Below are 255,676 nucleotides of genomic sequence, written 5' to 3'. Positions count from 1 at the left end.
GTTCTTCATGTTTTTTTTTGTTTTTTTTTAGTTGTTCCTAAAGTGTTTTTGTGTGTGTGTCTGTGTCAGGCTGCATCCTGCTGGGGATGGCTGCTGCCATCAAGGAGTGGCATTGCTAGCCTGGTCTGGTCTAGGTGGGTGCTACATGTCTAAGCAACATCCACACCAATGAATGCCAGGTCTAAAAGTTTCCCAGCAGAACATTGAACTGTCACAAGATGGTCAATGATATTTACTTCTCCTGTCAGTGGTTTTAATGTTGTGGCTGATCAGTGTAACTTCTCAAAATTTGTCAAATGAAGTGAATGTTTCCGTGCAGTCTATCTGATGAGTGTATAAAGCAGGTCTGACCTGTGCAGTTGGGGATCAGATGGAGGACGGTGGTACCACTGACAGGTTTTCCATCAGGCATGGAGCACCAGCAGTATCCCGTCTGGTTATGGCACTGCACCGGCATGAAGTGACCGTCAGGACTGCACTCTGGCACAAAGATGGTGGCTGCAGAAGTAACATGGCTGCCCCTGCTGTGGGCTCTGGCCTCCAGGCCCTGAGCCCTGACCAGCTGGCACTTTGTCTGCATGGGATCTAAAGAGAAGAGGTAATATGAGCTTAAGGTTCTTGCTCTAGCGGTTTCAGGACAGGTTCTGTAAAGCGTCCCCAGACAGTTTGTATTCTTATTGATGCCATATAAATAAAATTAAACTGGAAATGAACATCCCACTGATGGAGCTGATGCTGACAACATCACAGATTTAAATCTGATGAAATACGGGGAAACTAAAGTAAATACACAACGTTTAGTTCTGAAAACGAGCTCAGACTCATGGTATGAGCTCCTTTAAAGCAACATTACGAAACTATTTCACATTAACGTAACAGCTTCAAATTCATGTTGCTCCTCTTTTATTCCCCTTGGATGGTTGTTTTGACATGACGTCCTTTTAACTCGAGACGATGGGGTTCGATCCAGCACGAATAAGAACCTAAAACCTCCACAGACCACTAGGTTCAAGTCTGAAGGCTACGGACATCACCTTGACACTGGTTACTACTGGCAACAACACCAAAAAAAAAATAAGAAGAGTGTTCTCCGTATGGACACCACGGCAGAGAAGAAGAAAACCAAGAGGACAGTGATGGAGGAACATAATACCATAATATCAGCTGGGTTGCTGTGTCTTGTACTGTTGCTTGACGTTGCTGTTTTGTCAACTTTCTTTTTCATCATTAATCAGTTCAGTTTAAGCTGCTGGTTAGACATTTTGGGACAATTATTTAAAAGGCATAATCACTGACTTTCATTGCTGACATGACACTTTAAGCATCATCTCTACTAACTAATCATCGATCACGTGACAATAACAACATGGACGCCTCCAAGAAGACAGGTGAGGAGTCCAGTGGTCCGTTGCAGCAAACTAGCAGCGGTTCATCAAGTGTGTGGAAATACTTCACTAAAAATGTCCATTCTACCATGACATGTCAGTCCTGAAATAAAACTGAAGCACTTCTGCACTGCATCTGAAAAGACACCCACTAACGCTAGCAGAGGAACGGTCCAAATCCTCTGTACAGCAGTCAGTTAACAACTTCACCAAACGTCCTGTGGTAACAGAGAGAAGGAGGCTGCACATCGACTATTTGATAAAGTTATTGGACCTTTAGCTGCAGAGAAATACCTGCTACACTATCCCATCTAACAACAAGCTGTGGAGTACTATTAAACACTATTGAGTGCAGATTTATGTAGACTATACATATCTGCAGAGCACAGTATCGATAAGCTCATGTGTTTATGTTCAGCTGTTGGTTGTAGAGTGTGTTTTTTTTTTTGTCCTTAATGTCAGTGAATGCACCATGCGAGAGACGGTATTTATGGCAGAGCTGAGAGTGCGATGTTTTGGCGCTCTAAAATATAAATAAAATGTGTGCAACAAGAGCATCATGGGAGAACTTATCAGCAGGTTGTGGACGTGGGTAGCCGACCAGCTGGGTACCTGAGCAGTGTGCCCGTGGGGTGAGGCGTAGCTGTGTGTTGATGCACTGGGCTCTCTGGAAGGCACACAGCGATTTGTACAACCTGCCGTTGCTGCCGCACACGGCTCGGTGGCGCCCCCTCTGGCAGTCCAGGACACAGCCCTGGGGCCACATGTTCTCCGTGATGAGGAAAGGCTGCAAACACAAGCAAACACAAGCAAACTTTTATATCCTCTATGTTGTTACGGTTGACTGCGGAGGTAAACTGGACACTAGTCTGTCAGACGTTCATTCAAATTCACAGCTGGAAAAAATAAAAATAAATGAAGAGCAGAGTTGATTAAGAGAGTGGGAGAGGCTTTAAACAGTCAACACATCTGATACTTCAGGACGGCCGAGTCAAGACAGAAAGCTTGTCCTGCCATTTTTATCTGTAAGGCCTCCAATCTTTCAACTAATGAGTGGATAAACTAATTGAGGATGGAAACATCTTCCCCGCAGAGTGATGCTCTGTCTCCATCTCTGCCTCGACTGCTGCCAGGAGCTGTGAGACGAGGAGGAGGAAGAGGGAGGAGGAAGGAGGGCTGCTGGCTGACAGGAATACTTTCTCACTTTTTCACTGGCAGAGTGACAGTTTATTTTGGAATAAATCTATTAAAACCTGCCAAAATGTTATTGCAGGCTCATTCTTAGGCAACAGCTCTTTTTTTTTTACTCTACGCTTCTATTTCCTTTTTAAGGAGCTGAGTTTTTCTTTTTTGTAATTCACTAAACTGCTTCCACAACAATTTTTAATAGTTTTAGCTGAATGCACTTTAAGGGATTATTGTTGCTGCTCTATCACAACAACAAAGAGACTGAGGAGAAGATGGAAGAAGAAAAATATCTGAGCAGAAGCAACCATGAGACGTTTGGAGGAGTGCTTAAGAAATAACATTTAAGGCACTAAGATGAAAACAAGTGAGGTGGAGGTGAGAAGAGGAGAAAGAGGAGAAAGAGGAGAGGAGATGGGTAGAGGATGGGAAGGCAAGGAAACAAAAATGGGAAGGGGGAAGAAGAGGAAGCGAGGAGAGTGGGAGACAAGAAGAAAAAGGAAGAAGGGAATGGAGAATAACTAAAAAGTAGGAGAAGAAACAGGGTAACAAGAAAAGAAAGAACAGGAGAAGATAGGAGAGAAGGGGATAGAGATCTTTGACCCTTTATTTATTGGTCCACGTTTTTAATCAAAATAAGAAAACTAAAAAAACACAGACTACATTCTGTCTTCACAAACTTAGAACAAGAGATTCTTAACCCCAAACACCTTGAACTCCTCAAACAGTGGCACAGTGGAACAGTGATTAGTGCTGGTCCCTCACAGCAAGAAGGTCCTTGGTTCGAATCCCCGTGACAAAGAGGCCTTTATGTGTGGAGTTTGCAAGTTCTCCCCATGTTTGCATCAACTAAAAACATGGCGCTGGGTCAGGTTGGCCCACACTGGTGGTGCGCTCGGTCGCAGTGACAAATAAAGTACTTCACAGAAATAAACTCTCCTAAATCAGAAACCATTTTATAATTAAACCTTTAAACATCAGCTCAACATCTTCTGATCCAAATGCTCAGCTTGGCCTTTCAAAAAAAAGAAAAAAAAAAAAAGAACAGAACAGACATTCCTGTGTTTTATAACAGAACATCTTTGATCATAAATAAAAGGTTTATCTTTTAAAATGAGAAACATGGAGCCAGTCTGGGATAAGACAAGGGAGGACAAGGGAGGAGAAGAAGGGAGAAGGGGGGAGGTACATGAGTAGAAACAATAAGGGAGACGAGAAAAGAAAAAGAGCAGAATCTGGCAAGTGTAATGATCTAAATGACTAACACATGCTCCTCTATGAGTCTGACAACACACCCAGGTCTCTGTGTAAATACACACTCTATACACACTCTGTACACACACACACACACACACACACACACATATGCATCACATATAAAGCCGCCTCCTCCTCCTCCTCCTCACTCTTCATCAGTGCCTCTTTGTCCGTCATCCTGCTCTCTCTCTCTCTCTCTCTCTCTCTAAGACACATGAGCACACTGTGACTTGTTCAACACCGTTATTATAACTGAGTGGTGAATGTGACCTCTAGTAATTAATGCATTGACTGTAGAGCTCGATGATCTATTGATTCTAACCTTTAAAATATAAAGATTAACTGTTTTTTTTTCTCTCTGTTTTATATGATGATTATAAAATAAATATATAAATAATAAATGTCAGGCAAAGAGAAGCAGCTGAAAGACATGGCCTGCTTCATGAGTGATTCTAAAGAATAACTGATAATTCATGGCTGCGGCTCAAAAGCAGGGACACGGAAACTCCTGCTAGTCCAAGAGTGTACATCCCTGTTGGTGAGTAGATGGTAAACTACTTTAAAAACCACTAAAAACATTAACACCATAGAGGCTGACCAGGGTCTAATTTACTCCGCCATGGTCTCATAACAAATCGGAAATATTGTTGCACGTTTCAAACAACGCTGTTGCTTGTGTTGTTTTCCTATTGCTCCTGAAAGCATCACTCTCTCACCCGTCCCTCCCCCAAGACCCTCCACTCACACCGCTCGCTCACCTGCTCTTTACTCAATTTAACCTGACGGAGAAAATGGCACGGACAACTAAAATTTATGATAACGCCACTTTTTAAAACCCGATGTTTGTGCTCTTGACTTTTTCAGACCATGGAGATTCATTCATTCATTCATTTTCTGTAACCACTGGAGCCTATCCCAGCTGTCATAAGGTGAGAGGCGGAGTCCACCCTGGACAGGTCTCCAGTCTATCACAGGGCTAACACAGAGAGACAGACAACCATTCACACTCACACCTACGGCCAATTTAGAATCACCAATGAACCTAACCAGCATGTCTCTGGACGGTGGGAGGAAGCTGGAGTACCTGGAGAGAACCCACGCAGACACAGGGAGAACATGCAAACTCCACACAGAAAGGAACCAGTCGGCCCATGGATTAGAACCCAGAACCCTCTTGCAGCTGTGAGGAATCAGTGCTAACCACCACTGAAAAGGACAAGCATCTGAAATGGGAACGTGTCTCTGTGAAGGGATGACAGTGATGGAGTGTGGTTTATTCTGACAACCTGCAGCCAATCAAAGCAAAGGTCAACATCCTTCCTGCGCAATCTGAACACAACACGCCGCTGACGACGTCAATAATTAACAACAGCTGAAAACGTGTTTCCACTCATCTGCGCAAAACAAGACGAGAGGAGGTAACAAAGAAAGAAAAGAAAGAAAAGGCAGAGACGGTGGAAAGAAAAAGAGGAAATGTGAGGAAGGAAGGCAGAGAGAGTGGAGGGAGGAGTGGAAAGAGGAAATGAGGGGAGGAATGTGGAAGAATGAACGAGTGGAGAGACGGATGGAAGAGAGAGAGAGAAGGAGGCAAAAAAGGGAGTGATGGAAAGTAGAAGAAATACAAGAATAGATTGGAAGTTAATGGTAAGGTTGGAAGGAGAGAAGATCTACGAGAGAATAAGAAAGAGAAGAATAACGGAGGGAAGAGTAGAGGAAACAGAGAAAAATGGAGAAAGGATGGAGGTTAGAGAGAGAAGAATGAAAATAGGAATGAGGGGAAGAATAGAGGAGAGGTGTAGAGAGGGGGATGGAGGTCTGGGTTTAACGAATGAAGAGAAGAGAGGGAATTCAGAGGAGGGGCGGAGGGCAGGAGTCCAGGTGCAGAGTGTTGGGTGGACTGGTCTTCCTGTCTGTCAGGTAGACGACAATAACCTCAGTGTTGAGACAACCGGCGGCTTTTAGGGTTTAGGCCCCGTTAAAGTTCAGTCTGGGGAAAGTGAGAACAAGCCGTCACTGTCTACCGGTGGCTCACACCTTCCAGAGCCCACGGGCCGGACCGGACCGGACCGGACCGGACCGGACTCATCTCCTGAGCTCTGTGAAATGTGGTGTTTGGCCTGGGACAGAGCGGCTGCTGCTGAGAGGTGTGTTAACGCCTGAGACGGGGTTCAGCCTCTGAGCACACTGAGCTGCTGTGAATCTGATCAGCAGCACTAACACACATATACACATTACACCTGAGGGGATTAAAAGGTGTGTGTGTGTGTGGGTGTGTGTGTGTGTGTGTGTGTGTGTGTGTGTGTGTGTGTGTGGACAAACATCACCTCCACACACACTCCAGCACAGACTGTGACTGCTGACAGACGCACAAACACACAGTCACGCTCCTGATGAAGAAACACTAATATTCCTGCAGGTGTACAGACGGGGACTGTGCTGCTCAGTCTAAATGAATCTTATGTACTTTAACTTTAACTGATGACATTTACCAAATATACGCTCAATTCTCTGGTTGATTTCTGACATTTGAAGAGAGAACTTGCTGAGACTTAGTTGAAATTGTGCCATTAAAAGCTTTCTCAGGTTTCCTAATAAATATCGACCTGCTTAAGACCCCCACCCCATAGCACTGACACTCCTTGATGGCAGCAGCCATCCCCAGCAGGATGCATGAAGAACAGCACAAGGTGTTGACCTGGCCTCCAAATTCACTAGATCCTAAACTGATCAAGTATCTGTGGGATGATCCACAGAGGCCCATGTCCATTCTCTGATGAGTCACCACAAGGAAGACCTACACATACACAAATCAGTGTATGTGTCTCCACTAAATCTGCTGCAGATGCAACAGAAGAAGAAACTTTTGACATCTGTTTAAATGAAAGTCTTCAAACAGTAGCACAGGAAATAAGAGAGAGCAGCAGCAGAGCTCTGCAGCCAGCTTGTAGATCAAGGTCAGTATTTTAACCTCTGAGCCATGGAGGCGTCTCTGGTCGTTATCATCCAGTAACTACAGCTCCTATCAGACTTTAAATGTGTGTCAGAGGCTCTCTGGGGACAGGCCGCTGTTAAATGCTGTCAGAGTTTTCTATTTCCTTCTATCCATTTACAGCAGTAAGTCCAACGGTTGCCAGATCGGGCGGTTTCATGCCCAGTTAGGCAGTTTTTAGTTTTATTTTGTGGGTAAATATAGACTTGGATTGGCAAACAAACTCTGGGCTGGTTTGGGATAATTGTGGCATTCCTTTAATTTATCTTTAATGAGTGATTTGAAACAAAAACAACGTGAAGGTGCTTTTTTGTGCAGTTCTTACTGGCACTTAAACTACATTACCCAGGATACACCAAGTGTCTAGTTGGGATGAGCTCCTTTTTAGAAGAAATTTAGCACACCATGGGCCTATGAGTGGACTGAATTACGTCAGACAGATTTAAACTAGCCCAGGTTGTCGCTGCAGGATATCTCTGCTTTATCTGCACTGATTTGTATCATCAGTCGGGGTGATTTTAGTACTAAACACAATATCAATCTAATATTTTGATGGTGTTTGATCAGATTTCAGAATGGAACCCATCAGCTGTATCTGGCAGCACTGAGTACATCTAGAACACTACAAAATGTTTAAAAAAAAAAAGGCTCCATACATTAGATGTTGGTGCATTCAAGAGCCAGTGGGAAACCTGTACAATCTGTGTCTCCAGAATAAAAAGAATCTTCTTAATCTCTCGTGCTATTGGGATGTTAGTCAAAAGAAAGCACAATACAACCTCACCTACGATGACCTCTTGCAGATATGCAAATCATGACTTTAGTGTCTGCCCTGTTAAAAAATGTCCACTTGCAAAAAACTGCTATAAAAATTTAACAGATTAATATTTTTTCTGCTTTTTTCTGCATAAATCTCTGAACCACTTCAACAATTTATAAAATTACCAAAAAAATTCAATCGTTTTGAGGATTTTAACCTTTTTCCAGTTTGATTACTTAAAGTTTTTATGACCAAGATTATCTAACATATTGACTTGAATGCATAATTAGTTTTTGTGTAAAAACTTTCTACACTCTTGAGTCATTAAGGACAAAAATGTCCAGATACCCCTCAGACTCTGGAGGGATGTAGAGGAAGGCCAGTACCAAAGGTCTCTGTGAAGGATTTGTGGAGTAAACAACAGTTCCAGCAAACTTCAACCTTAACATATTTTTCATCAGAGCTTCCCAGAAGCACTTAAACACACAATTAGATTAAAAGAACATTTTCCCAGCACAGTGAGACATTAAATGCAGGACCCTTGACAACCTGTTCATCAAAAAGCTTAAAAGAGAGAAGGCAAGAATACAAAGATTAAACGATGCAAAACCGCCTTGACTGGTAAATATTGTCGTGTTTGTTGTGATTACATTATATTGTTCTGTATTTCTCCTACAGGGAAGATTTTATATCTGAGGACATTAACAAGCATCTCCAAAATGTTTTTGTATTATAATCTATATTTTATATTCTCAAATTTAAAATCCATTTTCTTCATTCTTTCAATTCCTGTGACCATTTATTTAGTTTATAGTGCCTCTAGTCTCTATAATAATAATAACATATCATATTTCTACGGCTCAGATATTTTTATGAACACACCATTAAACTATATTACAGAACGACTTTCTCTCTCTCACACACTCACCTGTCTGTTTCCCCTGAGTAGCAGGTTAAATATTTACCTGGCAGTGATTCGTCTGTGTGTGTGTGTGTGTTTGTGGTTTGGACTTGTTGGCTGGTGTTTCCCTTCTGTCCTCCAGAAAACACACCGGGGACAACCTCTAAATCAAACCCAGTGATTAATCCCTCTGTGCTGAAAGTAAATATTGTCTCTGATGCGGCCAGAATAAAAAGAATAATTAACACCATGCTGTTCTCTGACCTTGTTCAGTTTGACTAAAGCAATCACAAAACAGAAGTTAATCGAGCCAGGTGATGTGGAGGCCAGATTCCTGAAAAGTAATTCAAGTTGTTCTTATGAAGACTGAAGTCGTGCTGAGAAGGATTCTCTTTATCTATGTTTAAGGTTTAATCAGTCAGAATTTTTTTTGCTCCCGCTCAGTTTGTCTCCTGCAGAAAACTTTGATTTAAAAGAAGTGATGGGCCATATTCTCTGACAGTATCCTGTACATTAGTTCACCTTTTATAAAACAAACAGTAAAGTTAACAATACCTCACACATTAAAAGTAGTTTCAAAATAGTTGAGCCCATGAAACTTTAGTCTAAACACAGCATGTAGTAAATAAATTAGCTAATAGGCAACCAAGTTACTGTTGTGTTGGATTAAAATGATGTCGTCACATAAAAACTAAACAGGTTATAGTTATAAACAGGTAGGATATGACGTTAGTGATGTTAAGACCAGTAGTGTAAGTATAAGTAGTGAACAGATTGAACAGGTAAGTTATAGGTGAGTTATAAACAGTTAAGTTATAAACTGGTAAAGTTGTGATACGGTAAAGTTATAAACAGGTAAAGTTATTAACAGGTAAGTCATAAACTGGAGAGTTTGAACATGTTAAGTCATAAACTGGTTAAGTTTTGGAAAGGTTAAGTTATAAATTAAGTTATAAAAAGGTAACGTTATAAACAGGTAAGTTATGAACAGGTAAGATTGAACAAGTAAGTTATAAACAGGTGAGTTATGACCACGTGAATTTGTGAACAGGTAAGTTATAAACATATTAAACTATAAATTGGTTACGTTTTGAAAAGGTTAAGTTATAAACTAAGTTATAACCAATTTAAGTTACTAACAGGTAAGTTGTGAACAGGTGAGATGTGAACATGTAAGTCATAAACAGATAAACAGGTTATTAACAGGTAAGTCGTGAACAGGTAAACGGGGAGCACCGTTCCGTCTTACCGCCGTTCTCTCGGTCTGAACCGACTCCGAGAGCAAGAAGACGAGCAGCGCGTGGCAGGTGAAAATGAGCGCGAGCATCATTCCAGCCACGGTCACTCAAGAGGACCAGCGGTCGCGCGCGGCCGGCTCCCTGTCCTTGTCCTTGTCGTTAATAAGTTTTAAACCTCCGCAGAGCGCGCGCCGTTCAGCCACGGCCGGTGTGAACGTTAACAGGATGTAAACAAAGACCGACGCAGGTCACGGCCTCGGAGCCGCTACTCCGGAAGTAACCGAGGAGCTGCTGCTGCTGCTGTTGCTGCTCATGATGTTGTTGTTGTTTAATAGTCACGAGTCGCTCCTGTTGCGCACCAGCGCGCGTAAAAAGCCAAAAGCAGGTCTGAGCTCTGCGCGCGGGGATCAGAGCTTCTCCTCTCCCAAAGCGAACAGCCCATTTCCGGTCTCCTCGTGCCAAAGAAACTCAGTTCATGAAATCCAGAAGGTTGAAACCAGACGCTGACTTCTCATTGTTCTCTTTAACTAACAGTCTGAGTTAAACCACGTGATTAAAGAAAAAGCTTCTTATTTTTGTTCATTCTTTAATCCTGAATGATTTAATCCAGCCTGAATTTAAACTAAACCGGGACTCGTGCCACCTGAACACACTGATGAACTGCTCCATTATTTCCTGCAGAACATAAAGTCCTGTTAGTCTGAGCTCAACTCAAATGGTCTTAATTCACTACTCATACAAAAAGATTCGCTGCTTTATTTATTCTTCAAATGCAATTAAGTATTGCTTTATAATGTAATTAAATCTTTATGGGCATGAAACATAAAGTCACAAATGGAACAATCTGGATCCAGTGGCTGGACTGGCTGCAGATGGTTCAATTTGTGACTTTATTTTTACAAATCAGACCTTAAGTTTTTTAAAAAACACTAATAGATAAGAAAAGACGACATGAAGACCAGCAGGGGTGATTTTTTTGTAAGGAAACTTTTATGTGTGCTTCGTGAAACTCACTTATCATTAGAGACAGAAGGCGTTGCAGTTTCCAGTACAGCAGATAAGGTTTGATATTAAAGAGTACAAAAAAAGGAAAAATCACAATCCAGAGTTCATTTCTCTTCAACCTGGCAGGGAAAGGGGAGAGGAGGGGGGAGGAGAGAAGAGAGAGGGGGAAAGAAAAAAAAAAAAAAAAAAGAAACAAGCTTTTGGTCCGAGTCTTTACTTCTCACTTCCCTCCCCCCCTCTCCCAATTCTGCCTCCCCCTCCTCCCCCATTAACAAACCAAGAAGCCGCTGGTTTAATTCGGAACCGGTTCTCTGATCGACTTTACACCAGAACTCAGATATTGTTATGATTGCATAGTTTTTTTTTTGTTTTGTTTTTTTTAAATTACACAAAAATTTCCTTTTCAACTTTTTTTTTTTGCCTTTTTTTTGTCATTTGCACATAATGGAATGTTTACATAAAGATATTTCCCCTCTCTCTCCTCTTCCTTGCGGTTATTTTAATTTCCCTTCTCTTCAGAGACAAATGAGAGGATGGAGGGGTGAGGAGGAGGAGGAGGAGGAGGAGGAGCAGGGGGGAGTGAGGGCTGTAGCCACCAGTTCATTTACTTTTTTTTCTCCTTCTTTTTCCTCAGAAGTCACCTGGTTGCCATAGTAATGAGAAAATAAATCCAGGTGGAAGCTCCGTTCAGCCAATCCAAAGCCTTCTTTCTGTGCGTGTGTGCGCGCGTGATGTCTGCGATATAAAACTCGACTAACTGACTACTGCGGCCTCAGCGTTTTCGTATATAAATGTAAAGTATTTGTATTTAAATAAGCACCCGATGCCCAACTGAAAGGAGTAGTTTCACAGAAGCAAGTATTAGTGGATAGCGACGCCTGTCGTGGGATTTGTACAGGAGGAAGGCCTCAAACCCGTCCACTGGTGAAACTAAATCCTCCGCTTCGTCCTGCGATCGATTATTCTCAATGACTCAATGGGACTGTGTGTCTTTCTTCGCACTGAAAAAATAAATATGTACAGCGCTGAGCCTCGCCTTGCCTTGCCTCGCCCCCCCCCACCATGCCACCGCCACCAACACCACCACCACCACCCCCCCAAACACCCACCTGCCCCAGGAAATAAACGAGAACAGAAATAAACAGACAGGAGGAGGAGGAGGAGGAGGAGGAGGAGCAGAGCTGAGGTTAGACAGGTCACCTTATCCAGCAACAAGGGAATTATGGGTAAATATGTCATCTTATCTCTGGTTGGTCAACACCCCCTTTCGCCCCCCCTCCCGGCCCCGCAGCATATATCTCTCTAGGATCTAATACACAAACCTTGCCAGTTTCCACGTCAAACACCTCCCACCCCGCGCCCCCCTCCCTCTTCGTCGTCTAACGCCCTGACCCCTCCCCTCCTGGCAAGAAGAAAAAATTATAATAAAATAAACAAAAAAAATTAGCATAAGTATCAGATTAGCTTGTGTCCCCCGTCCCTCCCCCTGTTTGACCCCCACAAAGGCAGAGAGGGTGAAGCTAAGGACCCACACTACAGAGCGACTGTGTCCATGTCACACAGCTGACACCCCCCCACCCCCCCCCCACCCCCGGATATGCCCGTTCATATAAACCTCTACGACAGATTGACCTTAGTTCCTCTTCATGACGCAGCCGAGCTGAAAAACTACAGTTCAATCGACAAGCTGAAAATACATCCTGATGATTTCTAAACCGGCACACGCAGGGGCACCCTCCCTCCCTCTCTCCCTCCCCTCCCTCGTCTGTCCAGCCCTCCTCTTCCTCTCGCCTCCTTTACAGGTCGCTCTCTCCGTACAGGGCGGTGGAGAAGGACATGTAGTCGAGGGCTCCGGGGACAGCGTCGGGTCCCGAGTAGGGCGCCATGCGGGCGATGCAGTACTCGGCCTGGTCGGGCGGCAGCTCCCTCCTCAGCTCATCGGCCGTGATGTAGTTCTGACGGACATGAAGGGACAGGATTAGTCAGGAGTCATTTGTTTTATCATCTCTAAATAATAAAGTAGCTTCAATCTGAAATTAAATCAATCTTCATGTCTTTTTCTATCTTTTTAGATTAAATATTTGCATGAAATAAGAACTTTAAGACAATAGATGATTGTACTAGATTACTAGAGTCATATTTATTATCGTTTACCTTCACGGTTATCAGCAGAAAAAGTGTTTTTACAAGGGATGGGACTTTAACGCGTTAATTGCGATTAATTAATTACAAAAAAATGATCGTGTTAAAAAAAAGGAACGCATTTAATCGCAGTTTGCATTCTAAACAACGCGGGAATGTTTATCAGTGCAAGATTTCCTGGTACACCGATTACACTAATGCACAGGTCAGAGCTTGGCTAACGGCTACCAGAATGGAGAAATCGGATTAAAGCACGTTGCTAGGACTGATGGAAGGCAAATTTCATTTAAAAAAACTACCTGATGGACGCTTTGATAAAAGCATGATTTTGTGCAAATTGTGCAAAACAGAGTTTGCATACCACCAAAGCACTTCAACCCTACGGTGCCATTTAAATGCAAAGCATGTTGCAGTGAGCACAGAAACCGTCGGTGTTGTTAGCGCTAGGAGTCCCGGTCCGAGTGCGGACAAGACGTGTCGTCAGCACAAACTAAAATGTGATTAATCGAGATTAATTAATAACAAAGCCTCTAATTACTAGCCTCTACTTTTTAGATTAAATATTTGCATGAAACTAGAACTTTAAGACAATAGATGATTGCACTAGATTACTACAGAGTCATATTTATTATCCTTTACCTTCACGGTTATCAGCAGAAAAAGTGTTTTTACAAAAGCCAATCCAATCATAAGTGACCATCTTAAAGTAGAGGTGTGATGAATTAGAGTGATCTGATCTCTGACCACATGTGGAGGCCCTGGGTCGCATCAATAAAAATACAAAATAATAAATAAATTAACTTATTGAAGTGAGAAAATGGGGCACGTGGAAGCTTCCAGGGGTCAAGTTATGATCTAATGTGTGTGGCCAAGTCATGATACATGCTAAATGTTGTATAATTCTCCAGAGCCTCAAATTATGTCGGTATCTATTTGCATACAGAGCGTGAAATGGAGACTGGATCTCAAGTGGTTGCTGTATTATAACTCCAGGTGTGTACGCTAAAAGATGGCCACTTGTCATTTGTCTGCCCTGGTTGGAAGATAATGTAAAGTGTGAACAGGGCCTTAGATAGAAGAGGAAGGTATGAGCTTGACATTATTACATGGAATTATCCTAAATTTGTCCAAAATGCTGCAAAATCTATGAGCTAAGCTGAGTTGGGAGTCATTCTGGGACCCTCCTCCAGCGTGTTTCCTCCTCTCACCTTATCAGCGGCCAGGATCTTGAAGGAGGCGATGACCTGGTCGGCGGTGTCCGTGTCGGTCGTTTCCCTGGACATGAAGTCGATGAAGGCCTGGAAGGTGACGGCGCCGCTGCCGTTGGGGTCCACGATGCTCATGATGCGGTTGAACTCGCTGTCGCCCTGGCAACCGAGATACGACAGGTTAACCCGGGAGAGACGGCGGTTTGTCCTCAGACATATACAATGAGGCAGACGGCTATTAATTATTAATCATTATTGTTATTAGTGCGTGAAACATCAGGACCACCGTTAAACAGACTGAGCCGCTGAGGTCCTCGTGTTTTACATTTCACTGTTCGACACATGCAAACACAGACACGAGAGAACGATCACTGGTTAACATCAATGAGGACACAGACACATGGAACCACTATGGACAAACACATCTAAAGACATGAGGTTTCCCTTCAGTCCCTCATCCACCAGGGACAAGAAGAAGAAGAAGAAGAAGAAGGAACTAAACAGAAAGATGTGACAAAAATAAGACGAGCAGCAAGAAGCTCAGGGAGAGAGACAGCAGGACGTCTGCAGGAGACACATTTAGGTCACCGAAGCAGGAAGATGGGAATTTTCAGCTTCAATTATTAAAATTATACAGGATGTTTGATTAATAAGTGAACGCTATCAGTTAGCCTTTAATCAGGTTAACTGTTGGTGGACCTGCAGACGCCCTGACTGAGCTTCGTGCCAGCAGCAGTACCAGGCTGTTTCCTGTAGCAATGAGTAGAGCCCGGAAATCATCTGAGACCATCTGTCCTGATCGCTTCTGTAGGACGCCACAGCACAGCAGCAAAGGAGGATAAGGGAGGAAGAAAAGATGGAAGAGACAGAGGAGGTGGCGAATAGATGTACAGAAAGTGAGTGAGGATGGTTAAAACAACAAAAAGATAAAAGACAGTTAACAGAGACAGTTTGCAGCAAAGTAAAAACCTGACGGACAGACAGACGCGGAGGAGGTGGAGGAGGAGGTGGGTGGGTCAGCTCAGAGCTGAGAGGAGCTGAAGTAGCACAAAGCAACAGAGACCCCCGGTGGACAAACAGGGACATGACATCTCTCCGGTGGACTGGACCTGGGCCTCGACCCAGAGACATCAGGAGCCTCGGAGCAGGAGAGCCGAGCTTTGGCTTCATTACACAGAGAATAACTGACGAGGGACTAAAGACGGCAGCTAAGACGTCACTTCCTTTCGGCTAAATCATTTGTCATCTTTGAATTAATCCTCTAGTTTTATCCCCAAACCGGACGTCTGGGGATTTTAAAGCTGTGTTTTCCAAGCTGAAGTTAGAAACGTAGACTGCACTACAAACCATTATAAAATATGAACCGACTTAACTGTAGTGGGACAACTCCTTTACACAACCCCTTCATGAATATATATTTATTATTTAACAGTTTGCCTTAACAATGTTAAATAGTAAGAGTTTAAAACCTTTATAACCCATATTCCTTCTCAAATTATTAGATCAGATAACTGTCCCTATGTATAAAAACGTTTTTGGCAGCGTTTTAAGATGATGGATGTTCATCTGCCCTGCTCTCCTGCTCTCCTGCTCTGCGCCCCGACGACAAACCAACCAACTTCCCCTGGGCCCCCGTCCCGGCGCTCCTACCTGCTTATCGTTCTCCACATCGTAGCCCAGACTGATCAAACAGGCCTTGAACTCCTCGGCCATCAGGGCCCCGCTGTGGTCCTGAGGTCGGCCAAACACCCAATGACAGAGCACCACATGGTGAGGAGGGGCCGAGCACAACGCATGGGATGAGGGTGGAGGGTGACGGAGTGATCCACAGCATGAATGCACAGGGGAGGGGATGGAGACATGGAGGACGGAGACACAGACATGGATGTTTAGACAATGTCAACACACATACACAGCTCGGGACAGGCAGCCATGATGGATCCTCTAAACAAGACACACTCAGACTAGTTACTCATGCATGGATTTACAGTATATGGACAAAAAATAAATAAATATGATGTGAACGAACATTACTGAGCTACGTTCAGACTCTACATGCAACTACCTCTAATCATGTGATAAATACAAGTTGTGATGTGATAAAATAAAACCCAGCTGGATGAGAGACACAGTGACACAGTGAGATGGGGGAAGGATGGCGGCGTCCTCCTCTTCTTCAAACAACGACCACAAAAAAAACACACAACTCTGGTGACACATGGTGTTTTTTTACACACAGAGTAATATCCTCAATAAAAATCTGACTTCCAGTAACATGAAGGTCAAATTCATTTTCCTAGAAGCTGCCGTCGGCCGTCCCGTCCCCTCTTTGCTTTCTCTCGGTTAAATCCTAATCCAGTCACCGGCAGTGGAAGCTCACACTGACCCACGCCCACACCTAACCTCCCGTCTCCACGTGCTCGCCTGTGCAGAACATCTGGATGGTTACTCACCCGCCTGGCTCTCCTCTGACCCCCGTCTAAAGTCTGGACATTCATTCAGTCGTGTTACGACACAAGAGGAACGACTAAGTCCTCACATCAACGCGCAAACTCGTTCAAAATCAACTCTCAGACTCGTTTGAATCTGTTATATTTAAGTCGAGAGCTACAGCTGGTCCCGTGCATTTCATTAGCGTTTGCATCAGGCGGACAAATGCAGGATATTTACATCTACAACACTTAAAATACTTAGAATTTTATGGATAATTCTTACATAAAATCATATTTGAAATATATATTTAGCTCCCAACTCAAATACTGAAACTGCCGACGTTGACTGTAACACTTTAAACATAAGAGGTGCATTAAAGAAGAGGTGGGAGCAGAGCTGGGGCCCCTGCCTGACCTTGTCAAAGTGGTTGAAGGAGGCACGGTACTCATAGAGCTGCTCCTGGCTGATGCCCTTGGCGTCACGGGTCAGGATCTGGTTCTCCACCTCGTTGATGGTTCTGGCGATGGTGGTCAGCAGCTGCTCCCAGCCCACGCGCAGGTGCTGCAAGGATGGAGGAGGAAGAGTTTTAAAACGTCCTGGAGAGGTAATTCTCAAAACTTATCAACACCTCGCTTCCATTAGAGCCCATGTGTTATATTCTAGGGTTACTGCATTATCATGAGAAAAGGAACGTACACTCCTGTTATCTACTACTTTACCTCTGAACATTAAAAACGTTTTTTAAGAAATGATGGGCCCCCTTCATTCACTGTGCTGATGCAAATGGGTGTATATGGAAGTAACATATGCTTTTTTATTTTATTTATGTTGTGTTAAATGCCAAAATAATAATAGTAATAAATCCTGTTAAGTTGTCAGCTTCTGTCATGATACATAAAGAGCCTAAAACACAGAGAGTGGATTAAAGGAGTTGGTCTGAGACGTTACCTCCATCGTGTAGGAGGTGTACTGGTTGTCAAAGATCAGGGCCTCCTGGATGAGCTGGTGGCAGCTCTCCAGCTTGTTGATTTCAGGCATGTAGGACATGATGTTGGTCTGGTAGTCCTTCAGGCTGGTCAGCTGATCCTCCAGAGTGCCGTTCATCTCGATGGATATCCTGCCAATTTCCTGCCAACACAAACACAAACTGTTAATGCTACTGGAGACATTTGAATAAACCTGTAAACCCTTTCTAGAGCTGGCATGTGCGTCGTAGGGATGTACCGATCGATCCAGGCATTTTAAAAATGATCTGATTGGAATTTGGCATCATTTTTTTTGGAGTTATAAAGTTTAGATCTGCCATAAAATAAAACCACGTGAGTCTAAACATCTTGTTCTTGTTTTAATGGCGACTGACTAGCGTCAAAGCCACGAAAAATCCAAAGAAAGAGAACAAACAAGAAGAAGAAAGAAGAGGAAGAAAGAAGAAGAAAATAGAAGAAGAAGAAAGAAGAAGAAAGAAGAGTAAGACAGAAGTAAGAAGTAAAAGAAAGAAGGAAGACGGAAAAGAGTAAGAAAGAAGTAGAAGAAAGAAGAAATAAATAGAAGGAAGAATAAGAATAAGAAAGAAGAAGTAGAAGTAGTAGAAGAAGAAGAAGAAAGAAGAAGGGGAAGAGGAAGAAAGAACAAGAAATAAATAGAAGAAAGAGGAAGACAGAAGAAGAAAGGAGAGGAAGATTGAACAAAAGAACAAAGAAGAAGAAAGAGAAGAAAGAAGTAGAAAAAAGAAGAAGAGTAAGAAAGAAGAAGTAGAAGAAAGAAGAAAGAAGAAGGGGAAGAGGAAGAAAGAAGAAGAAATCAACAAACACTCAACACTGTGTTTAAAAGAAGAGAAAAGTTTCCTGGAGACGTCATCAAAATATTATCTCTAGTGTGGTGAGATCTGATGCTGCAGTGACGACAGCTGGTCTGGATGCTTCACCATAAATAATGAGCTGCTCCTAAACCTTGACCTCTTTGACCTCACTGTTTTATAGCTCTGGTCTGATCAGCTGAGCAAAGAGCTGCTCCAACACAAACACGTGTCCGGGGCCGTACCTCCATCTTGGCCTGGATGTAGGCGCCGACCGTGTTGGCCTGGGTGGCGAACGTGGCTCTCAGGGTGTCGTTGGAGTTCTGCTTGTTGAGCTCGCCCTGCAGGGCGTTGTCACGCAGCGGCACCATGGCCATCGCCTAAAAAACACACACAGACACATGAGATATATGAGATATGAGGAACACAGCTGGAACTTAGTGGGCATGACTCACCAGAGCTGTTATCAACTGACTGAAACGTGTATTTATCTAAATTAAAGCTAAATAAAACAGTCTGAGTAGAAGCATGTCTCCTCAGCTGAACCTCGGCTGAAGAAAGAGTTCAGACGTCAGCAGACAGACCCACCTTCTCCCACTTGTTGTCGATGCTCTCCGGTGTGATGGTGGTGTAGGGGTTGGCGCCGCTCAGCTTGATGCCGTTGCTCTGTGCGATCTTCTGCACCTCGGCCTGGATGGACTGGATGGCCTCCCGCTCCTTGTTGGCCTCCGACAGGGTGGACTTGAACTGCTCGTGGGCTGTGATCAGACCCTGAAGATGGAAACACAAAAAGTTAAATAAATATAAACGTGCATTTCCTCCCGCAGATTCTCTCGGCCGTGTTTCAGCCCCGTGTGTCTGACCTGGATCTCCTCGATGTTGTGGACGATGAACATGTCCTGCAGGTCCTCCATAGCTCCCTCCATCCAGTTGTTGAAGGGCGCCGCTCTCTTGGCGTACTCCAGGTAAAGCTCGTCTATCGACTCCAGCTGCTTCTCTGTCCTCTGTGGGTAGACGGGAGTTTATTAAAAGTTAATATCAGACATTTAGTTTGGTTTCTACACTTTCTACACAAGCTGTAAGAAATCTGGCTCCAGAAAACTTTGCTTTACTGTCTAATAAATCTATTTCTGTCTGATCTGAGGGGAATCATTTTTTTTTTCTGCACAAGGTGTTTACCTCGCAGAAAAGCAGCTTTAAACTTCAAGGCTAAGCGAGACGCAGTAAGTCAGTGAAAACACGTCTAAACTTTTCATTTTGACGAGGCTTCAGTTCATAGAGCAACATCGGTGAGAAACGTCAAACGTGCCAAGATCACCATGTGACATAAGCTTCCTACGATGCTGCAAAAGCCAACGACATCTCTCTCCTCGTACCTCCAGTGACTCTTTGCGGCTCTGGGTGAGAGCTCCCAGGACGTCCCACTGATCACAGATCGTCTGGCATCGAGCGTTGACGCTGGCAGAGTCGTAGTAGTCCAGTTCACTGGGAAACGCAGACACAGAGAGCAGAGGTTATAGCTCTGTACATCTATAGAGCTTCAGGCGTCACGTGACTTTTTTTGTTGACATATTGGCAGGAAAACTGTGAGGATAAACAAATGGAGCCAGCTCTGATTTCAGGCCGTCAGAGTTTACTGCACACAGATCCAGATATACATGACTACCTCATTACACGTGGAAAACGTTGGATTGTGTACATGATGTAAACTGACTGCTTCTTGTGCGTTTTATTGCAGTAATCTACATCTGCCGTCTCTGCAGGATCTTTGTGAATCCTATAAAACTATTTCCCTTTTGTTCGTCCCCGACTATTCTGGCATCCTGGGACATGACAGCTGTCGACCGTTTTTGTATGTAACTGCTACAAGAACAAGTATGGTGGTGTTGTGATTGCCGGTGCAGGGTGACCTCGTGTTTCTACGCGCTTCTGTTCCCTCCGTCCTTACTTGAGCTCCTGTGCGATGGCAGCGATCTGCTCCACTCTGTCCTGATGGGCTGCCAGGTCGCTCTCAAAGGCCTCGTGTTTCCGCAGCAACGCCTTGACTTCTGACAGGGTGGAGGTCTCGTAGTCTTTCTGGGTCAGCATGGCCTCCTTACCTGCACAGACGCAGAGAGCGCACACATTTAATTTAACACACAGACTCAACCTGAACTAAGAGGAAGCAGATTTGTTCTGGTGACGATTTAATGTCAAATATCTGCATCACTCTGCGACACCAGGGACGTGATGGACTGACCGTCGGTCCAGGACTCGTGGATGGCAGCCTTCTGGTGGAACTTCTCCGCCAGATGCTCCAGTCTCTCCAGACGTCTGATCTCGCTGAGGATCCACTCCTCGTAGCCTTTCTCTGCTCCTTCCAGAGTGTGCCACGCTCCGTTGATGTCCTGACAACGAGCAGCAGCAGGAGTTACTGAAGCAGCAGAGTCTAGCACACAACCAGTTCCTCTTCCTTCCACCACGGCGTTCATAAAGCTAGAATTAAGGCTCATTCTCGACATTTTCTTACTCACTTTAAATGCTAATATTTTACTGGGCTCATCCAAATAAATTCACAAACGACCAGAAACTTCTAACTAAGAGCCCCTGGATAGTTTGTTCAAAGGTTAAATCTGCAAATTTAATGCCGTGTATTATTTATTCATTTATTTAGAAGATGAGTTTTTATCCTGAGCTTAAACATTCACATCTTGAGTCATGGACTCCAACAGATTTCCTTTAAATTCTTGTGCAACAGATTAAATATTTATTCTGGTTTTAGGATTAGGATTGTTTGCAAGTGTATGATGTAAAGCTTTTCTTGTATTTAATTCTTCTTAAAAGAACAGCCGTGATTGACATCCTGCAATTTCACCGTTTCATGCATGCAATCTTTTCTAATTTCTACTTATTTCATGTGATGCAGCTGAAGCCATCGCGTTCATACGTACAGACACCATGCGTCCTTCTGACGGCATGAAGGCAGGTCTGTTGCTGAGCCTCAGTTTAGTCTGCAGAGTGTTGAAGCTGATCTCCAGCTGACATTTCTCTTGGACCTGCAGACAGAGACGGCTCGGCGTTAAAGCACAGATTACAGGACAGGTCTTAGTCTGAAGGAAGGCGCGGAGGTTTTCCAGACCTTGGGCGGTTTGTGCACGCAGCGGTAGTCTCTGAAGTCCTCCTGCTTGGCCTGCATGTCATTCACCGTCTTCTCTTGAGTGCGGTCCTCCAGCCAGGGGATGGTCCGACGGATCCACTCCAGCAGCTGCAGGTAAAGAGGAGGAGGAGGAAACGGTCAGGAGGAGCTGAGGACTAAGTGAACGTGTGGAGGGCAGGTGTGAGCGCCTATCATGCTTCATACTCACATCGCTGGCCAGTTTCTCGTAGTCCTCCATCATCTGCTCGTTCTCCTGGTTCACAGCCAGAACTTTGCAGATACGGTTTGCGGCTGTCTCGGCCTATCAGGAGACAGAGTGATGAGCAGCGCTAACAGTGATTGGATGAAACACTCCACTCCACTCAGTGTGACCAGAGCTTGTTCATAACAGGATGCTGCGTGTTACATCACTAAACTGGAACTAAACTACGTGTCTGTTGTTCATTAGTGCCTCAGCCTGGACCGCTATATCTTAATATCTCCTGCTCTTTAATCTGTGCACACACTCCACACACAGGCAGTGAATGTCTAATAAGTTTTAAGCACAAATTACTAAAGTGCATAAACTGGTCTGACTGAGAACGACATGCTGCTGACGGTTAGTTGAATGTGTCAGAATCAGCTCGTGTTTTCAAACTCCATGCGTCTCCCTTCAAATCCTGAGAATCAGCCCATACGTCTAGTTACAGTTCACGCAGCGCTGCCGTCCACGTCTCAACGTCTGCCTACGTCTTTACACTAATCAACCGCTGAAATGAAGAACAGCAGACACTTTACATCTACCCCACAACATACCTTTGATTCACTGCATCACAAACGCTTCACAGGATTTACTTTTAATGTAAAAACAAGATAAGACATCTCATACTAATATGCATCATAAAATAAAAGAAACATTTAGATTTGAGAGGGGTTAATAGCCGAAGAGAAACTGTAGAGCGTTTCACACAGGAATGAACACAGACTGGTCTGAGTAGGATCAGCTTTCATGGTTTCCACATGAGAAATGTACGTTTATACACGATCTCAGAGGAAACTCACGGAAGAAGGAAAGATTTAAATCATATGATACTTCAGCTCTAACGTGACGTCAGAGAATTTAAACTCAGACCATGAGTGGATCATTTCTGTTAAAACACAACGGGCGTCCAAAGACCCAAAACAGAAGAATCAGAAAGTGTTTGTTATTGTTGTTGTTTTTGTTTTTTTTTTACCCCAGAGTTCCCATCATGCTCCTGTTCTGGAAATAATCCCTGAGTTTCCAAAACTGCTCTGAAGAGACTTAAAAGCTGCTGGACCGTTAACAGTCGGATCCAATGAGGAGCTGAAAACCTTCATTTACTGAATTTCCTGAACTTCCTTCCTTCTTTCAGGAAACTTTCCACTATCTGGCGTCAAAGTTTGTCTCCTGACTGATGGAAACACTGGTGGGTTCTTTAGTGTTAGTGTGAAGCGTGAGGAGCTCACCTTCTGTGCGCCAGAGAAGGCGTGATAGAAGCAGGATACATAGGTCATTATGGCCTTCTCATCTGGCCTCACAGTGCCCACGATGTCTACACATCACCAGACGGACAGACAGAGACAGAGACAGAGAGAGACAGAGTGAAGCCAAAGCTACCCAAAGCTACGCAGTCCTCGCTCGCTGAGGGACGTGAGAGCAAGAGGAGTTATTTAGGGAGACGGTGACCCCGTCTTCAGATCCACAGCTTCTAGTTCCTCCTGTCACCGGAGAGAGAGGAAGAGGAGGAGGAGGAGGAGGAGGAGGAGGAGGAGAGGAGCTGGAGCCACGAGTTCAATGTCGGGACACAAACACACACACGACGGGTTTGATGAGGCTCATCGAGACGGGACGATGTCTCTCAGAGAGGTTTGTTCAACAACTGAAGGAGGTCTGCTCTACAAGACCCAGTTTAAAGAATTACTGCTTCTCAGGTAATATAATATAATATAAAATGTATTGAATCTATACTTCTAGATCAAACATTTAAAGTCTGACTAGCATTCAGCTGATTTTACGTCACATTACATACATCAGACATTCAGTTTTATCCAGAGTTTTTGTTTCTAACTAAATGTTCTGCTGCTGCTTTAACTCAGCCAAGTTTCATTTTAACACTAAACAAGAGAACAAAGGGAAAAAGCGTCAGCTGCTGAATAAACCGAGGATCAGTTTTGACTTGTCGCTAAATAAACGTTCGACGCCGGTAGAAGCAGTAAAGGTGGAGCTTTAAGGTCGTTCCTCGCGCTCATCATCACGGACACAGATCTCCTGAGACCAGAGAGGAACACAAACAAGTCCTGAACGAGCTCGGAAATTAATTAAGAGGAAAACAAGACGACGCGTCGGCTGACTTCCTGAAGGAGGTCTGCAGGGAAAACGAGAGGTGGGAGTCAGAAATTAAACGAGAGGACGGCTCCACAGGACCAGGTATGGACGGAGACGAGAATGGATATGAAGCATCGATATGATATGATTGGTATTATCTCTGGTTTAAGGATTGTATGGTTTCTCTGAAGGATGATTCATTAATAAACTCCTTCTCCATCAAATCCAATCAGATTTAAACTGGAATTAACACTTTACTATTAGCATTTTTTTTATTTTGTTTGTATTTTATTTAATTCTCTACATTGGCATCCTCTATTTTTTAATTTTTTCCTATGCATCTTCATTTTTTCTATATTTTTATATTGTTATTTTACTCTGTTTGTATTTATGCCGTCTCCTCTCAATTGTCACTTTATGGGAGCAACTGCAACCAAACTATTTCCTTAAACGATCAATAAAATATTCTGATTCTGAAAAATCTCTCCTCCTCTCCAGTCTTTTGCTTCAGTTCACGTAAACATTTCTCTTCATGCCTCTAAATTTCTGAAGAACAGCCGGAGAGCCGCTGCTCTAAAAAGGAGGAAATCCACCGATTAACGGGGAGGGTTCACGACCGTCGTTTGTGAATATCAGGAAGTGACACGTGGTCACGCCAACATCCAGCAACAATGGCACAAAGCTTTAACTGGAAGTATTCATTTTCCTTTATGTGCCGAATGACAAAAACATTCATGTGAACTCTGCAGGGTCAGAGCATCGGAACGTTTACTGCTTCAGTCGAACGAACGCTTCTCGTTTGTGTGTTTGAGTCCCAACAAAAACAAAACCACAGCGTCCTCGTTGTTGAGCAGGACTCAGCTGCTGAGAGGGTGAAGCCATGCCGGACAGGAAGCAGCACCTTGTTAGTAACAGGAGGTTAAAGGTCAGGTTTGGGGTTGATACCTTCTGAGCTCCAGAGAATGCATGGTAGAAACTGGACACATAAGTCATTATGGCTTTCTCATCTGGACGAGCAGTGTTCACAATGTCTACAAACGGTGGGGGAAGACGTTGGTTATGAAGACACACATAAACATATACATAATTACACACACAAACACAGGCAAGACAGGGGACGTTTGATTACACACAACAAGACACAAGGAAGTCATTCTATCATTCTGTACAGACAGACGGGACCAACAAGTCAGACACGGCATCACATGAGTTAACGTTCAGATTACTTTCATATCTGGGGACATTTATAGTTCTGCAGAGAAATGGGACAAATATTCATTAACATCCTGCGTCCATGCAGATGAAGACGCGTCCAGACAAGGGTTAAACTGATCAGCGGCTACGTTCACATGCACATAAAACACAGTGGAGCCGGTTAAAGTTAGAGGACCTGCAACATCTGGATTTAAAATAAACAGATTGGTCAGAACGTCGGCATCAAAACACTTCCTGCTTCGTTGGGGAAACACAGTCGGTCACATGTTGCATAAACTGCAGAGGATTAGAGCACGTAAACACAGGGAAGCTCACCTTCAGCGTCCAACATCTTGGGGATGTCCAGGTGCTTCTCAGCCACCTCGAAGGCATTGTTCAGGTTGGTCACGGGGTCGTCCTGAACAAGGCAGATTATTTCATTATTAGCAGTGTGTCAGTGACTCATGTCGTCTTCGATTATTCAGATTTGACCCGTAGGACAACAGGAAGGTTAGGTTTTAGTTTGGGTCGTTGATACGAAGGCTTTAAAACAGTCATGTGTTGGAGTGTGAGAGCGCATCCAACCTTTCTGAGGCTGTCGTAGTCGATGAGATCAGGTCTGTGTCTGTGGATCAGAGCGTTGAAGGCGAGACCGTCCTTCCAGCTGTTAAGAGGCGAGACAGGAGAGTTCAGAGACTCAGTGACATGACGCTCGTACATGTTTCATTTATGTGTTTTTCTGCTCCGTCATCTTTACGCTGCATTCACAGAGCATGTTCGGATCTGCAGCTGGATTTAAATGCACCTCTGAACTTGAGCAAATGACAGACAGGAGGATTATCTTTGAACCTAAGTCACGCTCCTACTTAGTTTTTTGCCTTTTAAGGTTAAAAAATAACCTAACTTCCTAAATAACACATGGATGATTAAAGAGTTTTACTTTGCATGTGTTCAAATAAGAACATGCACCATCAACAGCAGCTTCTGTCTTTATTTCTCTTCTCATATCCCATCAGTGCAGATTTGACTATACAGTTTCTCCAGCAGGGGGCGCCCCTTCCACACAAGCACAAGCAGAGAAGTTGAAGGAATACTTGAGTTCTTGCACAGCCCTGAGATTTCATTTAGCCATGACAGCCAACTCTTGTTATGAGATAAATGTGCTGCAGGATCCAGTGGGACGCTGGACAGATCTTCCCCCCTCAACCTGCATGAACAGAGCGTGCCCCTCCCTCTAATGCAGCACGTCCATCTGCACGGCTGCTTTAGGCACCGGACAGTTAATGAGCTGTTAGAAAGCACTTTAATAAAAACAGATCTGAATGTGCAGCTGTTCTGTTACATGTCTTTAATGCATAATTCTTAGTCTGCACTGGGAAAGAGCATCTTGGGGTTTGTTTTGTGCAAATGCATAAAGATCTTGAATCTTTCTTTTAATAATTATCCTAGACCAGATCTTCAAAGAACAGTGAACAGTTCCCGTGCATCCTGAGGACTTTCAAAAGACTTTTTTTGGACATAAAAACACGTTGAAAACTCACACAAAACACTTCAAGTCGAATGTTTTCGTCCAAGTATAAGACCGACAGGCCTTAGAGAAACCACACGGCACCACATGTGCATATGTGAGAATTACCTAATGTGGAAGTTCTGCACGTTGACGTTCTTGTAGGGAGCGGTCTTCCTCTGGCACCACAAGAGAAGACCCTCCTTGGCAGAGGTCTCTGCAGAGAGTAGATGAGAAGGGACGCGTCTCTGTTAGTAGTGGTTTGATCGTGGCTTAGCCGCGTCCTAACTACAAACCGCTTCATTCTCGTCGTCATTTAAAATACGAGGATGTTTTTGTTTGCTGAACATCAGGAGAAGAAAAAAAAAACCTCAGTGACTAATAAACAGAGTAAAAATGTGACTCAGTATTTTGTTCCTTGCAGAAGCCCACACCCACCGCAGCTAACTCAACACAGGCAGCTTTAATTAGCCGGCGGAGTCGTAACAGCTCCAACCGAGGAATAATCATCCTCCAGTCAACACGTTAATACTCAACAGATTCATTGATAAAATAATAATAAAAAAAAAAAATTGGAGGTTCCCTGCAGGTCTGCTTCACACCAGGAACTATTTCAGGACCTCATTCAGTTCATTAGATAAATTAATCAGCAATAAAAATAAGAGTTTACATTAAGATGCAGCTGATCATAATGTAAACTGTGCTCCAGGAAATAAATAAATAAATCAGATCATCATCATCAGTGTCGGTGAGCAGTCATGTAGGTCAGAGCTGCTTTATCTTGGCCCGGTTCCATCACCACTCACCCCACTTTCTACAGTATGGCTGCTTCGTTACTTCTACTCCACTTCCCACAATGCATCTGTCTCATCCACGTCTGCATGTGTGCGTGTGTGTGTGTGTGTGTGTGTTAACAGACTCCTGCAGGTCTTTGTCGGCTAATAAATCTCAAAGAAAACCAGGCAGCAAACAGAAGCAGCGGCTGTGTCCTTCAAGCTGCTCGTCTTCACAGCTTTTATGCAAATACGCTAGAAATGTGGGGCGAGCGAGCGAGCGAGCAGAGGAACGACATTCAGCAGAGGTCAAAGCACAGACTCTGCAGCCCAACGGTGAGTTACCTGTTCCTTAATCCACCTGCTCCGTTCTGTTTTAACAACGCTGTGTCACTTTAAGTCACTGCTGTTCCTAATTTCTCTCTGTATATATCGTATACTGTGTTGAGGTGGACTCATCTGACCTCATTCCTCTGCTGGTGTGAACACACAGCCAGTTCTGGGTCACGTAAAAGACCCCCTGCTCTTGTGTCAGGAGGGTTTTGCCTCATTCATTCACACAGCCACTATTGTTTCTGTTCATTAGTAACGAGAGACTTTTAAATCATTCCATCCCTGTGGCTGTAATAAATAAATAAAGCTAAACAATTAAACGATGAATGAAAACAAGTGATTCGATCATGCTGATGTATAAGGAGCAACGTCGATTGTCTTCAGTGTCTTAATTTGATTTTCCTCTCACTGCTTCAAGTTACTCTGAAGATGGAAGCGTAAAGAGTTGAGTTATAATCTGAGATTTGTCTCCAAGATAATGTCTGTTAGTTAGTAAGTAAATAAATAAATAAATGAATTAACAGCTTGTTCCAAAATATGGATCATCTCCACACGTCAGCAAACAGCCGTTCATGGTTCTGATCCAACAGTATGTAGAGATCTATTAGAGCAAACAGCTTTTATAATATTCTACTGCGCCACAAGTGATGTCAGTTCCAGCTGTGGACGCATGAGGAGACACATGCGTCCACTTAAAGCTGGACAGTTGGGGTCAGATTGCAGAGGACGGAAGTTAATGCACGGTCTAGATACTCCGCAAGAAGGTTGAAGTTTTCCCGCAGCTTGTTCTCGACGCTTGTGTGGTGTTCAGTTACTAATCTGTGAATGGTCAGAAATTGGAAGTGGGCGTGGTTAATGTGGATAAGCTAAAATGCTAGCAGCCGCTCTGTTAGCTCTCAGATGCTAATAATCGTCGAGTGAGCGCTAATCTCTCCTGGGTAGAGATCCTCATATACACGGTGTCAAAACGCCCAGCTGACATCTGAAAATCTCCCACAATGCTTAGCATGTGTGACGTATGCTGCAGCGGGACGTCCCTATGAGGAGTTCCCCAGAGTTCGGCACTCGAGTTTCTCATGAAGTATATATGACCTGGCCAGGATGAACTTGTTTCTAGTTCTCTCAGCCCTAGGAGCAAGAACAAATATCTTGCTTCTCGCACCTTCTACAGAGATGTCCTGGATGGCGAAGCGGAGGATGATGGTCCAGATCATTCCCAGGGTCATCTTGGCGTTTCCATCCACGATTTCTACAAGAAACACACACACACACACACACACATAAAAAAAGTTATTTTAGTAAAATCTAACAATTATTTCTTTCAAGACAAATAACACAAACACACACAGCTTCACTTAAACTCCAACGGCTGCTCTATCTCCATCGCTGGGTGGGAAAGTTTGATGATTTAACAAAGGAAGTCTTGTTAGATGTAAACCTGAACACTTCTTCATCAGCGTCTTCATAAATAGATTTGTTTCTAATTATTAGAAAACAACTAATCATTTCTGTAAAGTACAGATATGTCTTCACATACGTCTATAATAGTCTATGATCAGTCTACTTCACTTTTTCACTTTCAGTTCATCATTCTCATTTGCACTAGTCATTTTATATTTTGTATTATATGCAGCTTTTCATATTCTCAGGTTTTATATTGTTAGGCGTTTCTTTCAGTACTGTCCACATGACGAGTAAACGTTTTGAATATCTTGCATATTTCGTTTTAGATTCTCATCCGACGACAAGAACAAATTCGTTAAAACTAAATATTTGCAGCCTCCTGCATCCAAACCTGAGAGGTGTCAGATATCGTTATCTCGGTTTAACCCTCGGTGACCTACATGGATATCTGGCAGGTTAACGAACACACCCCCCCCCCCCCCACACACACACACACACCCTCACACACACACTAGTCATGCGTGATGAAATGTCAGCGAGCCGGTAGCATGTAGCTCGGGTCAGATTCCACTCATAGTTCAAACACTATCATCAGTCCTTTCATACTTTCACCTGCTTCAACTGCTTCCAGTTCATCAGTCTCACGCTCACTGTCAGCTGTCACTTTGTCATGTTTAATCTGACAACTTTCAGATGATTTCTGTGTCCGTTAACTAAATAATAAAAGTAGCGGCGATAAGCCCGATGAGCACTTTTGCAGCCGAGCTTTTGTCCGACACTGTTTAACCGATCACAGATCACAGGATCTGAATAAAGCTGCTTCTGTGGTTCAAATAAAATCAGTGTAGATATTTGTAATACAAAAGCAGAACAGATGTAGCCTCGATTTCCTCTGGGAAAATAAAATAGTTTTATAAATTAAAAAAGAAAATAAACGAATGAATATTGGAGCCACAGAAATCAATTCCAGCAGCTGACAGAAGGAACAAAAACCAGTCTACTGGTCGTCTCCAGTCAGAGCTGCAGAGCCGACTTGTGCAAGAGTCCACTTTTAGAGACGACTGGCTCTGACTGGTAGATGTTCATGTACAGCATGTAAGGAGCCAGTTGGTGGGATCTTCTCTGGGGCCCTGAGGGGCGACTACGTTCTACTGCTCTGGTCCAGCCACCAGGAGCTCTTATCTCAATTCCTGCATCATATGATCAGCTTTTTATTTCTGCCTGATAGCGATATGAGCATCGTTAGAATCAAGTTCTACTCGTCCTAAACGTTTGAGTAAAATCTAAATTCTTTGTGCAGTCAGAGTTATTTCCTTCTCTCCCCTGTGCCTCGTCCAAAGAGGTTAAACCAACTCTGCACTTCAGCCCGTAGAGGGTTTTCAAACTGACGTCCTGCAGATCAGAAGGACGACTGGGAACCGGAAAGTCTCCCATCAAACAGTCTCCCCTCTCTGAACTCGTCACTCAACTTATTTTTCCTTCCATGTGACATTTTTCTCTCTGTCAGTTTCCAGTAGATGACCTTTAGTGGGCTGCAGAAAGAGCGAGTAAGCGAGTGTGTGTGTGTGAGTGTGTGTGTGAGTGTGTGTGTGTGCGGGGCGGCCATATTTTGTGTAGAGCGGTCAGCAGTACGAGCAGTGTCATGCTGCAGGAATGTCATGGCCGTCCTGACAGAGTAGGAGAAAGGTCACTGTCCTCCAACTGACACACACAAGGCCGTTCCTCTGGGTGATACACTGTCCTCTGTCCTCCATCAGCGGCATGGACACAGCTGTCTAACCGCTCTCTACGCGTCCACAATAAAACATTTAATCCGAGCGACAATTAAACACCTCGTTAGTAAATAAAAGCCCACACGTGCTCAAATGAGAGCACAGCGTTTCTGCACGCTCCACTTCTACGTTTGTTGCAGAGAATCCAACACGTCAACATGTGTGGGTCGACATAATTGCAGGGTGAAGGACAAATAAAACCACCGTCTACAAAAGGAGCAAGACTCCCTGAACCAAGCAGGACGTCCTGACAAGCTGAAACCTGCAGCTTGTTCAGTTCATGTGCAGAACACGGCTCGTGTGTTTTCTTAAAGCAGATCTGTTCTGAACCGTTTAAGTGGTTTCAATGGCTTTGATCGTTTTACTTATTTGAATGTTTGAAGCTGCAACCTGAAAAGACACGTCAGGGTGGGTACTTTTAACCGCCTGGACAGGAGTCACTCTAAACCAGGACCATGTTTCAGGACTGAAAAGGTCCCAACAATTTTGCTCAATTGTAAAAGAGATTTGGACAAAACTGACGCTGTCATTGGTGGAGATTTGAGGTTTGTCCTGCTCTGTCTTGTCATACTTTTTAAATCCAAACTTCATCTGAGGCCTGACCCGTGCTAGAGCTAGAGCTGGAGCTTCTGTCATGTTCTGGATCTCCCTCACATTTGGATTAACCCGTTAGCGACGTGAAACCGGTCTCATGAGGCTGAAAGATGAAAGAAATGCCTTATACTTAATTTCTTTTTTTATTTGGTCTGTGTGGATTTCCACTCGCCACCAAGAACGCAGTCTACCCCAGAGTTCCCTTTCCAAGTCGGGGTCAAAAGTTGAGAAGATGATGAGTGAGCTGGTGGTTCCCACTGAGGTCCTGGACCTCTTTCTGGCCTGCAGCTCCTTTTAACTCCACCCTCATTAGACGGTTGTGGTTCATGACTGTGTGCTCACCCTCTGCTCCGATAGACACCAGTTTGACTCCCTTGCTGGCGATGAAGTCCAGGGCTTTGTTCACGTTGTTGATCTTGTGGACCCTCATCTTGCCTCTCTCGGGCTTGGGTAACCGTTCGCCTGAGGACGGAAACACACACACACACACAGACACACACACACAAGAGCAAACAAAAAGTGAGTGAGTCGGTTCCTGCGGTGACGGGAGCCGAGCATGTTTCCACACGGCTCAGCACAATGACAGTCAGAGAGGTTAAAGTTACAGCAGCGACGCTCAGAAAAACTGAAGAGAATGTGAAAAACGAGTCTAGTGTCGTTACTGTCTGAGAGCGCACGACGATCCTCGCCGCTGCAGCCTGCAATTAAAGCCAATAAACTGCAGGGTGTGATTAAACGCCTGCGATCAATAGTGAGGTTGGAAACTGAGCGTCTACACCCCGCAGTGGACGGAGATGTCGTGCATCTTTAACATCTGAGAATAGTTTTCCTCTGAATCAGAAAAGTCGACCGCCGCTCGTTTGGCGAGGCGTTCGGAAAAGCGGTTATCACTTCAGCCGCTCCGGCGTCTAACGGGGGACTTTTAATCCTCTTGTGAGTTACCTGAGATGACCTCCAGCAGCAGCATGAGTTTGAGCCCATCCCTGAAGTCCTCCTCGATGTTTTCGATCTGCGTGCCGGCCTTCCTCAGGTGGGAGTTGCACCACGCCGTGAACGTCTGCGGGAGAAACAGAGACAGGACACGGGGTGAGAAAAGGTCCCGCTGGCTTTTAGGGGATAATAAACCGCTTTGAAGCAAAGAATGAAAAGAAAAGTCAAATTCAATGGACGGGGAAGGGAAGGGAGGTCAGGGGAGGTGGTTTGATAAGACAGGAAGTAGACGCTTGGACACAATGAGAACTATTGATCCGAAAGAACAATTTAAACTAGAGGTCACAAAATGAAACTAGTGGATCTGAGCAGGAGCAGCAAACAGAGCCAGAGTCTGGAGCGTCAACAAACCAGAGCCAGAGACGGACACGTGATCAAATATCAGAAACAAAAACACAGACGTCTGAGCAGAGACGTGCCTCTGGCCCCCAGCATTCTTTAGAAACGTGTTTCAAATCTTTTTATATTGAAGAAGACGAAGCTGGAGCATTCTCTTTTCTGCGACGTTGTGTGACTGACCAGAGAGTCAGAAATGATTCCATCCATCATTTAGAGGATGACGTTTTAAGTTTTTAAGTTTACACAAATATATAGATGAGCTGTAAACAGAGCTTTTTAGAGCGAAGGTCCGTGACGTGACAGACAAATGAAAACGAGGAGGATGTCACGAACCTTCACGGACTTTAAAACTGTTTATTGAATGCTGTAAATTCCTGGTGACAGAATACTGTTTATGCTGATGCAGTCTCTTCAATAACACATTTACTGAAATAAAAATGCAATGTTTTGACGGCGCTTTAAGCTCTGGAAAGAAAAATTTGTTCATTTAAACAACTTGTCAAAGAGATGACCTTTTAATGTCATCAGATGTCTCCTCATGTGCAGATTCTCAGTCATCTAGATCAGAGGATAATCTCATTTTTAGCAGAAACATCTGAAACTCTGAAACCGGCCAGAAGAAGTTCACGTTAACCTGGATCTACTGTTCAGAGACCAAAGACGTCCCGAGTAGAAACGCAAACCTGTCTCTTTTAGAGCTGGACAAACCTTCAGGATGAAATGCGTTAAAGGAAACTCTAACTCAGACAGTTGCCTTTTTATTTTATTAGCTATAAGTGAGCAGGAGCCACCTGATCCTGAACATAACCTGAGACCTGAACCCGTCTTTGAAGCAGGTGGGATAACGTTTCAGCTCTCGTTCCTCTTTTTTCTCCCCCCCTCCTCGTCTCCTTCGCTGTGAGTTCAAAAACATTATGACAGGGAGCTGCTCGCTGCCCGGCCCCTCTCTCTCTCCACCCCCCCTCCGCCGTCCCACTCTGGTCACTGGCACAAAGCGCCCATTGAGCCTCGTGGATAATAGCACCCTTCAGCCCCCTGTGCTCTCTCCCCTCGGCCCGCTCGCTCTCCGTGACCCTCCCCCAGACCGGCCGATACCAACCCCCCTCTCCCCAACACACACACACACACACACACTATTACATATCTATAGAGACCTGGACTGTCCGGACGGAGAGGAAGGAGGGAGAGGAGGGAGAGGAGGAGGTGGGGGTTGCATTTCACATAAACAAACAGACATACAAAGTTGCTGGGGAGGAGATCGGAAAGACAATGCCTCCCTCCCTCACCCCCTCCCTCCCTCCCCCACACACAGAGAAAGCAGCAGGAAGTGGCACTGCAATGACAGGAAGTTCCAGCTCAGTTTAGCTCAGAGCAGACAATCAGAGCCAAGATGCATCCATCACCACGCTCTCTCAGCCGCCCCCCCAACCCCCCCCACGCCACCAACCGGAGCCGTAAAACCTCCGATGAGCCGCCGACAGCTCGTTTACGTTCCTGTTCGCCGTGGGACACGTTCCAGCTTCTGAACACGTCTCTGGAGTTTTTACGAGTGCAAACACGAGTGGAAACACCCTCCACAGTGGATTCATTTTTCCCTTCATTCAACCAGCGTCGATGCTTTCAGTGAAGAATAACAAACTGGCTGTATGCACCACCGTGACTGAGGCTGGATAACAGTTCACGGAGGAGGAGGAGGAAACCCAGCTGCTCTGGAGTCGGCCATGTTCCAACAGAGCTGCTGCTGCTGCTGCTGCTGCCGCTGGGAAATACAAACATGAGCAGGTTGAGACCTGCAGCGAGCATGAGAACTTCATGTTCAGAGCGACACGTTATGTACATGAGGTCACACTCTCGAGGTTTATAGTCAGGCAACGGATCTGCTGCCTAACTGTGCATGGACGCTGTTGGAAGACTGTAAGACGGCCGACTGGAGCTGAGCGGCTCACGTTGGAGCTGATAAATGAAAGCTTCCCCAAAATCACTGCAACACAGAAAGTGGACGAGGACTGATCGCAGCTGTTTTACTGACACGTGTAGTAACATTTCTGTGGAGCTGCACGTCAGTATGCAGACATATAAATACGTCTCTGCAACCAGAGACACTTCATCAGGTCTGCTAAGAGAGGACCGTCCATCAGGGTGTGACGGCGTTTGTCAGAGTATCATTCAGTCTGAACCATGGGACACTAGGGCAGAGAAAGCTGATAAAACAGTTGTGTTGTGTTTCTAGGTGTTTCTGCTTCATCCTCCAATAAAACTGTGTCATAAATCTGAATCTTAGTGGGCAAACTCACGTAATGCTCTAAAATCAGGAGCAGCATCTAACCCGGGCTGCAACAGACGGCTCAGTTTTTTAATCCATCAACTAGTGCTGGTCTTAAAAAAACTCTTTCAAATTCAGGGTCTCCTCAGACTGCACAGCGAGATTCTTCCACGTGTGAAGGAGATTCAAACCCATGACAGAAGGCCTGGGAGCTGAAGCTGCACAAAAAGCAAAGACATGTGCAAATGCAACCAATCTCCAAAACCGAAAATCTCCGAGCAAAATACTTCCAAAATATCTCATGAGTCAGAATTAAACCCGTTCATGAAATCATCTCAGATTCTCAGCACTACTATCATCTATTTTCCGATTTACGTCAAAAGGACCAAACTATTTACAACCATATCAGCCAAAGGTAGTTTCTGTTGACGGCACGCCAGTGCACTCGTGATCAGGTCGCACCTTTGCCCCCGTCTTCAAAGTCTAACAAACTTAACACATCATCTATTAACTCACGTCTTTAAAACGAAAACATCAGGACCGGTTGATAATGTGGTTAAGGTTTCGTGTACGAAGAGTTTTAATTCTGTAATCCACTTGGAATTAAAAGCCTGTTAAAGCTGCCCCCCGTGTGTCGACCACGGAGCAGATCAGACCAGAGGATTTCTGACACAGATAAGGAGCTGGAGGCCGAGCTGGTCTGAGGACAGCAGAGCGTTCGGGGAGGTTTACATTCGAGGCAGGAAGCTGGTGTCCTTATCCTCTGCTATCTGTTACATAACCCAAGAACATGTTATTACTGCAGCATGCTCTCTATCCTTTAAATATAATCACATTGGTTTAAAGCTGCTTTTGGATATTTTACACACTGGAAGCTAGAGAAAAAAAAAATAAGCCACAACATTTGTAAACTTTGCGTTTTATTGCCAGGAAACATCTACAAGTATTAAATCAGAGGCAGGTTTGTGTCATTTTTCTGTTTCCATCCCTGACATGTTTGTTAGTTTTGGACAAATTGCTGCAGAATCTTGTGGATTTTCTTCATATTCCAACCGTGGCTTTGATGAAACTGGGTCAGAGAGTGACACAAACCTTGAAGAACTCATCTCCAGATTATAAAGGTAACAAAATCGGTTTATAATGGGGTTATCTTTCTGTGCAGGGCTGTAAATTATCCAAAGCTTCAGATAATCACCTTCAGTAGATTCCTATTCCTTTATTTCCTATCAATATAGCAGGCCTCGTGTATAGACTGTATATAAATATGGACGACCCCTTTCTGATGCCACCCGTAGGAGTAGTTTTGAAGCTCAGTGATGGTGGAACAGGCCGTCATCATCTTGGTAGATAAAGCTTGATTTATACTCTACGCTGCAGACGGCTACCCCAGTGGAGGCATTTATATTTGTGTGCTACTTGTTTGGGCACTGATCTGTAATTAAAACAACTTTGTACTTGGAGTTGTAGTTAATAAATGTGGCTCAACAGCTACTTGTACTGAAATCTCTGCAGCACAGAACATAGAGGAATCAGAGTCAGAGTAGACGTCTTGGAGGAGGGTGAAAACGGGAAAACTTTTTGTGCTTCCAGTGTATTTTTGGACCAATCATATACGCCGCATTTCTACAAGGATGGACGCCAAGCTGTGGAGCATCCACATGTACGCCATAGCTACAATCAATAAAATCTATGAGGAGGAGGAGCGCGGGTGGAGGTGAAGCAGACAGGTAGCGACCTTTGAGGACACCCACCTGTCACTCAAAGCAGCCACGCCCCTTAATTCTGCAGAACTTTAAGCCTCGACACCATGTAAGCCCTGATGTGTTGAAGCGGTCTGCAGGAAACACGACGTTCGTCATGTTCTGGGACGGATCATTTCAGAGTGTGGTTACAGTGGGTTGGCGTTCGTTCAGCACACCTAGCTTGTCGACGTCATCTACCTCTAAGGTGCACGGAAAGGTAGAAAGGAAACAGGAGAAGGTTCATGTCTGAGCTTGTATCCTTCATCAGGGTCAAAAAGAACACGGAGCGTGGGTGGAGCTGACAGCTAGCGACCTGTGAGGACACCCACCTGTCACTCACAGCAGCCACGCCCCTTAATTCTGCAGAACTTTAAGCCTTGATATCATTTAAAACAGATGAGTTGCAGTAAATTCACCCCTGTACTGTTAAAAATCATAAATGACTCGATTAAGGCGGCGAACTCAATGACCTACGGTTGTTGGTACTTTTAAATTTTCAGCCCCAGAATCTGTGTGAATCTGTTCAGTGCGTCTGGACGTCGGCCCAAACTTTTCTTTGGCAGATAAACCAGAGTCGTCCTAATGAGCTCCACTGGGGTCGGCTGTTTCATCGCACATCGAGTCGTCGACGTGACCCCCCACCCCCCCACCCCGACCGGTCTTTCATGTCTGACCTCCCACTGTGCCCACGGGGTCAAAGGTCAGAGCTCGGACCAATAGGACCAGATAAAGAGAGAGAGACTCAGCTTTAAAACAGGCACACTAATATAAACACACACAATGAAATAAATAAATGACGTTATCTCATCACTACACCTTCCTCTGCTCTCAGTCACACACACACACACACACACACACGCACACACACACCACTCCTCGGACAGGAATGTGCACAAGAGACAAGACTCCACATCTAACCACCTACACACACACACACACACACACACACACACCTATCACATCTTTGTGTAGCTCACTTCAACTCCACTTCAAGCATACATTCACGCAAATTACTCCCACACCCAGTTTCTCAATGCATGTACATACACACCTTATAATACCACACTTACACACACACACACACACACACAGTAGATGAGGGTGTGTCGTTTTACAATTGGAAAGAATGAACCAGGTTGAACGCTCGTCGTTGCACAACCTCCTCGCATTCTCTGCATGACGTCAGCGTGTCTGTGGGTGTGGATCACACACCCTTCTTCTTTCTGGCTCTGACTGATGAGCTCACTGTGAGAGCGACGCCACACACTCCGGCTCCACTCATCTGAGAAGCCGCACGTTACTTTAAAAGGTCTTCATCTGCGTGATTCATTCATCCTGTGCGTACACCGCGCTCGCCGTCGAGGTGCGTCCACCCATACGCACAAAAATAAACTACATACACACACACACAGGAAATGTCAGTTGTTTCTCACGCCCATGCATCTGTCCTGGCAGCGGTCGGCAAGTCAAACAGGCTTCCAGTCAGGCAGGCAGAGACACGCTCAGAGTGGAAACAGAGGTGGCAGCCTTGGTAACATCTGTGTTGTGTCGAGATTTCGAAGGATGTGTCGAAGCACGCTGCAGAAAACATCAAGGCAGTGCTCGTCACGTGTGGGTACAGTAAAGCTGGCGTTGGTTCTGCACGCCGAGCTCGACGTCATCTACCTCCGAGGTGCACGGAAAGGAAGAAAGGGAATAGGAGGAGGTTGGTGTTTGATGAACAGGGTCAACGAGAAACATTCAGCAAACTTAGCGTGAGGAACGTGAGAAGAAAACGTGTCGGTCCATGTGTTTGGCTTCAATGAGCTGCTGCTGCAAATCCCAAGTTCTTTATCTAATCATCAGTGAAGATAAACTCTTCATCATCTTATATACCTGGTCTCCACCTTATACTGAGGCCCAGCTCACCCAGGAGTTGGTCCCACAACCTCTTACTCTCCAAGAAAGAATCATCCCTTAGACGAGAACAATATCAGGGTGGTTGTATTGAACCCGATGAGATGTCGAACATGCACAGGAATGTCACGACATGTCGTTTGACCCCAGAGAGCAGATCTGCAGCGACGTTAAAGGAGTTAAATGTGGACCTGCTGGCAGGAGGTACGACCTCAAGGAACTTGGACAGCGTCATAACTAGACTGGACCGGCTGTACCAGACCGAGCCGGGGCCAAAACCATGCTGGCCTGGCCCGACACAGGGCCGCCTATTCTTAGACGCGCACCAATTAAAAAAGGGCCGTGGCGTGCGACACTGCAGCGCCGCTAACTATTCACTGACTCTAGAGTCACAGAGCAGACTGTTTAAAAGAAAGTCATGAGATTAACACGTTTCCTTTAGTTAAACGTCATTTACACTCACAGGTTTTTAATTTGACGTCAAACTAGCTGCACATTCCTCCACTCTCTGGTTCCCTGTGAAGGTTTCAAACAACAGAGCTGTAACTGGATACGGGGCTACCGCTGCACCGGTCCACAGCCACAGAGCAGGAACAGGACACCGTCCATCAGGGGCCACGGTGGAACCTGGGACGGTTTAAGGAGGAAGAACTAGCCTAAAGCAGAACGCCTGAACAGCCGTTTGGAGATCACCCGTCTCCCAGGGTCGCTCAGAAACATCCAAACACCGTCAGCATCTCAGAAAGGACGGTGGTTCTGTGGGGAAACACGGGACGCTGGCCAAGATGTTCACCAGGGTATCAGGAATAAAGACAGGGATGAGGAGAAGAAAGACGCTGTTGTGGTCTCATTATCCCGTCCAGTCTGGACAGGTGATCATTAACACGTGTGCAGAGACGCAGGGAGCCTCCCTCCTGCTTCATGTGCTGACAGGTAGTCAGTAAAACAAAGCTGTAATGTGGCGGGAATCTTTCACCGCGCCGCGCACACACACCTCCCAGAGGGAGCAGGCAAACATGTAATTGCTGTGTACTTCTTGGCTGGCCCTAATGCCCCCTCAGATATGCCATTATGTGAGTCAACAGCTTAACGCCGACTGTTTTCAACAAGCCTCGTCGACAGCGTCCAGCCAGACACACGGCTCTCTGGAGGAGCCTTAAATATAGCAGCTAACAGAAACAAAGGAAAGGGAGGATTAAGGAGAGGGGAGGGGGGGACACCAGGGGAGGGGAGAGGAAATGGAGAGGAGGGGGTTACAGGAGGAGAAAGGAGCGTAAAAGTGATCGAATGTGGGAAAAACAAAGCTTCAAACAGAGCGGTGAGAATAAACTATCATTTAAAAAGGTACAGCAACTTTGTGAGGACGGGGAGAGGGTAATAGATGCATCACAGATGGGTGAATGTGGGATAAGAGGTTTAAAGAAAAGCAATTTGGACGGATGAAAGCTGAGGAGGAGGAGGATGAGGAGGGTAGCGTTTATAGAGGAGCACGGTATGAATGCAAAATGAAAGAGCGAACTTTAAATAAAAGGATGTGGAAGAGAAATAAAAATGTGTTGTGTGGAAACACAGAGGATCTGAGCGGGAACTTTAGATGAGTTCACGAGACTCTGCTGCTGTCAGAGAGGAAGAGGAAGAAGAGGAGGAAGAGGAGGAAGAGTGTGGGAGCATGCTGGGAAACCAGAGCTGACTGGAAGACTGGAAGCTAACATGACGGCTGCATTTTTCTGCATCTCCCACAGGGGACGATCTTAATCTGGTGCACGGACTAAACCGAACGTGACTGCCCTGAAACCTGATGTTTCACAGGGAGCTCTTAATTCCCGTCCACTCATTGTAAATATATCTGTGACTTTATATTCATCGTGAACTGTTTAGACTCCTCCAGAAGCCTAATCCTGAAGCTGACGCCGTTCATTATTAATGAACACTTACTGCGACAGGCTCCAGCTTTGTCTATCAGAACATTATCAAATGAATAATGCAGGTTTCCTGAAGCTGAATTAGGTCTGATGCTGCTGCACAGTCTAGTCAGTGTAGCTAGCTTAGCTTTAGCACAAAGCATTGTCCAACCATCACCTTGATCCGTCCCAAAACTCATCCTCCTCCTTATGTTTCAAGCCGGAGGAACCCGTTTCCTCGTGAGCCTTTCATTTGGAGGATGTCCGTCTACCTGCCACCGCTGATAATAACCCCCGCCCTCCCTCCAGTAGCTGCCCCGTGGCCAGTTTTTATGGGAGGAAACTTAAAAAATGTGAAGAGAAAGGAGAGGAGAGAGGAAATAAGGGAGGAGAAAGGGAGGGAAGGGGTAAAGTGTCAAGTGATGTGGTTATTTGTTCATTTATTTATGTCTCTTCCTGTCTTTGTTGCTCGGGGAGTCCAGGCGGGGGTCGGGTTGCACCGCTGCTGACGGAGAGCCTTCGGTTTATTTTAGGACCGACAAGGTCCTCTTACAAAAGAGTGGGATGCTCATTATTCTACTCTGGGACGTCGGTAAGGATAGAAATAGAGTAAATACGTTGGGTTTAAGGCAGAGTTTGGTCATTTTTAAAGCGTTCTCTTGGATTAAAGGTCTGGATTCATCTGCTTCAACATGTTGAAAGAATAAAAAAAATAATCCCTCCATAGTTTGAGGTCACCCACACACAATCAAACACTTTGGAAGCCGTTTATCTGCACACAGAATAATGTGGAGCCCTTTCTAACGGCCTCTTGCCACATGTGTATGAGGCCACCGCTGCCGTCCCGCTGTGTGCCAATAAAAGCTGCTGGTGACTGGGGGCACGTTGCTCCACTCCAAATCACACAGTCCAGCGTTGCGTAACCGAATGTTGACACTGTCCACCACAAAAGCCCATTTCTTAATCCACCACTTTCACATTTCATGTCTCTGCCCGGGACATTTCTCCACAGCTGGGAACACGTTAAAGCTCAGAGCAGACCTTTTATTCCTTCGTCTTGTCCTTTAACATTTCTAGGTTTTGTATTTTCCCAATGATCTGTACGTTCTTCTCCTGATATTAATCCACCACACGTGCTTCACTCGGAGCAGAAATCAAAGCTGAGAAATGTTAATCCTCTAAAGAATGTGTGAACACTGGAGCTCCTCCTCGAAAGGTCGTCAGAGTGAAACACCACACGGAGCTTTAAGAGCAGGTTAATGTGAAAGATATTCAATTAATATCTGCGGGTGGAAGAGTCCTGACGAGGCCTCGCTCAGAGGAGTCACCGCTCGTCCAGCAGGAGCTTATTCAGCCGCATATTTCTGTCTTTTTATTAAATTTGAGGAGTTAAACTATTCCTGTAGCTCTGACGTCTGGTCTCCACTTAACGCTGAGGCCTCTGGGCCAAATCAGAACATATTAAAACTTCAAACCCAGCTGGCTGAGAAGGTTAGACGTTCATTAATCTACCTGAAAAACAATATAAGGCGTCTACCAGTTCAGCCAGTATAAGAGTAGACCTCAACAATCAGGCATAACATTATGACCACCTTCCTAATATTGTGCAGGTCTCCCTTGTGGTGACTCGTCAGAGAATGGACATGGCCTTCTGAGGGTGTCCTCTTGTTAATGGGGGGGCCTTTGAGGGGTTTCCCAGCAGAACACTGAATTGTCACAAGATGGTCAATGTGATTTACTTCTACTGTCATAATGTTGTGGTTGATCGGTGTAAAAAAAAAAAAAAAACTACATCGCACTGAAATGTCAGAATAAAGACAGCAATATTAAAGTCAGAGAAAAATTGTGGGAGGCAAATATAATAAAAGATGCAGGAGTTTTACTGGAAGGGAAAGACATCAACACTCCTCTAGTTACCTCAGATACAGCAGATATAGATATAATACAATACAATACGTCTATGTTTTACTGGATAGACGGTGGGATGGTTAACTTATTTAACTATTTGGGAACTGCAACTAAAGTTGTGGATTATAAGAAAGATGGAAAAAGACGGAATTAAAATGATTAATGGCTTTAATTTGAAATTAGATCCTAAACTCTGTGTCATATTTATTTGAGAGTAGTTAAACAAGGATTTAAGGTTTTTGCTTTTAATAGCAAGAAAAATGATCCTGTGGCTCAGACCTCAGGCCCCCGGCCCCGGCACAGTGCAACGGAGAGAAAGAGGAATAAAATGTTTATATAGCTGAAACCATTAAAGTCAGATTACAACTAAAACTACTACCTCTGGCTCAAACTTTCCCTGATCACACCCTAAGACTTATATGGTTTATTTATTTAGTTTTTAATTTACGTTGCAAGTAAATTTGCGTCTTTTAGGCTTTTGTTTGGTTTGGATCTGAACCGTATCGGATTGTAGCACAGACTAAACTAACCAGTACTAAAAGGACAAATACGTCTGTACATGCGATGCATGGGAAGAAAAAATGAATGAATGAAAAGAAGTAGAAAGATTAGCTGCACAAGAGATGGAGACGGGTGAAGAGAGAGAATCCCGTTCTGCTTGTTCGAGTAAAACGGTTTGCGTCACCGGTTTTAACGTTTTGTTGACGTTCGATGAGACACTGAGACGACACCGAGTAGAAACGAACGGTCTAAACACACTAAGACAGATTTACGCCTCGCTGATTTTTCCCAATCTGGATGATTTACCCAACGCTCTGCATGAAATCTGTAAATGTTGCAACCAACTGGGCCGTCTAATGTGGAAGGCTCCGCCCACTTCAGTCGGCAAAGCAAACCACAAACATCCCCATTTCCAGTTGGGTTTATTCGTGCCAGCCGGACATGAAAGAGCCAAGAGCGACGTGAGAACGACAGAGAACAAAGGAGCAGAGCCTGTGGACCAACGAGTGTCAACCACGACAGAGATGTCAGGAATGCCAGCTATGTTCTTCCTCCCTTCAACTCCCTTTCTAGTACATCTTCACTCTCGCCGTCGTCTGGTTCGTCTCTCGGCTCCGTTCTTTCCTTCAAATCGTCAGCAAGAGTCCAGAGACGCAATAAATCGCCTCGGAGCAGGAAAAGAACTCTTTGCTCACGACATCTTGGTTGTGCAAGTATGTGAAGAAGCCGTTTGGCAACAGAATCCGTCAGACACTTGAGTAAAAGACGTTAAAGAGGGTCTCTTCAAGATCACATAAACAACTCAGGGAAGCAGAGAGTCGGTGAGATCTGAACAGAAACGACTGTCACATAGTCGCAAGATTTACAGCCTGGTCCTCATCTACAGGACATCATTTCAGATCAATGTGTTGTGACCAAGTCATCTAAACGGTTTGTGCATCATCTGCGACATGCATCATGAGTCAGAGCTTAGCGACGGCGGATAAGATCAGCTCAAAGGAGACAAACCACAATCAGACGTGGAATTTAAGAGTCTCTCTGATTGTGTCTGTTTCTCTCGTATCACGCCATCGCTCCGTCCTCCTCCTCGGCGGCCAATCGGCAGCCAGCTAATCCACTTCCTGTCTTTAGAGGCGCAGCACAGGAAGCGGCGGGGGCGGTAGGATGTCCACGTTAATTCTCCAGGAATGCGGCGGACGAGTCCAACCGAGGGCCGACTCTCGCTCAGATGTAAAACATTAACCTCTGAGCGAGAGCTGAACGCCGCTCAGAAATCTGGTTGCGTGGAGATTTACAGCCTCGTGTCCAAACGGAGAGGACAGTGAAGCCAAGAAGGAAAAAAAAAAAAAAACTGAACAGGAAGTTTGTAACGGGCCATTGAGCTGTGATGAGTCATGTAGAAAGAGAGTGAGGTCATTGAGAAAGGAGGGAACCGGAGGTGAAAGGTGACTGGTTCAGGATTTAACACATGAAGCTTACCTCAGACAGAAGCTGAACAGAGAACACCGATCAGGCATAACATTATGACCACCTTCCTGATATTGTGTAGGTCTCCAAAACAGTGATGACTCATCAGAGAATGGACATGGACCTTCTGAGGGTGTCCTGTGGTGTCTGGGAACAGGCTATTGTTACTGGGGGGGTCTTTGAAGGGAGGGGCCTCTGTGGATCATCCCACAGATACTTGATCAGTTTGGGATCTAGTGAATTTGGAGGCCAGGTCAACACCTTGTGCTGTTCTTCGTGTTTTTTTTTTAGTTGTTCCTAAAGTGTTTTTGTGTGTGTCTGTGTTACGCTCAGTGCTCATGCAGAGGTGGACCATGCAGACCACATTTGACCCCGATTTGATCTAAGAATGTTGCCTTGATCTTGTCTGATTAGCTGAGTGAAAACCACATGCTTCTAAACCTCACTGAGAGGCACAGTGTGCTGAAGTTACCATGTGGTAGCCTATAAAGGGTTATATGTTATTTTCTTCTCCTGTCAGTGGTCATAATGTTGTGGCTGATTGGTGCATTCATGCAGCCCATAAAATAAACTTGTGGAACAAAGACGTTAAATCTAAAACTGCTGACTCCTTCTCCTCAAGCTGACAGACGCCTCCTAAAGCTGGTGGGATCATTTCTTAATAATCTTAAATCCCTAAAAAAAAAAAAATCAAAAAGCAGCATCTTGGTAACGTCCTGCTTCAGACTCAACTCTCTAAATGAAAAAGATCAAAACCGTACCACGTCACTAGGATTAGGGCTAAAATAACTGCATAGAAACAGTTATTAAAAGTCATCCTCCTCTGGAAGCCGCGCCTCGTCGTCAGGGTGAAGGTAACCGGGACAGGTGTCGCAATGATTGACAACGCTTTCCGATCACGGGCCGCCCACTAGCTGCCTCTGAGTGACTCAACCTGGCGTCATTTCACAACGGGCCTCGGCCACGCTCCATTTAAGGTCAAACACACACACACACACACACACACACACACACACAGGTACCACAGCTTCCACTGAACCACACTGTGACATTTCATGACAGAGGAACTATTTCCTACATGTGACACCTTTCTACACATTTAACACTCGCTTCTTATCCCAACTTTTATTTATGATCCAGATCCGGACGCCTGCTCAGACCAGACTAAGGCCTGGACACTGAGGCCGGGGGGTCGGGGGTATAACACCTGGAAGCTACCATACAACTCCACACAATGGGACCGGACCTCGCACCCAGAGAAAAACAGATGAGGAGCAAAACGTTTCAAGACAAAAGAAAACTCTGTGAGGTGTTGCAGCTGAGGCCAGGGCTGATATCATTCACATGCGCCACTTCCTGCCTCGCTGAAATCTCGTCAAATCTCACGAGGCAAAGCGACGGGATCAGAAGAAAAAAAAAAGAGAAGAGCTGCACAAAAGCAAAGACGCATGAAAGAAGAGAAACTTGGGGGAAAATATTGTGGAAGAGGCACAAATCTCTGGAACCAATGACATTAGTTTTGCAAAATATCTTTCATAACTAAATAAAACAGTTTTGAAAGGGAAATCCCTCTAAATAAATTGATATTAAATAGAAGTGGGAGCTCCATTTACTGAACCACTACTTAATGTCATTCATTCTGCGGTGACCTTCGGCTCATTCCTTCCCTCTGCCTCACGCCGTTAAAGTCAAGTTAAATTATCACGAGTCAACAGAAAGGAAGAGGGAAGAAGGTGAAAGGAGGAGGAGAGCGGGCAGGACGGTGACTGATTAACAGACGTCTCCCTTCGACCTTGAAGGAGTTCACTTTTTTTTTTTTTTTTTTTGCCCCGTTGCAACGTGAACGCGCCTCCTTTCATTTTCCATATCTGCAGCTGCTGAGCAGAGCTTCCAGTAGCCAGGACGCTGCTCCCCTTCTCTCGGCAGCCCGACCTCCCGTTACTAAAGCAGAGCAGTCTAATCACAGAATGAGCTGAGGTCATTATTATTACACTCTCTCCCTCTCTCCCTCTCTCTCTCACAGTTTGGCAGGCCCTAATAGCAGCTGGCAGGGCGAAGCGTCAGCTGTTTGCGTCGGCCTTTTATTAAAAAACCGCTGGCTGAATCTTTCCAGAGCCCCGCGACAGTTCTGTGGTCCTGTTGTTGATCGGTTCAGGCAGGAGGAAACGGGCTCATTCCATCAAACCGGCCTTTGTTAGAAAGAGCGCTTGCTGTCCCGGTGCCAAACTGACTCTGGTGGTGGCGTTTCCAGCAGGTAAACACGCCTCAGAGAGCGCAGAGCGTGGTCGTTAATCAGAATAATGCTTCAACAGAGCGTCCTCAGTCATATCACATCAAAAAGAACAAAGCTGGAGGCATCTGGACCGGTTTGGTTTCTGGAAGATGTTTCACCCCCGTTCACACCGTCCAGGCTGGAGTCTCTGGCTGATGACGGGTTGTTAGAGCACCACTCATGAAGGGAAGGAGAACGGGATCAAGACTAATTCCCTCAAATTACAAAGCAGTGAGACATGCCAGTTTCAGGTGGACACCTCCCTCAGATAAAACTAAAACCCTGACTCCCAGTCACTTAGACATGAAGTCACTGGGATGAAACGTCTTCGAGAAACCCAACGAGTCCAGTTGCCTTTGTTTCAGTTTGTTTTTTTGTATGTAACACACTAAATAACATCCATTTTTTGGTGGCTCATGAAAGTAAAGCAGGTCACATGTTAGCAAGAAGTTCAGGATGGCACCTTACACCAAGAAACCTGAATGAGAGCTGAAACTGTACAGCTCGATGTCCACTGAGGTAGAGGAGGTACAGGAAAGGCAACCTGTTTACCACGTCTGCAAAACAGAACACACACAACCTCCAAAACGGTTGACTCTAACACTACAGAATGCATATTTTTATACTGTATTGGGAGCGTGATTAAAAAATGTGTTTTGAATGGAAGTCTATTGGGCATTTTTGGCCATGAAGGTCTCCAGAGGTATTATCTGGCACTACAAAAAAAATACTAATGCAATCAAATCAATTTTAGTGCTAATCTTTGACATATCCAAGACTCTAATCACCACCAAAGGCCCATCCACCTCATTGCTTATATTATGGAAATAATTCAGTTTTTGTGACTAGCATTTACGGGGTTAAACTGAAATTTTGAGGATGCACGAGTACATTTTTGCTACAAAGACGTCCAGATTGTGCAAAATGCATCACAAGAGTATAAATGGCGTATAAAAGTGACACTGGATTTTAAATAAAACTGTCAAAATGATCACAAAATGAAAACAAAAGAAGTTAAAAAAAATGTACAAAAATGGCAGAGGAGGGCGTAAGGGTTTTAAGAGAGCAGATCTCTGACGCATACACATAAAACAGCACCGTTCTTGGTTCTGAAACAGCGATGATAAACGTATTTATTTGCACAAATCTGGGATCAGACTTGAAGAGCCGTCTGGAGACGCCCCTTAACGGCGTTTTAAAGGTTTGAACGCTGGCACTGAAAGACGGCTACCTGTGATCGGATGTTGAGGTCTGAACAAATGTGTCATCTCCAAGAACGACGAAGAAAATCCCAAAACAAAATGATTCACTGGGACATAAACGAGATTTAATCTGTTAATGGTGGGCGTGTCTTAGCGTAAGTGTCTATAAAAGCAGATGATTCAATTCTGAATAGCTCAGCTTTCTATTATTTTTAAACAACATTTACAAACCAGAGCTGCTCTATTAAAGGCTCAACTATGTTTCCGCCTTCAGTGTAATCATTATAAAACCGACTGCTTCGTTATTATTTTAAGAGCTGGAAAGACACAGTCACTTGTTTTAGAAATCGATGCTGATTGACACTTTTTGTGAGAAGTGTCTCTTCACACCTCTCACAGCGTATTCTGCCACGGTGGCTGATAAAAACCAGCTGTTTGAGGAAGTTGTTGGTCAGTAATTATTGTTAGAGAGCGACTGTGGGAACTTCCTTTTCTTACATGCATCTATTGCAGGGTAATGAAACTTCTGAAACCGATGCACGCAGGAGACATTTAAAGTCTCAACGTGTCTTCATCGCTGCATTAAAGAGGAACACCTCAACCTCAGCGCGTCTTCATGTGAATAAACACCACTATATAGACAGTGAGTAAGCGCTAAACTTACTCAGCGCCGGGATATTTTAGTCATTAAGAGGAAGAAGAAAATAAACTCGTCTACACACCACAGACAGCAGCAAATAAAACGTGCTGAGCTGGCAGCATCACTTCATCTGTGATCATCGAGTTAGAAAGACAAAGCGACGCCTGGCGTGATGGACAGACGACGACGAGAGAGAGAAAGAAAAGCGATGGCATGTGAGGGAATAAAAGACGCTCGTTTTATCTCTCCGTGAGTATGTGTGGTATGAGAACGATGGCGCAAACCTTCATGCTTGTCATTTTTGCAGCCGCTGACCTCATTCAAAAATAAAAATAACCGTCTCACGATAACCGATGTGAACGCACACACACGCCTAGACAAAAGATAACAGTGAATATGTGAAGCATGAATAAGACAAAGGAAGGTAAATAAAAAATAACTAAACTACAAAATAAAAAAAAGGAACACAGAGGGCTGAGTGCGTAAAAAAAGAAATGTGGCCAAACAGGAGTTTCAGGCCGGCCCAGTTGCCCGGCAGCAGACAGCATTGTCACGGTAACAGGCTCTTCCTGCCCCGCCTCCTTCCCACCCGCCTTTCATGCTTTTACCTTATAAGGCAACGCATTTAGCTGCCTGTCACAGCGACAATGGGGATGTAAGAGGGCAGCAAGGTGCACCCCCCGCCCTCACCACCGGTGACACACACACACAAAGAACGGATACGACTTTGAACGCACCCTTTTATTCTGACGCTGCAGATCTTTTTTAAGTCACCTGCATCCATGTCCACTGTTTGTCTGTGCAGGAATGTGAAACACGACACACAACCCACCTTCTTTTCTCCCCTCCCCTCCCTCCCCTCCTCCTCTGCTTCCTATGAAGCAGCAGAAACAAACCAGAGAAGACAACAGGCCAGCGAGCACAGGGATGGACGGACACAGAGAGAGAGAGAGAGGACAGAGGTGAAGGCAGTTTGAGTTAAATCAGAAGGAAATAAAAGTGGCTGCTGCTCTGTTACAACACCTCCCTGCCGCTGAAAGACTTTAGTCACCGTGTGTCAACAAGAAGGGGTGGCTCTGGGAGTGTGCCCATGTCCTCAGATGCCCTCTCGTCCACATTTTGTGAATTCTGATACCCCGTGTGAGAGTCCCTGAAGTCAAACATCACATGCTTTTGTGCTGAATGCAGCTTAATTTAACACTCATGATGCAGGTTCCTGAAAGAAGAACAAGCGCCGATCGGGAAATGATTGAGGAGGAGAAAGGAAGTCCTGGTTCAGTTGAATCGACGTTACCTCGCCTCGTCAGGCTAACGGAGCTCGGGTCGATTATTTAAACACAAACACAACACGGAGTTTAACAAAGAGTGCAGCTGCAGAAACGGATCTGCTGAGATTTGTGCAAAAGTGTGGAGGTGGAGGAGGCTCTGAACACGACGGCCAGGGAGAAATTATAGATGTGCAAAAAGCCAGAGAGCAAAACTGTGTGTCGGAGCATTTGGAACGACTTAAATTTAAGCAGCTGAAACAAAAACATCATTCAGAAAGGTCAAGGCTAGCTTGTTCAGGCTAATGTGGCGCCAATAGTTTTAACGGGCTTCAGTCGCTCGCGTTTAATCCGTCAAAATATCACATGTGTGACCGTGCTATTAAATCAGGCCATTTATTTCAGAAGTGAAAGACAAACTCCAAATAATTGCTACTGCACAAAATAAGAAAGTGAAGTGTACAGTTTGGGAGTTGCTCTCTTCAAGTTGTTCACGCAAACTTGCCTCCAGACTTTTCAAGGACTTCCTGACGCTGCGAGTCATTAGGAGAGCTGAGGAGGGAGGAAGGCTCGAGAAGGATCCAGACCGGGTCCATGGAGCAGCACATTGTTTGTTCCTCTTGAGCTTCCGCTTGTTGATGACCCGTACAAAACACACACACACACACACACACACACACACGCACACGTCTAGGCAAAAGCAGCCCTGTCACACATTCCAGAGCTCACCCTGCCCTTTATGGCTTCATGATTCACTGGCCCTATGCCCGTCTGACACACACACACACACACGGTGGAGCGGATGCCGAGGCAAATCGCCATGCAAATGGACATTAATCAGCCACTGAGAGTGTCACATCAGACGGCTACAGGCACCGCTAACCACCCTCAGCCTCCATGTTCAGTTAACTTGATCATTGTTTCTGCCAAAATCTGGACGAATGCTGATCAGATCTGGACCTTGCTGCACGCATGAATCCACAAACATCAACAACCTTCAGCTGCTTTAACGCCGTGATCCTCGTGCCCCAGATACTCTCTTAAAACACTCGCACTGTAAACACACGACCCCCCTCCGAGCCCCCTCCGAGCCCCCTCCGAGCCCCTCCGGCTGCAGCCACGGCAGCTACCACTGCGTGCAGGTCCAGTCTGGGTAGGGGGAGGATGGATTCACAGATCCAGATCGATGTAATCCCTTTAAAATGACTTCAATATTACAGCGACCCCCTCTCGTGTTAAATGGAGCGGCCCGGGATGTGCAGACAGTGAATCAGTGACAGTCTGAGCCTCTCGGCCACTCTCTGTACATCTGAACAAACATGGACGACAGGGAGGAGAAAACCAACTGAACCGAGAGGAAGAACATGGACCAGGCATTTCACTTTAATGTAGAGGAGGTTTTATTTCTAAAATAATCAAATGTGGAAGTAGGAGAACCTCAGAGTCAGATGTTGGCTCTGAACCAACGTGTGATGATGATGGATCAGACATTCAGCTGTAAAACAGACCTGGACATGACTGCATTTAACGTGGACTTCTTGTATTCTCCCAAACAAACAGCTTACAACACAGTTCTGGTGTCATATAAGTTTATTACCCTGCAGTAAACACCAGGCTTTGATGGTTGAGCAGAAACACGAGGAGGCAGATACTGAAACGCTCAACTTCCTCTTCCCCATTCACACCTCAGAGCGTCCCAGAGCCCACGGTTTCCTCCACTCCACCGACATTTCTCTTCTAAGAATGAGTCTGTGGCGGCAGTGGCATCCCAGCTCTCAGCGGGGTGAGTTAACAGGGACTGAAACGGGTCGTAATCTGCTGCTCATGTAAATCCTGCGGTGGAGCGGCAGAGCCGTTAGATTTAAACTGTTTTAAGTTTCAATTGGGGAAATCCATAAACGGACCTCCGTCATGAAGGCGCCACAGCGGCCATATTAGTATCACAACTCTGCTTCAGGGCTGTTGCTAGGCAACGACCACAGCATCTTATTTTTAGCAGGTTTAAAATGCATCGCAGCACCAACCAGCACCTCTCTCTCTCTCTCTCTTCTCCACACATTTATTCCACCGTTACCTCTCAGTCCTCAAAGACAGATTTCACCTGAATGTGACAAACTAACTTTTTACAACAAAGCACAGCTGGAAATCTGCATCAGTGCAGCTATCAACGCGTACATGAGCCTCAGAGCGGAGGCAAGAATAACCCATCGACTGCATGAAGGTGCTAAGAGAGCACGTTAGCTCTGAAACCGTCTCACGGCGCGTTATCAAGCTCAGCAGGAAACGCTGCAGCGAGATTCACACGCCAGCAGCGACGAGCCGTCACACCTCCAGAGCAGCGGCGGCAGCGGCGCCAAAACCAGAGCTCAACTCAGCAACGGTGAAACTGTGAAGCTGCTGCAGGAAGGAAGGAGACCGGGGCCTGTGTTAACGCCGCTGAGAGAGTCAGAGGAGGGCCCACAGAGGAATCTTTGTTAAGCAGGGGAACGGTGGCTACATAATCCCCTGCAGGCTAGCTTTGATTGGATCAGACAGGATAGTAGGCTCTTGGCTGACGGTGGAGAGGGCAGAGGACTTCCCTGACCCACATCCAGACCAGCGACAGAGCAGGGAGCAAGACGGCTTTGTGCTAAAGCAGCTGGCTGGACGGAAATGTTGAGTATGACGTATTATAAACAGCTCAAAAGACGAGAGTCTGATGTAGGTAACATGACACATGGATGGAACAACCAATCACTGACATTTAGTTGTAAACTAATTCAGCTCCACGGCGCTCAGATGACGTCTATGACTCTACTCTTGTGAATGGTCTTGAAGATCTTTGCAGGAGCAGGATCAGTTCCCACCAGAGAGACTCGAGAGCTGCTCTGGCTTCCAGGCTAGCTGCAATAAAGTTTCCATTTATATTTTCATGCAAAAACTGAACACGGTGCATAAAGATCGTTTACATGTGACAGCTTAAAACCAAACCAGGGCCGAGTTATTCGCTCTCATACAGTAGAGCTGGCCTCCAGCCATCTGGTCCATTAACAGAGAGCTGACACACAAACAGTGACGTGTCTGTCTTCTGGCTCGACTCTTAGCGTGTGTGGTGACTTTATTTCTGAAACGGGGAAGGGGCCGAAACCACACAAACCTCAGAGCCTTCCTTCCTCTTTCTTCTACGACCACGAGTCCCAGGAGGTGAACACAGCGTCTCACTCGTCCTCTTTTCTTCCTCTGTGAGGATGTGTTCGTTCTCTTACAAGTAGCGCCTCCATGCACAATTTCACACCATGAACACCTATGTGAAGATGTTCAGTTCTCTGTGCAGGTGGGGCTGAGGCTCTGGTTTTCACTTCAGACCCAGAGGCTAACAGCAGCAGCAGCAGCAGCAGCAGCAGCAGCAGCAGCAGCAGCAGACCAGTATTTGGATCATTTGTCTTCTCAGCTGCATAAACTGGCAGTGAACCTGCACTAAGTGTTTATCAGCCATCTGTCTCAACCTGTATCTGGGTCTAGATGTAGTCTTGTAGGCTGCACGATCGCCAAAAGATAAGTGAGTTTTCGCAGAATAATCACCGAACCTGTTCTCTTAAAATATAAATAAATACGAGCTCCAACACAAGTTTAATGTGCTTCAAGATATTTTCTTTATGTTTTAAAACTCTAAAAAACAGAAAAACTACACTCCCATCCCATGTGTCTGTTCGTAGAAGCACTAGGCTTGTAGTCCCTGAGGAGAAGCACTCCCCTCGACCCACCACCCCCACGAAAGACCAAAAAACAGATTGAAGTTATGAACAGGCCCCGGGCTGCAGTCCTGGAGATGCCTGAGCAGAAATATATCCCACATTACAGACAGAAGCCTCGGAGCTGGACGGCTAAAATCACACAGAAAAAAAACTATTTGTCCAAAAAAACAAACTGGCTTAAAATAGCAGCGCGCACTCCAGTTATCCTCTATTGTCTGAGCCTGTTGCCTTAACGACAACGGCAAAGACCGAGGAGCGAACCGAGAACCGCAAGAAATACATGGAGAGAATCAGAGGAGGAGGAGGAGGAGGTGGTGGAGGAGAGGAAGAGTGTTGCGTGGGATTATCTGGTGCAGCTACAGCAGCTATAAATGAGAGCAGAGGAACCTGAAGGCCAGTAAATATTTAATGCTGCTCTTCTGTGGCCTGAAACCAACACAGGCTCCGCTGATACCAACGTTCAACAGACGCTTTTTAAAGAGTTCTGCAAAAGTAGGATGTTCAATTAATATCTGTTGATGTTTGAGGCTTTTATGCAAATACCAGAGAAACACAATGAGATGAGACGCTGCTCCAGTTTGTTCTTGATAAGATTTGTTAACGTGAGAGAACAGATCCCACTACATCGTTTCAGGCCGAAGCCAATCAGCTCTACTGTATGTGGTGAATGTTTCATACATGAATACATCCGTCCTCTGTGTCTGCTGCATGTAAGCGTCTCCCAGTGGACCTCTCCTCCTCCTCTTCACCTCTTCGCCCAGTGCCCCAGTTTGAAAGCTGCTAAATAATCCAGCAGGAGCTCGCCGTTGGAAATCAGAGACGACCACGGAGGAAACAAACCCACAAACACGCGGCGGCCTCGACTCACGTTCGCCTTCAAGTAACTGTGACAGAGCGAGGCCTTCGTCTCCGACACCAAAACAAACACTCGTCGCCAGGCGGTGGTTCCCCGCGAGGGTCGAGCTCAGTTCAGATTCTCCACCAAACAACGGTGCAAACGGGTCAATGAGGATGGATTTAATAAGAAGAGTTAAACAACGTTGGGTTGAAGCAGCTACAGCTTCATGAACAGAAAAACACTTCACTGCACGTTTTTGTAATTTTTTGCAATTTTTGTTTCTCTTCTAAACTATTAAAATGTTGAGGCTAGGGTTGTCAAAGTCAACATGTAAAATCATCTCAACATGCAAGCGGAATCTAAAGTGCAGTCGTGGTAAATAATTTTATCCCGTAAGCGGTAATACGTCCTGTAGCGTCAAAGCTGACGGGAAGAATCTCACGAGAAAAAGGAAGAAGAAGAAAACAGACGCAGATGTTTTTTAAAACTAATTTTAAAAAAAACACAACAACTTCCCTCACCCATAATAAACTTGGTGGCAGAGAGCTGGTCTGATGTGTTTCTCTGTTGGGAACTGATGATGCTCCAGCAAAGATCTGCCGGGCCAATCAGATTGTTTGGGGGCGGGGCTTTATGAGGTAACGGTACACTTCATCTGAGCACCATGGAGTTAAATTTGTCTACAACTAAATGTCTCTGATTGGTTGGAGGACCATCATGTTGATGCAGAGGTATTTCTTTCTCTACATCAGTTGAAACACGTCTTGTGATAACTTTGGTAACAACGCCATTAATCATGATCAGTTTAAATCAGTCTACGTCACAGCAGCAGCTGCACGGCGCCGACATCACTCAGCTGAATAACCTCTGAATGTTTATCCATCCATTATCTGTTACAGCTTATCCAGTACGGGACAGTGGGGGAGCTGGAGGCTAACAGAGCCGGGACAGGGCGAGAGGCGCGGTCCACCCTGGACAGACGCCACCTACAGTCAATTTAAGAACCAACAATCAACCTCCCACCACGTCTTGAACGTTTAAGGAAGGCTAATATCTTTACTTCCAGACGACATGACAAACATCTGGAGAAGGACGGTGTCTGCAGCTCTACCTCCACCAGACTGAGAGGCAGCTACGGAGCTAACACCCTGATCCATGCCCTCCAGATGTCTGAGTGTGTGTGTCCCAGATGTAGCAGGAGGTTTTACCATCTCAGCTCTTTGTTTCCACACTAGCATGTTTGTTGCTCTCTCTCTCTCTCTCTCTCCCTCTCTCTCTCTCTCTCTCTCACCCCAGAGGGAGTAGAACCTGTCTAGGTGTGGTCGTACATGCAGACATCCATCACGCTTTATTCTCTGCTACAGGAACATTACTAGAACGACCAGATCAGCTTCTTGAATCCTGGAGCATGAAAATGTATCTGCTGCAGAATAAACCATCAGCTGACTTGTTACCGTTTCATTTCTAATTAGAAATAAGATTTGTGGTCAGTGTTTCTGGACTTAAAAGCTGAAATAATGTTTTTATTCTTCCTGTTCATCTCAGATTTGTGTCAGATCCGGATATAATCTGGTCATCAGAGCCAGGGTCTAATCTCTGGGTGGTGGTGGTGGTGGTGGTGGCTTGTCCCTCTCTGACAGATGTTAGTGCAGAGGACGACCTGAGACAGAGCGCTGAAGCAGTTCACAACCTCAAACATCCATTTAATCAATAAGACGCCTCTTCTGAAACTCTAAACACCACCTTAACACTTTGAGTCACAGATCAGTGAGGATGCAGAGGGGTGCTCCAGTGATCAGGCAGCATGCTGAGGTTTACTCACCGTGACCTGCAGCAGATACTAAACAAACCTGAGTCTGTTCTTCTAGCGTCTGCTTAGTTCTGCATTAATAAATTAACACCAGCTATACATGAACACATCTTCTCACGCTGCAGCGGCGCCTCAAAGCTGCCTTTTATACACGACTCTGAACGAAAGTGTGAGCGGTGGAGGCAACACACACGTGTCTATCTATAGCCTCCAAACCAGTGCACGGTTTGATAAGAGCCGAGGGCAGCCTGAAATAGCTCCGCTCTGGGTTTCTGATCAAATTTTTACTGGACGTGAACTCCGGCTGCTCACTTTCTCTTTCTCTCTCTCTCTCAGGTGCAGGACGGTAGCAGAGCTCTGAAGAGGTGTTTCCAAAAATACAGCGGCCTGCAGAGCACGGCAGATACACGTATGAACGCTATCTCCACTCTGCAGCCATGGAGACGGGAGAGAGATGCAAAGAGAGGTTGGAGAGAGGATGCACCACACCGCCTCACTTTTACACCGCTATTAATCACAACCACAAGGACTCGTTGTTAATCCCTCGCTCGTGAAAACAATTCAAGATCTCAGGGAAATAATGACTGCATCTCAATGAGACACCTACAAACAGAGGAGGAGGAGGAAGAGGAGGAGGAGGAGGAGTGAGGTCACTTCCATTTAATGTCTGCTGCTCTGTTTGTTTATGAGGAACCTGTTCGGGGCAAAGATGAACCTGGAGCTTCGTCTTTTTAAAGAGCACGACCGTGTTTTCAACGAGTTCCTCCGTTTATTTCCCCGTAGTTTGAGCGGAGCGTGAATGAATGAACAATAACTGACACTAACAGGCTGGTGCAGGAGGCGAGGACGTGAGGAACTAGTGATTGTTCAGCCGCACGCTATGAGCTGCTGGTGGGGGGTAGGGGGGGATCAAAACTGCACTCAACACCCCCCCTTTTTCCCTCCTTCCACAGGACCCCACCCTTCACACACACACACCTAAACACACATCCCATTATCCTGCTGCTTTCCTATAAACAACACCCACAAACACAGTAGAACACACACGGAGCAGGAGGAGCAGGACGAGGAGGAGGAGGAGGAGGAGGAGGAGGAGGAGGAGGAGGAGCAGCCACCTCTAAATGTGACGGGGGAGACCATCGTCCACCTCGACCGTTCAGAGCTGCAACTAATTACTTTTATAGCAGTTTATGTTTCACATTAATAGTTTCATGTGAAAACGGACGAGTCTCCATGGCGACGTCGGATGTTCAGTTTACAGAAACACAGAGGCTGTAATTTGTGACTGTGTGCAAGCTTGTTTTTATACTTTTAATTTGGATTCCTTTGTCTTTGTATCGATGCTGCTGCACATATGCATCCATCCATCCATCCATCCATCCATCCATCCATCCACAAGCAAATCGTCACATCTGAAGAGTTAAAAGCTGCATTTTCTCTTAATAAACTCATTTAATTTGCATATATACTTATATTCTTACTAGATTTTCCTTTATATTTGCTTCTAGCTGTTCATCTTTTAAGGAGGACGGCGCTAAAATGTCTTTCTCCTGAGATGACTGTCACTGACGACGATGCATCAACACAAACACCAACTTCTTGTGTCATTTGTCATGAAAACCGAACCATCATTTGTCCAGTTTGAACTTGGAGGATGTACGAAGCAGGGGAGTGGGTGTCTGTGGGGGGGGGGGGGCTGAACTCTGAGCTAAAACCATCCACACGCTGGCCGCCGACCAAAAGGAAATTCTTAGTCTCTATTGTTGCCAATTTCAATTCATCAGTGGGAAATGCCGTTTGCTAATCCTCACAGCTATGCGTAACAGCCGAGTGGTAAAGCTCGTGTTAGTAAGAGAGCCGAGGTGACCCTGAGGGACCCGCGGTCTTCGTCCCCCTCTGCCCCGTAACGCGACGTCTTCCTCGCCCCCAAAAGAAAGAACTAGACCGTGAAGGGACCTCTTTAAAGGAGCAACACATGAGGCTCCAGCACCTCGGCGCTCCACAGCTGACCGCCGTCAACAGCGGCCTACGCAGCGCCCTCGCTCTCTCCCCTGATTGGACGGAGCGTCTGCTGCTTGGTTTGCAGGATGACTCTGGTCTGCACTTTGGACGCGTTGGCACCAGAAACAAATGGTTCCAAAGTGCAGCCAGTCACAGGTCGGTGGAGTCTGAAAACATTTCTGCTAACAAATGTTTGACGCCACCCTCTGCCCCCAAGGAGGGCTGTCCTCCCCGTCTCCACCGCGCCGACCACATCTGCAATCCTGCAAACCCCCAACTTTTTTTTTTTTTTTTTTTCCTATCGGGCAAAAAAACAGGCCACCCCGCCCCCCTTTAAGTCCAAAGCCCCCTCCCACTGGCCTAGCAGGCTATAATAGGCAGCCAAAGGAATGTTTCCCCCTGCATGCTCTCTCACTGAAGCCAGCAGAACACAGAGGAAGACAAAGGGGGAAACGGAGAGCGAGGGGGGGGACATTCCTCTCTGCTCTGTCCTCTCGCTGCCTGTCGGCTTGACTGACTGCTTCGTTGTTTAGGTCCACAAGCTGATTCTGGATGACGGTCAGCTGAGGCGCAGGGCTTTCCCACAGCTGACCTGGAATCAGCTGGCAGCTTCGGAAAAGAACTTCACAGGTCGACTTCAATCACGGCAGCGCATTCTCACGGCTGCAGCTGATAGTGTCCAAAGCGTCCATCCCAGTCACTGCCCAGATTGATCTCAGGTGTCAGAGGAGGGTTCAGAGTGAGCAGCTCGAGCCTGAAGCCTTCAGAGGCTGCAACAATGCTCACATGTCGGCGTGATAAGGATTAAAGTGATCCATTGTTCAGCCCTCTTCACACCAGGCAGAGATAACAGAATTAACTGTAATTACAGATAAATCTCAATGATCGCTCCTTTAATCCGGCCGACCCCCAGTCTGACGGGTCCAGCTAACATCGACCAATCACGCAAAAAGACAGACAACCAGCGAGCCTCCTCCTTTTATTGCCTACAAACAGAGCATTGTCTGTTGTTGCTCAGTAAACCTGATCACAGCCGCCGCCGCAGAGCCGGCCGCGCGGCTCGGTCCACTCGTCCTCAGCCAACCCGGGCCGATCTGAACGTTCTCGCAGCAGAAAGCACGTGAGAGTGGGCGTCAAAAGAACAAACTAGCATTGTGTGCAGCTGCCCACCTCATCATGGGTTGGAGGAAAATAAAATCAGGGTGTTGTGTTGCAGGCGAGGCCGACTACAGACGCGCTCGGGCTGCAGGACGCACCTGCACGGGTCCTCGGATCGATTCTTTAAATATGCACCATTAGACCACATGTGAGACAGATCCAGAGACAGATCCAGAACATGACCTGATTGGACGTGTGACGACGGAAGAACTGGACTAAAGTAAAGACACATGAAATATGTGAAACTAGAGGGAAAATATTGAGGAAATGCCACAAATCTCTGGAATAGTTTTGCAACAATCCTTCATAACCGAGTCAAACTGTTTAGAAGCTGAACTTTCTGTAAATAAATCGAATCAAATCGTTCCGGAAACCAGCAGCTGACGGCCAGCTCTAACGACGAAGCATGATTAAACCGTGTCAGAGGTAGAAACACGATTACATCAGTTACAGCTGCAGACTGTAACGTCCACATTAAAATCACTCGGGTGCAAACAGGCAAACAGGTGGAGGGAAATGAAGACGGATAACCATCAGTACATGACCGCAGAGATTCATGAGAGGAAATGCTAGCGACAGTTAGCGCTACACACTCCTGATTTGAGACGGAGGGAGGAAATGAAGACGTCAGAACGGTGACGTGAAGCTCTGTACGAGTTCAGCTGCAAATTAATCTGCAAATTAATCTGCAAATTAATCCGATTTCAAAAGTAAAATCACTTTGACAAATAAGAAGACTGGGTCTCCGGTGAAGGCGCCCGCTCCGGGCCCTTTGGCTTGTGTACTCTTTTACTTTCCTTGTTAGCTCATCCACCCACCCCTGCACCGCCGCATGACGTGGGAAATATGTGCAGCCTAACTGTCGCTGAGGACCTGGATTTGCATGCAGCGCTGAGAGCTACACTCAGAAAGCTCCCGAGGCGTCACCGTCGCCGCCTACTGCTTCGGCGTGTCTCGACGTGCCGAGGATCTCTGAGCAGGGAGGAGGGAGGGAGGGAGGGAGTCGATTTGAGCTTCAGCTGCGACTGGTTGGACTTGGGTGCATTTCAGCAAAAAAAGAAATGTTGCACGGTGCAGAAAATTACACGGAAATGACCAAATCACACCGTGCACAGAGAGGAGAGGCCTGAAGGCTGATGAATGTCTTCTTTTTAATCTGCATTTTTCTGTTGGTTTACAGAAAAGATAAAAGTCCTAATCTTTTGTTTGTCATTGTAGCTCCTGCTCCTCTATCTCTCTCTCCAAAGCTGCAACAAGGACCTTTTGGTCCACCTTTAAACCTCCTTCCCCTCTATTTTCTATCACCCAATGCAACGTGCAGGAGCATGCATGTCTGTAAATGTCGCCTCCAACCAACTGCTCCTGTTTTTGACCTTTCCTTTTCACCCCACACACACTCATTACGTTCTCTCCCTCAGTGTTCCTGCAGGAAACATTTCTTCTCTGTATTCTGTGTAATAACTGGCACAGCGAGCGTGAACCCGCCGCCACCGCCCTCGCTTTCCCCGGTCAACACCTCCGGGGCCCAGGTTGGGTCAAAAACAAGGCCCTGGCTCCTGTTAATGATTGGCCGATTGGCGGGGCACGCGTTCCTCTCCTCAGAAGAAACTTTGAACCCGCGCAATCTCTGGACAAACATCAGGCAGGAGTCGGATTCGGCCGCAGGAATGCTTTCAGCAAAAAAAAAAAAAAAAAATGCTGAGTCGCGCGAGTCGACGCCGAGCATGCCGTCACACCACCGAAAAGTATTCCAGCCATCCGGCTAAGTCGGCGAGGGGGGGGGGGGGGGGGGGGACGCACTCAATCATTCCACGCTGTTAAACAATGCCTCTTCAAATTAGCATTCATTGGACTGCAGCTCCACTCCCTTATGAGAAATAAAAACTAGTGTGGGAGCGGTTCAGTGGTGCGTCCAGACATTTTTCTGGTTAAAGAAAGAGTCCAGAGTAGAACGTTATGCCACATGTGAAGCAGGAGACCAGTGACGTCTTAGATATTCAGTTCAGCGTAATCAATCAGCGCACCTATACATCCATCCATCCATCTATCCATCTACAAAAAGAAAATCTCCACATCTGAAAGCTGAATCTGACGTTTTCTCTCTATAAACTCATTATATTTTTACTATACTGCCTCATATTTGCTTCTAAGCTGGTGTGGGAGAGGTTTGGTGGTGCGTTCAGGGTCCATTCTGGAGCTCATTAGAGCTTCAACAGACATTTTTCTGGTCTAGAGTAGAACATTATCCTACACGTCGCAGATATTCAGTTCAGTGTAATCTTGTGCTTTTGTACTCCTTATTTTAATACATTCCTCTTTATAATGATGTTGCTGGATTCTGATTTTCCCTCTGGATCAATAAAGCATCTATACATTCATTCATTCATTCATCTATGAACACAAATGCAATAAATCTCCACAGCTGAAAGCTAAATCTTCCACATTCTCTTGATAAACTCGTCATATTTTTCCTATATTGCCTCATATTTGCCTATAAACTGGTGCGTGGTGCATTCAGGGTCTGTCTGTTCATTCTGGAGCTTGTTAAAGCTTCAATAGACATATTTCTGGTCCGGTGTAGAACATTATCCTACATGTGAAGCAGGAGGAACAGTCAGAGGATAAGAAGAGGGACGTCAGTTTAGTGTAATCTTGGTTTTACTTCTTATTTCTACACATTTGTGACGCTGCTGGATTCTGAATTTCCCTCCGGATCACTGAAGTGTCCATACATTCATCCATTCATTCATCTACAAACAGAAATGCAATAAACCTTCACATCCAAAAGCTACAATCTGACATTTTCTCTCAGTAAACTCATTATATTTGTACTATTTGTGCTCATAGGCTGGTTTGGTGGTGCATTCAGGGTCTGTCTGTAGCAGGAAGAGGAAAAGAAGTAGAGGTTCATTCTGATGTTTCCTAGCGTCTCTACACTTTTGCTGAATATTATCGTAGCTGCTTAAATATCTGCAGAAAGTGGGCGTTCAGCTTAGTGAGCTAAAACTGTTGGTAACTACTGGAAACTCTTCTCTTCAGCTCTCCTGTCACATCACATCACATCAGATCACATCAGTCAAAAGCTCTGAAGACATTTACAGAAGTTGTTTCTTTCTGTTTGTTTGAATGGTTGAAATAGCTGCAATGTTTCAGATGCTCTGGAGGTTTGAGGAAGTTGTTCACCTGAAAGGAATTTCATCAGCCTTTCAATGAGGATGTTCGGAGGCTGAAGGAGGAACTAGTTTAACATAATTTCTCAATTATGGACCGTGAACAGCCTCGTATCGGTCACATCTACAGGCAGGTCACAAACTCTTACCGGCCTCCGAGCAGCAGCAGCAGCAGCAGCAGCAAGGAGACCAGAGGAGCAGAGGTGCAGGAACCCGCCCTGAAACACCGACTCAAACGTCTAAATCACTGGTTTTCATTTTACGCAACAAAGTAACGACGGTGTTTCCGCTCAGAGGAGAAAAAAGACGCAATAGAAAGAGTGAAAGCTGCAGAGAAAGAGAGAAAGAGAGAGAGAGGGGAGACTTCTAGGAGCAGTTTAATACCAGAGAAATGCTTTGACATTGAGGAGCCGAGAGGAAGAGGAGGAGGAGGAGGAGGAGGAGGCGCAGGCTGGGAGGAAAATGGTCGATATGGAGCAGAGGAAGGTTTCTGAGGAGCCAACTCGAGGCCTGAGCTCCGTCTCCACTCCCCATCCCCAACCCTCACTGCCATTTTCCTTTCCGCCCGCCGCCTTCTTCTTCCTCCTCCTCCTCCTCCTCCTCCTCCTCCTCCTCTCAGCCCGGCTCCGCTCGGCCCGAGCTGGGCCCCGACCTCCCTCGGCACCCCCCAACCCTTCACCGCTTCTTACCTTCCTCTGCTGCTTCTCCCAGGCCGGGTCCAGCAGCAGGTCCCGGTCCCAATCATTCTCTTGCTCCATGTAGGTCTGCACTCCGCCGGTAGACGGTTGATTGTTAGCAGCGTGGTAATCTACCATGTCAGCACAAGAAGCCCGAGTGCGCCACGGAGGAGCTGTCAGCAGGGGAGGGGAGGGGGGGATCAAAAATAAAAAATGGGGAGGAGAAAAAAAAAAAGGAAAAAAAAAAAAAAGAAAGCGAAGACGGCCCAAGTCGGAGAGGTGGGACGGGGAGGGAGACACGCGTCAGGAAAGTGTCCTTCTTCTCTCCGTGTCTTTTTATTCTTTAATGTGATGAATATCCGGTGTGTGCAGTCAGAAAATCCAGCGCTCCTGCTCCTGCTGCTCCTGCTTCTCCTGCTGCTGCTGCTGCTGCTCTGTGAGAAGAAAAGCTCTCCTCTGAACGGTGTGGCTGCTGCTGCTGCTGCTGCTGCTGGGAGGAACCATGGGAGGAACCGGCCGCTCCTACAGGCTGCACCGAGGCAGGACGCTTCCGGGGCGTCCTTTCAAAATAAATGATCTGGGCCTTTTAGTCAGAATCAAAGACAGAACCAGAGACAGGAAACAGAATCAGAATCAGAGACAGGAAACAGAAACAGAAACAGAATCAGAATCAGAATCAGAATCAGAGACAGGAAACAGAAACAGAAACAGAATCAGAGACAGGAAACAGAATCAGAACCAGAGACAGGAAACAGAAACAGAATCAGAATCAGAGACAGGAAACAGAAACAGAATCAGAGACAGGAAACAGAATCAGAATCAGAGACAGGAAACAGAAACAGAAACAGAATCAGAATCAGAATCAGAGACAGGAAACAGAAACAGAAACAGAATCAGAGACAGGAAACAGAATCAGAACCAGAGACAGGAAACAGAATCAGAATCAGATTCTGATTCAGATTCAGATTCAGAATGCTTTATTAATCCTTCAAGGAAATTGCTTTGTTGCTGTTGCTCCAATAAAGTGGCAGTTGCAAGGTGACAGAGTGAAATAATACCCCAATAAAAAGTAATATAAAATATTATAAAAAAAATAAAAGTAAGATGGCAGATGCTACAATAAACGCAAACATGATAAAAAAGTACACAAACATAATACATATAAATAGAGGAGAAGCTGAACAGATTGTGCAGCAATAAACAGAGTGTAAAAGTAAAAACGTGCCTTATCTAATAAAGTGCGTTAATGCAACGCATTAGACTTCAAATGTTAGTCCATGTGCATTTAATTAGTTTTATTTTTGTCCTTAAACAAGAATCTTTTTTTCCTTTCATGCACTTTTCTAATAAGGACACACTTTTTCATTTATTACAGGCTATTTCAACAGAAACATTTATATAAAAAATAAATTAAGAATTAAGAATCAAGAAAAACCTTTATTTGTTCCACAGTGTAGGGTATAAAATATAAAAAATGAAATAAAATAGAATACAAAATACAAGTACTGGCATATGTAGAAGAAGTATTGAGTTGCACAGTCGTATAACAATGATAAAAACATAATTCTGCCTTCACCCTAGTTTATAATACTGACTGCTCAATCACTATTTTACAGCTAGAACTTAATTATATAAACTTTATCAATTATTTTTGTGCTATTTTGTATTCTTTAAATCAGATTTTATTTTGAAGTCGTCTCGTCTATTTCCTGTATAGATCTGTGTTGACTTGACGCACCTGCCTCCTATAGGCCCAGACAGCGGATGAATATTCATGAGATTTGAACGTGAGCCGCTGAAACAATGAGGCTTTAGAAATCTGAAGCATTAAAAACCACCAACAGCTGGCAAACAAACAAACAAACAAACAAACAGACAAACTAAAAATAATAGAACAATAAATGACTGTCCGACATCCGGTCTCATATCTGCCATATGACCTGTCACTTCAAATATTCATTATAAACCATGTGCTAGGGAGCATCTTGTGACTCTGGAGGTCAGAAATGTCCAGTTAAACCAATAAAAGACTTTATGATTTTATTTTTAAATCGTGTTGATGAGGCAGAATAGCTCCTTTAAGGATGAAATGAACTTTATGGTTTTATTAAAGCGTGATCATCACTTTAACGCTGCATCTGATAAAGACAAACTCATCTTATCTACTTAATTACAGCTGCGTTGATTGAACGACAACATCACAACTTTATACGAGCGTTAATTATCTTAATCTGCAAGATAAGAATTAACTAAAGCTGCTGGATACGTGCAGGAGAGGTTTAAAATGTAAAGTAGGAAGATAATGAAATATGAGGAAGGTAATAAACTATAGACTGATTTCAGGTAAATGTGTCATAAAACTAGACAATTTTATTCCATTTGTGACCAGAAGGATGCAGGTGTGTGTTGTTGATGTGGCGCCATTGTTAATCGTACATTACAGTAACAGTTTGACACTGAAAACTGAGTCTGTGCTCAACAATCCTGTTTGTTCATAAGCTGGAGTTTGACTTGGACAATTGTCCAGATATGGAAACACTTCAAGGACAACTCTGGTTTATTTCTCCCAGCTGTGTTTCCAGTAATGTGTCTCTAGTCCTCCAAGGATCATCCACTTATGTTTTAGAGATTCGGGGAAATGATGAATGCAGCGTGCAGGAGGGCAAACGCTCCCTGCAGCTTACATGAATCATTTTAAATGTTTATTTTTTTATTTTGAATCCGCCTGAAGGAAAATCCAGACATTTCGCTAACTGCATTAGAGATCTCTATTCCAGGTATACCTGCTAGTTGACTTAATCACCTTTTTGTTTGTTTGCGTGCCATAACAGCCACATTGATGTGAAATATGCCTGGCTGAAATTAGACAGGATCATCGTTTAAGTTAATAAAATAGTCCCATGCATTGAGAGGACGACGCTGTGAGGCCAGGAGACGCTGAACTGGACAGGAACTGTTCATCTTGTTTAGATTAACGTTGTGATTACTGTTTAAAAAGTTGCATAATCTGCTGTGATTGCTGTGTTTCCATTGATGTGTTTCTCTAAGGGTCACGCTAACTTCGCTCTCTCCACTTGGGAATGTGGAGTTGCACAACACAGCGTGCACGGGGGCCAACTAGTAGAAGCTCCCTGCAGCTTTCCAAAAAAAGTTATTTTTACATGAATCTTTTAAAATGTTTATTTCTGCGCGTGACTGTCAGAAAATCCAGATAATTCTCTAAGTGCATGAGAAATCTTCCTTCCTGCATACCTGCAAGTTGTCATAATCACCCTGTATCTTCATGTGCTCACCAGCTTGTTTGAAAGCTGCAGGAAGCTTATCAAATCGTAATGTGAAATAAACTGAAATAAGCCAGAATCATCCTTTAAGAAACTAGTTCTGTGAGGCGACAAGATGCCGCATGAAATATTAATCTTATTTAAATGAACGTGGTCTTGATTCCTGTTTTAAATGCCATACAGTCTCCTTGTTCTCTGATAAAGTGAAAGAGAAGAATCCATCTCCAGTAGGTGATTGGTGTGCAGCCTGTGACCCTGAAGAGGTCACGATCCATCCTTCTGAGAAGCACTGACCCAGAGGAGTGTTGTCGTAAAACAGAGCAGCCCGAGCTGCCGTATCATCCATTACATCTGCTTTGCAGGGTGACCGTCCCGCCTGCAGGAGCCACCTACAGAAGTAGGTCACGCTCAGGCTGTCCCTGCCGATTAGCGTCACCGGAGCCCAGGGCGGCGTGCAGGCCGCAGCAGGACCGAGCTTCGGCTTTGATGTTGTCATGTGATGTAGTGTAGTGGTGCTCTGCTGTGAACGGCTCTGTGATTGGTCACAACAGCCTGGAGTTGGAATTACAGCCTGGCTCTGGGCTCTGGGCTCTGGGCTCTGTGCTCTGGGCTCTGGGCTCATTAGCAGAGCGGGGCCTCTAATGAATGTTTCTGTGTGTCTGGTTGTTTTATGGAGTGACTGAAGGAGCCACGTCCCAGATGTAGATGTAGATGTTGACACAGAGGGCAGAGACGTGAAAGCACAGAAACACCAGCACCAACAGATCTCACTCTGCAACATTATTCTGTCATCTTCTATTCGGATACTGTTTCTGTGAACTGTTGATGCAAATTTTCTCGATGCAAACGATCAACAGTGAGTTCAGTGGCTGGTAAAATATGGAAATGACACGGAGGAAACAAACTAGAGTCATTTCTCCTCTGTTGTTTGGAGGCAGCGAGCCACGATTCAGAGAGAAGGATCTAAAACCTGGGAAGTAAAAACAGCATGAAGTAACATCTGCAGCAGGTATGAACAAAAAGAAAGGTCACACACTCTAATATCTCATTGGACCTCCTTTAGCTTTGATTACAGCACATTCTCTGTATCATTGTAACATATTTTACACAACCACAGGATGTGTCTCTAGACATGGTTGTTTATTTGGCCAGGCAGTGTCTATTCTATTGCTGTGAAGCTACAACATTCTACTGAAGTAGCTCCCATCCATACGATGACTTATCCTCTCCTTCAGTTCAAATGTAAAACTTGTACCGCCTGAATAGGGACTTGAACCCTAGACCCTCAGATTAAAAGTCTGATGCTCTACCGACTGAGCTACCCAGGCTCTGAAAGGAAAGCTTTATGGGATAAAAAACAACAAATAAAAACTAAATATGTAGTCGGTCACTGTAGTTAACTTGCAGGTTTTCTCCTTCTCTGTAGCTGAAGCCTACAGACTGAAGACAGAGTTAGATGGTTTAGATTCTTCAGTGATGTTGCCTCAGTTTGAATCAGCTCTGCTCTTCAGGCTGCAGCAGCAACGTTAGCTACAGAGTTCAAAAACCATACTAGAGACAGCAGGTGGTCTGAATGCAGCAGACCCTAAAGTGGTGTTATCATGCTGAGGACGACCTTTGACATCAGGTTCCTCTGTGGTGTGAAGCACATGTTTCATCATTTTAGGGTGCTCACATCCAGACTGGAGCAAAATAAGAATACAAGCATTTTTCTACACAGGGCCTCAGAGTGAACACTTGACTGTAAAGCTTCATGCATTAAAGTGGAAATCACATCATGGCTGAAGTAGATTCATCTTCTACATTTGATTTGAAGTGGAGTATTTACATTGTGTTGCTGTGAACCCAGAACATGTCTGTAAATTAGCTCCCATCCATACGATGACTTATCCTCTCCTTTCGGTCAAATGTAAAACTTGCATCACCTGAATAGGGACTTGAACCCTAGACCCTCAGATTAAAAGTCTGATGCTCTACCGACTGAGCTACCCAGGCTCTGAAGGTGGGTGTCCACGGGTCACACTCGTTGCCAGATGAAAGCTAATCACCAATGATTTGACCCTTTCTCAAACAGACTAACATCTTTTCCACGACCACAGGATGTGTCTTTAGACATGGTTGTTGAAGAAATGAGAAGCTACTCATTGCATCAGTTGGGGTTAAATAACTTGTTGTCAGCTGAAAGATAATCACCCATGCAGTAATTATCCAATAGGAGGCTTGTAGCTATTTGCTGAGTTAAATCCAGGTGGTGACGTTTTGTTTGGTAAGGCAGTATATATCTGTGATGTTTTATTCTGGATTAGTCTCATGTTTTTTAAAAAAAAAACCCGGGCTGTTCTCTGGACTCAGGAGGAGGGGGGTGAGAGGAGGATGTTGGATGAACTGTTGATGAACAGGATGAACATCGCGATCGACTCCTGTCTCCTCCTGTGTGAGACTCTTAGGACCTGATGTAGCTCCTTCAGAAAGAGGAGTCAGACTCTTTAACATCAGCGTTTCTTGGCTCAGCTGCAGAGTTTCCTCCACATCTAATGTCTCTATCTCAGGGAATGTGCTTGTAATTTATCATTCTAGCATCTAATTCTGTGCAATAGTTGTTTTTTAAAGCAATCCTCCCGTTTATTATTTGTGATATTCACGTGTTTATCCCAGCCTTCACCACTTCACTTCACTTAACTTATTTAACGTGTGATAGACTGGTGACCTGTCCAGGGTGCACCCCGCCTCACGCCCTGTCCCAGCTGGGTTAGGCTCCAGAGGTCAAGCAGATACAGATAGTGGAAAAATGAATGAATGAATGAATAGTTTCTCACCAGACTGATACAGTCTGTAAATATTTAGTTTCATTATCTTGTTCTATTTCTTATCTATCTTGTTTTTTTCTTACAGCCTTGCCCCGCTCCTGTAACACCTACGTGTCCCCTCAGAGATCAATAAAATCTTATCTCATCTTAAAAAACAACCTCAGTTATTTCTGAACTTGCACCGAGGACAAGTTTTCTTCTCAAATCAATCAGCAGACGCAGAGAGGATGAGGCAGAGAGTCGGGGCGTGGCTGATCTGTGACGTTCCAGGCCGCTCTAAAGCTCGATGCAGAACAACGGCAGCGCGGCAGGAAGCTGAACACTCACATGTAGAGGCATCTCTGACGGATATTTACACATACCAGAGCATCAGCGGAGAACACAGGGTCATTTCTCAAAATATCCCCTGTGGTTGGGGTCAGCGCTGAGAACAGAGACACATTTACATAAACAGGCCTGGAGACGAGAGATCAGCAGAAAGATTTACCGGCCTGGTCAGAAGGCCTGACCGTGAGGAATTCACTGGTTAGAGGAGAAACAGCTGAGAGAGACGGTTTCCATGACAGAGCTCCAGTAAATACACAGCATCCGTTTTAGTCAATAAATGTGGGACCAAAGTGAAATGGGTGATTTATTTATTTACATTTAGTCACCTTTGCTGTAGACCAGCGGCCCCCAGAACAGAACCAGGCCAGTGGTCATTAGTTACCAGACCCCATGGAAAGAATAAAAAGTGTTTTATCTGTTGTTTAATTTCAGTTTTATCGACAATCAGAGTCTGAGAGCTGCACTTATGTCTGGGCTTGTTTTACGTTTGACTCACAGTTCTCTGGTGGACTGAGCCGCCGAGCTGACTCTGGACAAAATGAGCAAAAAATTACCATCTCTGGAGAGCCTCCTCATTAGTGGTAATAAAAAAGTACAAAAGAGAAGCTGCATTTTAAAAGAAAATACAAATTATGGATGAATCACAAGCTCCAAACTCACTCTGTCTGATATGCAATGCTATCCAACGAGGAAACGGCGCCTTCTAAACAGACAGAGCATCCTGCACTGAAAGACAAACCTTTGAAGGAAAATACATGAACACGAAAGACAGAAGTTACTGGAGGACGGCGCATCAATAAATGTGACAGCACTGAGAGCATCACGCTGTCCACGTGACTGGACTGGAGGGACGACAGTGATGCTGGAGGACTTTGCTGTGGTTTTCTGGGGGAGCAGCACCAGCAGAAAGGACTTCAGTAGGATCCACAAACTGATCCTAAGGGCTGGACACGTGAGGAGAGAGTTGGAGACGTTTGTCTCAGTGAGGGACAGGAGGACGCTGGACAAACTGCTCTCCATCATGGACAATCCATCTCATCCACTACACCAGACATGAGAGTATATTTTTACTTCCATCTCTATCTCTTGTACATTTGTTCATATACTAATTGTGCATTTTTTTTCTTATACTATTTTATTTCATTTTACCAGATTTTTACTTATATTTTATTTTATATTGTGTATTTCTTTTATTGGTCAATGAGCTACTTGTGGACGATTAAAGTCTACGTGTCTAACTGTCTTGAAGATGCCAAAAAAATATAAGAGATTCATCATTATTCTGAGTTGTACAGTGATATTGTACAGTGGTATAAGAAACGGTGAATCTGGAAAAAAACGAAATAAAAATTGCAGAAAACACGATTGTGATTTGTTGTGTGTGAAGGTTCTCAGTCATCCAGGTTTTATCCAAAACACGCTAAAGAGAGGAAACTGGACCTGTGGAGTTTTTTGGAGACGTTTCATCCAAGTCTTCAGTTGTAAAGGTGGAGGAGTTGGAGTTTAAATATCTGTAGTTGATATCCATCAGAATCTCTCTGACTAGTGTCCATAACCGACTACATACTCTACCTCTTCCTCCAGTGAATGAAGCTCTAATGACCCATTATCAGTCAAGACTGAGAGGGGGTGACAGTTCTTACAGATCTTATGATTTGTTGTGTGCACAATGACCGCTGCAGATTATTCATTCATTCATTCATCTTCTGCAGCCGCTTGTCCTCTGGAGGGTTGTGGGGGTGCTGGAGCCTATCCCAGCTGTCATTGGTCTAGAGGTGGGGTCCACCCTGGACAGGTCTCCAGTCTATCACAGGGCTAACACAGAGAGACAGACAACCATTCACATTCACACCTATGGCCTAAGGAAGCTGGAGTACCTGGAGAGAACCCACGCAGACACAGGGAGAACGTGCAAAATCCACACAGAAATGAACCAGTCGGCCCATGGATTAGAACCCAGAACCTTCTTGTTGTGAGGCATCAGTGCTAAATCCAACCAACAAGCATCTGTCGTCATCTGAAAATAGTCCTGCAGAAAAACCACTCGACTCTGTCTTATTTTCTACTTTCTTTATTCGAGCAGCGTTTGAGCTGAATCAACATTTTATTTTATTTTTTGTCAGAAGCAAACAGGAGTAAAATATCTACACATGCTCCAGTCACTTGGAAACACTAACGGAGAAATGCATGATGGAGGAAAATGAAATGAGGAGTGATACGTTACAAACACCTGGATACCTGCTGTGGTACATGAATTTACTCTCTAAGTATTTTATATTAAACTTTTTAGTCAGACACTTTATACCCTCCAATAAAAATGACAGCTGGGCTTAAACTCTGCTTTTATAATCATGATACAGTAAAGTCTCAGACTAGAGGAGTCCTTCAGGATCAGAAACGACAAGAAAATAGTTCCCTGGGAAATCATGAACTTGTGCTTCGACCTTTGAGACGAGCTTTTAAAGATCCAGTTTCCATCGTTACTCTTTGACCACACGAGATGAAACGAAGAGGAGTGTCTGCTCCGTGTTTCTGTCGCTGGATTAAACATTTATTCTAAAAAAAAACTACACATGAGAAAAAGAAGAGGAGAGAAGCTGCAGGTGGATCCGTCCGAGACGATCCGGCTCAGGTCAGTTGTACATGGTCATGTGGAGCCACTGCAACCAATCAGAGAACAGAACACACTTAGACACTTTATTATTTGTGTAATTAAACATCTGAGGAGTCATGAGGTACACCTGCTTCATCTGGACTTCAGATTTCTAAGCAGATAAACAGAGTCAGCGACCATATGTTAATATAAATACTGTAACACATGTAAATATCAAAGCTTCGATACGTCTTAGCCTTTCTAGCACGGGAGGAGAAATGTTTCAGCCGCTCTTTCTGCAGAAGAAGAAAAGAACTGAAGAGTTCTGGGATCACTTCAGGCCGCGCTGCGTTCACGTGACGTCTGAGATCCCCCTGCAGGTTGAACTCTGTCCTGTAGCAGCTTCTGACTTTAACGTCGTTGACAGATTTCAGGATATTTTCATCCAGATTTCTGCTGATTTTAGTGGAATCTAATCCTCTACGTTTCCTGAACCAGTGGCTCCCACAGGACAGCAGCGCTGAATAGTTCCACCTCTGTATCTAACAGCAGGCAAACACAGATTCTTTCTCCTAGTAACATACACCGATCAGCCACAATATTATGACCACTGACAGGAGAAGTGAATAACATCGACCACCTTGTGACAGGGAAACTTCTGGACCTGGCATTCATTGGTGTGGATGTTACTTAGACATGTAGCACCCACCTAGACCAGACCAGACACCACAGGACACCCTCAGAAGGCCCATGTCCATTCTCTGATGAGTCACAACTGTTTTGGAGACCTTCACAGTATTAAGAAGGTGGTCATAATGTTATGTCTGATCGGTGTATGTTTGGATTGTGGACAAAGCCTTCTATCATCGTCTCAACTCGTTTCCAGAACAGCTTTGGCTTCTCCCATCTCCAATCTGGAAGCATTTTTGCCGTGATATTTTTGCTCTGTGGACATCGTTTCCTCTCTCTGCTGCTCAGATGAGTCGACGGTAGTTATGTCACCACAGCGTGTAATGAGTCAGATAATTCATCCGCTGATATTTCCTGATGACAATTCCTGGCCCGTCTTAGAAAACTTTACAAGCAGGGGTCCTAAACGTTTGCAGATGCCACAACTGCATGTTTGATTTTATACTTTGTTTCCTAAGTTCATGAAATGAAGAAAGGTTTCCAGCCGTCTCTCTGTGTTCATACCTGTCTGTAGCTGATGGTCACTGCTCCCATCCCCACCATGTCGAACGACTGAAATTTATCTGCAAGAGAAGATTCAATGAGTGATTGAGACCCAGCGAGGAGGAGGAGGAGGAGGAGGAGGAGGAGGGAGGTCCATGCACCACAACACTTCAGGGAAACTTAAATCCTGCTCACAAAGCCACAGAGGAAGAGTCTGATGCTGCTCACTGAGTTGTGTTCTCATGATTCATGTGTTCATAGAGGTGACTGTCGCTCCCATCAATGCTGCAACACGAGCGCAGTCTTTATTTGCAGATCTCAATATTTATTTAGTTGCTATTTGTTTTCAAGGTGGAAAATAGTTTGATCACACATGAACCTTATCGACTTAAATCAACCGGTTATCAGAAACACGTTGTGTAACCGACGTCGGGCCTGAAGACGGATGATGACGGAAAATACTGCTCTCTAAAGTAAATTATAAAAACAGGAACATTTCTCTCAGTTTTTCTCTCGACATCAAACATCGTCAGCGTTTCCTTTTCCCTCCACATGAAAGCATCTCTCTGCTTCCTCTCCCTATCTCCTCCCATCTTTTTTTCCCATGCCTCGTCTGTCACCTCACTCATCCTCCCTGCTCCTCTGGTTCCCTCCCTCCTCCTCTGGTTCCCTCTCTCCTCCTCTGTTCCCGGTGGCTTGCATTAATCTAGATGCGACACCCCCCTCCTCCCTCCCTCCCTCCCTTACGGATCATGCTCTCCAGTTTCATCAGTAGGTACAGGAAGCCGGGGTAACTGATGGTCAGGTCTGGCTCGGTGTATCTCAGTCCCACCAGCTGCATCACCAGATCATCCACCGTGATTCCTGCAGCAGAGACAGAGACAAAAAAAAGAAAACAGGATGAGAATAAATCACTGATCTGGTGCTACGACCCAAATATACTAACTAGTCTCAAAACAACATCAGAGAAGCACTAAAATATGAATATATCATGTGTATATATGTAATTAACTTTTAAAAGTCACATTTAAATTAGAAGAACTAGAACCTGGATTGTTCAGAAGACAGAGCATCAGACTTTTAATCTGAAGGTTTAAGCCAGGTGAGTGTTAAGATGCTTCAAATGCAAACTTATGACAAATACAGAGTGTTTAGTTTTAAGCTATATCAACAGTCAACACGGTTTCTATGGTTCCAGAGAACTGACTGGACCAGTTTCTCTGCTGCAGCCTGGAGGAAGGGACCGACACCGTGGATGTACAGCTGTGGTTTGGCTCCCCCTGTTGGTCACTAAATCAAACGCAGGACAGAGTGTCTCTGTGTCTCTGTGTCTCTGTGTGTGTCCCACCTGCAGCCTTCAGGGCGGGACCGACCTCCTGATACTCCAGACGGTGAGTCTTGTTCTTGTCGAACACCAGGAAGATATCCTGAGGAGAGATTTAAAAGAACAAATAATTGCTAACAGCTGCTTCACACGAGGGACTTGACCATAAATAAGAAGAATCAGCTGTTCTCTAGGAGCAGGTCCCTCTCTCTCTCTCTGTCTGATATAAAATGTTCAGTGCATCTAATATAACCGTGTCCATGAACTCACCGTCCACCTCCTGATCTTGTCCCACAGACTCTGGAAGTCAGACCAGTTGAGCTGAGCGACGCCCTGGCTCTGCAGAATTTACTGAGGTCAAAGAAATCAAACAAACGAGGAACAGACACAGCTCTGGGACTGAAAGCTGACTGGCTGCAGAGAGGAAGACGATAACAGATACGCATAGCAGTTTATAAATATGATCAATGTACACCGAGTCTGGAGGGAATCGTACCAGAGAGATACTTTAACCTTTAACCAGTATTTCCTTTTAGTGCCAAAAGTACTAACAGCTGTTTTTATTAGTTGTCCCAGATATTAAACACCGATGTCAAATGATTTTTCAGAAAACTGAAAGTATGTTTTTCTTTTTGTTTTTTAATTCCATAAATTGACGCTTTCAGAGCCTCAGACTTCTAATGTGAGGCTCTAGGGTTCAAGTCCCTATTCAGGCGATATAAGTTCTACATATGAACTAACAGAGAAGATAAGTCACCTCCTGGATGGGACAGGAGCTGCTTTAATGGGTTCGAAGCATCAGAATATAATGTATAAAATGTTCTGCTGTAGGCTGAAGACCAGCTATCGAGCCACTGCTGAAAAAGCTCATCTCCTCCGTCTAACACAGGGCTGTCAAACTCATTTTAGTTTGGGGGCCACATGCAGCCCAGTTTGATCTCAAGCGGGTCAGTAAGATCCTGCAAGTGACAAGAAGGCTACTTCTATTTGTTTTAGTGCAAAGAAGAACAAGTAAACTTGGAATGGTGGAATTCTTTCTTATGAGTAATAAGTATAATTTGGGCACACTGCTGTCTGCTGTTCAGTCCTGGGTCTCAGTGTTTGTGACTCTCTGACTAAAACAGTGGACAAATTAGGGACAGCAGTTATTTGTCATTGAATAAATGTCATCTATGTCTGTGTCTGCTTTTGGTCCTCGGGCCGCATGTTTGACACCTGTGATCTGTCTTCAGTCTGCAGGCTTCAACTAGAGAGGAAAATCACATTATAGTTTTCTTATATATATATATATATATATACTATAAATCACCGCTGTCAGTCTTGTAGTCATGTTTTCTTCATTTTTTTGGTTAATTTTGATTCATCCAGAGCCTGGATAGCTCAGTCGGTAGAGCATCAGACTTTTAATCTGAGGGTCCAGGGTTCAAGTCCCTGTTCAGGCGATGTTAATTATGTGTCTTACTGTAAGGGTAGTTAGGTAGCTCACCATTATATCTCCCATATTCAGACATGCTATCAACATGTGTCCTGAGTGACATGAAACTAGAAGTATATATACTCCTCCTCAGCTGCTGTTTTTTTTTACACAAAATGTTTTACCTAATTCATTTAGCGCATTTATCTCACTGTGAAAGATTTAAGAGTATCAGACTTTAAATCTGAGGGGGCTCAGCATTCAAGTCCCTGTTCAAGCTCTACAGTATTTAGAGTAATTACATATGTGACTTTCTAAGTGTAGTTAAGGACATGTAGCTCACTATTAATGAGAGGTAACATCATCATTTCTCACACTGAAATCTGACCTCGTGGTGTTTTCAACATGCTTTACCTCATTCACTTTCATGCTGCGGTTTCACATCTCGCTTTGAGTATCAGACTTTTATTCTGAGGGACTCAGGGTTCAATATTTAGAGTAATTACATGTGTGTCTGACTTTATAACTGTCGTTTAGGTCAGGTGATCTGATTGAAAGTGGTCAGCCCCATTCATTCCTTCATTAAATTACAGCTTTACATGCATCCATGAGGAAAACACACACGTTAGTAGCTTTTTGTTTTTTTTTATATCATAAACCACTGCTTTCAGAGCCTGGGTAGCTCAGTCGGCAGAGCATCAGACATTTAATCTGAGGGTCCAGGGTTCAAGTCCCTGTTCAGGTGATATAACCTTTAAGAACACTACACTGCCTGCCAGTGAACATTAGGTAAGTACCCAGTTGTTAACGGAAATTAGCTGCACCAGTTTCTGGTTATTAGCATAACAAGCAAGCTTTTTCAGGAGGAGTTCCTATTTAAACCTCAGACTTCCCACCAGTCCCCTAGAACCGAAAAAGCTGTGGTGACTCGGATGAGTGGTGAAACGTCTTCTCTAAAAATCTACAAGTCCAGTTGCCTTTTTTTGAACCTTTGTTGGATATACCACGACCTGGATGACTGAGAACCTTCACAGACATTAGGGAAGAAACAATCCATTGATGGAATAACCTGGTCATTCAGTATATTCAGGTAGTCAGCTGACCTCATTCTTTGGACACATAATGTTGCTGAACCTAGACCTGAGCAACTGCAGCAACCTCAGATCATAGCACTTGTTTCCAGCTGAAAGATAATCACCCATGCAGTAATTATCCAATAGGAGGCTTGTAGCTATTTGCTTAGTTAAATCCAGGTGGAGACTTTTTGTTTGGCCAGGCAGTGTAGCATATGCATTTAAGAAAATCATGCAAACTAATTATTGTGCAGTTTATCTAAAACTTCTCTTTCATGTTTAATGTAGTTGAAGTTAACGTCATCATATATTAAGAGTCTCACCTCGACCAATGAGCAGGTTTGACATGCTCAGGTTAACTTTATGCTAACTAACATTTGATTAAAAGTGAAAGGATACGTCCATGAGCACCACCAGACTCTTGCAGTGCTCCAGGGCCAAGTTCTTCTCACTGCCGGCCAGCACTGGACACAACGGGGAGGACATGTTAACAGACAGATGTCAACAGCTGCTGAAGTTAAATGTATTTTTATTATTTTTATTATTATTATTATTATTACTGACCTCCTCCCTGGATGGCCTCAGTCAGAAGGCTGTGGAGGTGTACTGGTTTACAGTATCCCTTCTGAGGACCAGAACCAGAACCGAGGGTCAGTGGAACGACACAGATAGCTCCTTACAGATTATATATGTCTGTATTACGTTTGTGCTCCATCTGGACATAAAGCAGCTGAGTGAAAGTAAATCTCACCTTGTTGCAGTGCTTCTTGAACAGATGTCTGGTGGATTTAGGCGAGGGAAGAGCAGCCTGGTGAGGAAAGGAAAGCTGCTGGAAGAAAGAAGCAGTTACAGATTTAAAATACATTAAATCTACAATATTTTATCCAGATACCAGACTAACACTGTCCTGTTGTTTTTTCTTATCTCGTTTCTCAGTCGGTAGAGCATCAGACTTTTAATCTGAGGGTCTAGGGTTCAAGTCCCTATTCAGGCGATACAAGTTTTACATATGAACTAATGGAGAGGATAAGTCATCCTACAGATGTGAGCTCATTTACAGACATGTTCTGGGTTCACAGCAACACAATGTAAATACCCCACTTCAAATCAAATGTAGAAGATGAATCTACTTCAGCGATGATGTAATTTTTACTTTAATGCATGAAGCTTTACAGTCAAGTGTTCACTTTGAGGCCCTGGAAACAGGAGACTGTGCAGAAAAATGCTTGTATTCTTATTTTGCTCCAGTCTGGATGTGAGCACCCTAAAATGAAACGTGCACCTCAAAGGAACCTGATGTCAAAGGTCGTCCTCAGCATGATAACACCACTTTAGGTTCTGCTACACTGAGACCACCGCTGTCTCTAGTATGGTTTTTTAACTCTGTAGCTAACGTTGCTGCTGCAGCCTGAAGAGCAGAGCTGATTCAAACTGAGGCAACATCACTGAAGAATCTGAACCATCTAACTCTGTCTTCAGTCTGTAGGCTTCAGCTACAGAGGAGGAGAAAACCTGCAAGTTAACTACAGTGACCGACTACATATCTAGTTTTTATTTGTTGTTTTTTATCCCATAAACCTTTGCTTTCAGAGCCTGGGTAGCTCAGTCGGTAGAGCATCAGACTTTTAATCTGAGGGTCTAGGGTTCAAGTCCCTATTCAGGCGTTACATGTTTTACATTTGAACTAATGACCAGAATTGCTAACCGGCCGATAAGAAGCAGTGTTGGTTGGCGTTCAAATCTTCCACAAACCAAACAGCAATGGAGAAGAAAAGAAGCAGGAAGGCCAACTGGACAGAGGAACAGTGTTTGCTTCTGGCTCAACTGGTCAGTGACAATAAAAGTGTTTAGAGATGTAGATTTGGTCACACTACAAGCCAAGAAACAGGCATGGGGAAATTATAGCACAACAGATAAATTGCCTTCTTTCTGCTTCAGAAACTCCTAAGCCTCTTAAAAGTCCTCCTCCCTGCTCTGAACAGACCTCACCTCTCTTAGGAGCTAAGATTTTGTAGGAATTCCTTTCATCTTTACCAGGATCTGATCTTAACTTTGTACTAAGAATCTTTAGGAATACGGGCCCTGGTCTAACGTCTTAACCCTGAGTTAGTTTGAGACCCCAGAGGTGTTCTAGTGTCTCAGCTGATCAGGCTCTACTCTTGCATACATCACCACATATTTAACTAACTAATAACTGAATCATTAAGTCGTCCTACCTCTGTTATTGAAGGTGACATAGGCGGTTTCTGAGCAGGACTGAAAAAAAAACAATATTAAAACATACTAGAGTCATCATATTTATAACAACTCAAATCAAAGTGTGAGATCTGAAAAAAAGAAACAGCCACTGTGACAGGACGGTCAGTGTGGGTAAAACCAAACTGTGCTCCATGACTCACATGGCGTCGTTGCCCTGCTCTGTCAGGACTCGGAGGAGGAACGCTCCCTGCTGGTTGGGCTCCGCCGTGGACGGGATGATAACGTAACGGCCGACAGGAAGCGAGCCCCGGAGAACGACCTCCCGCCGAGATAAGTGATGGTAGGTGCCGAGGAGTGGACGCGTCCTCCTCAGGTCTTCAGGCGACAGGTAAGTGTTCACAGGATGAGCCTGAGGAGACGGCGGCAAGTATACACAGAGATCAAACTTTAACTTCTTCAACCTGACTGAAATCATTCAGATCAGAGATTCCAACTGAACTATTTATGTAGTGTAACAGCCAGAGTATTACATAGAGCATTACCAGTTTACACCACAGGAGGCGCAAACAAAGGCAACAGCAACTGTCACTCTTCCATCTGTCTCATTTTTTGACTTCCTCAACTTCCGTAATGTGGACGCTGGTGAAGGCTACAAGCCACAAACATGTTATTATCAGTGAGTGTTATGTAATATAGACCTGGCTTTATATGGTCCTTATCTGTGTCGAATAAATGAGCTGTGTGGAAATCCTTCCACTTCATCTCCTGCCTTGCAACTTTATTTATGTCGAAGCACGCTACCAGTACTCGTGGCTAAGCTTCTCTCCAACTCCACGTTACAGTAGACGCTCAACAAAATGATCTGATCAGATATATGTGTCCCAAACATTAATCACTATAGAACTGTGGAGCATCAAATCTGCTGGAAATACCACAGAAGAAGAAGAAGAAGAAGAAGAACTTTATCTCCAATACTGAACTGAATCATGGTTTGGTTAAAGCATCACCTGATGTTAACCTCACGTAGAGCAAACCTGCTCAGAGAGGATTTATACCAACCAGAGAGAAAGCAGCACATCAAGAGTTTAGATTAGTGATCAAAGGTCAGCTCCACCATCTGAGGTGGTTATACACTGCCTGGCCAAAAAAACCCAGAACGTCTCCACCTGGATTTAACTAAGCTAATAGGTAGGAGCCTCCTATTGGATAATTACTGCATGGGTGATTATCTTTTAGCTGACAACAAGTTATTTAACCCCAACTGATGCAATGAGTAGCTTCTCATTTCTTAAACAACCATGTCTAAAGACACATCCTGTGGTCGTGGAAAAGATGTTAGTCTGTTTGAGAAGGGTCAAATCATGGGTGATTATCTTCCAGTTGGCAACAAATTATTTAAGGCTCCAGCCCCTGTGTGACCCTTCACAGGACAATTATGTGAAAAGTATGTTCTTGTGTGTTTTTTTTATTCACCACCAACTACCTCCTTCAGAGCCTGGGTAGCTCAGTCGGTAGAGCATCAGACTTTTAATCTGAGGGTCTAGGGTTCAAGTCCCTATTCAGGCGATGCAAGTTTTACATTTGAACTAAAGGAGAGGATAAGACATCTTATGGATGGGAGCTACTTCACTAGAATGTTGTAGCTTCACAGCAAGAGAATATAAATACCCCACTTGAAGTCATATAATACACTGCCTGGTCAAAAAACATCAAGGAGATTGTAGAGACTACTAAAACTGGGTTAAGAACTGTCCAACGCATTATTAAAAACTGGAAGGATAGTGGAGAAGCATCATCTTCCAGGAAGAAATGTGGTTGGAAAAAAATCCTGATTGGTGATCACTTAAACGTGAAATCAAATGGAAGAAATTGCTGAAATTCCTGCTTATATTTATATTTATATTTATATTCTTCCATTTCTTGTACGTTTGTTCATATTCTAATATGATAATTTGTACATTTTGGCTTATACTATTTCTATTTTATGTTACTAGATCTTATTCTACTTATTTTTTATTTCTATTTTATTTAACTTAATCTTTTCTTTTTATCTGAGGTTCTTAAGAGTGTGTTTTTTATGACAACTAAGCTACTGTAACCAAGCAATTTCCCTTGTGGATCAATAAAGTTTATCTAAGTCTAAGTCTAAGAAAAACAACGGGGATGGGATGTGCTGGAGAAGGCTTTGCTCAGTGGTCAGACTCTCCCATCATCAATACAAGATCTTGGTGAAAAATGAATGAAACACTGGATGGAAATAAATCTGGTGACATTGGAGAAGATTATTGAAACAGTGCAACAGAGAATGAGTGCTGTAATCAAAGCTAAAGGAGGTCCAATGAAATAGTGTGGGACCTTTTTCTTTTGTGTATGAGACACTTTCATTCTCACTTTCAGTGTAAACGCTACCAGTGGTAGTTTCTATATGAGACACCTTAAAAGATCACACGCCTGAACAGGGACTTGAACCCTGGACCCTCAGATTAAAAGTCTGATGCTCTACCGACTGAGCTATCCAGGCTCTGAAAATAGACTTTATGCAATCAAAAACATTTTTTTCAGGTATTCTACGACTAAACCAGAGTTTCTCGTTCTCTGCAGCTGAAACCTGCAGACTGAGACGGTGTTAGACAAAAAAAAAAAGTCAAGTTTCAGTTTGCTTCTCTAGTGGTCGGTGTACAGCACTGTAAATGTAACGTTTACTCAAACTGCAAATAAATACTTAAAAACTCTCCACCTCTGCCTTGCATGTGTAAACTCTACCAAGGTATCACCATCCTCGTTAAAACCACTTCAGTTCAGTTTTAGTCGCTGGTCAGTAATTAGTGTGTCTGTACCGGGTAGACGTGTAGACCTATGGCCAGATTAATGCCTCGACGTCTCTGGTGTTTCTGCATCAGAGCCAAGACGAAGGAGCAGGTCCTCTGGGAGCTGAAGGAGTTGCTGTCCACCTCCGACAGAACAAAGTAGAACTGGGGGTTCTGCCAGAAAGTACCTGGACACAAACACATGAACACACAGTCTTCTTTACAAGGTGTTCCTTAGTCTCAGCTTAATATTTCAGACCTAAGACATATTTTGTCTGAACCCAAATATTAAGGTGGTGTCTCAAACCCAACATATCTATCAGATACAGTGTAGTTGAAGTTTCCTGTTTCCAGGGCCTCAAAGTGAACACTAGACTGTAAAGCTTCATGCATTATTGGGGAAATCACATCATGGCTGAAGTAGATTCATCTTCTACATTTACCATGAAGCTAACAGAGCATTCTTCCTGCAGCCTGCTCTTCCCTCATCTAAAGTTCGCTAACCTGATTTCTTCAACTAAACCTGAGTTTCTGCACCTCTGTCGCTGAAGTCTGCAAAATGAAGACAGTGATATATGGAAAAGTGATGGCTGCTTCAGTCTGAATTAGCTCTAGTCTCCAGGCTACTGCAGCCTACATCTAGGTACACCCATATATCAAGTGGGGTATTTGTATTCTGTTGCTGTGAACACACAACATTGTAGTGAAGAAACGCCTGTCCCGTCCATACGATGACTTATCCTCTCCTTTAGTTCAAATGTAAAACTTGCAACGCCTGAATAGGGACTTGAACCCTAAACCCTCAGATTAAAAGTCTGATGCTCTACCGACTGAGCTACCCAGGCTCTGAAAGTAAAGATTTATGGGGGAAAAAACAACAACGAATAAAAACTAAATATGTAGCAGTCGGTCTCTACAACAGCTGAAGCCTGCAGACTGAAGACAGAGTTTGATGGAAAGGTTTAGATTCTTCGGTGAAGGCTGCCTCAGTTTAAATCAGCTCTGCTCTTTAGCCTAAAGGTGCAGGTTTCATTTTACTCATGTTCAGATTGGAGTAAAGTAGGAATTACAAGCATTTTTTCTGTACAGTCTTCTGTCATAGTGAACACTTGACTGTAAAGCTTCATGCATTAAAGTGGAAATCACGTTATCGCTGAAGTAGATTCATCTTCTACATTTGATTTAAAGTGGGGTATTTACATTGTGTTGCTGTGAACCCAGAACATGTCTGTAAATTAGCTCCCATTCACACAGTGAACTATCCTGGTCATTAGTTCAAATGTAAAACTTGTACCGCCTGAATAGGGACTCTGTAGATGAAGCCTGCAGACTGACGACAGAGTTAGATGGTTTAGATTCTTCAGTGATGGCTGCCTCAGGTTGAATCAGCTCTGCTCTTCAGGCTACAGCAGGTCCTCATAAAAACAAAATAACCCATTCTGGACCTCTGCAACCTCTCTCGTTGAGAGCATTCTCAGTAGTGGCATCACAGTGTGGTTTGGAAACACCACCAAGGCCGAGAGAAAAGCTCTTCAGCGAGTCATCAAGACTGCAGAGAGGATCATCGGCTCTGACCTCCCCTCCAATGACATGTTATAGACCCAGCGCTGCAGGAGAAAGGCCCAGAGCGTCCTCAGAGACCAACACCACCCAGCTCACCCTCTGCTCAGGCGGAAGGACTCAACATCCAACCTGAGGCACCACAGACCAGAGAGCATCAGCACTCACAGGTCACTTCTATAACAGCTTCTTTCTAGCCACTATCATGATGATAAGGACCAAAGACATCAAGGCTGGAAGGAATTACCGTATCCCCCCACCTCATTTATACCTAGAACACTTAACACCTCTACAGACAATCACATCACACACCTCACAGACTGGACTGTCTCTCTGTTGTGGAATTACAACCACTTAACCAGCCACTTAACTTGCAGGTTTTCTCCTTCTCTGTAGCTGAAGCCTACAGACTGAAGACAGAGTTAGATGGTTTAGATTCTTCAGTGATGTTGCCTCAGTTTGAATCAGCTCTGCTCTTCAGGCTGCAGCAGCAACGTTAGCTACAGAGTTCAAAAACCATACTAGAGACAGCGGTGGTCTGAATGCAGCAGAGCCTAGAGTGGTGTTATCATGCTGAGGACGACCTTTGACATCAGGTTCCTCTGTGGTGTGAAGCACATGTTTCATTTTAGGGTGCTCACATCCAGACTGGACCAAAATAAGAATACAAGCATTTTTCTACACAGTCTCCTGTTTCCAAGGCCTCAAAGTGAACACTAGACTGTAAAGCTTAATGCATTAAAGTGGAAATTACATCATCGCTGAAGTAGATTCATCTTCTACATTTGATTTGAAGTTGGGTATTTACATTCTGTTGCCGTGAACCCAGAACATGTCTGTAAATTAGCTCCCATTCACACAGTGAACTATCCTGGTCGTTAGTTCATATGTAAAACTTCTATCGCCTGAATAGGGACTACCGACTGAGCTACCCAGGCTCTGGAGGACGCAGAAACACACAACAACAACAAGTTGTCGTTTCAACTATCTGGAAACCAAACATACATTTCTGCATCTGTATTGAATGATGTTTGATCTCTTGTGTTCATAGCCGTTTATTTATGGCTGGTTCTTATCAGACCACACCTGCACACACACACAGTCCTCTCTGCGTTTTGTCATCAGTTTATGACTTTACAAATAAACTGGTCTCAACGTGATTTGAGGCAAACTGTTAAAGACCTGAGCAGAGAGGCTGTGAATGGATGTGGAGGATTACCTTCATATATAACGTGAACACATCGTATAAGCAGCCTTAAACAAATGAAGAGTGTAAAGGCCTGATCGCTCCATCTCCGCCGTTCATCTTACCGCTTTGATGGGATCCTCCCGCCGTGATGGACGGCACCCAGTTCCCGTGGTGCATGATGCAGGACCACGGCCTCACGCTGGACCCCGGTGTGCTGAGAGCGTCGGTCAGGTGACACACCTCCATCATCTCAAAGTTCATTCGGAAGTCAGACACCGACATCCTGACGGAAGGAGAGAGGCAGAGAAATCTGACCAACCGGACCGGACTGTTCCGTTCAGTTTAAAACCTTTGATCCTCTCAGTCCTTATGTCAACATTAGTCATGAGTGAACAGCAGCTGAGTTTGTCAGGATGACTTTTTGACCTCGTGGTTCCTGCTGTGTGTTTTGTTTGCAGAGGGTGGGTCGCTGATTAAAAGTGAAACCAGTTAAAAGCACAAACTCACCAGAACTCCCCGTCCTCCCTGCAGACCCTGCCCACTCTCTTCTGCTCCTCCACGCTCACCGCCATCCACTCTGGACTGAAAACAGAGACGGGCACAGGCTGATTCCTCAACGCACCAAGTTTCTGCAAAGCTCGATAATATTCGTCTCATGGACACATTTCTGTGCTTTCTAAAAGGGTTTAAAGTTTACATTTGGCTTTAAAATGTTAATTAACGACCTAAAGACAAACACACGTAAGCTGCAGGTCGTTTTAGAGGAAGACATTCAGTTTCCTTGCAGTTTTCCTCATTACTTCATTTTCTTTTAACGTTAAACAAAGAATATCAGATGAAAATCAGCCAGTCTGTGTCATGTCAGTGAGCGCTGACCCTTTCATATCACTCCAGGGTCCCTGCCACTCTGTGTTGCCCCAGGGATTGAGGATCCGCACCAGATCCACAGTCCCGTGTGTCGTCTTCACCTGAGAAAACCAGAATCAGGTGAGAGCAGCTGGAAGGAGAAGCTGTGAAGCAGCTTCCCAGCCTATCATTGAGACCCACAAACCTTCTTTTAAGTGTTAGCCGGGTGAATTTTAGTATTTGTGGACTTAGCAGGAAAGATTCTCGTGTTATTGATGAGTCTTTTACCCAAACATATATCAGAAGGAGCCACTGACAGTTTTTAAATTCATGAGAGCCTAAAACAATATTAAGCGTTCAAGCTTGTCCCGGGACTGTTACCTTCTCTACTGCAGTCAGAGAGTAGGCATGTCTGAACATGATGCCCAGGGCATTCCTCTTCTCCAGAGGACCCTTCAGAAAAAAAAAAATCAATCAATCCACCCACAAAGAAAAGGTTAAATTAGGTGACTCGTGACAAGCAAATCAATCTGCTCTGGTTCCCAGCAGCAGGTCCAGGTGTCGATATGTACTTACATTGGAGTTGGCACAGTTGATGAGAGCTCCTTTAGCCAGCAGGTGTCTGAGGAGGTCGGGCAGGTCTTTCAGTCGTGCGATTGTTAAAACCTCAGCCACGCCACCGGTCATGTCCACCATGGCCTCGTGAGGGAAGCCCATATCCAGAGCTCTGTAGCCTCCTTTCAGCCTGGGACCAAGGACACAAGAGATTTCATTAAAATCTGTAAATGAGTTCAACAAGATGAGCTTATGTCTCACAGCTTAAAAGGCTTCTCTTGTAAAACGAGACATTAAGAGAATTATTAAATGACACTTTATTTAATTATTCTCCCTGGGTTGGCCCATACTGCAGGTTTAATAACATAATTAACAGGACCAGAGACCTGAGCACATGACACATTCACTTTATTTCCTGAAGCTCTCGTGAGACACACCCATAACATTTAACAACCCTGTGAAAATCAGCCCTACGGCAACTCAGAGGGACACTTTACATGCAATACAAAATAGTGTGTTAAACAACCATTTAAAGTACTTTATTTTAAAGACTTATTAAAAAGACGTGATGACAGGCGGCCTAGTTCTCCACCATAAAGTCTAAAAGACAGAACAGCACAGACGGAGCTGTTTGGTGGATTAAGGGACTAAAAACTATATTTCTAACAGCATTTTAAAACATCTTCAGTTCAGCTAGACACCTATGCAAGAATACAAATTAAAAAACACACCTGTCATCTTTTATGAGAAACATTTCCACATATGCATGTTTAATATTAATCATAGATATGATTTAGCTGATGCAACAGTTCATTAATCTACAAAACATGGACTTCTAGTAGTTATATAAGGCTTTTGACATGTCTTTATTAGCCTCCCTCTTCTTTATTTTGTGTGACGACCGAGGGACTCACTTGGCGTAGGCCTTCTCCAGCAGGGAGCTCCAGAACTCGTGTTTTACCGGGGAACTGAGGAAGATGAGCTTGTTGTCGTGAGTTGGCAGGAGGTCGTCTATCCTCACCTCCTCCCACTGACCGTACTGCCAGAACTACAGCGAAGGAGGGAGGGAGAGGGAGGGAGAGAGGTTTGTCACAACGCTGGAGATTTTCTGTTTTCACCAAACCGTCACAGAGAGTCAGAGCTGCACAGACAGCGGCATGTTAAGCAGTGTTCAGGTACGGTAAGGTAGGTAAACTTCATTCATAGCATGTTATTCATGTTAATGCACATTATTGCACCTAATCAATCGTTCCTGTATGTAATGTATATTTACTTCTGTCTCTATTTCTTGTACTTTTGCTCATATGCAAATTCTGTAATTTTTTTGCTCATAATATTTAATTAAGGTTTTATTTGTCACATGCACAGTTATACATAGTAAAATGCACAATGAAATGTATTTTAGCACCTGTAGCCATCAGTAAAAAAAAAAAGAACAGTAATAATTCCACATATTTTATTTTTATTAGATCTTTAATTTAATTGAATTAATTTATTATTATTTTTTTATGTTTATTTTTATTTATATATATATATGTGTGTATGTATACATGTATATATATATATATATATATATGTATATATATATTAGCTATCTTTTGTTTTTGCAGTCTTTGTACTTGCAGTTCTCAAGAGTGTTTTTATTTTTATTTTTATGTGCAACTAAGCTACTGCGACCAAGAAATGTCCCATGTGGATGAATAAAGTCTACGTCTGTGTACCCTGAAGGTGAAGCTGCCGTTGTATCCGTCTTGGAAGCTCTGCTCCAGAGGCACGACTTTCTTGAGCAGAGGTCGATTCACGCAGAGGGACGCTATGGCAGAGAGCAGCCAGCAGTCATCTGGAAAGAGGGAGTAAGAGGAAGCTCAGGTTATCAGGATCAGTGAAAGTCTGCATTACAAAGATTCCACCTTAATCCCTGGATTAAATATTATCATTGCACTAAGTAGTTGATGCGTGCAGCCATAAAATAATGCAGTAATCATCACCTTTAGACACGTCACATCAAGTGAGACACCAGAGTTACAGCAGTGAGCAGTGTCAAAGTCAAGGACCTGTCTGAGGGAGGGACACGTTCAACCTGTTTTGTCACCACTGTGGGCTACAATCCACTCTCAGCCTCAACTCTCTGACGTTAGTGCAACGACTGAATGAGATCTTGTTCTTTCAGGGGATTCCCAAATAATTTAATAGTGAATATAGATCAGTCTTTGCACGTTTTGTGATAATAATCTACATAACTGCTTTTGTTATCTTGCGTTCTCCTCCAGATCTAGATCACATGTGCAGCTGTATTTGTTCTGGCCCCTGCCATTTCTGTCTGTGAGTTCTCAGGTGAGGCAGATTTCCCTCTGGAGACTCATCGTCACGCCCCCTGAAGGACCGACTGGTTGGGGGCTTCCATTTAAACGTTGTGCTACCGTCAGTCACTCTGGTGCAGCTGGAAGCTCTCTTGCAGTTTTTCCAACTGTGAATCTGTGCTTATTGTTCTTTTGAATCACTTCCGAAAGACTTATTCTGTGAAAATCTTGTTAATTAAGGGCTTGGTTTTGTTTGCCTAAGAGCTGGACTTTGCATTTATACATCTTTTGGTTCACTCTGGCTCTAGTTTCTGTTTGTATAGACACATTTAGGTTTGGGGTGTTGCTTATTGGTGTGCTTTGAGTTTGGTTAAGGAGGTAGGGTTTTCTTTTGAGATTTTAGGACTTGCCGTATGTTTAGCTTCGTTCTTCATTGTCCAGCCTTAGTGCAGTGCTTTCTGTTGTCTTAATCGCTTCACAATAATAATAAACTTTGACTGAAAAGACAATTCCACCTGGTTTTAATGTTGCTTCCCTCACCCCTACCAGAGCTGGGTCGTAACAGTAATAAGTTCAAAACCAATCCAGTGTACGTCTATAAGCTTGACTGTCAAATAGCTCTGCAATGCATTCAGGAGAAAACACCTCTAAGCTAATCTGTTAAGAGTTTAATCTTTATTTTAAGACAGTTAAGCCTTCATTGTCGTGCAAACTAAACATGTAAAGGCTCCTATCACAAAACCACAATAAATATCTCTATAAATACCGTAGCTCTGTGGTGTATTGTTTAACTTGAAGCTTCACACGGTCACAACAAATACTAAATGACAGTCCTGCTTAGATCAGCGTAATAAAACTCTTCTCAGGTCTGCAGACTTGTTTAGTCATGTTCTCTAATGTTTGGTTTTGGTTAAGAGCAGAAACATCTGGCGTGGCTCCGCGCCCCAGACAAAGAGAGAGAGCTGGATCCTGTGCAGACGGTTACTGCAACAAAAAGGTTTGTTTTCTGTCCTCTATCAGGCAGAAAACAAGCAGAATTCATCATCCTTCAACAGCTGCAGGTGCATCATGTTTTTGCTCAAACCAGAGAAGATGGAGCAACCCTTTCTAATGCAATTGTTTTACCCCTGCAGACTCACATGACCTCAGTTAGGATTCCTTCTGTCACTTCTATAGAGTTTACCTGTTTTTTAAGAAGACTGAATAGTGAATGTAGGTATAGCTATTAGTTCAGACGTTCCTTCTGTAACTCGTCCTGTCTGAAAGTCCTGAATTGTGCAGGATGACAGGAGTCGTATACTTACTGAGTCTCCCCTGGCAGACGTCCAGGCGAGTTGCTCCGTCCACGATGAACTGAGGTGATGCACAGAGCTCCTGGAGGACATGAGAGAGGGAATCACTCAGATGAGGATGAATAAAACCAGATTTAACACGTCTGGATCAGCAGCAAGCCGAAGGGAGAGGCGGCTAATGATTAAAGTATGTAATGTAAACTTGGCTCAATGTTCTTTCAAAGTAATGCTCCATCACCGGGAACACAATTAGGACTGACATGCTGTACACACAGTACCGGTCAATAGTTTAAACACACCCTCATTATCAGTGTTTTTTCTTTAATTTCATTATTTTCTTTCAGTCAGACTCATGAGGTTCATTCATGTGGAAGAGTTTCAGTTAATATGTGAGCCTTGGCAGCAGTAAATTAGTGGAATTTAATGTGTAGGACTCCATCTGTTGTAGGGTTGGTGCACAGTTCCCTATCTGACCACTGTTCATTCATTCATTCATTCATTTTCTGTAACCACTGGAGCCTATCCCAGCTGTCATTGGTCTAGAGTTTCAACCAGAACAAAGAAATCAGAGCATATCACCCCAGTTCTTAAGTCTTTACATTGGCTCCCAGTCAGCTACAGAATAGATTTTAAAGTTCTGCTACTGGTTTACAAATCACTGAATGGTTTAGGTCCAGAATACATGAATGACATGTTAGCAATGTATAAACCCAGTCGAGCTCTGAGATCGACTGACTCAGGTCAGATAGTGGAGCACAGAGTTAAAACCAAACACGGTGAAGCAGCATTTAGCTGTTACGCTGCACACAAATGGAACAAACTACCAGCAGAGCTGAAATCAGCCCCAACTGTAAGCACTTTTAAATCCAGGTTAAAAACATTTCTTTTTTCATGTGCATATGGCTGAGCCCTTTTAAATCATTTTAAATCGTAATCTTGGATTTACACTGTAAGTCCTCTTAATCGTTTTAATATATGTATATATATAATACACTTATATATACACTTATATATAATACACTTTTTTCTTTTTCTTTGTTCTTGCTTTTAACTGTGTGTTCTAATTTGTTCTGTTTTTATGTAAAGCACATTGAGTTGCCTCTTGGTATGAAATGCGCTATATAAATAAAAATGCCTTGCCTTGCCTTGCCTAGAGACGGGGTTCACCCTGGACAGGTCTCCAGTCTATCACAGGGCTAACACAGAGAGACACTCACACCTACGGCCAATTTAGAATCACCAGTGAACCTAACCAGCATCTTTGGACGGTGGGAGGAAGCTGGAGAACCTGGAGAGAACCCACGCAAACACAGGGAGAACATGCAAACTCCACACAGAAAGGAACAGGTCGGCCCATGGATTAGAACCCAGAACCTTCTTGCTGTGAGGTATAAACCATCAAACGCTCTGATGAAAATGTCTCTTGCGAGGAAAGGGAGACCAAGAGTTGGCTCTGCTGCAGAGGAGATGTTCATTAGAGTTAACAAGCTTGGGAACCATAAACTAATCAGAGCCACATAAATGCTTCACACGGTTCAAGTTCAGACACATCTGAACATCAGAGAGAACAAGAATAAAAGAAAAAACACAAGGAAAGCGAGTTAAGCCCGTGGGAATCTGGACTTTGGTCTGATGAGACTGTTGGTTTAATATCTTTGAGAGAAGGTGAGTGCATGGTTTCAGCACGTAATGACCTCAAACACCTCCAGGCTGCACCAGATGACCTGGCCTCCACTATCACCAGACCTACAGCCAAGCAAGGTGGTTTGGGATGAGCTGCAGCCAACATGTGCTCAACGTCTCTGCAAACTCCTTCAACCTCATGAAGCTGACTGACAGAAGAGTCTGCAAACTTTAAATAATAATCTAAAATAAAAAAAACATATTCTGGTTTGTTTATATTGTTTTTTATTTATTGCATGAATCCATATGTGTTCCTCCTTCATCTGCAGTGTAGAAAATATTTTTTAAGAAAAGAAAAAGCCTTGAATGAGAAGCTGTGTCCAAACTTTTGTCTGGTAATGCACATTAAAATTAATAATTCTAAAAATTTCCAGACACACAATCATTCTCTATTCATCTACCATTGTCGATATAAACAGGATGCAGATAAAACTAGAACAAAAATCAAACATATGTGAACCGCCATGAAGGGGCTGTGTTAGTTTCAGCTATGTGGTCGTGCAGCAACAAGTCTGATCTTGATGTATTGCAACAGAAAGCTGGCGCAAAACATCCCATAATGTTTTGTTACAGACGTAGCCAACAACAAAAGACAAAGAAGGGGATACGGTGTGTTCACAGTACGTCGCTGCATGTGTGAGTGAGTGACTTCACAGTACCAGTTAAACAGGACCGATGTGTCTAATGGGCACGTAGCAAGGTGTCAGAAAACAACGGTGAACGCAAGGAATCATGAACTCTAAGTGGGCAATTAACTGAGTGATTTGAACTTTACGTGAAATGCTTTTCCTGGATGTGTGTGGTCTTGTTTGCCTCTCAGAGTGAACTTTACTGAAGCTGCAAAATCCAGGACTGAAAAAAACAAGGCGGACACTGAGTCTGATTAGTACGATCCAAGAGTGGAGCCACGTAGAGCCGTGATATCGATGCCCAGCCCACACTTCCTCCAGACTCATACAAGTTTTCGTTTAACTAATACTAAGCTCTGCTCTACCTCCACCAGTTACAAGGAAATGTTGAATTTGTTTGTCATTGGGCTGTTACAGCAATAATGACACACTGCCACAACATGCTGATAAGACGATTAAACGCTAAAACAAATATTCCTTTAAGGAGCATTAAGAACAGATAAAAAGATGTGTCACTAATTTAAATACAATTAAATGTTTTAATGGATTGACGGCCCCAGGCGTGTCTGCTTTGAGTGACAGGTGAGTTTCCCCCGGTAGCTAGAGCGTCTTTAGCCTCAGCTCCACTCATGCTCCACCTCCTTGACCATCTTTGAATTATCTGGGGAGTCAGGTGGAGCCTTCCTGAGAACACAACCTTCTTAAACCTTCTTTCCGGATCACTGCTGGTCATGTTCCTCAACCTTTTTTATTCAATAAATGTGAGTTTGCTTTTCTTTGGTAACTCCACATAATAGATTTCTGTATTTCCTTTAGTTTGTCTGCTTCTTACCTAACTTCTCAAACATCTGAACCATCACCACCCTGTAAGTCATCCAGGCGCAAACACTGACAAACAACTGATCAAACACAGAGACAAAAATAGTTAATTAAACAGAGATCTCTCAACCAGGAAGTCCTTCACACACTGCTTGCCCCACTTGTTTGCTCACAGAGGAGCTCTCACTCCAGTTTGCGTTACATTTACAAAATAAGACACAGCACGTGGTGTTAAAAAGCATCTGAATTCACATATTAATCATATGAATAAGAATTCATTAAGCATCCAGCTGAGGAGGATGTTTGACCTCCTTCTCTATGACCCAGAGGTCACATTTTAAACTAACTGCTGTTGTTGTCTGAACAGGAAGAAGACGCCATAAAGAAGATAGCCGTCAAGGAAAGAATGTAAAGCCTTCATAGCTGTGTTGACCCTCAGGGAGGACGTGTCTTATATTCTGGTTTAACCGTCGACTATGAGACACGTTCAGTCTCAATCGAGGAGAAGAAATTCCTCAGTGCAGGACTTTTTTCTTTTATTAATACGACAGTTTTCAAGAGAAACAGGGGGTCAGGGGTTACAATTGACAGCTCTGCAACACATTAAACGCTTGTATGGTTTAGTTTTTGCTGTTTAACACAAAGGAAAGTAGTGTAGAAATGTGTTACTGCTCTTATAAAAGTTCACTAGAAACAACTAGAATGACTGGAGAGGAGAAGAGGAGCTTTCATCTGAGGGGCTGGATGTTTAGTCAACACAGGTTTTATGGCGTTCTGTGTCCTGACCTCGTGTCATAGAGAAGTGACTGGATGATGCAGTGATGTCTACGACAATGCACCCCTCTCTCTCTGTCTTTGTGTTTCCTCCCCACACCCGTCTGCTATTGTTGCTCTGTCATGGAATTATTCAAAGGCCGCACAGTAAAAGTAGTCGGCCCTCATAGAACAATAAGGCACAAAGCAGCTGGATATGTAAAATGAGAAATGAGAGAAGGAGTGTCATTCAGTGAGAGTAAATAAGTTTTCTTTTGTTAATAAAGTCTCTGTGGTCTCAGTAACATGTTTACAGTGAACCTACCTGCTCCTTATAGTATTTCTAAGCGCTATAAATGCGTGCCATAACACCATAAATACATACTGTTCAACATTTCTGCTTTTCCTCACAATATTACAAGAATATTCTTATCACCAAGTCTCTACTTGGTGATAAATGTCAAAAACAATGAGGTTAAGTAACAGCAATACGGCGTTTCATTCAGCTTTTTTTATATATTCAGTACAACTAGTTTGTGCCACTGTGTGCTCATTACTTTCAAACAAACCATGTTCCTGTTTTTCCCAGTACATTTATCTGAGCGTCTGCAGTAGATCAGATAACATGATACCCCCATGACTTATTACCATGACTTATTATGTGTCGTCATAAATGAAACCAACGGCTGCGTAGAAGTGACTTAAAAAAGAGCAGTGACTCTTTTTATTGTTAATATTACATACTGTTTCATTTCAGGATTTATTTGATGTTTCCTTCTTCTTCTTTCTTCTGAGATAAAACAAGATATTTAGTCATCTCACAATTTGCAGCAATGTGCGCATGTGAGGGAATAAAGGATGTGTAAACACTAGTTATTGCAGATCCTTAACACAGATATTAAGGATTTTACGGTCTGTGGCGTGTGTTTGGTTTACTGGGAGCAGGCTTGACTGGACAGGCTCACAGCAGCAGCAGGAGGAAGGACCTGCATTAAACTTTAAGACTATAATACTGGAACTAATCATTTAATCACATGTCATAAACAGCTGTAATCTGCAGAGTAACAAGATATAATCCCATTGGAGCTAAATGTAGAGTTTTACCTCTAAAAACTGTAATCATGTTCAGCCTTAGAGTTTAAGCAGCTGCTAAACCTGGAGCAGGTAGAATATTCAAATGCAGTTAATGCATCAACAGACTGCCCCTGACATGAAGCATGCAAATAAGAAGAAGGCCAACAGGCAGCATTTATTCTGTTTTCATTTTCTTAGATCTGAACTTCCGCAGCAGAAGGTGTTTCCTGTTGGTTTCCATCTTTACCTTTGGTCGTTTCCACTTGATCCCGGTCTGCATCTCCAGCTCTCCCAGAGGGAAGTGGTAGTCCACGAACAGTCCGTCCCGGCCCACCATGCCCAGGTCCCCGCTCTCCGGCGGCATGTCGCCGGACAGGAGGTCCGCCAGCCAGCGGCGGGACTGGGAGCCGAGCAGCTCGTCCGAGCAGACCGACTCCGCATCATCCTCCAGCGGAGGGAGGGAGCTGTCGGAGGACACACTCAGCGACTTTATCATGTCTAATAAACTCTGCTGCTCTTTCAGTGCTTTGAGCTGAAGACGAAATGTCTGTCTTTAACTTCTGGAGACAACAAATAGTCTGAAGCCACGCCCCCTGGAAGGCTGAGCAGGTAGACGCTCACCTGAGTCAGGTGTGGCCGACTGGAGAAGAGTTTACACATTTAACCCTCTATAGTACAATTACTTCATCTCCATTTAACTAAAACACTCATTTAACATCCGTGTTTTTACCGTTGAACTATGAAAACTGACTATTTTACTTTGAAACTATAAATATTTGACGATATCACAAATCCAGGAAGTCTGTTTGACCTTCATTTTGTAAACTTTAATGGACTGTTATAAAGTTATATATCACTCTCACACTGAAGTTTATAAGGATTTATTACATTTAAAATTTACATTTATTTATTTATTGACATCTAATTTAACTTTCAGGCAGCAAACGATAGATTCTTTAAAGAACATAACATAGCCTGCTGACCATACTTTACAAAAAACACTTTAGTGACATAAAGTCCATATAATGATGTTATTATTGACATATATGAAAAAACATTTGGGCCTTTTTTCGTCACTTTATACAGTTGTGCATTGTTAAACAACTGGAATATAAAGATTGTTTTTTAATACTTACATTTGTAAGTAACAAACTTAGACTAAACAGCCAGTTTATAAGCTTTTGAAATATACACAGATCAGTTGTAACATTATGACATTATTCCTAATATTGTGCAGGTCTCCCTTGTGGTGACTCATCAGAGAATAGACATGGGCCTTCTGAGGGTGTCCTGTGGTGTCTGGAAACAGGATGTTGTTAGTGTGGGGGCCTTTGAGGGGAGGGGCCTCTGTGGATCATCCCACAGATACTTGATCAGTTTGGGATCTAGTGAATTTGGAGGCCAGGTCAACACCTTGTGCTGTTCTTCATGTTTTTTTTTTAGTTGTTCCTAAAGTGTTTTTGTGTGTGTGTCTGTGTCAGGCTGCATCCTGCTGGGGATGGCTGCTGCCATCAAGGAGTGTCATTGCTATGGGGTGGGGGTGCCTGGTCTGGTCTAGGTGGGTGCTACATGTCTAAGTAACATCCACACCAATGAATGCCAGGTCCAAATGTTTCCCAGCAGAACACTGAATTGTCACAAGATGGTTTAAATGTCATTCACTTCTCCTGTCAGCACTCTTCTACTTATTGGTATTCAAAGCAAAGTGCCAAGCACTGGGAGCAACCTGTGGTTCAGTGTCTTGCTCAAGGACACTTCAGCTTGTGGTCCATGTGGTCCTCCTACACAGCTCCTCCAGATCACCAGCAGCAAACATTATTATCAAGCTGCTGAACATGTGTAACGTGGGAAATCACCGTCCATCTATTGCAACAGCCTAGCTCATGACTAATCAAGGTTTCATTATCAGAATAATAAAATAACCAACACCCGTTCTATGAAAAGATTTCAGTGCAGGGAGTAAACACGAAGAACCAGAGACAGGCTGGAAATGATAAATTACCTTTATTGAGAAAAGAGTGACTATGAAAACAAATGACCCGGTTGACTTTCATCACTGTTGTGTGTGTCTGTGTGTGTTGTGTGTGTATTTGTTTGTTAGCATCACTGAGATGTGGCCATGATGCTGGATACACCTGTAAAAAACCAGGAAGAGAAAGAAAATCAATGTTTGACTTCACTCCAGTCACCATGAGAACAGATAACACACGTATTAAACAGTTTTCAGATCTTTTGGATGCATTTCAGCTACAAAGTACAGGCAGACGTCGTATTAACATCCATCCTGGACGATGTGAACGCAAGTGGCCAGCTTTAAGTTCAGGTGTGACCTCATTCCATAGGTAGTGTGAACGCACAATGAGTCCTGGGTCACATTTAGGACCACCTACTCACCTGTGTCATTATTTACCTTTATTACAAGAGATAATTTCATCACTGCTTCCAGCGGCACAGTGGTGAAATTACTCTGCGTATGGAAGCTTTTATGATTAAAGTTATAATCTGAACTTTTAAAGAGTAAAAGAGACTTTACATCTTGTTCCAAAATATATATCAATTCCCCAAGTCCTGACACACAAACAGCTGTTCATGGTTCTGTTACAACGGTACCGATTCACTAGAGACAGCAGCTGTTACAGTACTCTACTGGCTGTGGATGGATGTGGAGATGCATTTTAGTGCCAGGTGTGAAAACAGGTATTTAAAGCTTGACACTTGGAATCAGATTGCCCCGGACGGATTTTAATGCAGGACCTGGACAAAGCGACTTAAAAAGTATTATTATGCCTGATCAACAGCTAAAAAGCTCGACGTGTTGAATTTATAATCAAAGAAAGAAGCAGCAATCATTTTATCAGTATAAAACAAGTGTCTCTACAAACACTGTAAATAAAAGGTGAGATACTGGATCGTGCCAACAGTAAAATAAAGGCAGCAGTATTAGAATATCACAGCACAGTGAATAATTAACTGGGGCAACAGATCCTACTCATTTTAAACTGGTGATAAACATCTGTTCATATATTTATTTGCAGCACTCACTCTCAAAGTCGATCTTCTCCACGATGTTCTTGGGCTTGACGCTCTCCTCCTGGTTGAAGATGAAGATCTGTCCCTCCTCGTTCTCCGTCCAGCCGTATTTATTCATCCACACCTTCACCTGCGTGTCTGGAAAAACACAAGAGAAAGAGGTTCAGTCTGTGCTCTCTAGTATTAAGCGCTGGGTGGACTGAGGTGACTTGTGTCTTACCCAGAGGGTCTCCCAGCATCTCGGCCAGTAACCGGTGCTCGATGGTCTGGTAGGTGATGCCCACTACGTGGCAGATGACTGAAAAGAAAGAACAACACGTTCAGTTCTTGATTTAGTTTATTCGTGTCTTCTGCATCTTTCCCGTCCAGGCGTGGCTGTTATTGTTCCACAGGCTGGTCTATGACATGACCTGCTCGTATTGACTCTGAGGACATGGTGTCCACTGTGGTGAGTAAGACGATGATACTCACACTTGCGCACAGAGTCCTCAAATCCAGTAATGCCATCGATGAGCTCTCTGTTCTCCTCCAGACTCGTCTGTCAGGAAGACAAGGAAGAGAAAAACTGTTGCACAAGTTTGGAAAGGAGCATGACAGCAAAAGGAATCTGAACAAAGAGGCCAGAGATGTCGCAATATGGAAATCAGGAATGCCATTTACAGATGACTAGTCAGCTATATTAAACCTGTTCCCCCATCTACTGTCTTCACTGAGGGTTTTCCATTTTTTCAGGTGTTTGAGTGTCTCTGTGTGTGTCGTACCCAGAAGCTCTGGAAGTGGCATGTCTCCAGCAGGTTTCCCAGGTACAGGATCTGTCTGATGGGGCGTTCCTCTTGCTGCGACACTGTAGTCAAGGAAATGCCCCCGACCCCGAGACAAAACCCAGCCGACACCACCACCGGCAGCCTGGACTCTGACACAATAGCACTACTAACTGTCATAATACATCCTCCACTGTAGCTGCACAACAAGACCACAAAATATGCCCCAATAAAGACATTTCTACTGTAAATGAACAGTAAGTTTGAAAATGAAGAATGCAGGGGAAATGAAGTGTCATATGGAAATAGACATACTGAACATAAGAACTACTGGGCGATAACAATGACGGGGTCTGTCTGAGGCTCCTTTGCAGAATTATCAGAGAGCGGCAGCCAAGCGACGTCAGATAAAACGGCACCAAAAGGATACGTGTGTCTGGTCGATCATGCACTTGCACAGAGTGAAGTCGGTGTGTGGCAGGTTGGTCAGAGCCTTCAGCAGAACCTGTGAGGTCACGTTAGTCTGGAAGTAGGCTGGATTAAACTGGTACCTGCAGAGGAAGAGGTTTAATGATCACAGCTGCCATGAACATCACAAAGACGCACTAAAAACTAAATCGGATCTCACAACTTTCACCCTCCAGTTCTGCTGCTTCCACACTGCTGGTGATTTAAAGTCTAATTAAACGGTGCCTAGGCTGCCTTTGCCTAAATCTGAAAGCAGCTGGTGATGGTGTAACTTACAGCTTCAGGACAGCCAGGTTCGCCTCCAGGTCGTAGGAGTTTTCTCTAGCTTGCGTCTCCACGTAGCGCTCCAGTGTGGCGAGGTTTTCTGGGTTGTACCTGTGAGAAGAGACGAGATCATTCACTAAGAATAAAAAATGGGTGGCTTGAGCATTCTTAAGGTCTTTACTGCATGTCAGAGGCATCTGGGATGCTTTCTTCAGAAGCAAACAACACACATACAGCTGGCTGCTCTGGTTTTTTATTCGTTATGTGCATAATGTACAGTAGCAGTGAAATTGAACTGCAACGACTGCAAATTGGCAGATAAATAGTTATATAAAGATTAAGCTATGTAGGATAAGAAAGTAAATAAGAAAACAAAAAGCATAATTTGGAGACACAATACTATTTATAAGGTTTAAGAGAATTATACTGTAATAAATTAAGTGGAGTAATGTGAGGGTAGAGGTTAGGTGGCAATGTTAATTCTGCAAAAGAAAAAAACTGTTATTGCTCCACTGCTATTATTATTATTAGTATAGAACAGGACAAAGCATCTATTTTTGAGAGACTTATCAGAGTTCATGTTTTATTTCTTGTGTAAAACATGTTTTCATACAAGTTTCTTTCCTATTCTTTGAGCTTATATTTGTGACAGTCGTGATGTTATGATGTTCCATCGAAATCCTTGAAACGTTAGCTTCTTATATCATAAATCCGCTCACAAATCTGAGCAACAACAGTGTAATTAAGCAAAATATAGGTTTCCTTTGTCTGCATTCATCTGAATTAGCTCGTTGGGGACATTGTCAGGTTTAACCAGCAGCTTACATTTAACTGGCATAACTCTTTAAACGTAATTTAATCAGTTTGATGTGAATACTTATCATTATTTATGCATATAAACAGGAAATGCTCATGTGTAGTCTTTTTAAACGGATATGTTTGCAGTTCACTGGAACGGACCTTGCTAATGCTAGCTGCTGTAGAGTCTGACAGATATGTTATGACAGCTCCTCAGATTATATTTGACTACTTTATTTAACTACTACATAATTTACACTGGCACTGGATCGATTACAAAACGACCTAAACTATATTACTTGTTTATAAAGCCTCTGTAAATGGGTTTACCGCCACTGATCTACGCCACTACTCAGCAAACGTTAGCTTAAAACATTAGCACACAAGCTAAGCTACCGTTAGCTTGTGCGCCCGGTTATCGGTTCGCGTCGCGGGTCGTTCGTACCTATCGATTCCCCGCAGGAGCTTCCCCACGTTCGCCCTCATTTGCTCGATAGGCGACGCCATTTGGTCCAGACTTTTAGAGGAAGCTTGGAGAGAAAAACCGAATTAACTCCGCACGTGGGTCACAAACTGGAAAAGGCACCGGGGCGGAGGGAGAAAAGAGTCGGACCGGAAAGAGCGACGCACAGGCGGACCGGAAACATGACGGACAGAAACTATCGACGGACTATGGACCGGTACGGTTAACTTCCTAACTATATTGTTAAACTGTCATAGAAAAAAGCTAGAGATAATTCTAGCTAATCGTTATTTATAATCACAAACTGAACAAATTAATTATTAAAGTTAATGAGGATTTACTATTAATAAATATACTACAATTTCCCATTAGTGCCACCAGAGGGCAGTAAAACCAATTGACGTGAATTTAATTTACGAAATGTCAGAATTTATTTCGTTTTATTTAATTGTTGTTTATTAGGATTTGGTCATAAATAAATAAAATGTGACTGACAAGCAAGAGAGGTTATCCAGTAAGGATTTACAAGAATTTATAAATCTGACTGAATGAGATCCGTTTATTTGCAGAGCTCAGTCTCAGACACGTGTTTTAATGTTTTATCTCACAGCAGTTTATTTTGTCTGGTTGCACTGTTGTTAATATCGTAATTTCTGTTTTACATCACCATACTGTGTTATTAAGTTTCCCCAACCTCCTCAGATCAGATGTATTGATATTGTGATCAAAATACCTAAGTCATAAAATATTCCCTGGAAGCAAACTTGTCATTCTTTGTATGCAGCGGATTTAACTTTATATTAAAAAACTCTGACCATATCCAAACTAAAAGCCTTTATATCCTTATCTGTATTTATTTCATTAATGTAATTCATTTTAAACAACATTTATACCTGTAATAAAGTAATATTCGTGGGCTGTTTTATTATTTTTTATTTATTTATTTATTTTTTTATTCTATTCTCTCTTATTCTGAATACTGTGACGTTGATGTGCCGTCACCTTGTCACTGACGCTGATTTAATGGATCAAATGTGTTGCAGTTCTTCTCTGTGGCCACTGGAGGGCAGTGAACGCCTCACCTGGTTATTGTAGCTTTAGCATCGTTAGCTGACAGACAGGTAGCCCTCAGCATTACACACACATCAAGATAAACAAGATTCATCTGCCAGTGTGAGTCTGTGAATGTGATGAAAGAGGCATTAAACACAAGGCTTAGAGCTTCTAAATCTAAATAATTATTTAAATTAATTTAATTATCAACATGGTCAGAAAGTGGTACCGCAATGACTACAAGAAATATTTTTATGTATGTAAAAGAAGTCGAGGCAGTAGTTTGTGGAATGAGGAAGCATATCAGTCTTTGTTTTTGTACCAGTAATCTTTACCTGTGTGACAAAAAAAACAAGTTATTTACAGATGTGAGAAATTATCAGATGTCTTGGCAACATCACCAGAAGAGTGGCATGATGGTCCCTTTCCTTTTGATTTTGCCCTGTATTTTTAGCTCTGCAGGAAGGTCAGACGTCACAACCTGCAACAGCGAAGCCTGCACAAGGCTGCGGCGTCTTGCTCAAGAAAACTTCAGAGGAGAGCGACGTGCTGACACAGGTGAGTCCTACAGTTGATGGGTAGATGCTATTAAACCTCAAACAACAAATGCAGGCAAACTACTTCAATGAGTACAACAACAAGCATGAAGATATAACAAGCCACAACATTAAAACCACTGACAGGTGAAGTGAATGACATTTAAACCATCTTGTGACAGTTCAGTGTTCTGCTGGGAAACTTGTGGACCTGGCATTCATTGGTGTGGATGTTACTTAGACATGCAGCACCCACCTAGACCAGACCAGGCACCCCCACCCCATAGCAATGACACTCCTTGATGGCAGCAGCCATCCCCAGCAGGATGCAGCCTGACACAGACACACACACAAAAACACTTTAGGAACAACTAAAAAAAAAACATGAAGAACAGCACAAGGTGTTGACCTGGCCTCCAAATTCACTAGATCCCAAACTGATCAAGTATCTGTGGGATGATCCACAGAGGCCCCTCCCCTCAAAAGCCCCCCCACTAACAACATCCTGTTTCCAGACACCACAGGACACCCTCAGAAGGCCCAAGTCTATTCTCTGCTGAGTCACCACAAGGGAGACTTGCACAATATTAGGAAGGTGGTCATAATGTTATGCCTGATCGGTGTATGACATAGTATGTTGCATGCTAACATAACATAACATAACATGCATGTTAAGTTATCTATTATGTGTTATTTCATATCCATGGATATGAAATAACACATAATAGTGTTTATTCTGCAGGATGAAACTCAAGCTGACATGAGGAGGTGGGACCGACGCCAAACGTCTGTTTCCTTTTTCAGTTGTTAGCGGGGGATTTGAGGGATGCTTTGTGCTTTTTGACTGATGAGGATCTTTATGAATATCCTCATCAGTCCTTGCTCCATGGCTAGGTGAAGGTCGAGGCAGTTATTTGTGGTTAACTGTCCTGTGATATGTGTCTATCACATGTGGGCGTTTTAAGAACCACCCGGCACAAACCAGACCGTGGGCAGGCAGCGGAGGGAACAGGGACGATAAATGTCAAATGATTAAGACGTCAGATTAAGATGGCAAAGATGGGCGTCTTTCTTTCAGTTTTTACTTAACCCCTTAACGGACAAACACACCGCTGCAACAACAGCTGTTAACGTCTCTTCAGTTGACCCAGGACTTGAAGAAACTTTAAATATTCTGAAGCAGCAACTTCCAAAAATGGCAAAACAACATCAGATAGGAAGCAATTGAGAAAACATCATCATTATGTTTCCTGTTTTCGACTCGGTGCCATGGCTGCAGGATCTGAATGTCATTAAATTTAGTGTACACATTCATGGCACCCAGAAGATGAACCCTGACGGACGGGGAGATCCTTTCACCTTCTGTTCAGCGCCATCATCAGGTGGACATTAAATATGTTTCAACGCCGTCCGCCTCACTCAGATGTGTTTATCTTCTAGAAAACACTTCATTCCATTTTAAGGGCAATCCTGAAATAAAATGATTTTTCTTTTTCTGCAGAGCTGCAAGATGACACGTCACCTGCACCTCTCAGTAGATATTATTAAATTACAATGAACTTTCAGATGAGAGAGTTAATTAAATTAAAGCTGTTTCTCTGCTCGTTAACAGGATGTCAGTGGCACCCCTCATTTGAACAGCATCTGAACAGGAAGCTGACAGGGAGCTCCAAGCACGCGTGAGTCTTCTTGCAGAGCTGCAACACACACACGCACGCACACACACACACACACATTTTAGTAGGCGTGTAGCTAAGACTGAAACTTACTCTGAAAAAACCCCAAACAGCTCAACTGCAATTAATCAGCTCACAGCCGTTCACATTCAGTGCAGACAAGCAGACGTTCCCCAGGTCACACACACACGCACACACACAATCACACCCCCACGCACACACAATCACACACACACAGATAGATAAAGTTAAACCTGTCTTTGTCTATCTCACATTTCACACCCAACAGGAAACACAATTGGATTATGCAAATGAGCTGAGAGAAAAAAAAATGTCTGAAAGAGAAGAGAGGAAGGTGTGAGAGGGAGGGAGGGAGGGAGGGAGTGACAGAGGTAGGGAGGATCGATAGCAGGCTGAGAAACAGAAACAGGAAGGTGTGTGCGTGTGTGTGTGTCTCAGTGTGTGTGTGTTTGTCAGGCAGTGAGAGAGTCCGAGCGTCGTTCCTCAGCAGCTCTCCTCGTCCTGAGAGTTTTATCGGTTTTAGATGCTGATGTGAGCGAGAGTGTGAGAGGCTGAGTGACATGACTGACGAGGAATAATAGTGACAGGAGAAAAAAAAAAACAGCAAGATGGATTTCCAACAGAGGGCAGCTCTGGATATCTCCACCAAGAACCCTCAGGACGATTTTGAGATCCTACAAAGAGTCGGAGGAGGAACCTACGGAGAAGTTTACAAGGTCTGCCGCCTGTCACCTCCTTACTTTAAAAACCTTTCTTTTATTTTAGAACATGTGATGAATCTGTTAAAGTGAACAACACGTTGACACCGTTTTGAGAATTTTCTTTTTTTAAGTGCAAAAAAGAAATTTGCCTCTGCTGTCTCAAGTCAAGCATGTCTTACTTCTGCCTCCTTCACGAGCCGCTCGCTTATCTGCGTCCCGTCACGTTTTTTACTCCACAAAAGGGGTTCGGTTCGGGTTCCAGATGTGCGCGGGGCTGTGATCTGCAGGGAATTTCTTGATGGGTACAGAAGGAACTATAGGTGTGATATATTTTAGTTTCATTGGTTCATTGCAATCACAACTCTAGTGCAGCTCCTGCCCTGCTGGAGGAAGTGGTTTTACAAGAAGTGAAAGTATTCTTGTGAATAGCTGATTGCTTTCTGGAGAGTTTTCTACTCCAGCTGAAAGAGAAGTCAATCTGAACTCGGGGGTTGTAATCTGCTTCTAAATGTCTCGCAGATCCTCTTTTCAGAAGCTACTTTCACGTTTTCTCGAGTAAAAAGACAGTTCCTTAGATAACAACACTGGTTTAGTTTGAGTGAAGTGTCAGATAACTCTCCTCAGGTCTGATCTAACTTCACTTTTCATTATTCAATATGTCTCTATTTTTTTTTTGCGGGGAAATCATTTGTTTTTTTAAATTTTTAATCAAAATCTGATTTTAACACAAGTGAAACGTCAAATGTTGAACTGCAGCACGTCTGGATGTGATTCATAACAGGGTCAGTGAGGTCGCAGGTTAATATCTAAATATCATCTCACACATGCATCCGTCAGGTAGCCTGATATTTATGAAGACAACACTTTAGGATTATTTCTCAGACCACAGCTCACCGGCGCCAAGATGTTTATGATTGTATTTGTCTGAAGCCTCCGTTTTGTCCACGTGTCAAAGGTGAACTCACAAATCCGCGTATTACCCCTCTTACCGTCAGCAATGTGTAATCGTGCAGATCGGATTTGGTTTTTATCTGCTGAGGTTTTAAGCTGTCTCTTCTGAAACTTCTGACGCCGCGCCGACACATTGGGAGAGCATGGATTAGCGTCTGCACAGCTGAAAGCGGCGATAGAAATATATGAATGACATTTAAACTACTTCTTGCTGCAGCAGAGAGACGAGACAGAGACCTGCAACCTTTGACTGCACTGCAGAACAAACAAACAAAAAAAAAAAACCACCCAGCACCTAAAGTTGTATTTTTACAAACTTGTTGCAGCACCTTCAGTTGCTGTTGGTGTGATGGTGACTTTGACAAGGTCTGCTTTTAGTAGATCTTAGTCTAATATATTGTTAAATGTATGTATCGCACTGCGCACACACACATATCTGAAAACTAGAAGAGTGTCAGATTAAAAAAATGTATTAATTTGTCGATATTTTTTGTGCTTTATAATGAACATGTGCCTCTGAAGATTCTCTGGTACTTTCCTCAACGTCAGGTCGTCACACCTGAAACATCTTGAATGGAAACGCTACGTCAGGTGCTACAGTCATAGCTCACATCAGAGTCAGGGTCATGTGAGTGGACTGTTTTCCCTCCTAATCTGAATCTGAAGCGGAGGTCCCGCCACGAGAGCGGACCGGCAGAGGTTCCGACTCGCGCGCGCGAATTTAAACCGCCTCATCTCGATTCGTCCGGCCGCTCCGTCGCTTCGTGCTCAGCTGTGCCGCCTTCTCTGTCTCTTGCTCGGTGGCAAGTCATGCTTGTCAGAACCCATCGAAGCAGCTCACCGTGACATTCAAATGTGCGGAGGTCAGTGCGGACGGAAAGAGCTTGACTCACGCTTCAAACCTGCGCCGGCATTTTCATCTTTTCTGAACTTCAACCATGAAACGTTGAACATTTGTCACAAAGAGAAGCCGCTGAAACAGGTGCGCGGCACATTAAAGCTCAGGATTGGTGTCTTAAAACCTTTTGAAAAGTGTGTTAACTTTAATTTAATTAAATGAACCTCTACAGAGGCTGAGGATATCTGATTATGAGATTCATAAAGTACCTCTTAGACTACGATGGACGGTTTTTCTGGCAGCCATTGAACAAATAACGTAGCCTGTGATGCTGCCATCGCTTTCTGTAGGCAGAGCTCAACAATGCAATGATTATTTTATTTTTTTTTGGCCTTTTCAAAGATTTTAAAACACCAAAGCTGCCAAAACCTGAAGCCCCTCAAATGTCCACTTGAGGCTGGCTCCAAAAAAAGACGTCCACGTTCAAGTGTCCAAAGGCCTGATACAGAAAAACAATTGCGCAAATCTCTCCATTCATAAGAAATGTTTCCATTCAGATTTCACCTTTGAGCTTTGAATCATGCAGAATTACGGCTGTGGCTGCTTTGAGTGACAGGTGGGCGTCCTCACAGGTTGCTAGCCGTCTGCTGCCACTGAGACGGTGTTTGTTCATTTGTTGTTTTATTTAAAGTCATTGGTTTGAATCCTCATCAGCTTTATCTCAGAGGAGTTTAATGCTAACATAGCATTCCTAGCACGCCATTTGCGCTGATGCATCCTGTATCTTCTGCAGCTTTGTTCTCCACCGTCCCTGCACATCGTCTGGCTGGGACCATTCAGCGTGTACTGTTTATTTTAGACTCGGCTCGGGCTTTCCCTCGCAGCGGCTCTGGTTGAGCGCTTCTCAGTCAAGCTGCTGCACCGTGTTCTGCAGAGAAACGGTAATTGTAACCGATGCAAAGCAGGTTATCTGTAGAGGGAGCACACTTCCTCTAAAGAGGCCCCTTGACCTTTTTTATTTTTTTTACAGAGAAACATTTGCATAGTTGCCCTTCCTTCACATGTGGACACACAAACCCATGCACAGATATGATCTCAACCAGGCACACCCACCCACCCACCCACACATGGACTCATGCTTTTTACCTGTGTGTTGCTACACAGCGTAAAAACTGTGGTGATCCTGCAAATGCAACACCATCAGCAGCGGTGAGAAAGTAGGACCTTTTATTTCGGTGTGTGTGAATATGTGGATTGTAAAGGTGACATGAAGACAGCCAGAGAAGGTCGAACGACTCGCATGAGTCACAATTGTTGAACAACGAGGCCACGTTTCTGTTTGCGTCTTTTTATTTCATTTCTGAAAAATGGGACGTGAACTACGTCAGGTTCTGGTGCAGGAAAAAGCCTCCACGTGTCCAACATGAGCTAATCTGGTGTGAACGTGTATAGATGCTATGAAGTGATCCAGTGTGAGTATATCGCGTAAAATGATCTTACACCGTGACCTTTTTCTCTCTTTCGATGTTCACAAAATAGAGAAAGAGAAACCTGCAGCGTGTATGTATTGAGAAGTAGTCGATAACCAGCTGTTCAACATTTCTTCCTGATGAGACACACACACTTCAAACACCCTTATCTGTCGGCAGCTGTGCTGGAAATACCTGTTGGTTGACTTCACCTGGTTGATGTGTTTGCATTGTTTGTTTATAATCAAGTCAAAATGAGATACGTTTATTATGAAGTGATCAGTAAGGGAAGGATTTCATTAGGAGAAGCGTTTCTCTCACCGTATGTCAAATGTGTGTACACTCTCTCACTGCATACCAAGTAAAACCATTGTGCAGTAACGCGTAGTAAAGTGTGTGACCCTGTAGGCATTTTGTGGTATTTGCATCTTAACACAGTTTAATCTCTTGAATCATGAGGCGTTGTGCTTTCAAGCAATACAGAATCGTTCCGACTACACTGTGGGGGAGTTACGAGGTGAATGGATGTAAATCCAAACGATGAAAAAGCCTGAATACGCCACATACCTCAAACTGTTTCCTCCAACCAATCAGCCTTTTAGTTGTAAACAAATTCAACTCAATGTTTCTCTTCTGTCCGTCGCCTCACTAAAGCCACGCCCCAAATGATCTGATTGGCTGGAGCATAATCAGTTCTCAAAGGAGTGACTTCAAATAAATCTGTGAGTGAGAGAAATCAGGTTTGATTCACCTCAAACCAGAACCAACACTGGTTTACTGACACACAGACAGATTGATCCATGAGCTAACATTAGCGACCTCAGCTATCAGTGTGCTAACAAGGAAGGGATTGAAATAAAGCACAAAAAGGGCTTCGTTGGTTCCTCAATGTGCAGAAAATTCACAGTTTAAACTTTAAATGGGAGCTGCAACAGTGAGACAGATCAATAATTTATAAGGTGAGACTCAGCAGGTTTATTTGAAGACATGTTAGCGCGCTAGCTGCCACTGAGAACGTAAGGAACAGCTGAGTTGATGTGAATGCCGTTAGTCCATCACATAGTTTAAGAGATAAAAACTAAAAATGCCATCATGCTGTTGGCTCATGAGGAAACGTAAGAGGTCTACCGAGACCAGGAGGACTCTTCTTCTGAATGGATCCATTTTTTTGTGAAGTCTTACTTGAGGCCTGAGTATTTGACTGAGTCTTTTTTTTTCCAAACAAAACCTAAAAGTTCAGTTGCATTGCCTGATAAATACACCCCTGCATGCCTCTGAACACATCGCTGCGGTCACGTGACTCAAGCTTTCATTCAACACCACTTTTAGTTTCAGAAACGCACGGGTGTCAGCCACCGTAACCTGCTATTATCTCTTATAAAGTGGATTTCAGGACGACTTTTCACCTCTTACATCTTTATTTTCCTTCCACTTGTTCTTTCCGAATCAAAACAACTTTATTTTTCATTGTATATAAATGTACACAGATTATTTTTAACCTGGAGGAGTGGGCGGCAGAACGGAGGAGGGGTTTCAGGTGCTTGCTCAAGGCACTTCAGCTCAGAGGGAATCGAACCGAAACCTGCTTCTTTCTTCTACATGTTCTCCTATCAGCTCAAGAGTTTAGAGAAAGATGATGCTTCTAAAAGTTTGTTTTTTTTCATTTTTGGGATGTTTCGTTTCTCACCTCTAATTGTAAAACACTTATCTTCTCATCTTCAAAGTCTTCCCCACATATAAAACCATAGACTTCCAAAGGTCATGACCCACAGATGCCGTTTGCACTTCAGCAAATAACCAAATATTAATTAAACACAAAGCTAAATGTCACATATGAGAGATGGAGGTCTAGTGTCTTTACTGTGCTCCACCCGGTGCCGTTTAATATGAAAAACAGTCTCCTTCTGCAGAGATGTGATCTGCTGTGCTGGTTTTCTGACACTTCCTCTGAATGTTTCCAGTCACATTTCATCACCGTTCCAGGAGTGGTCGCTCTTGAAGTGTGTTTTGACTCAGATTTAATTTTGCTCACTAGCTGCTGTGTCATTTTCTTTCCATTGCATCTCTGAATGTTAAATATGAAAGTCTGCTTTTGTTGTGTCCTTCAGAGAGGAGCGCGACTACAAAACTTAGAGCTCAGTGGAGCCGTGGAGGGTTTGATTTGCCCTGGAAATTGACTCAGACTTGACTAAGCTGGGTGCAACTCTGCAACTCATCATGTCAGGATCTTCCTCTTCTTACAGTAAAAGCCTGACTCTCCTTATCTGATGTGGCTTGTGCTACTAAGCTGCACACTGGCTTGCTGTTCAACACGGTGCAACAGTAGTTTCAGGCTCGTAGCCCTCACAACAGAAGCTGTGGGCTGCACCTGGTGCGAGTGCAACCTCAGACGCAAAATGAAGAAGTGAGATAAATGAGCAGCGGACTACATACACATAATGTGCCTGCAGGGCCAAGTTAACTGTGTCAGGCTTCTGCTGAAAGACTGTGGTTTTTATGTGTGTGTGTGTGTGTCGGTGTGTTTTTTAAGTGAAATGGACTTGAACCTTGGTTGGTGTGGATTTATCTTTAACCCAAGAAAGAGGAAGAGAGATAATTTCTGATGCAGAGAATATTGAACAAATAGTACCAGCACAAAAGTGGCGTAGTGAGTATTATATTAACTGGTGAGATTAAAGGTGAGATTTGCTAAATAACCTACAGTGAAATGATGAATTATCAATTTAATATCACTGGGTCGTGATGCTATCATCTTAACATACCTCCAAGAAAAAGTAGATGGAAAAAAAGATTATCCTGGAAGCCGGGCCGACTTCCACCTACAATTTTTGTCATGAAGTTAAAGTTGGTCTGGAGCATAGACTGTATATAAATATGGACAACACATCTCCACTTCCTTGCATTGGCCAAACTGACTCTATTTTCCCGGGGATACGTGCTGCACCATCTTGCCACTTTGGAGCTAGAGTCTTATCAGTGCGGTCCGAGGGTGGAGCCACGTGGAGGCGTGATATCGATGCCCCGCCCACACTTCCTCCAGACTCACTAGCGTTTTCTTTTAATTAATACTACGATCTGCTCTACCTCCACCAGTTACATGGAAATGTTGGATTATACCATGTACTTGTTTTTTTTTCGCTTTATGGAGCTGTTGGCATGGCAACTGGTAGTCGCCATAATGTCACATCCTGTTTCTGTAGCATCAAATAACACTTGAACAAGCATCAACATTATATTAATTACCTAAAATGACAGAAACCATCCTTGAAAAAAATTATTTGATGTGTATTTTAGTGTTTTAATTTGGCCCAAGCCCCACCCACTAACATAGAGGGGGGTGGAGCTTATGAGCTATACTGCAGCCAGCCACCAGGGGGAGCTCTACTTGCTTTGGCTTCACTTTAGAGTAGCTATACGCCTCTCTGTTGTGAACCGATGATGCTCCAGCAAAGATCTGCCGGGCCAATCAAATCGTTTGGGTGGGGCTTAATGTTGTGATGGACAGAGGAGGAGCAGTAGTCATCTGAATGTTGTGGAGTTTAATTAGTTTACAACAGTTTAGAGCTGTTTAGACTCCGCTAAAAGAGATAGACCTTGAAACAACTTTAAAGGACAAACAGCGATCATGTCATTTGTTGGATGTAGGTCTAAATATCTTTCTCATTAAAAAGCTAAAGATAGGAATAGAGTCTGAATACGCCCGGCTGTTTAAATGATAATAATGTGGATAAACTTTGTGTTAGGCTGCTAAAGTACAGAGCAGTGGTGCGTCATGATGTGGTGTATGATGCTCAGTAATGCTGCATGCAGTCAGTTTGCTTCTTGTTTGCTTGACTCATTTTGGCCGCGGCCCTGATCTCAGCTCTAACCCAGGATGCTCGACTCATCGCTACCTGTGTCGTTAGAGTGACGCAGCTCGGATGCTGTTTTCACGCGGAATTAATTTCTACTTTGTGGTGACGATATGTGAACTTTTATGCACAAAATGCTTTCAGTTCAAGTGACGAACAGCAGAAAGTCGTGAAAACAACGCTGCAACTGTCGAGCGTCTAGAAACCACAGGAGCTAACAGTTAGCAAGCTAACGGACGTGTTGATTAACAGAAAGACACGATGAAATTAAAGAAAACTCCATATCACCAAGTCCTTAGACTCACATGGGCATTTTTATGGACCACAGTGGAAGGCAGCAACAAGCATGTGTTGTCTGAAATGTTGTGAATGTCGCATGGAGTGATGACATTAGATGTTTGCTGCCTACAGTCACAGTTAGCTCCATGAAAATGAGTTTAACAGATGCACACAGTTAGTCTAGTTTTTGCAGAAGACATTTCTCTGTTGCTAGATCTCGGCTGCACAGCTGGGACACCAATGGGTCTCAAGCAAAGTTTATTTTGGCGTTATCTGGGTTTTTCCGAATGTTTATAAGATGTGTGGCTTTAAAATAAAATGTGTCTGATGTTTAATTCAGCACTGTTGCTTGGAAGTGAGCATACCCAGCACCTGCCCCTCGTCTCCTGAAGGGACAGGACTCTTCAGTGTGCACCGTCGTTTCCGAACCATTTCCGAGTATGTTTGAAATAGTGTGCTATTCATTAAATTATATTAAAATACACAAAAAAGCAGAGTTTAATCATTGAGCTGCAACAAACTCCACAGGAACATGACCTCCTCAGACTTCTATTAACTCTTTATTTTCATTTTTTAATGCTTGCTTACCATCAGCATCGTGCCATCTAACTGTAAAGCTGTCCTTTTACATTTTATTATCACAAGCCAGCGAGCTAACAATCTTGAAACAAAAGACTTGGCTGTTTATTTTAAGGATTCATTTAGAAATTCAATAACACAACATTTAGCATCTTCGCTAACTGCTCATCAGCCTTTTTTCTTTTATTTGTAAGCATGATAATTAGTCTCATTTAAACGGTTTTGTGCTAAGCTGTGCCAGACAAATAAGACAGAGTAATGAAACAGATATGATCTCTACTGTCTGTAAAATACAAATAATGGAATTTGCAAGTTGAGTTTCCTTTAGGTTGAAAATCCTTGAGGTGCTCATGTTTTTATGTTGCTGGTGAGTGAACTGAGTGAAGCAGGTTTGAGATATCGGTTTAATCTAAATTAGATTTTGAATAGAAGTCTTGAAGTCAGTGAAGTTAGGTAAGTGTGGTTTTATTGGTGGAAGTGTGTAATGCATCATGTGGTTGGAGAACCGGCACAGCAGCCACCCCTCTGGTATTATTAAACCCTCGGCAATCCTGAAACAGAAAAGAAGACAAAACATTTTCATTCGTTTAATTTCTTAATTTTTAAGAGGATTCATCATCTGGACCTTTATGTCATCAGGTCACATCTTTACTGAGGAAGTAATCAGGATCTGCTTCTTCATTTTCCTTCATCTCTTTTCTTGTGTGTGTCGAGTGTAAGAGGGATCAAACCTTTCTGGCATCAGTGTTTTTACCTGTTTATGAACTTCAGACAGGATTTTAACCAGAACCAGAACCAGGGATCACATCACACTGACTTTATCAGATATCGACTGGCTCCCAGTTTGTTTTAGTATTCATTTTAAAGTTCCTGCTGATTACTTTTAAATCTTTTCATTGACCTTTTAGCATCATACAGGCCGACACGTACCTAGACATCCTCAGAGGTCTACTGTCTGTTCCAGACGGTTCAAAGCTAAGAGTTTGCAGGACAGAGACGGCGTACCCTACGTACGTAGCCTACGCTGGTGCAAGTCATCAAGTCTACGAGCTATGAGCTTAGTCTGTGCTGTCTTTTTGCCAGTCGGGTTAATTTTTGTTTCTCCTTCCTGCTTCCCTTTCAACAATGGCGACTGAAACTTTCGCTGAAATTTAGCCGAAGACGAGTCGTACAAATGTTTGTATCTCTGAACCTCCTCAGTTAACCTTTCCTCCATGTGTTCCATCGTTAATGATCCAAAACAATTGATTCGAATACTGCGGAGATGGAGAAGCAGCTGGAAATATTAAAGCAGATCAATCACGCCTCTTGCGCTCTGCAGGTATAAACCGGGCATTAGGGCGGCACGGCACAGCTGTGTAATATTTTTATCTGATCGCATTTCCTGTTTTTTATTGACTTTGTGTTTTTTTTAACTGTACTTGTGTGTTTTATAGTTTTATTATTATTGTTTTGTCTTTTATTAACTTTGTCCTATTTGTCTGTTTTTATGTTTTTGTGCAACGCTTTAAAATGCTGATTTGACAAGTGCTAAAGAAAAGAAGATTACTGTCATTATTATTATTATGAACCATGATGGTTAGAGTGTCATCTCAGGGGTCAGTGAGAGGAGACACCTCTCCTCTCTCTCTCTGTTTGTGTCTGGTAGTTTACTGAATGCTCGCAGGGCGTCTTTCCTCTCTGTGACCTCTCTGGATGCACTGACACAGTAACACACACTCTTCTAGGTGAATGGAGTTTCCATTGTCATCATTTGTCTTTTATTCTCTTTCTTAACTTTGTTTGTCTGAGTTCTTCTACACGTGTGTGTGTGTGTGTGTGTGTCTGCAGACATACTATGACTAGACCGGTTAGTTTCTCTTCGACTTCCCAGCAGATAATTAGCAGCTCTATTTAGAGTCTCGTGTGGCTCAGTTTCAGCTAGAGGCGTCAGGGTTTAGGGTGAGCATGTCCGAGGTGCTGCACAGGTTCATGTGATCTCTCTCTCTCTCTCGCGCTATCTCTGACGATAAGCATGACTAAAGCTTCCCAGAAACACACTGCACAGATCATCATCGGGGCTGAAGCCGTGCGCAGCTTCCAGCCTCTACTGATCTTCAGGTGCACACAGGAAACACCTTTTCTGTCGAGAGTAAATGCAACACAGCTGCTCTGCTGCTTAGTACGTGTGGACATGTCATTAAGGAACTATCTGATATCAGTTCCTTTTATATTAAGGTTTAGCATCAGAGCATTTAGCAGCTTTAGTTGTTTGTAGTTCATTTCTTTTGAGCTAGCATATAGAGACTGTAACTGTAGACAGTTCAAAGCTCAGACCAGCAGGGTGAATTCAAAGTATATAAGTCATGATTGGAAGTATAGACTGTATATAAATATGGACAACACATCTCCACTTCCATGCATTGGCCAAACTGGCGCTATTTTCTCCGGGGATACGGGCGGCGGCATGTTATGACTTTGGAGCCAGAGTCTGATCAGTACGGTCCAAGAGTGGAGCCACACTTCTTCCAGACTCACTCATGTTTTAGTTTAATTAATACTACGCTCTGCTCTACCTCCACCTGTTACAAGGAAATGTTGGATTATACACTGTACCTGTTTTTTATTTATCTTTTTCAACTCTCACTGTCCCGCGGCTACACTGAGCGGTTGGCATGGCAACTTTGTCGTGATCATGATGTCACATCCTGTTTCTATAGCATCAGATAACTACACAAACGATCTGCCAATCCAATCAAATCATTTGGGTGGGGTACACAAGAGTACCAGTGACGTAGTGCTGTGGAGTGGAAATTGCATCTGTTGTGAAAGATACTGATAGCAAAATATCTTTAAAGGACGAACAGTTAACAGCTCAGTCACTTAATGTCATACACTTTGTTGCTCTGAATGCATGCAGCTGTGTTTTTTTATTCTCTCTGTCGACTGAAACTCTATAATGAAATCCAGATGCAGTGCTACCAGACTCATATTCTACACCAGGATACACCTTCAGTGAAACAGAACATTATAGGGCTGGTGCACTGTTCAGTTTAAACTATCATCACGAGGACGGAGAATTCCTCTTGTCAGAATTAAAAATATATATAATATATTCTTATATTTGTCTTTAACTGTGGAAATCAAAGTAAAACATAACATGGGGCGGCTACACAAAACTGTGTCATACGTTGCAGAAAGGGTGGAAAATGTCAGTCTGGTAGCGAGTGTGTTAAAAGAAGAAAAACTCTTTAAAATGTCAGATATATCCGCGAGCATGGCACGTGGTTGGCAGTTAGCGTAGCCTACATGCTAGCAGAGATAGCATGGTCCACATTAGTCCAGTCAGAGCTCAGAGGAAACACAAAAACTACATCCTGCATACATTTCCTTGTAGATTTAGGCGCATTTATTTATTTATCTTCTCTTGTTATCTGTTGAATGTGCAGAGATAAGACTGGAAGGATAATTCAGTTTCATCATCACTCTAGTGGGACGTCGTCTCTGGGCATCCCCTGACATCTCATAGGCTTTATGTTTTTCTTAAAACTCGTCACTACTCACTAATCTGCTGCAGACTTTGTTGTTTTCAAAGGTATCTCATGGTGTCGAACGTCGTTTTATAACATCGGCCTTTCAGAGCTGCGAGTACCACAAACCAAACTGACTTCGCCTCTTCGTTGGGTTGGGGCAGTGGAGGAAATCTCAGAGGCAGCTCTGAACTCTAAACCTCAGCAGCTTCGACCACAGTGGCTTCGACTTTCCACTCTGCCATTTCAATGTCAAAGGCAGACCTACAGTAGAACAGAGACCACCTCTCATGGTGAAACGTCTTCCATTACACCGTTTGCCGACTGATTCTAACTTTCCAACACAACGAGCGTGGTTGTTTTTCGGTACAGTCACGTCTGCTGTGGACAGAGGTGTCCTTCAAGTGTCTCTCTGAGCGGAGTTTCCTTTTCACTCTACGTCTTCTCCCTCATTGATCCTCTTCACTGATGACTGATTTATTTAAGGTGTTACAACATGGGTAGTGTTGAATGGGTAGTGCAGTGGGTAGGCTAAACTCTGGTCTTTAATATACATAAAGTCATCTTAGCCGCTGTGCCCACTGAAAAGAGGAGTTTGCTCTTAAGTCATCTTTTTATTTTTGTCTCTTTTTTGTGCAGTTGGAGCTTTTTCCTCTCCTCCTCGCATCTGACTCTAAACACCAGGTTCTTCTTCTGTTTATCTCCGGCTGAATCTTAAATACCAAATGTTTTTTTTTAGCAATATTAGTTTTAGTGGTTAGGAATGTGTGAAGCTGATTTTCAACACTTCAAAAGGTGAATTTAACCTCATTAGAGAGCAAAGCGGTGCCTTCATGACCCGAAAACGCTCGCAATACTTTGTGTCAGGATTATTTTGTGTCACACAGGCTCAGTTATTGTCATCTGTCGTTGTTTGATTCATGCCTTTAACCTTTAACGGTGAAATTTAATCTATCTATCTATCTATCTATCTATCTATCTATCTATCTAATGTTAGACTTGGTGCATGTAAGAGCAGCCTCTAAAGTGTAAAGTCATGACTCTTTGGTTGTAGCTTCGACACGTGTCAGAAAGGACAGCCACGTTCAGCAGCCACAACATTAGGTACACCAGTGAAAACCGGTGCAGCAGTCCCACATTAAGTGATTGTTCTAATGTTCAGCTGATGTTGAAACGGCAGGCGATTCAGCGGGATGATGATTTTGCAGGATGTAGTTTGTGGCTCTGTTTGTATCGTTGAGCCTCGCCGACTTGACCATGTATCAGCCACCACAACGGAAACAGAGCTGAACCAACAGCTCTGTTTGTTATTTTAAACTAATGCTGAATACCTGAACCTTCATGCAGATAAGATTTAGCACGGGGCTGCTATATTATTAGCATGCATTCACTAGTGTACCTAATGAACTGGCAGGCAGGTGTAAATCTACGGTTGACCCAACTTTCCTCTCATAGTGCATAGTTTATGGTCTTTTAAATGATGATATGTGAACTCAGAAGCAATACTAGACTTGTTATTTCAACAATATTATCTTTTATATCATTTGTCTAATGTGCAATAACCTTTGTTTACATATCCTTTATTCTCTGATGTGCAGGATACACACATATGATATATATTGCATTAAACTTTCTATTTTTTGTACTCATTCAATGTTTTTATCTCCTTTGTGCTGCTGTTGCGCTACTTGCTGCTGCTGCAACGCTGCAGATTTCCCCTCTGTGCGATAAATAATGGATTATCTTAACTTATCTTCTGGTCGTTGTTCTCTCTTATGTTTTAGAGACTGTTAATCATTGTTGCTCTGCTACTGGTTTAAAAAGAAAACATCTGGATCGTATGTTGCAGCACTGTGACTACGATGCTTGGATGAGCACTACATGCTTGTGTGTGTTTTACACCGTCAGGCTGAGGTTCCCACGCACATGCAAAAGGGTTTTAAATGGATGTTTGTGTGTGTGTTTGTGTGTGTGCGTGGATGTGTGTGTGTGTTTGTATTTATCAGCCTCTGGTCAGCTTCCATCACGGTCATTATTTGTTCCAAACACGTAGAACACACTTAAATGTAATGGAAGTTATCTTCACAGTTCCTGTTTCTAAATACTCAGAGGAAAGAGAAAGACAAAAAAAAAAAAAGACTCCACCTTCTAGTATCACACTTTTAAAGGTCAACGTGTGCATGTGCGTGTGCATGTTCTATAAGTGTTTGTGTGTGCGTGTGTGGTCATATTTTGGGCGCCACATCTTTTTGAGTGTTAAAACCTGCAAGAGATTTCTAGGGTAAAGGTTTTATTCTTGCTCAGGGTAAGGAGCTAAGGAATGTATTATGTCAGCGTAAAAGATAGAAGTATGAGTTGTGCGTGTGTGTTTCTGTTTTTGTGTGTTTGATGCCGCAGCGTGGTTTGGTTGGCTGTTTCTCTTTCACTCCACTGAGCTGGACAACAAACATGCAAATGAAGCTAAAAGAAAAAAAAAGTCCTTAAATGACTGACGGCAAAATAAATAATTATTAAAATGTGCTTTTTTTTAATCTTTTCAGGCTCGTAACAAGCAGAATGGAGAGATGGCAGCTATTAAAGTCATCAAGATGGAGCCGGGTGAGAATTTTATTTTTACATGTATTCTTCTGTTTGGTTTAATCAGGAATCTCATCTTAAAGTCTGGATTCACCTTTTCGGTTTCTCGCCACAACATCTGCATTCAGTTCTTAATACGATGCTGCAGTGGAAGATGCTTAAATGATATTTGCCCCCGGACAGACATAATAATAAGCTTTTCTTTTAGCTTAATTTAATCTGAGACTTGTTTCAGTGAGTTGCAATTACTGGCTCCTGTGCTCATTATGGAGACTGCAGTAAAATGATAAAATATCTGAGCCAGCCACACACGTAATGAGAACGAGAGGGGGGAAGGACGGGTGATTATCCCTCACCAACTAAACAAATAGAGGCTATAAAGCATTAAAGTCCAACCGTGACCAAAGGAAATTGGTTGTGTTGAGTGATATCCAGCAGTCTGATTACACCGGTCATTTTCCAGCAGCCGTTTGGTTGCAGCATGCTCCTCAATTAGTCTGTGCTGCAGAAATGAGAGACCTCATTGACTCATCAGTTCATTTTTAAACCTGCACCACGGTAGAAATGCATCTGCTGCATCAGCTGCAGTCTCACTGCAACAACTTAAGCTTCTAAATTAGACTATTTTGAACTCACAACAGCAGAAATGTGTATTAAATTCTTGTGCATGAAGATGAAAATCTCTAACTGGAGGAATCAAAGGTCGTACGAGGCTGTAAATTTCTGTTTTGCCTTTTCGTCCTGAGGTGGCCCGTGCATCCCTACGGTTTATTTTGATGCTTGCACGCACAACAAAACCATATCTGAGTTTTCATCTGCCCCATCTTTCCTGGTGGTTTCACGTGGGCGATGGTCGTAACAGACCACAGTTTGTGTTCGTTTCCACCCTTTTCCCTTCACGAGGAGAGCTCACGGGTGTTAACGTGACTTCAAGAGGAACGCAGTCATTTTTAGGAATGCAGAGTTTTATTTTATTTATTTATTTCACAAGCATTTAACTCATCTTGATATTTGGAGCTAAAATATCTCCCCGGTTGTTCATTTCTGTTTTAAACTAGTACTCACTTCAGGCTGATTAGTCTCCAGCAGATTATATAAACACAGAGTAAAGATAAGCAGCGTTTAAATTAATTCATTGAGGACATTCAGTGACTTCTGCCTTAATCTAGCTAGACAGCATCTTAACATGTGTGAAGCAGGAAGAGAGTGGAGCTCTTGAATATCTGACACGCAGTCACTGCTTCTGACTCTGTATGTTGTTACGCTCTGGCCATGAGGGGGGGAAACCCTGACACAACATGAAAACACACTCTCTGCTCTCTGCTGCGCTACCAGAAACTAGCAGCAGCTACTGAATAGTCATATCACTCACGGGTGCTTTTCTGTTACAAAACCAAACTAAAGGAGTGGACTAATATCGTCCAAGACAAAACGAAAAAGGAAATTAAAACTACGATGCATTACGTAAATTCCCGATTTGAAAAACGGATGTAAATGATGAAACGAAGCCTCCGTCTGGTGAGGAGGTGAAGAGGCAGATCACGGTATCCTCACAGGGACATGGACTCTAGGATCCCTCTAATAGCCAGAAGAGATTGATCTGATCAGATGTAGAGAGGAGGCGTAGACCTTTAATAACCGTGTAAAGTCTGGATGTGCTGGTTTCTCTCTGGTTTATAATAAATCTATTCTCTCTGAGCTAAACATCAGGTGGGACAGAAACATGGAGATAGAAAGACAACCAGCTGTTACGTTTGGGTTAAATAGCAAAACAACTTTAATATAAACTTAAAAAATCTGGAACGAATAGTCCTATATACACCGATCAGTCATAACATTATGACCACTGACAGGAGAAGTGAATAACATCGACCATCTTGTGACAGTTCAGTGTTCTGCTGGGAAACTTCTGGACCTGGCATTCATTGGTGTGGATGTTACTTAGACATGTAGCACCCACCTAGACCAGACCAGGCACCCCCACCCCATAGCAATGACACTCCTTGATGGCAGCAGCCATCCCCAGCAGGATGCAGCCTGACACAGACACACACACAAAAACACTTTAGGAACAACTAAAAAAAAACATGAAGAACAGCACAAGGTGTTGACCTGGCCTCCAAATTCACTAGATCCCAAACTGATCAAGTATCTGTGGGATGCACCGGAACAAGCCTGATCCACAGTGTTGTCTGTGAAGGTTCTCAGTCGTCCAGGTCATGGTGGATCCAAAAAAGCTGAAACAAGGGCAACTGGACTTTCTTGAAAAGATGTTTCATCCAGTTCTTCAGCTCTAAAAGACTGTTGAGGGTTTGGGGTTGTATTAGGTGACTATCTCGTCATTAACAGACCAAAGTCATGTAAGTTTCTGATGGAAAACACCCACAGATGTTATTATTTAAACCCCAAACTCCCCACCAGTCCTTCAGAACTGAACACTTGGATGAAACGTCTCAAGTTTTCTTGTAATATCCACATTCAGCACTTATAAGGTGACCTGTCTTCCTTATTCATTAGATCCAAAACTGATCAAGTATCTGTGGGATGATCCACAGAGGCCCCTCCCCTCAAAGACCCCCCCACTAACAACATTCTGTTACCAGACACCACAGGACACCCTCAGAAGGCCCATGTCCATTCTGTGATGAGTCACCACTGTTTTAGAGACCTACACAACATCAGGAAGGAGGTCATAATGTTATGTCTGATCGGTGTAAACACACATGAGGAGAGGGGTTGACGAGACACAGGTGAAACTAATGAGGGTGGAACACACGAGTGGAAACCAATCACACAGTCAACGAGTGGAAAACACAGGAAGTAAAGCAAGACAAGAAACACGAGGGAAGGAGCTTAGAAAATAAAAACAGGAAACACAAAGAAACCAAACAGGATGACAACGGAGGAACCAAAAACACAACATGACACCAGTCGCTCAAACAAGTCGGGGGAAAAACTTCTCCTTCTGTCATATTTCCAGCAGATGTGATGTTTTTGGTGCATGTAAACACAGGATGAAGGAAATATAGGCGTTCATTCAGCATGGAACCCGATCAGGAGATAAAGCACCACACCACAATAAACCACACTGACTTCACCTGTGTTCATTAATAATAAATGTGCATGTTCTGTCTCTGTCTGACTCCACAGAGGATGATTTTTCCATCATCCAGCAGGAGATCGTCATCGTGAAGAGCTGCAAACATCCCAACATAGTGGCGTATTACGGCAGCTACATACGGTAAGACGCCTGCTTCTGATTCCTCTTCTTAATCCGAGACGCAGCAGGTCACTCACAGATGTCCTCCTCTGTCTGCAGAGCTAATAAGCTGTGGATCTGTATGGAGTTCTGTGGAGGAGGCTCCCTCCAGGACATCTACCACGGTGAGCAGCTGGAAGAAACCTAAAATACCTACAGTATATACCTACAGTATATAACCTGCATCCAGGAGGAGGAAGAAGAGGTTTCTGCATGGAAGAACCACAGAAATCCTACAATTCTTAAATATTTGCAGGCAGATAAACTGTTTTAGTCGCCAATGCTGCTGCAGAAATACATTGTCTCTGCACATCGTTTCAATAGATATCTAGATTAAATCATGTTATTCTTCCCTCTGCTGAGCTGATCCTCAGTGTCTCTCTGCAGTAAAGCTGCACCGGAACAAAAAAAACAACTTTAAAAACTTAAAATACATCTCTTAAATGTTTAAAGTTGCAGTAGTAAGTCTGGAGCATTGTTTGTGTATGAAATACAGAGTCTGGCACAGCGGACTCAGTCATTTGCAGCCTTGACTTTGTCATTTTAACGTCACCATTTGGAGTTTCTGGGAGCCAGGGGGTGACCCAGACAGTCTATATTAATCATCAGCTGATAATGGTGCACTTAATTCTCATAATCGTCTCAGCTTCTCTGAGTAAAAACATTCTCTGCGAGTCATCCTGCACGATGTATTTAAAGATTAAACTGCATATTAGCTGCAGTAAAGTTGGAAACCAGTGGAAAACGTAACAAACATTTTCTTACTGTGAAAACTGGATCCCTTCGAGGTCTCTTTGTAGAATCTCTCCTCCCTCTTCTCTGCTTCTTCCAGAACCGACAGTGCGAAAATTAAACACACACTTGTTGCATTAACTCGATATCAGAACCCAATGACGTTCTGTTTGTGCAATTATCCCGAGAATTCTGGTTTTATATTCCAGGCGCAGCAGCTACGTCTGCCCGTTATACACAGTTTGAAAACTGAATTTGTGGCCTCACCAGTTGTAAAACGCTGCAGCCCTTAGCTGTGATAAGCAAATCAATATTCAAAGCAGCTTTACCCAACATCAAACATTATAAAGCTCTGGGACTGTTTTCATGATTGTCAGTCGCCTGATTTGCCTTCAGTCCTGTTCCACTTCTGTTTTTGTGCTGTTCAGTCTTTTCTGTTTGCTTCTTATTGATATTTTATACTAAACAACTGAGCTGTGCTCCACAGTGACCGGTCCTCTGTCTGAGCCACAGATCGCCTACATCTGCAGGGAGATGCTACAGGTAATCACAGACTAATGATTTTAACATTTAATAAGCTTTTACTGAGTGGAGTTCACTACATGCATGTGTTTGTTTGTTTGTTTGTGTGCAGGGCCTGGACTACCTGCACGCACAGAAGAAGATTCACAGAGACATTAAGGTGAGCATGTGAGACCGTGCTGAGGGACTCGTCTCTTGCGTTTATTTGTGGTGAAGCACATTAGACTTTGGCAGATGAAACGTTCAGATTGCTGTTGGAAAAACTGGGTCAGTGCAGCAGAGAATCAGATGTGAACGAGAGCATGGCAAACGCTGCAGATCTGGGCTCGATGTGTTCTTGAAGAAAAACAGCAAAATATAGTTTCTGTGTTATTTTGTTCTATTATCCAGCAAGTCGCTGAACGCTATGCAACTCTGAAAATCATATTTAAAATCAAAGCATGCTGTAAAAATGAACTGGAAGTAAGAGAAATCCCTAGAGAATTAACTTTAGTCGGACTCTTAGAGTGAGCAGATTGCTTTCCGACCTGTGTGGGTTCAGTTAAAGATCAGTCAGTGGGTAAACAAGAAGCTTACACTATATAATAAGACGTTCTGTTGTTTTATCTCGCCCTCTTTTCCTTCCAGGGTGCCAACATCCTCCTCAATGATCAGGGCGAGGTCAAGTTGGGTAGGTGGATGTTTGCACTGTCTGCTCTCTGCACTGTACCGGTGTGTGGTAAACATGAGTCATGAGGCGACGGCTCAGATAACAAGATCACTGCCGTCTCGTCAGACTGCGACTGAACAACTGAATCCTGAATTATGGGATTATTAAATAAATATTTGACATTTTAAGGCTTTTAGTTTTGCAGCAGTTTGCACCAAATATATATATAAAGAGAACTGTTTTTAAAGTCTTGCTTTTGCCTCAAGTTATTTTTGCACACCAACAGGAGAAGGAAATGAGTGTGACAGGTGTTGACTGAGTCTTGTATTTTTATACTTTGATTTCCTGTGTGGTGCAGCTGATTTTGGGATCTCAGCTCAGATCACAGCCACTCTGGCCCGGAGGATGTCCTTCATTGGGACGCCATACTGGTAAGATGATCATTCAGACAATATGACTGCATGTGGCAGCGCTGTACCTCCTGTAATACGCTGCTGTTTCATTTTCTAGTCCTTTTTAACTCAACCAGTAAGATGATAAGTCTCGGGCGTCTGTGGCCCAGTAGTTACGTCGTTTTCCACAAACCAGAGGGTTAGCGGTTTTACTTTGGCGGTGCCCTAAACGTACTGCAAATGTAATAAGACATAAATATACACCAATCGGCCGAAACATTATGACGACTGACCGGAGAAGTAAATAACATTTAACACTTTATAGGCTACCATATCGTAACTTCAGCACACATTTTACATCGTGTCGCTGTGCCTCTCAGTGAGGCATAGAAGCATGTGGTTTTCATCCAGCCAATCAGAGAAGATCAAGGCAACATTCTCAGATCAAATCGGGGTCAAATGTGGTCTGCATGGTCCACCTCTGCATGAGCGCTGAGCGTAACTGCTTTATTAGGAACCACGAAGAAGAAGTTTCCTGATGTTGATAATGTGCTTGAATCAGCACTTATGTTCTAAATACACGTTAACATTTGTTTACCACTTAAGGACAAAGGAACCATATATGGGAACTTCACTGACATTGATTTTCTACAAGAAAATCTTTTTTTTTTAATTCCACAAAAGTAAAAAAGTCTTCTTATGCTCTACAATAACTGAACTTCCAAGTATTTCAATGAGTGTCCTATAAAGGGTTAAACCATCTTGTGACAGTTCAATGTTCTGCTGGGAAACTTTTGGACCTGGCAGTCATTGGCGTGGATGTTACTTAGACATGTAGCACCCACCTAGACCAGACCAGGCAACCCCACCCCATAGCAATGACACTCCTTGATGGCAGCAGCCATCCCCAGCAGGATGCAGCCTGACACAGACACACACACAAAAACACTTTAGGAACAACTAAAAAAAAACAAAAAACATGAAGAACAGCACAAGGTGTTGACCTGGCCTCTAAATTCACTAGATCCCAAACTGATCAAGTATCTGTGGGATGATCCACAGAGGACCCTCCCCTCAAAGCCCCCCCCCCACACACACACACACTAACAACATTGTGTTTCCAGACACCACAGGACCCCCCTCAGAAGGCCCATGTCCATTCTCTGATGAGTCACCACTGTTTTAGAGACCTACACAATATTACTAATGCTTGTTTTAAATACATGTGGGGTGGTGGATGATTAAGTGTAATTTGTGCACCTATTTATGTTTCATACATTCACTGAGCCTGGTTTCTGGTCGTTCTCCTGAATTTCGTTGTATATACGGAAATATACAAAGACAAGGGTGCTGTGTATAAATACCAGATCTTTTATCGTTTTTCCTTTGAACACTAGAGTCAAACATTTAGATCATCTTCTCTTGTTGTGCATTGGTGACTTTTAAACTTCAACATTCTGCTGTTCCCCTCCCGCCCTCAGGATGGCCCCGGAGGTGGCAGCGGTGGAAATAAAAGGCGGCTACAACGAACTGTGCGACATCTGGTCCGTGGGCATCACAGCCATAGAGCTGGCGGAGCTGCAGCCGCCACTGTTTGACGTCCACCCGCTGCGGTAAAGACACACGGCATCATCATCATCACCACCATCAGACTCACTCATCTGTCCACCGCCGCTCGTCCACGCTGAGACAACTCTCAGCCTCTGTGTTTATTTATTTCACCACAGCCAGGATGTTTCCTGTTGTGACCATTAAATTAAGGTCACTGATCACGAAGGTGTTGCATCGTAACAAAATGTCGTTGCTTGACGTGTTTCTTTGCGCGCACACACACACACACACACACACACACACACACACACACAGGAAGCAGGTTTCTATATTAACCCCTGGTCTGAGGCCCAGGTCGGAGCAGGAGAGGACTGTGCTAGTTCTGACTGAGTTTATTATAAAATGTAAAAATTAAAAACACTTTAAACCAGCCACAGGTATATAATTTATTCTTCTGCAGCAGATGTGAAATAAACTGTATTTATTTGACAATATTACAGCCACGTACATCTCTTTGGTTCAATTAAATTTCAGCGTAAAACTCAATCACCTCCGTTGTAGACGTTTCAAATGATTTATATTAAAAATATATGCCTACCTGTTGTCAGGAAGATAGTTTTGTGGGATTTCTGACCCCGTTGGTGGATAATAAAGTATTTTTAAGGGATTTAATTCTTCAGAAAACTGAACTAAACCTGTTAATAAGCAGGAACCTCCTCCTCGTGACGGTTGGTGAAAAGTAGGTTGGAAGCTAAAAGCGTCTGCTGCCGCGACTCTCTCAACTTAGACTTTCCTTTTTGGCTTCCCCTGCACAATGGGCCTAATTTGTGACGAAGACAAAGTCGAGATCTTTATTTTTATTAACCTCTGCTCCTCAACCGATCCATGCAGTTCAGATGCAGGCGTCATACAGCTGCTGTTGGTTTAACTGTGTTTGAGGCATTTGAACTTTGATTGTGTGATAGAAAAATGTTAAATACACATTAAATACCTATTTCTCTTGCTCTGATCTCACAGTCACACATAATAAACCTGCACTGCAGCACGTTCTAAAAAACCAGCAAATCAAAACCAGTGCATGTCGATGACACACAGCGAAGCTCACCTCAAATGTTTCCCCTCATTGCATCAGACTTCACGCGGACACTTTACCATGCAGCATGTGCTCACATTCCCGCCCGAGCGCGCTGACATTCATAAAAATATCAAGTGTTTCCACCGCCCACTCGCGTCCAGATTCATGCACACACTCGCCCCCTCGCACACACACACACAAACAAACACGATAGCTTCAACAAAACAGGCAGCACCCCGGTCCGGCCTGCGTCTGTGACGTTCAGGTTCTCACTGACTGCGTTTTTCTGTGTTTTTTCCTGTAGAGTCCTGTTTCTCATGTCCAAGAGCGGATACCAGCCTCCAAAGCTGAAGGACAAGTCTAAATGGTAACGGTCAAAGACGCTATATTTAATCAGCTGATTGTGATCAGGTGTAAGACAGTGGGAGATTCACACGTTAAATAAACCTTTAGCTAAAATAACACCACCTGAAAAGGTCAATTCTTTTATTGCATGTGTGTATTTCTGTAGATTTTATGTGTTGTCGTCTCTGAATGAACGCATTTTCCTCCGCAGGTCGTCCACCTTTTATAACTTCGTGAAGGCCATGCTGGTGAGGAACCCCAAGAAGAGACCCAGCGCCGCCAAGATGCTCTCAGTCAGTACCGCTCACTCACATGTCTTGTGTTCGGGGCTCAAACGGTGTCATTTCTGCCTCAGACTGACTAATCAGGGGATTCTAGAGAAGGCCGGGGCAAAGAGAAGGGACTAAAAGAAGACGAGGTGTCAGCAGAGCGGGGAAACTGTCAATCGCAGGCCATTGCGACGTGTTCTCGCATCATTTTGAAAACGAAAGATGAGAAACGCTGATTTGTACAAATGAGCAAAGTCTCTAAAGGGGTTGTAGTCTATCATTTTAAAGTAACACGCTCTCTTTAAGGGATGAAGCCTGAACATAGAGCTGTTGTCGGCTTCAGGGTTTCAGATTATTGTTTTAGCCGCAACTTTCCCGCTTTGCTTCACTCTCGTTGCAGTCGTGGCTTCATTCTCTGACCCCTGATAGGCCGACCTCTGTCTTTAAAGCCTCTTTAAATGATCTGTGCTGCTCCAACCCGTAGATACAAATCTGAAGAAGTCATAATGTTGTTGCGTTACTGCTCTGTGTTTGAGTAACTGTTTGCTAACCTAAAAACCCATTTCAAAGTCATACCCACAGCTTCTTTTCTGCTGCCACCAGGTGGTCAGCTTCAGTTCTTGTCCTCCTGGGAGCTTCTCTTCTCTTCTCTTCTCTTGGTCTTAACCGATCTTATTCATCATCTCTCTCTTTTTTTCCCTCCCCTCTCTCTGCAGCACATCTTTCTGACGCAGCAGTGTCTGAACCAGGAGCTGACCCTGGACCTGCTGGAGAAGTACCACCACCCTGAGAAACTGAGGGCCTGCCAGGTGTCGGAGGACGAGGAGATGGAGGTCAGACTCTCACACATATAAAGAAATCTGTCGGATTTAACCTTCCGTGTTCGTTTCAGGTCAGGTACTAAGATCTTTAAACCGTCTGGATGTGTTAACCAAAGTATGATTCTTGTTGTTTTAAGAAGACGCCTCCAGGATCTTTGAGGAGGATTCAGTCCATAAACAAACACAACCGAGCAGAGAGGACTAACTCTGACATCAGCTGTAAGAAAACGATTGGTTTTTATTATTACGACTTTAATTTGTCAAATATTCTGCCAAGAACAATTTTAACGCTATAGTTTAGTTACTTATAGCAGCAAAACCTCCAAAAATGTAAGCAAACGTAATAAACTGCACTCATCCTGACCCACTCTGTACGTTTCAGCTTTGTTGTTGTTGAAATAAATCACATTTATTATTTTATTTAAGTCAATCTTTTTCCTGTGTGTCCTCTCAGTGGAACAGATCTACACTCAGAGGCCGTCAAAGACAGGGTCACCAAGCATAACGGTAACAGCATCGTGTATATATACACCGATCAGCCACAACATTATAACCACTGACAGGAGAAGTAAATAACATTTAAACCATCTTGTGACAGTTCAGTGTTCTGCTTGGAAACTTCTGGACCTGGCATTCATTGGTGTGGATGTTACTTAGACATGTAGCACCCACCTAGACCAGACCAGGCACCCCCACCCCATAGCAATGACACCGCCATCCCCAGCAGGATGCAGCCTGACACAGACACACACACAAAAACACTTTAGGAACAACTAAAAAAAAAATAAACATGAAGAACAGCACAAGGTGTTGACCTGGCCTCCAAATTCACTAGATCCCAAACTGATCAAGTATCTGTGGGATGATCCACAGAGGCCCCTCCCCTCAAAGACCCCCCCCCCCCCCCCCCCCCCCCCAGTAACACCATCCTGTTTCCAGACACCACAGGACACCCTCAGAAGGTCCATGTCCATTCTCTGATGAGTCACCACAAGGGAGACCTACAAAGTGGTCATAATGTTATGCCTGATCGGTGTAGTAACATACAGTACACACAGGAGACACGTGCATTGTGCAGACATTTCCACTGCTCTGCTCAGTCTCTGCTCTTGTTTCATTTTGTTCCTCACAGTTAAGGCCGTCGGTGGGATCAACAGGCAGCTCCAAGAGTCCAGAGAGGTACGACCGGTCCCAGACTCTCCGAGCCGCGTTAAACACCAGTATCTGATTAAAATGTTAAAGCTGTTTTAACCTCGTTTGTCTCTCAGGGACCAGGACACAGACTCAGACGACTACGACGATGTGGACGTGTAAGGAAACAAACACACGCTTTCACCAAATCCAAGAAAGTCCTGCAGCGTTCATCCTAAAAACAGGATGGAGCTCAGTGTCTGACACGCCGGCGTGCTTGAGTTCTTCCTCCAGCAGACATTCATTCATCATTTTCTCTAGTTATTCAGTTGATTGTTGTATTTTTTTATTGAATTGTTCTGACTCCATCTCTCTCTCTCTGTCTGTTATCAGCCCAACGATGCAAGCCAACTGGTAAGATAGATAAACTCACATCTGTTTTAATGTGTTCCCATCATAAACACACCAGACTGAACCAACACTCTCTCTCTCTTTCTCTCTCTCTGTCTGTTGTCAGCCCGACGATCCAAGGCACCTGGTAAGATGAATAAACTCACAGCTGTATAAATGTGTGTTCCCACGGTAAACACACCAGACTGAACCAACACTCCTCTCTCTCTGTCTCTCTCTCTCTCTACAGTCTCATAATGCCCAGTGACGAGACGCCACCTCCACTTCCTCCAAAGGTGAATATTGTCTGGGACAGGAAACAGATAGATGACATGGCTGTGATGTTTACTGACTGAAATCTACAAGCAATTATTATTATTATTATTATTATTATTATTATTTAGAAATTACATTTGACTATTAAAACTATTGCAAACAGTTGAGGATAGAAGGTCTCTTGCTGGGCTGACAGATGTACAGGTCTGTGCAAACGTTTTAAGCATTAAAAGTAAAGTTTTGACTCATTTGGTGATGGCATCCTTAAAGCTTGAGGGATAAATTGTTGCAGCATCTTGGATTTAGTGTGTCTCAGTGTCCTCTGGCTCAGGCCGTCCCATACAGGACTCTTCTTGACCTTCTTATTGGTGAAGAAAGTTCCTTATGTCTGCTGCAGAATGAAGCCTAATAGTTTCATTCATTCATTCATTTTCTGTAACTGCGTGTCCTCTGGAGGGTCATGGGGGGGCTGGAGCCTATCCCAGAGGTACACCCTGGACAGGTCTTCAGTCTATCACAGGACTAACACTTTGCCAGGCTCAATTTAGAATCACCAATGAACCTAACCAGCATGTCTTTGGACGGTGGGCGGAAGCTGGAGTACCTGGAGAGAACCCACGCAGACACAGGGAGAACATGCAAACTCCACACAGAAAGGCCCCAGTCGGAACATGGATTAGAACCTAGAACCTTCTTGCTGTGAGGCATCAGTGCCATCAGTAAACCCAAAGTTGCTAAAACTCTTGCAGACTCATTGTAAAGCTAACACAGAACTGCTGAGCAGATCCGAGTCGTTTTTTTTAACATTTCAAGCTCTCATGCCTGTGTTTCTGTGTACAGCCCAAAGCTCGGACCAGCTCAGAGGAAAGCATGGCGAGCGAAGACGACCGAACGAGACATCCCTGCTCTCTGTACGCGCCCACCCCTCCCCTTCTCGTGCGGACCTCCAGCGGGACGCATGTCCGACCTACGCCCCACCCGCGGGCCTCGCGACACTCGGGTGAGCCGGGAAACACAACGGAGCCGTAGATTTACTGTCAGAGTGTTTTATAACATACTGAACTAACACTGTTTTTCTCACTCTGTGTTTGTGATCCAGACCCTCCATCCTTACATGTCCAGGTACACGAGAACCCAGTAGACCTCCTTCCTCCTGAACTCCCCCCTAAAGGCATACGCAGACGGCCAACCCCGTCAAAGGTGAGAAAATAAAAAAAGATTCATCCTTCCTTTGTTTTTGTACTATTTCTACTTTGCCTGTCCGCGCCCTAGAGACAGAAATAGAATCAAGGGCTGTGACAGGAAACCTACAGACTCATACGTCTTGAAGATCATGGAGGAAAAGCATCTTCTCGTTTCCTTTTGAAGCCTTTCCTCTTCATTGCGCTCATCGTCATATTTTTATTTTCTCATTCTCAGGAGCGCGTTGAGTGTGCCAGCCCCGTCATAAAGAAACCTCCCGTGAGTTTCTCCTCCTTTCACGTCACGCTCTGAAGCTTAGATGAGTTTGATGTTGATCAGTGGCAGCTTATTTAAACTCAGAAATCTGTATTTATTAGATTATCTCAAGTTTATGAGGTCGGATCAACAATTAAAACACAGATAAAACTGTTTTTTTACCTTCACCATTAAACCAGTATTTGTCCATGAAGCAACTAACGTTTATAGGACAACATGAATAATAACTGAACGTCCTCTCCTCTCTCTCTCTCTCTCTCTTTCTCTGCAGGTCTACTTTAAAAAGATCTTCCACGGCTGTCCTCTCAAAATTAACTGTTCCACCACCTGGGAAAACCCCGCCTCAAAAGGTTGTGTCATAGAAAAGACGCGCGAGGTAAACTTACCTTTTTTTTATCTTGTTGAACTTGTGTCTGACCGGTCGGTGTCTCCTGTCCCTCCCTCAGACCAGCATCTGATCCTGGGGGCGGAGGAAGGCATCTACACCCTGAACCTCAATGGCTCCGAGGCCACCATGGAGCTGGTAGGATCTTTATCTGATTTAAATCATAAACATCTGATTAAATAGCTCCTCTAAAGGGGCTTAACATGCACGGCTGTAAGAATGAATGAATGAAGAATGAATGGATGTCTTCTCTCTTCGTCCTACAGTTGTATCCTGGGAAGTGTACGTGGGTTTACACCATTAAAAACGTCCTCATGTCTGTATCAGGTAAACTACTCTGATGAAGTCTCACTGCAGTGTGTGGTTTAAAGAACATGTTAAAGAGTTAATTACTGACTAAAGAGATCTAAAACTAATTTCAAATAACTGAATCTAGACCAGTTGAGGTTTCTTGAAGACGTTTTATCCATCATTCTGGAACATGGTAAATCTGGACTCATCAGACCACATGGCCTTCTTCCATTGCTCCAGAGTCCAATCTTTATGCTCCCTAGCAAACTGAAGCCTTTTTTTCCAGTTAGCCTCACTGATTAGTGGTTTTCTTAAGGCTACACAGCTGTTCAGTCCCAATCCCTTGAGTTCCCTTCGCATTGTACGTGTGGAAATGTTCTTACTTTCACTATTAAACATAGCCCTGAGTTCTACTGTTGTTTTTCTTCCATTTGATTTCACCAAACATTTAAGTGATCACCGATCACCTTCAATCAGGATTATTCTTCCTCAAAGACGATGGTTCTCCACTATCCTTCCAGTTTTTAATAATGCGTTGGACAGTTCTTAACCCAGTTTTAGTAGTATAATCCACAACATTCTAGTGGTAGCTCCTCTCCTCTAGTTCAAATGTAAAACTCGTATCGCCTGAATAGGGACTTGAACCCTAGACCCTCAGATTAAAAGTCTGATGCTCTACCGACTGAGCTACCCAGGCTCTGAAAGAGGTAGTCCACAGGTCACACTCGTTGCCTGCTGACAGATGATTTCATCTTTACCACGACCACAGGATGTGTCTTTAGATATGGTTGTTTCAGATTCAGATTCAGATTCAGATTCAGATAACTCCCCGGGGGGCAATTTGAGGCACAAGTGAGCAGCTTAATGTGCAAGCACAGACATTTTAAGACATGTTTAAGAAATGAGAAGCTACTCATTGCATCAGTTGGGGGTAAATAACTTGTTGCCAGCTGAAAGATAATCACCCATGCAGTAATTATCCAATAGGAGGCTCCTACCTATTTGATTAGTTAAATCCAGGTGGAGACTTTTTTTTGGCCAGACAGTGTGTGAATACTGGGAAATATAGAGGCTGCTGCCATTTTCATGTTTTTTAATTAGACAGAATTATTACTATAAAATGACAATACCTTTGAAGCAAGGCTCTACAAAGAGGATTACACCACGGTATTACAACACATTATCGTTAAAACTATTGGCACCATGAGCGTAATGGATGGGTGGATTTTAGAAGCCGTTTCTCTGCCAGGAATGAATTCCAAAGTGGTTGCTTTTGGTTGATCAAATTTTAATGTCCTCCTCTCTAAACGCCCTAAATAAATAAATTTCTGGCAAGATGTGAGATGAATCTGTCAGATGACAAACTAAAACATTAGTGTTCTCAGCTTAAAATGGCAGCTGATATGAATTTAGTTAGAAATGTGAGTTGACTTTGTGAGTTAATTTGACAAAGATCAAATGAGTTTTCTTCAATGGATAATGTAAGAGAATAAGTTGTTTTAACTCATAGAATCAAGTTAAAACAATAAATGATGGTTAGGGTTAGGGTAAATTAATTTACACACATTTTTAAGGCAGTTTTAGTGACTTGAAATGTTTTACAGTGAAGTAATTTGGATGAAAAATCTTTAAGAGCCTCTACAGTCCCAGTTGTCTTTGTATTAGCTTTGTTTTTACGATATATTTATTTCTGTTGCTTCGCATTAGAGCTTATCTGTAATTTTTATTCTCCTGTCTTTTTCTTTTATCGATCTTGTTCTCTTTTAAAAACTTATAGCACAATTAATTTGCACTGGCGTCTGTTTGTTTTTTGCTCTTTCATATCGTGTTAACCACGCTGCATTGCCTTGTTCACATGGCGCTGCGTTAATAAACTTTGTTTTTTTTTGGCAGACCTTTTAATTGGGATCATAATTCTGTGTTTTCAGGTAAATCCTCACAGCTCCACTCACATACTCTGAAGGAGCTGTACGACCAGGCCCGGAGGGATCAGAGGATGGTCCCCTTGCCGACTCACAGACTGTTACCTAGGTAACACTGCACTCTGTGTATGTCACTTTCTGATGAGACTTTAACTCACGCCAATTAAAAACTTTGTGGTCTGTGTTTAGAAAATGTGCAGTGTCGAGTAAAATCCCCGACACCAAAGGCTGCAAGACCTGCTCCGTTGGTGAGAACAAAACATATCATGATATAAATAATGTCCAGATGTACTGTAGCTATGGCTCTCTGCTTCCTTTAAATGTGCGTTAGCTGTTTGCTGTCACAGTGCTGATTGTGGCGTCTCTTGCAGCTGATAACATGCAGGCAGGTGGTGCGTTCCTGTGCTGTGCTCTAGAGTCCAGCGTGGTGCTGCTGCAGTGGTACGAGCCCATGCACAAGTTCATGCTGATTAAGGTACGTCCGTCAAAGTAAAACACATCTGGTGTTTCTGTAAATCACTCCTGAGGAGTGTGAGCAGGCTTTTTTTTAGATTAATCAGTGACTTTGGTAACAGAAGGAGTCCAGAAACCTGTCATTTGAATTTAAATAGTTTGAGCGTAGACGTTTTTATATGACAAGGACCTGGTTTATTCATTTTTCTCCTGCTGCAGGAAACTACACATGAACATAACATCTGTTTTTCAGTCTGTTGGTTTCTAAGATGTGACTATTTCATGTCGGTGTCACTGCAAACTGTAAAAGATAACTTTAAACATTTCTTTAAATGCTTCACGAGATGAATAAATTAGTAATAATGTCCAGTGTTTTATTCCATCCCAGTGTATTATCAGAGTAGTTTCATGTGTAACTGTATAACAATCACAGCCTTTTCTCTTCCACTGAATTTACACTGATATCTCAGTTGTGAATTAAAAATGTGAGAAGGAGTTAGACAAAGAAAATACAACTAAAACACGTTCAGATGACGTACTTGTCTTTGAGTTTTTATTTTTGTTGGACCGACAGCAGCTCATGAAATGACACAAAGCTTTTTATATATACACCGATTAAATATCCTTGAATGAACTACTTCACCTTTCTTTGACCTATTCTTGTGAGATGCAACGCCACAGCTGAACTCTTTCCCCCTTCGTGCTCGCAGCATTTCGACTTCCCCCTGCCCAACCCCCTGAGGGTGTTTGAGATGGTGGTGGTGCCCCAGCAGGAGTACCCCATGGTGTGCATCGGTGTGTCTCGGGGGTCCAGCCCCAACCTGCCGGTCATAGTAGAATACATCAACCTCAACTCCAACACGTCCTGGTTCACCAACACCGGCCTGGGTAGGCTGATGCTGCACGAGTGCATCCATGAGAACTGAATCAGAGCTTTAAGGAAGCTGTGTTGCTGATGTGTGTGTGTGTGTGTGTGTTCTTACAGAGAAACCGTGTCCAGATGTAGTCCAAGTCAACCAGCTGGACAGTAGCTCTCTGCTCATCCTCATGGAAAGTAAGTAACGTAAAGAAAGCATCATTAATCTTTAACTCCATATTCAACAGTACTTTTTTATATCCACTCTGATATAAGTGCTGGCGTCCTAACCCTAGGCCTCTCTCTTCCACAGAGAGCGTTCAGATCGTGGGTCTGGACGGGGAGCTGAAGAGCAGCAGGCTCCTGCCCCACGAGACCACCTTCTCTCACGAGGTCGATTCCATAGGTGAGAAAACTAACCGGCGACACGCCCTGTGAAACATTGTGTAGACGGTCAAAGAGCTCCGTGCTGACTCTCTGCGTCTGTCCAGTGTATTTTGAGGACACGCTGCTGGCGGTGTGGCGTCACGGCTGGCAGAGGAGAGGAAGAGGTTTCACGGAGGTGCTGGAGGAAACCACCGACCACAGGAAGATCTACAGACTGGTGCAGTCAGACAGGTGCAGCTCGTCTTCACTCACTGCTACGTTATCAACCCCGCTACGTGTCCTCCCCTCTCTTCTGTCCCACCTCACTCTTGTGGCTCAAGTTTTCTTTCCTGCCACTGTTGCCTTACTGCTTGCTCTGGGGGTTTCTGGCTCTGGGTTCTAGAGACAGTTTGGCTTGTCATTAATGCAAAATATAAAAGAAACTCCAACTGTCTTTAGTTGCAGCTCATAGATCAGATCAGCTCCTGGTTGTTGCAAACTGCAGGGAAATATAAAACACATCACTCTGAATGAGTTTTTACTGAAGACGTCCAACAGTCTCGGTAGCAGATCGGTGACGTGCATCGTCCCAGTTTACAGTGCAAAATGTTGATGTTGAGTATGTTTAATGTTCTAACTCATAGTTTAGGATGTCAGCACGCTAACGTTTGTTTTTGCTGAGCAGAATACATGTTAACTCAAAAATTCTAATTCCCACCTGATGATAAATGAAAAGTCACAGAAGCACCAAAGAGATTTCAGTTTACTCTGCAGAAATCTCTGCAGCAGCAGCAGCAGCAGCAGGTCTTTACCCGTATTTCCACTCATGAACCTGATCTAATATTTTGAACCAGATGTTTCAAACTCTTTCTCAATAGAAGGAGGAGAGAGTGCGAACATGCTGATGTTGAGTATGTGTAATGTTGAAACTCAGAGTTTGGTGTGTCAGCACGCTAACTTTTGCTTTTGATGACTGAACTGTTTATGTTACGACCTGGTTTTTAACATGGTTAACTTCTAGACGTTAGAATAGAACAGCAAGCAGACAGACGACAGGCGAGACACGACGAGCCTCTGCTGATTAAAGACCGGTTCAGGGTGCAGAGGGACCCAACGCAAAGTCTAAATAAATATATATTAACATTTCCACCTGGTGATATTTCAGTTCTCCCTGATTGGCGCCTTAATCTGTGAGAAATATTTCACAGCATAAACCTAAAGGTGGCAAAGGTTGTAAAACCAGAGGACGACCAAACTCAGTGGGGTTCAACTTCTAATAAAGATACAGGAGTCCACTCTTATCAAATTGCTGTTTTCTGTTTGTTCACTATCATTATTAATGAAGCTGTCTCTGCTTCCATTCATGTCAGATTCATACAGTTGAAGCCGACACATTTGCAGCTCATTAAAACTTCCACTGACTTTAAGCTTTAAGGGTTTAAACTCCTGCATATCAAAGCCTGACATCTGACCTTCTCTCCGCAGGATGGTGGTCTTGGAAACACATCAGACCGAGGACCAGTCGGGGCTGTCCAACCTGTACGTCCTGGAAATTGCTGAGAACTATGTCATGCTGCCCTGACCGCCCTGCACCACGGGGGGAACTCCCCAACTCTGATTCTGTGTGAATGTCTCGTCCAGGATTCAAAGCGTTTCGAGGGAGGAGAACAGAAACATTTGGGTCTGTCATCATTAGGTTTGGCTGGCGTAGGTTTGGCTGCGCCACAGTGTTTTAATTTCAAACAGGAAGGAGGAAGTGATGGCATTGTTGTGTTGCTGCCTTTGTCCCTCAGCTTGAGGGAGTCCACTCTTATTTATGTTACTTTAGTTTGTGAGATTTAAAACAATCCTGACTGCTGAGAAAAAACCCTAAACGAACAGAGAGGGAAGGCGAGGAGCGTCTCCTCCCCTCTGTCACAGTGATGTCGATCAGCAGCTGCCTGCAGAGACTGAACGCTGTGGAAGAAAAGGACTGCAGCACATCGCGGCGCTGCTCATGCTGTGTGTTTGGTGACCTGAGCTTGTATGTCGGTGTTGGATCAGAGATGCACACCTTTTACTGCTGTTACACTGTAATAAAGTTAATGAACACAAGATGAGGTGAACTGTATTGATCTTGGAGGGGGGACGGGACAAAGCGGTTAATGAAAGGTGACAGCACAGTTAATTAAGTCATCTGGCTTAGCTGGTTGAGGTGCAGCATTTGTTCTTCAGTACTTTAAGTAGACCGTCGGTGCAGGATGAGTCCGATCTGCAGAAATCTGCTCATGTTGAATGCAACGACAAATCATTTAATCATAAATTAATCCAGTTTAGGTGCAAGAACTTACAGCAAACAGACTGTTTTATTGTTGCATCTAGTTTCAGATTTCAGTTAATATTTAGCAGCTCAGACTGAGCATGACTAAGATTTCTGCAATTCCAATGGAGCCTCTCTGGTGGCACTAATCTGATGTTATAAAAAGATGCCTGAGGTTTTTAGATTTAATTTAAATTTAAACCAGAAAAACTTTCTCTCTCTTTTTTGCGGAGAGGTGGGGCTGTGAGTGAAGTAGTGCCATATATTTAAGGCGTTCCTGTTAGGTGTCACTGGGGGGTTAAATCGGGGGTAAATCAAGCTGACTGGGGCCGGATGTCCTCTCCTTACCCCCCGACCACCACAGAGGGAGTGCGCAGTGCCAGGCCGGGCCAGCAGCAGCAGCCGACGCACAGCTCACGTACTTTACGCACAGTGACTGATCGGAGGCAGAGACCCGGTCGAGGATGCTGCTTACTCCGGCTCAGAGGGGCTGTCTCTGTGGGTTTATCTGTCGGGTAGCAGCGGCTCGGGTGTAAAATGCGCTGGGGCAGAGCGGGTGTGCTGGTCGGCCTCGCAGAGCTCGGCTGCGGCTCCTCGTCTCCTCTCCCATTTCTATTCTAGGACTTTTTATTGCGCCGTTATTATTTCCAGGTCAAAATCTCAGTTTCCTGTGCGGCTTGTTTGTACTAAAAATGGCCGGAGATGGCGGCGCTCTGAAGGATATCAATGAGATTAAATCCCAGTTCCGGACCAGAGAGGGCTTCTACAAGCTGCTCACCCTCTCGGACTCGCAGCAGCGGGGCGGGCTGCCGCGGGGTCCGTCCGCCGGAGCCACGCTGGGCCCCGGGGCTGGACCGGGTCCGATACCCGGCGGAGGGGTCGGGCTGCTGCAGGGGCCCGGGGCTGCCGCCGCCGCCGCTGCCGCCGCCGCCTCTTCCTCCTCCAATGCCGCAGCCAACTCCTCTCCGGCGGGCTTCCTGCCGCCGGTGCGCGTCTCCATGGTCAAGCTGCAGCCCGAGGACCCGAGCGAGGAGTCGGAGCGGGTGTGCTTCAACATCGGCAGGGAGCTGTATTTCTACACGTACACCAACATCAAGAAGGTGAGCCTGCGCTTCTCCCTGCGCTCTCGGCCAGAATGACAGATTGGTTGCTCAGACTTAGCCTAGCATGCTAACCTGCTAGTGTGATGCCTTATCTCTGCTGACCATGCTTTTATTTATTTTTTAAAGAGAGCCTCCCCATGCATGCACACCAGATTTTTCATTTGTTATGCAATGCAAAATGGAGCTGGTGCTAATGGACAGTGAGTGGTGCATCATGCAGACGGATGCTCGGTGTCAGTGGAGGCTACAGGAGGGCAGGAAGCAGCCTCCATTCACTGCATCTGTACTGGAAACCATCTGATCTGGAGCCTGCTCACTCAGTCTCAATGTGACTCTGTGCTAATGATCTGTTTGGAGGAACTGTTATTTATCTGCAGATGGTTTAAAAAGTAAAGATTACTGAGAAGCAGCTCACAGATTAACACAGAATACTGTTATTATTACCAATGTTTTTAATTCTAAAATACTACTCATGAGTCTAATCTTGTGTTTTAAATCACTTTCATGATGAAAGGAGGAGAATCTGCATCTCCTAGAGAGCTGAAACTGTCTGTTAGCTGCACCACTTGCTTCTTAATGAGGAATGCTAATAACCCATTTAGCAGGAACTGCAGGACAAATGGAAAAAGCAGCTCCTCCTCCTCCTCCTCCTCCTCCTCTATGGTGGCCTGTGAACCAGTTTAAAAGCCTCAGTCACCTTCAGACTCACAGTTTTTCCAATTGCGCCGCAAGTTCGATGAATTCAGCCGATGTGCCAGGAGCACAGATGTGTGTAGACGCCCTTATTTATATCTGTTTCTGCAGGAAATGTAAAACACATTCGGGAGAAAGACACAGCGTGAGGTACTGTGCATTCAGCCAGCGTGACGCGCCATAAATCATACTCCACATATATATATCAAGGGTTCCCAGTTGTTGAGGTCTGTGATGTCCCCTGCAGCCACGGTGAAATAATTAAAAGTCCTCCACTGAAATGTCAACAGATAATCAATAGCAATGCATCTGGTATGATTAATCTGAACTTAAGCTACCTGCTGACACACACACTACGGAGGTGTGTGTGCAACAAATAGTCAAGAAGAGAACCTGAAAACGACTCCTTCACCCTTTGCAAACTTCATAGTGTTTGCACAGAACAACGCATCATAACAAAGAAAAAATAAGGTTTTGCAAATTTATTAAAACCCTCAAACTGAAATCTCTCAGTCATTTCACTTTTGTAGAATTAAATTTAGCTTTTCCAGGTTTCCACACTTGGATATTTCCTGTTTTTCTTTCCCGTTAGAGAGGCTGTTGGGTCGTCTCCCTGACCAAGGCCCTTTCTGCTTGGTCATGTCGTCAGGACGAACGGACGAGTCCTGCCGGTTTCAAGCTCCTTCCATTTCACAATTACTGAGGCGTCTGCGCTCCTGTGAAACTCGAAGCTCTACAAATGGTTTTGCATCTTCGCTCTGATCAATACCTTCGCTGCAGTTTTATGACGGAGGCTTCCAAAGGTGTGAACTGTTAGCATCTTTCAAAACCGTCGGACTCCAGTCAAGTTGTAGAAACGTCTCAAGAACAATTGGAAGCCACAGAAATTTGCAGAAATCTCTAAAAATGTGTCCGAACCTTATCTGAGGTAAAGGTCACCTGGACCTGAAGGGTTTCTTGAAGACATTTAGTAGAATCTGTGTTAACCGGGAAAGAAAACAGGATTAAAACTGACTCCTCTAAGTATCTGGTCGTTATCAGACTGTAGGCACGTTAGGTTCGTGACACCACCCACAGATATTCCTGATAAAACTACCCACTACTACCCACCAGCTTTTTAGATCAGAAGAAGCTGCATCTTCTAGAAAACCCTCTACAAGTCCAGTCTTTGCTTCAGCTTAGTTTTTTTGGATATACCAGAACCGGGATGACCGAGAAGCCTCACCTTCAATTTTATCCATTTATGATGATGAATCTATAAAGTTTTCAAGTAGTGAAGGATTCTGTGAAGCAACTTGACGGTTTTCAAACTAGACACTGGATAATACCACACTAGCCTGCACTGCATGTCATCTGGCTTTCTTTGAAACAGTTTTAGATGCTTTTAAGTGTCCGTCTCTCAGAATGAAGCCGATCCCGCTTCTACAAAACTTCCACTCCACCAGAGCAGCCGGCCCAGGCTATCGACGTCTTGGTGACTTCCTGCTTTCAACAGGAAGTTTCCCTCAAATAAATTGTCCCAGAAGGAAAGAGTAACGGCTGCAGCCTGACCTTGAATTGACAGTCAGAATGCACGCCTACGTCTTTGTAGCAGCAGATATTCTGGCATTTCACATCAGGTGGATTCATGCTTTTGTCCATGCTGGTTGACTTGGACTATCATTAATTCTAACAGTGCAGAGGGAAACAGTTTTCTCAGAGTCACTGTTCTTTGCAAAAAATAAATTCACGTTGTCAGGACGGGACAAGACATTCAGATATTCAAAGTTAACCTTTAAATGTACAAGCCTTTAGTGTCAGTCGTCGCAGGTTTTGGTGTGAAGGGTACTTTCTTTCCCCTCCACCTGAACCCTGACAGCGAGGACTACACCGTGATCCAGAATGACTTTAGCAAACCCTCAGAGAGCAGGTGTGACCTTTCAGCGAGCTGTCAGTGGAGAGAACGATAACGTGAACATGGTTGTGGCCTTGAAACACTCCTGCAGCCGCGATGCTTTCAGGTCCTTTCGTGATTCCCCGGGAAACGTCAGCGTCTCTTGTCTTTCTGTTTGATGAATTTTCTCTGTGAATGACTGGTGAACGTTAGCGCACACGGCGGCTCCACAAAGAATCCACCAAACTGATGTTTAACATTTAAAAAAAAAAACATAAAGAAAGAAATGACCCAGAAATGTAGCACTGCAGAAAGTTGTTTGGTAGATTTTCGCATGGAACCCCCGGGGACACACGGCGCCGCTTCAAAGACCTCTGAATGTCCCTGAGACTTGGCTGATGTTTTGCTTGTGCATCATTGTTCTGTTTCTGCTCGCTGTCGTCTGCAGGCCGTAGACCTCAGTAAACCCATAGACAAGAGGATCTATAAGGGGACCCAGCCGACGTGCCACGACTTCAACCAGTACTCGGCCACGGCGGAGAGCGTAGCTCTGATCGTGGGCTTCTCAGCGGGACAGGTCCAGTATCTGGACCCCATCAAGAAGGAGACCAGTAAACTCTTCAACGAGGAGGTATTTACCTGTTAGTGTTCCTCTGTGTCGTGATATAATGCTGCTGCAACACGACACAAGTCATTTGTCATTCCTCATACTTGTTTTCGTGCCCCAGTTTGGAAGCTGTGATGTTTTAGATTTATACAGTGGCTTCTGTCTGTCAGGTTGTTCCTGCTTTGTAGTTTTAGTGTCGTCTGAACTGGCTCTTTCTCTTTAATGGGACTCCCTATTAAATTTAGGAGGCTCTGTCTACTCTAACTGCAGCATGCACTGTCGATTTAGTGTTTGTGTGTCTCCAGAATCTGTTCACCTCGCTGGGATTTGCTTCTCTAAATGTTTTTCCTTCTTCGTCGTCCTCCCCCCAGTTCTCTCTCTTATGTTTGTTTTTTGATCTCTGCGGACTTCTTTTCTGCATTTTCTTGTCTCAGTAGTTTATATTAAAACATCTTTTGATCCCACATTTTCCAAGCTATGAGGTGTCTACTGAGTGTTTGCATAAATAACACTTATCATTTCTTCTTCTTTTCCAAAATCTCTCCCTGGTCCTTCTCTCCTTCCTTTTCTTGCTCCTGTCCCAACTTTCCTCCGTCGACCTCCTTCCTGTTCTCCAGAGGTTGATAGACAAATCCAAGGTGACGTGTCTAAAATGGCTCCCCAAGTCGGAGAACCTGTTCCTGGCCTCCCATGCCAGCGGTCACCTCTACCTCTACAACGTGGACCACCCGTGTGGGACCACGGCTCCACAGTACTCTCTGCTGCGGCAGGGCGAAGGCTTCGCCGTCTACGCCTGCAAAACCAAGACGCCGCGCAACCCGCTGTTGCGATGGGCGGTGGGCGAGGGAGGCCTCAACGAGTTTGCGTTCTCCCCCGACGGCGTGCATGTGGCGTGCGTGGGCCAGGACGGCTGCCTGCGCGTCTTCCACTTTGACTCGATGGAGTTGCAGGGCGTGATGAAGAGCTACTTTGGCGGGCTGCTGTGCGTGTCGTGGAGTCCCGACGGGAAATATCTGGCCACCGGAGGAGAGGACGACCTGGTCACTGTCTGGTCGTTTGCAGAAAGCCGCGTGGTAGCGAGAGGCCACGGCCACAAGTCTTGGGTCAACGTGGTGGCGTTTGACCCCTTCACGACTTCCCTGGAAGATGAGGAGCCTATGGAGCTTAGTGGCAGCGAGGAGGACCTCCACCAGGGGGCGCCAAATAACTCCATGCACTTTGGCCGGGTTCGAACAAGCAGCACGTTGTCGCGTCTTTCTCGGCACAGCTCTAAAGGTGGCGGATCAGCATCGGTCACGTACCGGTTTGGTTCGGTGGGACAGGACACCCAGTTCTGTCTGTGGGACCTGACGGATGACGTGTTGTACCCACGCCTGCCGCTGTCCCGCGCCTTTACTAACACTTTTGGGCCCTCACTGTCCAACTCTGGCAGCGGGGTGGTCAACAGCACCTCAGGAGGTGGAGGAAGTGGAGGGGTCGAGGGACACCATCACCCACCTAACACCACCACCGGCACCGCCAACCCCCCAACGCTCCCCTTACCACTTCCTCGCTCCCTGTCACGCTCCAACTCCCTGCCCCACCCCGCTGTGGCAAACGCCTCCAAGGGCCCAGGTGCCTCTGAGGGCGGTGGAGGAGGGGGAGGAGGGGGAGGAAGCACGGTGGGAGGAAACAGCACCCCGTTCAGCATCGGCCGGTTCGCCACGCTGTCGCTGCAGGAGCGCAAGTCGGACAAGTCCGGTTCCAGCGGAGGGGTGGAGAAGGAGCACAAGCGCTACCACAGTCTGGGCAACATCAGCAAAAGCAACGACAAGATCAACGTGGCGCCAAGGAGCAACCGGCTGGACGCCGCCAAGGTCCTGGGCACCACGCTGTGCCCGCGCATGCACGAGGTGCCGCTGCTGGAGCCGCTGGTCTGCAAGAAGATCGCACACGAGAGGTTGACGGTCCTGGTGTTCATGGACGACTGCATCATCACGGCCTGCCAAGAGGGGCTCATCTGTACCTGGGCACGGCCCGGGAAGGCGGTACGTCTTCAATGCACGCCTCTAACTTGATTCATCTGTCATTGTTCACTGTGGATTGATTGGGTGATGAGGAGGAGAACATGTCTAGGTGAAGCTGAGTTGATCTCTTTCCACAGAAGTGACTCAACAGCTGGAGATCATTTCACCTCTCCTCCCCTCTCGTCTCCTCTCGTCTCCTCGACAACAATAGCTTTTCATCTTCCTGCACTTAAAAGTAGATTTCTTCGGTCTGATTGTCCCCGGTGTCTAACACTCCTTTGTGTTTTCTCTCTCTCTCTCTCTCTTGTTCAGAATTTGACAGCACAGAACGGGAACTCTCCGAGCGGCACAGTGGTATAGCTGGAGGAGAAGCTTTGCACTCCCCCTCCCTCCCCTCCTCCTCCACCCATCTCCCCCCTCGTCTGTTGCTGTCTTCTTTCTGTCTTTTCCGCCAGCTCTCAAACAGACATGTCAAACTTGGGGCCAACAACCGGAGACTGTACCGTACCTACCACTGCAGTATTATTCCCTCAGTGTAACGCCCCGTCCTCGCCGTGACGCAAAGGTGGGAAACACTTCCTGAATCCGCCGACGGATTTATAGATGAGTCTTTGAATGACAGTTACACAGATGACTGACCTGGGATTAAATACAAATATGCATATATATAAAATAAAAAAAATACATAGCAGTTTTTATTCCAGCGATAATCAAACTGCTGAGGCTAACGTCTGCTAGCAGCTACAGTCACATTGCCAGAAGTATGTGGACACCTCTTTCTTTAATAATGCTTCTTCTTCTTCCTGTTTAATGTGGAAGAACTTGATCATGCATAACATTATGACCACCTTCCTACTATTATGCAGGTCTCCCTTGTGGTGACTCATCAGAGAATGGACATGGACCTTCTGAGGGTGTCCTGTGGTGTCTGCCCACACGATGTTATTAGTGGGGGGCCTTTGAGGGGAGGGGCCTCTGTGGATGATCCCACAGATACTTGATCAGTTTGGGATCTAGTGAATTTGGAGGCCAGGTCAACACCTTGTGCTGTTCTTCATGTTTTTTTTTAGTTGTTCCTAAAGTGTTTTTGTGTGTGTGTCTGTGTCAGGCTGCATCCTGCTGGGGATGGCTGCTGCCATCAAGGAGTGTCATTGCTATGGGGTGGGGGTGCCTGGTCTGGTCTAGGTGGGTGCTACATGTCTAAGTAACATCCACACCAATGAATGCCAGGTCCAGAAGTTTCCCAGCAGAACATTGAACTGTCACAAGATGGTTTAAATGTTATTTACTTCACCTGTCGGTGGTCATAATGTTGTGGCTGATCAGTGAAACATCAGTGGCTACGGTTACATGAAGCTCCTTCTCATTTGGACCGGTCGGTTCTGATTACTGGTGAATGTAAATGCAGCTAATGTTGAAGTGGAGATGTCCAGGTGTCCGTATACTTTTGGTTACTTTATGATTCTCTTAAACAGCTCAGTATCTACAGACAGGGCCGCTTCTAGTGTGTGACTCTTTGAGGTTTCCTTCAGGTCTGACTTGGTCTCAGTCTGTAGCCGTCCACTTTTAAAGGTTTTAGTCATTTTTGCAGCAGAATTTGTTCGGTTGCGCTGGACGTTGATCAACTTGAAACTGTCTTCAGGAAGAGTTTCCCACCTCATGCCTCAGTGGGAATTACATTTATTCCCAGTGCTTCAGAACCTCCGTGTTTCTCTGCATCAGTCGAGTTTCTCCGTCTGTAACCCTGAACCTGAAGTGAGGAGGAGCGTACGGCGGGCCAGGCCCAGGCCCTCCTCCGTCCCGTCCCGTCCCTCCCAGACGTTTCCCCTTCATGCAAAAGACACTTCGAAAGCCACGGCCGTTGTATTTAAGTTATTTATTTTGTCACGAGACTGTGTAGTAATTTATACTGTAAATAATGAAAATACTCTATAAATACAAAAAGGACAGGCGTGTAAGGAAACAGTGACCCGGCAGCGGCCAAACGGAGACGAAGCAGGACAGATGAAGATTGTTAATATATGAAGATCCTTCTATTGTACATAGCAACGCGTTATAAAACGAATGTCTGCTGTTTTAGGGAACTTGAAGATGTCAATGTGTTTTTATTTGGTGTGATAGAGTTTCTCCTGTCGGTCTGTCCGTCTGGGTTCGGGGTCCACTGTGACTCTTTCTAGTCGAGCACAGAGAACGGTCGTCACCTGAAAGACTCTGAACGTCCCGTCCCTCAACGTCCTGCAGCGTCTTAATGATTAACAACAACTAACACACACACACTCTCTCTTGCACATTCCTTAGAAGGCTCTCTCACACACACACATCCCCTGACGGTGTAGCATCACATATAACCGTGTCTTGGACTCCATTCCTGTTGCACCTGAATTGCCTCTTGCAAGAATTTGCACATAGAATAAAAACCCAGAGTCCATCCTGAGCCGCCACGTTCAGGGCTGCTGATCTGATGTTTGATCTGACGTCTGTGCAGAAACGGCTTCCGTCACCACCGCACAGTCACCGCAGAGCGTTGGTACGGAGGATTTAAAAGATGCACATGTTGGGAAAAACCAAACATCTCCATGTCGAGGTCTGATCTTTAGATTTCTGTGGTTTTACTCACTGAAGATTTGTTAAAATTCCTGATATTGTTTGGAGAAGGAAAAGAAACCTCTTGCGACAAAAACATTATGTGTTATTAGCTGTGATCTGGACCACTGAAAGGTAGCTTCAGAATCTCAGCAGACGTCTAGAAACCAACGAGCTCGCTAAGGATGAAATCAGCTGATTCATCAATGAGTTCATTGATTAAAACAAATAACTGGCAACTGTTTTAGCAACTTATTCACTGTTAAAGTCATTTTTAAGCTAAAATGTTCAAATTAGTCAGTGATAGCAGCTCCTCTGATGAGACCTAGACAGAATTAGAGTATTATTTTATTAATTCTGAACATTTTTAAGTCATTTTATCGACTCAACAAGAAAATAAGATGCAGACTTGGTTGATGTTTTCTGTGCTAATTACTCGACACAGAGAAATCTGAAGTAATTTGATCAAATGCAACAAAAGAGTTGAATAAGAACTAAATGTTTTTGGCTTAAAATTAGTTTTTTTAAACAAAGTGAAGGACATTTAATAGTTGCACATTCTAACAAGTGACGTGTGGTGAAGCTGGAGCTGTTTAATCTGCTCTGCTGATGGATGCGTGAAATCATTTTATCATTTCAGACCAACATCGTGCACCGATAATCCCACTGAACGTCTGGCGCTTTCATGTTCGCTTTCATGAAGCTGCAGGAGCTTCAGGCGGTTCGTCTTTAGTTTTATTTTCATGATTTTATCAGTGAGGGGTGGTCATGTCTGTGTCGACTGATTTCCTACATTTCTTTCAGACAGTTGCGGTTACTTCTGTTCATATGTTTATGTATGTGAGTTGTGCACCGTGCTCATCGTTTCATGTTGTGTTTGGTCCAAATTTCATGAGTCGACAAGTTAAACAACAAATCTCAACAAATCACTGGTTGTTCATTTGATAATCGCTGGGTCTGCAGGACAAATCAGACCTGCACACTTAAAAAAAAAAAAGGCATGCTTCTCATTTTTGGCTACTGACACAGTTCCATCCACTTCTTGTTAGTTTGTGTTGTTGTTGTGTCGCCTCTCTGACACTTCATCCTCTAAATAGCCAAGCACCTTCCAGTACTTCTACTGTTCTACTGCACCTCAGAGAACTGCACCAACCACTGCTCTCTTTGCATGAGTACTCATCTTTGTTGTCATAGCAACAGCACGTCCATGGAGCGCGTCTTTGAATGAGGCCGTGAGCCACCGAGCCGCCGCCGGCTTTGAGGTTAAATTAATGTTTCTCTCCACAACGACTCCCGATGTGAAACCGATCAGAAGATTTATTGGTGTTTAAAATCACAGGTGAACACACTCTGGTTTAACGTCTGAGGCCACAGAGAGCAGATGAGTTAGTGACGGCAGCAAAGTCAGAGAACAGCAGGAAAAGGGAAAAAAAGTGATTCATCATCTTCTCATTTCTTGTGTTCGTCCAATCATTTTGACACTTTGGGTGCAAGCAGCGATCACAGTCGTTCTCTTCAGCTCTGCTTCAAAGAGCGTGTTCATTTTCTGTGTCCGGCTCTTAAATGAAACACGAGCTGGAGCTGAAATCAAATCTCAAGCAACAGTGGGAGATGTGTTTCCGACTCGTTGTGAAGCGGCTGTCTAGATGTGATCAGGATGTGTTGTTTGAACATTTTTTCTGCACTGGGAAAACAACAACAAAAGTTTTTATAGTTTTTAAACCTTTAGTTGCTGGATTACATTTTCCTGACTTTGGAAAAACACGAGAGAATCATTAAAGTGTTTGTGGCTTCTATAATTCAATCATCAGACTTTAATGGAAGAAAAAGGCTCAATCTGATTTGATAGTTTTAAACTTTTAAAACTAATGACAGGTTTATGATTTTAAAAGGCAGAAGTCACTTTATAAATCTGATTAACGGTTTACCACAAGATCATCCTGCAGGTCAAGAGGTCACAGTTTCAAACAGATACCAGATTCAGTGTTAAACGTGTATTATTTAAAATATTCTGGACGTGCTACGCTTTAAGAAACAGGATATGAGTTGAATTTGTGAATGAAACCACAGTTTGGGAGAAGAGGCATGTTTCTGCTTTCATGTTCTTATGTTTTACTGAAGTTTATGCTCCATGTTGACGATGTGGATGAAGGGAAAGTTGCAGGTTTTATTTGTCTGTAGAAGCACTGAGAACAGGAGCAGCTGAAGCTCCACACGACGACAGAGTGTCGCAACCTGATTTAATCCAATAATTCACCTCTCACCTGTATGTGCACACAGAAAGTACAAAAACAAACAAACAAACGCTGAGTTAAATGGGACAAAAAAAAAAAAACACAGAGAGCCGACGATGTAAACGCCAAAACAAACCGACGGCTGAAGGTTTTTCTTCTTCAGGTCTCGTTCTGCACAGAAACGGTTCAAACGCTCAGCAGCGGGGGAACGAACATCATGTCAGATATTCTTTAAGTTTTCCTGTCTCTGTATGTGTGTGTGTGTGTGTGCAGGTGTGTGTGCATGTATAAAATATGCAGTTATCACCGAACAGTCACCACACACACACACATACACACACACACACACACGCTTTCACACAGTCTATGCCTGCTCTGGTGGAACGGCAGAATCACGTCACTGTATTCAGTTTGTAAATGAAGATCTGTTATTAAAACGTCAAACCTGAAACTGTCCAGGAGTCTGATTGTAGTCAGAGCGACACTGATGGATTTGAGAACGAACAAACTAGACTGCATCAAGTTATTTAACTACTGCTGCTACGAAATGTGAGGAATAACTGAATTCATTCATTAAAATAATAGTAAAAAAAAGAAAAGGTCTTATCAATACCTTTATGTTCCTTTATATAAACAAATAAAATAAAAAAGTCTTTATATTTGTGATAACTGTTTTAATACTTCTTGTCCTCCCTGTGATCACCAGCAGAGGGCGCTACACACACGTTCATACAAAGTGCAGCTGCGCTACTTATTTATATCCGCAGAAGAAGAAGTTGACCCCTTCAAGTCGCCGACGTGACGTGGGGCGTGGCGTCTGCGCAGCTGCGTCAGTTCGTTTGTGACGTTCAGGAGACGAGCCCACAATACCGGAAACTAGAAAACCGTCAGAATAAAAGTATCTTGCGGTCATGTGGCCTACTTTCACCCGCTTTGACCCCGGAGATCTGGAGATCACGCAGTTTCACTAGTTCATATTTTCAGTTACTGATAAATGATCTGTTATATAACTCCATGTAATGACAAACTGTTGATATATTAAAGATTAAAAGCTTGTATTTGTTTACTGTCCCTTAATGGGATTTTACTTTATGTTTGATTTATTGTTTAATACTAATCAGTTCTTGACATGAAAATATTCTGGGCTGGGCTGTGGTTACATGATGCAAAAAATAACATTTTTAAATAAACATATTGAGGCTATAATCAGTGAATATATTACAATTAATTCACAAAACGTAGGTGACCACTGGATTAAAAGAAATGGAAAAGAAATATCCAAATAATAACTAGGAAGTACAATGGAATGAACCAGATAAAATCCACTGAAATTTAAGAATATTGCAGCATATTGGCCAAATAATTCATTAATACTTTAATATTCTAGAAATACTTAAGTCATGCGAACAACAAAACAGAACTTATACTTTTCCTCAGGTTCTTGTTTGTTCACCACTGATAAAGATTTCTCCGTCTCCTTTTAGTTTTAATCGAGGCCACATTACAACTTCTAGTGTGTTTTGGGGGTTTGGTGAATCCTTTCAAATGTTTGTACAACTCTTCACCACCTTAGAGGACCTTTAACCTATAATAATAAAATGTGGCCACATGTTTGATAACCTTATTGGCGTTAAAGTAAAATATATGCCTAAAAAAAAACAGAACCCGAGTCATTTTCTTCTACCTGAGACTTGAGACCCTTGTGCCTTTATTTTGAAACACAAAGCGGAAGCAGCGTGTGTTCTCAGTGATCAACTTGCCGTCTGCTCTGGTTTGGTATTTACTGTCTCCTCTGTCCAGAATAAACAAGAGAAAAGCAGAACAGCTGCTCAGACTGAACATGGAGAAGAAAGAAGGGGCCGCTGCGGTCAAACGGTGAGAATCATTTATTAAAACCACACGTGTGATGTCTCCTGAATGTTTCAGTCTGTTGTGTTTTTTTGTTTTTTTTTTCATTGTGTGTCCGCTGCAACTTTCCGACACGAGTCCCAGAGAGCCATGAAAGCTGCACGCTGAGGGAAACAACAGCAGCTCTGCAGCTTCTTATTCTCAAATCATTTCTCACTGCGAAAGCTCCGTGGTGTCTTTTCTCTGCACGGGCTTTTAATTTGAAATCTCACACCAGCTGCACATGTAGTTTATCAGTCAGGGATGTAGTAAACATGTGTTCTGGTGTTTGTTTTTTAATCAGATGTGAATTATTGGGGCTCCGGTTCTGTGTTGTTGTGTCTTTGTTCACATTCACAGATCTTCTCCACGGATCCATGATTAATTGTATGTTTGTTTGTTTTTTCATGGCTGCAGGGTTTGTGTTCATGTGTTCACCGGTTGTTTGTGAGTTTTAATATTTGTCTTTGATTCAAAATGAATCTGCTTCTTGATTTTAAATTGGAACATGGGATAGTGAAGCTAAAAGCTGCACTGATGTGGTTTGTAGAGGGATTAGATGGTCCTCTTTGTAATGCAGCGTGTGTTGTTATTGTCTGGGCTCATTGTGTTGGATCAGATCATTATTATATTATCAGAGAGTCCAGTAGTTGGTGTTTGCATATTATAAAAACACTGCCCTTGTGACAGACTTAAAGAAAAAGTTCCAGTTTTCCCTCTGAGGTGATTCCTTACATGCTGATCCATATTTAATCCACCGCCTGCAGTGTTTGGTGAGAGCTGGGAATAGCTGTGGGTGTGGACTCCTATTGTGTTTGTCCTCGCCGAGGGGGCAGTATGTCCAGGACCTGAAATGACCCGCGCTGCACAGCTCAGCTCAGCTCAGCTCAGCTCAGCTCAGTCACACTGCCATCTGCAAGATTTATTACCTTTTAGTCATATTTGTCGGTGCTCTGAGGTCGCTGAGGTGGCACATTGGTTCATGTGAGAGCTGAAACTCATAGCTGATTAATAAATGAGTGGCGTCCTGACGAGGCCTGTCAGGAGGAATGAGCTACAACTCCTGCAGCTTGGCGTATGACCCCAAACGTTTGACCTAAGTTAAACAGTTTAAAAGTGTCTGTAAACCTTTAACCCACTGGGAATGTGTGGTGAAGGGAATAAAAGCTGAAAGAAATTCACCTTGTTAGAGTAAAGCAGCGATCTGAACCGACCCGAGAGGAACAAGGAAATGTCTGAGGTTAAACTGAGTTTGAACCGAGGGGTTTGCGTGGGTTAGTTTTTGTTCACGTTGTCCTTACGTTACCCCCACGCTGCAGTCATTTGCCTTCCAGGCCAAGTAATGAGTCTTGTGAAAACATTGCAGACACTTAACCTTGGATGCTCCTCGCGCTTCCATAAATCTTGGCCGCGTTGTTTTATGTTTTCTGTGCAGCTCCTTTAAAAAACCCCCTCAAACCTCCCCGAGTCCTTCACGCCTCAAAGAGATTTTAAAACTTTATTATGTGGTGTTTTTACTGCTGCACGTTTGTCCCGTTTGCAGATAAGGCAGTGTTCTGTTTTGAGCGGTTTAATTGATTCAGAAGTGTCCATAAACTCAGTTTACAGTTCAGATACAGTCAAATCCAGTCAGATAGTCATGTGGAGAGTCTCATTTAAATGCATCTAAAAGTCTGCGTGAGTGTGAAATTGTTTGGATAAGATAAGATAAGATATAGTTAAACATAAGACAATGCACAGTAAAATGTATTTTAGTAGCTGCGGGAAGTAGTAAAAACAAAAACAGTAATAATTCCACACAGTACACAGGGTAACAAAATATAAATGTGTAACTGAGATATACACTGTAAACTTAAACTGTAAACTTAAAGTGGGTAGCTCTTGTGCATGCATACATTTATAATATTTATATTCAAGCACCTGTGTCAGTAAAGTGTAAGATGCAGTAATTCTTGAAAGTCCAGTTCAGGCTCAGAGTTGAGCAGACTGACTGCACGGGGATAAAAACACTTCTCCAGCCTCTCAGCTTTTGTCTGAATTTGAGGTTAAAAGTTGTGTTTTTTTTGTGTGTTTGCAGTCAAATGTTGATTTTGAAACTTGTTGCATCAGTCGTTGTTTTGTAGATCAGCTCCTTCCAACACAAACAAGGCCGAGCTCCGTTTGCTATTCAGTATGTGAGCCAGGATCCGACCATGTGTCTGATGTGTGTGAGCGTTCAGGGCTGTTTGGGGGTCTTGACCTAGTTTCAGGTTCAGGTCGGGGTTCTGCACGTCTTTGTCCTGGACTTCTTCGTGTTTTCCTCCCCCCTCTCTCTTTCTCTCTCTCGTGCTGTTCCCCTTCCAGCTTTCACTTTAACACCCAGTGACGTAGTGCATATCTCAGCTGCTGGGGACGCAGTGTTCTTACTCTACTAGGTCAGCCTGCTGGTTATTATTTACATCTCGGTTCTCTCTCTCACATACTGTACCAACTGTAGTTTACTGTCGAGGAGGGAGGGGTTGTCCCTTAGTGTGTTTTCCTGTACACAGACACCGTACAGAACGTGATCAAGCCTTTGTACACGCCCCCACAACAAACACACACACACAGATATTGAGCAATAAGAAGCAGCCGCCAAAGTGCAGTTGTGTTCTCTGCCCGAGGACACGGTGTTCTCTGAGGTTCCTCCCAGCTCTGTGATTGTTGGAGCTTGTTATTGTCACGTGCAGCAGTTTTGGCATCCGACACATTTAGCCGCAGCGTTGCTTCTAATTTGTAGTATTTGTATCACAGAGACACAAACCAGGGCTGCAGGTCATTGTTGTTTTTCTTTGTTTATTAATATGCAGATTATTGAATTCTGAGTAATTCTTCAGGGCAGGGACACAACAAGCTGAGTTCAGTGAGCGTCTGTGGGTTTAAGTTTTACGGTACATCCTGCACATAGACTGTATAGAAATATGGACTTCGCATTTGCATTGGCCAAACTGACGCTGTTTTCCTGGGGTGTCCCGTGGAGCCGACTTTACGGAGCGTCAACATTATATTAACTACCTAAAATGTCAGAAACCATCCCTGAAAACAAAAAAACAATTTGAGGTGTATTTTAGTGTTTTAGTTTGGCCCAAGTCCCGCCCAAGGACCCTCTTATGGTCCTGCACAGTCGGCACTAATCGGACCCCTGTCGTCTGGATCAATCTGATTGGCTGAAACAGAAGTGAACAAAACAGCAAAGTTAGTAAAGACGCACGGAAGACATCTTTCTCTCATCTGAACATTTAAATGCATATACAGCCTCTCAGCTTATAGTAGCTCTTCATGTTTCCCCTTTTGAATCCAGACTACTGCCACCTGCTGGTATGAAGAGGTATTACTTCTCAAATATGTGCAGGCTTTGTGGTGAGGCCTGGGAGTAATCGATCTTGATTTGAAAGATCTGATGTTGATTCATAAAACATGACAGAACCGTCAGGACTAAGAGCTAACTGGATTTGAAAAGTGTGACGACAAAAGCAAGATATGAAGCTGGAGGTAAAATATTTATAACAAATTATTGTGGTGTGTTCATGTGCGACTCTTTATTCCAGACCAGTCGGCTTCACTGCTCATTGTTGTTGTTGGTAGTTCTCAGTTTGGTGTGTCTACACTTTAAAACTACTTGTTCTGCAGATTAATGGACCAATATCCACCAATGTTCAGTTTCTTGTAATAAATTCATGTTTAAAAATATGGAAACAGTCAAGTTTTGGTATTTTATTGTTAGAAAAGAAGCCTAATTTTTGCTTAACATAACTCTTACATAGATGTAGACTTGTTAACACAAGTATTATCAGCAGTAATTAAATACATCAGACACTTCCTTCCAGGTCGTTATAACTTAAGTTTAAGCCGTAGTTTCCATCTTGTGGCACCATTTCCACATAGATGTGAACAAGTTTAACTTATTTTTCCTTCCCATCTCGTTGCATTTCTCTTTCAATCATCTGTCGCGGCCACTTAAATTCATCTCACGACCCCTCTGAGGGGCCCTGACCCCCACGCCGACTGCCATTTTGTCCCGGAGACAAAAATGCATTCCCAGTTCACCCCCTGAAGGTTTGACTCTGCTGGCGTGATTGACATGTTTTGATGGTGTGGGATCATCTGGTCACATTCCTGAAGCTGAGACGTCCTTTAGTCAAACGAGGTGAAGCTGGATTTCATCTCATCTCATCTCAACCCTCGCTCTGAGCGTGTGTTTTTGTTTGGACCCGTGTGTCCTGAAAGACGAGTCCATGTATCTGTTTGTGGTCGGACTTGGCGTCCAGCAGTGCTTCCTGTCGGACGCAACTAAAATAAATTAGATTTGAGATGTCGTGTCAGAAGCTGCTGACGTGTGTGCTGGCTGTCAGAGAGTATAAAATAAAAAGATTTAGAGTGTTTCGCTCACAGCAGTGTTTTTATTCACTTGACACTTCACTTTTTTTTCTCTGCATACCAGCATTTCCTGTCCTCGATACATTAGGTTCCTTGTTAATGAAAGCAAAGAGAAAGCAGTAGAAAGTTAGAACAAACATTTTTTAATCAGCAGTAATGAAGAAAGGAGGATCAGAAAGAAGGAGCGGGTAGTTAAAAGTCTTCTACATGAACCAAACCAGAGAAAACAAACATCTCTGACTATCACTGAAGAAAACAAGCTTCAGTACTTTTTTATTTGGCCGTGCTCTCTGGGAGGATTAATCTAAACAAACCCCTTCCATCTACGGTGAAATAACGACGCCCTGCTTCCCTCAGAGCGTGACTTCCAGACGTTAATCTTCCCTCACGTCTGCAGCGTGGTTGTTCCCAGAGAGGAGAACTTGGCTGCAGCCGCTGATTGTACCAGTGTCTCTGTTTGTGTTCTTTAACCTTTGAATACAAGTGGATGTGGTAATAGATTTACTCTGTTTATTGGCCCCAGTGATGAAACTTGCTGGAACTTTCCTCAGCGAGTGGAGCTCAGTCATCAGACTTGATGAGGAGTCTGCAGGAACAGAACATGCTGTTGTCTGAATACAGGATCTTTGTTTTCACAGATCAGCATTTCACTCCTTAAAGTAAAAGATTTTACTCCACTACAGACCTGCATTAATTAATTAGCAATAAATGCAAATGTAATCAGGTCAATAAATACTACTGCTGTTATTCCTGATGCATGTAGTTGTAGTTAAGGTGGAACAGTTTTGTGCAGGATTGCTTTATCAATTAACTGATTACTTTCTCCAGTAATTTATTAAACTGATCAGTTTATAAAATGTTTTATTTAAATATTAAATAAAATAATAAATGAAAACTTTAGTAAGTAATTATAGAAAAAACAGGAAGTGGAATTAGGCACTGAATAATAATAATAATAATAATAATAATACTATTAATGAATTATCTATACTTTATATTTTATTAGAATATTTAATTCTACTTTATATTTCTACTATTTTCCACTACATTTATGTTAATTTGGTAATAATTGGTGGGAAAATGTAAAATAATTAATTAATTAATTAAAAATAAAATACATCCCAAAGCGGGGTGGTGCTTAGGTTTGTTTAATCCTTCATTTGATTTCTAAATATTGCTGAGTCACTCTGAGCTCTGGGTGATGAATTGGCAGATCGTCTCTGTCTTAGTTTCCCTCCTCCTCCTCCTCTTCCTCCTCCTCCTCTTCGTTGCTCCTTTGCAGTGAAGGAGGCCGAGGTTCATCCATTTTGCCGTCTGCTTCTAATCTGATGTGACTGTTCAACAAGCACAGAGACAGAAGACAAACCTGCTTCTCTCTTGTCAGCACATGTTTCTTGGTCCAGATGGAATGAGATGGACGGATGAAAAGAGAGGGAAGAAAAGACAGTGAGGGAGGGGAGGGAGGGGAGGGAGGGGAGGGGAGGACAGATCTGGACATTTTCCCAGCGGCTGAAAAATCTAACATTCTGTTCCCTCCAGTTTTGGACGTCTCTCCTTATTTATGCCATCAGCTCTTTTTATAAAAATATCCAGGAACGTTTAACCGAGCTGAACTCTGAGAGGAGCTGCTCCACTGAACAACATCCAGACTTATCATGAGACACAGTGACGCACACAGATCTGCCACAACATTAAAACCACTCACAGGAGAAGTAAATAACATCAACCATCTTGTGACAGTTCAGCGTTCTGCTGGGAAACTTCTGGACCTGGCATTCATTGGTGTGGATGTTACTTAGACATGTAGCACCCACCTAGACCAGACCAGGCACCCCCACCCCATAGCAATGACACTCCTTGATGGCAGCAGCCATCCCCAGCAGGATGCAGCCTGACACAAAAAAAAAAAATGCTTAGTGAGTTGATTTATTTAAACGCTGTCATTAATGAAAAACATTCTGGAAACGCTGAAAGACAACTCATTTGTATTTCTGTGTTTAATTAAAACTGAACCGTGAAAACTGTCGTCAGCAGAGAGATGCATTGTGGGATAAACTGACAGCGAGTCAGAGTGAGATACGATCTGTATTTTTTATTCTTTGCTGATTCTTACTGTCTTGTTTTTCGTCCTATTTTTACTCTTGTATTTCCTCCCCCTCTTTTCCCACACTCCCTCTGTCCTCCATCCCTCCTCTCCCACATAATTTTTTTTTTTTATCTTATCCTTTCCATCTCTTTATGCTTTCTAATTATCCTGTCCCTATTTTTGTCTTCTTCCCCCTCCTCGTCCAGGACCAGCTCGGACCAGAGGAAGCTGCGTTCCCGTGACGCGGCCAGGTGTAGGCGGAGTCAGGAGACGGAGGTGTTTTACGAGCTCGCCCACACCCTGCCGCTGCCACGCCGAGTCTCCACCCACCTGGACAAAGCCGCCATCATGAGAGTGACTCTCAGCTTCCTGAGGATGAACCGCCTCCTGCGACCCGGTAAGAAGCTGGTTGATAGGCGGCCGTCCCGCCTGAGAGAAACCCAACGGTTGTTAACGGTTTGATCGGCTCCCGATGGATGGAAATGGTTCATAGTTTTGGTTTTGTCGTGATTCGAACATCTAAAGTTTTACTCCAGCTCCAACTGTTGGTTTAAGTCCAGATTGAACAAAATTCTGCAAACTCAGAACAGTCTCAAGCCTTTTTAAAATCCTCCTTCATCTTCCTCTTCCCTTCATGTGCGGCAGACAATCAGTCAGGCATCACAAGCAGCTCCTTCAGTCCTGAGTTCCTTCAGGTGTGAGAACAGAATAATAAGCTCATCAATAATGAATGGATGAAGCCGGGTTTATTTTAGTGAGATGAAAAATGCCTCAGGGCGTGGAAGTGAATTTCTGCTGACAGCCGTGTTTAGATATGGGAATTGGTTCAGTGAAGGGAAAAAGAAATAATTCACCCGACTCAACTGTATTTTATACTGTGAGTGAAATCGAAGGTTGGAGGGGAATAAGTAAGTTAAAGAAATATATATGAGATGTTTTAACCACGTCTGTCTGCTGTAATAACCCTCCTGATACTTTTATAACAGATGGAGAACAAAAAGAAGAGGAGGAGGAGGAGGAGGAGGAGGAGAAGGACGAAGATCCAATGGACGCTTTCTATCCTCAGGCGCTGGCCGGCTTCATCATGGTGATGACGGAGGAGGGAGACATGATCTACCTGACGGAAAACGTCAACAAACACATCGGCATCACGCAGGTGCAGCATTTACTCCTCTAATAATCAGAATAAAACGTAGCCTCATGTAGCCGAGGAGTTTATACTCAGATGTAGAGGTGGTGGAGTCAACCTTTACTAACCACGTAAACACTTTCTCTCTGGTTATTGGAATAAATCCATTCTCTCTGTGCCATATGGGGTAAAAATCAGGTGAGGGACAGAAACATGGAGGTAGAAAAACAAGCTGGAATCCATGTGGACAGAGACATTGGAGACATGTGGAGACATCTTGGTCGTCTTCTTCTTCTTCTACTGTAGACATTCAGGACTGGAGATAAATTTTGGAAAATTGTGATAAGTTTTGTTAGAATCTCTGATCAGAATGATTTCAGCGTGTTAGCACATGTGAATTAGAGACATTTGTTCTTGCTCCTAGGCCAGGTCATTTATACTTCATGAAAAACTCAAGTGCCGAACTCCGGGGAAGTCCTCCTAGGGCCGTCCCGCTGCAGCATACGACACACACTCTAAGTGTTGTGGGAGACGGACGCCGAGAGACACCTTTGTTATTGTTTTCTGATGATCGTTTTGATGATCTCTACCCAGGAGAGATTAGCGTTCGCACTGCAGAGCTAACAGAGCGGCTGCTAGCATTTCCGCTTTTCCACATTAACCACGCCCACTTGCTATATCTGACCAATCACAGGACAGTAACCGGACACCACGCAAGTTCTGCCCGGTTGAAGTGTCAAGAACAAGCTGCAAGAACTCCCAAACGAGGGAGAACACATGAGATCATTTTGTTCTCACAGCTGGAGCATGTAACAGCCTTAACAGCTACGTGGTCCTAGAGTTGAATTTCTTTCCAAAAAACTGTCTCTGATTGGTTTTGGGATCATCCAGCTGTTACACCAGGTCGATTCTCTTGTAGAGTTTCTCGGACTCCCTCCTGGCTCCAGGTTTTACTACTCTGGGTGCGTGTGGCTGCTTCTTTAATTAGCCTCTTTTTACTGTAAGCCTCCGGGACAGATTGTGTGTAACCTGAGCGGGATGGAGGAGCCATTCCTTAGCATCTATTATTAGTTCTGTTTATGGTTGAAACACAGCTTGGTTATACAAGAGGACAGAAATACACAGTGACACGTACTGTCCTGCTGGTTTTCACCTGATGGGGATTTAATCCCATTTAGTTTGTTCAGGCTCCAAAAAAACAAACCTGAAACAAAGGAAACTGGATTTAGAGAGTTTTTATTAGGAACGTATGTAAATGGAGGAACCTGTGTTGATCCTGTTCTTTTTCTCCAGTGAATTAATCTTGAGGTGTAAAATAATTAAACAAAACAAGGAAGATGTTATTTTTTACATGAAATATTATAAGTTCCAGCCTCTTTGTTGCATCAGTTTTACTATGGGTTCTCTCCAGGTTCTCCAGCTTCCTCTCACCGTCCAAAGACGTGCTGGTTAGGTTCACTGGTGATTCTAAATTGGCCGTACGTGTGAGTGTCTCTCTGTGTTAGCCCTGTGATAGACTGGAGACCTGTCCAGGGTGGACCCCACCTCTCGCCCTGTGACAGCTGCCCTACGACCCTTCACAGGACAAGCGTTTACAGAAAATGAATGATTGAATGATGTTTTTTTGTTTGTTTTATTTCTCCACAGCTGGAGCTGCTGGGTCAGAGTATTTATGACTTTGTTCATCCCTGTGATCAGGAGGAGCTCAGGGACCTGCTGACTCCACATCCAGGTCAGACACGTTATTCATTATCACACTGAAAACAACTGTTTAAAAAAAAAAATATATATATATATATAATAAATAAGACCATGTTCCAAGATTTCCTCTTAAAACCAGAACTAACCAGCACACTCTCTGTCTGTGGCTAAGACGAGATTTAATCATGTCCAGAGTTTAAACTTTAAATTATTTCAAATGAATGAATCCTTTTTTTGTATTTTAGGTTCCTTAAATGCAAATATTTCTGTGCAAATCCTTAGTGTGGTCTTGTCGTTTTCAGGTCCGAGTAAGAAATCGCAGACAGAGCAGTCGACTGAGAGGAACTTCTTCCTGAGAATGAAGAGCACACTGACCAGCAGGGGGCGCACCGTCAACATCAAGTCTGCTACCTGGAAGGTGTGCTAGGACACAAACGCACTCATCCTGAAATCATGTCTCCGTCTCCAACTGATCCTCTTCTTTTTTCCTCCAGGTACTCCACTGCACAGGTCGCATCCGTCCTTTCGGCGGCGACGCCGACGGCTCCACGTCACCTCCTGCAGACAGAGTGATGACCCTGCTGTGTGAGCCCGTCCCCCACCCGTCCAGCGTGGAGTTCCCTCTGGACACCTGCACCTTCCTGACCCGCCACAGCATGGACCTGCGCTTCACCCACTGCGAGGGCAGGTAACACCATCCTGACACCACGTCACAAAAGAGAGAGAACAGAAATCTGAGAGTCTTGTCTTCGCAGTTTTCATTTTCTCTTCTTCCACCTTTTCTGTTTCCAGGGTTACGGAGCTGGTTGGATACAAACCTGATGATCTGATTGGACGCTCAGCCTACGAGTTTCATCACGCGCTCGACTCTGATCACATCAACAAGAGTCTGCACACATGTGAGTTTCTGTGTCATGGAACGACAGATGATTAGAAGCTGATTTCATCTTATACTAAAATATACGACTCTTGTGTCTCAGGTGTAAATATTTTAGGAGCTGCTGTATAAAAACAAAAAAATAAACCCCACAGAGACGCGTAAAACATTTTTATTATATATTTATAAGTCAATGCATGAGTCACTGTTCTGGGTTTTGCAGAAATATATGAACAAAGCAGAAGGAGGATGAGTTGGCACAGAGGAGCGGGATTTTTTCCTACAGTTTTCACCTCCTTCATCTTTTTTTTTTTTTTTTTTTTTCCAAACTGCACAGTGTTGTCCAAAGGTCAGGTGAGCACCAGCCATTACCGATTCCTGGCAAACAGCGGCGGCTTCGTCTGGGCGGAGACCCAAGCGACCGTCCTCTACAGCAGCAAGACGTCGCAGCCCGAGGCCGTCGTCTGCCTCAACTTCATACTCAGGTGCTTCAGCGAGCAGCGAGGTGACGTCACGACGAGAGCCGGGACACAAGCTTATTTTCTCATCTTCTTTTTCAGCGCTGTGGAGCAGCCGGACGTCGTTTTCTCCGTCGAGCAGACCCGCTGTGGCCATCTGCCTAAAGCCGAACTACACTCACCGGCGCCTTCAGCAGAGGATTGTGGGACTTCTGAATCTGAGACTGAAGATGTGGATTCCACTCCCAGCAGTGCTGCAGATCTCTTCCTGAAGCTGAGTGAGAAGCCGGAGGAGCTTCTCCAGTTGGCTCCTGAGGCCGGAGACGCCGTCGTCCCGCTGACGGGAGGTGAAACGGACAAAAGTGAAAAGTTTAAATGCGATTCATTTACTTTGTTACTTACCTGGTTATTTATACGAGGCTCGTCCGGTGATGTGTTTGTGTCCGTCAGGTTTTGTCGAGCTGTCGTTTGCCAGTCCATCCAGTCCGGACTCTCTGCCGGACCATCCTCAGGATCTGTGCACTCCAGAGCTCAGACAGCTCCTCTCACCCATCTTCAATGTCCTCCCTCCACCTCCATCTACATCACCACCAGCCTCCTCACCTGAGCCGGTAAATGCAAAACTGAGATCCTCTTTAAAGGTGAACTACTGTTTTTTTTTTTTACAACTTGGACCTTATTTTATATTTCTGGCATAAAATACGATCGTTTACTCACCCATATAACTTTGGTGTCATTTGCAGTCATTCATGAGATAATTAGATCCGCGTATATCCATATAGTGGGAGTGACTGGGGCACCGAGACGCAGCCTCTAAATAACGCATTATCTCCCATGAAACTCGTTTCAATTTTGCCAATATTTTGTTATGATACGCTAGTGCTGTGGTTCGTCCACAACCTCAGAATTGGAAAAATATTCAGCCATGTTGCAAAAAACTAGCAGTAGCAAATTACAGGTAAACAAGCCGACCGTCACGGGTGCATGCGACGCTCAGAGATGACATTATCCAGGGTCTGAAGTGTCAATCTACAGACCCCGGATGATGATAATAGCTAATTCCAGACTCAACAGGGAATAGCACTAGCGTATCATAACAAAATATTGGTGAAATGAACGAGTTTCGCGGCAGATAATGCGTTATTTAGAGGCTGCGTCTCGGTGCCCCAGTCACTCCTACTATATGGATATATGCTGATCTAATTATTTCCTGAACGAGTGCAAATGACACAAAAGTTGTTTCAGTGAGTTAACGATGGTATTTTATGCTAGAAATAAGGTCCAGGTTGTAAAAACAGTAGTTCTCCTTTAAGACCAGTAGAAGTGTTACTGTTTCAGCTTCATATTTTCATTTTGTCAACTTTCTTCAGCGCCCCGGTGAGGAGGTGATGGACACCAGCGAGGTGGAGAAGTTCTTTGCCCTTTGGCCCGAAGATGCTGAAAAGAAAGGAGAAACCCCAGAGGTAGAGACGGAAAACTAAATGACATTTGACCTTTTTAAAAGAAAATGAAAGCTTGGATGTCTTTAATACCTGTTTTTTTTTTCTCCTCAGGACATGGAGGGGATGGACTTGGACATGTTGGCTCCTTACATCTCCATGGACGATGACTTCCAGCTGACCTTCCTCAGCAGTTTGCCAGAAGCAGACGACAACCCTTCGTCCTGTTCGTCTGAACCCTCGGCTGCGACGCCTGCAGCGACAGCGAGCAGGAAACGGTGAGAGGTTCACTCTGCACATTCAGTTTGGGGGTTGTCAGCAGCAGGTAGTTGCACATCAGAGAAGTAAGGACGACTCTGATGTACAGTGGACCCTGAGGACAAAGCAAAGGTGTGATGAGAATGAGACAGGCTTTTATCATGGTAAAATACAGAGTCCTGCAATCAGCTGGAAGAATTTTGTACTTGTTTGCAATCCTGATAATTAGGCACAAATATATTTAACTTTGCAAACATCCGAAATTTGGTAAAGCACAAGTGAATTCAGCAGCTTGTCTGACAAGTTGGGATTTTATCTTTTATATAATAAATGTTAATTACATAATAGAACAACGGCTTGGTTGGAAATTAAAGAAATTGAGATCTGAAGTTTGTCCAGAGGGTGGCGCCAGAGAGAAGGCTATGTTATCTGAATGGTCATATTATTCAAGTTCAGGTCATTGAAGTTTATATGTCGTACAGTCAAACAAGATGTAGAACTCTAAATAAGATATGAAAATATAAAGCTGATTGATCTGCAGGTTTTATAATCACTTTGTTTGTCTCTCATTCAGGATCCACAACCCAGATGAAGAGATGCCGTCTCAGCTGATGATTCAGGACAAAAGACAGAAACAAGATCCTTCCTCAATAGAAGAGGAACTCCTCCTCAGCCACAGATTGTCGGTGAGTGGAGGAAGAAGCACTTTTTTTTCCAGGATCTGCAAGTAGATAATTTGTACTCAGCATAATTGGGTAACGGTTGGCTGGTTTCAAACACTAGTTAAATACCAACAGACCACAGGCTGATGATTAATCACTGGGCTTTCGTCCAAATCATTTTTAAGCTCCAACACTTTTTAAACGTCAGAAAGAAGCAGACAGAACAAAACACATCAGTGGAGAGTGAGACACAGATTTTTAAATGTGTTTTAGGTGTCGCTCCTCATTCTTACCTTCTCTTAAACTTCATGCTCAGGGCTGTCTGGAGGAAACCGACCAATCAGATCTGGTCTTGAAGCCGGGCCCGGGGGGACGCAGTCAGCTGCTCACAGACAGGGACCCTGTTTTAGGCGGCATGCAGGGGCTCTGTGATACTGCAGGTAAGATTAACAAACACACGCAGAAAATCTGAAAGCAATAATAAAATACACAGATTAGACGTTCTCAACAATAAAACTCAGATTTTAGCAATGGAGTGGTTTGTCTCCCCCTGGTGGACATGTTGTAGAGCTACAGCTTCTGTCAGGATTTTTATTTGTGTAAAGAAAAACTTAGGATGTGAACTATACTTATCAACCACAACATTATGACCACTGAGAGGAGAAGTAAATAACACTGATCATCTTGTGACAGTTCAATGTTCTGCTGGGAAACTTCTGGACCTGGCATTCATTGGTGTGGATGTTACTTAGACATGTAGCACCCACCTAGACCAGACCAGGCACCCCCACCCCATAGCAATGACACTCCTTGATGGCAGCAGCCATCCCCAGCAGGATGCAGCCTGACACAGACACACACACAAAAACACTTTAGGAACAACTAAAAAAAAAACATGACGAACAGCACAAGGTGTTGACCTGGCCTCCAAATTCACTAGATCCCAAACTGATCAAGTATCTGTGGGATGATCCACAGAGGCCCCTCCCCTCAAAGACCTCCCCCACTAACAACATTCCGTTACCAGACACCACAGGACACCCTCAGAAGGCCCATGTCCGTTCTCTGATGAGTCACAACTGTTTTGGAGACCTACACAATGTTATGAAGGTGGTCATAATGTTATTCCTGATTGGTGTGCAGAGAAGCAGCAGTTTAATTAATTATTTGGTAGCTCTTTGACAGCCAGCGGGTCTGTTTTCTGCAGAATGAGGCAAAACTGTACAGATTTATTTACCTTTGATTGAAGGTTAGACACAATATTAAAAAAAGATTTTAGATTAAAAACTGTTTTTAGACATAATCTGACCTGGATAATCTTTACATACATATGTTTTGTCACAATATAACACAGAAAACACATTGCATGTTGAAATCTGGCCTCAAAGCAGTCTAGATAATAATTCAGTCTCTGCTCGTGCCTCTTTCAGCACTGATGAGGGACATATTCATACCCCGCCCCCCTGACCTCTCTCCACCCCTCTCGCCTATGACCTGAAGTCGTTCCTGCCAACCGAGAGTGAAGTCATCGCCGGATCCGTCTGCTTAACGACAACCCGAGCCCCACACACAGACGCAACACACCGCAAACAATGTACGCACACAAATCCAGACTCACGCTCGCTGCGTAACCATGCTGTGAGGTCCAACACGACCCCGTTGCTTGTAGCCGAACCGGGACGGCCTCTTATGTTGGGTTTTCTCATCGGTCCCTCTCTCACTGTGAAACAAGAGCTGCTGACCTGCTGTAGATCAGAACAAGTTTGTTAAGGGTGCTGCAAATCTGCTTTCTTTAACCAAGCCTGCTGGTTATTTTCCTTCACTTACACTTAGCAATTTAAAGGTCCAGTGTGTAGGATTGAGCGACACCTAGTGGTCAGGTTGTAGATTACAAACGGCTCCCTCCCTTTCCAAACACGAAGGAGAACCGAGCTGAGACCTCTGCATGTGAAAACTTAAAATATCCACTTGAGACTAACAAAATTTCACTAAAATGTGGAAATAAAAATGTTTACAGTCTGGTACTAAAACTGTTTTGGTCTCTGGAGCTAATTTCTCAGTTCACGACAACTGTACATGGGCAAAAGTCAAATACTGACATTACACCGAGCTTCAAATTCTTTTTATACAGTCAGTGAGGAAAACTTATGGTGGCCGACACGTCAAATCTTGAGCTGTTGTGCTCTGGGCTACTACAGAAACATGACATCTACACATATAAAGAGTTTATTCTAATCTAATAAACACAACAAAATATTCCATTTCTGTTTATGGATCGCCCTGAATCCTACACACTGCTCCTGTGATGTGTGAAATCATTTAAATCCGTTTCATGGCAACAGCAGGTGGTGCTAATTCCTTTCATGCCAACAGTGTGACAGATTAATAATCCAGAGTGGGTTGAACAAAATAAATAAATAAATTAATATGGAGACATATTTCTCTGTGCAGCTAGATTCAGCCGATCGCATTTTGTCTGTTTCAGTGATTCTGTCGTGGTTTTAAAATGACCTGAGCAGAAGCACCAACGTCCATCAATTATGAACTCGAGTTTTCTGTCTTTTTCTAAAAAAAAATCTCACTGCAGTTTGTTTTTTTCCTCCAAACATAAAAACCCTGCGAGTATCAGTGGCATCGTTCATTCAGTGGCATGTTTTTACATATTTTTATACGCTTTTTGTTTTTAAACGACGCATTTACTATATAAACCTTTTATTACTGTGTCATCTACAAATCGTCCCGAGTCAGCGGATTACTCCTGGCCTTGGTTTTAATCTTCCTGAGGTGCCAGGTGGGCGGGGCTTATCTCATCTAACTGAAGCTAATGTGAGGAGAAGATCAATCACAGGCGACGTTTAGGACACCGATGATCGTGAACCGTGGCATCGAACCACAGACATATGCAGTTTTATGTTAGTAATTATTTGAATGCATAAGCATTAGCATTAGCCAGCTTGTTTATATGCTGTTAGAAACACTAGAGATTTAGTTTGTCTTTAAGTTACTACAAGTTTTACCTCACCGTAAATGAGCTGAAAGTAGACGTGTACTCTTCATTTGGTTATTTGATGAAATCTTGTGATATGGTTCTTATTTCCTCTCTGACGTGTTCATGCTCTTTCAAAGCTCTCTGTGCCTTTTTTTAAAATGGGGAAACCTTTCCCTTCATCTTGTTTGGTCTGTTACCTTCACACAGGTGGTCTGCTCCAAATGTGATTCAAACAAAGATGGAGAGGATTAAAAAATACTGTTTTATTATTATTATTATTATTACTACTACTGTTTATCCTGTATGTATCCTTGGGCTAAATAAAGCTGCTGAAGCAGAAGCTGCTGTGTGATGTGATGTGTGTCAGGAGGTTTACTCACTGAAGGAGGAGCTACTCCGTCTGGAGGTGATGGTGACTGAATGAAACAAACCCTGAGGGCCGTGATGAAGCTGGAATAAAAACAGAACTTTATCAGACTTCAAGTTTAGGTTTAGATTATTTTTAATGCACAGTACAGAGAACTTAAACTGTGGCTGTAGATAACATAAGAAAAGTGTCGTTAAATATTAAAAAGACAGTTTCCTGTCTGTGTTTGTGGTTCAGTTAGTCTGGGCGTTTTGTCACATCAGATGTTATCGGCACGCCCAACAACAACAACAACAGCAGCAGCACATTTCCCTCTGAACTGCTCTTATCGGTTTCACTTGAGGCTCAGACAGAAGTTTAATGAGAAAGACCTCTGAAAATATCTACTGCTCCACTTTCTTCATCACTTCTTGTTTCCCACGGTGTCAGAACCAGTCCGTCCCCGGCAAACCACCTACTCCTGAATGTTGACAAGACCAAGGAGCTGGTTGAGGACACCAGTGGGGCCTGGAGGTGGAAGTAGTAGACCACTAGAAGTAGCTGAAGGGCTTGAGTAGACTCTAGTTCCTGAGGAAGCTCAGGTCTTTTAATGCATGCAGCAAGTTGCTTGAGACTTTCTACCAGTCTGTACTTTGCTGTGGTTTGTTGGGGGAGCAGCACCAGCAGAAAGGACATAAGTAGGATCAACAAACTGATCTGAAAGGCTGGTCATGATGTTGGCAGTGAGTTGGAGACGTTTGCTCTCCATCATGGACAATCCATCTCATCCACTCCACCAGACTATAGAGGGACAGTGGAGCTCATTCTCCAGCAGACTGATCCAGCTCCACTCCCACAGTGAACGCTACAGGACGTCATTCATCTCCTACTCTATCCAGCTGGACAACAAAAAACATAACTCATGTTAATGGACACAATTGCACCATACTATCAATCCTGGTCTCGTCTTCTTCCGCTTATCCGGGTCCGGGTCGTGGGGGCAGCAGCTTCAGCAGGGAAGCCCAGACAGCCCTCTCCCCAGCCACTTCAGCCAGCTCCTCCGGAGGAACCCCCAGGCGTTCCCAGGCCAGACGAGAGATATAATCCCTCCATCGTGTCCTGGGTCGGCCCTGAGGTCTCCTTCCGGTGGGACATGCCCGAAACAGGCACCCGGGACTATCAATCCTATGGATATAATATAAATTCTTCTGCCTCTATTTCTTGTACATTTGTTCATATGCTAATTCTGTTGCTTCTTTTACTTGTGGTTCTTAAGAGTGTTTTTTTTTACGTGCAACTAAGCTACTGTGACCAAGCAATTTCCCTTGTGGATCAATAAAGTTTATCTAAGTTCTACGTCTCTACTTTTATCCCGTATTACCTCCAGTCATTCCCTCGTCATTCCCCGTGCTTTAAAGTCACTCTGTCTCCAAACCATCTGCTGCACATCCCTCCTCATCACAAAAGTCTTCAGGTCTCCTTCAGCCACCACTATACCACCACCACTAGCCTCTAGACTCCCGAGGGTCCCGTTCGGTCTGCACCCACCTCATCTCTGACTGAAATCCCAGGGTTTTCCTTCAGCGTCGGCTCTGACTACGTCTTATCCGTAGAGCACAAGGCTGCTTAGTGCAGTCACTAAAACCCTCTGTGTTGGATAATCAGCTGTGTGCAGAGAGAAAGCAGGTGTGAATAAAAAGGGTTTGCATCACCCCCGACTGAGTAACAGTTTACAAAACCTCACTCTGCCATCACTCAGAAAAATCTCAAATTGTCAGAGGGAAGCCCTTGGCCCAACGTTTCGTCACTTCTAGTAACACTTTCAAAGCTTCTCTCTGTGCTTCTCTTACGGCTCAGATTTGTGTAACTCAGCGCGTCATGTCGAGTCACTGCTCGGTATTCAGAGACAGTACAGTGTGTCATGTCCTCAGTCGCTGGGCCGTCATGGCATAATAAGAGCAAGGGGTCACTGAGTTCTCAGCTGGAAGTGACAAATGAAGCTTTCAACTCTTCAAACCAGCTCAGAGAAAGCTGATTAATAGAAGTACTGTTTCTGACTGTCTTCATTCGTGAGCCTGATTCCGGCTGACTGCTTACAGTCAACAACTCTTCTCTTCTCTCATCCTGACAACTTCTCCTTTTGGTTGATCGCCTCCAACACACCCAGACAAGCAGGAAGTCTGATGACGAACCCTCATCAGCAGCCGTTTTATCCAGTGATGAGTCCTTCAAAAGTTATTCAGAGGAAAATGACTCAGATCCTATTCTACAGATTTCTGGCTCCGGATTCATCGGAAAAAGATCATCAGCCTCAAGTGAAGCGTTGCGTTTTATGGAAGATTGGGAGATGGAGTCAACACGAGAAGTCAAAAATAAACAAGATGTTATCACATAGGTAATATGAGTACTTTAACTAGACGAGTATGTTTATAGAAGTACAGAAGACAGCAGCTTACTTTAATTCAGTCCTTTACTATAATACTATATATGATTTACTTTCATTTCTGGCCATTAATGAGTTGGAGAATCACTAATTGTGGTAAAACCAGACATCCCTACATCCCAAACATAGCAACCCCTTCACAAACGCATGGCTCAACACAGGAGAGCCAGCTTCAGGTGAGGATTCAGTGATCCACCTACACCTGAAGGACAAATAAACGCTGGTTTGAAGACAACAACGTCCATGTTTTAAGGCGGCACAGTGGTGTGGTGGTTAGCTCTGATGCCTCACAGCAAGAAGGTTCTGGGTTTGAATCCAGAAAGCACCGACTGGTTCACGGTACTCCAGCTTCCTCCCACCGTCCAAAGACATGCTGGTTAGGTTCATTGGTGATTCTAAATTGGCCGTAGGTGTGAGTGTGAATGGTTGTCGGTCTCTCTGGAGACTGAGGACAAGCGTTTACAGAAAATGAATAAATGAAACGTCCACATTTTAGCCAGAGAAGACAGATTGTTTAAAAGAGGAGTAAAGGAAGTCATCTATGTCAAACTGGAAAATTCCTCTCTGAACATGGGGGCAGTTGATTTACAAAACAGTCCCACACTGAGGCAAGAACCGATTCAAGACAGATTCCTCCAATTCCAGGTGAGTATCTCAACCTTAACAGATCCTTATCATGCGAGTTTCAGATGAACAACACTCTCAGATGTTTTAGATAAAACCTAAAACTCTCCACTGGAGAAAACGAAAACCCGTTGACCTTGTTTAACCTCAAATATTTAAAATATCCTCCACTCTCCAAAAAGGCCTCTGTTAACATATGTTTACTTTTTTTTTATTTAAATCATATTGTCACACTTTTACTCAAGTATCCAAATGCTCTTCTAATTCTAGGAATGAGCTCGATGTGTTGAAATAAAGGAGTTTCACTGACAGCGGTCTCGTTGCTTCACTTTTTAGCTGTGAGCTAAAAGTGTGCATCTTATTCCTGTGGTTTTATGGTTTTAACATTTGTCACGTCAAGTCCTTACAACATCAGCACGTCTTTCCACAGGTGAATATGAAGCGAAACCATTTCTTGTATCAGGTCAAATTTAAACGCCTGGGAAGGAAACGGAGCGGAAACTTTTTAAACAAATCCAAAAAACACCCGTTTGCTCAACCGTTCCCTCTCCGCTCTAATTCCGTTACAAGAAGGTTTCTCAATCGCTGCCTGAGAAGAAATCATTGACTCTGTCTCTGTATGTTGCTGACGCTGTGTTTGTGAACTGACCTGCAGCAGGAGACGAGAAAACAGGAAAACTTTAACTTGTAAAGCAGACACCGTCTTCTCTGCTTCTGATTTTTAATCCACCGGGTAAAAAAAGAGACAAACATCAGCTCTGGAGAGTGTTTCCACTGAGCCCAGCTGATCCTAATCAACCTTAATGAAGTCACAGACGAGGCCAGGATGTCAAACAAAGAAACACTTCGACATTTATTGATCATATAATTCTGTGCAACGTACAAATAATCATTCTGTAAATATCACAATCGATTTAATACTTTTTTTTTTAATAGATATATCATAAAATAGGAAATAAAATACATTCAAGGTCTGTGAAGGCGTCGGCCACTCAGAGTGACAGAGAGGAACCAGCAGGTGAAATCACAATGGTCCCAGGTCATTATTCTCTATGTTGTGGAATGAAAACACTTCGACGATCATTTTGATTAAAGTGTCCGTGTGTCTCCTCTGATTTGCGTCTCAATCAGTAAACAGAAAGATCGATTCAAATCAATTAAACATTAAATAAATTTTACTTCACTCACCACTGAATGAACACATGAGAAACACAAAGCAGTGTCTCTTTAAATATCTGCTGTACAAAACATGAACATTTTTATCCATTTTTTATTTGTTATTTTTTAAATTAACATCACAACAAGCTGCTGTGACAAAGTCGCCCGAGCGTCTGCGCGCCACGCTGGCTTCAGATCAACAGCCTGCGCGCCACAGTTTCATCACACTCACAGAGAAACGGCGCGCAGACGCCTCAGACACAAACGGTACGGAGACGGTCGCCATGGAAACACACAGGTTTCTGTAACAGCGCGCCGCTGACTTCACCAAACGAAGCCTTGGGTCAGCCCCGTCACTGACGGGAAAGATGAACAACGTCTCCAGAACAACACTGAAAACACACACACGCACTTACACAATCGTAGCACTGCTGTGAAAGGCTCACGGTTCCTCTGTGAGGGACGCGTCTCCTCTCATTAAAACAAGGCCGTATTTCAGCAGCAGAGACACGTGTGCACACTCCATCCGTCCTGTGTCGCATACATTCATGCAAATACACTATACAATCAGCTTCTTGTTTATAAATGTCCTGATCAGTCAGGCGTTTGTGACAGCCGGCCAATCAGAGCTTATCAGCTTTGTCTAAAATAGCATGTGAGAGGTCCTGATGCTGGTGAGCTGCAGCAAACCAGGAAAAGTGCAGGCAGTACAGGAGTCTGCTGTCAGTCCCCGTCATCTGCAGAGTAAACGCTGCAGTAATCGACTGTCAAACTCGGGCTTTCGTTGCGAAAACAATTGCGCAGTTTCCCCCGCCGCCCGTCAATCAAGTGTCCTTGTCGTCTGTGAGTCCAGCGTGCAGCTGCCGGACGTCCCTGTCGCTCATCCTGTCTCTGGGACGAGAGGACTGGACCTCCTCGTAAGGGGGCGGCGGGTTGTCGGGGCTCTGGCCGGACAGGAGGGGCCGGTGGCTGCCGTCCGACTGGTTGTTCAGAGGCGGAGGCTGATAGCCGGGAGCCTCCTGGGCCAGGAGGAGCTGCGTCGGCCCGGGAGCTGAGCAGGCGGGGATGCGCTGCCCCCAGCTGCCGTACACGGCCTCCTCGTAGGAGGGGAGAGAGACGGGAAGTCCATCCACCATCAGGTCCAGCTGGTCTGAGGAGCGACGGCTGAGAAAGAAAGAGAGAGCATTATTTAAAGCACAGAGAGAGAATCTCCTGACCTCTGACCTCTGACCTCTGACCTGAACCATTAACACTCGTATAAGAAACTCCACAAGTCCTCTGATCACTAACCACTGAGCTTCCACTCACCTGTGTGACTGACAGGGGTAGAGGCGGGACTTGACGACCAAGCAGGCGGTGGTGGTGAGCAGGAAGATGGACACGCCCACCGCCGTTGTGGCCATGCTGGGCATCGAGTCATTTATTCTGTCGTCGGATTTCATGTTCGGGCCGTCTGAGGAGGAAGGGAGAGACACAACGTTAAAAAAAGTTTCAGAAAACCTCCAAGCACCAGACGACGGTTTAGATTTTAAGACCAACCGGCTGTGTTTTGTTCATGGGGTGTGGGAGCTTTGTCTGTGACACTGCTATTAATTCAAATTCAAAGATGTGCACAGCTACTGTTACTCTTCTGTCCATCTACACATTAAGACCCGCACCCAAACGATCTGATTGGCCCTGCAGACTTTTGCAGGAGCATCATCAGTTCCCAATGGAGAGACTCCAGACCAGCTTGCAGCCACAAAATAGAGAAGCAGCTCGTCTGGGTTCCCGGCTGCACTCAACCAGCATTGCTACCACAACACCCTGCAGAGATCCAGTTAGTTTCGAGCCAGATCGCTACAGAATGAAAAGAGACGCTGCTAACGCGAGACGGTTGTTTGGACAAAGTCTTCCAGGTGACCGTGCAATGGAAACAAGATGTAAAGCACAGACTTGTGGGGAAAGTATCTGCATGAAGCTTCAAAGCTGATCTGGTGGTTACATCACCGCGGAGAGATAGTAATCTGATGCTATATTCTGGGTAGAATGGATTAGCGGAAATCTTTGATCAAATACAACATCTATGAGAGGAAGTTTTTACGTCTAGTTACTGTATGCGGTTCGCTCATGCCAGTGACGCCGCGGCGCTAGCTTTCCGTGAGGCTGAGACAACGTCAACACAGAGGATGTGTTCAATGGTTATTATGGTGGCTTCGCTAGCTTCCTCTTTCTGCAATCCGACTTCCTGTTACAGCGTTTGAGTGAATGGCAACAGAGGAAGTCGGAACTGGTCTGAGGAAAGTAAAACTTCTGGTTCTAGTGCTGTGAGTCTGCGCTCATCTGTTAAGTAGGTCAAAACATGAACGCCCTTAACCTGCTGCTGCTGCTGCTGTTGATTATTAAAGGGGTCAGATCTGAGATACTATCAAGTTTAATGATTAATAATATTAACGAGACGACACCGCCCTTTAAGAGTCAGAGGCACATAATAGGTCAACATCTGCTCTTGATTTTAAACATTTAGAATCAGACCGGAAGGAGCTGTTAAATCTACCAAAGAAAAGAAAGAAAGAAATATAGTCCTGATCTGTATTGCTGAGTAAAGCTCACACACCTACATCCTGAAACCAGCGGTCTCACGCGATCTGCCCTCTGAAGACTAACAATGAAAACTGAGTATCATAAAATGACTAACTAGCCTGCAACCCGTCTCTCTGAGTCATAAGTAGATTATAAACTGAGGTAATTAGTGAGGAACGCTGTGATGCCCACTGCTGCAGGGAAATGACAACATCAGCTCAATATAAAGAGGGAATTTTTAAAGTCATATGACGTCCAAAATAAGCAGATGGACTCTAACTACAGACTCCACCAGGTGAGACACTCAACCCTTGTTGAATCCGATCCTTGTGCAGGTTTGTCCGGACTAACCGTTACGTCCTCAGCCTTTAAAACAGAAGAATCTACAATTCCCGCTGCTTTTTTAAGTTTATTGTTTCTCAGATGACGTTACTCATTTAATAACATCCTGCTTTGTGTTTTGAGGGCGGTGGATCCCAGGAAAGTCACCGTGAAGGATCCAGACACACACACAAACATCAATTCTGATACGTTTCATTGTGAAAACGTAAATAAAAGCCGGTAGATTTCCTCTAAGCACAAATGTCAAAGCTTTCCTCTCCGTCCCTCATACACAAACACTGAGCCGGGCGCGTAAATAAAGGTGGTAGTTACGCCTATAGAGGTTTATTATAAATGAACCTTTTCTCTTTTTTTTTTTAAATTAATAGATGATCTTCTTTTCTTTTCTGACCTACAGTCCAGACCCCAAATATTAATATTTACAAGCAGAGAAAAGGAGCAAAGTGTGAACTGGAGAGTGATTATTATTAAAGATATATTCCATCGTGTTACCTCTGAGGCAGGACGGTATCGGAGGCATCCACTTCCCGTGCCGACACCTGGAGACGGGGGCCTTGCTGCTGATGTGGTATCCGGGCTCGCAGAAGAAACGGATGGAGCTCTTCTGAGGGAAACCTCGGCACGGGGACGGGTCACAGCGGAAACCTCCATGTTCTGGCACCAGAGGGTGAGAGCAGTTGCTCAGTCTGCCTGCAGGGACACGTGGACGGGGGGGACGGGTTATTAACAGGTGACACTTCCTAAAACTCACAGAAACTGAGCTCTGTTTCTTTTTTATTTTGTGCCTCTGCACGGTCGAGGCCTGTGGAGGCTGCAGGATGTTGGCTATGTTTATATCATTAACCTGTGACTGATGTGTTAACGGATGGATTTAGATTAATGTTAAAAACAGGCGTTCGTCCCTGCTGCAGCTGCAAAGAGTCCCTCTGTATTGGATGTGAGTGGCAGGACGGCCCGGATCATGGGGTGAGAGGATGATAGATGAAGAGTGATCGTGACGGCGGCTGAGAGGAACAGTAGGACGCTTAGTGAAAGGACGGCACGGCGATGCTGTTACTGCAAACAAACACCGAATGTGTCTTGACCTTTGACCTGCAGCTCCACACGTCTATGGCTGTGAATGGACGCTCCACTGCTGCTGAGCTTCCAACACTGCTGTCACTAACGTCCTCTTTTTTCTTGCAGCCTAAAAGTCTGCGCATGCATTACCCAAAAAAAATAAAACTCGTGAGCTCGTGACGAGTAGGTCAAGTTTGAGGCTGAGAGCGGAAGTCTGAGCAGAGACCTTCAAAGGATTTCACTCATCGTTTGTGCAGACATTCAGTGATATTCAGAAACAGGAAGGAGACACATCTTGGTGCCACTGTGGCTTCAAGAGACAATATGAACGACTCATTTTGAGATAGTTTCACAACTCAGAGGAGAATCTGACTGCATCGTGTTTAAAATTCAATTAGTTCGTCACAGGTGGATAAGAGTAGGATAAAACTGGCGAACACATTTGTGGATCATATTTGTTTAGTTTCAGAGCTTCTCGTCACGGTTTCTCAGTAAAAAGCTTAACAACAGAACATAAGGGGAGGTTTTTCAGTCTCACACAGTTTTAAACGTGCAGCAGACTCCCATCGAATCAAAGCAGCTTGCGTTTGCCGCGTGCAAACAGCTGACAGCACGACCCCTTCCTCCTCTCTGACACACATGCCTGGTTCAGATGGTTCACCCTCCTGTCACCGCGTACAGAGAGCTAACCGGTGCAGCGGAGGGGAAAGTTGCCGTCGCCGCCGCAGTGACAATGAAAGAAAGCGAAACCCGATGTGCGTGCATGAATGAATGTGGGTCTGAGTTTCGCGGAGGGTGTAGTAGGTGGAGAGGTTCGGGTCAGAGGTCATACCTGCAGCGAGGAGCGGGGAGGAGGCCAGCAGGAGGAGGAGTCCGCAGACCAGACTGATGCGTCCACACGGCCATGGATACGGGGCTGGCGCAGACATCAAACCAGACTTCCTGATGACACAACACACACCAAGAGTCAGAGGAAGAGAAAACGCACACAAACACGTCTTCACACTCTAAACACACACGCACACATGTAGAGGACATGTCAAGGTATTTTTAAACATTGTGCAGAAATCACACCTCAGTCACATTAACAGTTCTATTTGAGGATCTCTTCAAATCACGTACAGTGTAGATGGCGTCAGAGCTGCAGACAGAGAGGGGTTCGGTGTTTTTTTTTTAAACAGCTGTGAGCGCAACTTCACCTCAGCTAACTCCTCCTGCAGCCTCAGACGTCTTGATGCTCAGTATTATTAATATAATTAACAGTAATCATTAATCAGAGACACATTAGACTGAGGCTGCCTTGGTTCTGTTTGGTTAAGTTTCACTTGATCAACTAATTGATTAATTAACTCTAGCTCTAGATTGGAAGTAACTTTCCTTACAGGCATGATCGTGTTTACAGCAAACACGCTCGTGCCTGCAAGTGACCCGGTTTGATCTCTGTGCTGAGGACACGGCTCCTTTAAGGGAGGCGATTCTGCTTTTGTAAGCCAGTGGGTTTGTTAGTTGTGGTCAGTGAGCGGAATAAAGGAAGAGAGAAACTATCTGAATCTGCTATAAATCCTGCTGAACGTGCCAAAACTTTCGTTTTAGCCAGATACAACCTGCAGGAACCTGACGTAGACAGACTCAGCTCTAAACAGAAAACGAGACCGGCAATGCGGCGTTTAAGATTTCATTTTGGGGCGTGTTTCAAACGATGCAGAGAAAATAAATAGCTTAACCGGATAGTCCTGCAACCCAGGGCTACAACCACTTAAAGGCCCGTCCAAATTATTTGATTGGCCGAGCATAAACAGTTCCCAGAGTCTCAACTTTTGCCTTTTTGGGTGGTGAAGTTGATCTGGCTTCCAGGCTCAGCTGCAGACTCAAGGTGTAAAACACTGTCATCAAGCTCATTATCACCCCAGAAGAAATCAAGAAACCATTTCAGAAGAGAGAAATCAAATGATCTTAAGTCTCTACTGTAACGTTGTCCGGCTTTGACCCAAATCTGTCACAGACTCTGCTCGTCAACCAGGCCTGACTTTAACCTCTCAGCTGATCCATAGCGAAACTATCACCTCTCTCTGTTTATTGTTTCAACACTGCCCATATTGACCGACACCGACACCTGACGGCGCAGCAGCAACACAACTTTCTGAAACAGAAACCCAGAAACCAGTCACCACAGCGACCCCGACTCTTTCTCCGGATGACTCGACGCGTTCATTCCCAGAGAATGAACCGGAGCCTGCAGAGCCAGAGAGCCAGCCCAGACGCCACAGTGTGTGTGTGAAGATGAGTGTGTAGGTGTGCTTTTCTGCCTTTGGTGTGTGTTTGGCGCTTTCATGTCGAAGGAGATGCCAGTCATCTCTGGAGCGGCAGGGGGAAGGCCCGTTGTCTCTGCAGACAGGTCACGCTCAAACGGGCACGAACACACGCACACACAATCAAACACTACGAGGTTCAACACACTGAAACACACGCACATTCACAGCTCCACGTTGTGCCACCACAACCTGCGTGGGAGGTCTGCATCTTAGTCATCGTGGCCCTCTGTGATATTATAACTTCTGTTGCGTTGTGTGCAGAGTTAGGATTATTGTCGCAAGACGAAATAAAAAGCATTTCTTAAGTCTGGTAGACTTAAACACACGGATAGGTCCTGTTGAAAGATCTGATGCATCACCACCAACGTCTTAAATGCCAGATTTCCTGCTGATTTCAGGGCGAGCTGGGAAAATCTGCCGCTGCTTTTTTTCCCCAGGCTGCTGACGTTCTGAAGGCTGCACAAAACATGACTGACAGACACCAAATGAGACTTCACACTTTGGAATGACTCCTGGAGCAGGTCTTGCACCATCCTCTCCATCCTTGGAGCGGTTTAAAACCAAACACTGAATGGAAGCCCTGTGCGGTTGGACGTGTCAGGTGAGGCAAATTCGCTGCTGTTTTGTTGCCTCTTTCTTGGAAATATTTTCAGGCGCGCAGGAAGTGATGCGTTTTAATGTTTCCAGCCACAACAGCGACTTGTTTGCCGCAAACAAAGGAAGCGCCGGGTAGTTAGCACGAGCGCCGACACCACAGAGGGACCTCAGAGGCTTCCACTGGGAAAATCCCAGGAAAAACACACGCTGCAGGAAGCACCCACATCCATGAAGTGGACGACAACAACAAAAAAAAAAAAGGAGGTCAGTGGAGGTCTGTAGTAAGCAGTAAGTAAAACAGAGCGTCCTCACCCGCTGAACCACATCTGACGCTCTGGTTAATCAGTAGCTGAGGAAGAGACTCCAGACTCTACCAGCCTGAACTTTGCCCTTTCTGCTCTGATGCCTCACAGCTTTTCCTGGCAGGTGAAGCGAGCAGGTAGTGTTACTGAGAAGTGAAGTGAAACTGTTTCGCTGTGTGTGGTGCCACCGTGTCTGTTTTAGTTTCCACCTGAAAGTGACTCTTCCTGACTTGAATCACCTCATGAGAAGCGTGTTTTTGAGCTGATTGCGTTACAGAAAATGACGCATTATTTATGTTTAGAGTCTTCACAGGACTTAAATACGAGTTTTGCAGCAGTGAACTGATGAAGGGAGGCATTAACACTTCACAGAGAGTTTTCACAGAGAGTTTTACAAAACCACAAGTGACAGACTGCACAATGAGCAGCGAAATGAATTTAATCACCTGCTCTTTTCCTGCTACAACAAAGAAACAAGGACATAAGAGAACCAGTTCATTTCAGTCGAGGGAGGAAGTGTACCTTAACAAAACACAAACCTTCTGCAGCTCAGTGTACACAGTGAACAGAGAGCACACACAGCGGCGGCGGAGGCAGCAGCAGCAGCAGCAGCAGCTCACTGTGGAAGTGCTGATGCTGCGTTTTTGAAGCGCTCACAGGGATGCAGCGAGGTTCAGCTGGTGTCCATTTCACCCACAAATGATTTTACAACCTAATCCATTAAACGCTTCAGCCACGAGGTGACAAAGACTGGATGTTAATGGTCAACTGATACTGAAACTGGGTCCCGTCCGCTCAATCCTCACCTTCTGTTTTTAAACGCCACTGTTTGATTATTGCTGATGGGATTAAAGTGTTTTTCTTCTAACGGGCCTTATCTGTGTCAAAGATTTGATTCTTTTAAACATCAAACTGTGCGTTTGTCCTCTCTCTTTAGTTTTTCAGTGAATGGTAATTGTCCAAAAATGAATCATTAGGTGCATTTTCAGGAAAAAATAAATAAATAGCTGCATGGACTACAGTCAGTAAGAGAACTACATATGTGAGATGTTTTCAGCTCCTTTAATTTAACCCTTGAGCTGCTTTAAACGGAAGAAACCCCAGAATCAAACCTGTAAATCTCCTGTAAATGTCTTCTTCTAAAAACCTCGGTCACGGTCCAGTGAAGCTGCTGGAGCCTCTTTCTTTTTTTATTAGATTCTGTGAAGGAGCCTCTTTGTTGCTCAGCAGCGTGTCAGGGGAAGCTTCATGATAACAGTCTATTCTGGTGATGGTGGAGCTCCTGATTTAAAGGAACCGACTTCCCCTTTTTCTACTGACAGGTGATATTCACGCTGAATAGGATAGGATTTAATATATATATATATGTATGATGTGTTTTATTTCTAATTTATTTAATAGATATAGGCCTACACATATTTAGGGTTTCCTCTCATATTAAATCCGAGCAGAAGACGCGTCTGTCGAGGTTTTATTCCTACAGGTTTGAATCTTTCAGCTGCTCTCACCGACAGGTAAAGTTAAAACCTCCTCCCTGTAAATGTTGAAAAAATATATATATCTCACCTGAGAGTCGAGTATGAGGAGGAGGCAGCTGCTGGACGGTGGGCAGGAGGAGGAGAGGGAGTCCGGATCTGGAGCGGAGCTGTTTCGGGTGCCGAGGGTTTGACTCCTGTTGCGTTCACGGACCTGATGTGAGGGCGCACAGCGAGGATGGATCCGAGCTCCGCGGTCAGCTGACGATCGCTGCTCCTGCTCAGCAACAAGTGGGACCTTTTCGGCTGCTCTCCCCTGACTCATCGATCAGCTGTGTTTGACAGCGGCAGCCGAGCTTCCTATTGGCCGCTGCCGGCCCCACAGGCCCCGCCCACATGCGCCGCTCCGTCACATTCTGGAAACGCTCCTTTTATGCCACAGAGACAAACCCACAGCGCCGCTGCAGACACACTAAACCCAGTCTGCTGCTCTCTCTCCCTCTCTCTCTTTCACACACACACACACACACACACACACACACACACACACACATACCTAGGAAAAGGAAATAGCATGCATAAAAATAAACTAAACAAATATTCCAGAGCAAAAAAATAAATAAATAATCATGTCTTCCTGGAACCCTTTCAAAATAAAAAAGCCACTTACTCAGACTATGCTTTCTCAAATGGCAAAATATTCAAAACAAACCTTTTGTTTTTTCTCAGAAGACATTTCACTTGCTAAAGTCAGGAAAGCACAGATCTATTAATGGGGGTGAATGCAAAATACAGTCAACACTGATGGGAATTAGTTTGAAAGGTATTTGCCTGAGAAATAATGCACATATGTTACTAAAAACACACTTTTTTATATATATACATAAATAGAGAGAACGTATAATCCCAGGTTACTTAATTCAGAGTCAGAGGATGGCCTCGAGCTTTGAGGATTAATCCTGTTTGCACCATATTTACCATCTTTATTAGAAAAAAGGAAGTACCAGACATACCAGATGACAAAAGGTTCCTCAAAAATTTAGAAGAATTTATTAATGAAAGCACTGAGCCATGGCAAAAGAGGAAAAATATGTGTTACTCAGTATAAACACGCAGTGGTTTAGTGCTCTTTTGTTTCTCTACCTTTTTAAAAATAGCAGCGCCTACACCAGTTTCCTTTGTGAGTGGCAGTATGTGCAGATTTGTGAAACAAACGTCTACTGATTTTCCCCCGGTGCAACACATATATTGATGGTGCAGCATAATATCTTGTCATTAAAGGTCAGCAGCTTCAGTTCCTGTTTAGAGTCGGGATCAAATGTGACCTAAGGTGGACTGGTTGGAGTAGCTCTGTGTGTAGAGTTTACTCTGACTGGTGAGAAAACTAAAAAACATCCAGGGATTGTTAATGACAGAACTGGTCCCAGAGCAGAAATCAGAAGATGGACCTGAGGCTGCAGATAGAAGGTCAGCATGACTACCTGACACCTGAAGCTCCTGGATCGTGGTCTGAATCCCTCAATCTGCCTGAGTATCGATGCTGAACATGTGGCAACAGCTGATCATCTTCTAAAGGCCGCTACCAGCCGCCACAAAGCTAAAGTCAGCTGATCTGAGTCCAGCAGGACACCTTGGCAGCGTGAAGCAGAAACTCAGAGGGAGGTTTCAACATCAGGGAGATTTGACCCAGAGTTAACTCACTGCCCATGACTAAGAGCTCAGTCGTCTGGAAGCAATGACTGTCCAGTTTGTGGAAATATTTCAGTCTGAATCAGGAGACCCAGTATTTCACAGCATTCATTCATTCATTCATTCATTTTCTGTAACCGCTTGTCCTCTGGAGGGTTGTGGAGGGGGGGCAGGAGCCTATCCCAGCTGTCATAGGGCAGTTTATTTATATAGTGTCAATAACAACACCAATTGTCTCGAGACGCTTTACAGAATCCGGTGTGAAACCACCGGAGCAAGACTGAAGGTGATGGTGGCAAGAAAAAACTCCCTTTTAACAGGAAGAAACCTAAAGCTGATATGGAGGGACCCATCTGCCTGAGGCCGGTCAGGTAGAGACAGAAAGAGAGAGAGAAGAGAGAGGATAGGAGGAACGAAAAACGAAAGACGTTCTATCCAGATTCTTTTAACTCTTGTTTGAACTCTAAAGCAGTTATTTAATTAGAAGCTACGTTTTATATTGTATTTATTCCCAGTTTGTCCATTTCTCTGATTCAGTTTCTTTACATCCACATGTCTAATGTGTTGTCTGCGAGAACCTAATGTGAAAAACCCAGATAATAAATAAATAAATCTTTAAGCTGACTGCTCCTGCCGTACGTTTACGCATTAAATCTAAACTCACACCAGCACAACGTCCCGTCCTCTTTACTTTCTGTGCGAGAGCTGCACAAACCCTGACACCGACCACAAACACAGCTGTCCTGTGGTGTATAATGGCCGTCATTGTTTTGGTGGGGGCCCACCCTTCAGAGCTGACAGTTTACCAGAGAGCTGCAGCCTGCAGCTATCAGTTACTCCAAATGGCGGGGCGACTTGACGGAAGTGCTAAAAATACAACTGTGCTGACTGTGCCTGCTGCCGTGATGCACCCCAGAGAGGCTTTCTTCTGGTTTCCACTAGTGGCTGTATCTGCTCATCAGGAAGCATGTGAGGAACGTTATCGGGCAGGTCATCAGTCAAGGGTGACTTTCCATTTTGGTCTCACAGTGACTTCTGTACGCTCAGATCTGTTTATTGAACCGTGGCAATAAATTCATCTATTCTAAGTCGTGTGTAATTTTAGGGCTCATAACTTCACGTTGCTTAGCACCTACTTGTTTATAGATATAACATGACAGCATCACAGGCAGGATGCTGCTAGTCAGAGCGGAGGAAGACCACGAACAGAAGACAATCATCCTAATATATTGAATACAGGTTGAGAAATTTCAAAACCGTTTTAAGGATTTGTCGTGTGCAGTCACCCGGTCATGTAGAGGTGACATCCTGCAGATACATTTTCACAAAGTTTTCAGAACAGCTTTTTAAAATGTGATCTCAGTGACCGTGGTATCCGTGTTGGCGTCAGATGGACTGGTTTCATATTCATTTTCAGAGAAGTGAAAAACGTGATCTGAGTGAATCTGTCCTTATCTCTACCAAGTCGTGCATGTTTTCTAAATGCATGCATTCACGTTGCTGAGCGTCTTTGTGTTCATGCTACGTGACTTTAAATCTTTGGTTACAGGCTGCAGGAAGCCGCAAGTTAGAGCAGAGGCACTGCTTTTATTTCAAAGAGGAAAGTAACTCAGAAAGATAATCATACAAATCTATCTAATGCATGCTGAGAAATGTCACTGGTCAAAATCAGGGGAAGGGATTGGTGGTGGTTAGCACTGACGCCTCACAGCAAGAAGGTTCTGGGTTCTAATCCAGGCCAACTGGGGCCTTTCTGTGTGGAGTTTGCATGTTCTCCCTGTGTCTGGGTGGGCTCTGGGTGGGCTCTGGGTGGGCTGGGTACTCCAGCTTCCTCCCACCGTCCAAAGACATACCGGTTAGGTTCATTGGTGATTCTAAATTGGCCGTAGGTGTGAGCGTCTCTCTGTGTTAGCCCTGTGATAGACTGGAGTCCTGTCCAGGGTGGACCCTTGTTACAGATGATGAATATTCATGTTCAGACCAGATTTTGACCGTGGCAGTTTGTCTGCATGTTTTAATTTGTTGCTAAGCACCTTTCTAGTTCATGAAGTGTGAATTTAAACTTTCGGTTACAGCATCACAGGCTGCAGGATGCTGCCAGTCAAGAGCAGAGAATATGCTTTTCAAAATGGGCATCGTGCCTGCGATGGTGCAACAAAATGTTTTATATCCTGAGAGATCTCCAGGAGGACTGAGGATTCATCGTGCTTATCATCCTGCACCATCATGTGTTAGTGCAGCCGGTAACATCCTGCACATACAGGCCAGGAGCTTGAGGATATGACGCACTAACTGTGGCATCCATGTTGGCGTCAGATCAACTGGTTTGAGTGTTTCTGAAACTTTTCATCCGCTTGGATTCTTGCAAGAAATAAATGCATAATTCTAAGCCCCATAACTTCACACTAAGTCACACGTTGTAAACACTGTTAGTAAAGTGTCACTATAAATCCACGGTTACAGCATCACAGGCTGCAGGATGCTGCACGGCAGAGCAGACTAAAGTGCAACACAAAAAAAAGACAATCATCCAAATCTATCTAAAGCATGTTGAGAAACGTCACTGGTCCAAATCATGAATAGAGGCTCACCAAGCGTATATGTTCCGTTAGCCAAACATGTGTCAGAATATTCTGCATGTTCGGTTCAGTTAAAAATGTGATCCGAGCGAGTTTAACTGTGGCAAGTTTGTCTGAAAGTGTTGATCTGACTTGCTTGTTGTCTGGCACCTTTTTAGTCCGTAAAGTGTGACTTTAAATCTTCGGTTACAGCGTCACAGGCTGCAGGCTGCTGCCAGTCAGTGCACACAGTAAAGATCCCGGTCTGACTAATGCACGATGAGAGATATCACAAGTTAAAGTCAGAGGAAAGGTTTGAGCACTATGAATATGCACTAAACGAGCATTTTTATTAGGAACACCCTGCATGGTAATGGTCAGAAAAGTTTAAAAATGTCCTGACTCATAAGAAGAGATCTTTAATTATCCCACAGAGTCATGCATCATAATGTGAAGCTCCATATACTCTTGTTGCCAAGCACCTTCTTGTTTATGAAGTGTGACTATTAATCTTGCAGCATCACAGGCAGGATGCCGCTAGTCAGACTGCTTTTCAAACAAGTTTCAAATGTCAAGTTCTTTCTACAGAGTCACCGACTCCATCTAACACATTGACGGGTCATCAATAAACAGGTCAGGAGCTCCAGTTTGTGTTTAGAGTAGGCAACAAAATGTGTTCCAGAGAATCCGTCCTTATTCTGCAAAGTCAGGAATATTTTTAAAACACAGATATTCTTGTTGCTAAGCACCTTCTTGTTTATAAAGCATGAACATAAGCAGCAGAGGAACTGCTTTTCAAACAGGCATCAAGTTCCTTCGATAAGTTCTGCACAAAGTCTTGAGTTTTATTCCTTAATGTGCAAAGAGATCTCAATAAACGTCTCATGTATGATCTGATGGTGTAAAAGCAAAGGTCTAATATTTGGTTCTGAGCGTCAGCAGCTATCAAACTGCATCTTTGCTCTTTGCAGAGACGTTCAACAGACAATGATCTCAGTGGTGTGTGTTTATGTGTTCACCTGCAGCAGCAGCCGCAGCAGCAGAGAAATGTAAGTGTCAGAGCACAGCTGGAGCTTTGGTAATTCAAGTAAACCTTTAACGCTAACATGCTAAGTGTTACATAATAAATGTAATCTGGTGCTAGGTCGAAATGTCCCAGGAGAACACGTGGTTTCCCTCTGGAACAAACTTCAGGTTAAACCTTTTTGTTTAATGCATGCAGAATTATTATTAGACACCTTGTTTTTTTTCCCTGTGTGATCAACATTTTAAACACTCGAGTCGAACAGAAAAACAGACGCCATGGATCTTTTACAAAAATTGTATTTGCAAAAAAAGTAAAATTTGCAAAGTGAAGTCTATGTTTTTACAATACCAGTGAAATTTACAAAAATAAGACGGTGCGGGTTCAGTTGCTTGTATGTCGGACACGTCACATCAACAGAGTCTAAACAAGAGGTGAGTCAATGAGTCAGAAGAGTCCACCAGAAGAAGAGGAGGAGGAGGAGGAGGAGGAGGAGGAGAGGGAGGAGGAGGAAGAATTTCTTTGTTTTCTCAAGAGTCTGGTTTATCAGTGGTTTCTGGAAATGACCTCATTCACTGTTCTGTAGAAACCAGAGGCAGATCCTGCAGGGAGTTTCAAAGAGGACAAAGCTAAACGATCCCAGAAATGTCTGTAAGCAAGGCACTAAAAAAACCTGAACTCACCGGCTACTCAGAAAATGGAATCTACAGAAAACCCCTGGAAGAGAAATGAACCCCAGTACTTCGAATTCTTGGGAAGAAAAAAAAAAAAAAAACCCTTTGGACTCTTCTGTCAGAAAATAAAACCCCAACTCTGAGACAAACCCAGAAACTCCTCGGTACTCAGGCATCTGAAGACTGTGAGGAATGTTAATGAATTACTCCAAGACGTTTCAGACGTGTGAGAGCCGCAGCGTTGAGTTTCTTAGAATCTGTCACGTGGGGTGATGGTTGCAAATGTTAAGGCATGAAAACCCGACACGCTCGTACACAAACACAGCAGTAGAATCTGGTCCATAAAACAAAAACACAGTTACAGTTGACTTAACGTCGGTCACACCAGGGGAGGGAACAGATCTGGAGGTTTTCACATTGATAAAGAAAAGCTACACAGTACACAGCAGAGAGAGAGAGAGTCTGGTTACACCTGGATACGAGACAACAGGAAGTACTTTATAGTGTATTAGAGGCCAAGGCTTCAGTTCAGAACATAAAGTTGTTAGATACAGTTGGAATATTTGGACCAAACATAAAGCATCTAATAGAGTATGTTGCAGCTTTACTGTGTCAAATGAATAAGGTTATTATCAGCTGTGCTAGTGCTCTGAAAATAGGTCGTCTTCCTCCAATAATTCTGCTTTTATCCAGTTAATAATATTAATACAGCAGGAAAAAACAAGAGGCAATTCACAGAGGTCTACCAGGAGGCTATGAAGTGGTATCTCCACCTTATTTAGTGTTATAAAATCAATCTGTGCAGTTTCTTTTCAACTTTTCAAAGATCTGGTTCAAGAGGACGACGCCGTCTCAAAAACAGAAAACAGGAAAGTTCAAAGCGTCTCTTTATAAAGTTTTACAGTCCAAACAGCCGACGGCCTCTTCGTTCAGCTCTTCCTTCCAATTCTCTTGTAACAAACAACCGCCGACCAACATAAAACACCTGGACACGTAGCTGTCTGTGAGTTATTATTGGTTTGTTCTACTTTAAAGCACAATGAAGAACCAGAAGCTGACAGAAAACATTTACGGAAAGGAAATCTGCCAAGGTGGCAAAGTACAGAACACGTACCGCACATTTCTACTAAGTGAAGGGGGGAAAAGGTGGCAGGTTTACAATTAACCTACGCTCAGGCTGCTCATAACTAACTGGAATGGAATGGATAAGGCCTGAACATGGAAATAATCACGTTTTAAGGAAGTGGAAACTAGATTTTCTTCAGTTTTTTGTGCCCACAGAAACACAACAGGAGAACAACGACTGAGAGGAAGTGTGTCTATTGAGGTTAAGGTGCAGCCTAATGGAGTCGGCATCACAGCAGTAACCACAGTGACAAACAACGCTGCAACTCGACAACATAACGCAGGAACTTCAGTTCAGTGGTCTCATATCAAATCTCTTCTAGCTGTGCTTTGCAGAAATTACCAGCAATATTAGATATCTAACTGAATCTACTTCCTGCTTAGAGACGTCGCCATCCGACTGCGCTGCCACGCTTTGCACGAGGCCTCAAACTTGTAGTGTAATATGCATGGAGACATTAACAGGTCAACGTAAAGTCAGTGTGCTACGACATCTAGTACACCTCTAAGTTCTTGTTTCAGCTTTCAAACAGAGACTAACCCTGATAGATGTGACAATATGTTTCACACCAGATCAATAGGAAGTATTCTGGGTTCTTAATTTAAAAAATAAAAGCTACTTGACCGAAGTCTGGTCCGATTGAGTGTCGTCTCTGAAGTGGAAGACATAGAAGGAATGGAAACAGCAGCCCCGGCGTAGAGAGAGAGAGAGAGGAATGTGTCTGCAGGCTCTTTATGTTGCATGCCTGCGTCTCACCGCCTCGAGAGGGATGAATTATACCCGAGAAACATCCTTCTCTTCAATGTCATGTAGGTGCAGCAAGAAACTACACTTATGTGAGAGTGGGTGTATAATAACCAGCTGAACTGTAATTAGCTGTGCAGGGTTTTGGCTCGGCTGCTGAGGCGGTGTCTGGATGATGAATCATCAAGTTCTGCTGATCATTCGAGGGTACGTTGATCATTAAATTAACTGTTATTTTTTTTCAGCAGGTCCGATTATAAAAGTGTGAATACTGTAGCCAGCTATTGTTCCTTGTACGCACGTCTGTTATCTGCCTAATAAGCACCCACAAACACTACAATAACGGCCTATCCCATATTTCCACTCACACACAAACACACAGTCCATTAGTGATATAAACCTCCACTGTTCTTCCCGGTGGTTAGCTCTCCTTTCTGCACAGTAGAGTTAATAGTTTTCTTTATCTCTCGGTGACAAAGGCCGGCGGTTAGCACTCAAACTACGAGGTGGATTCAGGCACATCCTGACAGATCCATTAACCTGGTAATCAAACATTAATTGGACAACCGTCGTAGCAGAACGTGACGAGCAGTCCTCCACGTCAGCAGCGGCGGCAGCCAGCGGGTTCATTACGAGGAGGCTGACACGCAGCGCAGAATGAAAACAACACTGTGATTGCTCAACGAGCAGCTTGTGTTCATCCTCCACATCAAAACAACCATTAGCTTAAGAGGCGAGTTGTGTCCATCACTCTGAGTTCATTAATAAGGGCGGGGAAAGGCCTCCTCTTCTAAAAACAATGTGGTAAAATGCAGCTATTTAAAAAAACTAAAACTAAAACAGGTTTGACTCATTTAGACTCAGTTTTTAGTTTCTGATCTAAAACTAAAGAAGTGTAGTGTGTATAATCTGCTGGTATCTCCCGGGTGAGTGCAGCTTCTATCTCTCGTCAACAGTGCTTTAAAAAAATCATCACATCTCATTCTAAAATAAACCTGGAAACAAATTATAATATAACAATCACAAAAATAGAGATAGTAAAACATCCAAACCGATATATCTCTCTATGTTCATTGTACTTACACAGGAAATAAGAGAAAGATTCATCCGTTACCACGACTCCAGTGTTTACCTTTTCACTTAGTGTATGCTTGCTTGTTTACAACAGGAACTAAGATTTTTTTTTTTTGTCTTTTTTTTTTCTCTCATGGCTACAAAATAAAAAGTCTGTCCGACTCATTTTCCGAGTCAAAAGATTTCCTCTCTCAGTAGTAAGTTCTGGGCGTGATGAGGATTAGTGTCCGTAGTGGAAAAACATAAACCGGCTTCCAGATTGTCCAACGGTGAGATTAAAACGTCGCTCCGTCCGTCTCTAAAAATCAGCCAACGGGCTTCCGGCTCCTTCAGAGCATCGGACCGGTGTGCAAAACTCCCACCTTCACACGCAAATTATCCAGGTAAAGTCCAAACGGAACAAATGAAAGAGCTTAATGTTTCCAGGTCAGGCTCTTCACTTAAAACAAATGTTTACATGAAATCAGTTAAAATCACTCCACAGGCGAGTTGGAGCTCCTCTGCTGTGTTTACTCCACCTTCATGACTCCAAGTGAGAGCTCTCTCTCTCTCACTCTCACACACACGAGCCACACTGTTATAACAGCATGGCAACACACACACACACACACACTCAAACACACACACACACCACCTTATTGCCTCTTGTTTGGCGGGATACACTCCCCACAGTTCAGTGACTCACATCAGAAAAGAGAATACTCCTGCACACCCAGTTTACGCTTCACAGCTCTCAACACTTCCCTCGGTGTTCTGCTGGAAGCACAGGCCTCTCGTCTGTGACCTGTGACCTCTGCAGGCCGCTGCTCCGTGTGCAGGAGTATTCTGTTCCACCTGAGCCTGCACGCCCTTTTCCTCCAGAGTCTGGAAGTCTTAGTGTCACGCGTCGTCTCATCTCATCCTGTTCTGCCGCATCAGAGGGACGATGCAGGATGGAGGACCTGCCTTCGCCAGGAAGGGGTGTTTGAGAAGCTCGCTGGCCGTGGCTCTCTGAGCAGGCTCTCGCACCAACATCCTGTCCAGGAAGCCTTTGAGGAGAGGGGAGACCTGGGAGAACAGAGAGAGAGAGTTAGAGAGACTCACTCAGACAGTACTGATATGATCAATTCAATTTTCAGGGCACGAGACTGCAGGAAGGGGAAATGACATTGCTTTGAGTCAATCAAACCGCAATAAATAACGATATTACACCAGAGAAAAGTGAGATTTCATTCAGCGGTAATGAGTAATAAAATAATAAAGAGCAAGACGGTCTTGAATATTGGGTCCCGTATCGTGGCGTGTGACGGTGACGACTAATAACATCTGACAGAAACAGAGGACCCTGACTGACAGCCCAGCGACAGAACATCTGTATGTTGATATTTTCTAGAAGTGGAAATCTATAGAAGTTTCCGTTTCAGTTTCAAAACGATGACGATGGTCTTACTTCTCATCCGGATTCAATCTATTTCAGATGCAGAAGTCTGCACATGCACACAGCCTAGAAATCTTAAAGTGGAATCAGACCCTTTGGTCACGTTTAACTCTGGCTGCAGCTATAGGCCTAAATAAACACAGACGTGATTAATGCGGCTGTTAGGATGACGTTTTTGCGACTCTTGGCTAAACCACATTTCAAAGACATAAACACCCACACGATCCAAACAACTGTAGGAGGTGGGACGAATTACAGAGCAGTGTTATTTCTCTATCTATGCCAGACATTTCTGCTTCAGCCATTAACTCCTTGAATTGTGAAAATACACTGTCTTTAGGGGATCATTATTTAGTAGCACTGGACCCAACCAATGTCACTGTAGCTCTACAATCAAAGCTGAGGTCAATGAACAGTCAAAGATTAATCAACACCCTTTTCATCTAGTGTGTAACTTCTTGGCCTCAAGGCGTCTGAATTGAAACAGTGAATTGAAACTCATAACTACACCCTTTTCATAAAGCCAGGTGATTGTTGTTGTTTCACTTCCTCTTGTGGAAGTGTGTGTTCTACCTTGTGCAGGTTCTTCAGTTTGGGAGGCAGGTTGTCTCGGATCATTTTCATGGCTTTGAGCGGCGGCTCGTTGAAGTAAGGCGGCTCCCCGTCCACCATCTCTATGACCATGATACCCAGAGACCAGATATCCACCTGGACACAGTGAGGAGGGACAGTCAACCAGTGCAAAGACAGGAATAAATGTTAAAATCCTAAGAGGACAAGAAGAGGGAGTGTTACCTCCGGTCCATAAGGCAGTCTGGATATGAGCTCTGGTGCCATCCAGTAGGGCGTCCCAACCAGAGACTTCCTTCTCTGCACTTCCTTCGACACCTGAGCACAGAAACCGAAGTCCGACAGCTTCACCTGCAGACAGATTATAACGAGACAGAGATGGATTATTTTAATGTCAAGATTACATTAGGACAATCACGGTCAAACGCTTTAACATCACATTTGAGAATTTAAGATTGAAGACATACTGTAGTATTTATAATTTTAATACCTGCTTCAGCTACATCAAGAATCAAGAATAATCAAGAAACCTTTTATTGTCATTATGCGAGAAGATAATGAAATGTTGGTGCAAATATAAAAAACAATAGATTAAGCACTATAAATAATAAAATAAAATAAAAATAGAGCTGTGCAGATATATACATATGAGTAAGTCAGTAGCAAACCTTGTAAACACAGAGTGCAAACATTGCAATGACTTGTAAAGTGTCCATGGTGCGTGTGCGTGCGTGTGTGTGTTGGGTGGAGGGCTGAGTGTGCATCTAAAGCACAACTTTCTTAACAGTATAAGACGTTTTTACACTTCAGTGGCCTCGCTGCCATCCACACCTCTTTCTGAGAAAGCCTGTGCATGGCTGCGTATCTAGACAGAGAACCTGGCTTTAATCTTGGCCACGGGGCTGAGTTATAATCCCAAACGACACAGAAGGAGAAATGAAACACGCTGGATATGAGAAGTGCTGCACACAACAAGACGGCTTCCACTCCCAGGCTGAGCTTCACAGGCATAAAACATTATGAATCTAATCCAGATATTAATACTTCTACTCTTAAAACTAAACCCAGTGTCTGAACATTGTTTTTTAGAGATTAAACACACAACACCCCGTACACAGGTGCATTCAGTCACACCAGCCACACTAAACACACCAAACGAACACACCCACATGACTGACGAGAAACACTTCAGGCTTGGTTGAGCCAACTTCCCCTGTCAGGCCAAAACAAACCACGAGCAACAACTCAAACCCAAACACCACAGCTGTCGGCGTTCGTCTTTCAGTGAGACTGTGCCACCATTCACAGGTGTATCAAACCGCCTTTTTTCTTTTCTTTGAAGTGTTTCATGCAGACTGCACGAGGGGTTCTCGTCGGGGTCGGTCTCTCACGTTTTAGTCTATTCCCGTATTACTGCAAAATGAATGCATGCTCATGCTCTGTGCTTTAAAATATGAGCAGTGCCTTAGGTGCAAAATCAGTCTAGCATTAAAGTCTATGTCTGCTGTTTAATATTCTTTTTATTCAAGTCGGCCGTGCTTGGAAAAATAAACTTTTTCATAACTTCCAGACGACTGAAGGCCAATGCATTTACCAAAATATCACAGAGCACTGTGGACAAAGTGAATGTCCTCTGAGGGAATCATTAGCAGTAGCACAGAGGCTTCGAGTGCTTTTTCTCAGAGAACAACAGAGGTAACGTCAGCACTTCAGTGCAAATGTGGAGGGAGGAAGGACGGGCCGTGCATAAAGCTGGAGGCTGAGACGATGGGTGAAACCACAGCATACGAAGACATCCAACCACAAACACTCATCAGCTGTTATCAAGGACGCTGCGGTTTATACAAAGCGTGTTAACAATGAATGTGGTGCTTGTAGAGGCTGATCAAAGCTCCAACAGGCTTGTCTGTTCATTGTAGGTTGTGTAATAATATCTTAATGCTGATGGATATCTCAACACAACAAATGTGAAGGCCAGGCTCGGATTAAGATTAACATCTTCTCTATCTGCACTCTCACCAACTGAAAGGTTTAGCAGCTTGTTAACAACATGCGATCTGTATACTGTGACCAAAGCGCGGCCCTCATTTAATGGCTCGTCGACATGCCCAGCGATGGTGTGAAACCTCGACTCTGCTCAGTCTCACATCTGTGAGTTCTCTGCACAGGGACAACATCTAACACTAACACACACACACACTAACACACACACACTAACACACACACACACACTAACACACACACACACTAACACACACACACTAACACAGCAAAAGCACTGTGTCATTTTTCATCATCGCATGTTGACTCAGACAGAAACACAGCCGCCGAAAATGTAAGTGGTAGGAGCCGAGGAGACGATGTGCACCGATCAGCCACAACATTATGACGGCTGACAGGAGAAGTAAATAACATAAATAAACTTCTGGACCTGGCATTTATTGGTGTGGATGTTACTTAGACATGTAGCACCCACCTAAACCAGACCAGGCACCCCCACACTTTAGGAACAACTAAAAAAAAAAAAAAACATGAAGAACAGCACAAGGTGTTGACCTGGCCTCCAAATTCACTAGATCACAAACTTGTTGCCAGACACCCTCAGAAGGCCCATGTCTATTCTCTGATGAGTCACCACAAGGGAGACCTACACAATATTAGGAAGGTCGTCATAATGTTATTTATGACTGATCAGTTTATCTGTCCATTAGAGGTGACATAGCAGAGGCCGAGTTCCCCTTTCTGCCAGCCCTGCTGTGTAACCATGTTGGTTTCGTTTTATGTAGAAAGCAGAAACTTGCATGTAACCGGGCAGGAAGTGATTTGGCATCTGCCTCAGCTCTACAGTAATGGTTAGTGGTTCCTCTTTTCAGCCACCATTTTCCTCTTATTCATCTATAAGTGGGTCAAGTTTGTCAGCGGCTGCAGCGCTCTGCAGAGTTCACGCGTTCTACGAGGCTGCACGGATGGCTTAAAAAAAGACACATTCAGCAGAAACAGAAGCACAATGAATGTCATCACTGACACCTGTGCATTAATGCTACGGCTAGACGAGACATCTGTTGTTTAAAAGGTCTATTATGGTACAAAGCTAATACAGCTCAGAAACCACTGGGTTGTGGTTTGACATATGAAAGCAGATACATGCCGCTGATGATTTAAAAGGCAAACTTCATTAATCACCTTGTTTCCGAGAAACCACGTAACAAGTCACATTTATATTGTTGAAAGTGACACACAGCTCACAATAGTAGTTTGGTTTTACACCTTTAACATAAATTTAATGTTTTTTTTTTTAATGTCTAAACGCAGCCATTTTACCTAGTACTACAGAAATCATAGTGAAAGGGTGTTGCACGTACCCGTCCATCATGAGTGAGAAGGATGGAGTCACTTTTTATGTCTCTGTGGATCACACCTTGTGTGTGGAGGACGGACAACGCCTTCAGGACGGACAGACACACGGTGGCAATCTGTTCCTCGTTCATCCTGGAGAGGGAGTCAGTTCAGACTTTCTTTACTTCATCTGTGTTAACAGTTTTGCACTTTCAGTTTTAAAGGTCAGAGATTTAGAACACTGAAAACAATTAGCTGGAAACAATCATGTACGTCAATGAAAACCTTAAAAGACGTAGGCGGTGGAAAAATGCATCCGTAGTTCACTATGAACAAAACATGACGTTACACTGCCCCCTTATGGAAGACCACGCATCTGTCAAGTGAAATATTTAATTAAACTGATTTCAATTGAATACAAAGTCAGCCACAGTCTCCATCCATCCTTTAAATTTGTGAGGCACCCCATAAATGAATGTAAAGTTTCCGTGTCTCACCTGGTGTGTGTCACAATGTCCGTGAGAGCTCCTCCCTCCAGAAACTCCATGACGACCCAGAGCTCGTCTCCCACCAGGTAACTGTTGTACATCTCCACCACGTTCTCATGGTGATAGTCCCGCATGATCACCACCTGCAGTTACCATGGACACATATCAGCACTGAGACAAGACATACTAGAAAGTCATGATTCCAATGTGTACGTATTGTGCCTCCTAGCAGATCATTTGCAGGGACAGAGTGACACCGTGACCTCTCACCTCGTTGAAGAGGAGTTCTCTGCGCTGTTGCTTCCTCAGGTCCATCTTCTTCACAGCCACCAGTTTTCCCGTCGTCTTCACTGTGGCTATACACACAATCCCCGTGGACCCCTCGCCTATCTTGATGTAGTGATCTAGGTACGTCCGCGGATCGCCAGGATCAACCACCATCTGTAGCGCCGCTCTAAACTGCTCATGGGAAACTCTCTGGGGCTCCCTCTGCGGCGAGCGGCCCTGAGGCTGAGCACCTGACGCTGGGGGACCAGAGGGCCCAGGTGGCCGCGGGGCTGGAACGTTAGGGTGAGGAGTGTGTGGGTGATGGGAGCCCTCTGGGGTCAGGCTGGGGTGGGACGTGTGATGGGGCTGCTGGTGGTTTACAGGAGGCTTGGAGCCTGAGGAACCTCGGGTGGGGCCGTTCTGAGGGGAGGCTTCATGGTGTCGAACCGCCTGGAAGACAAAGACAAGAGACACCATCACAAACACAACATAATAAATCTACAGGAAGCTGTCTTTACAGGATTGGAGACACAAGTACACAGATTCAACCCTTCAACCTCAAGTTGCATTTTTATTTCATTATGTGAAAGCAGAATGTAAACTATTTTAATAATAATAAAAATAACTAAAAGCAGCTCAGCTCACTGATTTGCAAAGTTGCCTGCAATTTAAAACTCCCAATATAAAAGTTACTAAAGTGAAAAACACAACTAGCATCAAACTAAAATCCAAGACCCGGTGTATTTACCTCAAACTCCCTGAGAAGTTTCTTTCATTACATATTTGTGTGAAGCCCTTTGACAAAACACTGTCCTACTGCCTGAACTTGAACTGCGTCACATTATCACACATACATCAATGACACAGCTCAGAGGAGAACCAGGACAGAAGCAGCTAAATCTGAGCTGGAGAACAAAGAGCAAGGTGATAGAAGCTATTATCCATCAGCCGCTGGGCTCAGTTTGCTTCCCTAAGGGCTGCTGGATTAATGTTCATGCTGCCGTCCCTACCTGTCCCGTGGGGCTGCGTCCGCCCTCGCTGTCCGTCCTTGGGTAGGTATTGAATGGACGTGTGTTCTGCTGGGTAGTCTTCATCACCCCCTCGGTTACTGGCAGGTTTGGGGTGCGAATGTTGGGTCCTGAGAGAGGCCTCTTGTCTCTGGGAGACTGAGGACTTCCATCTCGCACTACATAGCTGGACTTTGGCCTCTGGTCACTGGGCTGATCTCTACGAACCACCTGCTGCTGAAGAGGGACGAGAGAGGTAAAGGGATCTTTGGTTTGACTGTGCTATAAAAAAAATATTGGTTAATATGACAAATAAATGCTGAGCTGTGGGTCTGGGGTCATCTTGCATCTCTACCTGGTCCCGATCCCGAGGCTCTCTGTCTCTGTGAGGAGGAGGAGGGGGGCCAGGGCCTGGTCTGTCCCTGTGGGCCCTGCTGGGCTCTTGGCCCCGGGGCTGCTGCTGGGGCCGACTCTGGATTCCCTCATCTCTATGAGGAGGGCGGACTCCACGCTGACCCTGGCGGGGGTCACCTCCGTCCTGGAGTTCTTGTCTGGGTCGGTCTCTGAGAATCAGATCGATGCAGGTATTAGATGACTGAGGTGCAACAGCTCTTTGATCTTAACAAGGTCTCTGCTCTGTGTCCATCATTTCATTATGACTGAGCTACATGTTGGTATGTGATCAGTTACCTGTCTGAGTGTGAGTAGTGTCTGTGGTGGGGATCTCCGTTCTCCTGGCCTCCTCCTGAGGAGCTGGAGTCCCTGCGAGGCTGGATGGGAGGGCTGCCTCGTCGCAGGGAGTTAGAGCGAGTCACGGACATGGTGTCAAACTCATCCAACAGCCACGTTAGAGAGCCATCTGATCCCAGCTTGGTGCCACGAACAATGGTCTGGAGATTTTCAGAGGGAAAAAAGGATGAAACATCTTTACATACAATTGCTGCTATCTCAGTCTTTTGTATGAAACTGTGACTATAACTGTGACTGGCTTGGGATTTATTTTCTTCTTTCATCAAATTATCTGTTTAGTTTTATATTATCACCCAAAGATACCATCATAAACTACAACAAAATCTTCTAGCCGAGATAAATTATTTAATTGTTTAATTGTCACGTAACCTAGAAACTTGGTTTTACAGAATTATAGAAACTTCAGTTCAATATGTAGACTCCTCCCAGAGAAAACTGATTTCTCTTCTTTACAATAAGAAGTTTAGGTACAAAACAGAAGCAACCCTACAACATCCGTCAATCAGTTCATGCCCCTACAGGTCTTCCACTTGTGGGTGCACCTGAGCAACATAATTTCCCCTGTTCAGTGTGGTTGTGGAGTATAACCAGAAAATTGAAGCACATGTAAACGCAGTCCAAGTTAATTAGTGACAAGGTAAAAAAGATTTAACTTCACTGTTTTACTTGGCTTTTAAAGTTTGAGGCAGTGCAGTGACCGTGCTGCTAAAAAAGCACCAGTCCTAGCTGGTTAGTACCTTATGTTATAATCCCATCTAAATGTAATTAAAGTTTTATTATGAATGATTTCTTTTTACTTTTGCTCTACCCACCTTTCGTGGCTCCACAGTAGTGATGACAGTCGCGTCGATGAAGGGTTTGGGCCTTTTGGCCGTGTCTTCGATGAGTGACTGCCATTGCCTCGGCAACCCGACAAACTTCTGCTCCTGCTCGTCGAAGTCCGTGTGCACGCGATGCTCAAAATTTGACGGAGCCGAGATCTGGATGCGAGACTTCTTCTTTTTGGCGAACATGATGGCGGCTGAGGCAGCTGCAGCCAAGCATCAGACCTGCATGGAGGAGGGAGGGAAGAGGTGACGGGTCAGCAGAATGAAAAATGTAAAGCAGGTAACACCTGCATGCACACAGGCACAAAAAGAAACATTAGACATTAGGATATATGCAAGTAAAAATATCCTTAGGGCAAATAGTATTCAAAAAGAGAGAGAGCTGGGAATCGATATGAATTTGATTCACAAGGTCTCGATTTAATATTGATTCATTTGGAGGTATTTTGGTTTTGAAACAATTTTGTTTAGTTATGAAGGAAATTTTCACAAAACTAATGCTGTCCTTGGTTTCAGAGATCTGTGGCATTTCTAAATATTTCACATCTCCCATATGGCTTTGCTTTCATCCAGCTCTTCTCTGCCTTCACACTTTTTAAATCCAATCATCTTCCGGGCTTGACGGTGCCCTCAGAGTTGGAGCTTCCGTTTTATTTTGGATCTCCTTCAGACACGGACTCCTCTTATTGCTGGTCTGCAGAGGCCCGTCTTGTTGAAACAGTCTCACAAGATTTCAAACAAGAGGATGCATGACATGACTTATACTCTAAAAATCAAAGCAAGGATTAAAGCTTCAAATAACGTTGGATTTTAATTGGAAAATAGATCATTTTAAAACCAGGCCTGTTTAGAAGCATCACGACAGGCTGTGTGTGTTTTCCAACAGGATTCAACCAATTATTGAAACAAACTAAAGCTACTCAAAGTCTTATTCTATATGATTTGTGTTGTGTCTGTGCATTGGATCAATAAGCTTCCAACCAACTGGTTCACTTCAGCCCACTGAGCATTTAGTGCACTGAAATGAGCTGTGACCTTTAACTGAAGGTCATCAGCAGGCTCCACAATAGGCTCACTGCCATCACGGATGACAAGACAACTGCGCTGGCTCCAGCATTTTCTAATGGGAATCAACCCAACCAGCCTGGAGGGGGATAAACACTTCACAGAGCAGCACATTCAAGGAGTTATTTCTTCACCAGCTTTTCTCACCGTCTCAAACACACTGTTAAGAGTCACAGCTCTGGTGTCACCCTGCGCTATGTCACATAGATACTGTGCATGCACAAAACACGCCGACTACGGCCCAGTTTGCCGTTAACAGCAGATTAAACAGATGCAGGTTCTGCTCTGGACACAGCATTACTTAAAAATAATTGCGACTGGAATTTATCAGACTGTAAATGTTGAAGGGGCGGCTTTGAGAACTTTTCCCAGGCTTGTTATCTAAACATACTGCCTGGTGACATTTTGCTTTGAGGACAACCTGATGGTATCTAAGGGCTGCAGCAGGACTAGAAGACAGGGTGTGGTGTAGTGAGTCCCAACCAAAGGAAAAACATTAAAAATAATCCACCTTCCTCTCCTATCCACTAAATGACAATGAGAAGAAAAAGCAGTAATAAAAATAAAAGAATACCAGAAATCTTTGTTTTTGAGTTCCATTTTTTAGTACTGCATTCTCAAATGCAGTTGTGTAGTCATTAAAATCATCTACTGCACCGTTTGGCTGAAATAAAAACCTGCAGATGTTGTAAAAAAAAAAACACATGGTCTCACTCTCAACCTTTCTGCTTTGTTTGTGAGAATCAAAAGAGACACTCCCAGTAGTCAAACAGAGGCCTGCTGGTGATCAGCGTGTTGGAAGCAGATCCAGGATACGCAGCTGACCAGCGGGGTGGTGGGGCAGCAGTGGGCCTGTTAAAATCGGTCACGTCTTGTTTTCTACAAAATATTGAGCCCGACTCTATTCAGCCTTGAAAAGAAAAGAACAAAAACTGGAGAAAGTTCAAAAGAAGGAATGGAAAAAGATGCAGGGATGTGGGGTCGGCTGGATGGAAGGGTGGGCGAGCTGATGGAGGGCGTTCTGGGCAGGTCATACGTTAGAGGGCGTGAGTCACGCCGCTGAGCTTACAGACTGCAGTGTTCATAAAGTCTTTCACAGCGGGAGCGTTTGAAGTCAAGCAGCAAGACCCGCCCAGGAACACACTGAGAAAAGAGAGGTTCACAGCCAACAACACAGCACCGACACAAAACTTCAACACCACGCCCTGCTGCAAAAAAAAATTTGATAAATTGGGATAAACTGCAGCAAAACTGAAAACAATATTTCACATACCAGTCTGGTTATAAAAGGTAATTAGTGACAAAATGCCCAAAGAAGAAGAAAAACAACAACAACAACACCACAGCTAATATTCTCAGGCATGACTTGCTCCCTGCACAGATTTATCGCAACTTCACTTATAAATTACTTTACAGTGTCATGGTTTTTAATGAGAGGGTAAAATGAAAATATAAATCACCAGCTAAAATCTATTAGAAACTGCTTGAAATTGCCAGATGTTGCAATCACCGTTATCCCCAAAGCTTACAGCGCAAAACTGTCTTCTCCAAACACATCAAACCAAACGTTTATCAACTGATTTTGTTGCCCACATCCAGATACTGGAAAATTATTTTATGTCGTGCAGTCATCCACACGGCACTGAAGTAAAACTATCTCAGCATGGTTACACCACTGGTGATAAATGCCTCTTTTCCAGTTATAACGACTCTGGTGACAACATAAAGCAGGAGTATAAATCACAACACAAGCCCATCATTAGTGTTTGGCTGAGACACCAATACAGTCAATCAGTGCATCTAAAGTGTTTAATCTACTGTCTTGAGGAAGGAAGAAACGAATGATGAACTTCTGATAACACCTACTGAGTACAATAACAGAAACCTGTACTGTACGAGTCGTATGATTAGATGGTCAGATAACGGTTTGAGTCATAATTCACTACTCAAAGCACAAAGAGCTTCAAGATAAATCAGCGTCATGTGAGGATTGACAGTGACACTGAGCATCTCATATTCACAGACAGCGGTCTGGCTGACAGCGCTGCGGCTTTAAAATCCCGAGCTTTCTCCTACATCTGGAGATATGTGAATCTCGGAGCCAAAAGGGCTGCGGGTGAAAAACAAAAAAAAATTTATCCCGCTGTCAGGAGCCAGAAAGAAGATAAGATTTATGTGAAGCGAAGGCCGACTGACAAACACATTACAGAGCTGTGACCTCAAAGATCCCGTTTGATTTGAGAGAGCAAAGCTGCTGCGCAAACATTACTGCTGTGGACTGAGCTAATAGAAAGTTTACATGACATGTGAGTCCACTCAGTAAACAGGACAAAATAACAACAGAGACGAGGCAGTGATCGCACCCATTCAGTCAAGATAATCATTAAAATATTGTGAATTAAAGTAGCTTAAAGTCTACATAGTTTAACACTGGGAGACAGGTGCTAGAGAGACAGGTGGACTAGGGACAAGGGGAGTGATTATAGCAGGTGAACAGTCCTAGGGTCTCAACTGACCACATGACCCTCCACATCCTTGTCACCATAAATCAGGAAACCGTCTGCCCTGACCAACAGGTGTCTGGTCTCAGCGAACGTCAGATGATTCTTTATCATTTAATGTTCTGAATTATTTAAATGTAAGAGAACAAAACTCATTTAAGATGTTGCTAGTTCAAGTTAGACATGTCACCAAAACCAACACAACAATAAGACGCAATAAGACGATGACAACATACTAAAAACTACAGATGTCTAGATCAAGTTTGCCCCCAGATCAGATGCCAATCATTTAATATTGAGTCCCGTCCAATCTTAAATAAACTAAAGTTCTTCTAATGTACATTCCTAAAGTCTTTCCTTTTCTTCTCCAAGAGTCAACTGGATTTAGTCCAATAAATCTTTGTGTCACCGTTAATATAGCGTGGAGAGGCTAGCTCGTACCTGTGTCATCCAACGCTGCCATAAACTCCCTAACCCTCTCTGGAAGATTTTTCTCCTTGACGCTGTCTCCAGGAAACTTTCCTCTTCTTTTGGTAATATTAAATTAAATCTACTACTACCACCATCTCACAAAACATCGACATTGTACAATTTTGCAAAATTTCTGTCTGACTGACTTAATTTTCCAGAGTAAAGTACTTCTACACAGCAAACATGTTTAGTGTAGCCTCTTCAGCTGCTACTAATACAGAAGAAGATGACATCTTGACGCTACATGGACGTAGTTTTGGTTTATGGCAGAGCTATAATTAATAACTACAAAAAGATGGGGTTTGGCGAATGCAAGTGCAGCATTGCACATGGTATGGAGCTATACAGCATTTAAGTCCGATGATGAGGGATGCATTACAGAGACAACTAAAAGCCGGTATGCAAACAGTGTGTCCGAGCATTTTGAATAAAAGGAGGAAACACCTCAAACTTATCTCTGCAGCTCAAACAGAGACGTCCAGAAACATACAGATCTATAAACAGAAGCCACTGTGAGCTATAGATTATCTTTACAACATGTCATCCCAAAGTTCACATCCATTTCTACTTGCTTAAAATGCTTTACACACATACACACCCACACACACACACACACACACGGTCGACAAGGCTAAAGTTAGCCTGTTTAGGCTAATGTAGAAATAACTTATAACGCTAGTAGTTGCTACAGTTTACTGTTTATTATATAATTTATTGTTAGGTTGGCCAAACTGGATGTAGGTGTGGATGTGTCTGTATTAACTGTGTCACAGACTGTTCACCTGTTCAGGGTGTTCCCCACTTCTTGTCCAATTATACTCACACCTCTGCAGAGGTTAAGCGGTAACAGATTATGAATTTATTTTGAAATACTCTTTTATATTTTCAGTGGTACTTGTTCAAGTGAAATTATACCCTAACTTAAACCAGCAAAGTGTGATTTCAGTCAAAAAAAAGCAAAAAAGAGAAGTAGCAGTAGACAGACCTCTATGTAGTAAAAGGGCAAGGACTTAAATGTGACAAAAACACCTCGTCAATTCAAATGTATTTCACTAAAGTTGTGATGATTGACTATAACTCTTATAGCTATTCCAAGCAAAGCCCACGACGATCACTCAAAGACAAAAGTGCTCCCACTGATTTCAAGCAAAAGTATAAATTACGTTCTGTAAAACGATGTTTTAATGTGCTGTCAACAGCAGGCTACGCTGCTGCCACCCACTCAAACACTGATAGAGCTCCCAGAGAGTATACCAAATACTATAAAAGGGCTGCTCCTCTCACCAAACAAAACAAACACATCCCTTCCTAAACACAACAATCACTGTAGTTAGAGCTTCCCTGTGTTCCCTATCATCATCATCCTCCCTCTGTACCCCACCACTCCCCCTTTACCCTTTAATAGCTTCCCACCCTCCTCCCTCATTTGCCTTCTCCCTCCTAAACTCTTCTTGCATTGCTCCACTGCTGCCATGTATGCCTGGCTGAGCAGTGAGAAAGCCTGTCTGGTCAGTGGGCCAGAGCCAGGCTGATGAGCTCTGGATGGACGCCGCTGTCCTCTGGCCTCAATCGAGTGTTGTACATGGGTGGTCTGCACTCTGAAGCACACCATCAGTCAGTGTAATGATAGGGGCTGGAGTATGGAGCGCTGGTTCTGAGTCTGAACCAGATCCAAATATATATGAGACATGGGATTTTACAGTTTCATTCTACTGCAGAGTTTACAGGACACACGAATGTCACACGTTCCCTATCCTTAACTTTTTTTTGGAGGAAAGTCACTGAGATTTAATTGCAGGTATCACTGATAGAAACACCAGACGTGCAGCTTGTGTCCAATCCTGGTCGAGAGGACAGTCAGTGTTGGAGAAAGACCTCCAACATGTGTTTAACATGTGTCACTGTCTGTGTCTGAAGGTTATGTTATTGATTCCTGAAGGGAATACAAAACCTAGCAACACACGTGTGCAGTGTTATCATCACATATTTCTTTCAACATTATTTTGTTTTATTTCTTATTCAAATATGGCCAAAACTGGAAACGAGTTTCGATAAGAATGACACAGTCTTAGAGATGATATTCTTCTTCAACACCCACATTTTAATACTTAAAACAGGAGCTTGACATAGTAAATATGGCTGTGGGTTCAATATACAGCTTAATATTGCACAGAGACACTTTCAATTCAGTGTGTTCTGCATTTTAAGAAAAACGTGATATGTAAAGAACATTAAAGAAGATATTTTATGGTATGGATCTAAAGAACCTTCATGCCCACTGAACTTTTATTTAGCTATCAATCATTTTTGCATTATAAACAGGACATAACATTTAACTTTTTTTTTTTTTTTACTGGAAATACTTATTGTAAATAAATACAAAATGTTATCAACACATGTGGGATTCAAATCAGGACGGTTACATCTTCTTTTCCCTAATAAATGACAGATAACTTTCATATATTAGACCGGCCTTATCATACGTTTTGGGGAATGTGAAAGACACAGGACTCGATGAAAACATCTCAGCATGCATTCCACATCTCATCGCTCCGCTCTAATGACTTTCTCTCGGTAGCTGCAGTGAGGCATACCTTGCATAACTATCATCATGAGGACACTAACAACCCTGAAGGGTTGAAAAGGCCAGTGTAAACAAACTTCAAAAAGCCAACATAAATCTTTAGGCCTCTAGATGAGTCCATTCACTAACGGTCTGCAGCTTTACACTGAAGTGAATTATAATGAGTGTTCAGCTAAACTAATTAAGTATGAAATTCATTTAAAAAGCAAAAACTACAACAGAACAAATAATTAACTCAAAATGAAAAACACATATCTACGCGTCTCAAAATTTAAACACTTAGGTTTAACGTCAATATACTTGAACAGTTTATTTGGGTCCATTACCTCATGTTTTTGGCACTTGGGAATATGTTTAATTAAAGTCTGGAAAGTGTTTACATGGAGGCCACACCGACTTGATAAACCCTAAAACTTTACAGCTGACCACATTTCCAGAACTGGGGCATTAAATAGTCTGAAAATGGTGGCGGGCAACTACACAAAGTTACCAGCCAAGACAAAAAGAAAATACCAGACGGCTATTTCTCACGCTGTTGAAAGACGACTACACCGGTAATAAGAGAGACAGAACAGAGACACTGATTCAAATGCAGACCTCAGTATTCAGGTTACTGTTGTTGTGGTGTGCTAACATTAGCTTGCTGGTGCTGAATCAGGGGTGATAATTAATAGCCTCTTCTCTCACTACAGCAAACACACACAGGACAGCAGCTCTCTCCCAGCATTTCCCAGATTTACAAAGTGCTGCGCAAACACACTGTGCACGGCGTGACCTTGGAGCTACTGACTACTCTAACGACAACACTGTGTGCGTCTGTTACAGTCTTAACTGCAATGTAACACTGAGTGAGCTGGTTTTAATCTGTCTGTACTGTAAATAAGTTAGTAGAGATACAGATCTGGATTGTGCACTTACTGAAGTTCTCAGAGGATTCAACTGCACTGACTAGATGCTAACCATTTAAATGCTGTTACCAAACGGGTTTAAGAGTATCTGGTCAAAACAGAATATCATACACATATGGATTATGTACCTTAACATCCAAGAGAAGCATTTTTAGCGAGAGTTTCTCTATACTAATGCAGATATCAAAGTAAGACTGGATATTAAAGATTCCCCTCATCAGCTGTGCCCTGCAGCAGCCATGACTGAATCTCTGCATATGTAAACATGTGGTAAAATGAAGAAAGACATTAGAGCAGCCTGAAATCACAACACTGACCACAACTGAGCACTGACTGTATATAAAGATGGGACAAACACTGCCTCATATGTACTTCTAGATTTCCTGAAGAGCAGTTCTGAAGCTCAGTGCGGCGTCTGCGGCCGTCGCCATCTTGGAAGCGCCTGGATCAATCCCAGTTCTGTATAACTTTATGTAATAATATAACTTAAACTATTAAGATTCCGGTCATGAATTCAAGTTGTCATGAATGGAGAAATTAGCTCAAGTGGAAATTTGAGAAAAATGCTAGCTTCTTCTTTAGGCCTCGGAGGTTGCTGCTTGCAATGGACACAGCTGAGCAACTCTTTAGTGTAATATCTATAATTAAAAATGAGCAGGATTTGAATTTGATATCATTTTACTGAAACAATCCCTTATCAAACAAATTTAAAACAACAACAAATAATCTTTAAGTTATTTATAATTGACATACATCTGCAATTTCCCCATTGCGGGACTAATAAAGGTTTTTCTTATTATTCTTATACAAGGCATAAAGAACTTTGAGATCGATCCACAGTCATAAGAATCTAATGCAGCAACACCCAACGACAAATCCTCTAAGCTTCAAATGACAAACAGAAAATCATCAACAGGCTCTCCATACAGACTCCAAAATACTCCCTTTTGTTTTAAATAACACTGGATTAATAAGAACACACAAGAACACTAAGACAAAGAGTCCCTTCTCTCTTTGACTCATCTCCATGTGTCACCAACACTTGTGCAAAGACATATGACCGGGATGGAGGAGTTCAACAGCTGTCTTGACAGCCACAAATATGAGCAGTCAGTAACAGGTTTGAAAGGCAGTGAGGAGGAGGAGGAGGGAGGGAGGAAGGCAGCAGACCTAACAGAAATCATCCCTGGTCTCAAACTGCCCCCTCTACCCACTCTACCCACAAGGCAAACAATAAAGTTATTATGATTTTTCTTTCCATGACTCACAGTTAATCCACGCTGAGAGATTTCAACAACAGAGTTTTGTTGTTGTCCCGATTAACTTTGGCTCGGCCACAGCAACGCAGCACAAGCCTCCAGGCATGACAAGTTGTAACTCTCACAACTTAATCCGCGCACGACAAAACTGTACAAGTATAGCGATATAAGACAGCTGCTGTGCTAAATACTCACGTTAGAGCACAAGTACTCCTTTATCCAGCACCAACACACTATCCACCTGATCGCATGTCGGAAACGAGCCGAGAGGACGAGGCGGAGAGAAAAAAAAAAACAGAAACACAGACTCCCTGCAGCAACAAAGTTGTTTCCGCGGACAAATTAAACTCCGTCAACGCGTAAAAAAGAGACGAACGGTGTTGACGGGATAAATAAACGGGTAAAGATGGCGAACAGCACCGCAAAAACACACACACACGCACACACACGAGAGAGAAAAGTGTCGTAGCTCTGGGCTGTAAATACAAAGTGTGTCGCATTCCTATGGTTTCAGCAAAACGCGGCCCAGTATCATGACGTCACAGGGAGGTGGAGAGAGGGAGGGAGGGAGGAAGGGAGAGCGAGGGGGGGGGGGGGGGGGGGGGGGTAGCCTATTAACACTAGCCTATTAATAACATTACTGAATAACCTATCAAATACAAGTTATAAACACAAAAAAACTGTGAAGTCACTTCCTCCTCCCTCCCTCCCTTTCCTTCCCGTCACAGGTGCTTTCTTACCTGTGCTGTCACGTGACTCACTCCTGCCATTTGACTACTTCCTGTTGGGTTGATTTCTGGGCTGCAACTACTCTGATGATGATCAGTTAATCTACAGTGCATTTTATCAGTTAATCTAGGAAATATTTTAACCTATAAAAGCTGGGATGACACCTTTTTTGAGTTTTGATGAACGCAGATAAAAAGACAACAATACATGATTTTTGTTGAAACATACGTGAGTCATGTGAGGGCAAGTCCAGCTTTGTTTCAGCTTTGTTTTTTTGGATGTACCATGACCTGGTCCTTCACAGACATAAAATGCGTTATTGTCTTGGAATTTTTGCAAGAAAAATAAAAAAAATAGTGTGACGAATTAAGGCTAATCCCATAAATCTGTACCGTTTTTATAATAAATCTCACATGAATGCGACAAATATAAATACGCACACTGATTGATGGGTCTGGGAAAAATTCTGTCATTTCTCAGGTATATGTAAAGACAAAGCCAAAACAAAACTGAGAGGACGAGGCGGAGAAAAATACGTTATTTTCTTATGTGACTCTCAGGTGAGCACCACCTACAGATGTTCCTAAAAACAACTCCCTGCCAGTCTTTTACAACTGAAAACTCAGATGAATGTCTTCAAGAAACTCAACAAGTCCAGGTTCAGCTCTGTTTCTTAAACCATGACCTGGATGACTAAGAACCATCACAGACATAAAACACATAATTTGGGTGGCTAATCCTATAACCTTGTATTGTTTTAATAATAAATGCCACAAATATTAATATGCACATAGACTAATTTAGTGTTTGGTGCAAACAAAGCAAAAAAACAGAGGCAAACTGACCTGTTTGTTTAACAATTATTCAGATACAACAAAAGATGAATAAATGCCTATTGCATTGTCAGTCAGTAATTTAGGTTAACGAGAAGGCTACACGTTTTATTTTACAGATTAACTTTTAAAAGTGTCACTCTGGCCTAACAGGCGCTGACAGTATGGCTCAAATTAGTGCTATTCACAGCAGCCTGATCAAGGCAGGCTACTGTGAAATACCAAGTCTGCCTGCCAATATAAACAGCTATGTCACCACACTGACGGCAGAGATAGTGAGTCAAGGCTAAATGACTAAACATATTAACATAAATGCAACTAAACCGTGGGCTACACTCACAGGACTGTTAATTTAATTGCGCATTTAAATGCTGCTTGGAAAGTTGGTTTTAAGAGACGTGAATAAACAAAGAATGGAATACAGAGTTTAAAGGTTTTTATGGATGTCTTGGAAGTTATTTTGGGCTAAAGGAGACAAGGTGAATGCATTAAACCCTGTAACTTTAAAATCTTTCTCCACTTTTGTCAGAAAACCTCAATGCAACATTTAACCATGCATTAAATGATATGAGTTTATAATAAGGCTTCCTTATCATCCATTATCTACTATCTTACAGACTACAAAGTGTCAGCTTTAACAAGGAAAAGGCCGGTTGACATTCCTCAGAGAGTAAAAATACAGCAGGAACTGATCCACTCCACGTATCAGAGCCAGAAACACACAAACCTGCCAATCCGGAGGCAGAGTTCAAACAAAGCACGCAGTGTTGCAGCCAATGAGGACTGACTTTCAGAGGCAGGTTGTGGAATGTGGAAAGGTCAATGATAAGGACGGCAGAGAGAGCACACACACACGCTAGCTTACACATATTTCAGCAGAGATACAGACACACACACACGGTGGAAATGAGCTAGTTTGATTGTGAACACGACCTTCAGATCTTTTACTGACTGATATAAATATGTCTGGAGCTCATGAGCAGCCTACAAGTACAAGAAGGGTTGTTAAAAGGAAAGAGACACAAAACACTGCAAACAGAGCAGTTGGTGGAAGGTGGTGGAGTCTACAGTCAATTCCTTTGATATGTACCACCACCTGAATGTTGCTGCAGACCAATCACAATGACAAGGAGGTGTTCCTTACATCTGGTGTCGTATAGTCACCAGGTAAGCGCCACCAGAACCACCTTCTTCCATGTCCGTGGTCCAATTCTGATGTGTCCATTGTAGGAGCTTTCATCAGAGGTCAGGGGTCAGCATGGATACCCTGACTGGTCTGCAGGTAAGAGCCCAAAACCAACTTAAACCTTTCAAGCAGTTTGAGCTACAGTAGGTTTTGTGTTGGACTGGACCACACTGGCCAATCTTTACCCCCTCACTGAAGTCAAAGACCCTTGGCTGCCCATGAATCTGTGGTCAGTTCATCTCTTTTCCTTTTTTGGAACCGGGCTGGGTATAAAATGTTTTGATTAAAATCGATCACTGCAGAACAGGAACACCCCACAAGAGCTGCAGTTTTGGAGATACTCTGGCACAGCCGTATAGCCATCACAGTTTTTCAGAGTCTGTCAAATCCTTCCACTTTTTCCTCAACTATGAGTTTTAACAATATATTCCAGCCACTGACAGGAAACATAATAATAAAGAAAACTGTGTTATTCATTTGACCAGTCGGTCATACAGACTTACATCTGGCACAATAACAGGACTTAAACACCTGCACAAGTCAATTCATTAGATTCTCTGCAAGAAAAATGTTTTATACTAGTAGCACTATTAGCACCCCCTGCAATAATTATGACATAGAGGTGTTAAATGTGTTAAAAAAGAAAGCTGCAAGATTTCAGCAGGATTTTAAGCTCCAAGCACCAACACAAATAATCACGGTAAGAAAAACTCACCATATTATGTATTACCTCTGTATCGCACTGAAACAGGTACAATGTTTTATCAAATTTAATTTTTTTAATTTTGACTTATTTTGGCTAAACAAAAAAACACATTTCTGTGTACTTAAATACTGTCATCACAAGCCTTCCGTGTCACGTGAACACAAGATGCTGCTGTATAATGTTTGAGTTCATATTAAAGGAACAGTATGTAGGATTGTGGCCAAAACTGGTACTGCAATCACTTTCAAAATACTGTAGAACGGTGTATCCCCTCAGCCTCCCCCCTGACTCGAGGTTGCCAGCTAAGCTGCAGGATCCAGCAGGAACGTAGGCTGCTACAAGGAGCTTCCAATGGCAAGTGACGAGTCCTACACAGTAAGTTTTTTTTTCTGTTAATAAAGTTTATGCTTCATGAGAGATGTTTTGCGAAGTAATTATGTATCGCAAAAATTTACTAATGGCGATTAGCCAAATATTTCGTAAAGATGTACTGTAATACCACATTTCAGTCGGAACATAGATTGTTTTCATACCCTGCTAGTGGTGCGATATAAAGCTTTTTATGAACGCATTTAGCACGGGCGACCATGGAAAATCCACTTTCTATATGTACGGAAGCACGGGGCTTTTAGCCTATACCAACAAACATGGTAGAATATAGCATCCAAAAGTCGAGGGTCAATTCCATGCCATTCCGGACTTTGTCACAACGTATTTCGGATTCATAACGAGGTCTTTTAGGTTTAGTAACGTTATACATGTTTTATCCGACACGTTCGTAGCTGCAGCTGTGGTAACTAGAGCAGAGCTGGCAACCCGGATGACAAAACTCTACTGACTTCGTGATTAGTAGATAGCTGGAGGGTGGCGCCTCAGGCCAAAACACAACATGACAACATCAACATCAGTTGAGGGCTGCAACTCTCACTTTTAAATGACAATATCCTGGCCGGACCACTGTTGTCAGTGATAGAAGTATTTGAAATGAACATGATTTCTTCATGTCTAGTGACATATCAGGGCCATTTTATGATTAACTGAAATACATTTCTTACATACTGTTCCTTTAACCCTCAAAGAATACTGTAAAACATGTGACTCAGAGCAGCACCAGCCATCAGCCACAGCACCATCATTACATAATGACGACATGCTGCTGAAAACAGAGACAATGAGTGATGTTGTTGTGCTGATGAGGTCAAACGTCACATCTATCCTCCCCCCCTCCCCCTCATTAGTGAGGCTGGTCATCATCTGATTTAAGAATTACAGCCTACAACACAGCTCTGCCAAATACAACACGTTAGCTTACAGCATGTTAAAGCTATAAGTCTAATGGAGGTGAGAAACTGTGTTCAGTTCAGATCATTGTTACATCTGGAAAAATATGGAGTTGTCCATGAGCAAGAGAAAGTTATAAGTATTCGTGACATAAACAGAAATCCTATCTTCAACAAGACTAGGTTGGGGGGAAAAAAAAACTATTTGACAATACCTCTTCAACAGCAGGACCCTGAGAAAGAATCCTACTCACAGACTGCCTATGTCGCCCAGATTATTCCAGCACTGGGAGGGAAAAAAAGAAGCAGATTTCCCCTCGTTTCCCTTCCCTCTGTAACATACGGTTGTTCACTAGAATTGCAACACCAGTGCAGCTGAGGTGAAGCATGGCCACCATCCAGAAGTCTCTTTGTATTGTGGCTGTGTTTGTGAAACCTGAATATAACGTAGGACAAACAGGCCCAAGCTTGCGTTTTTTTTTAGGTTAAAATTAAATCAACTGCACAAGCAAACACATGAACAGAACTCCTCACTCTGAGGATTTAGTCTATAAATGCAAGAAAAGATCTATAATTCTAAGATATTTCTAACATACCAAAGTATAAACAAGTTCTGATTTAACACAATGTGTATTAAATAAAAAGAATAACACGAAAGTTTGCTTTTGGGTTTCAAGTATTAATTGTATCTCTAGCTACATATCACACTTCTTTGCAGTAGTTTTTAACTGTGCATTATGCTGGCCTGAAACACTCAAAAATAAAACGTGCTATTGTTAGGATACTGAATATATTTTTTTAAATTCATACAGTGTTCTTGCCTCTGTTCCTGAGCACCTAGAGGGCTGTGTTGATGTTGGCAGCTGCAGTCATTCCAGAGAGGATTTTTATTTCCTCTAAGGCAATAAGCCTGCGCCTTTCTCCCTGTTACAGGGAAGAATCATAACACCGGGTCTGATATGACCCCCTGTGTGTTATTTCTTCTTCTTTCCCCACCCCACCCAACCCCCATCCCTTCTCTTTTCTCTTCCCCACCCAGGAGTTATTTAATCCAACTTAGCTTGATCCTCCAGACACTTTTACATTTTTTTGAAGGGTTGGGTTGGGATCATTTTATTAATGAGCAACTGTGGCTGGTCTCTATCAAAGTCTAAACAAGCTGCAGATAGAAAACGTTACACAGTACTGCAATAGCAGCTAGATAAAACCTGGTGCTTGAGGTCAGTTCATTTCTCTGTTTTGGTGAGTTTTAAGAGCCGTTCTTTGCATATTTAATGTTTACTTTAGATTACATTTATTACACTGCAGCTGCCAAGTGCTACATGCATTTGTTTGAACAATGTATGCATGTATGAATGTACACTTATGCCACTAAAAATACTAACAACTGAGTTCATAAAAGTACAATCATCCTTAGTTCCAGTAGTGTGGACACACAAAAGGATCCTGTTTTCTAAAAGCTCCTATTCACTCTACTATTTGTCAGCTAACTGGTACCACTGCATGTCACGGGCAAACTCAAACCAATCAGATTGTTTCTCGTGGTCGTCACAATTAAAACCAGCCTGTAGCTACCAGTAGTTTCTCATGGGAAGACAACTGGTCTGAACCACTGTTATCCTGGAAAAACTCAGGGTTGCGTGATCTTGCAAAAAGATGGGGAAGTTTTCTCACCCTGTTGATATATGGTGGAGTCGGTGTTTTCACATTCACTGTTTTCTCTGCAGATATGGTTGTTGAACTGAGTCTGGCTCAGTGTTAGCTCTGTACCCTGCCTCCCCGCTTTTAATCTCTCTCTCAACAAACACTCACACCTACCCGCATATTTACACTTATATCCCTCCCTCTTTACCACATAATTCGACACCATGTCTCTCTCTCTCACACACAAATAGATCTCCCTGCATCTTTTTCAATCTGATGCCCTCTTTCTGTGAAGCCTGATACCAGGAGAAAGGTGAGAGACTTTTAATCTTTAGATGCTTGCTCATCCACTACAAAAACTGCAACTGCTCATTTAGACAAACAAGTGAATCTTTCACTTGTTAAGAAGTCAGAATTATTTTAAAAGAATTCCCGATACCCTCTGACCCGTGATGTTTTTTTTTTTAAATGATTATCTTATCTTACTTGCCTCTCACATAAACCACAGCAGAAAGTGACGTTTTCTTTTCCAGCGTCATAATGTTAATGCCTGATAATAAATTACCACACATGGCAGTTTTCACAGAGGTGCTCTAAATGAGCAGGGCGATGTCCCAGGCTTCCAGTGCCAATGTGAAAGCTGTTTGGAGTTCACCAAAGACGTCTGAACAGCAGCTGTGTTCGCCCTCTTTCGCTCTGTGAAGCACCGTCAGGTCAGCTGCATCAAAGTAATGACAACATTCCTCCTGCCCATCAGCTCTGCCCCCTGCTGGACTCATCTGTCAACAGTTATCTCCACTCCCCGACTGTCTTCTCCATTACGGCTTGACGTCCCTACTGTGACTGTGATCCACCAGAAACACCCCTCCTCCAAACCTGGAGGACCGAAATGTTCTCAAGATGAAAAATTCATCAACTGAATGAACTCACCGTGTTTCTGTTGCTGCTTGTGCTTACATCATGAATACAAACATAAATGTGAAACCTGCAAGACAACACACAAGTTGGAAATTCCCAAACCCTTTTTTTAAGTAACTCATCTTTCCTCCTCCCTTCATTAGTCATAATCCCAAATGTTACATAGAAGCTACTGCAGATAATACCTGTCAGCAACAGGTTTCATTTCAACCAAAGAAATGGGCAGATCCCTCTAACTTCTTCTTCACTGAAGAAATAAAAGACTTGCTGTAGTCTGAGCATCATACATAATCCAAAGGAAATGATTTTGAAATAGCTAAGCTGGATGCTGTTAAATGTCTTTGTGCTGTCAAGTAGCACGCCAAAGGTCCTGACCGAACAGGAAGCAGCACAAAGTTTAGATGCACCTAAAATTTTCAGGACGTGAACAGTCTTGTAGTCAATTTTGAGCTTAGAAACATTTTTGGAAGAGCTTAATAGCTGATACTGGGAGACATTTCTTTGTTCAAGGTAATTCTCCAGCCTCCAGGGTCCCACAGAGTCCCTGTCTTACTACTGCAGCGAGGGAGCAGAGATATGATGAAGCCTCCTGAATAATATTTCTGTGGATGTCCGAGCTTATTCAAAACATCACTCAGTGCCATGAGCAGAATGAAACAAAAAAACAAAAACAAATGCGAGACCAAAATTCGCATTGCAAAGTTATTCATTTTTCCACAAGTCACCTGAATGCATATTTGAGCTTAACGTGCATGAATTGTGTTAATCAAACAAATGGTCTGAGTATAAGTCACGAGTGTTTAACCTGTTTTTCTCGTTTGATGACCTCTGCTCAGTTTTCATTTTACACTGCACAGCACCTAAACGCTTCCACAACTACCACCAAGCAGGAGAGGATGCTTCTTGCACTCATTTGCCAGAACATTAGGTACACTAGGATAAACAAATTCATTCTAATATAACTGTCCTACACTAAATCCCAAACCATGCCTGTTATAATGTTCAGTTTATGTTAACACAGCGTCAGAAAGCCTAGCCCTCTGACCAAAATGTTAAATGATAATAATAGGAGCATGTGTCCGCAGAACACAATACAAAAATACTACAAGCCAAAGCCTCCAAGATGAAACCACAGTTGAATCAATGTATGATTTTGTGCAGGACTGTTATATTAGTATGCACTCATTTTCACTAGTGTACCTATGAGTATATTCATAGACTCTCATTCCAATAGCCCAAACTGGCACTACTAATTGCATCTATAAAATTATATACAATACAAACAAAAATGTGACTTTTCAAATCTTAAATCAGAAGATACTAAAATATACCGATCTACAAACCTAAATGTTTTGTCATGTGATCTACAGTGTATGGGGATTTACCAACGGGACACTCACTTCCTTCCCGACATAGCTTTCCTGTCTGAGTAATTTCCAAAACATGATGTCGATGTTGCTGCGTTCATGTGAGAGGGAGAGGAGAGTGACCCCTCCATACAGCTCTGGTATCTCAGGAATGTGTGGTGTACCCAGCACCAATCGCACTACCTTGCTCACTCCAGACATATGAAAGCCTCCTGGCATAATACAGTGTACTGGATAAATACTATATTGCACATCAGAGAAGAGGAAAGGGGGGGATAAACATGCAAAACAAACAAAAGGATATGGAAGAATTACTTGTGGAAAACTAAAGTCAAGAAAAGCAAACTTTAATGAAACTTCAGACAGACAATATATCTGGTTCCTTCATTTATCCTGCTCAGAAAACGAGACTGAGACACAGACTCAGTCCTGTTTCTCAGGTGAAAACGGAAGTTTAACACAGTCGTGATTTACAGGAACCGGCTAAATAAAGGAGAAATGGCACTGGAGACAAGCAGTCCGCAGAAAACAAAACAAGATAAGACAATGTTAGCAGAACCAGCTTGTCTTCTGGATTTGTCATTAAGCCGTCCACCGAGCTAAGAGGGTCTTAGCTAAGAAACGGTAATGTAAAATTAGCTCGGCTACACAAAACAAAGTGGCTTTTAATTGTTCCACAACTTTCAGAAATGACTCATAACTTGGTGTTTTAGTTCTATCTTAAGAGCAACAAACTTTACTCGAGACTGTAAGGTATTTCTACAATAACTAACGCACAGAGAGCAGACTGAAGGAGGTTAGAGGGGTCTCAGACGCAGGCTGCTCAGACCAGAGAGCGGCTAACGTTAGCCGCCGTTGCTCAACAGGGAGCAGAGACGCGCCACAAGCTAACGCACAACACAATTTAACTAAAGTTATGAGAAACAGAAGAGCTTACTCACACAGGAAGTCACAGGGGAAAAAAATTCTGCTCCCACCGCGGAGTGGCGATGAACTTCCCCGTGATTAGAAGAGCAGGAGCGGGTTAACTTTGGGCAAACTGTCTGACATTAGCTGAAGTCTCACTTTCCCGACGCCATGTTGAACAGAGGGAAACAGTACATCCGGGAAACTGCAGCGGACGGAGCACCATGGAAACCGAGTCAGCGCCAGTCCGCTGGGAGACTCTGAGGGCAGCGTCAATATTTATCTAATTTATCACTATTTAATTAATATTTATTTATTTTAAGAAATCATAAAGTATTTTGTGATGAACCAGAAGACACCTTAAACTCGTCAGCTTCGTTTTTTATACCGATATTTCAAATTTAGGGTTTCTTCTTCTTCGTCTTCTTTTTCTTCTTCTTCTTCTTCGCCTCTTCTTCTTCTTCTTCTCATATTTTTTATTTCATTAATATTTAATATCATCAAGGAATACTGATTAAGAACAATGGTACTTACGATAGACAATATACACACATAACATTACAAACTTACATAAACAAATATAAACATTATAATAAGCCTATTTGCAGTCAACTCAACATTAATTTTAAATGATTATAAACACATTTTTCAGACTCCATTAATCAATTATCTAAAGCAGCAGGTCTAAATCTAGCAGTATACCCTTTTTATACATAGGAAAGTGAGTTTGGATAAAAAAAATAACTTATATAAAACTTATAGAAACTTTCCACCATTTATATCTCCTTTAATGAGATTAAAAATGCATCCACGGAAACAATGTGCTAATCTGTGCATATGTGCAGCAGCCCTTGTATTTTGTTAAGTTTTCTGCTCATATACCAGAATGTAGTAAAGTGATAAAACCAATTTCAGCAGTTTTAGCAGTCTGACATTGATGTAGCTGACTGATAAAAGTATGAGAAGTGTCTTGTGCCAGCTAAGAAAAAAATAGGGAAACCAAAACAACAAATTATACTTTGCAAGAAACACAGAAGGTCACATCTCCCTTGATTCATTTCTTCCACAAAATATTGAAATAAGATCTGAGAATATTTAGCAGAGAAACTGAATCCTCAAAACTAATTCTGTTTAAGGGGAAAATATCTGGACAGTTTATGTAAATTCTCTATCTATTAAACTTTAATAGATGGAATATTTGACTTGTATCTGTTAAACAGGAGGCTGTTCATTCATTTACTCTAATAAATTAATCAATTGACTCCCCACCTTGGTGTCAAAATTGATATAAAACAGTTGATTTTTTAAATGTTATTGTGATTTAAGTGCGTGCATTAACACACTATCATCAGCGAGAATTTGCAAGAAACATAAAAGTTGTAATTTCCACTTCGGCCTCATGGTGATAGTGTTGTCTCGCTGTTACACGGCATTATAGACACAGTCACAGTAATGTGTTACGGTCAAATGCATCCACAAATCATTCATAAGGAAGTCAAGACTGTTGGAGTCTCATAATATTCATCAGTTTTTTTTTTAAAGGCAGAGGTTAATGGGTGGATTAAAGGGGACCAGAGGTCAGCGTACGCCTGGGGATCATTTCCATCTAATCAATTTGTTATTAGGTCCCACGACACCTTCAATCTACACGTCTACACTCAGAGGACTATTCTGCAAATGGAGATATTTTAACACAAAAATGTTTTTATGCTCTAACATAAGAGAAGAGTAGTGTGAAACCACAGCTGCTTAAACATGCTTTGTTTTGTGATCACAGAAGGGGCACAGTGGTGTGGTGGTTAGCATTGATGCCTCACAGCAAGAAGGCTCTGGGTTCTAATCCATGCTGACTGGGTCTTTCTGTGTGTAGTTTGCATGTTCTCCCTGTGTCTGTGTGGGTTCTCTCCAGGTACTCCGACTTCCTTCCACCGTCCAAAGACATGCTGGTTAGGTTGATTCTAAACTGGCCGTATGTATGAGTGTGAATGATTTGGTTAATTCCTTGAAAGAGCTCCTGATTTTTATTTATTTGTTTATTTATTTTTTGCTATGTGAACAGCTTAGTCTCATTAAAACTGTCATAGACACTGTCACGGTGTCACAGTGCTGAGGAAACTGCAGGTTATTGATTCAGTTGCAGAGACAACATGGGGACACGTATCGCTGATGTACTACCAGGCTCCCATTGGGCCTATTCCCTGTCTCTAATGTTTGACAGAGGAGTAATGACAGGACATGGCCTCTGAGGACAGATATCATGATTTCAACAGGGCAATGCAGTGCCATGCTGCAGTTCCTCCTGCAGGAGCTGAAGAAGAGGTGGGTAGAGGAGAGGTGGCTGCACAGTGAGAATAGAGAGGAGCAGGTGGAGGGTGGCAGAGGAGGAGGTGATCATCCAGAGCTGGGAACAATAGTTCAGGGTTGGTTTTGAGCAGATAAGGAGCTTGTACCAGGCTCCTCGCCTTCCTGAAAGAAAAACGTTTCACAGGAATTAATGATGCCGAGCAGCACCGCAGTCGAGCAGGCGACACGGAAAGGAGTCTCTCAGTTCGACTGAAGAGGGAATAAAGACCCTAAAACCTCATTTAAAGCCAATTCCTGACCCAGAACAGCCTCACCTCATCCCGGCATGTGAGAAACATTTATTCAAACTCAGATGGAGCATATTATTATGTCGTCACATAATAGGGGCTGGGAGACATTTCATTTACACAGTATACGTGATTTTCCTGCATCAGACACAAACAGGCACAAGGAGTCCGTAAGACGTTCAGGGAATGTCATCATTACACTGCTCCTGAGCTGAGACGTCACCTTGGAGAGGAATCTCACTCTGAGCTATAAAAAACATAAATGTACCACATCTAATGGAGGATATTTGCAGGTCTGAAAAGGGTCTGGATGCTCTGGATTGAGGCTGCACACAAAAGACAGGTTGAATGAAAATGTGATATCAACATACAGTACGTACATTTGTTTTAATAGCAGACTTTATTCTATGTTTTCCATCCTGGTGTAACTGTGAATAAGGTTTTAATAAGATTCTTTAATAAGATGTATTTGAAATCTGGTGAAAATTCACAGAAACTCTCTAAAAAGAAGCAGGAGTCATTTATTATGTTAGTTGGTGAAACACTTGCCAGTTCTACACTTTTTACTACTATCTTTGTAGCTTAACAGGACTTTATTGACTGTTCCCTGGTACTCTCAATCAATACAGTGATAGGTGGCATTAAATACTGCTGCATTTGTTTCTCCTCTCTTCTAGTTCGTTCTTCTTCTTCTTTGATGTCCTCATCTGAAATGTCATCAGGTTTAGTCTTACCCTCAGCTACAACAGTAGAATGCTGCTCAGTAATAATATTAGAATAATGTATAATGATATAACTGATGATGTGATCTACTTTTATAAAGAGGACACACAAACAGGTAGGAGCCTCCTATTGGATAATTACTGCATGGGTGATTATCTTTCAGCTGGCAACAACTTATTTAACCCCAACTGATGCAATGAGTAGCTTCTCATTTCTTAAACAACCATGTCTAAAGACACATCCTGTGGTCGTGGAAAAGATGTTAGTCTGTTTGAGAAGGGTCAAATCACTGGCATGCATCAAGCAGAGAAAACATCTAAGGAGATTGTAGAAATTGCTAAAACTGGGTTAAGAACTGTCCAACGCATTATTAAAAACTGGAAGGATAGTGGAGAACCATCAGGGTAAGAAGAGAGGCAGATGAAGTGATGCACCCATCATGCCTAGTGTCTACTGTACAAGCCTGTGGGGGCAGTGCTATGATCTGGGGTTGCTGCAGTTGCTCAGGTCTAGGTTCAGCAACATTATGTGTCCAAAGAATGAGGTCAGCTGACTACCTGAATATACTGAATGACCAGGTTATTCCATCAATGGATCATATTCCAAGATGACAATGCCAGGATTCATGGGGCTCAGATTGTGAAAGAGTGGTTCAGGGAGCATGAGACATCATTTTCACACATGGATTGGCCACCACAGAGTCCAGACCTTAACCCCATTGAGAATCTTTGGGATGTGCTGGAGAAGGCTTTGTGCAGTGGTCAGACTCTCCCATCATCAAGATCTTGGTGAACAATTAATTAATAAAAAGACGAGGGTTATATAGCTCATGAGGTACTTTCTCCTTTCTGGTCCACGCTTGGGGCGGCACAATGGTGTGGTGGTTAGCACTGATGCTTCACAGAAAGAAGGTTCTGGGTTCTAATCCAGATGAATGAATGAATGAATGAATCATTTTACAAATTAACTCCTGAAAAAAAAAAAAAACAGTTTCAACTCCTCCACTCCAACATTTGTTTTATGGTGATAACTTGAATGGAAGTAGATGTAGTCCCTTAAAACTTTATTTATTAATGTATTTAACCACAAGAAAAACATTCTGAAAATACTGTCCCTAAAATGATCCATGGACAAAACTGGTAACACCTTTAAAAAGCTGCCTTACATCCAGAGGAGAGAGTTAGATTTACATCATTACCTGAGGGTAACAAAGTATTTTTTCCTAACACAGACATAAACAAGTTGAGAAATTAACCTTATACATGAGAAAACAAACACCTGCATTTATTTAAATCATTAAATCCTGCAGTGGAAGCAGGTTTGGTGAATCTCAAGTAACAGCGACTTTTTCTTGTCACCTTGCAGATTCAGATCAATATGTGCTGAAAGTGCTGATTCCTGGTGTTTCCTCCAAGTTTATTTCTAATCATTAATTATCCAGGGAGACGTTTGCTGAGCCTGTTTGCTCTCCTGCAGCCTTCCTTCCTCGTCATGTTGGTTTTGTTGTGTTCAGTGTGTTCCCTGTACGTACGTCTGTATTTAATCTCTGCTGCACTGATCCTGCCGCGGATCACGTTTGTCCTTTAACGTTCCTGCAGATTTTCTTTCTTTATTTCATTTTTTCTTGTGACTGAATGTTGTTCCTTTGTTCTCATGGCTGTTGTTGTGAATAAATCCAGATGTGAAGTGCTTGTTTCAATTAAGGTCAAGTTAAAGGTCAAAGTTTGAGGAGTCATATATAGTTTACCAGATCTATCCTTATATTCATGAACATGACTTGAATATAAAAACCAGAAGAGAGGATTTTTTTGTTTGTGTTGCACAGAAAAAGTGCAGAAAAGATAAACTTGAAGGCACAGACACAGCTGAGGTTCCAAGTTCGACTCTGGCTAAAATATGAAACACTCTGGATCACCAAACAGGAAACTCTTTCCTAAATTACTCGGCTCAGCAGTTGAGCGAGCGGCCTCGCTGGTTTCAGTCCTCCTCTGAAGTAATGAAAGTCGGGATTGGATCGTGCAGAGCACAGCTTCATCATCAATCCTGCCGGTGACTGACTAATTACTGGAACTGCAGGTCGAGTGCATCGGACCACGGTGGCGAAGGAGAGGGAGAGAGACCGCTGGATAATACGGTCCAGTCTGTTTCATCACACCTCATAAAGCTCAGGTTTTACCGTCTGAATACTGGAACATTAACATTAGATAGACGGAAGACACAGAAAGGAGTTTTATGTTTTATAAACAGCTCATTTAAATATCAGGAGGAAGACTGTGTGTTAGAGTTTCAGCAGTTATATGTTTACTTTGCACACTACGGACATACATAACATGTGAATCTTCAGTGTCTTCTACTTACAGCTGATTAAATGCTTTAGCTGATGACACACTGACAGAATCGTTCGCCCTTTTGCGTCCTCGTGCCTGAAGCTTACCGAGCGTCTGGCTCTGAACCAACCTGCCTGAGGAGAAGCAGCATCGCCAGCCTTCAAATCTCACTTCCTGCCTGTCCTGACTCCCTGGCTGCAGTTTAGATCTAAATGTTAATGGAACATTTGAGCCACAAATGATCACTCTGCTAGAGGAAGAAAAATGGTTCTTAATGGATGAAGATGAGTAGGGAATTAAGTTTTCTAGTGCGTCAGTACAGAGAGACAGCTGTCATAACCCGTTAACTTCGCCTCAGCTGATGTTCATTCACACAGTCAAACCGTCAGCTGCACGGTTCACCCTGAGACCGTCTCTGCACCTGAAGCACGTTCCCGTCCCGTCGCAGTCAGGAGGCCTGGAGTGGAAATCATCTGCGTTGTTGATTCGATCGTTTTACACCGATGCTCTCAGATGAGTTCCTGCATCTCAGCCGGATAACAATCACCTCTTTACTCTCTGCAGCACGTGTGGTGACATTAGTGCACGGTGACTGGATCTGACAGTTACTGCTAAGAAGACAGCTGGGTCAAGATAGTGGGGTTGAAATTTAAAGTTTCTTCATAACATTTTCTCCAATCATGTTTGGTTTTCTTTGTGCTTCCTGTTCTAGTTTATAATAGTCCTTTACTCTCAGTGTCTAGGCTCTACTTCCGGTCTTTTTCCCTCTATAGTGATTGGTCCCAAACTCCACACAGAAAGGACCCAGTCGGCCCATGGATTAGAACCCAGCACCTTCTGGCTGAGAGGCATCAGCACGAACCACCACACCACTGTGCCGCTAACAAAACAGGCCCAGAAAAGAACAATATGTGTGTGTGTTAATGGGTGACTTCATTCAGTTGTTTGCTTCATGTTATGGACAAAGACCTGAAGCACATGTTAAATATTAAAACTATATCATACTTTAAATAAATAAAAGACTGATGCAGCAGTGATCAAGTTGAGATAAAGAGTTTCATTATATTTTTCTACGACAGACCTGACGTAAGTCTTTAACTATAACTCTTCTTTGACCAACATGAACTAATTGCTGTACGTTTCTCATAATTAAAGTATCAGTGTATTCATATATTTTTTAGCAATTAGCAAAGAAAATGCTGTTGATTTTAAACCAGCTGAGAGCCACCCAGTCTTTCCTCTTTTCTTCTCATTTCTTACCAAATAAAAGCAAAATAAATGAACTTGAGGCTGAGACGAGCTGTCTTTGTTGCCACACGTCTTCTGCAGGACTGGGACTGAAAACCACCAGACTCTTCCTCCCGGAGTATCTTCTAACTCTGACACCTTAGCAGAAATCCTGAACCTGACCCTTAAAAAATCCTCCAGACCAGCTGCTTTGTGTTCCTGTTCTGACCAACGACTGAGTAACCACAGAGTAACCTAAAGACGTGAGGTAGCAGCAGGATGAGACTTCAGCTAAGATCTTGAAGGAGTCGACGAGCATTAACACATGATGTTTATAAGTTCTGTCTTCCTCTAACTAACTAACTTTCTTTATTATTTGCCCTCGCTAATAATCCCTGATTAATAAAGAGAAAATCCTCCGGGCAGCATCACTTTGCGTCATTTGAAGAATCTCTTTAACAACTCATTGAACACGTTCCCCTTCCTCTGTAATGAACCATTTATTCTGAAGACACTGTTCAGTGCGGTGGATTAAAATCATCATGAATCAATAAAGACTTAATAGTTTCCATTGAACCAACTCATCATAGAAACTGATGGGAAGAGGAAAGACAAAATACTGAAGACAGTGACTGTAGCTGCTGCTGCTGCTGCTTTAAACTGCAGCACAGAGTTAGATTTTATTTTTATTTATTGCAGCAGAAAGTTTGTCGTTGTTGTTGGTTCAAACTGCAGCAAAGAGTTTGATGCATTTTTTTTTTTTTTTTAACTGCAGCAGAGAGTTTGTTGCAGTCCAGACAGGACGGCGAGCTCTGCTGAGTCATGAGAGGCTCGTCTCCAGGTCGCAGCGGCTGCGGGCTGTGAGGACAAACGACCGCTGACAACTTCAGCTGCTAATTTAATTATTGATTGAAGGAGGAACAGCGGCTCTCAGACTCCGGGCCGAGGTTCAGCGTACAGGCGGGCAGTGATGAAAGTGACCTGGCTCCGTCACATCTCTGTATTTACGGGCCTCGTTGTCTGCATCGATTATTATCATCATCACAGTCAACTGACCGTGTAAAGACCCACTCAGGTACAAATAAGCTCTATTAGCGCACATAAGAAACATCAGCTGTGTCTCTCAGCTGATTATTGTTTATTATCCAGTCCTGGTTTCAAATATTACTGAAAAATCTTCACCGCAATCAGTGATCAACATGTAGTTATTCAACTTATAATGAACTCTGGACCAGTTTAGGTGTGGCTCCATCTGTTTTGGTTAAATTCTGTTTTTCTGCAGCATTTTACTCTAGATGTAGACAGATGTGAAGAGGATAAAAGTCTAAAAAATAAGAGAGATGTGTACTTCCACACAGTCTACCTTATGCAGTTTTCGTAATTTGATTTAGAAATGTGAGCCCATCCTTTAAAATCTGTTTTTAGTGCATGAACCTATAAACCAGCAGCCACACTGCAGCAGCAGCAGCAGCAGCAGAAGTCTGGAGACACGTGTCTTTGTTCAGAGGCACCACAGTGGGGAGATAAAAACTATTCATGCTGCTGCTCCAACTTTAAAACTTCAACACATTGCTGCTGTAAAGAATCATGTAAAAACGCAGGAGTAGAAAATAAATAAATCTTCACTTCTTCATCATCAACAGATTTAACATTAAGAGCCATGGTTTTAGGCTCCATCACTGCCCGGTGTTTGTGTTATTCCTCCACAGCTGCAGCCTCAGATGATAATAGTGAAATATCATTCAGCCTGACTGAGAGGGAGTTTAAACTTATAAAACCAAAAGAACGAGAAAAAAACTTGATGCTGATTGGCTATAAAAATGAAAAAAGCTGCATGTGGCTGCGTCTTCTCGTTGCCTGATAACTGGATCAACATGAGAAAGGTCGGTGGACATCGAGGGTTGGTGAGAAGGCCAAGCAGCTGTGGTGCTCGAGAGCGGAAATCTACTAAAAGAAGGATCAGTTCTGTAAAATCTAGGAAGCTAATGGTACTGATTTATACAGAAAGAGTTGTTTTATAAAAGCAGCGCTCCACTGACGTCTGTTTCCAGTGAAACGTCTCTGTGTTGTTTCACGACACCACACACTCTGTTTCCCATCATCTGCTGCAAGAATGACGACACCCAACCTGGAATATATGCATAGTTTATCATGTCATAACAATAAATTCTCAAGGCTTCACTGTAAATAAAACAGTCAAGAAGGATTGAGGGACCGTAGCCTAAATCATGAACAGGAAGTGAGGTCATCGAGAAGAGGTACAAACGTGACGTTAAATATGTTTCTGCTCCGAAAAGGTAAAACTGCTGCATCTACTGAGAGTACACTGAGGGATCACGTTGCATTTCATACAGCTACGAGCTACGAGGATCACAATTTAGGCTACTTCTGCTACAGTGCAGTATCGCTTTAAGTTCCTCTAGATACCTGAATAAAAACAGCGTCCTGCTGTGGACAGAATAAAAACAGAGAAGAGTCGTTCCTCCAGAGGCATATGTTCACAAAGAAGACTCCATTAGTGCAGAGAGGATCTCTGAAGACGTCTTGAGGGTTCTAGGGCGGGATCTTTGTGGTTCTTCTGCGTTGTTGAGGATTTATTTGATGGTTTCTGATGTTCCAGAGAAGTGCTCTTAAGGTGTTTCTACTCGTCAGAGTTCACTATATCCTAAAGGAGGAAGTTCATCTGGAAACTGAAGGTATCACGGAGGATTCAGGGGTTCCAAGAGTCCATAAGGGAAGAGTTCAGTGTATTTAGTGGTTCACCGCCTGGGTTTCAGGAGTTCTTAAGCAAATAAAGTGACTGAAAAGTGAAAGAGTTGAAGCATGGACGGATTGATGAGCAGGTGAGCTGAGCACAGACTCGGCTGGAAGTGACTGTTTAGATTTTTTTGCACAGATTTTTCAGCAAATCTCCACATCAGGTCTGAATTTGTGGAAGAAGTTGCACAAGAGGTTTCAAATATCATAAGGACACACCTGAATCTCTAACCTGTCAGAAGTCCAGTTGCATTGTGGGTAATGTGGTATCCAGAGAGTGACAATTGAGGAAAAAAGTAAAAGAATTCATGTTCTGCTGAAACAAGTTTGATTCTTTTCTCTTTTTTATCTATCATGAGTTAGAGAATAATGTTTTATTTAACATTTCCTATAATTAAAAGTCTATAGCCATTAATCAGACTTGTTTTAAATTAATAATTTTGTTTAAAAGCCAAAGTTATATCTGATTTATCAGCTCGTGAACGCTGACTTTTAGCTGCAGCAGATTTTAAAGAGTTCTGGTTCACCTGCAACCTGTGCTGGAGGACTGTGGGGGCCTTTCACATGTCCGTGCCCAGGGGCCCCCTGTCTCACAATCCGTCCATGAGTTAAAGAAGAACCAGCGAATACAGAGAAACATCCCAACAACGAACAGAACACATCCCTCCCTGAATGTGACTTCTTCTGATTGGACGGAGAGGAGACATCTTCTCTGGGTCTAAAAACATAAACCCCCCTCCTCAGAAAAAAAAGAAACACACACACACACCTTCCCTCCCCACCTGCAGCCTGCATGCGGAACACTGGTGCATCCCGCAGCAGTTGCCCCCTCTGTCCTCAGTCAGCATCCCAAACTCTGGACGCAGTCCCGTCTCTGTCCTCTCTCATCCATCCATCCACCGCAGCCTCCTGTCAGGTGTGTGCACTCACCTATGTAATGTGTGTGTGTGTGTGTGTGCGTGTGTGTGTGTGTGTGTGTGTGTGTGCGTGTGCGCTCGCCGGAGGCTACAGTCTTCCGGACGTCGTCGAGCAGTTGGTGCTGTTCTGTGGGTCGGTGCCGTCCGGTGTCCAGAAGAAGACATAGTAGATGACCAGGATGAAGGCGGCCACGGACACGCAGAGGAAATAAGCGATAGCCATCGCCACTTTCACCCAAATCTTAGTTGACATGTTGGCGTGCTTGGCCCGCAGCTCCCCGGGGTAGCTCGGCCTCCGGTTCATGTCCCCGTTCAGCTTCTCCGCGGTCATGTTCGTTTGCCTTCCGGCCGCTTTCATCTCGGTATTAGCGCAAAAATCTTATTCAACGAATTTTCCTCAGCGCACTGTCGTGTGTTCATTTGAGTCCGGACAGCAGAGACTGGTGTGCCCCCCTCTGTATCTTTCTCTCTCTCTCTTTCTTCTCCCCTCCTCTGGTCCCGGGATGGGGTGCAGTTTAGCGCTGCTCGCCTCCTCCGGTGCTATTTCCACGGGATGGTGGAGCTCCGTGACCCCCTCTGAGTCCTCAGTGCGCACCGGGCAAACTGAACTCAAGGAGGCTTTCCATGGCATCAGCTGGATGGGACCGCTGTCAAGCTGGATAGGGTCAGAGGAGACGTTTCCGCTGTGACTTTACAAAATAAAACCAATGAAAAGTTTTTAAAAAACAAGTATTAGGTTAAAGAAGTGAAGTGAATTCCGGTGATTAAAGCTGCTGCTCCGGAAATTAACACAGATAACTGTAAAATATCATATTTGTATTTGGTTGCAAATTCTGGCGACACAATAGGCTATATTTATATCAAGCAAATAAGGTTTTCCTTTCAGCTCCATTGAGCTCAGAATAACTGAACAGTATTAAAGTATTTTAATAAACCAATGTATAGAAGAAAGATTCAACAAATAGTATGTCACATGAATTTGATTAGGCTACAGATTTATAAGCATATTTATGTCACTTTAAAATGTATAAGTCTATTTTTTTTCTCTTTAATATATTTTCAAATTTGCATCATATCTCACCAGCTGTTCAGTAGCAGAGATGCTACAGAAGGTCCAGACACTGTCCAGGCCTATTTCACACTCCTGACTGGATCATTATTTTGATTTAACTCTTATTCTGAAAGGAAACTAGCCTCACTTCCGGCGCCGCTCCTCCATTCTGTGTCTGACTTGACGCGGCTTCGGACGAGGAGGAGCTCAAAGTACGCAAGACCCGACGATTGGGTCATAGTTTGAGAGAAACGTCCCGCAGCAGAAGACGAGGAGAGGGAAAGAGATGCAGGCGCAGATCAGTCTTCACCCACAAATGATCACCTCGCCTGGGTTTTTATTTTCCTGCAGCCTGCAGAGTCTGCACAGCAGCTGGTGGCAGGAGCCCATAAAAGAGACATCAAGCCATAAAAAAAAAAAAAAAAAAAAAAAAAACCCTTTCCCTTCACAGATGAGTCACAAGCAGCAGCCGCAAAATGTAAGCTGTGCTCTGAGTGGGAGGTTTTCTAACCCACATTAGCAGGAGATGGGAAGAGGAAGCTGCGACAAGCAAGGTCACATATTTAGCATCAACACTGACACGCATCCATTCCAACCTGAACATGATTTTATTCTCTCTCATGTGCAGAAAATGAGACATCAGGCTTTACATCAGACATTTATTATTGGCTAAAAGGAGAGAACAAACAAAAACAGATAAATCAACGGCGTGCTTTACATTTCATTTCAGAAAGCTGTAGAAACATCTAGACTCTCTCTGATTTATCTCCTCAGTGGCTTCGACAGCAGTAAAGATTTTGGATTCATGCTCTGATGAAAAAAAAACAAAAAAACCCCAGAAAACATCTGGACACCACTGCAAGAAGGCAAGTTCATGTCATCGGACAGGAAGAAACGGATGAACACGGAAACATGTTCAGCCTGGAACACAATCGTCAAAGCTTAAAAATATATATTAAAAAAAAGAAAACTCATCTTAGGAGGCGAGAAAACTCCTTAAGAGTCAGAGGATGTTTTACATAAACCGGTGGAGAAAGAGGTGAAATCAATAAAAGATGACAAAGGAAGTGGAAGTCATCTCCTCCTCCTCCTCCTCCTCCTCCTCCTCCTCCTCCTCCTCCTCCTCCTCCTCCTCCTCCTCCTCCTCCTCCTCCTCCTCCTCCTCCTCCTCCTCCTCCTCCTCCTCCTCCTCCTCCTCCTCCTCCTCCTCCTCCTCCTCCTCCTCCTCATCTCAGACGGAGCAGAAAGAAAAATAAGAGGAGAAACTAAACTGAGGACTCACAGGTGGACCAGTTTTTGATGCCACATTTGAGAGGAGGAGGCCGATTTCCCCAAATAAAACAGTTTCCTACATATCCTAATGTCCATCGAGTCGTCTGGAAGCGGCAGAGTGACTCTTCTTCACCTTAAAAAGCAGAAAAGTGCAGTCTCATATGACATTCTTCCTTTTGATTAAGTTTAAAATTAGAAATGAACTCTGCAGTCCTCTGATCAGCTGAGCTACTCTGATGTTTGAGTTGATTCACCTGTCCAGCAGCAGCAGCACCTGTCCGTTAATGCTAATAATGATCATTTATCATTCGCCCGGCAGTGACTGTTCAGGAGGAAGAGGGTTGACACAGATTCCTCCTCCTCCTTCGTTCTGATCCGCAGACACCCAGGAATGTTCTTTTTAAAAAATAAACTGTACATATTGCCTTTCAGCTCAAGACACGTCGCTCTTTATTCCTCGGGTAAACAACAAACAAACAAACAAAAAGAAAACATTAAAGCATCCCATTTATCCTCGTGTCTTCAAACGCCACAGGTGCCGACGCTTCAAATCAGAAAACAAAGAACAGACTCAAAGACAAGCCCGACTAAAGCCCTTGGTCTGCTGAGGTACGAGAGGAGGGTTTCATTCCAAAACGAAAAAAATTATGTAAAAGCAACAACAACTTATCTTTTCTATTTATCTCATTACGCCGTTTGGAATGAAACCCTTTGTTGTAAGAACAAATGATCCATTTAGGAGGCAGTGTGTGTCTGAGCAGACGGATAGGACGTTTATACAACCCAACGTCTCCAAAACAAAAAATAAAATAAAAGACTGGGACGCTGCGAATAATGTAAATTAGAATAAAATAACTGGAAAACACACAAAGGAAATTAAAACTGAGAAACTTTACGCTTGTTTTTGAATTTGATGCCAGAAACGTAATGAAAGAATTACAAAAAAATTGCATAATAATTAATGATTCAACAACATGATCGGTTAAAGATAATCTGAGACAGAGGCTGCATCGTTCAGAATAAAGATGGGGACGACTTCACCATCTTTTGTAGATTTAATCGTCGAAGAGCCGAACGAACCAGATCAAGAAACATCCTCTCTGGGCCGAGCTCATCTACCACGGACTGAGGTGAAACAAGAAAAACAACAAATAAATGTGAAATCTTTCTTATAAATCACTGACGCCTTGGACACCTGTGAGGGAACGTTAATGCTCAGCTATATACACAGGTGCTGCAGATGATTTGCTGGCATCAAATTCAAAGTGAGAATTTTTTCCTCATTTTCTAGATTTCATTCGTCGTCTTTGCACAATTTCATATTTAATCTGATTTCCGGATCTTTTACGCAGCGTCTCAAAGATGATTTGCAGCTCAACAGAATCAGGAAATGACACCAAACTCTGCTCCATAATTGTACTGTTGCATGTAAAACATAAAAATGTAAAAATGTGAGACAGGACAGACACATGATTCCTATTAGTCATTAACAAAGGGAGCATTTTACAAACGGGAATAAGGGCATCAGATATCTAAAGGGATGTGGGACAACAAAATGTTCAGCCAGGGTTTGATTACAGACTCCTGGTGATGCACAGCGAGCGCACAAGTCCTGCTACACAATCTGATTCGACCAAAAATCAGCCGACAAAGGGGGGTTCAATTCATCACCAATAAATGACTTGTAGCCGAGAGGCTCTGAGGTTCTCAGGGCTTCGGTACTGAAACACAGATTGACATTTGACATCTTTACTTTTGATCCGATCCGACACATCAAGCAGACGAGACGAGGGAAGGCCGTCCCCCGTTAGACGTGTCCTCGTTAGGGTTCGGTGTAGGGTGACACCGGGACAGTTCCCTGCTCTGCTCACACAGGGGGGGTTTCAAATCAGACCAGAGCGTTTAACGCGAACTAGAAACGTTCAGGGCTGCAGTGCATGTGTGGAAACGTCCAGAGAGAGGTGATCAGACCGAGTGATCCAAAGACGTAGAAACAGAGACGATGCTATTAAAAAAAAAAAAAAAAGAGGCTGGTCCATGCACAGTCCCTCCTCCTCCTCCTCCTCCTCATTTATATTTATTCTTATATTTAGATATGTGATGGTCACTCCACCGATGAGTAGTGTGATGCTCTTCGTCCGCCTCCTTCATGTGTCCGTCCTCCTGAAGATTGTCTGTTTGTTCCCAGCAGCTTCAGCCTGTTGATACAAACACATGGAGGAAGTGGTGGAGGTGGAGGTGGAGGTGTGTGTGTGTTTGATCCAGAACACTTCACTGTATCATACTACGGCACATTTTTTAGAGGGAGCCGCCTCGGGGAAGGGGGGGTGGGGTGGATGGGGAGGGGTCCTTCCTTGCTCATTCAGCTACTCTGATGCTGAATGAGAGAAATGATCAGAATCACTGAGCCTGACGATCAATACTGACTCACACAGCTGCAAAACACATTTCAGGAAGCAGATGGAGACCGCAGCATCCTGGTCTTTAAATCACAAACCCTTAACGTCCCAAAGATGACGAACAAGTTTTTGAGACGTTATAAAACGTATTTATAAGATAAATAATGAACATAAACTTCCTGCTGAGGAACACCTACAAAGAGATGACTTCAGATTCTGACAGTTTTTTGTTTTTTTTTAAAAATAATAATAATAATAATAATAATAATAATAATGAATGTTTCTCTAAATTGGAGATTTATTTATTTATCTATTTTCATTTCGGCACAAATCCTAATTTTAAATTTTGGTTGGAAAAGAAAAGAAACTAGCGGTGGTCTAGCTCTAACTCAGCATAAAGACTGGAAACAGTTCTGTCCACAGAAGCAACTTTTAGTAATTAAAACTTTAAGTTGTTTGTTTCATTTAAACGTAAAAGCAACAGCAGCTTTCTTTTTCTTAATAAGGACCAGTAACGTTTCATTATGTGTGTCGTTTTTCAACAAATACAGAAAAAAGAAATACCTTCGAATCTATGGGATAGTCCTTTAACCAATCAGAGCCATTTTGTTGCAACAACCAATTCAAAGCAGCGACCCTCAGATGACGTGTACGACTACATCGCTCCTACTCTTCTGTCCATCACCACATAAAGTCTACACCAGCAACATCAGGTCCCAACGGAGAGACTCCAGACCAACTTTTCACCACAGACTATTTGTAGGTGGGGAAGTTGGTCTGGCCTCCAGGTTAGTGAGAAATAATCAAACACATAACACTCCGGTTTAATACGATATGACACACAAAGCCGTCTGTGACCTTAGCCCTTGACCCTTGACCCATGACGCCGTGTTCTGCACCGATGGCGCTGGTCAGCATCTGTTACTGAAATCATGAATATCATGAATGAGATATTTTTGTCTAGTCTTTGTGGTGTGTTCAAGACACATGATATGTCAATTTGGTTGGTGTTCGTACATTTACACTAACTGGTGAGACTTGCAGTTCGTTGTAGGACGTGCCTAGCTCTCTAACAGGTTTTGCTACTGGTTTATCCTTTGGCCTCGTCAGAAAGCTTTGGACTCTTAAATGTCTCTTTTAAAGGTAAAGGTAAGGCTGGCTAGGTAACTTTACTGTTTGGGTCATGGCTCAGGCTGCATCAGCGTCTCAAGTAAGTTTGACTGTTTGCTCCGATTGCTGCATAAAAGGCCTAGGATAATATCTGGGCTGTTGAAAGTCACTGAATGGTGGGAAAACAGGGTTGTGTAATTGCTGGAATTCACTGTTAAGCCTTCTTGAGGTGTCGTGGGCCTAACTTAACGAAACATTGGTGAAGGGAGGTGCCCACTTGAAAACCCCAGTGACATGCTGCATACTGCTGTTGACTAGGCCAGGTATCTGATATCTTCTTGTTGGTTGGTAGCGGTATTTCTTAGTTTGTTGAGCTGCTGCTTATTTAGCTCATATTTAACAACACACTGAGGGTAGGTTCGGACTGTCCACTGTCTGGGTGCCTCACATATCATACGTTTATTTGAATGTTGAGAAATATTTAAGTATTTCTTTATTTTAGCTGCTGAGTGGGCCGTACCAGCAGCATTTATTTAGTTCATATTTCATAACGCATTGACTGTAGGTTTGAAATGACTTGCTGCATAGGCTGACGAGGCCAGGTATCGGATATCTTCTTGTTGGTTGGTAGCTGGCTAGTTGGCCTGCTGGTCAGTTGGACATGACCTCTAAATGTGTTTTGCCTAGGATCTTGGCACAAGGGACTGTAACACCTAATCCTGTGTATTATCAAATGTTGAAAAAAATAACGTAAACTGCTCATCTCCCTTTATAACACAGCCATGTAGAACAAGGAGGAAATCAAGGTGAACGACTGATCCAGCAGTTAGAGAGCTATGAACATACTCATAGAACCAGACTTGCATTCAGTAACTACTCCTTTCCTCAGTTTTCATGTTAAGTGAACCAACAACTCTTCATGCAGCTCTCAGCAAGAAAGCAAATACATGTTAAAGTGTCTTCAAAATAGTTTAGCATTAAAAACAATAAAGATAAATGAATGATTTGTTACCAATACTATAAAGTAAACACTAGTTTTCATTTCATTGTGCATCTAACTTGTCCCACTCCGTCTTGTTTTCTGATTCACCACTCCCACTGGAGCAGATTTTAATTGGGGTGTTTGTCAGTCCTTGAGTGATTCACACAATTTGTCTCCATCCACAGTCAGATGCTCCACCGTGGCGCCTCAGAAACATCACAAGATTTAATTCAATCACACTTCAAACAGTCTCCATCCTATCCGCCCTGTCATCTGTCCAGCAGGCTACAGCTCATTTCCTCTGAAAAAGGCTTTTAAAAGCTTAATTGTTCCTCTAATTTCTCTGGTTTCCTGATCTCCAGCCTGACACCAACACACACACACACACATGGTGACATGCACAAAGACACACAACGCCCACATGAGCTCATCTGACTTCTGCTGTTTATCACAAATGAGAAAAGAACCCAGTGCACCAAAGAACAAAAGACGACAACAGCAGTCTTTCCTTCTTTAAGTCACCACCAAAAAAAAGAAAGGTCACACACGCTAATATTTCATTGCACCTCCTTTATCTTTGATTACAGCACACATTCACTGTGGCATTGTATTGATGATGGGAGAGTCTGACCACTGCACAAAGCCTTCTCCAGCACATCCCAAAGATTCTCAATGGGGTTAAGGTCTGGACTCTGTGGTGGCCAATCCATGTGTGACAATGATGTCTCATGCTCCCTGAACCACTCTTTGACAATCTGAGCCCCATGAATCCTGGCATTGTCATCTTGGAATATGATCCATTGATGGAATAACCTGGTCATTCAGTATATTCAGGTAGTCAGCTGACCTCATTCTTTGGACAACATAATGTTGCTGAACCTAGACCTGAGCAACTGCAGCAACCCCAGATCATAGCACTGCCCCCACAGGCTTGTACAGTAGACACTAGGCATGATGGGTGCATCACTTCATCTGCCTCTCTTCTTACCCTGATGGTTCTCCACTATCCTTCCAGTTTTTAATAATGCGTTGGACAGTTCTTAACCCAGTTTTAGTAGTTTCTACAATCTCCTTAGATGTTTTCTCTGCTTGATGCATGCCAATGATTTGACCCTTCTCAAACAGACTAACATCTTTTCCACCACCACAGGATGTGTCTTTAGACATGGTTGTTGAAGAAATGAGAAGCTACTCATTGCATCAGTTGGAGTTAAATAACTTGTTTCCAGCTGAAAGATAATCACCCATGCAGTAATTATCCAATAGGAGGCTCCTACCTATTTGATTAGTTAAATCCAGGTGGTGAAATTTTTTTGGCGAGGCAGTGTATTTGTAATTTATTTTTAAAGAGAGAATACATATGCCTGAAATCTGCTAGCATCACTTGTGATTCCGTTTTTTCTTTGTTTCTGAGACTGACCTCATAGCCACAGGTCAACTTTCCATTTTTAATGCTTTTACTTTATGAATTTAAGTTGCAACATTTCTTATCATTACAGCAGTCCTAGAAAAATAGATTTATTTTATTTTTTTTATGAAACTTCAGCCATTAGCCAAAGCGATAACAGCACGCTAGCGAGCTAAGTGGCTCTGATTAGAGGGATAATGATTGGACTTCCTCCAGTCTGTGGTTTATCCACTTAGCTCACATTTAAACCACTGTGTGCAGAAAACAGAAGGATGGATAACGTGATAGATGGAAATGTGGCTCAATAAAGAGAGAAAAACATTGAATCGAACCAGGCTGAGTGATTCTTCTTTCCCGTCGGGGACTCCCGTGCTGAAAACGTACGCACTAATGATTCATACCACGGTACCATGAAGTGCTCTGGACCCAAGTGCTCACACAAGAGGCAAAAATTCATGTAGTATTAATTATAAGTGGTTGTTTCTGCCTGAATAAACCCCTGCAGCAGCAGCAGCAGCAGCAGCAGCAGCAACGTTTACAGACACGTTCAAATATACAGTTTAACACTTTAAATCAGAGAGAGGGCATTAACATGATCAGTGAAGCCGTGCAGAGACACCTGGAAGATTATGAACCAGGAAGCAGATAGTTTGATGCATTCATGGCAAAAGGGAACTCATTGTCACCTCAGTGCCTGGTGACAAAAAAACTGAGTCTATAATCGTGTTAGCAGCATGCTAATGATGATAACGTTATTACTGGATGTTTCCCATCAAAGGGCACTCCCATTCACTAACCACTGATAGTTACTGATCAATATTTCTTCTAAATATTTGGGTGGAGCTCTATTAAAGCCAATCAGAAAATTGGATGACGCAGAGTGCAGTTAAAATGGTTGCATTGACTTTAACCAAGTGTCTAATAAAGTAAATGAATTAAGAATTTGAAAGGTGTCTTAGAAAATCCAGCCAAAAAATCAGCCATTTACAAATGAATCATCTAAAGGGAGAGTTTTCAAAGATGGTTATTACTAAAGTAAGAGAGAGAGACTGTTCAACAGAAATAGAGTGGAACACACTGCAGATGTTTCCTGCCAATAAATAAGAAGCTGTAAATCAATGATTCTTCTTATTCATCGGTTTTAATACTTTTCAAGTGAAGTAATAAGTGAAAAATGTTTTCCTGATTTCCTGATTTGATCCGATACAGATTCACGGGGTCCCAATTTGATTTGTTTCGCTTCAATATCAAAAAAATTTAGTTAGTAATTCTGTTTCAAAACAACTTTTTCACAAAACTAATGCTGTGATTGGTTCCAGAAAGGGGTTCAGGGTTGTAGCTTCCCTCGGGATCTGGATCTCCCTCACACGTGGAATAATATCGTTATGCACTAATGCAAGATTTGCAAGACATGGGAAACCAGTTTCAGAAAACTACAGTGAGACTCCTAACAAGAGGATGCAGGAAAAATGGCACGTATTAAAAAAAATAAATAAATAAAAAAATTAAAAAAGGGTCTGTAGCAGATTTGGTGCCTGCCCATCCAAGATACTTTATTCTAAATCACGAACGACCAGTGGTGCAACCATCCCTGAAACTGCATTACTTGCACGGTTAAGTACAAAATTAAAAAAAACCCTGAAAGAGTTTAATAAAGCTCCCATTCAACTCTGCATGTGTTTGACAAGAGCTCAACCTCTCAGTTGGTCATTTAAACCTTATTTAGTAGCATTTATGAGTCTGTTTTGACAGACAGTGATGCAGCAAATCCTCTCTAACTAATTTTAGATTAATGTCCGTTTGGTAAATGAGTTCATCTTCTGGTTCCTTAGATGCCATGAACACACATCAAACAGCAAACAGCCTACACACACTTTGATTCCTCTCTTTCTCTCAGCGTTACATGAACAAACACCAGGGAAAGAGAGAAGGAGAGGTTTGGTGATGCAGACAGCATGCCATGCAGCATTTTCTTCACAGCCATAAAAATAAGATGGAAACAAAAAAAAAAAAAAAAAACAGTTTTACACGGTGAGGAAGATGAAAACAGGAGGAGGAGGAGGAGCAGTTTACACCACACAGTGAGGAAACACAACAAAGGCCAGTACACAAGGTGGAGTTAATGGTTTCAGTCCATCAAAGGAGAAGGAGGAGTTTCAAACAGGAAGTGGGGTCCTGATTGGCTGGAGGAGGCATCGACAGAGTGATGTCGGGTCAGGCTCGTGCTTGTGAGTGTATAAATCTATCTTTGGGTTTGCCATGCCACCAAACAGCTCCCGTCATGATTTATTTAGAAGGGGAAGGGAACACGACACAGCGGGAGTGAGAGAGCCACAACAAGAGACACGAGGACAAGGGCGTCGAAGCAACAGTCACAAAAATACAAAGAGAGAGTGAAGCGTGAGAGGACGTTAGACCAGCGCAGGGGATTTCTTAGAGTAAGCCACTGTCTCAAAGTCAGTGATAAGGACCGCACCTGAGGACGTCTGCTCCGAGGACGTCTGCTCCGAGGACGCCTGCTCCGAGGACGCCTGCTCCGAGGACGCCTGCTCCGAGGACGCCTGGTCCGAGGACACCTGGTCCGAGGACTGTTCTGTGTCTGCTGTCGGAGTAGCGTCGGTCCCGGCGGGCGTCGTGTCGTCATCTCCTGGATCAGAGCAGCTCTGCTCAACCTCCAGGACGGCAGGAGAGGGAGGGGTGTCGGGTTTGTCTTCTGTCACTGAGACAAAATAAGACTTTTAATGAGAAGGAAACTGTCTGATCCATTCAGCTAAGATTCCTAAAATACACCCAGGAACATTTCTGCATTCAAAACCAACCACGTGTTTTTGTGCAGAAGGAAAATGAGGACAACTAGAGCTGTTCAGACAAACTTTAGTTCAGCTATAAGAAAGAAAAAAATGAAATGACTGCTGCTGTGATAACTTCAGAGCTAAGCGTCCCCTCACCTACACCAGAATCAAATTCAAATCTGAAGTTTCTCAAATCCCCCATCAACTGCATGAGCATGAAGGAAAACCTCAGACATTCAGTTTAAATCTGTAAATCAGGTGTTGTGGAACAAGAAGCCAGAGATACTGCAGCTTCAAGTTGAACAACATGAATCAGCACGAATTAAATTAAATTAAATGACGTTTACTTTAATTAATTGTCCAGTTCCTCATGGTACTCCACTTTCTGTGCGTACCTACAGTATAAACGTACGTCTAATCCCTCTCTCTTTCTCTCCGTCTTTGTTCTTATACCACACCCTCCTCATCCCTCTATTTTCTTGGCTTCCTCTTCCGTTACAGGAACCAGCTGGAACATGGAGCAGAAGCTTCCCAAAACGTGCCTCCTCCCTGAAGACCATCTTCTATCTCCGCATTCAACCAGTCAACCAATAAACTTCCTTGCATCAATTAAGGTGTGGTCTTTTTGTTTTTTTTAATGAACCTCATAATAAAATATAACCCTGAAGAGGTGGGGTGAGGACTGGGCAACTGAAAACCAGATGTGCACGACTATTCCTGCAGGGCAGCTACAAGAGCTCAAGTGTGATTCTCAGCGAGTAGACATAAACACACTCCCTAATAACATTAGTAATTCTCTAACTTTACATTTAGTGCCTTTTTCCAGCCAAATTTATTTGAGTAAAAGCAAAATAATGACATTCTCCCTCTTCCTCAGGTGTTTTTATGTGTTTTGTGCTCATTACCAAGTGATACCATGCTAACATGCTAAGCTAAGAGGCTAAACACGAGCTTACCATTTGAACATGTCAGCTTTTTGCTTTGGTATTTCTTTTTATTTTATTTTATTTTTATTACCTTGTGACGGAGCAGCAGGTGCATCCTGGTCCATCGTGTCAGCAGCCTCACTGACGTCAGAAGAGGCTGGGACTGAAATATCAGAGGGGGTGGAGTCAGACACCTCGGAAGGGGTGGAGTCAGGGACCTCCAATGGGGCGGGGTCAGACGCCTCAGGTGGGGCGGGTTCAGAAGCCTCAGATGGGGTGGGGTCAGAAGCCTCAGATGGGGCAGGGGGGTCAGAAGCCTCAGATGGGGCGGGTTCAGAAGCCTCAGATGGGGCAGGGGGGTCAGAAGCCTCAGATGGGGCAGGGGGGTCAGAAGCCTCAGGTGGTGCGGGGTCAGAAGCCTCAGGTGGTGCAGGGTCAGAAGCCTCAGGTGGGGCGGGGTCAGAAGCCTCAGATGGGGCGGGGTCAGCAGCCTCAGATGGGGCGGGGTCAGAAGCCTCAGGTGGGGTGGGGTCAGAAGTCTCAGATGGGGCGGGGTCAGAAGTCTCAGATGGGGCGGGGTCAGGTGGTGGCGCAGCAGAGGCCGCCACTATCAGAGACCCAACTGTTTCTGGAGGAGAGGACGGAAAAAAGAGGAGGAGCAGGTGAGGAGGGAGGACGAGGACAAAGAAAAAAAAAAAAAGGAGAAACAGGGTAAGACACAGAAAGTTAGGACATACGCGACGAGATTGAAGAGAAAGAGGAGAGCATTTAAACTCCAACTTCCTTTCCAAAGGTTGAGGTGAAAAGTGAGAGAGATGAAAGTGACAAAGACTGATATAAAACAAGCATCCCTTCACTGATTGGTTGGACGACTAACAAGTTTTGTGCAGGGGTTTTTATTTTTCTCTGAACCGGTTGAAACACGCCCTTTGATCACATCCAGATGTCATGTTACCAGACTCACAGAATGATAAGAATCGAAAAAAACAGAGAAAACCGTGCTGGAGGAATGATTCACTAGAACTGAAGGTCGTACGATGATCAGTGAGGTTGCCAGATAAAAGCACGGGAGAGTAAGAGGGAGCATCGATAAGTGAAACCATGATTTAAATGAATGCAGCCATTTGTTGTCGTCGTCACACTTGGTGAACCAGTTAAAACAAGACGTGTGAGTTCTGTAAACTCCATCTCAAAGTTCAGGCCTACTTGCAGTTCCTAGAATTTCAAAAAGTAGAATGGGAGGTAGAGCCTTCAGATACCAGGCTCCTCTCTTTTGGAACCAACTCCCAGTTTGGGTTTAGGAGGCAGACACCCTCTCTACTTTTAAGGTCAGACTTAAGACTTTCCATTTTGATCAAGCTTATAATTAGAGCTGGACTGAACCATCCCTTAGTTATGCTGCTATAGGCCTAGGCTGCTTGGGGACGATGCACTGAGCACATGTCCTCTACTCTCTTCTCTGGCACTGAGCTCCTGTCCTCTTCTGTCTTATCTTATTTCTTCTCTATGACTAGTCATGCAATTCTGTGCTACTATTGTACAGCATGTTAACTGCTGTGTGTCCCTCCTTCCTGTTAAAAGGGAGTTGCCACCGTCACCTTCAGGCTTGCACTGGGGGTTTCAGACCGGATTTTGTAAAGCGTCTTGAGATGATTTGTACCGTTACTGACGCTATTAAATTGAAAAATAAATAAATAAATTCTCTGCATTTAACCCATGTATTCGTTCACACAGCGATGTGTGCACTTAGAGCAGAACAGTTTGCATGGACGAAGGAGGACGCTGCAATCCCAAAAGCTGCTCCTCTAACCCCTACACTACTGCTCTATGGCTCCCATGGAAAAAGACAAAACTCCAGCAACACTTGTTGTGCGTGGAACAACTTTATTTGGAGGCTTTTCAGGAGAAGACCCTGAATGATTTTAAAGAAAACTAACAGTCTGATAAAGCCGTTCCATATCCATGTTTTGGATACTGTCCTGCAGACTGACTGTGTTTGCTCATCTTGTCTTAAAACACAAACGTAACTACACATAAATATGTAACGGCACGAATAAGTCCGTCCTTTTTATCTCGCAGCCAACTCTACACAATTTAAACAAAGTACAGATTGGTGTTTGCCTCTATGGATGTGAAGGATGAGAGATTAGAGAGCAGAGCTGATGTCCACACACTGATTATTTTCAGTGTTTGTGTGTAAAAGATTAGATTGTTTGGTTTTGGTTTATTTCTCTTTTAATATTTATGTTCCCCCTGCATGTTTCTGTTTGAATTATACAAAGTAAAATGGATTTTAGTTTGTCGACTCAGCTCGCTGAACAAAATATTTACATATTTATTTACGGACGGATCCTTTGTGGTTTCCTCACGCGGCCAAAATTTGAGTTGCTGCTGCAGCTTCATGCCAAGAATATGGTGATTATAGCCACTACCTAATAGCACTGTCCTTATTTTCCTTTTTATTTAATAACCTGTGATATTAATTCATCTTGTTACTGGCACAGCAGCAGCCTCAACTCACATCCCTGAAGGTACTGAAGAATATTCAGACACTGACTCCAGTGTGTGGACGTATCTCACCTGTATCCTCCTCCTTCTGTGGCTCAGCAGGATCATTAGCAGCTTGGTTCTCTGTCTCCTTCACCTCCTTCACCTCCTTCACCTCCAGCTCCTGCTCCTTCACCTCCTTCACCTCCTTCACCTCCAGCTCCTGCTCCTTCTTCTGTGGGGGGCTAGATTCAGCGCTGAGAGGTTTCAGGGGACTCTCCCCTCCCATGCTGCTCCGGGGCGACAGCATCTCCATCTCCTCCCCCCAGTCTGTGACAGGCTGATGGTCCAGCGGGGAGAAGGGGCTGAGCGGCTTCCCTCCCTCTGGCGACTCCTGCGCCACAGATGGAGGCGGGATGTGGACCTTCGGCCGGGGAGTCCTCTGCTCTTTGGGGCTCCCTGCTGACGTCGGCCGAGAGTGGGGCTTGCGAGGCGTAGGCGAGTTGTTTTTGCTCTTGATCGGTTTCTCCTTCCCGGTGTCTTTCTTCTCATCGCCCCTTGAGCTGGGCTCAGAGTCGCTCCCGTCCACGTCTCCCTCTCCATCACTGGCATCCTCCCACTCCTCGTCGTCATCCTCTCCGTTCTTCTCCTCCACCTGAATAAACAAAAAGTTCTTAACAACAGCACCGTGACCAAATTTACACATTCAGTCTTCCTGCAGCAGTATTTGGACTCGTGCCTCGAGCTAGTTGGCTTTTCAGTGTCAGGGTTTATTCTCCATGGAGGGAAATATCTGTTTTTATAGCTGCTTAATCCTCCACTAGTCTCCCTGATCCTGCTAGTCGCCAACTAGTCTGCAGCTTGTTGCTGTGCACAGAAAGGAAAAACTGCTACGAGCTGCTTGTTTCTCAAGTACACATGGAATCCATTCCTAGTTTATCGTGTCTACAATCTGCTCTAAAGCTAATTATTTTTATTAGTAGTACTAATCCAGTCTTTCCACCTTCGGTGCTGCAGGAGGTCTGGGCTTCTCCTCCTCCTTCCTTTTCGTCCTCTCCTCTCTCTTCGTCCTGTCCTCCTTCTCTTTCTCCTCTTCTCTCTCTCCTTCCCAGCGGTTGTCATGCATGCTGTCAAAGACATCCACATTCATCAGTGTCGAGACGAACGCCAAACTTGTGAATATCATCTGATTAGTCACCTCACAGACTCGCGCTCATGTAAAACATAACAGATTAAAAATAACAGATTCCTAAAACTAAATATTGCAGCACAGATAGTTCCATTAGATCATTTTAAGGAATGCATTGAATTAAAATCCCAATTTATGTAAAATCCAGGGCTCCAGTGTGGTGACTTGTAGTTATCAGAGTTACACGTATAATAATAGTTAAATAAAGGATAAATTAATAAAGCATTGTTAAGTCCAGTGGCGTCTCCTAGAAACACCTTTAAAATCCAAACAGCAGAACTCACCTGTAGCTCTGTTTCTGTCCTCGGCCCTTCCCTCTGCCTCGGTCCCCTCGGGGGCCACCCGGGTTCCTGCCCTGGGACAGGAAGTCTCCAAATGTTGGTACTTTAGGAGGCCGTTTACTGTCGTCTAGAGGAGATAACGAAGGCGAGTATTTTATTTATTATTTGTTGTCCAACAGTTCAAACGACTCAGAACCTGCAACGTATTATTTCTACTGTAGAGGTAGTTTTTAAAAAGCATGACCACATTTTTTGATGCAGACATGCACTGTGCCAACAGTAGGAAAACAGGAAAATACAGATTTTAATTTGAAGAGGGACACACTCTCTATAAAGCAAAAGTTAAGACATTCAGTTAAAAAGACTCATGTTATGTATGAATTAAACTACACATACATTAAAGATGACAAACAAGTATTCTGTGAAACCAAAACGGTTTTCTGACCCTCTAAATTCATCACTCCACTCCATTCCTCAGCCTGTCCCTGTTCTTTCTGCCGCTAGAGTCTGAGAGTTTATGTCTTATTTAACATCAGAGTCACGACTGCGACAGCGACAGTCCTGCAAAGTCAAACTACTGCAGACTAGTCCGTCTGAACTCTGGGACAAGGTCAAAGGTTTATTTTGACTGATGGCTCCAAGAGGGATTTTGGGGCCTTGATTGTTTTCATTGCACGTGGGATGATACGAGGACTAGCTGCCTTCTAGTATAATATTCCTGCAGTGAATCTTAGCTTCATAAAGGTTATGTATGTACCTATTATTTTGACATTTTATCCAGTGGGCTAATCCAAATAATAGAAACATATCTAGTTTAACAGCACCACAAACTCCATCATCTATAATGATCCTACAGTACAATTATAACCGTTCTGACACCATTTCAGCATAAATTGAACATGAGAACAATCATACAGATTAAAGATTTAGTGCAGCACCCTTATAGTAGTGTACCTAATGTTTTGCCAGTTTTGGAATAAATGAGCAGAGGACAGAGGAATAAAAGAAGAAGAAAGAAAAGTTGAGAAATTATTTGCGAGAGAGAGCGAAGATGGGAGGGAGTGAGGAGAGAGAAGGTCAGAGACTAAAAGCTCCAAGAAGGGAGCAGCTGCAAAGAGGGGAGGAGGGTGATAAGGGCTCGAAGGGGGAGAGAGAGGAGGGGAGGATGTTATATAATAAAAAAAAAAAAAAAAGAGAGAAAGATACAAGTACAAAAGAGATGAAGGGATCAGGGAGGAGAAAAGAGAGGATGAAGATGACGAGATTGAATGAAGGAGCCCGAGGCTGTGAAGAGAGGACACTCAAATCATTCCAGAAATTAGAAACGGTCCAAGAAAACGAAACACACACACATAACACACACACACACACACACATACACAAAGCCAAAGCCACAACCTGCAATTTACACTCCAGTTATAGACAGATGAAACCAGAACCGAACAGTAGTTTGATATAATCCTCAGCTTCTGTTTGAATCTTCTCACGGCCTGAAAACATCACTGCACACGTGGTTTGAATTGGTCTGACCGGCAGAAAAGACCAACGTCAACCATGAGAAGGAGACAAACACCAAGAACTTTTCAACACTGTCCCACATCCAGAGGTGGATGTGTGTGTGCACACAAGCAGCAGAGGAAGATTAGCAGGTGTTCACCCAATTCCAAGGCAACAACCCAGAGGTAAAGGTTAAACCTCCACATTTAAAGTTCAGAGACAAGGAGCTAAAATTTATAACGGGGGTCTGTGTAGCTGAACAGACGGAGAACAAATCCAGATGTTTAATAAATTTGGAAACCTTGATTGAATATTGGTCTCTAAATGGTACAGACACGACATGAAGGGCTGCTGACATGAGGGTGAGCTTGGTATTGGGTGAGTTTGGTTGTGGGTGCAGCTGAGAGGACAGAAGACAAACGGTGTAATCTCAGTCCCATGCTGCGCTCTAACCTGAGGCCCTGCCCCGAGCCTCTGTACGAGAGTTGTGCCCCCACGCTGCAGAGAAGACACGACACCACATTACAGAACGTCTACCAGGCACACACTCCAACACCTTGACCCAAAACAAGTTAGACGTATGAAGAGATTGAAGCTTGAAAGTAATTTATGTTCCTACGAAGCCAAAAACTAATTTTCCCTCGTGAGGAGTGTGTAGTGGAATAAAGGTTGTTAAAATCTGTCCAATCAAGTTTGAAAAACACACTGCATACAGCCAACCAGCATGTATAGATGTGGGTATTTGTCCTACAGTATTAATACAACAAACCGTTCATCACCCTTGTCCCCTATTGGGGAATTTCTAAACTGTTAAACAATTCCTGTGATTTACATGCTACTGTGTCCATGTGACCCTGAATATGTGGGACAAACCAAATGCTCATCCAAATATTGGAGCATAAAACATCTTTCAACTTTCTCAGGGAGAAATGTTTTGGAAACAGACACAACAAACCAAATTGACTTAGTGATGATTTAGTTTAAGATCATAGGATTAAAAAAGTCCTAATATCGGGCTATAACCCTCAGCTGTATATTAACTCTGGCCTTGTAAAATAACTGAAGAGCTGGACACTCTGAGGAAGGCTCTGTGTCAAAATGTGTAATTTTTTATTTATTTTTTTAATGTAAGACAAGCTCATCTTCCTTCTAGGTTAGGAACTCATCCTCCACCTTAAAGGGCAACTACTGTTTTTCACAACCTGGACGTTATTTCTGGCATAAAATACGATTGTTTACTCACCCATATAACTTTTGTGTTATTTGCATTCCTTCGGGAGATATTTAGATCTGCGTATATCCATATAGTGGGAGTGACTGGGGCACCGAGACGCTCATTTCACCAAAATTTTGTTATGATACGCTAGTGCTATTCCTGTTGAGTCCAGAGTTACCTGTTATCATCATCCGGAGTCTGTAGATTGACCTACAGACCCTGGATGATGTCTTCTGACCTGGATGATGTCTTCTCTGAGCGCCGTGCACACCCGCGACATTGGGCTTGTTTACCTGTAATATGTTTAACCACTATATGGATATACGCAGATCTAATTATCTCCCGAAGGACTACAAATTACACAAAAGTTATATGATTAATATAAACGATCGTATTTTATGCCAGAAATAAAGTCCAGGTTGTAAAAAAAAACAAAAACAGTAGTTCCCCTTTAATAATATTCTAGACATCGTGACTCTAACATTAAGAAGAGTTGTACTGAAGATTCAAAGCCACTCAGGCAGTGTTAGACTTGTTGTGACATTTGTGCGTCCTGGGATTACCACGGTCCCTCAGTAAATTATTTTATCATCCGGATGACTGCCTGACATTAACAACACACACACACACACAGACACGAGCGAAACCAAGTCATAAAGCTCCTCTGCTGACAAAAACGACCTCAGAGCGTTAAACCGAGCCTCTTGGGGTTAAACGACAATTTACAGAGAAGGACAAGACACCTCAATAAAACTGATATAACAACAGTTCATCTATTTTAGAATAGAAAATGTTAATTATCTGGTCTAGCTGCAGGTCAAACCCTGCCTGTTCTGATATTTAATATATAAGAGCTGGTTTATAGTATAGGTTAAGATCAGATAGCACCCATGGAGGAAAACAGGGGTTTTCCTGAAGGCTCCTCTCTGAACAGAACGACCGAGGCTTAAGCCTGAAGTTTGTTTTGACTCAAGGGAAATAGTTTAATACATAACGAGCTTAATAAGCTGGAGGAAGGAGACGCTGTCGTCCTGAGATGTTTGTGACGACATGATAGAGTGACAGCACGACAGACGAGTGGAGACATGGGATGAAGGTGAAATCCAAGGACAACTCCTGTGCTAGTCCTGCCAGCTGCAACAGCACGTGTGTGTGTGTGTGTGTGTGTGTACTTGCCTCTCCTGCTGCCCGGCTCAGATGGGACGCCTTCGGCAGACGCATATGGGTCCTCCTTGAACCTGTGAAAAAAGCCGCAGGGTAGAAACACATCAAGCATTAGCGTGTCATGTTCGTCACTCTGCCGTCGTCAGGCTCTCAAACAGTTTCTATCATCCTCATGTCTCCTCTACTTTCTTAGTCTGACATGATTCTTAATGGAGACTTGATTTACTTGAAGTCGAGATTTGAAGTCCAGTGCCCCCCCCGCCCTTGCCCCTCTTTCCTTACATGCTGTCAGTCTTCTGTGCGTCCCACTCTCGTCTCCACTGGCCCGTGGCGTTACGATGGCGTGCTAATCTCTCCTCATCGATCTGCTCGCGTTCCTTCTTCCAGCGCAGGTACTCTGCTCTCTCCCGGCCGGTCATGGACATGGTCATGTCCATGGAGCCTTTGGGACCAGGCCTTCGACTCTGCAGAGACAGGAGAGGTCACAAAGTGGAATTCACAGAGACAGAAATCAATAGTGCTGCAGCAGGAAGTACAGCGATGTTTCCAAATACTCACGGTCCACTCTCGCTCCAGTTCAGCTCCGGTCTTCACGTTATCGAAGTCCAGGCCTCCCCAGTTTCTAACGTGTCTCCTGCTGCCCTCCTTGCGGTCTATGTCTGGCGCTGGACCTGAACGTCTCGGGTCGTCCAGGAAGTTACGGATCGGTTTGTCTCCGTCCGACTAAGGAGAGATTAAAAACGTCACCGATTCAATCGACCGGTTCAGCCTCTGAAACCTCTGTGAAATACAGTTTTTATATTTATAGCCTCGTACCCGCTGTCCTCTCTCATACTCGGCTATTCTCTCCATTTCTTCATTCATCTTCTCGATGTTCTGCCGCCTCTTCTCCTCCCATTCCTGCAGAATAAACGTCATCATTAATGAGAGCGGGATTATTTTTACAAATACAGGACATTAACGTTCAGATTTAAAACAGCCTGGCGTTAAACTAGATCTGATGCACAAACACTGGCAAGTTTACAAGAGCAAAGATTTATTTGGTGGGTGGATCATTCATGAGATTAACAGCAGAAAACTCTGCATTATTTTGCTCAATATCTCTTATGATCTTGTTTGTAGTCATTGAGCTGATTCCTTAACAATCATGTAAACAATAAAATCTGCTTTCTGTAATCGTAACATCATTTCCTGAAGTAGATTTCTCTGCCATGGACGGAGGTAACCAGGCTCCTTATCAGCTTGTTACTAGTTGTACATAGTTTCATAGTGACAGTAGACAGCAGACGAGGTGACTAACATTGTAGACTGGATGGATGAGAGGAGAGATTATTATAATGGTACTTAAAATAACTTCATCTAAAGTTTGGCTCAAACTGACACTAGCACAGTATCCTCCTGACATCTGCCTGGATAAGAAGTTAATAAGTTTCCTCTGAATATTTGACTGTATTTTACCCTCAGACATATTGTTGAGTGACTTCATTCATTATTTAAATTGTCCTTTGCCGTGTGTCTCTTGATGATCTTGATGAAGTCGGTCTAATAAAAATTTACTACAAGTGCTGCTTCAGTCTTGACCTTTCTACTCCATGAATAAATAAAATATGTTAAGATCACCACGCACCTTAGATTTCCTGTCGATGCCACCTGGTGTCCCGTCTCCTCCTCCAACACCACCACCACCTCCTCCTCCTATTCCTCCTCCTATTCCTCCTCCTCCTCCTCCACCTCCTCCTCCTCCACCACCACCACCTACTCCCACTCCTCCTCCTCTTCCTCTCCTTCCTCCTCTGCGTCCCGGGCCTCCTGTTTCTCCAGGTTCTCCGTCTCTCGGTGTCCGGGGTTCTCGCTCTCTACGATCTTGGCGGCCACCAACGCCTCCACCTCTTTCTCCTCCTCTCTGACCTCCTCGACCCATTCGTCCGGACCCCATCCTCCTCGGTGGGCTGTGGCCATCACTAGGCCCCCTGTGGCCGTCGCTAGGCCCCCTGTGGCCGTCGCTAGGCCCCCTGTGGCTGTCGCTCTCCTCTGAACTCTTCCGGCCGCGAGGCGTTGCAGGTTTCCAGTCGTTCACGACTCTCTTTTCCTGTAACGAACAAACACACTAATTACAACGTGCACGGTAAAATCTATAAAGCAGCCGTCTCAACATGACTGATTCCACCATTCCCTAGGCTGCAGACATATAATACAATATTCTAAACAAAACCAAAATACTCACACACTGGAAGCACAGCTTTTTATGCACTAGCACCTTTATCCAACTACTATTATTCTATTGGTTATATTTGGCTGCGAATAAAATCCCTGCACGTTTAATTTAAACATTGAATCACCTGAATCTGAAGTGTTGCTGGCAGCTCAAATACAAAAGACTAATCTGGGCTATGGATTATGTAAAACTATCACATGATGAACTCTGAGGCTGAGAGGTGATGAATAAGAGAGGGAGCGACAGAAGAGGCACAGAGAGCTCTTCAAAAACACAGATCACCAGTTCATTGGCAAGATTTATGAAAGGTTCAGCTGACTGGTGGATCAAGTGTGACCCTTTGACCATGAATCAATATTCATCCAGACATATTTGGAGCAGACACCATGCTGTTGAACACTGAGGGTCATGAGTGGTCAGTTCTGAGGCAATCTGAACCTTACCGAGAGATTACTTCACCGTTACGCCAACATCCATCTTGGACCTTATCATCAGCAGCTTCAGTGTTTGCACGGGGCATGCAACAGATTTTAACTGCTGCTGTCGTAATTTAACTGCATACTGTAGCAGTTACCTGAAGCAGAATTTCATTTAAACAATGCCATCTCTGGTAGAGATGAACCTGCAGAACTTTACCGTCCTGGTTCACTCTCAGTTTAGCTGCAGAGACAAAGATCTAAAATGTCACAGAACAAACCAACCTGCAGCAGACAGTCAGCTGGTGAACATAGTGGAGCATTCAGCTGCTAATAAGGCAGATGTCGCCCTCAGAAGATCCACATCTCATTATATGTTCAAGTTTGTAGGTTTTTCACCATAATATAATTTCCCAAAGTGCAGCGAATACACTGCAGATTCCTTTCATCCACTTTGAAGAGGGACTAACATGATCTGTTTGTCCAGCATATGTACATGTGGTGCTGCTGCTCTGTTATGAACTGAACAGTGAGCAGCCAGAGCAGGATAAACAGATTGCACATACAGTCCTCCAGGATGCTTGGGTACTTTAAAATGTTAACTGAAGTTCATCCTGCACCAGTATTTTGCTGTTACGACATTACGTTGGTATAAGAGGTGCAATCGTGTTTCAAATCAAATCTTTACAGAGCAGACGCAGAGCTGCAGGACAGAAACACACTTAACAAAAAAAAATTAAAAAACAGACCTCATCTCATAAAACTCTCATTTGGGAATATAAGCCTGCGTCCAATATCGTACCAGCAACTTTTCTTTTAGTGTGACTGGTTTTATTAAACCACTGAGGGCATTTATTCTGCAGGGCGGTATTTAAATGAAGAGCACGCCAACTCTGAGTCAGGCCTCCCTTTGCTCTAAAATCTTAATGAGATGTTGAAACGTTCCTCTGCACCACCTCAACGTGATTCATCATTTCATTCATGCTGCCAGTCTCCCAGGGGTGCTCTGCTGGAGGACAGCAGCCGTGAGAAGATGGTCAGCCGTGGCCATTAAGGGACGCACATAATCAGCATCAATCCTGAGGCAGACTGAGGGATTCAGACCATGATCGACTGGAGCTTAAAATGTCCAAGACAACAATCCCCACCGGTAAAAAAATCCAAACACCACATGAGTCATTTAGAGCTGAAGAAACTACTTGAAGGAAACATCTTCAAAAAAAAAAAAAACAAAAAAAAAAAACAACAAGTCCGGTTGCCCTTGTTTCAGCGTTGTTTTTTGAAATCCCCACAAGGCAGCTTGTCTCCATCAGACTCACACCTTGGCACAAATACTGATTTAAAAGACCAGGCCTAGTTTTCCCCCCTCTTCAGCTGTCCAGTGTTGGTGAGCCTGTGTCCACTGCAGTCTCAGATTTCTGTTCTTAATCCAATCAACCACCTCCAGCTTGTTGTGAATCTCAGCTGCACAAACTGAACAGGGACTAAAAGCTCATGAACTGCATCTACACAGACTTTGGACGATGCGTCCTCTGTCTGCAGGTTTGTCATGAAGACAAATTTGTACAGACACCCAAACACCACATGATGGAAAGATGTGTCACCGTCTTCTTATAACTAATAATCATTGTGTCATTTAGTCTGAAGGTCTCTGGCTGTCACATCAATCATCCCTCTGAAAGGGTGATTTTAAAAGTCTAGGATGCACATCGTGTCTCACCCCTGCTGGTTTAGAAAGGTCGACGGTGACAGTGAAGTTTTCTTTCTCCGTCTTCGGCCTGTCCGTCTCCGGCTCGTGTGGGCGGGGCTTACGGGGAGTTGTGATGGCGATGCCCTCCTGCTCGGCCTTCTTCTTGTCTTCCTCTATTTCCTGTTGAGATCGAGAGACAGAATGAGCAAGACGAGACCAATGCTGCGTCACAGATTAACTCCACGCTGATTCTAGGCCGGTCACAATGTGTGTGTTTGAAAAGAGACAACAACCAATGTTAAGCAAAAAGAATGTAGATTCGGATACATCAGATTAGTTCTGATTAAATTTAATACTAGAGCTCTCTTATTGCAAAGTCTGAAATGAAGGGAGGTGCCCATTTGAAAACCCCAGTGACATGCTGCATACTGCTGTTGACTAGGCCAGGTATCTGATGTCTTCATGTTTGTTGGTAGCGATATTTCTTTGTTTGTTTAGCTGCTGAGCGGGCCGTACAATCCAGCAGCATTTGATTAGCTTATATATCACAAGGTTTGAATTGTCCACTGTCTGCTGCTCTACGAGCCATACAAGCCAGCAGCATTTACCTAGTTCATTTAGATTGTAGGTTTAATCGTCATATCTCATGACTGTAGGTTTGTTAGGGTGGCAGTTGGACAGGGCCTCTAAATGTGCTGGACACACTTTTCTAAAGGTAGCATGAAGTAGGGATCTCTGTGGAGCTAAAAACAGCTTTACAACTGAATCAGTTTATAGAAGCAGATGTATTTCTTTGCATCTCCATACCTTGTACCGCTTGACCAGAGCTTCATTCTTCTTCCTCAGAGCTTCTATTCGTTTGTCCAGCTCCGCATCCTTCTCCTCCTTGGTCTTGAGATCCACTGCTGAAGACTGGCACAGAGAGGAGGAAGAGGAGGAGAGCTAAGATACATGACAGACCACTGGACTAAACATGGAAAAGACTAATAACTCTGTTAATCAGTTCGGTAATGCCTTCCTGTGTGTTGAACACCATCTTGGCAAAAGCGTAGAATAATGTCCGTTCTTCCTGATTCTACTCACCATAGCTGGCTCTGACTTGTCTTCATACACAGGTGGGTGAAAGTTTGTTCCTCCTGTAATGAAGAGGAGGATGAAGAAGATGCAAAATAAATATATTGTTTATGAGGCTATGACGCCAGGAAATAGAGAAAACAGCCATTATAATTTGCCACAGACTAAGGTGACATCTTCACATGTCTTCAAAAGTTTAAAAAACATTTACATAATTTTACTTTTCTATCATGAATGACAAAGAACTGCAGCAAACCATCACATCTAAGAAGCAGTTATCTAAACTGTTAATTTCATAGATGAGAAAGAGTTCTTCCAGGTGAAATAGGATAGGAGGGGAAACAATTATTATTTTGAATTAGATAATAATGAATTTGTGCATGCAACACCTTTTTAAAACATGCTCGCTGGTGAGACTTATATTTAAATGGTATTTTACTTATTACTTCATATAAAATATTTACCATTTCCCAATTTGTGATTAGTTTGATTGGATTTGCATGAATTTGATTAGTAGGTGCAACAATATTTGGATGGCAAGCTTCCACCGGACAATTTATTAAAAAATAATCTACAGCCAGATTAGTTTAGAGAATAATTAGATGGTTGTGACTAGTCACAGGTGAGGGTACAGGTGTGTGTGTGTGTATATATAACAGCAACTCAAATGAACAAATCCTTCATGCGTTCCCAAAGCTTCTGTAAGCGTCTTAGAGCTGCACACAGGATGCAAATATATTACCTGAGTCACAGCAGCAGCTCTGATACACAATGCACACACACACACACACACACACACACACACACCCCACAGGCTGTATAACAACATTAAACCCTACCTGTGCTCTTAAAAACTCCCATTTGACTCAATTAGTTTAACTCAAGGTCTGCTGGGAAGTAATGTAAGCACACTGAGCCATGTCTGATACAAAGCCCCGAACCCCCCCACGATGGAAACAAACCACTGCACCCACACAGACAACATGCGGCAAAACTGCGGGGTAAACGTTTACACACGTTTAAGTCACACTTTGTTAATATTACCTTTACCAGGGGGAGTTATAACGAGTGTTAAGAGCAGCGTTGAGTCTCGTTTCTCTTTGCCAATTCCTGCTCCTCAATGTGTCCTCGTTATTCGGCTTCCTGTTAACAGCGGCTAACTTCCTGCCAAATAAAGCGCCCCTCTCGGTGTTTTTTTTTTTTTTTTTTTAAAGAGACAGCGCTTTGCTTGAAGTGGCGGGGTAAACTTGGTAAACCGTGGCTTTCTTTTACAAATACTTCACCAAAAAAATGTTCCTAATATGATTCTTACACATGTGAGAAATAAAAACTTAACTGTCACAACAAAAGAAGCAAAAGTTCTTGGAGTTTTTGAGTAAATGCAGTTCGTGATTAGGCCGCTAGAGAGCGCCAGCGGCAAGCTAACGAACTTGACCTGATGACCCAACGGTAATGAGGCCAGAAGCTGCCGCCCAAACTCTTAAAGGGAAACACACACAATTAAATATATAACAGGAACACTACAGCACTGCACCTGGAGATTTATGCTAGACATTTACAGCAGTGAATAACTAACTTATTTTATTTGTCTCAGTTATACATTTGTACTTATATTGCTTACCTTGTGTGCTATGTGTAATTATTACTGTTTTTACTGTGTTTTTTACTACTGGATACAGGTACAAAAACACATATCACTGTCCATTGATTGTACTACGTGTAACTGTGCATGTGTTGAATAAAACCTGTCTTATCTTACCTTATCTTATCTACATAAGTCCCTTGTCTCAGAGGTGTAAAATAACTGAGCATCTTCTGAACACTAAGACTCAGAAAGTACCTTTGAAGTGCCAACAAATAAATGCAGAGCAAACTACTTACTACACACTGCCAGACAACCATTCACACTCACAGCCACGGCCAATTTAGAATCACCAATGAACCTAAAGAGCATGTATTTGGACGAGAAGAGAACATGCAAAGTCCACACTGAAAGGCCCCAGTCAGCCGATGGATTAGAACCCAGAACCTTCTTGCTTCGTTGCTAACCACCACACCACTGCGCGGCCCGAAAATAGCTCCAGCTCAGTTATATTTTACTACACATCTCATAAACGGTAAAGCTTTGCATTATTTAATTTTGATTCTTAAGTTTGTTCTTGTTTTTAGTTTGTTTTCAAGACATGCAAAGAGCAGACATACAGTAATGAAAAATTCTCTAAGAAATTCTCTTTGTCATTATTGTGGCATTTAGCAAATAGAAATAATTTTGGTAATCCTAACTGACCTATAACAGGAGAGGTTTAGTCTGATTTAACTTCAGACATTGAGGAAGAAAGGTTTATGTGTCTTTTAATACAGTGTATGTAAACATCTGGTTTCAACTGTACATGATAAATTGAATGACGGATGGATTCAATTCAGCCCAGCTAAATCTCACTATACACAAGTCAAGAACACATTTAACTTTTTTTAAAAGGACATAGGCAACGGTTAAATAACTACGTGGCATTTGGAAATCTTTGTGATCGCATCGGTTCGAATAAAGCTTAAGCAACAACAGGCCTGACACTGCCTTTATGTGCGGTTATGTCCTTCAAAAATGGTGGCTAGCTAGCTAGCTAGAAGTCACGAAAAATAAAGTTTTTCAGGAACTTTTTAATATTAGATTATAGCCAAGGTGTTTTTTTTATATATTATAGTACTAGGACCAAAACAAGTACAGTATGTTTTATTGGCTCAAGACACGTTTTCTGGTTGGCCATGACACCAAGGTACATTACAATACCCAAATATAAAGCAGAAAAATGCAACTGGATTAGAACAGACACGATGGCCATTGTTACCATGTTTAAGCCTATTTTTGTAATCGACTGTTCTGTACTCTGGTGAGATAAGTCATATTGTTCTATTAGGTAGCAACCGACACAACTGAGACAGATAATTATGGCCAGAAGGACTTCTAGTTCTTCTCCAGATGACCACTGAGATACTTTTAGGAACAGCGTTTTCAGTTTTCTACCTTTGCAGCTTCAGAACACCACCCTGTCACCTTTCCAATCGCTCTGTCAGACTATCCCGTGTCCCAGTTTCAGTGGACGCAGTCAAAACAAACAGCCGCTCTGTTGTTAGGGAGAACACTGAGTAATGACAACCGAGGGTTCGCTAATCACTTGATAGAAATCTCGCAACCAGAGCCAGTGTATCTGTGCCATCGCATCACACGGCGGAGACCTGCAGGAGACAGGTGGAGACAGGTGGAGACAGGTGGGAGGGACGCAGCAGACAGCAGCTTCAGTTACACTGAGAAGAGTGCAACCTGGTGTGATTTAATCTGACAGAATAATTGAACGGCAACGTTAAATAACCTGACACAGAATAGAGACGATGATGGTACATGATACCAAACTCAATGTGACTGTTTGGTTCTTGTGATCGCAGGACGCAGCGCAAGAGAAGAGAAGTTATGGAACTAGATGGAAAGAGGAGAATATGTGAGAAGACCTAACGTGACATTTGCACATAGAAAAGAACAGTGTGGTGCACAAAAGCAACACATATGTGGTGAAGATAACTGTCAATCAATCCTGTTAAATAATCTGATCAGCTTTAACGTCACTGTGCTCCTGATTCACTGATTGTCAGCAGGAATCCATGTCTGCAGGACTCATCATGGTATTTATTTATTCCAGAGAGTTTTTATCTATGGCGGCCTGGTGCAGTAGATGCAGATCCACTTTCACTCTGAGCTTGGAGGCAGGTGGTGGTGGTGGTGGTGGTGG

General features: G+C 43.6%; 10 protein-coding genes across 18 annotated transcripts in view; 3 read left to right on the top strand and 7 right to left on the bottom strand.

The window, feature by feature from the left end:
- The window catches only part of LOC311498673 (SPARC-related modular calcium-binding protein 1-like), a 21,511-nt gene extending 11,560 nt beyond the window's left edge, over nt 1-9,951 (bottom strand). Inside the window, exons 1-3 of the mRNA XM_084559362.1 lie at nt 9,727-9,951; nt 1,998-2,172; nt 352-585 (exon numbers count right to left, since the gene is read on the bottom strand). Coding sequence (XP_084415488.1) covers nt 352-585; nt 1,998-2,172; nt 9,727-9,807 — 490 coding nt within the window. The 5' untranslated portion in view covers nt 9,808-9,951. The remainder of the gene's footprint in view (nt 1-351; nt 586-1,997; nt 2,173-9,726) is intronic.
- A 2,374-nt stretch (nt 9,952-12,325) lies between these two features.
- On the bottom strand, nt 12,326-63,592 carry actn4 (actinin, alpha 4). 2 transcript variants are annotated; one of them, XM_084559438.1, is made up of 22 exons: nt 63,124-63,592; nt 32,280-32,394; nt 31,680-31,799; nt 28,730-28,816; nt 26,591-26,678; nt 25,540-25,618; nt 25,291-25,372; nt 24,706-24,791; nt 21,643-21,735; nt 21,417-21,542; nt 21,229-21,333; nt 20,538-20,685; nt 20,247-20,397; nt 19,675-19,783; nt 19,162-19,302; nt 18,887-19,069; nt 18,544-18,678; nt 17,452-17,631; nt 16,918-17,064; nt 15,721-15,801; nt 14,071-14,229; nt 12,326-12,675 (listed from the first exon to the last, which is right to left on the bottom strand). In XM_084559438.1, the coding sequence occupies exons 1-22, from the start codon at nt 63,247-63,249 to the stop codon at nt 12,517-12,519; spliced, it is 2,700 nt and encodes an 899-aa protein (XP_084415564.1). In that variant the 5' UTR covers nt 63,250-63,592; the 3' UTR covers nt 12,326-12,516. The 2 variants fall into 2 exon arrangements, with proteins under 2 accessions (XP_084415564.1, XP_084415565.1); XM_084559439.1 differs by lacking the exon at nt 24,706-24,791 and adding an exon at nt 22,902-22,987.
- Nucleotides 63,593-71,589: 7,997 nt separating this feature from the next.
- On the bottom strand, nt 71,590-95,400 carry LOC311498558 (calpain-9). Of its 2 annotated transcripts, none has more exons than XM_084559207.1 (20): nt 95,057-95,400; nt 89,864-89,933; nt 87,981-88,099; nt 87,174-87,307; nt 86,281-86,449; nt 86,086-86,157; nt 85,735-85,826; nt 85,366-85,440; nt 84,981-85,141; nt 82,140-82,297; nt 79,503-79,711; nt 79,320-79,359; nt 77,855-77,929; nt 77,668-77,728; nt 77,503-77,567; nt 74,887-74,955; nt 74,641-74,719; nt 74,040-74,156; nt 73,314-73,372; nt 71,590-72,186 (listed from the first exon to the last, which is right to left on the bottom strand). In XM_084559207.1, the coding sequence occupies exons 1-20, from the start codon at nt 95,303-95,305 to the stop codon at nt 72,160-72,162; spliced, it is 2,100 nt and encodes a 699-aa protein (XP_084415333.1). In that variant the 5' UTR covers nt 95,306-95,400; the 3' UTR covers nt 71,590-72,159. The 2 variants fall into 2 exon arrangements, with proteins under 2 accessions (XP_084415333.1, XP_084415332.1); XM_084559206.1 differs by having other exon boundaries at nt 77,855-77,932; nt 95,057-95,399.
- Nucleotides 95,401-96,794: 1,394 nt separating this feature from the next.
- On the bottom strand, nt 96,795-100,756 carry eif3k (eukaryotic translation initiation factor 3, subunit K). 2 transcript variants are annotated; one of them, XM_084558461.1, is made up of 8 exons: nt 100,576-100,756; nt 99,345-99,443; nt 99,031-99,151; nt 98,601-98,678; nt 98,311-98,377; nt 98,060-98,137; nt 97,852-97,977; nt 96,795-96,944 (listed from the first exon to the last, which is right to left on the bottom strand). In XM_084558461.1, the coding sequence occupies exons 1-8, from the start codon at nt 100,635-100,637 to the stop codon at nt 96,913-96,915; spliced, it is 663 nt and encodes a 220-aa protein (XP_084414587.1). In that variant the 5' UTR covers nt 100,638-100,756; the 3' UTR covers nt 96,795-96,912. The 2 variants fall into 2 exon arrangements, with proteins under 2 accessions (XP_084414587.1, XP_084414588.1); XM_084558462.1 differs by having other exon boundaries at nt 98,601-98,675.
- Nucleotides 100,757-104,347: 3,591 nt separating this feature from the next.
- map4k1 (mitogen-activated protein kinase kinase kinase kinase 1) lies at nt 104,348-137,862 on the top strand. 3 transcript variants are annotated; one of them, XM_084558750.1, is made up of 33 exons: nt 104,348-104,595; nt 118,597-118,654; nt 121,784-121,874; nt 121,953-122,017; nt 123,112-123,167; nt 123,259-123,306; nt 123,774-123,816; nt 124,154-124,226; nt 125,669-125,800; nt 127,118-127,180; nt 127,370-127,451; nt 128,144-128,260; nt 128,389-128,467; nt 128,703-128,755; nt 129,381-129,427; nt 129,517-129,558; nt 129,773-129,793; nt 129,897-129,917; nt 130,020-130,065; nt 130,886-131,045; nt 131,145-131,245; nt 131,465-131,506; nt 131,775-131,853; nt 131,950-132,026; nt 132,155-132,215; nt 134,108-134,210; nt 134,291-134,349; nt 134,473-134,576; nt 135,265-135,442; nt 135,540-135,608; nt 135,724-135,816; nt 135,902-136,028; nt 137,262-137,862. In XM_084558750.1, the coding sequence occupies exons 1-33, from the start codon at nt 104,488-104,490 to the stop codon at nt 137,356-137,358; spliced, it is 2,595 nt and encodes an 864-aa protein (XP_084414876.1). In that variant the 5' UTR covers nt 104,348-104,487; the 3' UTR covers nt 137,359-137,862. The 3 variants fall into 3 exon arrangements, with proteins under 3 accessions (XP_084414876.1, XP_084414875.1, XP_084414877.1); XM_084558749.1 differs by having other exon boundaries at nt 128,386-128,467; XM_084558751.1 differs by lacking the exon at nt 104,348-104,595 and adding an exon at nt 110,237-110,242 and having other exon boundaries at nt 128,386-128,467.
- Nucleotides 137,863-138,752: 890 nt separating this feature from the next.
- Nucleotides 138,753-144,740, top strand: LOC311498117 (WD repeat-containing protein 20). The gene is made up of 4 exons (XM_084558560.1): nt 138,753-139,175; nt 142,193-142,375; nt 142,969-144,378; nt 144,670-144,740. The coding sequence occupies exons 1-4, from the start codon at nt 138,768-138,770 to the stop codon at nt 144,715-144,717; spliced, it is 2,049 nt and encodes a 682-aa protein (XP_084414686.1). The 5' UTR covers nt 138,753-138,767; the 3' UTR covers nt 144,718-144,740.
- Nucleotides 144,741-150,934: 6,194 nt separating this feature from the next.
- On the top strand, nt 150,935-167,395 carry hif1al (hypoxia inducible factor 1 subunit alpha, like). Its single transcript, XM_084558654.1, has 15 exons — nt 150,935-151,049; nt 157,749-157,939; nt 158,529-158,698; nt 160,319-160,403; nt 160,675-160,790; nt 160,867-161,060; nt 161,165-161,271; nt 161,587-161,734; nt 161,810-162,054; nt 162,158-162,318; nt 163,078-163,170; nt 163,261-163,424; nt 163,979-164,090; nt 164,383-164,506; nt 165,497-167,395. The coding sequence occupies exons 1-15, from the start codon at nt 151,015-151,017 to the stop codon at nt 165,562-165,564; spliced, it is 2,013 nt and encodes a 670-aa protein (XP_084414780.1). The 5' UTR covers nt 150,935-151,014; the 3' UTR covers nt 165,565-167,395.
- A 3,939-nt stretch (nt 167,396-171,334) lies between these two features.
- On the bottom strand, nt 171,335-180,552 carry LOC311498006 (sushi domain-containing protein 6). The gene is made up of 5 exons (XM_084558438.1): nt 180,367-180,552; nt 176,422-176,531; nt 175,023-175,220; nt 172,935-173,079; nt 171,335-172,790 (listed from the first exon to the last, which is right to left on the bottom strand). The coding sequence occupies exons 2-5, from the start codon at nt 176,516-176,518 to the stop codon at nt 172,451-172,453; spliced, it is 780 nt and encodes a 259-aa protein (XP_084414564.1). The 5' UTR covers nt 176,519-176,531; nt 180,367-180,552; the 3' UTR covers nt 171,335-172,450.
- A 5,279-nt stretch (nt 180,553-185,831) lies between these two features.
- pak4 (p21 protein (Cdc42/Rac)-activated kinase 4) lies at nt 185,832-216,357 on the bottom strand. 3 transcript variants are annotated; one of them, XM_084558130.1, is made up of 11 exons: nt 216,219-216,357; nt 197,812-198,048; nt 196,940-197,139; nt 196,605-196,812; nt 196,253-196,486; nt 195,246-195,692; nt 194,985-195,118; nt 194,514-194,640; nt 191,377-191,502; nt 191,155-191,289; nt 185,832-190,211 (listed from the first exon to the last, which is right to left on the bottom strand). In XM_084558130.1, exons 2-11 carry the CDS (start codon nt 198,010-198,012, stop codon nt 190,056-190,058), a joined length of 1,968 nt encoding a protein of 655 aa, XP_084414256.1. In that variant the 5' UTR covers nt 198,013-198,048; nt 216,219-216,357; the 3' UTR covers nt 185,832-190,055. The 3 variants fall into 3 exon arrangements, with proteins under 3 accessions (XP_084414256.1, XP_084414255.1, XP_084414257.1); XM_084558129.1 differs by lacking the exon at nt 216,219-216,357 and adding an exon at nt 206,810-207,035; XM_084558131.1 differs by lacking the exon at nt 216,219-216,357 and adding an exon at nt 206,810-207,035 and having other exon boundaries at nt 196,253-196,483.
- Nucleotides 216,358-228,983: 12,626 nt separating this feature from the next.
- On the bottom strand, nt 228,984-253,035 carry ccdc9 (coiled-coil domain containing 9). Of its 2 annotated transcripts, XM_084558649.1 has the most exons (15): nt 252,939-253,035; nt 251,904-251,956; nt 251,628-251,732; nt 250,851-251,000; nt 248,127-248,588; nt 247,316-247,399; nt 247,058-247,222; nt 246,782-246,963; nt 246,512-246,573; nt 242,626-242,749; nt 242,156-242,279; nt 241,246-241,807; nt 238,757-239,293; nt 237,424-237,666; nt 228,984-231,246 (listed from the first exon to the last, which is right to left on the bottom strand). In XM_084558649.1, the coding sequence occupies exons 2-15, from the start codon at nt 251,904-251,906 to the stop codon at nt 231,242-231,244; spliced, it is 2,808 nt and encodes a 935-aa protein (XP_084414775.1). In that variant the 5' UTR covers nt 251,907-251,956; nt 252,939-253,035; the 3' UTR covers nt 228,984-231,241. The 2 variants fall into 2 exon arrangements, with proteins under 2 accessions (XP_084414775.1, XP_084414776.1); XM_084558650.1 differs by lacking the exon at nt 252,939-253,035 and having other exon boundaries at nt 251,904-252,300.
- Between the last annotated feature and the right edge of the window lie 2,641 nt (nt 253,036-255,676).

This window comes from Chelon labrosus (assembly GCF_963514085.1).
Source record: "Chelon labrosus genome assembly, chromosome: 13".
Classification (NCBI taxonomy): Eukaryota; Metazoa; Chordata; class Actinopteri; order Mugiliformes; family Mugilidae; genus Chelon; species Chelon labrosus.
This window is presented reverse-complemented; position numbering and strand designations above follow the sequence as displayed.

Coding starts and splice junctions, on each gene's coding strand:
- actn4 (XM_084559438.1), bottom strand. CDS start 63,249: ATGGTAGATTACCACGCTGCTAACAATCAACCGTCTACCGGCGGAGTG. Junction 32,395..63,123: donor GGGAGAAGCAGCAGAGGAAG/GTAAGAAGCGGT, acceptor TTTCTCCCGCAG/ACGTTCACGGCGTGGTGCAA. Junction 28,817..31,679: donor GGTGTCTATCGGAGCAGAGG/GTGAGCACACAG, acceptor TGTTTCTTGTAG/AAATCGTGGATGGAAACGCC.
- LOC311498558 (XM_084559206.1), bottom strand. CDS start 95,305: ATGATAAAGTCGCTGAGTGTGTCCTCCGACAGCTCCCTCCCTCCGCTG. Junction 85,827..86,085: donor CTCTGACTGCAGTAGAGAAG/GTAACAGTCCCG, acceptor TGGTTTTCTCAG/GTGAAGACGACACACGGGAC. Junction 79,360..79,502: donor GAGCAGGGCAACGACGCCAT/GTGAGTCATGGA, acceptor TTTTTTTTTCAG/TCCTGCTCAGAAACCGCCTA.
- eif3k (XM_084558461.1), bottom strand. CDS start 100,637: ATGGCGTCGCCTATCGAGCAAATGAGGGCGAACGTGGGGAAGCTCCTG. Junction 97,978..98,059: donor GATGCTGGGAGACCCTCTGG/GTAAGACACAAG, acceptor GTGTTTTTCCAG/ACACGCAGGTGAAGGTGTGG. Junction 96,945..97,851: donor GGAGAAGATCGACTTTGAGA/GTGAGTGCTGCA, acceptor GGTTTTTTACAG/GTGTATCCAGCATCATGGCC.
- map4k1 (XM_084558749.1), top strand. CDS start 104,488: ATGGATTTCCAACAGAGGGCAGCTCTGGATATCTCCACCAAGAACCCT. Junction 129,918..130,019: donor CCGACGATCCAAGGCACCTG/GTAAGATGAATA, acceptor CTCTCTCTACAG/TCTCATAATGCCCAGTGACG. Junction 136,029..137,261: donor AGACTGGTGCAGTCAGACAG/GTGCAGCTCGTC, acceptor TTCTCTCCGCAG/GATGGTGGTCTTGGAAACAC.
- LOC311498117 (XM_084558560.1), top strand. CDS start 138,768: ATGGCCGGAGATGGCGGCGCTCTGAAGGATATCAATGAGATTAAATCC. Junction 139,176..142,192: donor CGTACACCAACATCAAGAAG/GTGAGCCTGCGC, acceptor TGTCGTCTGCAG/GCCGTAGACCTCAGTAAACC. Junction 142,376..142,968: donor GTAAACTCTTCAACGAGGAG/GTATTTACCTGT, acceptor CCTGTTCTCCAG/AGGTTGATAGACAAATCCAA.
- hif1al (XM_084558654.1), top strand. CDS start 151,015: ATGGAGAAGAAAGAAGGGGCCGCTGCGGTCAAACG. Junction 157,940..158,528: donor GAACCGCCTCCTGCGACCCG/GTAAGAAGCTGG, acceptor CTTTTATAACAG/ATGGAGAACAAAAAGAAGAG. Junction 158,699..160,318: donor AACACATCGGCATCACGCAG/GTGCAGCATTTA, acceptor ATTTCTCCACAG/CTGGAGCTGCTGGGTCAGAG.
- LOC311498006 (XM_084558438.1), bottom strand. CDS start 176,518: ATGTCTGCGCCAGCCCCGTATCCATGGCCGTGTGGACGCATCAGTCTG. Junction 175,221..176,421: donor CTCCCCGCTCCTCGCTGCAG/GTATGACCTCTG, acceptor GTGTCCCTGCAG/GCAGACTGAGCAACTGCTCT. Junction 173,080..175,022: donor GATACCGTCCTGCCTCAGAG/GTAACACGATGG, acceptor CTTCCTCCTCAG/ACGGCCCGAACATGAAATCC.
- pak4 (XM_084558130.1), bottom strand. CDS start 198,012: ATGTTCGCCAAAAAGAAGAAGTCTCGCATCCAGATCTCGGCTCCGTCA. Junction 195,693..196,252: donor GACGCAGCCCCACGGGACAG/GTAGGGACGGCA, acceptor TTTGTCTTCCAG/GCGGTTCGACACCATGAAGC. Junction 191,503..194,513: donor TTCTCACTCATGATGGACGG/GTACGTGCAACA, acceptor ATCTGTCTGCAG/GTGAAGCTGTCGGACTTCGG.
- ccdc9 (XM_084558649.1), bottom strand. Junction 251,001..251,627: donor CTCTGGTCAAGCGGTACAAG/GTATGGAGATGC, acceptor CGATCTCAACAG/GAAATAGAGGAAGACAAGAA. Junction 241,808..242,155: donor GACCTCCTGCAGCACCGAAG/GTGGAAAGACTG, acceptor TTGTTTATTCAG/GTGGAGGAGAAGAACGGAGA.